Consider the following 288358-nt stretch of genomic DNA (forward strand, 5'->3'; position numbering starts at 1 on the left):
AAGAATGAACTTAAGCATGACTCCTGGGGCTGTCTGTGGAGCAGATTCCCTCTCCGTAAGACATAGGCCCAGATACAGAGCAACCAACTCAGCACAGAAACTCCTCAGTGTGGGGATGGAGAATAAACCTCCAGGAATTCCTGCATTCTGGGGAATATGTGCCCTGGCAGCTTTGAAACAAGGGAATGACATCATACTAGAAAACCTAAAGTAGTTCCCTCTTCAAAACCTCTGAAAGAGTTGAATAAAATATAGTCAGCATTCTTCTAAGTGCATGCCTGAATAACAGAAAAGTGAAGAAAATCACCAGGGGCCAAAAATAGAGAGAGAGGTAACTGGAGCAATCATTATGAGCTTAGGCTAAGGCTGTCTTGGGGCCTTGGCCTCAGCAACCCAGTGGCATGGCTTTTAACACATTACAATGCAAGGAGTAAAGAACTTGTGCCCTGATGAAGTGAGAATTCAGAACATAGTAAGAGTGGACTAGAAAGCAGTGCTCTTCCCACCCTCATCCTAGAAAAAAAACAAAGCAACTCATTTGTTTCAGCCTGTGTCTGGGTAAAGGAAAAAAAGTCTCCTGAGCATTTGCAACACAAGCTCAGTACTCCTGGGAATCAAGGTGCGGGTTCCCGCTTCCCAGGATGGGTAGTCCTTGAACCAATAACTTGAAAGTAAAAATTAGTCCCTGATCATTTGCTTGGCAACAATTTTAAAGTGTAATAATGAACATGGGAGAAGAGGTGTAGATCCTCAGGATGTTTCACACACTGCTGGTGAAAATATAGATTTGTGCAGTCACTTTGGAAAATGGTTTTTCATGACCATTACCTCCTAAAGTTGAACATTCACACACTCTATGTGACACAGAAGCTCCTTTTGAAGGTGAACGCCCAAGATAGTTGCCCAGGAACAACAGGAGATATAAGATGTATGTGAATGTTCATAGCAGCATTCCTCACAATAGCAGACATCTGAAGAATCCAAATATCCCTCAGTGGGATAAGGAACAATATAAACTTAGTGAAATTCATGCAATTAAATATTATACAGGAGTCAAAATGAATGAACTGTAGTGACATGCAGTAACATAAATGAATCTTAGCAATATAATATTAAATGAAAAGAGCAAATCCTGAAAGATTATAGATTAGACATAGCATAATACCCTGTGAGTTATTTAGGAATATATATACATATATATTTCTTTGCATATATATATATTTCTTTGCATATATACATATTTATGTATATATACATATATGGAAGAATTCCTGAGAATCAGAATTCCCTCCCCTTTGGTAATTTATTGTGTTGTCCTAAATGCTCCTTCTCAAGGGCTTTGTTTCTAAGAGTACACTTTGTTTTTAATATGAAGTATGGTGCCATCAATGTGAATATGCACCACCATGCTCTCTCCCCCACAGGACTGCGCCAGTGCCCACAAGCTCCCCATGAGACACTTACCTCTTCCATTCAGGTGTTGACATTGCCAGTTCCTCCTTGGAACCGTTATTACTTCTATTTATATCATTGTGGCTGTGTACGAACATGAATTCTAACCCAGTTATGGGCAGAGGGGAGGGGTTGGAATGAAGAGTCATCAAGCAGGGAGAAGGGTGAAAAGAGACTGATAATTCAAACATGTACAGGGTGATTTAGGGACAGGGTACTAAAGAATAGAGTACAGGAAACCTGACACCTTGCAGATGTAATGAGAGACAGGATTCAGGGTAAGATTTCTTCTTTGTAAATTGATTGAGGCTTCCCTGGCCACCTCTGCCTGCTTCAACATCTGCCTCCTTAAAGTCGTCTCTTACTGTGCTTATTGTTATAGCTACTCGTAATATCCTTGGGACACTTTTTTCACTGTGGTCCTGAGCTGTTATTGCGGTGATAAATTACTGAACTTTTCACCAATTTATATCTCTGATTTCCAGTTAAATCATAAGAAAATTGTCCTTAAGTAATATGCTCATTCATCCATTTGGCTTAGTCCATTCATTATTACAGCCTCAAGTGCTGTAGGGACTTCAGAAATTTTCTTGTCCAACCATCTCATTTGATAAATGAAAAGGTGAGGCTCAAATTGGAGGAGGGACTTATAGTAGGATCTACAGGGGTAGTTCTTGGCACGCACAAAATGTCAGCTACTGGTGACACTGAATAGATCTGACATCCTCAGTGACTAGATGAAACATTCAATGTTATCTTCTCTAATGACAAGAATCTACAGTACAGCAAAGTAACCTGAATGGACATACTGTAGTCACTTATGTGGAGTAGCAGATAAAAGGGGCTATTTACTAACACACGCCAAACCTAGAGGGCAGCCCAAGTCCTTGGGGGGGTCAGGATAATAAGTCCATGTTTCTAAGAGCCCAGGGAGAATCCTTCAGATCCTAACTTCATCACAAAAACATCACAAAACAAGAGGGAAGGAAAAGATACCAATGATCATCTCATTCACATCTCCATTTTCAGTCACCAAGAGGGAGATGCTGCCCACTCTGCATAGGACAAATCTGGGAGGCTTCAGGTTGAGGAAGATGTGAGGAATAATCTTTCTTCTTCCTCTTCTTCTTCTTCTTCTTCTTCTTCTTCTTCCATGTCTGCTTCCGCTTCCTCTTCCTCTTCTTCTTCTTCTTCCTCTTCTCCCTCTTCCTCTTCCTCTTCTCCCTCTTCCTCTTCCGCTTCCGCTTCCTCTTCCTCTTCCTCCTCCTCCTCCTCATCTTTCTCCTCCTCCTCCTCTTCTTCTTCTTCTTCTCCTTCTTCTTCTTCTTCTTCTTCCTCTTCTTCTTCTTCTTCTTCTTCTTCTTCTTCTTCTTCTTCTTCTTCTTCTTCTTCTTCTTCTTCTTCCTTCTTCTTCTTCTTCTTCTTCTTCTTCTTCTTCTTCTTCTTCTTCTTCTTTCTTCTTCTTTCTTCTTCTTTCTTCTTCTTTCTTCTTCTTTCTTCTTCTTTTCTCCTTCTCCTCCTTCTCCTTCTCCTTCCCCTTCTGCTTTTTTTTTTTCAGATGGAGTCTCGCTCTGTCGCCCAGGCTGGAGTGCAATGGCACAATCTCAGCTCACTGCAACCTCCGCCTCCCGGGTTCAAGCGATTGATTCTCTGCATCAGCCTCCCAAGTAGCTGGGACTACAGGCATGTGCCACCACACCCGGCTAATTTTTGTATTTTTAGTACAGATGGAGTTTCACCATGTTGGCCAGGCTGCTCTTGAACTCCTGACCTCAAGTGATCCACCTGCCTTGGCTTCCCAAAGTGCTGGGATTACAAGTGTGAGCCACAGCACCCAGCCTGGAATGAAACTTCTTAAATTGAAACTTGTACCAAGATGGCGAGAGGAATGGAGTCTAAGAGGCAATGAATAGAAGTTGTTCTTTCTCAGGAAGACGTGGCCAGCTTGGGGTCAGTTCAACAGTCACCTGATCAATTAAAACATGTCATAACACCAAAAATATAATAACCTTGATGTTATACATAAATATACAAGGTTGTCCATTGTAGCAATGTTTGTATAACAGCCTAAATGTCCATAATAGAGAATTAGCCAATGAATTCTAGTACCTTTAGAATGCAGTGCTATGTAGGCAGTAGTCAAGAGGCAGTAGGCAATAATGCAGTTCTATATTCATTGGCTTGAAAAATTTCTATAAAGTATTTTTTAGTGAAAAATATTATCATTTACATAAAACCTTTAGATACTATGTAATTTATATATGGTATGTGAATACATATAATTAACATTTTATGTGTGTGTGTAATGTTTAGGGTGTATGTTTGGGGAGAACTCTGCAAAGACTACCAACAAAATATTTGCAGTGGTTACTTCTGGGGGTTAGTATTTTGTTCTTTTAAATTTTTTCATAGTGTTCTGTATTGCTTGACTTTTCTATACAATGTTTTCTATTATAATCAGAAAAATCAATAAAGGTATTTTAAAGTCATTTTGCTTTGTCTTATCTCTCTTTGTGAGAGCACATTGCTTGAAGAGAGGGAAGTCCAGTAGGGGTGGGTCATACCTGTGGGTGCTGGAGCAAAGCCTGGGCTTATATGCCAGAAGTAGGTGTGATCACTGCCATTTACAGACCTTTATAAGGAGGCTGAGGCTGTCCAACCACATTCTTTCCCACTTTCCATTCAATGTCCTACCAGACTACTTCATGTCCCAAGTATGAATGTTCTGAATTTTATGACTTTTTACCTGCCTAGAGTGGCTTCTTCTCTGGCTCACTTTCATCCGTACTTCAAGTATCACCTCCACTTTAAAACCTTCCTGGGCTCCACCAGGTAGATACAAAATTATAAATTTTGTTTATACATCTGCTAAATGTGCTAGACTGTAACTTTCTCAGTGACACCCATGGTGATTGTGATTTTAACTGTGGAGAAGCCAGAAGAAGCATACTGTAGTATTAAAGAATAGTCAATACTGAGGCTGGGCGCGGTGGCTCATGCCTGTAATTCCAGCACTTTGGGAGGCCGAGGTGGGCAGATCATGAGGTCAGGAGTTCAAGACCTGCCTGACCAATATGGTGAAACCCTGTCTCTACTAAAAATACAAAAATTAGCTGGGCGTGGTGTCACGCACCTGTAGTCCCAGCTACTCTGGAGGCTGAGGCAAAAGCATCTCTTGAACCTGGGAGGTGGAGGTTGCAGTGAGCCATTGCACCACTGCACTCCAGCCTGGGCAACAGAGCAAGACTCTGTCTTAAAAAAAATATATAGTCAATACTGTGTTTAGCAGGAAGAAAAAACATCAAATACTACAGAGTAACAGACAGCTAGGGCCAGGTTAGTGGTTATGCTACCCAGACTTCCGTGCAGGGTGGAAGATGAAAAATGCCAAAATTTCAATTCTCAAGTTAGATAAAAAAACTTAAACATGTGGAAAGTCACTCAACCTTAAGTATAAGATACTATTTTTCATCAACTATATTGGTAATAATAAAAAAGTTTTATGAAGCAACATATTGGTAATGTTATGGAGAAACAGAAACATTTGGACAGGTGTGGTGGCTCATGCCTGTAATACCAGCACTTTGGGAGACTGAGGTGGGTGGATCTCTTGAGCTCAGGAGTATGAGACCAGCCTGGGCAACATGACGAAACCCCGTTTCCACAAAAAATACAAAGATTAGCAGAGTGTGGTGGCGCACGCCTGTATTCCCAGCTACTCAGGAGGCTGAGGTAGGAGGATTGCTTGAGTTTGTGAAGTCAAGGCTGCAGTGAGCCAAGATTGTGCCACTGCCCTTCAGCCTGGGTGACAGAGCAAGATCTTGCCTCAAACAAAAACAAAAACAAAACCAGAAATATTTGCTGGTGGGAGTGTAAACTGGTATAAAGTTTTTGAAAAGCAATTTGGCAATATTTGTCAAAATTTTAAATCTGTTTATTTTTAGCCAAGCAGTTCTACTGAGAATTTAATATCTTACTTATATGCATACACATCTATGAAATGACATGTATGCAAGGTTACTCACTGGAGCATTTTTCTTTGTAATAGCAAATTTTGTAAACAACTTGAAATTCATTAATAAAGAGAGGTCAACGCTGGGCGCGGTGGCTCACGCCGGTAATCCCAGAACTTTGGGAGGCCGAGGCAGGCAGAACACGAGGTCAGGAGATCGAGACCATCCTGGCTAACATGGTGAAACCCCGTCTCTACTGAAAATACAAAAAAAATTAGCCTGGCGTGGTGGCGGGTGCCTGTAGTCCCAGCTACTGAGGGTAGGAGGCTGAGGCAGGAGAATGGCATGAACCTGGGAGGTGGAGCTTGCAGTGAGCTGAGATCACGCCACTGCACTCCAGCCTGGGCAACAGTGCGAGACTTCATCTCTAAAATAAAATAAAATAAAATAACATAAATAAAGAGAGGTCAAATAAATTACCAAACATCCACACAATGGAATATGCTGTAGTCTTTTAAAAAAATAAAGGAGCTTTAGGTGTACTGACTTCGAATGATCTCTAAGATGCAGCCTAAAATGAAAAAAAGCAAAGTGCCTAATAGTATTTATAATATGTTAAAAGTTGCGAATATAAAGGGATACATATATTTCATCCAAAGATATACATAAGTGTATACATAAGTATACAGTATAAGATATACACATATATATCTTTGGGTGAAGATACACACTTTTGAAGCCCTAGTTAGCTGGGGTTGCTATAAGAAAATACTACAGACTGTGTGGCTTAAGAAGAGAAGTTTATTTCTCACAATTCCGGATGAAAGAAACTTGAGACTGAGTTGTCAGCAGGGTTGGTTTCTTCTGAGGCCTCTCTCCTTGGCATGTTGATGACTGTCTTCTCCCTGTATCTTCACATGGTCTTCCCTCTGTGTGTGTCTGTATCCTATAATCTCTTCTTCTTCTTCATTTTTTTTTTTTTGAGGCAGAGTCTTGCTCTTGTCACCCAGGCTGGAGTCCAATGGCTCAACCTTGGCTCACTGCAACCTCCTCCTCTCGGGTTCAAGCGATTCTTCTGCCTCAGCCTCCCAAGCAGCTGGGACCACAGGAGTGTGCTACCAAGCCCAGCTAAGTTTTGTATTTTCAGTAGAGATGGAGTTTCACCCTGTTGGCCAGGCTGGTCTTCAACTCCTGGCCTCAAGTGATCCACCCGCCTTGGTATCGCAAAGTGCTGGGATTACAGGCGTGAGCCCTGTCACCGGATCACAATTTATGCCTTTCTATTACACACTGAAGTCAGAAACTACCCTTTGGGAAGATCCTCTGTCCCTTCATCCTCGTCTGTCTCGGCCTCTAACTGCCTGCCTATCCACCTTTCTAAAAATAAAAACTGCTTTCTCCTTTTCAGAGGAATTTAATGACTGGGGTGGCTAACTAAGAGCTGTGCTCATCTCAGATAAAGTTCATGGCAGAATCAGATTTTTTTTTGAGATGGAGTTTCACTGATTGCCCAGGCTGGAGTGCAATGGCACGATCTCAACTCACTGCAACCTCCGCCTCCCAGGTTCAAGCGATTATCTTGCCTCAGCCTCCCAAGTAGCTGGAATTACAGGCACCCGCTGCTGTGCCCGGGTAATTTTTGTATTTTTAGTAGTGATGGTGTTTCACCGTGTTAGCCAGGCTGGTCTCAAACTCCTGACCTCAGGTGATCTGCCCATCTCAGCCTCCCAAAGTGCTGGGATTACAGTTGTGAGTTACCACACCCAACCTAGACACTTCTTCAAGAATCTGGTTCTAGGTCAGGTGTTGGGAGCAAGCCCCCCAAAATCTGGCCATAAATAAAATACAACATGTCCATAATGGCCATAATGCCCAAGCTGGAAGGTTGCGGGTTTACGGGAATGAGGGCAAGGAACATCTGGCCCACCCAGGGCGGAAAACTGCTTAAAGTCATTCTTAAGCCACAAACAAAAGCCTGAGCGATCTGTGTCTTAAGGGCATGTTCCTGTTGCAATTAATTCAGCCCATCCCTTCGTTTCCCTTAAGGGATACTTTTAGTTAATTTAATATCTATAGAAACAATGCTAATGACTGCTTTGCTGTTAATAAATATGTGGGTAAATCTCTGTTCGGGGCTCTCAGCTCTGAAGGCTGTGAGACCCGATTTCCCAATTCACACCTCTATATTTCTGTGTGTGTGTCTTTAATTCCTCTAGCGCTGCTGGGTTAGGGTCTCCCCGACCAAGCTGGTCTCAGCAGTCGGGTGCAGTAACTCACGCCTGTAATCCCAGCACTTTGGGAGGCTGAGGCGGGTGGATCACCTGAGGTTGGGAGTTCAAGACCAGCCTGACCAACATGGAGAAACCCCCTCTCTATTAAAAATACAAAATTAGCCGGGTGTGGTGGCACAGGCCTGTAATCCCAGCTACTCAGGAGGCTGAGGCAGGAGAATCACTTGAACTCAGGAGGCGGAGGTTGTGGTGAGCCAAGATCGCGCCACTATACTCCAGCCTGGGCGACAGAGCAAGGCTATGTCTCAAAAAAAAAAAGAAGAAGTTTATTTCAACAAATACCAATGATGCTCCTGCTAGGCACCTAGAAATGGGCTTTACTCTCCGGATTCTAAAGATGAGCCTAAGGGAGAATTATAGACTAATGGAAATTACTCCTCAAACCCCATTTCCAGTTTAATTCAAGTTTTCCTGGACAAGGACAGGCCTGGTCAGTGTTAGCCCCAAATCTGGGTGAGTAAGGGGTGTCCAAGGCTCAAGATGTCCCTATTTTCTTGATGATTAGCATTCTTGATTTTACGTTATTTGATGCAGAAAGGGAGTCAGATACAATCCGTAAGAGCAGAAAATCTCCAAGTATGTTTTCGCAGGGAAGGCATGACACAATTTCTTCAGAAGTAAACTTACCCTCCTAATTATGGATGCCTGGGGTTACAATTACAGATAAATAGCATTTCCAAAGACTAAGGTTCTTCCTGCTTCCCTCTCCAAAGCCCTTCTGGCAAAGCTCCCTGGGCCGTAGGTGCTACAGGGGTGGGTGAGGCAGGCTCGGGGAGCAGGCCTGACCAGAGGCCCAGAGGCGAGAGCAGGACAGAAGTAAGACGCCTTGTCTATATTCCCCTCGAAGAGAGGGCTTGCCGCCCAGCTGCAGGGACTCCGGGGCTCAGCTGCAGGGACTCCAGGGCTCAGCTGCAGGGACTCCAGGGCTCAGCTGCAGGGACTCTAGGGCTCAGCTGATTTGCGCTCTGCCTCAGCTGTAAAGTGGCCTCACACACAGTCATGCCCTTCCTGGGGCAGCCTGCATCTGGTGACCAAGTGAAGTGGGGACCTAATCTTAGATGCTGACAAGCAATCCTCACTCCCCATCTCCACTAGGGGCTCCTGAGCATTTTGTCGGGCCCGAATCATAGTTCAACTTATTCCTGGGCCTGATCCTGCTTCTTCCCTTTCCTTTCAGAGGTGCTGATCCTTAATAAACATATTGTATCCCCAAACTCCTTGTTAATGTCTGCTGGAAAACCCACCCTATGACAATGGGTTAGGGGATAGAGAGTATGCCCAGCTGCAGATATAGAAAGAAGAGGTGTCTCTGGCCAAGTCTAACCCACATCAGCTCTGGGGCCCCGTTTGAGGAAGAGATGTTCTAACTGGTGGGCAAAGCACAGCGCTGTACACAGAAGGGCCGGTGGTGCTCAGCTCCAGGGGGCCTGTCAAAGGCAATGTGCATCTTAACTGTGACTCTGTTCTGTTCCCCATCATATCCCGATGTAGGCCCTTACCGTATTTCTCCTGAATTATTTTGTAGTCTTCTAATTCTTCTTGTCTTTCACCAGACTGATCTTTCTGAAACCTATATCCGATTATGTCATTCTCTTCCATAAAACCTTTCAAAGACCCCTTAAACCTCAGGATGAGGCCCAAATGACTTAACCTGAATTATCATTGCCTTGAGATCTGTCCTTGGTTTGCTGTAAGCTTATTTCTTGGAGCTCTGGGCTCAGTCAGCCCCCTTCCCATTTCTCACCATTGCTGCTTAATGGTCTGAGGGGGGCTTTTCCTGTTACTCCACGCACCAGAGCCAACAGCTGAAAACAGTAGGCAACAGTACTCTCCCTCCAAAAGAGAGCTGCCAACTTAGGCACAACCACCTTCCTGGGGCTTTTTAAGAGTTAGCAGAACAGCCCTGATGGCCTACCAACCACCACAAACACCCCTCACCACATCCCAAGTCTGGGGAGAACGGAGGGTGGTACAGTGATGGAGATGGCAAAGGCAGACAGCAGAGTATCCTGTGAATTGCTGCATTTCACACTGGAGGGCTGTGCCCTGGGCCAGGCCACTCAGCAGAGGGGCAGACGATTGGGTTGAGAGCAGTGGAGGCGGGAAGATAGCAGAGGTGTGCAATGCCTAACCTTGTTTTTCACTCTAGCTTGCTATGTTAAAATTTCCCTTTTTTTGTCTCCTTAATTGCCAGCCATGTTTCCCATATGAATAGACTCTCCCTGGCTGGGAAAACCGGACAAACTCCATTTGACCTTTTGATTTACAAGACATTAAGGGCTCCTTACCCAACCCCCCTCCTCAAGGAGTTAACCTGTGTAAGCAGATCCTCAGCATTTCAAAGGAGCCCAGTTAACTGATAAGGTACTGGAACAAACCATGTATGAAGTTCCCAGGACTTTTCTCAGAGATGACAACATAAAGCCTTGAGTCTGTGTCCGGCATAGCATCTATATCTAACTCTAACGAAGGATTTAGAGCCCCGCACCTGGTTCCGTTGCTTTTTGTAACCATTTGTCTTTTAAATTGTTTAATCTCTCTGTAATCATTTGCTTCTTTCGATTCTTGCATGTTTTTACTTCTGTAGAATTATTGCATTTGAGTTCCCCTCCCCTTCCTAAACCAAGGTATGAAAGTTAATCAAGCCCCTTCCTCGGGGCCGAGAGAATTTTGAGCGTTAGCCGTCTCTTTGGCCGCCAGCTTAAATAAAGGACTCTTAATTCGTCTCAAAGTGTGGCGTTTTCTCTAACTCGTTTGGGTATAACAGGTGGACCTCCCATCTGGGAGCACCCAGAAGAGCTCTCACCTGAGCCAATGGGGGACCCGGCACCGAAATGCCTGCTCCCTCAAGGGCAAGGAGGCCAGCCTGTGTTAGCCAGAGGGTCACAGAGACCACAGACAGGATCACGACAATGGCTGGTTAGAGAGTGACATTCACCCCATGCCCTTCTCTCTTGTCCACCCCTCACTGGAAGTGCTGGTTGTCATCACAATTCCAGCTCCAATCTTGATAAGTGAGTTTGAAGGTTTTTTTTTTTGTTGTTGTTGTTGTTTTGAGACAGAGTCTCTCACTCTGTTGTCCAGGCTGGAGCGCAGTGTCGTTATCTCGGCTCACTGCAACCTCCGCCTCCTGGGTTCATGCAATTCTCTTGTCTCAGCCTCCCAAGTAGCTGGGACTACAGGCACGCACCATCATGCCCAGCTAATTTTTGTGTTTTTAGTAGAGACAGGGTTTCACCATGTTGGCCAGGATGGTCTTGACTTCTTGACCTCATGATCTGCCTGCCTCAGCCTCCCAAAGTGTTGGGATTACAGGCATGAGCCACCCCGCCTGGCTGAGTCTGAGGTTTTAAACTACCTTGTAATAAACTAGAAAGCGGGATCTGAAAGAGGGTGGTTGAAGACAGTAACTCAAAAACAAAACAATTTTGTGTTTGTGCCCCATCATTATACTTTAGAATGCTGCCATCTTCCTTAGACCCCAGCAGGACCACCTGCTTCTCATATCTACCCCAGAAAAGGGTGGCAGGCCAGGCAGGAGCCAGCTACACTGTGTCCCTCCAACTAGGAATTTGGATGGGCTATGGATGCCAGCATTTCTCCCTTCCCTTCGGTCTCAGCAGTAACACTAGTTGGCTGAACACTTTCCACTTGCCAGGCAGTGTTTAAATTATTGATGTGTGGCCGGGAGCAGTGGCTCACACCTGTAATCCCAGCACTTGGGGAGGCCAAGGCAGGCAGATCACCTGTGGTTGAGTTTGAGACCAGCCTGGCTAACATAGTGAAACCCTGTCTCTACTAAATATATATAATATATATTATATTTATATGTATTATTTTTATATATGTATATACATATGTGTATATATTATATATGTGTATATATACACACACACACACAAAATTTAGCTGGGTGTGGTGGCACACTCCTGTTACCCAGCTACCTGGGAGGCTGAGCCATGAGAGTTGCTTGAACCAGGGAGGCGAAGGTTGCAGTGAGCTGAGATTGCACCACTGCACTCCAGTTTGGGCATCAGCTGTCTCAAAATAAAAAAATTTTTTTAAAAAAGAATATCTGTCCAATTCAAGCTCGTTATTTAAAGAGCAGACCATACCTGCTCCCTCCATGACTTCTCTTACCCCCTCTAAAAGTGCTGCTAGCCAGGCAGTAATGATGCAGTTGGTATCCTTGCAATATTTGCTGATATTGACCCCTCGCTTCTTGAAAATTCTGCCTTATTTGGTTTGTGTGACATCACTCCTTGTGGGGTTTCTCTTCCCACTGAGTACTCTTTTTCAGACCCATAGATTGGTTTCTAGCCAGCTTTCTTGCTATGCCTTCATATTGATATAACCCTGGACTCCATTCTGAGCACTCTTCTCACTTGATTCTCTACCTTAGTAATTGTCTCCTTGACTGGGGCATTAGTTACTGCAGCTATGTGAATTTGATACGTTCAGACAGCCACATTCCAAACCCATAGATCTTTGGCTAATGGTTGGCTCTACCAGAGTGTCCTTCAGGCAACCTAAACTGATCTTTTCCAAGGTTGAACATATCACCTCCCATAAAGCCAGTTCTTTTTGGCATAACCCAATCAGGAGAATAATTCCTAAGACCGGAACAAGCCTTCTCTCTCTCCCAACCCCATCAATCACTTGCCAAATTCTTTTATTTCTACATTTTTTTTTTCAGAGGTAGGGTCTTGGTCTGTCACCCAGGCTGTAGTGCAGTGGTGTAGTCACAGTTCACTGCAGCCTTGAACTCCTAAACTCAAGTGACCCTCTTGCCTCAGCCTGCAGAGTAGCTAGGACTACAGGTGTGTGCCACCAGGCTTGACTAATTAAGAAAAAAAAAATCTGTGTGTGGTGTGGTGATCTGGTGATCTTGCTATGTTGCCCAGGCTATTTCAAACTCCTGGCCTCAAGTGATCCTCCCACCTCAGCCTCTCAAAATGTTGGCATTACAGGTGTGAGCCACCACACCCAGCCATTATTTCTACCTTTTAAACTAGTGAGTCTCAAACTTTGGTCTCTGAATCCTTTTACACTCTTAAAAATCATTGGCATCTCAAAGAGACTCTATGTAAATGAGCCACATTTGTAGATATTTACCATACTAGAAGCTAAAATAAAAAATTTAAAAATATTTATTTAAAATAATAAACCCATCACATATTGAGGTAACTAATAAGCCCACCACATATTTACAAGAATCACACATTGACACATTAACACTAACATTTCTATTAGAAAATTATTTTCCAAAACAAAAAAAATAAGAAGAGTTGCACTGCTTTACATTTTTGTAAATCTCTTAATGTCTGCTTAACAGAAGGAGCTGAATTACGATATCTGCTTCTCTTGCAATATATTCAGTTGCAACCAAAATGCAATGATTTTGTTTGAAGTATACAGAGAAAAATTCATCCTCAAACAGATAAGTAGATGGAAAAGGTAGGGGAGTTTTAGCATCATTTTTAGGTAATTGTAGATAATTCTTTTGTTGCTACACCAAAGCTCAACAAGTGGTAGTTTCTTAAAGGTTAGCTATAAAGTAGATTCTGAAACCATATCAGTGAATTTTTTGTACTCTGTTATATTAAAATCTACCGGGTTATTTTATACTTTGAATGAATCTTTTACCCCTTAATGCATGACTTTGTGACATTGTGTGCTGGGCTTTGGAAATTTTATTCACTGAGTCATGCATATCTTCCTGACATTGACCCATTTTCCTCTAAATGTCAAGTAATCACATTTGATGTTTGCACCACTGTATTGCTTTGTAGGGCTACCGTAACAGAGTACCACAAATTGCGTAGTTTATAATCACAGAAATCTATTCTATCACATTTCTGAAGGCTGGAAGTCTGAGATCAAGATGTTGGCAGGGTGGTTTCCTCCTTAAAGGGCTAAAAGAGAATCCCTTCATGCCCGTCTCTGAGTTTCTGGTGGTGGCGTGAAGTCTTTGGTATTTCTTAGCTTGTAGCCGCATTACATCAGTTTCTGCCTCTCCCTTCACAGGCCTGCTTCCTTGGGTGTGGCTACATTTCTCTATCCAAATTTATACTCATAACACCAGTTCATTGAATTTGGGGCCTCCCCTAATCCAGTATGACCTCATGGTAACTCAAGTGTATCTGAAAACCCTGTTTGCCAAGGTCACAATCATAGATATAAAAAATTAGGACTTCAACATGTCTTTTTTGGAGCCACAATTCAACCCACAACACGCATTAGTGTCATCAGAAAAATGTTCAAGAATTGGGAAGCTGTCAGATTCACAGGGGTGGATACAAGTCTTCCAAAATTCTAACTTTTACCTGAAAACTTAGATTTCATCATTGGCAAAAAATAAAACTAGTAACAAACACTAAAATAAAAACTAGAAAAATTTGTTATTCTTGAAGTGAGAGGTTCACTTTGTTGACTTTTAAGAAAACGTCTCCCAAATATGCAAGGCTGGTAACCTTAGTTTATACTAGTAATTTTCTTTCAGGTGAAATCATATTTACCATACTAGAAGTTAAAAGTATGGTAAAACTTTTAACATAAAAGTATTTTTCATGTTCCACAAAAAAAAAAAAAAAAAAAAAAAAAACAGTTAGTTCAGTTCATAACTTGACTACAAAAGCGCTTTTCCTTGGGACAACCATCATATTTTACTCTGCAACTAAAATGCTTTGTATGTCCTTCATATATTGCATCACACAGAGTATTAAAAGGTTGTGGGCGTAGTGGCTCACGCCTGTAATCCCAGCATTTTGAGAGGCTGAGGCAGGCAGATTACTTGAGCCCAGGAGTTTGAGGTCAATCTGGGCAACAGAGTGAGACCCTGTCTTTACAAAACAAAAATTAGCTGGGCCTGGTGGTGCATGCCTGTCGTCCCAACTACCAGGAAGGTTGAGGTGGGAGAATCGCTTGAGCCCAGGAAGTCAAAGCTGCAGTGAGCTGAGATCACACCACTGCACTCCAGCCTGAGCAATAGAGCAAAAACACTACCTAAAAAAAAAAAAGGCTGGTGATTCAGGAATGATAGAAAAAAAAGAAAAAAAAAGGATACGTACTCAAAGGTCAAGACTTAATAAAAATTAATAATATTTATTGCTTCAGAAAGGATATTTTAAAAACTTTTTTTTTTTTTTTGAGACGGAGTCTTGCTCTGTCACCCAGGCTGGAGTGCAGTGGCGCAATCTCGGCTCACTGCAAGCTCCGCCTCCCGGGTTCACGCCATTCTCCTGCCTCAGCCTCTCCGAGTAGCTGGGACTACAGGCGCCCCCCACCACGCCCGGCTAATTTTTTTTGTATTTTTAGTAGAGACGGGGTTTCACCGTGGTCTCGATCTCCTGACCTCGTGATCCGCCCGCCTCGGCCTCCCAAAGTGCTGGGATTACAAGCGTGAGCCACCGCGCCCGGCTAAAAACTTTTTTTTCCCTGTGAGTTGATGGTGGTGAAGCACGCAAGACTACTAGTGGACTTTAGTGCCTCATTGTACTAAGACACTAACAGTTTTTTTTTTTTTTGAGGCGGAGTCTCGCTCTGTCGCTCAGGCTGGAGTACAGTGGGGTGATCTCGGCTCACTGCAAACTCCACCTTCTGAGTTCACGCCATTCTAGTGCCTCAGCCTCCCGAGTAGCTGGGACTACAGGCGCCCACCACCACGCCTGGCTTATTTTTTGTATTTTTAGTAGAGGCGGGGTTTCACCACGTTAGCCAAGATGGTCTCGATCTCCTGACCTCGTGATCCCCCAGCCTCAGCCTCCCAAAGTGCTGGGATTACAGGCATGAGCCACTGCACCCGACTTGACACTAACAGTTTTACCCATTATTTCTTTTGCACTATTAGTGCAAATGTCAATACAGTGAGAAACCCAAATATGATCTTACTGTAATTGTGAAAATAGTTGTGACCTCACGGACCCCCTGAAAGCATCTGTAGACCACATTTTGATAACCACGGTCCTAAAGAACTCTCCACCAACTCTACCTCTGCCTTAGGACTCATGAGTTCTTAGGAAGATTATTACAGTAATCATCACCATAACCAGTTCTCTCTCTCTCTCCAGAGTTGTCCCCTTCTATCAGTCTTCCACACAGCCAGAGTGAGTGTTCAGAAAAGTATCAGTGGGACGTTCTTCTGCTTAATACCCTTCAGTGAGTTCCCACTGACTTTAAGGTCCAAACTCCTTAGCATAGGGCATATGATGTAAACTCTTCATCTAGCAGTGACTTATGTTTTCCACCTATTCTCCAGCCACATTCTCCATGTCTTCCAATTCAGCCAGACCAGTTCTCTTAATTTATCATGCTGTTCTCCCTGCCAGGAATACCCTCATCTCCTCACTTTTTACCTGGCTAAATCTTTACTTACTCTTTAAAGTCAGCTTCTGTTATCTCCTCCAGGAAGACACCCTGGATCATCTTCCTGGTTCACCAAAAGGATTAGCAGATTTTCCTTCTCTATATTTCCATGCCATTGTGTGCTTAGTTCTATTATAGCATTTTTTTTTTTTTTTTTTTTTTTTCGAGACAGAATCTTGCTCTGTTGCCTAGGCTGGAGTGCAGTGGCATGATCTTGGCTCACTGCAAACTCCGCCTCCCAGGTTCAAGCAAATCTCCAGCCTCATGCTCCCAAGTAGCTAGGACTACAGGTGCACACCACCGTGTCCAGCTACTTTATTTTTTTAAATTATTATACTTTACGTTCTGGAGTACATGTGCAGAATGTGCAGGTTTGTTACATAGGTATACACGTGCCATGGTGGTTTGCTACACCCATCAACCCATAATCTACGTTAAGTATTTCTGTTAATGCTATTCCTCCTTTACCCCCCACAACCCGTGGCAGGTCTCAGTTTGTGATGTTCCCCTCCCTGTGTCCATGTATTCTCATTGTTCAACTACCATTTATGAGTGAGAACATGTGGTGTTTGGTTTTCTGTTCTTGTGTTAGGTTGCTGAGAATGATGGTTTCCAGCTTCATCCATGTCCCTGCAAAGGACAAGAACTCATCATTTTTTTATGGCTGCATAGTATTCCATGGTGTATATGTGCCATATTTTCTTTATCCAGTCTATCATTGATGGGCATTTGGCTTTGTTCCAAGTCTTTGCTATTGTGAACAGTGCCACAATAAACATACATGTGAGTATGTCTTCATAGTAGAATGATTTATAATCCTTTGGGTATACACCCAGTAATGGGATTGCTGGGTCAATTTGTATTTCTAATTCTAAATCCTTGAGGAACCACTGCACTGTCTTCCATGATGGTTGAATCAATTTACACTCCCATCAACAATGTAAAAGCATTCCTGTTTCTCCACATCCTCCCCAGCATCTGTTGTTTCCTGACTTTTTAATGATTGCCATTCTAACTGGCATGAGATGGTATCTTATTGTGGTTTTGATTTGCATTTCTCAAATGACCAGTGATGATGAGCTTTTCTTCATATGTTTGTTGGCTGCATAAATGTCTTCTTTTGAGGAGTGTCTGCTCATATCCTTTGCCCACTTTTTGATGGGATTGTTTGTTTTTTTCTTGTAAATTTGTTAAAGTTCGTTGTAGATTCTGGATATTAGCCCTTTGTCAGATGGATAGATTGCAAAAATTTTCTCCCATTCTGTAGATTGCCTGTTCACTCTGATGATAGTTTCTTTTGCTGTGCAGAAGCTCTTTAGTTTAATTAGATCCCATTTTTCAATTTTGGCTTTTGTTGCCATTGCTTTTGGTGTTTTAGTCATGAAGTCTTTGCCCATGCCTATGTCCTGAATGGTATTGCCTAGGTTTTCTTCCAGGGTTTTTATGGTTTTAGGTCTTATGTTTAAGTCTTTAATTCATCTTCACTTAATTTTTGTATAAGGTGTAAGGAAGGGATCTAGTTTCAGCTTTCTGCATATGGCTAGCCAGTTTTCCCAGCACCATTTATGAAATAGGGAATCCTTTCTCCATTGCTTGTTTTTGTCAGGTTTGTCAAAGATCAGATGGTTGTAGATGTGTGGTATTATTTCTGAGGCCTCTGTTCTGTTCCATTAGTCTATATATCTGTTTTGGTACCAGTACCATGCTGTTTTGGTTACTGTAGCCTTGTAGTATAGTTTGAAGTCAGGAAATGTGATGCCTCCAGCTTTGTTCTTTTTGCTTAGGATTGTCTTGGCAATGTGGGCTCTTTTTTAGTTTCATACGAAATTCATACTAGTTTTTTTCCAATTCTGTGAAGAAAGTTAATGGTAGCTTGATGGGGATAGCATTGAATCTATAATTACTTTGGGCAGTATGGCCATTTTCACGATATTGATTCTTCTTATCCATGAGCATGGAATGTTCTTCCATTTGTTTGTGTCTTCTCTTATTTCATTGAGCAGTGATTTGTAGTTCTCCTAGAAGAGGCCCTTCACATCCCTTGTAAGTTGGATTCCTAGGTATTTTATTCTCTTTGTAGCAACTGTGAATGGCTCTCTGTTTGTCTGTTATTGGTGTATAGGAATGTTTGTGATTTTTGTACATTGATTTTGTATCCTGAGACTTTGCTGAAGTTGCTTATCAGCTTAAGGAGATATTGGGCTGAGATGATGTGGTGTTCTAAATATACAATCATGTCATCTGCAAACAGAGACAACTTGACTTCTTCATTTCCTAATTGAATACCCTTTATTTCTTTCTCTTGCCCAATTGCCCTGGCCATAACTTCCAATATTATGTTGAATAGGAGTGGTAAGAGAGAGCATGCTTGTCTTGTGCTGGTTTTCAAAGGGAATGCTTCCAGTTTTTGCCCATTCAGTATGATATTGGCTGTGGGTTTGTCATAAATAGCTCTTATTATTTTGAAATACATTCCATCAATACCAAGTTTATTGACAGTTTTTAGCATGAAAGGCTGTTGAATTTTATTGAAGGCCTTTTCTGCATCTATTGAGATAATCATGTGGTTTTTGTCATTGGTTCTGCTTGTGTGATGGGGTACGTTTATTGATTTGCGTATGTTGAACCAGCCTCGCATCCCAGGGATGAAGCTGACTTGATCGTGGTGGATAAGCTTTTTGATGTGCTGTTGGATTTGGTTTGCCAGTATTTTATTGAGGATTTTCGCATGGATGTTCATCAGGGATATTGGCCTGTAATGTTCTTTTTTTGTTGTGTCTCTGCCAGGTTTTGGTATCAGGATGATGCTGGCCTCATAAAATGAGTTAGGGAGGATTCCCTCTTTTTCTATTGTTTGGAATCATTTCAGAAGGAATGGTACCAGCTCCTCTTTGTACCTCTGGTAGAATTCGGCTGTGAATCCATCTGATCCTGGGCTTTTTTTGGTTGGTAGACTATTAATTGCTGCCTCAATTTCAGAGCCTGTTATTTGTCTATTCAGGGACTTGACTTCTTCCTGGTTTAGTCTTGGAAGGGTGTATGTGTCCAGGAATTTATCCATTTCTTCTAGATTTTCTAGTTTATTTGCATAGAGGTGTTTATAGTATTCTCTGATGGTAGTTTGTATTTCTGTGTGATCAGTGGTGATGTCCCCTTTATCATTTTTTATTGCTTCTATTTGATTCTTCTCTCTTTTCTTCTTTATTAGTCTGGCTAGCAGTCTATTTTGTTGATCTTTTCAAAAAGGCAGCTTCTGGATTCATTTATTTTTTTGAAGGTGTTTTTGTGTCTTTATCTCCTTCAGTTCTGCTCTGATCTTAGCTATTTCTTGTCTTCTGCTAGCTGTTGAATTTGTTTGCCCTTGCTTCTCTAGTTCTTTCAATTGCGATGTTAGGGTGTCAAGTTTAGATCTTTCTTGCTTTCTCTTGTGGGCATTTAGTGCTATAAAGTATAATAATAATAAAAAAAATAAAAAAAAAATTATAAAATCTTCATAGATTTTTGAAAAAAAAAAAAAAAAAAAAAAGAATTCCACATGAGATTTGGGTAGAGACAGATACAAACCACATCAGAGGCAGACCCCCAAAAAACCTTCTACTGTATGATTACATTTATAGAAAATTGTAAAAAGTTGAAAACTACGATGACAGAAAGCAAGACAGTGGTTGCCTGGGGGTGAGACGTGGGGAAGAATGTGAGGAGAGAAAGATTATAACTATCGTCAATAATAATTTAATTCTATATTTTACAATAACTTAAAAAGTGTAATTGGATTATTTGTAATGCAATGGATAAATGCTTGAGGGGACAGATAACCCAGTCTCCATGATCTGCTTATCTCACATTGCATGCCTGTATCAAAACATCTCATCTGCCCCATGAATATGTACACCTATGTACTCATAGAAATTCAAAATTTAAAAAAAGAAATTCAAAATAAAAAAATTTAAAGGATGAAGAAAAAAAAAAAAATTTCCCTCTAAACACTGCTTTAAATGTGTCCCAGAAATTCTGGTATGTTGTGTGTTCTCATTGGTTTCAAAGTACATCTTTATTTCTGCCTTAATTTCATTATTTACCCAGTAGTCATTCAGGAGCATGTTGTTCAGTTTCCATGTAGTTGTGTGGTTTTTAGTGAGTTTCTTAATCTTGAGTTCTAATTTGATTGCACTGTGGTCCGAGAGACTGTTATGACTTCCATTCTTTTGCATTTGCTGAGGAGTGTTTTACTTTCAATTATGTGGTCAATTTTAGAATAAGTGTGATGTGGTGCTGAGAAGAATGTATATTCTGTTTATTTTGGGTGGAGAGCTCTGTAGATATCTATTAGGTCTATTGTTCCAGAGCTGAGTTCAAGTCCTGAATATCCTTGTTAATTTTCTGGCTCATTGATCTGTCTAATATTGAGAGTGGAGTGTTAAAGTCTCCCATTATTATTGTGTGGGAGTCTAAGTCTCTTTGTAGGTCTCTAAGAACTTGTTTTATGAATCTGGTGCTCCCATATTGGGTGTATGTATATTTAGCATAGTTAGCTCTTCTTGTTGCATTGATTTCTTTATGATTATGTAATGCCCTTCATTGTCTCTTTTGATCTTTGTTGGTTTAAAGTCTGTTTTATCAGAGACTCGGATTACAACCCCTGCTTTTTTTTGCTTTCCATTTGCTTGGTAAATATTCTCCCATCCCTTTCTTTTGAGCCTATGCGTGTCTTTGCACATGAGATGGGTCTCCTGAATACAGCACCATTGATGGGTCTTGACTCTTTATCCAATTTGCCAGTCCGTGTCTTTTAATTGGGGCATTTAGCCCATTTATACTTAAGGTTAATATTGTTATATGTGAATTTGGTCCTGTCATTATGATGTTAGTTGGTTATTTTGCCTGTTAGTTGATGCAGTTTCTTCATAGTGTCGATGGTCTTTACAGTTTGGTATGCTTTTGCAGTGGCTGGTACCAGTTGTTCCTTTCCACGTTTAGTGCTTCCTTCAGGAGCTCTTGTAAGGCAGGCCTGGTGGTGACAAAATCTCTCAGCATTTGCTTGTCTGTAAAGGATTTTACTTCTTCATTTATGAAGCTCAGTTTGGCTGGATATGAAATTCTGGGTTGAAAATTCTTTAAGAATGTTAAATATTGGCCCCCATTCTCTTCTGGCTTGTGGGGTTTCTGCTGAGAGATCCACTGTTAGTCTGATGGTTTTTGTTGGATAAATCAAAGATGCCATCTTAGGCATCGGTTCCGGGTTCTTTCCCCTCCACTTGGCGCCCCCTAAGCCCGCCAAGCACAGCCCGCCAAATAAGCACCCAATCAAAAGGAAACACATCCTGCTAGCCCCGAGGTCCCACCCTCCAACCAATCACCAATCACCACATCACCCTAAAGGACATAAATACTCAGCCCCAGCAGCTCTCTCTCTCTCTCCCCTTCTCTTCGTCTTCTCACACTGCATGCTGAGCCTCAAATAAAGATCTCTTGGCTGCCACCGGTGTCGTCTCTGACTAGCCTGTTGCCCTTCAGTTTTCTCTTTGTGGGTAAGCCGACCTTTCTCTCTGGCTGCCCTTAACATTTTTTCCTTCATTTCAACCTTGGTGAATTTGACGATTGTGTGTCTTGGGGTTGCTCTTCTGGAGGAGTATCTTCGTGGTGTTCTCTGTATTACCTGAATTTGAATGTTGGCCTGCCTTGCGAGGTTGGGGAAGTTCTCCTGGATAATATCCTGAAGAGTGTGTTCCAACTTGGTTCCATTCTCCCCGTCACTTTCAGGTACACCAATGAAACGTAGATTTGGTCTTTTCACATAGTCCCATATTTCTTGGAGGCTTTGTTTGTTTCTTTTCATTCTTTGAAAATACCATAGTATTAAATAATGATAATTACCATTATTATAACAAGCAAATCTTGTCTTCTCACTTTATTTCATGAAGTTCATCTTCAATCTGTGATATCTTTTCTTCTGCTTGATTGATTAGGCTATTGATACTTGTGTATGCTTCACGAAGTTCTGGTGCTGTGTTTTTCAGCTCCATCAGGTCATTTATGTTCTTCTATAAACTAGTTATTCTAGTTAGCCATTCGTCTAACCTTTTTTCAAGGTTCTTAGCTTCCTTGCATTGGATTAGAACATGCTCCTTTAACTCGGAGGAGTTTCTTATTACCCACCTTCTGAAGTCTACTTCTGTCAGTTCCTCAAACCCATTCTCCGTCCAGATTTGTTCCCTTGCTGGCAAAGAGTTGTGATCCTTTGGAGGAGAATAGGCATTCTGGTTTTTGGAATTTTCAGCCTTTTTGTGCTGATTTCTCCCCATCTTCATGGGTTTATCTACCTTTGGTCTTGGATGTTGGTGACCTTCGGATGGGGTTTTTATGTGGACATCCTTTTTGTCGATGTTGATGCTATTCTTTTCTGTTTGTTAGTTTTCCTCCTAACAGTCAGGCCCCTCTGCTGCAGGTCTGCTGGAGTTTGCTGGAGGTCCACACCAGACCCTGTTTGCCTGGATATCACCAGCAGAGGTTGCAGAACAGCAGATTGCTGCCTGTTCCTTCCTCTGGAAGCTTCGTCCCAGAGAGGCACCCACCAGATGCCAGCCAGAGCTCTCCTGCATGAGGTGTCTGTCGGCCCCTACTGGGAGGTGTCTTCCAGTCAGGATACACAGGGGTCAGGGACCCACTTCAGGAGGTAGTATGACCCTTATCAGAGCTCAAACACTGTGCTGGGAGGTCCACTGCTCTCTTCAGAGCCATCAGGCAGGGATGTTTGAGTCTGCAGAAGCTGCACCCACAGCTGGCCTTTCCCTCAGGTGCTCTGTCCCAGGGAGATGGGGGTTTTATCTGTAAGTCCCTGACTGGGGCTGCTGCCTTTTTTTCAGAGATGCTCTGCCCTGAGAGGAGGAATCTAGAGAGGCAGTCTGGCTACAGCGGCCTTGCTGAGCTGCGGTGGGCTCCACCCAGTTTGAACTTCCTGGCGGCTTTGTTTACACTGTGAGGGTAAAACCACCTACTCAAGCCCCAGCAATGGCAGATGCCTCTCCCCCCACGAAGCTTGAATGTCCCAGGTCAACTTCAGACTGCTGTGCTGGCAGCGAGAATTTCAATCCAGTGGATCTTAGCTTGCTGGGCTCCGTGGGGGTGGGACCCGCTGAGCCAGACCACTTGGCTCCCTGGCTTCAGCCCCCTTTCCAGGGGAGTGAACAGTTCTGTCTTGCTGGCATTCCAGGTGCCACTGGGGTATGAAAAAACAACTCCTGTAGCTAGTTCGGTGTCTGCCCAAATGGTCACCCGGTTTTGTGCTTGAAACCCAGGGCCCTGGTGGTGTGGGCAACTGGAGGGAATCTCCTGGTCTGCAGGTTGCAGTGACCATGGGAAAAGCACAGTATCTGGGCCAGAGTGCTCTGTTGGTCACAGCACAGTCCCTCACGGCTTCCCTTGGCTAGGGGAGGGAAATCCCCTGACCCCTTGTGCTTCCTAGGTGAGGCAACACCCCACCCTGCTTTGGCTCACCCTTTGTGGACTGCACCCACTATCCAACTAGTCCCAGTGAGATGAACCGGGTACCTCAGTTGGAAATGAAGAAATCACCTGCCTTCTGCATGATCTCACTGGGAGCTGCAGACCAGAGCTATTCCTATTCGGCCATCTTGCCAGCACCAATTTTTTTTGCATTTTTAATAGAGACAAGGTTTCCCCATGTTGGCCAGGCTGGTCTTGAACTCCTGACCTCAGGTGATCCACCTGCCTCAGCCTCCCAAAGTGCTGGGATTACAGGCATGAGCCACTATGCCCAGCCTATCATAGCATTTTTAATATCATACTATAGTATTAAATAAAGATAATTTACCATTATTATAACAGCAAACATCTATGTACTATTTGCTGGACATTGTGTCAGGCACTTTAAATGCATTATAATTTCTGGCATATTAATTTATTAATCATATTAAGTCTTCAAATTCCTTAACCTCAGGGTATGGGAGGTAAGAGAGCAGTAAGGTTCATAGTTTTTCTTTTTCTATTTATTTATTTATTTATTTTTGAGACGGAGTTTCACTCTTGTTGCCCAGGCTGGAGTGCGATGGTGCGATCTCAGCTCACTGCAAACTCTGCCTCCCAGGTTCAAGCAATTCTCCTGCCTCAGCCTCCTGAGTAGCTGGGATTACAGTGCTACCATGCTCAGCTAATTTTGTATTTTTAGTAAAGATGGGGTTTCTTCATGTTGGTCAGGCTGGTCTCAAATTCCTGACCTCAGGTGATCTGCCCGTCCTGGCCTCCCAAAGTGCTGGGATTACCAGTGTGAGCCACCACACCCAGCCTATTTTTTTTTTTTTTTTTTTTTTTTGAGAGTGAGTCTCACTCTGTAACCAGGCTAGAGTGCAGTGGTGCAATCTCGACTCACTGCAACCTCCACCTCCTGGGCTCAAGCGATTCTCCTGACTCAGCCTCCCAAGTAGCTGGGATTACAGCATGTGCCACCATGCCCTGCTAATTTTTGTATTTTTAGTACAGACAGGGTTTCACCATGTTGGCCTGCCTGGTCTTGAACTCCTGACCTCAAGCCATCCACCTGTCTCGGCCTCCCAAAGTGTTGGGATTACAGGCATGAGCCACCATACACGGCCAGGTTCATAGTTTTTAAAGTTTGGGAGATACGAGTTCCCATCCCAGCTTCAATCTATGTGAATTTAAACAAGTTTCCCATTTCTCTTGCTCAAAAAAACAGTTGTTGGGCTTTTTTTTTTTTTAACCAAAGTGATAACGTGATATCCAGAAAAGTAGAAAGAAGAAAACAATAAATGACCTCCATGTCCCACCATTTAGAAATAAAATTAAAATTTGTGATCATGCTTATAGATATTTCCAAGTGGATTTGTATGTTAGAATGATACATAAATAAATTCAAAACGAATAACCTAGGATTATATTCTATATTCTGTTGTTTAAAAGTGAAAAAAGAGGGCCTGGCACAGTGGCATATGCCTGTAATCCCAGCACTTTGGGAGGCCAAGGCAGGTGGATCAGGAGGAGTTCGAAACCAGCCTGGCCAACATGGTGAAACTCCATCTCTACTAAATTACAAAAATTAGCCAGGCGCGGTGGCATGCTCCTGTGATTCCAGCTACTCGGGAGGTTGAGGCAGGAGAAATACATGAGCCCAGGAGGTGGAGTTTGCAGTGAGCTGAGAATGCACCACTACACTCCAGCCTGGGCAACAGAGCAACACTCCGTCTCAAAAAAAGAAAAATAAAAGCGAAAAAAGGATTGCTGAGATTCAGGTAATGTTTCTTTACCATGAGGGATATTGGGATATTGACTGTTCTTTTAAACCCTTTAAGCAGGGCCCCAGCCTGGGTCCAGCAGGCTACATACTAACCCGCAGAGGCAGTTGGATTGGCTTCACACAGTTAATTTAAAGAAACAGAAATTAGGCCGGGTGCCGTGGCTCACGCCTGTCATCCCAGCACTTTGGGAGGCCGAGGTGGGCGTATCACGAGGTCAGGAGATCGAGACCATCCTGGCTAACACAGTGAAACCCCGTCTCTACTAAAAATACAAAAAATTAGCCGTGCATGGTGGCATGTGCCTGTAGTCCCAGCTACTCGGGAGGCTGAGGCAGGAGAATCACTTGAATCCGGGAGGCGGAGGTTGCAGTGAGCCGAGATAGTGCCACTTCACTCCAGCCTGGGCGACAGAAGGAGACTCTGTCTCAAACTAAAACAACAACAGCAAAAAAACTGAACGCCTTGGTGAGGGTCAGGGGTATTGACACTCCAACTTACTGAGTTTGTGCCCATCCCCTATTGACTCAACCTGGCCATTTCACATACTCACTGAGGGATAGGAAAGGCTGGAGGAGATGTACCTCGGCTGTGGCTCCAGACTGGGTTTGAATTCTGATTCCATGACTTGCTAGCTTTGGAGATTTGGGTGGGTTAGTTAATGTCTCTGTGTTTCATTCCCTCTAATGTAAGATGGGGCTAGTAATAGACTCTGCTTTATGGGTTTATTGACAGGATTAGTTAAATCAATATGTGTAAAGAGCTTAGAAAAACCTTAGTTTTATATGTAAATGTATTTGATGCTCACCACCAGGAATTTTTCCGCAGAATTTTTATTTCTGAGTTTTAAATTCTGATTCAAATTTTGATCACCTGGAGTTTATGTTTTCAAGAAAGGATTATGCTTGCATGTCATCTTCTTGAGTTCCCGCATATTTGAGAATGCCTGCCTTTTGCATTTATACTTGAATGACATTTTGATGTGATGTAATATTTTGGGGTCACTTTTTCTTTCCTTCACAACTCTGTAGCCATTACACTCCACTGTTCTTTTTTTTTTTTGAGACAGTCTCGCTCTGTCGCCCAGGCTGGAGTGCAGTGGTGCAATCTCGGCTCAGTGCAAGCTCTGCCTCCCGGGTTCATGCCATTCTCCTGCCTCAGCCTCCCGAGTAGCTGGGACTACAGGCGCCCGCCACCACACCTGGCTAATTTTTTGTATTTTTAGTAGAGACGGGATTTCACCGTGTTAGCCAGGATGGTCTCGATCTCCTGACCTCGTGATCCACCCGCATCGGCCTCCCAAAGTGCTGGGATTACAGGCGTGAGCCACCAAACCTGGCCACATTGCACTGTTCTTTAGAGAAAAATCTGATTTTTTAAAAAACCCTGAGAGGTGACTGGATTTTTCTTTCTGAATATTTAAAGAATTTTTTTTTGCCTTCAATTTTAACAGGCATATGCCTAATATCTTTTTTCAACCAATATTGTTGGAAAACAATACATCTTCTTGAATGAAAAACAGAATCACTTTGGAGAGATTTTCCTGTATTACATTTCTAGATAATTTCCCTAGTTAATTGTTGTAATTCTATTTCCAGGACAGTAGTAGTCGTTATGTTATGTGGTTTTTATCGTCTATTCTTTACATGTCTTAAATTCCTTATCCTTTCTTTCCATTTTCATTATGATTATACCAAGCCTTCCTTCCACAAAAATAATTTGATGCTCAGTTTGTTCTATTTTGTTACTTTGTTATTTTTCTAAGTTATTTGTTAGACGTAAATTGGGATTTTGCTACACAACTTGTTTCTTTAGTACTTTAATCTCCCTTTTAATCTTATGCTGTTATTTTATCTTTTTGTCTTTGTGTTCTTATTTTATTAAAATCGTATACTTTATTAGAATATGATATATGTCTGAAGAGTGATGAATTCACAATGAGTATTGCACTGTTCCTTGGCTTGGGCTACGTTTTCTTCCAGATTGGATTACTTTTCTCTATATCGAATGCTTTCATAGCTTCTGCCCTGTTTCTTTTTGTCATCTAGCCCATGACTGACACAGATGGTTTGGTAATCTCATTCCATTATTTGGTTACATATGGGTAACTTCTCCTTGAGGCCCTTCTATCACGTGTGAAACCCAGTAGTCTTTCTATCAGGACTACAGGAGCTGCTTGCTGTCTACATTTCTGTAATTTGAGGGCATGAGGAAGGCATGGAAATGCACACAGCCCTTGCTAGAGAACCTGGGCATGGCACTTTTCTGAGATCTCATTAAGATGTCCAATTTTGTACCTCGCTCCTGTGTGCCTGCCCTAACCCAGCGCACATTCTGGAAGTTGTCAGGCCCTGGATGTTCTGCAATTTCTATGGTGGTGTGTGGTGGCTTCTGCTTCTAAGCATTTTGTCTTGACTTTTCTTCAAGCTTCCTTTTCATCCTCTCGGTCAGATTCTCTGCAAATTGACACAGGGAGCGTGATTCCTATAAATTATTAGAAATATTGCCATTGTATCTACTTCCCTTCACACTACTTCTAGAAAAGGTAAGTATGAAATTATGATCCCTGTGTCACCACACCAGAACTTTATATTTCTTCCTTTGACAACTTCTTTTTGACAGCTAAGGCATAAGCTTGAATCTCTTTCCTTGCTGCTGGTAGATTTTTTGCAATGTCATTTTGGAAGGATATTTTCAACGGATATAGAATTCTAGATTGCCAAGTGTTCTTTTCTTCCCTCCCTGCAAGCACTTTAAAGATGGTCCACTATCCTCTGGTCTCCATATTTTCTCTTCTCTTCTCTTCTCTTCTCTTTCTTTCTTTCTTTTTTCTTTCTTTTTTCTTTCTTTCTTTTTTCTTTCTTTCTTTCTTTCTTTCTTTCTTTCTTCTTTTTCTTTCTTTCTTTCTTTCCTTCTTTCCTTCTTTCCTTCCTTCCTTCCTTCCTTCCTTCCTTTCTTCCTTCTTTCCTTCTTTCTTTCTTTCTTCTTTCTGTTTCTTTCTTTTCTCTCTCTCTCTTTCTCTCTCTCCCTTCTCTCTTTCTCTTTCTTTCTTTCTTTCTTTCTTTCTTTCTTTCTTTCTTTCTTTCTTTTTTTCTTTTTTTTCAGAGTCTTTCTCTGTTGCCCAAGCTAGAGCGCAGTGGTGCAATCTCGGCTCACTGCAACCTCCGCCTCCTGGGTTAAAGCAATTCTCCTGCCTCAGCCTATCGAGTAGCTGGGACTACAGCTGCATGCCACTACGCCTGGCTAATTTTTGTATTTTTAGTAGAGATGAGGTTTCACCATGTTGGCCAGGCTGGTCTCGAACTCCTGTCCTCAGGTAATCCACCTGCCTCTGCTTCCCAAAGTGCTGGGATTACAGGCGTGAGTCACTGTGCCCATCCCTCCATATTTTCTCATGAGAATTCAGAAGTGATTCAAATGGTTCCTCCACTACGTGAGGTATCGTTTTTTTCTCTGGTTGCTTTCAAAATTCTCTCTTTAGTTTTCAGGAGTTTGACTAAGATAGGCCTATATGTGTCTTTATTTACATGTATGCTGCCTGGGGTTCACTGAACTTGAATTTATAAATGTATGTCTTTCAACACATTGGGGAACATTTAAGCCATTTGTTCTTCAAAATTTTTTTTTCTGGTCTTATTCTCTCTTCTACTTCTGGAATTCAATGACCTGTATGCAGGTATTTTTATATTGTACTACAGGTCCCTGAGACCCTGTTCAATTTTTTCAATTTTTTTTGTCATTAGATTGGACAATTTCTATGGCTATAGAAATTTTCTATCTCTTTTTTTTAAATCAAGTACATCCAGTGAATTTTTAATTTAAAATATTGCATTTGTCAGTTCTACGTTTCCACTGGTTCTTTTTTATATAGTTTCTATTTCTTGTTTGAGATTTCCTGCCTTTCATTCATTAAAGTATACTTTCCTTTACTTTGCTGAGATGAGTTGTAATACCTGCTTGAGAGTTCTTATTCTGCTGCTTGGGGTTGGTCCAAGTTGATTGTTTTTTCTCTTAACCCTGGATCATATTCTCTGGCTCTGTGCTGTTTTTTCTCTTAACTTTGGATCATATTTTCTGGCTCTGTGCATGGTATGTGATTTTCGAGTATATTTAGGCATTATAAATTTGATCTTCTGGAGATTCTACATCCTATTATGTTCTTCCGAGAATGTTGATGTTTTGTTTTAGCAAGCACTTAACTTAGCTGAGCTCAAACTGCAAAACTCGATACTTTGGACAGCAACTCACCTCTCGGGTCATTTTCACTACCATTAGGTAGGCGGATTTGAGCATGCCTGATGTGAGTGTGGTTCAGGAATCTGCCCAAATCTTTATCAGAGTTTATACACAGGATCCAGGTCTTTCTCAAGCTGGCTCATTTCTTTCTAGTATCCTCCCACCCCCTGCTTTCTAGCATGCTGTATTAGAGTTTTAGCTATGCCACGTAGTACCAACCTCAGCCTGTGCTCAGGATACAAAACTATAAAAATAGGAAACTCATCCCTTGCCATTTCACTTATCCAAGATTTGACTCCCCTCGGATCCTGTCTGCTTCTATTTACTCTTTAGTGCCTTCAGGCTTTTTGTTTTTGTTTGTTTCTTTGTTTATTTCATCCAGAGTTTATATCTATTATCTGTAGGAAACCAGGATCTGGTAGATGCTTATTTGTCCATACCAAAAGTGGAAATTGCTGGTACTTTTTTCTGTTGCTTTTACGTTTGCTGTTCATTGTGTTAAATATTGGGAGGAGAGAGATTATGTCATCTAGAGTCATTTTGCCATCTTTATCCAGAAGTTTTCTTGTGCAAATGCTTTATTCTTCTAGAGCCTCAGCTTTATAATCTATAACATAAGCAAAAGAGTTTTTTGTGGAGTCATTATAAGGTTTAGATAAGATAGTGCGGGTAAAACTTTTTAGCCCAGAGCCTGGCAGTTAATAAGATTGTTACCATTATCTTCAGTGTCAATATCTCATCCCTAACATGGTGCCGAGTATATAGCAAGAGATAAATAATGATTGTTGGATGAATGAATTAGATACATGAAAATAGAGAAGGAAGAGAATGGATACAAGAATCGGTGAAACTAACTACAGGAAACTGAGAAGCTGCTTCAAGGCTGGCATTTCCCCATTGGAGCTGGGCATGTAACAGACACACGGGCCTGTGGCCAGGTAGCTCTTCCCTCTGGCCAGGCTCTATTACACAACGTGTTCTCTTTAATTTGTGTGGTGATTCATGACACAAGCTGCAGCACGAGGCCGATCCTGCAGAACTGGGGGAAGAGTCTCCGCATCCCCGCTTTGTACATTTTCCAGAAGGCACAGAGGAATTTTGGGGGGATTCTGGAGCCTGCGTGGAACTCCCTTGATTCGTGAGCATTGGAGGAAGTGTCTGAAAGCTGCATTTGGATGGGGCAGTGGCAGAGACAGAATGGATAGGTTTGGGGATGGAGGAGGCGTTCGTTCTCCAAGCGTGACAAGCTTGTAACACCCTGACTTCAGGAAGGAACTATTACCCACACCAGAGGGCTGAAATGCCAACCCTCAGCAGGTGGTTGCACGCTCCAGAACCATAATGGTATTTACCAGGGTGAAGGGGTCCAGCATTTAGGCACTATCAGTGGTTGTTCTTCTATTCACAGCACCTGCCAGGGCTACTCCAAGAGGACAGTAACTTGAGCAAGCTCCTTGTGCCAGGGAGTCTTCTTTGCTGGATAAAGATACAAAAACACTTTCAAAAATATTATTAAGTAACATGTTTAAAATGGTAAATTTTATGTTATGTATGTCTTACCACAATGACAAACAAACAAAATTGGTAAAATAATACATGCTCATTATAGACAATTTGAAAAATTAAGAAAGATTTAAAGAAGAAACGAAGTTACTTATATTCTTTCCTTCTAGTATTTTGGCATATGTATTTCTTTTCTTCTTTACTGTATCCGAATGGACTTTTTTTTTTACTTAATTGAAATTATACTGCCTATAATGTGGGATTTTTTGGGGTAATTTAGTATTATAATCTCAGCATATTTGTCACTAAGTATTGTTTGAATATTTTTTAATGGATTCAAAGAAATTCATTTATGGATTCATCAAATTGTACTTAATGGTCTCAGTGGCTATTTAGGCAGTTCTTAATATTTTACTAATAAAATAACACTTTAATAAACATCTTTAAACATGAGTCTATGTGTAAAAGACCTTCTGAAAGTAAAACATTTTTTCTTCGCTTCTTCTTTCATCCTGCTTAGATCCTACATCTCCTTAAATGCCAGGCTCAGATCTGGCCTCTGCTAAAAAACCTACCCTGAGAATTTCAGCCTGCAGAATCCCTTCCTTCTCTGACTCCAATTCATTCATTTTTTCCTCAAATATTATTTTATGACATATCAAATATGTATATGTTTATCAAATATTAATTTCTTTTCTAATGTGATTGGTTAGTACAATGATTATGGCTAAGCCTATTGAGTACTTACTATATGTTGGCCCTTTTTAAAGCACTTTACATGGATTATATCATTTCATTTTTACAATACTATCCATGCTTTACCTATAGGAAAACTGAAGCATAGAGATGGTAAGTAATTTATCAAAGATTGCTCAGCTGTTCTTTGGATGAGCTGGGATTTAACACCACCCACTGTGGCTCTGAGTCCATTAATTGTATTAACACTTATGAATACTGCCTCAGCTGGCCTATTCTGGGGAATAAAGTAGACAGAGCAAATACACTTCTGTCCTCCGGAATGAATTCACAGCCTGAGCTGCCCTACTGAGTCTGGATCATAAAGGGTCTTGAGCCATTTCCTGATGACGGTCTGTGAGTACCTCTTACTCTTCCATTCTGTGTACTCCTGCAGGGCTGGGATATTGTCCCCTTCTGCCTTCCACCCCCATAAAGCACACACTCAGTGCACAAGGGCTACTCAGTAAGGCCCTCAAACTGATGGCTGGGAGGTAGCAGAAAGAGATCTGAGCGCCTGGAGACCAGGGTTTGCTTCTGTCAGTCTCGTGTCTGTTTCTTCATCAGGGAAATGAGACTGTCTTTGACATTCTGAGAGTGTAGTAAGGTCTTCCAGTAATACCTTAGGTTTTTCTCACATGATAAAGAGGAAATACTAACATAAGACCCTCCTGTGGTCCTGAGCTTTTTGATCTGGCCCACGGCCTGGAATTTCTGGGTTAAACATGAGAAAGCTGTCTCCACACTGCTTCTTTTTCAGATGTGAGCGGAAATCTTTTAGAGGCTAAAAAGCAGTGCTAACTTTCTCACTGCTACATATTTGTTTCATAAAGTAGGTAATCACAGTTACAAAGATTTTTTTTTTTTGAGACAGAGTCTCGCTCTGTTGCCCAGGCTGGAGTGCAGCGGTGCGATCTCAGCTCACTGTAACCTCCATCTCCCCGGTTCAAGCAATTCTCCTGCCTCAGTCTCTGGAGTAACTGAGACTATCGATGCCTGCCACCACGCCTGGCTAATTTTTGTATATTTAGTAGAGACGGGGTTTCACCATGTTGGCCAGGCTGGTCTTGAACTCCTGACTTCAAGTGATCTGCCTGCCTCAGCCTCCCAAAGTTCTGGGATTATAGGCGTGAGCCACTGCGCCCAGGCAAGTGTTTTGTTTTGAATGAGATTAAAGGAAGAAAGAGGAACAAAAAAGAAAGAGGAAGAAGAGGAGGAGGAGGCTTCCTATGCCAGGCCATAGGCATCTGGGTTTTCTGCATTGGTCCGAGGGTTAAAAAAAGTTAGTTGTTCACCTCCTTCGGATTGGTTTCACATCTAATAATTATAATACCTTTCTCCTTTTGTGTATGTAGTTGATATACAGCCTGCCACTGCACACACCAGCATTATTGCTGATCCTTGCTGTGATCCTTCGAGGAATGCAGTACTTCCATTTCACAGTTTCAGAGAAGCTAAGGGCCTTTTTAAAAGCTATCTGGCTGGTAAAAAGCAAGACAGGAAGCAAACTCCATTCTGCTTGGCCGCAAAGAACTCCTGAAGCACCACCACAGCACTGAGTTAGCTGCCGTCTCATTGGTTACCTAAGGAATGAACTGTCAGCAGCCGATGGAGAGGCACATTGCAGAGACATGGCCTTTTTGGAGTTTTTTTTTTTTTTTTTGCGATGGAGTCTCACTCTGTTTCCCAGGCTGGAGTGCAACGGTGCGATCTTGGCTCACTGCAACCTCCGTCTCCCAGGTTCAAGTGATTCTCCTGCCTCAGCCTCCTGAGTAGCTGGCATTACAGGTGCCTGCTACCATGCTCGGCTAATTTTTTTTTGTATTTTTAGTAGAGACGGGGTTTCACCATGTTGGCCAGGCTGGTCTCGAACTCCTGACCTCATGATCCGCCGGCCTTGATCTCCCAAAGTGCTGGGATAACAGACGTGAGTCACCGTGCCTGGCCCGTTTTGGAGTTTAATTTATTAAAGACCTTGGAGGGGATTAGAGATGGAAATGTCAACTAAGAGGAGCAAGCCTATTTCCTGGCCATGAATGGAGTTAGGTGAGACACTTCCTTCCCTCCCTACCTCTGTGGTCCTGGGCCAAAATTTGGGGAGTGGCTAAGTGAGGAGGGAAGGTTCCGATCTGATTTAATTTACAACTCTAAATCTGATAAAGAAAATTTTGTCCTGATTTGTGGACTTATTTATGTAAAACAAAGTGTGTTTCTATGAAACACCTAATGCGTATTTATTCGAAAGGGTATTAAAAACCAAATTCCAGGCCAGGCGTGGTGGCTCACGCTTGTAACCCCAGCACTTTGGGAGGCCAAGGCGGGTGGATCACCTGAGGTTGGGAGTTCGAGACCAGCCTGACCAACATACTGAAACTCCGTCTCTACTGAAAATACAAAATTAGATGTGCATGGTGTCGCATGCCTGTAATCCCAGCTGCTCAGGAGGCTGAGGCAGGAGAATTGCTTGAACCCGGGAGGCGGAGTTTGTGGTGAGCCAAGATCACACCAAAGCACTCTAGCCTGGGCAACAAGAGGGAAACTCTGTCTCTAAATAAATAAATAAATAAATAAAAATAAAAAATAAAAAACAAAAACCAAATTCCACTTAGCTATACATCCAATACATGAGAAAGCAAAAGGTACAGTCCTAGGAATTTCTGCATGTGTCCACAAGACTTGAGAGAAGGAAGAGATCAATGTGGACGCCAGGCTTCTAGGAGGTGCTTAGGATTGAACCAGACCTTAGAGGATGGCTTGAAGGCGGAGACAGATGAAGGAGGCTTTTCAGAGCAATGAAGAAGCGAGTCCTAGTGGTAGAGACAGTGAGGAGACAGTCAGGTCATCCTCTCATCACTTTGCCTCCAAAGAAAAACAGATGAGCCTGTTGGTTAAAGAGTAGCTTTGAAGTCATACACATCCTAGTTCAATTTCCAGCTTTGCAATTACAAGCCTTGGCCAGTTAATCAAACTTCCTAAGCCTTAGTAATCTCGTTTCCAAATGTGGTTAATGATGCACACCTCCCAGGATCTTTATGAGGATTAAATATCATAACCATTTTAGCTCCTGCTTCAGTAATTTGAGGAAGTCATTATTATCTCTTAGATCATTCTGGAATATCCAGATACAAATCTCAACCACGCTCTATTTCACCTCAGTAACCAATGGAAATTACAATTTCTTCTAGCTTGTGAGATATTTGAAGCAGTAAAACTACCTCAACTCTCTATGTCAAAACCACTGGGGTGAAGGAAATGTGTTATCATAAGTCTAGATTCACACAAAGTCATCTCAAATGAGTGTGTTCCTTCTTCTCCCCAGCAACAACAGCAATATCCCACCAGACTTCTCGCCATTCTCTATAATCTCCACTTATCACTTTACACATTTTTCTTGGCACTTCGAAAAGACAGGCTGAAAACCCAAGCTAATGATCCCGGAGCAGTATGAAAAGTCAGAAAATAATGAGCAGGTCCTGATTCCTCTCAGGGGCCTTATTATGAAGGACAAGCCACTGAAATTTCTGCTTTTTCTCAAGTCTTTTGTTCTTTATACATTTTTCTGGGCTACCCTCTGGCCCCTTATTAGCATTTACAACAGAGTCAGAAGATTTGGGCTCTAGTCCAACTGCCGCCGCTTATTAGCGAGGTGATCTTCGGCAAGTTATTGTACTTTCCAGACCTCAGTTGATTTATCAGTAAAATAAGGATTAATCGAAAAATGTATAGGAATGCACCTTGCAAGTCCTCTGAATGTGTAATGCATATTAAAGTGAGTAGATGAATCAAGCAGGTGCACTGTATCCCTTTCAGCTTAACCCAACCACCAGAGAAGTCCCAGATTCTGCAATAAAATACCTCTTCAATAGTCCACTCTGAATGTGGACTTCAGACCTCTGCATGTATTCTGGGGAAGAAAATGAGTTTCCTAATAACCATCCTTCCTGTAAGTTTGCAAAAAGCCTCCCAGAGGAACCTGGTCTGTAGAATTACAGCCCAGCTGATGGGTTGGGACCCCAAGCAGATTGGATCCAACCCTTTGAATATAATCATATATATGGTTGATACAAGTGCCTTGCTTACATTCCCCCACACTGTCACAAACACACACAAATCTTCCACCTCAATGGGTCTGAGCTGGAGTCCCTGACTCCTGGATGAAGTTCTGGGGCCTTCACATCATGGCCTTGTCTGAGCCTGTCTGGTTAGAGAAGTGCAGGCTCTTATTATAGACTGCCTGCTTAGTAATTGAACTGGACAGTTGAGTGCTTTATGATATCATCAAGTAAGACTGTCATGGATAAGGCTGCACTGTTCAGGGGCTATTTCCTGCACTGAACCATTTCGGTGCTTCCCAGATGCACATGTTATTGTCCAAACACTTAGACCTTAGCAGAGCTGGTTATAGGTTAATCCAAATCACCACCTCCTCCATCAGCTCCTGCCAGGAGGATACTGAGGCTGTACACTCAGGGATTTTTTTTTTTCCTCTTTTTTCTTTTCCTTCAAGAAACAGAATCAATAACCATGTGCATTCAGGTTTCTAGCAGGGAGCTGTCAAATGTTTTACCTTGAGCCCTGTACAAAGAGGGACTAGAAAATTAATGTAGTTTCATAGGGAGGTGTTTAAACTTTAGGAAATAACTTTTTTTTCCTGCCTCAGGTTTATTTGTGCAAATAGCACAGGAGGACCCCAGCCCCATGCAGATGGCAGCCGGCGGGGGTGGGGGGAGGGGGGCGGTTGCACCAGTCCTTCTGTCCTCATGTTGGCAGACAGAGATATCGACTCTGAAGCCTTTGTAGGGGCCTGAGCACCTTTGGGAGCCTGAGCTGGAACTGAAGCTGGAGCTGCAGCCTGGACCTTGGTTTCGTCCTTGGCTTTGGCCTTTGGCTGGCACAGCCTGAGCCCCTTGGCAATGCGGGCATGAGCACGCTTCCCAAGCTTGGGGTGGGCAATGCAGGCAAGTCGAATGAACTTGCGGCTGACACCCTTTGAGATCTTGGGCTTAACCTCCTTGGGCTTTACAAGGGCCTTGATAGCCTCGGCACATGCACTCATGGCCTTGGCACTGTTGGCCTGCATCTTCTTTAAGCTCTTCTTGTTGTGCTCCTTGGCAAAGCGCATGTTTCTCAGGAACTTGGGGTCAACCCCCTTAAGAGATTCGTATCTTTGTTATCAGGCTTTCTTGATACCATTGCTGTGCCATTTTTGGGACTGGTTGTGTGTGGTGTGGTTCTTGGACTTGGCCGTGTCTGCACTTTAAGCCACGGTTCCTGAAGCACCTACAATTGGAAGAGCAGGAAATATCTTAATGATAAGAACTGTGGCTTTTTCCAAAGGTTATTGCCCAGCTATTTGTGCTCAATTAACTACCGGTGATGATAATCAATGAGAATGTGGCTGAGACTGCAGCCACGCCTCTGCTGTCTAAAGCCCACAGTCCCTTGGCAAAGGGTTCCTCACTCAGGGCAGCACCAGCAGAGGAGGCTCCCTTGGTGATGGAGCACGAACATGTTCGGGCATGGTTGGTGGCTTTTTCCCTTTGGAGGAATTTCTTCGTGAGAAGCTAGAAAGAGCCTTAGAGGTAACCAGTTGACTTGTCTGTAAACCCTGCAGCTCATCAGCATTACCTGGGAGATTTGTTAACAATTATAGATACCCAGCGTCTGACCCCAGAACCATTAAATCTGGGGGAGGAGAATGAGGATTTATACTATAAACAATTTCAGCAGGTGACTCCAAAGTTCAGCCAGGCTTGAAAACAACTTATTTTGTCCAACTGCCCTTATTTCATAAAGTAGTAAACAGAGAACAAGAAAAGGCAAGTGCCTTGGCTGAGGTCTGCAGGCTGGTTGTGAGAGTTTAATGTGGAATGCAGGCCTGCTGTCTCCTAAACTGGTGCACTGTGTGTTATGTGGCCTCTCTCATAAAATATTGGCTCTCCTTGGGGAGAGATATAGAAAACACGTGTGAGTAAAACACAGTCAGTGATGGGGTAATCCTTGGCCATCACTTGCCGTAATTAGTCAAATATTTTGGTTAAGAATTCAGCATCACTGGCCAGGTGCCGTGGCTCATGCCTGTAATCCAGCACTTTGGGAGGCTGAGGCGGGCGGATCACCTGAGGTCAGGAGTTCAAGACCAGCCTGGCCCACATGGTGAAACCCTGTCTCTACTAAAATACAAAAATTAGCTGGGTGTGGTGGTGGGTGCCTGTAATCCCAGCTACTCAGGAGGCTGAGGCAAGAGAATCACTTGAATCTAGGAGGCGGAGGTTGCAGTGAGCCAGGATCGCACCACTGCACTCCAACCTGAGCGACAGAGCGAGACTCCGTTTAAAAAAAAAAAAAAAAAAGAATTCAGCTTCACTGGCTGGGTGCCATGGCCCATGCCTGTAATCCCAGTACTTTGGGAGGGTGAAGCGGGCAGATGACTTGAGATCAGAAATTCGAGACCAGCTTGGGCAGCATGTTGAAACCCCTTCTCTACAAAAAACACCAAAAATTAGCTTGTTGTGATACAGGCGCCCACCATCATGCCTGGCTAATTTTTTTGTATTTTTAGTAGAGACAAGGTTTCACTATGTTGGCCAGGTTGGTCTCGAACTCTTGACCTCAGGATCCACCCACCTCTCCTCCCCAAGTGCTGAGATTACAGGCATGACCAAAAACAATTTTCAGCTGCAGGGGAATGGTTGAATAATTTACGACGCATTCACATATTGTTAATAGCTACTGCTTATTCTGTGCTTACTGTGCCAGGTATTGCTTTAAGCACTTTTGTTGTTATTAATTAATTTATTTTTTTGAGACAGAGTCTCTCTCTGTTGCCCAGGCTAGAGTGCAATGGCGTGATCTCAGCTCACTGCAACCTCCACCTCCCAGGTTCAAGCAATTGTCCCTGCCTCAGCCTCCTGAGTAGCTGGGATTACAGGTGCCCACCACCATGCCTGGCTAATTTTTGTATTTTTTAGTAGAGACAGGGTTTCACCATGCTGGCCAGGCTGGTCTTGAACTCCTGACCTCAGATGATCCGTCTGTCTCAGCCTCCCAAAGTGGTGGGATTACAGGTATGAACCACCATGCCTGGCCCATTTATTAATTAAAATAACTTTATGGGGCAGATACTATTATCCTTACTTTATAGTTAAGGAAACAGAGTCAGAGAAGTTAAGTAATTTGTCCAAAGTCACCAAGCTAGGAGGTAGATGAGTCAGGATTCAAACCTGACTTGAGACTTCTCTCAACCACTAAACTGTCTCTCGTATAGCCAACCATTAGTACAATAAACCACTAATAATTTGCTGAAGAATGCTTGCTTTGCATGAAATAAGGGCTACACTGAATGACTACATTTATTGTTAAACACACATAGGAAATGCTTATGACATATTTAAATGGGGGAGAAAAGCCAGATATCACTGTATGTTCATTATAATTTTAACTATAGAAAGTTGCAGAAAAATGCCCAGGAAGAAAATAGGCCAAATGGTTAATTCTGTTTGTGGTTGATGGGCTGACAATTTTTCCCCCTTGCTTCTTTAACTTTGTCTGACTTTTCTGAATTTTCTAAAGCAAATGTTAACTGTAACATCAGAAAAAACACTATTAAAAACACGAGACCTTACAGATGCAGGCTCATGACAGATCACCAACAGGCAGCAAATACTGATCCTCCTCCACTCAAAGAAATTAACTGCAAAGAAGTTTCATTGACCCATGTAACCTCTTGCACAAAACATTGACTATTCCTATGAATAGTCCTAACTGTCATCCTTAGATCATTAATACACAGAAGGCAATTTCTACTTTGGTTCTGATAGCAGTCTCCCAAGAGAAGCCAATTTCCTGAATCTTTTTGAGAGAATTTATTACAAGCATCTTTGCTTTCTCAGAGTCCCCGAGCTCTTGTATTCCCTGCCATTATCAGTGTATCTGGTCTCCTGGGCATAGCTTATGAGTTCAATACATGAAAATTATTATTACGAACTGAGATATTTTGCTAAAACATACACGATTTGGGAACAGAGTCTTGGTTTCTCCTCGTATCTTCCCAGGGACTTAGGATGGGGTTGGACACAGAAGATAATTGGGTGAAGGGCAGCCTAACTACTCATGTGGCCACATGATACGTGTATGTCTATTTCTCTGACCTATCCTGATCTCGCCATGCCCGTGTTCTACTCTGAGGTTTCTGGAGCCAGCAAGTCACTTCTTGCTGTACTTGGGGCTGTGGGGCCAGCCATCCTTCCAGTCTTATGGCTGTGATCCTTTCATGAGACCTGTTTCTAGTTTCCAGCCCCTGCATTCTAGCACTCTTCTTCTCTGCCCCCACTCTGCTTTATCAGCCCATCTGTGCAGGTCTGCCTCACAGCAATCAGCAGGAGCCATCCCTGTGTGCTTAAATTAGAGATGCTGTTATTCTCTCTCTCTCTCTTTTAATAAAGAAAAGGAAGTCATTTCTTATAGTTATGGAGGCTGAGAAGTCCAAGGTCAATGGACTGTATCTGGTGAGAGCTTTCATGCAAGTGGGGAGTCTGCAGAGTTCCATAGTGGCACAGGGCATCACACGGCAAGGGGGCTGAACATGCTGCTATTTTCTTTCTACTTTTAAACTTGAGTTCTACAGACTTAGTAGACTAGCTGTGAACATATATATATATATATATATATATATATATAATCATCCATAAGGCTGGCAGCACTGAAAGCCAACATGGTGGGCACAGGCAAACCACAGTTCTTTTAGGCCCCTGAACCTATCCTCATATTAGACAACATGTACTGAAGAGGAGACGTGACATGAAGAGGAGAGCTGTGAGGTTTATTTAAGGAACTTGGTGAACATCCGTAGTGGGTGGGGAAGAAAGATTTGGGAGGAAATTTTCAACTGCTTATTGTCTTTTTTCTTTTTCCTCATGAAACATCACCTCCAATTCAAGAGTGTTATGAACATATTATTTGCAGGTGGATTGTTGTAAATGAAAATTATGTGTATTAATCCGTAAGATGTCTGAAATGATGACTGAGCAATGCATTACCTAAAAATATTATATGTTGGCTAAGGTTGCAGTCAAGGGTTGGGGGAGGGAAGAGGGATGTGTTAGTCTGTTTGGGCTGCTATAACAAAAACACCATAAATCAGGTGGCTTGTAAACAATAGGAGTTTATCGCTTATGGTTTTAGAGGCTGGTAAGTCCAACATTAAAATGATGGCAGACTTGGTGTTTAGAGAAGGCTCAGTCTCCTGGTCATAAGTGGTACCTTCTAGCTGCAGCTTCATATGTTGGAAGGGGCTAGCTAGCTCTCTGGAGTCTCTTTTATTTTACTTTTTAATATTTGTTTATTTATTTACTTATTTTTGAGAGAGAGTCTTGCTCTGTTTGCCCAGGCTGGAGTGCAGTGGCGTGATCTTGGCTCACTGCAACCTCTGCCTTCCGGGTTCAAACAATTCTCCTGCCTCAGCCTCCCGAGTACCTGGGACTACAGGCGAGTGCTACCACGTCCAGCTAGTTTTTTGTATTTTTAGTAGAGATGAAGTTTCACCATGTTGACCAGGCTAGTCTTGAACTCCTGACCTCAGGTGATCTGCCCATCTCAATCTCCCAAAATGCTGGGATCACAGGTGTGAGCCACCATGCCTGGCCCGGTTCTCTTTTATAAGGGCGCTAGTTCAATTTGTGAGGGCTCTGCCCTCATAACGTAATCACCTCCCCCAAACGCCCCACCTCCTAATACCATCATCTTGGGGGTTTGGAATTCATTGTATGAATTTTGGGGGGATACAACATTCAGACCATAGCAGGAAGGTGTGGGTGGAGGGCCCACAACTGAGATACTGTCCAGAGGGAAAGTGGGTATCCGTACTCCTCAAAAAAACCAAAACCAACCTGTCAAGGCAGGGACCCCAGAGAAAATGGGAGGAGAAGCGTCACACGCATAGACTAGGGAGGACAGGATCATCTCCAAAGTAATGCCCCAGCCTCTGCCTCTTACTTACAGGTCAGAGGGTCCCAACTGATGAGAGAGAACCTCAGTGGAGGCTGCTCCACAATGGCTCCCCTCCTGGAATTTTACCAGGAGCACCCTTGCTTGCCCACTCATCTGTCTCAGATGCTCAGGAAATGTTCACACGTGTCATATCATCTGTGCTTATCTCAGTGTTGAGATAACCTTTTCCCTTGTTTTCTCCTTAATTTGGTTTTCCAGTTCTCTGGAAAAGAGAACTGTGGAGTGGGGACTGGACAACCTCTGAAAGAGCCTCTCCTGCTTTTGTGGAGTGCAGTGGTGTGATCTCGGCTCACTGTAAGCTCCGCCTCCTGGGTTCACACCATTCTCCCGCCTCAGCCTCTTGAGTGGCTGGGACTACAGGCGCCCACCATTGTGTGCCCGCCTAATTTTGTTTTTGTATTTTTAGTAGAGATGGAGTTTCACCATGTTAGCCAGGATGGTCTTGATCTCCTGACCTCGTGATCTGCCCACCTCGGCCTCCCAAGGGGCTGGGATTACAGGCGTGAGCCACCACGCCCAGCCCCGGCTAATTTGTTTTGTGTTTTTAGTAGAGACAGGGTTTCATTGTGCTAGCCAGGATGGTCTTGGTCTCCTGACCTCGTGATCCGCCTGCCTAGGCCTCCCAAAGTGCTGGGATTACAGGCGTGAACCACCGCGCCTGGCTGTTCTTAAGTAGTGTTGACACACGGGTGATGATGAAGGAGATGATTAAGGCTTTCAAAGAAAGTGGAAGAATGTATCAAATTCTCTCTTCACTTCCTAGATGACTTCAGTTTCCTAATCCATAAAATAGGACTAAGACCATTACTTATCCGATGAAAAGGAGACAATGTAATAAACAAGGTGCTTTGAATCCTTATTAGTCCATTGTCACACTACTGAGAAAATTACAAATTACCTGAGACTGGGTAATTTATAAACAAAAGAGGTTCAATTGACTCAAAATTCCGCATGGCTGGGGAGGCCTCAGGAAACTTATAATCATGGTGGAAGGTGAAGGGGAAGCAGGGCACATCTTACATGGTGGCAGGTGAGAGAGAGAATACAGGGGAAATGCCAGACACTCATCAAACAACCAGATCCCGTGAGAACTCCCTATCACAAGAACATCATGGGGGAAACCGCCCCCACGATCCAATCGCCTCCCATGAGGCCCCCTCCCCTGACACATGTGGATTAAAATTCAAGATGAGATTTTTGGGTGGGGACACAGAGCCAAACCATGTCAGATCTCCAAATGGTAGCTATTATTTAGATGTCCTTTTCTTCTGTCTTGTTACAGTCACTGACACAGTTCAGGCTCTTATTATATCTCCACTGATGTCAGCTTCCAATCTAGTCTCTTGCATTCTCTGCTTCTGCCATCTACTTTCCACTGTGGTGCCAGAGGAATCCTTGTAAAATACAAAGATGCATGTCATGCTACTGCACAAAATCTTTTAATAGCCGCCTTTTTTTTTTTTCCCTTTTTAGAATAGGGCCTAAAATCTTCAATGTAGCATCCTTCCAGAAATAGTCTTCTGAACTTGTCTGCTTCTATTCATTCACTCATACATACATTTTACTGTCAGGAGCACCTCTGTATGCCAAACACTAAGCTAAGTGTTTCACATAGGTCATTTCACATAATCCTGAAAACAACGCTTTCCTTAATATCTCCATTTTGCAGAAGAGGAAAGGGAGGCTCACAGGATGTGGAACTCACCCAAGAAGGCACAGCGAGTTGGTCATAAAGATTTGAATTCACTCTGGCTGGCACTCCCTTCAATTGGAGCTCTTTGTACTGAGCAAAAATGCCTCAGGGGCAGCAGGGAAGGGAATGACAGTATCAGCAGAAGGGAGCCAGGATCAGGACAGGGAGGAAGCAGTGTTTGGAAGAAGGGTGCTGGGGACAGGGTGCGGATGTAACTTCCCTTTCCAAGGTTGGTGATGGGGAGTAGGCACCTCATTTGAAGACAGAACTCTGGGCCTGGGCTTCAGGCACTTTAAGTGTGCGCGGGACTTTGTGTTCCTAGAGGACCCCCAAACCTTCCAGTATCTCCCTCCTTTCCCCCTTCCCACCCAGCACACAGCCTGGTGCCTAGTGTGCACTCAGTAGACAACTGGGATATGACTATCGCCTCTGGTAGTCACATCCTCTCTTCGGGCTATGGGAGGCTGGAGTGGAGGCCTTAAAGGCCCCTCCCGCCCTCCTGTTGGGCAGTGTTTCTGTCTTAGGGACATCGCCTTGGGGCTATCGGGGATGGTCAGTACGCAGCTTGGTTAATCCTCTTTCCTTCCCCAGCAGCCCCACCGTCATCCGGGTGAAAAGAAAGAAACTCGCTCCCTTCACCATCCAGGCTGAGGCTTCGATCTTTCAGCTTGCAGCTTGGGGTGGAAGCCTCTGGGTGCAGGGGGTTCGAGGACGCTCCTCTCCTTCTGTATTTGCCATTTGAGAGCGCCCAGTAGGAGCCATGCCTCAATGTTAGGAGGTTAATGCCAAACGCAGTGAAAGATTTTGTTCTTTCCTATTCTAGGTAAGAGCAACACGAGTCTTCGGAGAGGTTAAGCGACTTCCTCAGGGTCTCGCAGTCAGCCGGTAGCAGAGACCGGGTGTACAGTGCCCGCATGTTAGGACCAATAGCCGGACACTGCTGGATTGACCCCTCGCGGCCAAGCGGGGAAGAGGCATTTAGGGGTCCTTGCGCAGCCGCGTGGCCCCTCCCACTCGGCCCTCGATCCACCCTCCTTGAGGGCAGGCAGGATTCTAGCATCACCCAGTGCCCTCATCGGGAATCTTTAACCCCAAGCCCGCTCGCTAGCGACCTCCAGGCCGGTTTGGGGCGCGGTGTGGCCGGTGGCGAGAGGTGGAGTGGGGGCGGAGACCGACCCAGTCTTCGCAACTCTATTTGCATACGGAGGCGACTCGCTTCCTTCCCGCCCCTCCGCCGCGCTCTTCTTCCTTCCTTCTCCAGTCCCTTCCACTCTGCGTCTTCTGTCTCCCGTTCCTCCCCAGCAGACCCCTCCTCCGAGACTCCCTAGTGGGGTTCCCAGCTCCCGGGCGCTCCTGCCCTTGCCGAGCGCGTTTTCTGGAGTCACCTGGGGGAGGGGAGTCCTGGGCAGGGCCGGCCTGGGGAAGACGCCTGGGGCACTGCCTGGCGCTAACAAAGGGAGACTGTACCGACCGGCGTGGGCGCGGAGCGGGCGGCCGCCAACGAGCGGGCTGAGCAACCGCAGCCTCCGCGGCCGAGAGTGCAGCGAGTGAGTACGGGGTGCGGTGGGCGGCGGCGCGGCCCGGGCTTTCCCGGGAGCAGTGTGATGCAAAGGGACGCGGGAGGATAGCGGAGCCGCGGGGTCCGTGGCGCGCCTAGGGCGCAGGGAATCTCTCTCCAGCTCCGCCTCAGCTGCCTTGGCTCCCGGGCTGGCCGCCTTTTGGCTGGGGGTGTGTGTATTTTTGTCGGGGCCAAAGGGCTCCGCGAGCCTGCGGATCCACAACAAACCCACGTGCGCGCAGCCCCGGGGAACACGGATTTATCCACGGCACCGTCAGTATTGGGCGGGCTGGCGGGGGGGCGGTGCGCCTTGCGGAGTCCGGGTTCCTTCAAATCCTGTCTTCTGGGTTTACGGATCGACAAATTGAGGCCCGCGGCAGCGGAGGGGGCACAGGCACCATAACAAACGCACGTGCGCTCTGCCCGGAGATCTGGACGCACCGCTAACCCTTAGGGGCCGCCCTGCGGTGCCGGGCCATTGTCTCAGCCTCCGGGGAGGGAGTGGCTCTAGAGGCGCCACTTGCTGGAAGAGGGCGAGAGAGACATTTAAAAGGTACTGCTTGGGCATCAGACTAAACTGCCAGACTTAAAAAGGGAAACCAAAACAAGAAAGCAGCTACAAAAAGGTTACTCCAGGCTGAAAGTCGGTCCCCGGCCGTGGCGCATTCGTTTGGGTGAAGTGGACCACCCCTCCTCACCTTCACCTCCTGGAGGTCTCTTAGAGAAGTGGGTTGGGTTAAGGGTCTAAGGGTGCCCCTCAAAAAAAGAGAGTGCTGGGCGCACTATTGTCCCCGCACTCCGGCGATTGCCTCTGTGGGGATCTTTTGGGCGCCTCCTCAGCCTGCGGGAAGAATGTACGCGTCGCCCAGTGCGGTCTTGCGCTTTGCCTCTGAGGCCCGTGTCCGTGTGCCCAGACACTCCAGATGTCACTAGCCCCTTTTGGCTTGTTAATGCATTTTCTCAAGCAAGGCCAGCCGAGACCTCGTGTTCTAGCTGGGGACGTGCAATTTTCAGTTCGGAGTTTATTTGAAAGAAATTCCGAGGTCCGGAAAGAGAGGACTCTTGTTTGTTTGCTTTTTCTTTGCTTATATATGCTCAGCTCAGCTTTGCAGATGTTAATCAGACACGGTCTGCAGCAGGGAGACGGTTTCGCGGTGAATTGGTCTCTGAGGCCATGGTGTTGGTGCAGGTTGTGGGCGTGCAGTGTGAGCAGGAATGGAGACGCCGCCGCCCCAGTGTGTGCCTGCTGAGCGGGCGGGCTGCTGCCTCACCTTGGCTAGTGTGGCTGAAGATTAACCTGTCCCTGGGGGGAACTGGAGAGCCTCCAATCCTATTCCACTGTTATTGAAAAGGTCTAGAGAGCATCTAGGGAGCCTTCTCATTTTACAGGCAGGAAGCTGAGGCCGGAGAGTTCAGCCACTTGTCCAAGTTTAAACCGGGTGAAACGGGCCACAGAGAGAACACTTGAGTGTGGGTCTCCCAACTCCCACTGCCTCGCTCTGCGGGCAACTAAAGGCAAAACCGGGATTCTGTGATTGGCTTAAAAGGCCGTGGCCTTAGGCAGAATAGCGTTAAACAAAGAGAGTAATTCAAATCGAAAGCTGCACCCTTCCATTATCCCTTTCAAGGGTTCTTTATTCTTTTGAGAAAAAATAGATTTAGTAATTCCTTACTCTCCTTCTAGCCTTTCAACACCTTAGTTATTTTTCTCTCCTGGCTGCCCCTTCCCCTCGAATTGGAATAAGGCCAGCTACGGAGACTCAGATGTTTTGCCTCTCATCCTTGTGCCAGGAGGCCTTTGTTTGGGCAAAAGCATGGGCTGCTGACATCAGCCCCACGGGGAAGAAAGTGTCTCTTAGCAAGGTACTCCTGAGCCACTTGTGGGAGAACAAAGCATTGTTTTCATGGATCTTATTAAAGTTACTTTTTTAAAATGAGAGTCCCATGGAAGTAGCTGCTTATTTTTGTATTTGGCAGAGAAGTAGGAAAACCAAAAAAATACTGAGAAGCCGGATTTCCCCAAAGTTAACATGTTGTTTTGCACTGTCCCTGTTATCTCCTAGTTACACTTGTTTCTTTTCCTTAGAGTTTCCAGCGTGTTTCACTTTCAACGTGATTCTGGTAGCAACAGGAGGCAGCCGGATGCCAAGGCAGATAGGGGCGGGTACCTGGTGAAACCCCCACCTCCAGGCCAAAGACAGTTTAAAGCCTGAAAGCCAAGCTACGAGTTAAATCCTCAGACCAGAGTGAGAACTTGTCTGTTTGGCGTGCTTTCCCCTAATTGATCCCTACCTTTCAGCTATTTTACATATACCCACCTTTTCCTAATTGGTTTTCTACGCTGCCGCCATGCCCACCTTTGAGTGGTGTCTTTGCTTTAATCTTTTTTGCATACTCACAAACCGGTCAGCGTGCACTCCCTATTCTGAGTCCATAAAAGGCCCCTGACTCAGCCACACTGGGGAACTTTTCCGTCTTCAGGTAGGGGACCAACCCCGTGTCCCCTCTCTGCTGATAGCTGTTTTCAACACTCAATAAAATTCTTATCTGCCTTCCTCTCCCTTCAATGTCCAGTGTATCCTCATTATTCTTTGGTATGGTGCAAGAGCTCGGAACCACCGAATGCAGGTACAAGCTATAATACAGTGAGCTGGGACACACCTGCATGGCTGAGCGAGGCACAGGTGGGGCGTTGCTGGCCGGAGGACCAAGAAGAAAAATCCTACATCAATTCCACTTGGCACTGCAGTATAGTTTTCTCACCAGGACGCTGACCCTGTAAGAAACTTCAGAAATCATGTGACTGGACCCTTTTTCTTTCCAGTTGGGAAAACTGAGGCGTAGAGAAGAGAAATTACTTGCCCAATGATACACAACAATGCATGGTCTACTTTTAGTGCCCCTTTTTGCGTAAAAGGGAAATGGTTGCATCAAACTGTTGGTACTCCAGAGAAAAGCCAAAGTTATGGTTGTTATAACAACACCCTTTAAGTCAGAGAACCAATTCCTTATGGATTTTAATAGGTTTGGTTATTAAGCAAAGCCAGGGATCCCAGTGGTAGGTATGCTGAATAGTGCAGTTATCTCTGGGGATCAGCTTTCTTTAGTGTTTGCTAAATGGTTCACTTTACTCTTGTGCTGGGTTCCTCCATGTCTCTCTGTCTTGTGCTTCCCCATTTAGGGGCTGCTTTGTATGAAATCATAAGGCAAGAGGCAGTGAGAAGACAGAAGAGAGAGGCGCCACTTAGCTGTTGATGCTACTTAACCTCTTGGGCTCCAGTTTCCTTCTTCGTACAGTGAGAGTCCTCCTTGCCGGTTCTCTGCACAGGCTGTTCCAGCGGAGCGGAAGATGCTCAGGCCATAGGAGGGGTTTGGGGTCATCTTCCTGCCTCCAGTATTACTTTAAAACCAGCAGGCTGGGCCAGGCGCGGTGGCTCACTGCAGTAATCCCTGCACTTCAGGAGGCCGAGGAGGGAAGGGTTTGAATTCCTTGAGCGCAGCAGTTTGAGACCAGCCTGAGCAACATAGTGAGACTACCTCCCCCACCGCCATCTCTACAAAACATAAAAGAACAAAATTAGCTGGGTGTGGTGGCACACTCCTGTGGTCCCAGCTACTTGGGAGGCTGAGACAGGAGAATCGCTGGAGCCTGTGAGGTGGAGGTTGCAGTGAGCCGAGATCTCGCCACTGTACTCCAGCCTGGGGACATAGCGAGACCCTGTCTCAAAAACAGAAAACAAAACAAAACAACAACGACAGAAAACCAGCAGGCTGCCTCTGCATTATGTAAAGTGAGGGGAGTAAGGTGTATGAATCTCCTGGGCTTGTTGAGGGCAGTAAGTCACATGACGCGTTCTTATGACTGGTCAGACCTTTTGGCAGGCTTGAGTGCTTACCAGCTTTTAAAAAATTTTATTTATTTATTTATTTATTTGTTTATTTATTTATTGTTTTTTCAGACGGAGTCTCGCTCTGTTGCCCGGGCTGGAGTGCAGTGGTGCAATCTCGCCGCACTGCAAGCTCCACCTCCCAGGTTCACGCCATTCTCCTGCCTCAGCCTCCTGAGTAGCTGGGACTACAGGCACCTGCCACCATGCCTGGCTAATTTTTGTATATTTAGTAGAGACGGGGTTTCACCTTGTTAGCCAGGATGGTCTCGATCAAAAATTTTATTCTTTTTAAACTTTTATTTTGGGTTCAGAGGTACGTGTGCAGGTTTGTTACACAGGTAAACTTGTGTCATGGGGGTTTGGTGGACAGAGTATTTAGTCACTCAGGTACTAAACCTAGTACCCAGTAATTATTTTCCCTGCTCCCTTTCCTCCTGCCACCCTCCACCCTTCAAGAAGGCCCTGGTGTCTGTTGTTTCCCCTCTTTGGGTCCATGTGTTCTCATTATTTAGCTCCCACTTACAAGTAAGAACATGTGGTATTGGTTTTCTGCTCCTGCATTAGTTTGCTAAAGATAATGACCTCCAGCTCCATCCGTGTTCCTGCAGAGGATATGATCTCATTCTTTTTTATGGCTGCATAGTATTCCATGGTATATATAATATGTACCTCATTTTCTTTATCTAGGCTACTGTTGATGGGTATTTAGGTCTTTGCTGTTGTGAATAGTGCTGCAGTGAACATATGCGGGCGTGTGTCTTTATGGTAGAACAATTTATATTCCTTCAGGTATTTACTGAGTAATGGGATTGCTGGGTCAATGGCAGTTCTATTTTTAGTTTTTCCAGCAATCCCCACACTGCTTTCTACAATGGTTGAACTAATTTACACTCCCACCAACAGTGTATCAGCATTGCCTTTTCTCTGCAACCTTGCCAGCATCTGTTACTTTCTGACTTTCTGATAATATCCATTCTGACTGGTGTGAGACCAGCTTTTAAAGTGTTAGGGAATGTTAGTGGGAGAATGACCCCATAGGGTAAGCTCATGTGCTCAGATTAGAAGACCTCACCTGTCACAAAGAGCTGTAAAGCAAGGCCTGCCAAACTATCAAGGGAGGCTTTGAGTAGTTGTGAAGTTTGTGTGACTCTAAGGTGACTAGAACTAGTGGAAAAAAAAAAAAATTAAAACCAGAACCTTCACACATAAGTGAGTAAAATCTCAAGTCATTCTATTTATGTATTCTGTATTTACTGACAAACAGGTGGTGGGGGTGGAGGGGGTCTTGTGCTTAGCCTGGGATTACAAAGAGCATGGAGACCCACCCATTCTTTGCCCGAGGGAAGCCCAGCCTAGCTCCACTACCCTTGCTTAAAACACTTCTGGCTCTCCTTTAGAAATTGCCCTCAGGAGCCCAGAGAAAATTGATCTAATTTATCTCAATATTGACCTCTGGGGTCCCCTTCTCTTCATGAATAAAGGCAAGAGCAGGTGGTAAATGACAGAGTACAAGAGGGAAGGCTTCAGAGAAAATCTGGCCCTCCATAAATATGAGGACATGGTTGCATTAAAAATATACAGGAATAATTCGTTAATGAAATTCACAGTAATTGTTCTGGACCATTAGATTCCTAAGAATTTAGACAGGGAATTAGTTGCTCCGATGTAGTATCAGTGATTTGTTCTATAAGAACTGAATTAGAGGCAAATGAATTTTTTCTTGCTTGTCTGCAGAAAACTATATGATTGCATTCTGACTCCTATAGATGTATTTTTGATAGGCTTATATGTAACAGTAGCATTGAGCAGTGCAGTTTCACCATATTAAAATACTGAGATGATTTTCTAAGTAATTATTATACTAGAAAGGTCAGGTTAGCCTTCAGAGTCAATGTAGTGATTTAAATTTTATTTATTCTGATTATAAAAATAAAGCTAGGGGCCGGGCACTGTGGCTCATGCCTGTAATTTCAGCACTTTGGGAGGCCGAAGCAGCTGGATCACCTGAGGTCAGGAGTTCAAGACCAGCCTGGCCAACATGGTGAAACCCCATTTCTACTAAAAACACAAAAATCAGCCGGGCATGGTGGGCGGGTGCCTGTAATCTCAGCTACTTTGGAGGCTAAGGCAGGAGAATCGTTTGAACCCTGGAGGCGGAGGTTGCAGTGAGCCAAGATTGCATTACTGTACTCCAGCCGGGGTGACAGAGCAAGACTCTGTCTCAAAAAAAAAAAAAAAAAAGCTTGACCGTTGAGGATAATTTGGAAAGTACTGTACAAAAAAGCATAGAGAAACAGAAAAAAATTCCGCTATCCAAAGACAACCCCTCTTAACAGTTGGCAATTTTCCTTCTTTTTTTTTTTAAATGGATTTATTTTTTGTAAATGGTTGAGAACATACTGTATGTGCAGTTATGTCTCTTGCCTTCTTGCTTAACCTTCCCATATATACATTTCATGGTTAACATTGCATTAAAGCTGTATCCTTTCATTCATCACCCATATCAGCTGTTTTGCATCTCCAAAGTTGTGTGGGCCCCTGGGATCTGATCATTTCAGTGAGGGCCTGTAAAATTTCAGGAGCCTCCAACTGCCTCTGCCTTTCCCATCATTGCCTCAAATGTTCAGCCATCACCCATCGGTTCTTTAGAAGTCTACAGGTACTGACAGTACAGTGGGGAGAGAAGAGCCCTGCACGTGACCTTGAGTTCCAGTCTGCCCTTGTGACCTTCAAAAACTTAACTTTAATACCCCAGTCTTCAATGTCTGCATGTGTTAAACGAGCAACTCCAGGGTCACATGTTAATTTATTCACCACATATTTGAGTGCCCACTCTAAACCAAAGACAAATAAGAAGAGCTTAGTTTTTCAGAAGCTCATAGTTCAAAGGAGGAGGCAGGGGTAACAAGAGATTAGTGCAGGATGCCGTGCGAACGTGAGGAGGGAGTCACCAGTGACTGGAGCAGTGGGAACAGCCTCCTGCATGAGGCCACACTGGGCAGCCAACCACATCTAACTTTCTCTTATTGTAATTGACACTGTGATTAAAATATCTGAAGAGCCAGGTGTGGTGGCTCACTCCTGTAATCCCAGCACTTTGGGAGGCTGAGGCAGGCAGATCACCTGAGGTCAGGAGTTTGAGACCTGCCTGGCCAACATGGTGAAACCCTGTCTCTACCAAAAATACAAAAAACAGCCAGGCGTGGTGGCAGGTGCCTATAATCCCAGTTACTCAGGAGGCTGAGGTGGGAGAATTGCTGGAACCCGGTAGGCGGAGTTGCAGTGAGGTGAGATCGCACCACTGCACTCCAGACTGGGTGACAGAGCGAGACTCTGTCTCAAAAGGAAATGAAATGAAATAAAATAAAATAAAATATTTATTTTATTTATTATGAAGGAATCTCTGTTCATTTTCCAGATGATTCCCATAGGATAGTCCTAAAGTTGAAATTACTGGGTTATACTTTAAAGGGTATGACCATTTTTACAACTTCATGGATTTAGTTCAATTACCTATAAAGTCTTAAAGTAGCTAAATATCTATTGTGGGAATGGGAAAAACTGACAGCACAAGCAATTCGGGATTTGCATTCTTGCCCACTATGTATCACCGATGTAGACTTGGACAAGCTACTTAAGCTTACTAAGCTTCAATCTCCTTCTCTGTAAAATGGGGATAACAGACCTTATCTCATAGGGCGATTATGAGCATTAGATGAAATCGTGGGTAAAAGGCTCAGTACAGTGCCAGGTGTACAAGAAGCATTCAGTTAAGTAATAGCTGTTATTGTTATAACTGAGGTTTTCACAAGCCGCACACTTTTGCTCCTGATATTTTTCTTACCGTGACAGCAGGCCATTGTTTGGTTTTCTGTGCTGAGGGAAGCAGAAAGTTAATTAAAATGGAAACCCCCACCAAGTGACAAGTTGAGAGAGAAATGATCACTCACATGATGCATCAAAAAAAAAAAGTTTTTTATTATGGAAAATTTCAGACATACAAAAGCACAAAGAAGAGTGTAAGGAACCCTATATCATATCACCTGGCTTCAACTATGACTGAAACGCGTGGCTGATCCGTAACCCCATCATCAACCCCAGATTACATGGAAGTACATCCCAGACATCTTATCAGCCGAGCCATAGCTATTTCAGTCACATGATGCATATTTGAGGCACTGAGTTGTGCTGGCTAGGAGCCTGTCTCTGCTGTCGCAGTCATGGGACTGTGTGTGTGTATGTGTGTGTAGGGAGGATTGGGAGTTAGGAGAGAGACAGAAAGTCAACCTAGGACCTTTTTTTTTTTTTCTTTTTTGAGACAGGGTCTCGCACTGTCACCCAGGCTGGAGTGCAGTGGGATGATCATGACTCGCTGCAGTCTCTGACCTCCCAGGCACAAGTGATCCTCCTGCCTCAGCCTCCGAGTAGCTGGGTCTACAGGCACGCACCACCACACCCAGTTAATTTTATTTATTTTTTTTGTAGAGATGGGTGTCTCACCGTGTTGCCCAGGCTTGAACTCCTGGACTCAACTGATCCTCCTGCCTTGGACTCCCAAAGTGCTGGGATTACAGGCATGAGCCACCGTGCCCAGCTTCCAACCTGGGCACTTCTTAAGCTTTACTGCCCAAGTAAGGAGGCCTTGCTGTGTCGAAAACAGACAGGGTGGAAGGAGCACTGAATTCGGAGTCAGGAAACCTGATTTCAAATAAGGGCCCCACCCCTTAATGGATTTATGCTTTTAGAAAGTGACTTTTGAATTTCTTGGAGCATATTTGTAAACATTTTGTGAGTATTAAATGAGATAACCTATGTGACAGCTCAAGTGGCTCAATGTGAGTTGGACCTAAATCAGACTCGAGCCCAGCCTTCCCTTCCTGAGAGGCAGCCTCCATATTGCAGTTTAGGTCCCTGACTGCCACCTGCAGCCTCACCAGAATGCATTCAGGGAGGGTTGCTGCCGGTCTCTCATGCCGAAGATGTGGTGGTAGCTCAGATGAGCACCTGACACACACAACGCCCCACGCTTGCAAATCTCCCATCCCCTCTGTTAGTTAGCCCCTTCCCTCTGCTTTATGGATGAGGGCGAGGACCTAGAGAAGATCCCAGTCCTTGGTGTAGCAGGCCCTCTCTCACACCCCTTCTGTGGGAAGACAGGGTCCCTTTTCCACCTCTGACTTTGATGATTCTTGGTCTCCTCTAACTTGCTGTTACACCCAAGTAGGAATTTTTGACTCAAATAAAATAGGAGTTGATCTGATTTAGTAATCAAGTAAAAGTCCTCTCCTTAATCCACTGGGACACCCATTATTTCAAGACCTGGACTGTGACTTGTGGTCTCTGGCTGTTGCTGGCTAGCTCTGTGACCTTGGACAAATGCATGCCACCCTGGGTATGCCACCTCAGAGAATCAACTCTCAGCCCTGTGCAGCCCCTTCCAGCTCTGAGATTATCAAATGAAACATACATGTAAGACTGGGAGGCTTCTTCACATAAATAATAAATGAAATGGTTTTTTTTTAAGAATATTCACATGGGGTAAAAAATTAACCCCTCAGCTTATGCCATTCCTCCCTCATTCCACTTCTCTTTGCAGTGACTACTGTTTGCAGTTTGATGTCTGTCCTTCTAGCCCATCTGTACACATTTATATATGTATTTGTGGTTATATGCAAATACATTTTTAAAACTCAGTAGATGGATTACAATCAAACTTGTTCAACCCGTGGCGTGGGGGCCGCATGTAGCCCAGGATGGCTTTAAATGCGGCCCAACACAAATTCGTAAACTTTCTTTAAAAATTATGAGTTTTTTTGTGTGTGTTTTTCTTTTTTCTTGATCTCATCAGCTATCATTAGTGTTAGTGTGTTTTATGTGTGGCCCAAGATAATTCTTCCAGTGTGGTCCAGGGAAGCCAAAAGATCGGACATTCCTGGCATCATACTAGTCCATTTACAAACTTGCCTCGTTCATTTTACTGTGTGTATTGGAGGTCTTCCCATGTCAGTGTTTATTTTTTTTTCATAGCTGCATTGCATTCTGTATTTTGAATGTGTTTACCTTACCAATCTTCTGTTGGTGGACATCTATGTATTCCCATAAAAATATATTTCTAAGTGTTTTTAGACCTCAAACATATGGAAAGATGGTCGTAAATGTCAGTGGGTTAAATGAACCTAGTCCATCAAGTTCTGGAAAGGATGGTGAGAGAGTGGGCACAGAAACACTGGGGTCTGCACTCTGGAAAGCTGAATTGAAGGGCTCTCAGGAAGCTACCAAGAGGCTGTTTGCATGGAAGGTTATTTTTGGAGGTAGCCTGCCTGGTTTGGTGTCCTCAGCTGCAAGTGCAAAAACTGAGCTGCGTCATCACATTCCCCTCCCCCTCCCACCATCCTTGGGCCTTCCAAGTTTGTTTCTGGTCTCGGGGTCAGGAACAGGACCTTGTGGGAGAACTGGCACTTAAGTGGTAGGGAGGGAGGAGAGAGAACTGAAGAAAAGGAGTGTTTGATCTTGGGCTCTGGAGGAGGGATTGTTACAGTTATATTGTACTTTGTCTGGTTGTTCAAACCTACCTGGAGTGTTATGCTTCCCTGGGTCCCCTCCAGAGAGTGATAAAATGAGGCACACCCAGAAATTGGCTACTCGGATGACAGTGGCTTAGGACAGCATATCGGAGATGGAATAAATGTGGAAACTAGGACTTTCTAGTCTGCAAGAGATAAAAATAAGAGGCATCCTTTTCATGTGGAAGAAATCACACTTCATTAGAGTCACACTGAGTGGCTGCTGCAGAGGGGAGAAGCAAGATGGGGGTGGGTGAGGAGGGGAAAGAGTTGCAGGAAAACAAAAAAGGAAGAACTGACTTAACGGAGCTACCCAACAATGGAACAAGCTATGTTACAAGGAAGCCACTGCCGTGGTGTAAAGTGATCCAAGCAAAAGTTGCAAGTAGGCTGGGCACGGTGGCTCACACCTGTAATCCCAGCACTTTGGGAGGCCGAGGCAGGCGGATCATGAGGTCAGGAGATCGAGACCATCCTGGCTAACACAGTGAAACCCCATCTCTACTAAAAATACAAAAAATTAGCCGGGCGTGGTGGCGGGCGCCTGTAGTCCCAGCTACTCGGGAGGTGGAGGCAGGAGAATGGCGTGAACCCAGGAGGCGGAGCTTGCAGTGAGCCAAGATCGTGCCACTGCACTCCAGCCTGGGTGACAGAGCAAGACTCTGTCTCAAAAAAAAAAAAAAAAAAGTTGCAAGTAAACTTGTTTGCCATCAGAGGACCTCTGCATTGCAGAGGGGTTGACCTCAATGCTCACTTAGGCCTCCTCCAGCTTTGAGACTCTGTGACTATGGGGCAAGAAGCAGAAAGGTGCAAACTAGAACTAAAGGGGTGGGACAAGTTATAGACAATGTAATGAAGTAGTTTTCGCCTGCTCTGAAAAGGTGGAATAAGATGGAAGCCATCAAAGGAGGCTTAAGCCTTGTTTCCCTTGGATCTTGGCAATTCTCTCCCTGTTCTGTCCTTGGCTTCAGCTCCCTTTGACCTTGTATTCATAAATTATTTCCCCAGGAATAAATATATTACATACACTTTAGATGACCAGGAAATCTGGCAACTGGAAAAGAACTACATGTCCCAGGAGGATGGCTGTAAATTTTTTTCATTGCAGTCTTTGTAAATCTGCATCCATCTCTTGGTTGATGGAGTTTTCCTTAGCACAGTGCTGAGCTTCCAGCTTTAATTTTAGGAACGCTGTACCCTTTACAACCTCTCGATGGTCCTCTGTGCTGGAATTGAGGGCACCCACCGTGTTTAAGGCTGATCCCTTTCTTTCCTGCAAGTGAAGAAGAATGTTTTGATTTAAGTCTTAACCGAGTCTGGTGAAGGAAACGTGGCAAAATTTACCATCTTCTGGGCTTTTGCTGTGTGCCTGGCCCTCATTAGGCATGTTGTGTGTTCTCTCATCCAATCATCATAGGAAGATCCTCTGTGTCGGTATCATTAGCTCCATTTTGCAAATAAGAAAACTAAGCTTCAGAAAGGGCTAGAAACTCATCCAAAGTTTCAGGCGCCCACCCCTACACCCAGCTAATTTTTGTATTTTTAATAGAGATGGGGTTTCGCCGTGTTGGCCACGCTGGTCTCAAACTGCTCACCTCAGGTGATCCACCCACCTTGGCCTCCCAAAGTGCTGGGATCACAGGCGTGAGCCACTGTGCTGGGCCTGCAATGCTCATTTTTAGAACACAGATCCAAATAATCCCCATAGTCTGTTGCTTCCAGAGGTTAGTTGAAGGCAGATATGCACATATTAATTACAATATAGTGTGATAAATATTATGATTTGGGTGTGCACAGATGATGGGAAAAAGAACCAGTGAGTTTGGGAAAGATTTCTGGAAGAGGCAACACACAAGCTGTGTCTTAGAAGGTAGTAGCTGTTAGACTCTGGGAAATGAGCATTTTTGGGGCAGGGGAAGTCTGCAGGAGCAAAGATTTGAGGGTGAGAAATGGCTCATTGTGTATGTCAGGGAAACACTAGCAGGTTGATATTCCTGGAGAGAAATGCATGAAGCATGAAGTGGCGGGACTTGATGCTGGAACCATTACATGCGTTATTTAATAGAATTTTCATAACACTGCATACACTATTATTATCTAAATTTTTTTTTTTTTTTTTTGTTTTTAGACGGAGTCTCGCTCTGTTGCTCAGGCTGGAGTGCAGTGGTGCGATCTTGGCTCACTGCAAGCTCCGCCTCCAGGGTTCAAGCCATTCTCCTGTCTCAGCCTCCTGAGTAGCTGGGATTACAGGTGCACACTACCATGCCCGGCTAATTTTTGTATTTTTAGTAGAGACGGGGTTTCACCATGTTGGTCAGGCTGGTCTCAAACTCCTGACCTCGAGATCCGCCTGCCTTAGCCTCCCAAAGTGCTGGGATTACAGGCGTGAGCCACCATGCCCAGCCTATTATCTCAGATTAATAGGTGAGGAAACAAAGGTTGAAGGAGATTCAGTGACTTGCTCAAAGTCAGACCGTGAGTGTGTTGAGTTGTGTGGACTTGAACGTAGGCCTGCTTGCCTCCAGAGCCCATGTCTCGCCTCCACTTCAGTGCCTGCAGAGGCAGGCTGTGAGGGTCTGGCTTGCTGGCTAAGACAATTGTTCCCTCTCTTTTTTTTTTTTTTGAGACGGAGTCTCGCTGTCGCCCAGGCTGGAGTGCAGTGGCGCAATCTCGGCTCACTGCAAGCTCCGCCTCCCGGGTTCACGCCATTCTCCTGCCTCAGCCTCTCCGAGTAGCTGGGACTACAGGCGCCCGCCACCACGCCCGGCTAATTTTTTGTGTTTTTAGTAGAGACGGGGTTTCACCGTGGTCTCGATCTCCTGACCTCGTGATCCGCCCGCCTCGGCCTCCCAAAGTGCTGGGATTACAAGCGTGAGCCACCGCGCCCGGCTGTTCCCTCTCTTTTAATGTTTCAAGGACAACATCCCTTGCCGAATCCTCCTCTTTCCACCTGCCTCATGGTGTTATCCAACTTTTTGTTAAATTGGGACTAGTGGGTCTGATGTTGACAGCTTTTCTGAGTCTTGGTTCTAGGGTTTACCTTCCTTTTTATCCAGCCAATCAGTAATCCAGAAATCTTCAAATAAAATCTTTGTGTGCCCAACCATGTGTGAAGAGGGAGAAGATTCATCCCATTTCTCAAAAGCTCCAGGTTCATTTGTGAGCCCAGGCAGTGCCTGCGAATCCTTTAGTTTGGAGAAACCCTTTGGGGACTGGAACAGGAACAATCACCGTTGGCTGGAGGAACGTGGGGCAAATGGGCCTTGAGCTGTCCCTTTAAGGATGAGTAGGAGTTGGGAAGTTGGAGGGCATAACATATGAGCAAAATTATTCTCTCACTTAATGGTGAATAGGACATCTTTTGCCTATTCTCCCCATCCTCCAAGATAATTCCTGGGTTAGAGTTGGCTCTCGGGTAGGAGAGGCAGTATGGGGAATTCATTCATGCAAAATCAAGATTATTGAAAACTAATTAATCGGATCCTAAAGACAAGATGATGAAACTCCTCAATGAAATAAAAAAGGTAATTACAGAGCCAAGGAAGACATTGAGGATATAAACAATGTCATTACAGAAAAAGTTAACAGGAAACATAACAGAATCTGTTGAAAATTAAATTGCTAACAGAGAAGGAAGGCTTGAAGAAAATCACAGCCTATGCTGAGAAAAAAGATAAAGCACTTAAAGATCTAAAGAGCATACAAAGGTGACCCTTCCAAAGGGTAATTGGAGAGTCTGCGGAGGCAGGCATCGCTTTTGCTCACATGCCATTGGCCAAGACTTAGTCACATGGGTAGACACACCTGGCTGTAAGTAACTCTGGGAAAAAGTCTCCAGCTGAGAGGCCATATGCCTACTTAAAACTCAGATTTGGGGAAAGCTTTCTACTACTGAAAGGAAAACCTGGATATTGGGATCAACTAGTATCTGCTTTAAGGGAAGTCATGTTGGTCTCAGACATGACTAAACAGGTTTACAGAGGCCAGGTGAGGTGGCTCATGCCTAAAATCCCAGCACTTTGGGAGGCTGAAGCCTGAGGATCACTTGAGGCCAGAAGTTTGAGACCAGCTTGGGCAACTTAGCGAGACCCTAATGAAAATCATGAGCTGGGTGTGGTAGTGAATGCCTGTAGTCCTAGCCACTTGGAAGACTGATGTGGGAGGATCCCTTGCGCAGGAGCGCGGGGCTGCAGTGAGCTATGATTGTGCCACTGTGCTCTGGGCTGAGTGACAGAGCAAGACCTTGTCTCTATTAAAATAAAAAAAAATTGTTTACAGAGTTCCGGGGCAAAGGCAATGGGACTGAAGAATTTTACACTCAAATTACTTTGCAAGTATGTCAGGCAGACATCCTCGCACATGCAAGAATTTAGGGAATCTAGCACTGAAGAGGCCTTCTCAGGAAACCCACTTGAGGATGAAAAAGATTACTCGACAAACATACTTAGGAAGGCATAGTGAAAGGTCAATTGGTGAACTCTTAATCCGTTCAAATAGAGAAGCAAAGCTAAGCAGGGGCAGGGATGGGCAGTGAGGACTAAGGAACAGAATGTGAGGAAGTAGAAAGAATATACCAGAAATAGGGGGTTAGGGGAGACGTGAGGAGATGTTAAGTGCTAACTTTAATTAGAAGTGTACCTTTTCCGGCTGGGCGCAGTGGCTCACTTCTGTAATCCCAGCACTTTGGGAGGCCAGGGCTGGTGGATCTCGAGATCAGGAGATCGAGACCATCCTGGCTAACACGGCGAAACCCCGTCTCTACTAAAAAAAATTAGCTGGGTGTGGTGGCGGGCGCCTGTAGTCCCAGCTACTCAGGAGGCTGAGGCAGGAGAATGGCGTGAACCCAGGAGGCAGAGCTTGCACTGAGCTGAGATCATGCCACTGCACTCCAGCCTGGGAGACACAGCAAGACTCTGTCAAAAAAAAAAAAAAAAAAAAGAAGGGTACCTTTTCCGGCCGGGTGCCTGTAATCCCAGCACTTTGGGAGGCCAAGGCGGGTGGATCACCTGAGGTCAGGAGTTCGAGCCCAGGCTGACCAACATGGTGAACACTGTCTCTACTAAAAATACAAAAATTATTTTGTACTGGGCATGGTGGCGGGCGCCTGTAATCCCAGCTGCTCGGTGGGGCTGAGGCAGAAGAATGGCTTGAACCTGGGAAGCAGAGGTTGCAGTGAGCTGAGGTCGTGCCACTCTAGCTTGGGCGACAGAGTGAGATTCCATTTCGAAAAAAAAAAAAGTGTTCCTTTTCCTTATAAAATAAAATAATAAAATTAGCTATTTTATTTTACTTTTTAAAAACTTACTATTATTATTTTTTGAGACAATGTCTCATTCTGTCACCCAGGCTGGAGTGCAGTGGCGTGATCACGGCTCACTGCAGACTCGATCTCCCGGGTTCAAGCGATCCTCCCGCCTCGGCCTCCAAAAGTGTTGGGATTACAGGTCTGAGCCACTGCTCCCGACCCAAAACAGCTATTGTATAAAGCAACCCCCATCTATCCTTTCACGCATGCTTTCTTCCATCCTCCACACTTCTATCCATATACAAATGTAGAGACTTGAGGAATGATACTAATTCATTTATTTTTTCCTGGCTAGAAGGCTCTTGGATGATTTTTAGCTCTATATAGTTTCGCATATTGATTGACATTTTATAAAATAATGAACTAGTCTTAAATAAGACCACTGAAGCTATTCTGAAGGCACCATTAAAAACTGGTTCGCGGGGAGTGAAGAGTGGGAGGGGAGATACAGATAGATGAACACTGTGGGGGATTTGAGAGTCAGTTATGCAAAACCTCACTCTAGGCAGAACAAAATACATTATCAATCAGATGGACAGCTGGGGATTGGGGCCCACACAACAATGGGAAAGGTTTCACCCAGGAGACCGATGGAGTTTTGATAGGTGGAGAATGGGAGAAAGGACCTTTCTGGCCTGGGGGCAGCAGGAGCAGGCCTGGGGGTGAAGGGGTGTGGCATGTCTGGGGTTACTGGGAGCAGTTTGTTGGTGGTTCGTGGTTGGAGAAGCAAGGATGAAGGAAAATATGGCTGCTGTTCATACAGTGTCCACAGCACACCCGACACTACACACAGATATCTCTAGGTTGCCCAACAACCCTATAGCACAGGTACAATTATCCCTACTGTACACATGAGGGAACTGAAGTTAAGGGTGAGAGATCTGTGCTTGCTTCAGCAGCACATACACGAAAAGTACAATGATACAGAGAAGGTGAGCATTAAAAAATAGTGATGTTTATCTGCCCCGAGTCGCATGGTGGTGAAACTGATTTGGGCTCCCTGCGCTGCCTGCACAGCCATGCCCATGGTTTTTCTATTGTGCTATGATTTGTGGTGCACAGAGACCGGAATCAGCCACCTTTGTGAAACACGAAATGTAAAAATAATTGTATAGGTAAATATTTTATAAGTAAGTCTATTTTATACATTTACATTTATGTTTAGATTTGTGTTTATTATTATTTACATTTACCTATAAAATAAAACATGTTTTAGATGTAAATTTTGTAGGGAAATTTTTAGGTAAATATAAGAGCCTACATTATGGTCCAGACTCCACCATCCAGCAGCTGTGTGGCCCCAGGCTACTTAATCAGAACCCTAATTCCCTTGCCTATAAAAGGGGATAATAATTGTGCCATTGCCTAGCCTGAGATTAGTTTTTATGTTCAAATTAGATCATAGACGTTAAGGATGAGACAGTTTGAAAGAGGCACACAGAAGGGTTTGTTATTGCGGACACACCCCTTGCTCTGCTGAGTGCGTACATCTGTTAAAGCACCCACAGGTGTCTGGGAAAACGTTCACAGACATAGACACAGCCCCTACAGGGTTGAAACAAACAACCTGGTTAACAGGCAAGAAACTGCTTCCCTGACTCAGATAACCAGCTGGAGGCTGTGGTGAAAGGCAGCAGAGAGTGAGGGAGGGAGGAGGCAGGGAGTGTGTCTGGCTCTCTCCCTGCCTGGGTGAGAGACCGCTCCTGCCTGCCTTCCTGGTTGCTGGGGAATGTCTGGGCCAGAGTTGCGTCGGGATGGCTGTCAACAGCTTGGTGAGGGTGGAGGAGGCTGTTCCAGACGTTCCAAGCTACAGGAATGAAGGTTGGAGCTGCCACGCCGGCAGGCCCTGCCACGTCTGGTAGAGGCCAGTGGTCTGAAAGAGGGACAGGAAGGATAGGGTTGTCAGGGGACTTCGGTGGCCAGCTTTGTTCTCCAGAAGTGCTGATGAGGACAAAGCAAGGCCCTGGCCTCAAAGAAATTGGGCTTCTGACAACACTCATCAAACTGGGTGGGCAGCCAGACCTCTGCACTGAGCTAGTATGGCTGGAGGCACCTGACGTTTGCTCCGGGAAGGAGCAGGATGGTTGTAGGGTGTGGGTTGGGGCCTGGTATGCTCTTGGGGGTTCAGAAACTCTAGTATGTGTGTGTGTGTGTGTGTGTGTGTGTGTGTGTGTGTGGTCGCTGGAGAGAGACCCAGGCTATTCCATATTGCTGAAGAGATCCGTTTCTTCCTTATCTCACTGGTCTCTCTGCTATACCAACACCTTTGGCTCAGCCTCAGCTCCAGCCAGCCTCGGTTCCGGAGGAGTCCCCTCAAATTCATGGCCCACAAAGGAGAGAGAAGACCTCTGATCTCTTGTGCCATGCTCACTATGCTATATGAAATTTGCTATGTTAGACCGTGACATCCTGGATGGTGGGGATGATGATGGGTTTCTCTGCACAGCCCCGGGCCCAGTATCCTGCCCAGCCCTCAGGAGGCCTCATGGAATGAGCTCAGCCTCCCTGATGCTCCTGTTTGTCCACCGAGGTAAGAACACATCCAGCCACCAGTGAGTTGAGTTGAGTGGGTGCTCTTCGGTAAGATCAAGGTGTGAGAGCAGGCAGTGGATTTGCAGTAGCTCGTGGTGGAAAGCCTGTGAGGCTGTAGTGGGCCCTCCTGCTCCACCAGAGAGTCATTTTTCCTACCTGCCAATTCTAGCCTTGGAAATGAAAGCCAATCAGCCAGGTGAAAGAGGGAAAATTCTCTGGGATGGTTCATGGATCTGAGCCCTGGAGGAGAGTCCAGCTTGGGACCTTGTTCTTCTTGTCTTATCCTTTCGGGAACCAGGTTCATAGGAATTTGTTCCAGGTGAGAGAGGGAAGAAGGCAGCTAGGGAGCCGTGACGTGGCAGCCAGGCTGAGTTATCGGTTACCTAAGAGCCTGCCTCAGGGATCGCCTTCATGGATTGCACAGTGCTGGTGCTGGGAGGAGGCTGGCCTTGGGCCTGAGCTGGAGGTGGTGGCTGACATGTGAGGAATGAATCCCCAGAAGATGCTTTCTGCCAGAGGGCTTGTGACGGCTCCTTTTTTGCTTTTCACAATGAACATCTTATTCTGGGCTGCAAATTTGGATGAGGGGAAAAAGCTGGCCAGGAGGAGATGAACCAAAGGCGTCGCACAGGGAATCCTTCTGTACTTGAAGAGTCCTGCCCTTGTCTCCCCAGCCAGATCCAGTGACTCACAGTAGGAGGGCTTGGAGGGAACTCACTGCCTTCTCTGTTGACTACCATTTGCAATGTCACCTTCCTCAGAAAGACCTTATCATTTAGAAAAAAAACCACATGCTTTGTAGCCAGACAGACGGGTTTAAATTCCAGATGTGCCACTTCTCAGGTGTGCAAGCTTGGCAGCGTGGCCTCTCAGTTTCCCATCTGAGTCTATATTCATCCTTTCTGCCTTGTAGCATTGGTGTGAGTCCTAGATGTAGTGCCTAACCTAGGTTTGGGCACATGATTGGAGACCAATAAATCGTGGTTATTTTTAATATCACAGCACATGTTAATGGTTATTCTCAGTTATTGGCCACCTGATGGGCCACTTTGCTAGGGGCTGTGAATATAAAGAGAAATGAGATACAGCCTGTCCCTGGAGGAGCTCTCCATCTAGGAGGAGAGCCAGGCCTGTGGAAGGGGGCACAAAGGAAAGCAAGTTGCACAAGTTGTGGAGGGAGCAGGAGGCAGGGGCAGAGAAGGCCAGAAAAAGAGATGATATCCTCAAAGGCTTTAAAAGAATGAAGAAGAATCTGCCAGGCAGTTGGGGCAGGGGCGGCATTGGATCCACTCATAAGGGAGGGCAGAGCTAACAGTGGAGGCTCCCTGGGCAGGTGAGCCCTCGGGCTTCCCCTCTCTGCTGGCATTTGAGCCTACTCAGTTTGGGTCGGGATAGAGTCTGCAGTCGTTTTCCAGCAGGTGATTTTACATGGGCAGGAATCCAGCCAGGCCTGACTGGGGGAGAGGGTGTTGAGGTGGCACTTGTCATCCCAGTGATCTCTCTGTAGGTATCTGGGCTCCAGGCTTAGGACTAGGAGCAGGAGTGGGCCTCCTCAGAGGGAGTGGGACAGATTACCAGACAGGAATTGCAAAGGCAGAGCTCACTAAAGTGCAGGCTCCAGGTAGTGTGGATGGAGGGGCTTCACAAAATGGTACAAAACTGTTGTTATCAAATTCAGACAGCAGGTAGGTGGGAGGAGGGGTGACCTGTGACTTCTGTGATTGCTGGGAAGTCCAGTGACCCTTTGTGCAGTGCTCAGTGTCAAATAAAAAGAACCGGAGAAGACCACCTTGATAGTTAAGGATATACATCTGTGGTTTTAGTTATTCACAAATGACTCTAAAGTTCTGTGATATGATATGATTGGGTGAATCATTTGGATGAGATAAAAACAGGATTTTATTTGCTGCATGCATGTTATGTGTCACTTAGGTGGTGATGAAAACAAACGTAGAAGCTTTCATTTACTGAACTCTTACCATGTCTAGGCATGCTATATGCTTTACAAGTATCTCATTTAACCCTGGCTAAATCCAGCTCTTTGAACACCGTACCTACTCCACAAATCTGAGTGTGACTGTAGAAAAGCATAGTGTCATCCTGAATGGTCCCACTCTAACTCTTTTTTTTTTTGAGACTGAATTTTGTTCTAGTTGCCCAGGCTGCAGTGCCGTGGCATGATCTTGGCTTACTGCATGCAGCCTCTGCCTCCTGGGTTCAAGCGATTCTCCTGCCTCAGCTTCCCGTGTAGCTGGGATTACAGGCGCCTGCCGACATGCCCCGCTCATTTTTTGTATTTTTAGTAGAGACATGGTTTCACCATGTTGGTCAGGCTGGTCTTGAAATCCTGACCTCAGGCGATCCGCCCACATCGGCCTCCCAAAGTGCTGGGATTACAGGCATGAGCCACTGTGCCTGGCCGTAATTCTTGGCCATGACTCTTAAGGGGACATTGGTGTTGTAGGCCATGTCGCTTCATTTTGTTGGTCCATCGGTTCTCAACCCTGGCTGTCATTAGTGTTACTGGTGGGAATTATAACACGTATTGCTGCCTGAATTCCTCTCAAACTAATGAAATCAAAGTCTTTGTGAGGTTGACCTGGGCATCAGTATCTCTTTTTTAACCTGTGCTGTTAATTCTAATGAATAATAGTTGAGAACCACGACCATTCTTCTGTCATCTAGATGACTGTTTCACACCTTTTTTTCTCTCTTCAAGCCTCTTAACACCTTCCCTATCCATACTCTCAGTTGATAACCTTCTTTTAAACTTACCTGAAAAAATAATGGAAGTCGGAGGAAAACTTGTATACCTTTTGTCTTAGTCCATTCGGGCTGTGATAACAAAATACCGTAAACAGGGTGGTTTATAAACAACAGAAATGTATTGCTCATAGTTCTGGAGGCTGGGAAGTACAAGATGAAGGCACCAGCAGATTCGGCGTCCCGCGAGAGCTTGCTTCCTAATTTACGGATGGTGCTTTTTCACTGTGTCCTCATATGCTAACAGGGCTCACTAGTTCTCCAGAGCCTCTTTTATAAGGGTACTGTATGAGTCCATGTTGCATCGCTATAAAGGAAAACCCAAGACTGAGTAATTTATAAAGAAAAGAGGTTTATTTGGCTCGTGATTCTGCAGGCTGTACAGGCCTGGCACCCGCATCATCTTCTGATGAGGCTTCAGGAAGCTTTTACTCACGCAGGAGATGAAGAGGGAGGGGGTGTGCCTAGTTTTTCTGCTCCTGGAGAGAGTTGTCTGCGTTTGCACCCTGCACTCCCTCTTCTCTCATTCTCATTTAAACTCAATATGACCAGTCTTTTGTACCCATCACACCACCAAAACCAGACTGGTCAGGCTCACCAGTATCCTCTCTTGCCAAATGCAGTGGTCAGATCTCAGTTCCTATCTTGACTGACCAGCAGCTTTTGATACAGTTGACCATTCCATCCTCCTTGAAATAGTTTCTTCTCTTGGCCTCTGGAACATCACTGTCTTTGCTTTTCCTCTTCTCTCACTGGGTTCTCCTTCTCAGTTCCTTTTGTTCGTTCATTTTATTTTCTTTTCCTTTTTTTTTTTTTTTTTTTGTTGAGATGGAGTCTCACTCTGTCACCCAGGCTGGGGTGCAGTGGCGCGATCTCAGCTCACTGCAACCTCCGCCTCCTGGGTTCAAGCGCTTCTCTGTTGGCTCATATTCACTTGGTCACTGGAGTGCCTCAGGAGTGGCCCTTGGACTTGGCCTCTTCTCTGTCTCCTCATGCCCTGGCCATCTCACGTCATCCATTTACTGACAACCCTCAATTTATATTTCCACCTCCAGACCACACCTTTCCCCTGAGTTCCGCACTCAGATATTCGATGATCTACTTGACAAGTTTCCTTAGACATCTAATATACATCTCAAATATGACAAGCCCAAAATCGAACTGCTGCTTTTCTCCCTAAAAGAGCCATCCTCATTTCAGTGGACAACAGTTTCATCTTTCCATCTTCTAGGGCTTAAACTCTGGAGTCATTCTAAATTCTCTTTCTCTCATGCTGCACCCACTCTGTTAGCAAACCATGTCAGCTGTGCTTTCACAATAAATTAAGAAACCAACCACTTACTTAATTCATCAAATTCATGTTGGTCCAGGGCAGAAGATCTGTTCTTTCTCTTAGAATCGTTTCATAACTGAGCCTCCTGCTTATAGTCTTGCTGCTGTGGTATGTTCTCAAAACAGTAACCAGTGTGATCATTTTAAAAGCTGTAGTAATGTGTCGTTCTTCTGCCCCAAAACCAGCAAAGGCTTCCTCTTTTACTCAGAGCTGAGAAAGGCCTACAGGGTTCTGTGTGACCCAACCTTCAGACCCTGCAGACTTCATCTCCTGCTCTTTTCCACCCCTTCATTCTGCTTCACCTCATTGAGCCTACTCCTCAGACATAAAGCACCCTTTGGTCTCAGAGCCTTTCTACTGCTTCCTCCAGGCAGGACACCTTCCTTCATGTATCCCATTGTTTTTATCTCTTTTTCAGGTTTCTATTTAGATGTCACCTTGTCAAACAGGCCATTTGACAGCCTTATATAAGATTATAATCTCCTGCCTGTCTCCTCCCACCGTCATATTTGGCTCTCTCCCTTTTATCCTTCCTCGTTGCTCTTCAATAGCGTAGGTGGCCATCTGAGTTATTACCCTGTGTCTGTTCTCACTAGGAACTTGCTTCCATGAGGGCAAGGATGTTATCTCTTTTGCTCACAGCTATTTCTTTAGGACCCAGAGCAATGCCTCAGGAATCATAGGCATAATCCACATTTGTTGGCTGAATTTAACAAAATCCTCACAATGACACTTCAAAATTAGTTGGAATAACCCAAAATTTATACATGAGGAAACTGAAACACAGAGAGGTTTTTTTTTTTTTAATTTTATTTTATTTTAAGTTCCAGGATACATATGCAGGATGTGCAGGTTTGTTACATAGGTAAACATGTGCCATGGTGTTTTGCTGCCCCTATCAACCCATCACCTAGGTATTAAGCCCCACATGCATTAGCTATTTATCCTGATGCTCTCCCTCCCCCAGGCCCCCTGACAGGCCCCAGTGTGTGTTGTTCCCCTCCCTGTGTCCATGTGTTCTTATTGTTTAGCTCCCACTTATAAGTGAGAACATACGGTGTTTGATTTTCTCTTTCTGTGTTAGTTTGCTGAGGATAATGGCTTCCAGCTCCATCCATGTCCCTGCAAAGGACATGATCTCTTTCCTTTTTATGGCTGCATAGTATTTCATGGTGTATATGTACCACATTTTCTTTATCCAGTGTATCATTGATGGACATTTGGGTTGATTCCATATCCTTGCTATTGCGAGTAGTGCTGCGATGAACATATGCGTGCATGTATCTTTATAATAGAAGGGTTTATATTCCTTTGAGTATATACTCAGTAATGGGATTGCTGGGTTACATGGTATTTCTGGTTCTAAATGTTTGAGGAACCACCACACTGTCTTCCACAATGGTTGAACAAATTTACATTCCCACCAACAGTGTAAAAGCAATCTTATTTCTTCATAGCCTCACCAACATCTATTGTTTCGTGGCTTTACTAATTGCCATCCTGACTGGCATGAGATAGTATCTTATTGTGGTTTTGATTTGCATTTTCCTAATGATCCATGGTGTTGAGCATTTTTTCATGTGTTTGTTGGCCACATAAATGTCTTCTTTTGAGAAATGTCTGTTTATGTCCTTTGCCCACTTTTTAATGGGGTTGTTTTTTTCTTGCAAATTTGTTTAAATGCCTTGTAGATTCTGGATATTAGACCTTTGTCAAATGGATAGATTGCAAAAATTTTCTCCCATTCTGTAGGCTGTCTGTTCACTCTGGTGATAGTTTCTTTTGTTGTGCAGAAGCTCTTTAGTTTAATCAGATCCCGTTTGTCAACTTCTGCTTTTGTTGTAATTGCTTTTGATGATTTTGTCCTGAAATCTTTGCCTGTGCTGATGTCCTGAATGGTATTGCCTAGATTTTCTTCTAGGGTTTTTATAGTTTTGGGTTTTACATTTAAGTCTTTAATCTATCTTGAATTAATTTTTGTATAAGGTATAAGGAAGGGGTCCAGTTTCAATTTGCTGTGTATGGATAGCCAATTTTCCCAGCACCATTTATTAAATAGGGAATCCTTTCCCCATTGCTAGTTTTTGTCAGGTTTGGCAAAGATCAGATGGTTGTAGATGTGTGGTCTTATTTCTGAGATCTCTATGCTGTCCCGTTGGTCTATGTGTCTGTTTCTGTACTAGTACTATGCTGTTTTGGTTACTGTAGCATTGCAGTATAGTTTGAACTCACGTGGCTGGATGCCTCCAGCTTTGTTCTTTTTGCTTAGGATGTCTTGGCTATATGGGCTCTTTTTTGGTTCCATATGAATTTTAAAGTAGTTTTTTTTCTAATTCTGTGAAGAATGTCAATGGTAGTTTAATGGGAATAGCATTTAATCTATTAATTATTTTGGGTGGTGTGGCCATTTTCATGATATTGATTATTCATATCCACAAGCACGGAATGTTTTTCCATTTGTTTGTGTCCTCTCTTTTTTTTTTTTTTCTTTTGAGATGGAGTCTCACTCTTGTCACCCAGGCTGGAGTGCAGTGGTGTCATCTTGGCTCATTGCAACCTCCACCTCCCAGGTTCAAGCGATTCTCTTGCCTCAGCCTCCTGAGTAGCTGGGACTACAGGTGCACGCCACCATGCCCAGCTAATTTTTGTATTTTTAGTAGAGATGGGATTTCACCAGGTTGGCCAGGATGGTCTTGATCTCTTGAACTTGTGATCTGCCCACCTCAGCCTCCCAAAGTGCTGGGATTACAGGCGTGAGCTACCATGCCCGGACTGTGTCCTCTCTTATTTCCTTGAGCAGTGGTTTGTAGTTCTCCTTGAAGAGGTCCTTCACTTCCCTTGTTAGGGGTATTCTAACGTATTTTATTCTCTTTGCAGCAATTGTGGATGGTAGTTCATTCATGATTTGGCTCTCTGCTTGTGTTTTGCTGGTGCGTAGGAATGCTTGTGATTTTTGAGGTTCAGAGAGTTAAACAACTTTTTCAGAGTAACACAGCTTGCTAGCGTAGAACTAGGACTCAAACCTGCCAAGTGACTGTGTCTTTAGATCGTCTCTCTGTGGAGCCTGGCCTTCACCCTGCACCCACATCTCAACTGCCTCATTTTTTTCATGTCTTGTTGCAAGCAGCCGGTCCCACAGAGTGAGAAAAATCCCTGTGAAAAATGTCGCAAGTGTGACTGGAGGTGTAGGAAGTGCATACACAAACAAGCCCTTATCTGCAACTTTCAAGTCCAAAAATTTGTGAAAGTCAAGCTTTATCCTTAACCCATTCGGTGGCAAAACCTGATTTGGACTGATGTGAGGCTATTTATAAATCTCTGCCTGTAAAATGTGTGTGTGTGTGTGTGTGTGTTTTCTTCCTGGTAATTAATATTTCCTTTAAGGCTCTTTCCAGGAACATGGTCAGTTTTAAGACCCGATTAAGATCAGGCACAGCAGGCCAGGCTAACAGGGGCATGTGTGAAATGCCGTTCTATACCAGAGGGAATGAGAGAAAGTCTCCATGCTCACCAGCGAGGCCTCTCCCTGCTCCCAGCACTTTTTCTGCTTCTGTCACACAGTGCTGGATACTAGGGTCAGATTCTGCTCTCCCTAGTCATGAGGCTAGAGGAGTCCTTCTGCATAAACTTAACAGCCCAAGAGAAAAAGCCTATAGATATTGATATTTAGGGTGTTCCAAACAAAATGTACAGCTGACTCACGATCACCCTCCCGTAAGATCTACCAGTTCAGAAGCACTGATCATGCACACAGAACATCCGGTCAGTTTTTAGTGTCTCACTTTTCCATTTAAAAAGACAGCTAATGATCACCAGATATTTGAGAAAAGTTTGAAACATGAAAGGCAGAAATTAAAAGAGGCAAACAACAACACTAGAAACTCACAAGAAATAGAGAAAATATAGGGAGCAGAAGAAAACTTCACAAAACCTGTAATTACTAGTCTAAGAGAGATACGAGAATATGTTGCATTAATAAAATAAAAGCAATGGGTAACAAAGAGGAGTATTCAGAGACTAAGAAAGAACTTTTGGAAATTAAAAGTGTGATAGAAGAATAAATCAGTAGAGGGTTTGGAATATAGAATTGAAGAAAACTTATAGAACCTTGCAGAAAATCAAAGAAAGGAAGAAAATGTGCTGGGCGCGGTGACTCATGCCTGTAATCCCAGAACTTTGGGAGGCCAAGATGAGTGGATCATTTGAACCCAGGAGTTTGAGACCAGGCTGGCCACATGGCGAAACCCCACCTGTGCTCAAAAATACAAAAATTAGCCAGACATGGTGGTGCACGCCTATAGTTCCAGCAACTTGGGAGGCTGAGATGGGAGGATCACTTGAGCCAAGGAGGTTGAGGTTGCAGTGAGCTGAGGTTGTACCACTGCACTCTAGCCTGGGCAACAGAGTGGGACCCTGTCCCTCCTGCCTAAAAGAAAAGAAAAGAAAAATAAGAAAGGATTATTCTAAGAAGCCCAACATCAAAATAGTAAGACTTGCAGAAAAAGAGAATAGAGACAATGAAAGGGAAAATTTATTAAAGAAATAATATAAGAAAAACTTTGAGAACTGAAGGACATTGAAAAGCCCATTTGAGTACCCAGGGCTATGACTTGAAAAAAAGACATACACTGGAAGAAAAGCTTCTCGACAGGAGAAAATTCCCCGAAAACAAATGGATTATATGTAAGAATAGAAATATGATTGACATCATCTATCTCTACAGAAGCTAGGAGACAATGAAGCCATTCCTTAAATTCTGAGAGGATAGTATTTCCAACTGAGAAATTATATCCTGATAAATTAGTAATCAAATATGAGGGTGGAATAATGGCATTTTCAGGTATGAGAAGTCTCAATGATTTTATTTCCCACACAACCTTTTTTGAGGAATCTACGATGCATCTGTTTCTCCAAAACTAGAGAGTAAACTAAGAATAAATGTGATCTTCCTTTAAGCACAGAGAGCAACCACTTCAGGTTGAAGGAGGAGAATGGAAGCTTCCAAAAGGGAGATTTTTAAGAATTAAAAAAAAAAAAAGATGAGTACATAACGGTATATTTAGTGTGCTGTGATGAGTTTTATAGTTTTGTTGAAATGTTGAGGGCTGAATTCGTGACAAGTACATAGAAAGTTAAGCAAACAAATGAGGCAATAATGGACTCTACAAAAGGCAACTAAGAAATGTACATGAAAGGAATTAATTATAACACCACGCATGGCTCAGCTATGAACAATAATTTATCTGGTTATAATAATGTCACTTAATAATTACTTGACAAAATAATGTAACTTAATAACGTAGCTATTAGTGTTGACTTAATAAAAAATGGTATAACTATTGGGAGAATGTGGGACAGGAGAGGTGGTATATGGAATGGTGGTAAGGAGCTAAATCCTTATTTTCTATAATAGGAAGTCAATGAATAATATCTAATATTGAAAAAAATCCAGAGCCATATAAGCCTGCTATTTAGATACACTGAGATGACTCTGGAAATAGATACAGGAGTTGAAAGACAGAATTAGGGATATGGAGGGGTGGGGCAGGGCCTGCTGTTTCTCCTTACAGCCTTGCAGTACCACTGGACCTTAAAAATCATGGATGTGTGTTGCTTTGATTTAAAAAAGGGCTCACTGTGCTGGGTGCCGTGGCTCATGCCTGTAATCCCAGTAATTTGGGAGGCCGAGGCTGGTGGACGACTTGAGGTCAGGAGTTCGAGACCAGCCTGGCCAACATGGTGAAACCCTGTCTCTACCAAAAATATCAAAAATTAGCCAGGTGTGGTGGCATGCACCTGTAATCCCAGCTGCTCGGGAGGCTGAGGCAGGAGAATCGCTTGAACGTGGGAGGCGGAGGTTGTGGTGAGCGGAGATTGTGCCACTGCACTCTAGCCGGGGCGACAGAGCGAGACTCCATCTCAAAAAAAAAAAAAATTAAATAAATAGATAAGTAAATAAAATAAAATAAGTTAAAAAGGGCTCAGTGTCTCCCCCTGTATCCAGATTGGCACCTAAAATAGGCACCCAATCAAAGCTGAATGATTGTTTGCTGTAGAGAACATATTAACAACACAATCGAATAAATGTGCAGAGGCACCCTCCTTTGGAGATTTTGCATATGGCAGTGGCAGAAGAGCTTCCCTTTTCTGGTTCTCCAAATGCAGACACCATTTCTCTTTTTGTCAGAGCTCACCCATGCACTCAGTGTGCAACTCATACTTCGTTTCAGCTCTTTGCTGGAATCTCTTGGCTTAGCACTAGAGGGAAGATAAAGAAAAGCCCCTGGGAGGCAGCTGTGGGAGGCAGCTTTGTGTGTGGAACTCTGGCTTAGTCATTTACCTGCTTTGTGCCTTTGCTGGTCACCAAAGCTCTTGTCACCTCATCTGAAAATGGAGAAGACACTCCTCGCTTCATAGGATTGTGTGAGGAACAAATGAATAACTTAGTACATAAAGCACCTGGCACACAGTAGTTGTTAAAAAAAAATTGAAATTAAAAGTAAAGGAACATTTATGGTGGATATTATTAGGTCTAGGACAGGAGCCCCGTAATGTTGGATCTGGGCTCCCCATATGAACCATCAAGAAGGGATGTGAGCCCTGGGAGAAGAAGAGGGGGACAGAAATAATCCGGGAAGTCTCCTTATCTTAGCAGACATTCTTACTGTGTTTTGGGTGCAGTGTCTTCTGATTTGACTGCTGTGTTCAGCAGATTTGTAGAAACCCAGATCCTGGAATGTTTTATGCACAAGGATCAATAAAAGCTCTTAGCTTATTTAGCTTCCATATTCAAACATAATCAAAACCATTGCTCACATCTCAGACAGTGTGGAAGAATGGCTCCAGGGTTAAAATGGTTATCTCACCCTAAGGCTCCTGTGTGCTGAGTGGGGATGGCTCCTTGAAGCCAGGGGCTTGGGGCCACAGCCTTACTCCTGTGACAGGTGAACCCATTCTCTGAGTCAACACAGAGCCCTTGAGCAATGGTTCTGCTTTGAGGGGCGGGGCCATGAAATTGTTGGCTCAATTTATGAACTTCTGTGGGTTCCTTGGTTCCTGGTGGGCTCTCCAAATCCTGGTTCTGGGTCTGTGGTTGGAGCCTCACACATTGTACACTTACTTGAAGGAGACACTTGCTGGAGGCAAGAAGGAGTCACTGCGCCCAAGGCAGCCTCTCATTTAGCCACCCTCTTCCTTAGAATCATCTTCTGTGTCATCTAGATGCTTCTGGGTCTAAGGGCAGAGGAGAAGGGGGATTGGCTGAGCTGCTGCCAGGGGCTCTAGAGTTGGGGGACAGTGCAGTAAGGGCTGCCCAGAGAACAGGCCCTGAGCAGAAGGAAGGAGTTGAGCACAATCTTGGCTGGCTGGGCCTCGAGAGGAAAGTAGAGAAACCAAATCTGGATGTCAGGCCCAGTGACCCTTGTGGGATAGGAGGGAGGTCAGAGAGCAGAACTTGTGGTGACAGATTACAGAGGGTTGTGAATTAAGTGGAAACTATATTAAAATGGCCAGGAAGCACTTGAGTAGATAGGAGGCTTGGGGACCCTAAGATCAGCTGAATCTGCAGTGCTGAGTATGGTGATAGGAGGAAGTTATATAATCTACTTAATAGAAAAAAACAGTTTAGAATTTAAAATAGAAGAGTCATCCAACTACACTTTAGCAATCTAGCATGGTCCTATCAGTAGATTTTTGTTTTGTTTTCTTTTTTTTTTTATTTTGAGATAGTACCTGCCTACCCTAGTGGCCCACAGCCACTAGACTCACTACATACCTGCTGTCCTGGGCCTGCATGGTGTCCTGTCTACCTCTCCCAGGGCCTCTGCCCTGCTCTCTTTGTAGGCCAGCTTCCTCTCCTTCCATAGAGCCTCTGTAGCTCCATCACTCTCTGTCTCGCTCTGTCGCCCAGGCTGGAGTGCAATGGCACCATCTCGCCTCACTGCAACCTCTGCCTCCTGGGCTCAAGCGATTCTCCTGCCTCAGCCTTCCGAGTAGCTGGGATTACAGGCACCCACCACCACGCCTGGCTAATTTTTGTATTTTTAGTAGAGGCGGGGTTTCACCATGTTGGCCAGGCTGGTCTTGAACTCCTGATCTCAGGTGATCCACCCACCTTGGCCTCGGCCTCCCTAAGCCACTGGGATTACAGGCGTGAGCCACTGCTCCTGGTCCCATCCAGTAGATTTTGATTATCTATCAAAAATCCAGCTACAAACTTGAGAAAAAAGTTTTTTTAAAAAAATAGGCTTTTGAGTGCTTACAATGGATGGCCCAAGCCCTGCCCAAGACGTGCACTAGGTCACAGGGGAGCCCCCAGTCTCAGTGCCCCCTTAGGCTTCAGGAGCCAGAGCCAGCTGGGACCCCAGAGCCCATTTAAACAAAGCTCTTGCACAAGATGAAGAAATCCAGGCCCATTTTAACTTTTTTCCTGCCCGGGCCTCACAGGCTGGGTTACTTGCAGCACCTGCCCTCAGTACCAGGCCTCTAGTTTGCATAGATTTGCTGTGTTGAGTAGAGCTGGAAATAAGTTCTGCTCTTTCCGTTCTGATTTCCCAGCCCAAGATTGCTGCAGCCTCAGGGCCTTGGAGAGATTGTTTTACGTGGAACAATTTGGTTGCAAGAAACAGAGACACCCTCCCAAATTGAAGGGGGTCAGGGAGTGCGTGCAGGAGTAAGAAGTATGCACAGACGAGCCTCACGGCCACTTGTCTCACTACATACCTGCTGTCCTGGGCCTGCATGGTGTCCTGTCTACCTCTCCCTGGGCCTCTGCCTTGCTCTCTTTGTAGGCCAGCTTCCTCTCCTTCCATAGAGCCCCTGTAGCTCCATCACTTGATCTTTTTTTTTTTTTTTTTTTGGAGATAGAGTCTCACTCTGTCGCCCAGGCTGGAGTGCAGTGACTTGATCTCGGCTCACTGCAACTTCCACCTCCCGGGTTCAAGCAGTTCTCCTGCCTCGGCCTCCTAGAAACTGGGATTACAGGTGCACGCCATCATGCCTGGCTAATTTTTGTGTTTTTAGTATAGACAGGGTTTCACCATGTTGACCAAGCTGGTCTTGAACTCCTGACCTCAGATGATCCTCCCGCCTTGGCCTCCCAAAGTGCTGGGATTACAGGCATGAGCCACTGCGCCCAGCCCCATCACTTGATCTTGTGCATGGCATTTGCTTGTCATGGTTCCACCACTACCTTTCCCTTAACTCTAGGGTCTACCACCAGCTGACTAGAGTCTTTTTTCACAGTTGCAATTTTGAAAGAGTGTCAGATTGGCCCAGCTTCCTTATGTATGGATGAATTGTCTTTAAGTCAAAGTTCTACCCTTTGTCCATCAGGGGAAGTCCAGGTGAATGAGTAAGTGGAGTAGGGGCAGGGTGGGCAGGTAGAATGACTTGCCTAAATATTGGAGATCTGCAAACCATTTTCCAAAGGACTTAACCACAAAAGGAATCCCCCATTCCCTCATGAATCTGCAAATTGCTGTGGCTGGAGTGTAGGGTGCATGACAGTGGCAGGGCATGGGGCTGGTCAGGTGGAAAGGGGCATGAGACAGGTCCCCAAGGCTTTTGCCTGGGTCACAGGGCTGAGAAACCTAGTTATCCGTGTAGGTGAATTATCCATCTCTCACTGAAAGTTTGGCCTGGAGTGAAAGGAAAGATACAAGAGGCTGGCTAGGGAGAGATGGAGAGTGGGGTCTTCCTTCCTGTTAAGGAGGCAGAGCAGCCAGCCCAGTAGTGCCCACCCTACCTCCACCCCAGGAGCACTTTGCTCTTGTTCCCCCAGGAAGTCTCCTTGTGGGCTGCTCCTAGCTGACCACTAGCTCAGCTGTTTGCCTGTAAAGACCTCTTCCCTGACTGCTCTCATTTCCCCACAGTGACTCTGGCTCCTGGTGTTTTGTTGGCATTAATTATAAACAGCAGCAAAGTGCCCAAAGCCTCAAGCAACTTGTTCTTTTTCCATCTCACCAGATGCCTTTGTTGTTTGCCCCGTTCTGTCCTGAATCTTTGTGAGGTCTTGACGTTACCATCCATCACATGGCTCACTTCAGCTTCAGTTCTGTCTATCAGCATCTACCGTCTCATGGGATGACTCTTGTTTCTCTTTGTATCTAAGGGTTTCTTTCCCCTGGACACCGTCCTTGTGTATCTATCACTCCCCTGTCCCTCCACGGGTTTCTCTTTCTCTCCTTACGAATTATCATTCATGTACCCCTCTTTCCCAAGCTTGATTAGCAGAGTTTATTTAGCATAATGGGTCTTATCTTAGGCTGGGGCTGAGGTGAGTGTGAGCATGAAAAATGAAAAGTCAGACTTTGAGAACTCCACCTTCATTTCCACTAGAAATGGTTACACCAGGTGAACGAGGGTATGTGGGTGAGGGAGGGGCTTGGGGCAGAGAGGAGTGTTAGGGGAATGGGCACATTTCTCCATTGCTGGGAGCAGTTTCTACGGTACCAGTAGTCCTGAAGGTAGCATGCCAGGACTGTTCAGAAGCCTGAAAAATTTGGAAACCCTTTAACCCAGCACAATTTTATTCCTAAGACTGTGTCTGAAGAAAATAATCATGGGGCTCCCTGGAAGATTTTGTTTCAAACACCATTTGCCATTAGCCAAAAACAAAACAAAAGGCTGGAGATAACTTAAATGTCCAGCCTTTGAGGGTTGGGTACAATTTATGGTACAGCTATGCGGGGTACTATACGTGGCTCACTGGAGATCCTTGGGTACATGTATATTATGTAGCCATTAAAATGATGCTGCTGAAGATTAGTTAATGACACAGCACTTACTAAACCATGCCTAGCTTTATTACATCTTTGTAAAAAATCTGAAAAATAAAAAGAAACAAGCAGAGTATGTTATCTGTAGTTATCTTGGATGAAGAAAGAATGGGTATATTTTGTCCTTTTCATTTAATTATATTTTCTAAAATTTATAGATTGAACATACTTTTTTTGACACAAGGAAAAACAATTACTTTAAAAACAAATGCTCCCTATTCAGACAACTATAATAATATATGGGTTGAAAATTTAGGATCAGTTAAACATGCTTCCAAAATGAATTAGAAATTAAATTCACTTTAAAAAAAAATTTTTTTTTGAGACGGAGTTTTGCTCTTGTTGTCCAGGCTGGAGTGCAATGGCGCGATCTTGGCTCACTGCAACCTCCGCCTCCCGGGTTCAAGCGATGCTCCTGCCTCAGCCTCCCAAGTAGCTGGGGTTACAGGCATGAATTCACATTTGTAACAGCATAAACAACATACTACAGGTCAAAGGAGGCTGTGAACAAGCTTGATGTAGTTGTTGATTGAAATCCATTGTCTGCAGGCCTTCTCTAAACACAAGACTTGGGCCCAGTCTGTAGCTTTCTAACCCTTGCTTTTTCTTACCACAAGTAGTGAGTAGCACAAGGATTCCGTGACTGTAGTAGAGTGTGCTTTGCCTAATCTGCAACTCACTCTCAAATTGTACAGCCCCAGAGGGATGAGTCCGGGTGAACAGGTAACTCGTTTTGGTCCTGGAAGGGAGGCTGGCTGCCCCAGAGCTGGCAGCGGGAGGAGCAAAGACTCTTTACTCCTGAATGTATTAATGTTTGTGCTTCTGGTGAAACTTTGCTTTGTTGTTGTTTTTTAACCCCCTGCAGGCAAGGGGAGAGCCAGTTGCGCAGAGCCCTGCAGCCAGCAGTCCTGGGAGAAGTGGTGAATGTCATGGAGCCCAGCTGAAATGGACTGGCCCCCTTGAGCCTGTCCCAAGCCCTGGTGCCAGGTGTCCATCCCAGCGCTGAGGTAAGACCCCTTGAATCCCACCCAGCCTGAGGAAGAGAGGACACAGTGCCTTTTTTGCAGGGGCAGGAGGCAGAGGGCCTTCTCAGGAAAAAAGGAGCAGTTAGATGTTTCTGGTTCAGTCAAACCGTCTGCTTCAGCCTCAGCCCATTGGGAGGCAAGGTCATTTGGTGGCCAAAGAGGCTTCTGGTTTGTCAGAGCAGGTCTTTGGACTCTTGATGGGAGTTGTATTTTCTCAGTTGCTGGTGAAATTTGAATTCCCAAGGGAATACATTTATCCTCCAGGTAAGACTGCACCGGGTTCAGGTGAATGCTTAACTTGAGTTTACCTCCGCTGCTCTGCAAGGGAGCTCTTGGGAAACACACACACGCGTGTGCGTGCTGTGCTGTCTCTCTTTCAACCCAAGGGTGACATAGTGACACATTATGCAGAGAGGTTATTCCAAAACATTCTGGGAAGCTCACTAAAAATTGATTTTAATTACCTAGATACATTCTGATTATAAAGGTAGTGTGTGCTCATAGGATGTTTGGAAAAATTCTGTCGTGGAAGAAAATACAATATATCTGAAATCCTGCCCCTGTTAACCATCCTCCAGGTGGTTTTCTATTAAGGTTACTCTTTAAGCTTCCATAGGATGTTGATTTTCCTGCGTGGAGGTGGAAAGGTGATGAGGCAGAAGGAGAACTTGCCCCTAATCTGGAAACTCTGTTTCTCAATTTTTATATGTTCAAGAATTTTGCAAACTGCTTGTTAAAAACGATTAAAAACGATAGGCGGCTTGAGACTGACCACGATGGGGAAACTTATGCCATGGAAATGAGCAAGTGCTACAACCCAGGGCTTTTTTTGTTTTGGAAATTCCGATTAGATAAGCCAGCTGCTGGTTTCAGGGCCTACCCTACCCCAGGCTGTGGGGCATCCAGCAAATCACTTCCCCTATGCACTCCTTCATTTCCTCACCTGTGAACGGTAGGTGCCCAGTAACATGAGTTGCATGAGTAAATGAAAGTGAGATTTCCGTCATTATTTCATACAACAATCGTGAGAGTCCCATAAAATAATGAAAACAGAAATGTTTTGCATACAGTGAGCCTCCCTGCCCCTGTAGAGAGGGGCTTAGTTGACTGGGCAACCTTTGGTTTAGTGGTAGAAGTTGGCTGCATTTCCCCCTTTGGCTCTTGCTCCTTGGGGAGCCTTTGGATTACTGACACCCTTTCATAAAGGCAGCTGAAAACCCACCATTTACTGGCCCACACCTGCGGCACATTTCCTTCCTGGAAAAGTCAAGAAGTTGGTCAGAGAAGTGTGAAAAGGGAGCCTCGGCAATGCAGGACGTAAGAGCCAGAACTGAAATCAGAGCTTTTGGCTCATAATCTCTAATGCGGGTGTGGGGGACTTCCTGCCAAATGTGAAATTGCAACAAAAGCCTCTTTCTTCAAAGCCCTGCTGTTGCAGCAGATTAGAGCTAATAAATTAGCATAATGAAGTCCTAGCCTCTGTCCCCCTCCCTCTGCTTCCTGAATCTCTTCATGTGTCCCAAAGGAGGGATAGGGAGCGGGTGGGATATCCGTTAAGCACCAGTTTGTCTTTGTAGAATGGTAGGTTCAGAAAATTATAAAGGTGGTAAGGTCTACAGAGTCCATCTGGTCCCACAGCCTCATTTTAAGAACCCCAGGCCACTGAGCTGGTGATTACCAGTGCCTGAGGCGAACGTATGTACTCCTGGGAGGAAGGGAGCTCAGGTTGAGGGGTGGAGGGTGCAGCGCTGCTCAGGAGGCCGCCTCTTCATGGAGCTTACATATAACTGGCGGCGAACGTGGTGGGTGGTCTCCAGGTGCCAGCCCTGCCTCTTCCCTTCCTAGTCCTTCCCCTGTATCTGAAGTCCCAGTGTACTTCCTGAGTGTGCCTCTCTAGTGTGTTTGGACTTAAGGCCATCAGAGGCCTGGTTTTCTGGTCAGCAAAATCAACTAAGATCTTATTTTTTATTTTTTATTTTTTTTTGGGACGGAGTGTCGCTCTGTTGCGCAGGCTGGAGTACAGTGGTGTGATCTCAGCTCACTGCAACCTCCGCCTCCCGGGTTTAAGTGACTCTCCTGCCTTAGCCTGCCGAGTAGCTGGGATTATAGGCACGTGCCACCACGCTGGCTAATTATTTTGTATTTTTAGTAGAGACCGGGTTTTACCATGTTGGTCAGGCTGGTCTCTTATCTCCTGACCTCAGGTGATCTGCTCACCTAGGCTTCCCAACGTGCTGGGATTACAGGTGTGAGCCATCATGCCTGACCTAACTAAGATCTTATCCTGAGAACCTTTAGGTCTGTTTATGACAAGGGGAAGGAAGGGAAGAGGCTGTTGATTGAGCTCATGATGGTTCCCGGCACAGTGTTTTGTGATCTGTCTACATTGTCTTATTTAATTCTGCAATGAGCTAACAAGGTATCTATCCCATGTCACAGATGTGGAAATTGGGTCTCACAGAGGTAAAGAGACTTCTGCAAGATTTCACAGCTCATAAGCAAAAGAGATTCACCAAGGCTGTCTGTGACCTCCACAGCTTCTCAAAGCCAGTGAGTGCTCTTTATGGCAAGCACTTGCCCACGTGGTAGTTCCAAAATCCAGTTCCGACACACAGAGTCTCTCCCGTCGGGGAATATCATTCCATCTCGGAAGCTCTGTGAACAGCTGCAGCTCAAAGTGCTTGGAGCTTTGCAAAATGCTGCACTGTTCCTTTCAAACCCCAAGGGCTCTTCCTTGTAGAGTAAGATAGCACCAGAGCTGGGAGCATTTATAGAGTGCTATAGTGTAGTCCTCTCATTCAGCTGATGCCCCAGGGGGTGAGGCCCAGTGGTGCTGGGCCCCCAGATCTCCCCGCCAGTTAGAAGCAACGGGCGTGTCAGTCTCTGGACTCAGAACTGTTTCCCGGGGAGCGCCCAAAGACAGATATGCTTGCTTTTCCTCTGCAACTCAGGAAGAGATTATTCCTCTGGCTAGAGGGATTTAATTTAGTTCCACAGATACTTACTGAAAGCCTACTATGTGCCCTGCCAAATATCTCAGCTTGTTTGGGCAAGAAACTCTGGCCCGCACTTGGACATACAGATCTGACGGGGACAAGAGGAGGACCTTCCATACTTCAAGGCTGTTTAGGACCTTCTCTTTTCCATCCGTTCTGTCACCACTCATGTCCAGCCTTTCCTTCAAGAAATCGAAAGGAGAAATTATGTCTCAAGTAGCTGTGTGTCCAGGGTTTCCAGACTCCTGAAGAGGTGTTTTTTTTGTTTGTGTGTTTGTTTTATAGACGGTGTCTCGCTCTCTCACCCAGGCTGGAGTGCAGTGGCACAATCTCAGCTTACTGCAACCTCCGCCTCCCGGGTTCAAGCGAGTCTCCTACTTCAGCCTCCCAAGTAGCTGAGATTATAGGCGCCTACAACCACACCCAGCTAATTTTTGTATTTTTAGTAGAGACGGGGTTTTGCCATGTTGGCCAGGCTGGTCTTGAACTCCTGACCTCAGGTGATCCACATGGCTCAGCCTCCCAAAGTGCCGGGATTACAAGTGTGAGCCACTGCACCTAGCCCGAACACAGAGTTTTAAGCACCTAACTTGCTAACTGGGGAACAAACCAGCAGATGGGGGAGGGAGGCAGGGTCTTTGGAAGATACTTGCTGAGGGACAGGGCTGAGGGGAGGAGGCAGAGTGGCAGAGGGAGTGATCTGGGGAGACACTGCGAAGTGGAGGTGGTGCCCTGCCTTCAGCTTTGGCTCAGCAGGGCACTCAACATGAATTAGAGCCGAAAGAGCTCCTTGGAAGGCTTGATCATTAGCCATCATGTCTTTCACTTAAGGAAATGGAGGCCCAGAAAGGGGAAGGATGTTATTTGCAGCATGAGAGGAACTGGAGTCTGTTCTGCTGACTGTCTGGTCAGGTCCTTGACACAAAACCACCGTGGCAGTAGAGGCCAGGGTGTCCTGGGGAGCAGGCACAGCCCACTTCCTGCCTTAGCCCATCTGGCCCAGGATGGGCTGGCTTTGGCTGTTGGAGGTATTTGTGGCAGTGGCAATCCAAGAGAGAGAGGGTGTCATTTTAGTGATGCCAGAGATCTCCTGCAGCCCCAGCCCCTCATTCTCATTTGGAGCCTTCTTAGAGGTCCTGCTTAGGCTGGGGAGTTACGGCCTGTGGCTTCAGGTTGGGAATTTGCCACTTGTAGAAAGGCATCACAGTACGGAGAAAAGTGGCCCAGCTTTGAAGCCATTTGACTTGAGTCTGAGCCTGACTTGACCACAGCTGCATGACCTCCCGACTTTCTGATCCAGTTTCATCATCTGTAAAATGGGCCGAATAACACCTACCTTGAGTGAAGATGAATAATTATTTATATAAAGTTTTTTTCCCCACAAGGTAGATGCCTATTAGATGGTACCCATTAATCTTTTTTTATATACCCTTATTGAGGTGTAACTGACAGACAAAACCCTGCACATACTTAAACTGTACAACTTGGTGAGTTTTGACATGTGCATACAGTCATGAAACTATTCCCACAATTAAGCTAATGAACATAACGATTACCCCTAAAAGTGTCCTTCTGAGCTTTATCCCTCCCTCCTGCCCCCTTCCATCTCCTGCCCTCCATCCCCAGGCAACCACTAGACTAAGCTGCTTTCTCACACTATAGATTCGTCTGCATTTTCTGGAACTTTATGTAAATGGAATTATACAGCATGCATTTTTTTTTCATTCAGCATAATTATTTTGCTGTTCATCAATGTTGTGTGTATCAGTAGTCCAAGTTGTGGATATACCACAATTTATTTATCCATTTACTTGTTGACACACATTTAGGTTGTTTCAAATTTTGGACTATTAAAATAAAGCCATTAGAATCATTTGTGGAAAAAGATGTTGTGGGGACATAAGTATTTATTTCTCATGAGTAATCTCCTAAGAGTAGAATGGCTGGGTCATGTGGTGGGCATTTGTTTAACTTTTAAAGAAGCTGCCAAACTGTCACCTAGAGCATGGGTACCATTTTATATCACCACCAGCTCTGTACTAGAATTCCAGGCACTTCACTTCCTTGCCAACACTTGGTATGGTCTATCTTTTTCTTTTTCTTTTTTCTTTCTTTTTTTTTGAGACAGAGTCTCACTTTGTGGCCCAGGCTGGAATGTAGTGGCGCAATCTCAGCTCACTGCAACCTCCGCCTCCGGGGTTCAAGCGATTCTCCTGCCTCAGCCTCCCGAGTAGCTGGGATTACAGGCGTGCGCCACCATGCCTGGCTTATTTTTGTATTTTTAGTAGAGACAGGGTTTCACCATGTTAGCCAGGCTGGTGTTGAACTCCTGACCTCAAGTGATCTGCCCGCCTCAGCCCCACAAAGTGCTGGGATTACAGGCATGAGCCACAGCTTGCAGCCCATCTTTTTCATTTTAATAGGTGTATGGTGATATCTCATTGTGTTTTTTTGTGCATTCCCATAAACACTAAGGATATTGAGCTTCATTTTTATGTGCTTGTTTGCCACCTGCATGGCTCCTCTAGTGAAATGTTTAGATTTTTTTATCCATTTAAAGAAAATTGGGTTGTCTTCTTATGATTGAGTTGTAAGGTTTCCTTATATATTCTACAGATAAGTCCTTTATTGGATATGCTTTGCAAAATTGTTCTCCAGTTCTGTGGCTTGTACATGACAGGAGATGGAAGCAAGTAAACTAATTATTGCAATTCAGTTGAATAAGTGCTGTGCACAGGAAGTGCAGAGGAAGGGCGGTGATCTCAGGATGGGGAGTCAAGGAAGCTTCCTTAAGGAGAAGCTATATGAAGTGGATCTTAAAGGACATGAAAAGTTATCTAGGTGAGGGAAGGGTAGCCTCAGTAGAAGTTTGTATGTGCAAAGGCATGGAAATATGAAATGTCGGGATACACACAGTACTATGAATAATTTGACCTGGTTGGAACACCAGGATTTTGGAGCGAAGAGTCTGAAGTGGAATCCCAGTTTTCTTACTGGCTGTGTGCCTTTTGTTTTTATTTAACTTTTCATTTGGAAACAATTGTAGATGCACAGGAAGTGGAAAAGATAGTACAGAGACTCCTGGTGCATCCTTCATTTAGTTTCTTGTTTCTTCTTACATAATTATAGTATGATATCAAAACCAGGCATCTGAGATTGGTACAACATGTGTGTATAGTTTGTCATTTTCTCTTGTGTGTAGGTTAGTATAGGCATCACTAGAATCAAGATGGAGAGCTATTTCTTTTTCTTTTTCTTTTCCTTTTTTTTTTTTGAGACGGAGTCTCACTCCGTCACCCAGGCTGGAGTGCAGTGGCGTGACCTCGACTCACTGCAACCACCGCCTCCCAGGTTCAAGCAGTTCTCCTGCCTCAGCCTCCCGAGTAGCTGGATTTACAGGCATCTGCCACCACGCCCGGCAATTTTTTTTTATTTTTTATTTTTAGTAGAGACAAGGTTTCACTGTGTTAGCCAGGATGGTCTCTATCTCCTGATCTTGTGATCTGCCCGCCTCAGCCTCCCAAAGTGCTGGGATTACAGATGTGAGCCACCGCGCCCGGTGGATACAGAACTATTTTATCATCACAAAGGTCTTCCTTGTGCTGACCCTTTATTGTCACCCTGCCCCCACCTCTGTTTTTCACTTTTATAATTTTGCCTTTTGAGAATATTCTCTAAATAGGATCATACAATATACAACCCTTTGAGGTTGGCTTTTTTGCACTCATCATAATGCCCTTCAGGTCTACTAAAATAGTTGAATTTATCAATAGTTTGCTCTTTTTTTGTAATTACCGAATAGTATTCCATGGTATGCACGTATCACAGTTTAACTGTTTGCCTATGGAAGGGCATTTTGATTAATTTCAGTTTTTGGCTATTACAAGTTAAGCTGCTATGAACAATTGTGTTCTGATTTTTGTGTGGACATAAATTTTTGCTTCTCTGATATAAATGCCGAGGATTTCTATTGCTAAGTTGCATGGTGAGCATATTATTTCGTTTTTGAAGAAACGGCCAAACCATTTCCTAGAGTGGCTGTATCACTTTACATTCCCACCAGCAACATAATCCACTTCCTCTACATGCTTGCCAGCATTTGGTGTTGTCACTTTTTCTCAACTTTAGCTGTTCCCTGTTTTTTGGACATGGAGTTTCACTCTTTTCACCCAGCCTGGAGTGCAGTGGTGCTATCTTGGCTCACCGCAACCTTCGCCACCCGGGTTCAAGCGATTCTTCTGCCTCAGCCTCCCGAGTAGCTGGGATTACAGGTGTGCGCCACCACGCCTGGCTAATTTTTTTGTATTTTTAGTAGAGACGGGGTTTCGCCATGTTGGCCAGTCTGGTCTCGAACTCCTGACCTCAGGTGATCCACGCATCTCGGCCTCCCGAAGTGCTGGGATTATAGGCGTGAGCCATTGTGCCCGGCCAACTTTAGCTGTTTTAATAGATGTGTAGTGATATCTTATTGTGGTCTTAATTTGTGTTTCCCTAACAGCTGGTTGTGTGCTCCTCTTTCTGCTCCCCCAGTCTGGCTGTCTGAATCTAGACCACAGCCTGTACTCCTTAAGTGTTGGAAGCAAGAGGATTTGATGCTGACAAACCCCCTGCCATCATTTTCAGAGCTGCCCCAGGAATTTGACTTCCTTGTTCTTCAGCCCAGTTCACCAGTTATAGGAAATCTTTCGTCATTGTCCTGGGTGGCCCATGAAAAGTGATATTTTATAGAGCTATGTATTTTTCCAGGGAGGATTGTTTTTGTTCACAGATGAGCAAACATCCTGTAAGTGCTGATTTTTTACTGTGTTTCCACCCTGTTCCTCCCTGGTGCCAGCGTGCCAACATCTCTACTTACTTGTAGCCGAGATGAAGAAACCTCTAGAGTTGGCCCAGGAGGACTGTTTTCTCAGTGTTTAGAGATCATACAGTGCCAAGGGCAGCTGCCATGGCCTCAAGCCTTCCCTAGCTTAGCATCTTCTACTGTTTCCTCTTACAGATGGAGAGACAACTTCAATGCACTGGGGAAAGAAATGAATGATGACAGTGAATGATGATACTGCACTTCTTGTGGACCAGGCTCTAAGTGTTTTATGTACATTAATTCACTTAATCCCCATGACAACCCTAAGAATTGGGTACAATTTATAACTCCATTTTATAAATGAGGAAACAGGTGTAGAGAGGTCTCATAGGTAGTAAGCTGGAATTTGAACCTGGGGAGTATGACACCCAGGTTTATCCTCTTAGTCATTACGCTATGCTACCTGCTACTTCCTTGCTTTGCTTTGCTTTGCTTTGCTTTGCTTTGCTTTTCTTTTCTTTTCTTTTCTTTTCTTTTCTTTTCTTTTCTTTTCTTTTCTTTTCTTTCTTTCTTTCTTTCTTTCTTTCTCTTTCTTTCTTTTTCTTTTCTTTTCTTTTCTTTTCTTTCTTTCTCTCTTTCTTCCCTCCCTCCCTTCCTTCCTTCCTTTTTTTTTTTTTCTTTTTTGAGATAGGGTCTCACTCTGACACCCAGGCTGGAGTGCGCCTGGGAGGGCTGTTGTCTCACTACAACCTCCACCTCCCAGGTTCAAGTGATTCACGTGTCTCAGCCTCCCAAGTAGCTGGGACTACAGGCACGAGCCACCACTCCCATCTAATTTTTTGTGTTTTTAGTAGAGACAGGGTTTTGCCATGTTGACCAGGCTGGTCTCGAACTCCTGACCTCCTGTGATCTGCCCGTCCTGGCCTCCCAAAGTATTGGGATTACAGGCATGAGCCACCATGCCCAGCCACTGCTTGTTACTATGTGTACACTACCTGCACTAGGGTGGATAGAACCTCGTGTGGCACACACATATGACGCCACGTAACATGGCTCATGTGTTCACAGTGCCCAGCACAGAAACATGCACATAGTAGGTGTTTATTTAAAAAGTTGATTGAATGCTGAATGAGTGAGTGGGCACTCTTCACTGACGAGCTGGGGTAAGGCACATACTCCCTGTTTGATTTCAGTGTAGTACTGCCCTATAGCTGGGCAGACACCTTGGTGTCTCCCCTTAGGAGCATGTGGGAAGAAGAGGAGGATTTGCCATGAGCTTTCTCTGGGACGGGAGCAGTTTGGGATGTTGAGATGGGAAATGGAGTATTGAGAAGTGAGTGTATTTCCAGGGGGAATGGGGAGGTCTTTGGAGACCTGCATTGGCCATGGGCTGCTCAGGTGTGAGTGGGCTCAGGCTCTGGATCACTGCTAGGAAGATACTCTTCTATTTATTTATTTATTATTTTTATTTCTGAGATGGAGTTTTGCTCTTGTTGTCCAGGCTGGAGTGCAATGGTGCAATCTCAGCTCACGGCAACCTCCGCCTCCCGGGTTCAAGTGATTCTCCCACCTCAGCCTCCTGAGTAGCTGGGATTGCAGGCGCCTGCCATCACGCCCAGCTAATTTTTATATTTTTAGTAGAGACAGGGTTTCACCATGTTAGTCAGGCTGGTCTTGAACTCCCGACCTCACGTGATCTGCCCGTCTTGGCCTCCCAAAGTGCTGGGATTACAGGCGTGAGCCACCGCGCCCGGCCCTCTTCTGTTTTCTGAGTCTCCTGTGCACTCAGGGCTGGCTCACATACACTGCAGGAAGAGGTTGGAGGAGGATGACACAGGGGACTGGACTTTGGAAGACAGCACATGATTGCACTGGCCCTCAGATTTTCAACCCCCTGCCTGTGCAGCAGTAACCTTGACTGCATTGTGGGGACTCCCATCCACTTCATCTCACCCTTGCCCATCAGGGGCGTCTGGGAAAGAGGTTTCTAGCCTGACAGATCTGAGTTCCAGTTGCAACGCCTCAGTTGCCTCACCTGTAGACAGAGCGGTAATAATAGCTGGTTTGTAGATGGTTGTGATGGCAAAGTGAAGAAGTGTCTTAGGGAGTGTTGGCTCCCTCCCCTAACTCTTTGCCTCTCCTCCTCTCCTGGAGGCCCTCTTCATGAACACCCAGCTGTAGGGCAGTGCTGCACTGAAAGAAAACAGGGGACATGTGCCTTACCCAAGTTCAGTCAGTGAAGAGTGTCCATTCACTCGTTCAGCATTCAGTCGACTTTTTAAATGAACACCTACTATGTGCTTGCTTCTGTGCTGGGCACTGAACACATGAGCCGTGGCACTTGACCTCCTGTAGCATGTGGTCTAAAGAGGGAGAGACAAATGCTACTGAAATAGTAGCACAATCAAATGTGAAACCATGAATTGTGGGGGTTGCTGTGGAGGAAGCTCTGTGGTGCTGTGTGAATGAACCACAGCCTGGGAAGCCACTGGATACTTCCTCAGGAAAGTGATTTCAACCTAGGGTTTGACTCTCTAGCTTTGGGCCACTGGAGAGGCCAATGTGGAAGATTCAGTAGGATCAGTCCACTTATGCTATATCCTGACTATAGGCTGACCAGGTGCCTGGCCACCCCAGGGCCCTCACCCCACCTCCAACAGCCTAGACCGTTCCGTGAGATTACCCATATCCAACCATTCACAGGTGCTGCAGATACTGCAGGAACCGAGACTGAGCTTGGATCCCACACCTTACAGACCTGGAGCATCTTTTCTGTTGTTTATTTTTGGGTTAGCTCGTAACTTAGTTTATCACTCAGCCGAACAGAGTGAGCCACCATGGTGGTTTTGATCATCATACAGATATTTAAAGACAACTTTACTGAGGTACAGTTTATATTCCATGAAATCAACCCATGTTAAGTATACAATTCAGTGATTTTTTTTTAGTAAACTGTAAACTTACTGAGCTGTGCAGTTGTCACCACAATCCAGTTATAGAACATTTCCGTCGTTGGTGGGGTCAGCTTTAGATGCAAAAGGCAGGAGAATTATTTTTGTTTTTATGGAATTAGTTCTGTGTTCCCAGCAGGAAGATCTCATTAATTAATTAATTAATTCAATTAGTATTTACTGAGAGCCTGGTGGTGGGGGGCCAGCAGGGCTGGGTGCAAAAGGGAATAAAGAAATAAACAAGTGGTGGGGGCTGCTTCACCGTGGCTGATGAGCTTCCCACTGAAGATACGCTGTTAAGTGTAGCCTAACTTGCCTGCTCAGATGGGGTTCGTGGCAGCTGCAGGGCAGGTTTCTGCTTTCTACCCTGCAGCTCTTATTTGAAGGCAAGGCAAAGGCCTTCTTTTGCAATTACCTGGTATTGCAGTGAATTATTGACTGAGCAGACAGAGAGACGTGTACTCGCCAACATCTACAAATAGCTCTGGGCTTTGGCAGGCCTGGATGCAGGATCTTGGAAAAGAGGAGAGTGGGTGTGCTGTTTACAGTGCAAAGATTTGACAGGTGAAATTGGGGCAAGGGTGCGCTGAGGGAGGAAAGGAGTGCAGGCAAAGTCAGGGCCGGTGGCCAGGGTGAATCCAGGGAAGTGGGTGCCTGTGTGCACGGTGGGCGTTGCTTGGAGGCTGGGGAGTAAGTGGGAGTATGGCCTCATATACTAGACCGAGGCATTTGCACTTAATGGAGTAAACATGGAAGATGCAATTTCAGTGTCTGAGGAGGAGCTTAATGATTCAGAGCTGGACCTCAGTAGATTAATCTTTTGTGAGGAGATAAAAAGTGGGGGACGGGTTGGGAGACTGTTGTGAGGGTCCTAGTATTAGATGATGTGGACTTGATGTGGACAGGGGCAGTGAGGCAAGGAAAGAAGAAGTGAATGGAAGAGAAAGTTCTGCCGGGTGATAGGGAGTGATTCTTCTCTGTCCCTGAGGTCCGTACCTGCCTGGCCATCTGCCTCTTGCCGTTCAACCAGTCTCCCTCTGCCTGTTCACAACTGAAGCTTCCCCACAGCATGTTCTCCCATGGCCTCTTTGTCCTCTCCCATCCACCTCTTCCCTCTTGTTCTACTTCTCTTGCCCAGGAGGAAGGAGAGGATCCAGCGAAAGGGATAGAGAGAAACAGAACACTGTACCCATGAAAGGCAGTGCCAGGGCAGGCAGTGGAGAGAGACTTCCAGAGAGGGTGGCTGGCTGTGCCAAACGCCACAGAAGTGAGTGAGGCTGGCACTGAAGGAGGTCTGGGGGACTCAGGATTGGGACTAGGGTGAGACCTCCCTTACCTCATCCCAGTCCTGGCCCTGGGGGGACCTGGGGACCTCGGAGAAAGCATTAGTTTACAACAAACTGGACCAAGTGTGGGACTGTTTCTTCCGAGGACAGCCTCCCAGCTTCCCATAGGAAACTGCCTGAAACTGCTTGGGACCCACTGGTCTCCTTCTTCCCCACCCCAGGACAGCCCCTCAGGGTCTCCATGGGCTTGCTAGAGTTCCTGCACACAGTTTCAAGACCACAGATCAAACTCACCTCCCCGCATCCTACCACGGAGAATTCTGAGACCCAGCAAAGTACCTGACTTGTCCAAGGTCCTCCGGTGAGGTGTAACCTTGTGGGTCTTCCTTTGCTTTCCTTTGATTTATCATCTTCAGTTGGTTAACGCTCCCCTTTTATTCACCTCCCCCTAACCTTCCCCTCCTCCATAAGAATTGGAAATAGAGAGTTGATAGTTGAGGTCTGATTTATAGCTGAAGATTGAGGTCAAATTTGTAGCTGAAGATTGAAGTCCATTTATTGAGTGCCTACTTCTACCAAGCATTGTTTTAGAGGTGTTTACATACATCATTTCATTTAATTCTTTTTTTTTAATTTGAGATAGCATCTTGCTCTGTTGCCTAGGCTGGAGTGCAGTGGCACTATCTCGGCTCACTGCAACCTCCATCTCCCGGGTTCAAGCGATTCTCCTGCTTCAGCCTCCCAAGTAGCTGGAATTACAGGCATGCACCCCCACACCTGGCTATTTTTTTACATTTTTGGTAGAGACAGGGTTTCACCATGTTGGCCAGGCTGGCCTCAAACTCCTGACCTCAAGTGATCCACCTAGTTTGGCTTCTGAAAGTGCTGGGATTACAGGCGTGAGCCACTGTGCCCGGCCTTAATTCTTATAAGACCCCTTCAAAGTAGGTGTCATTACCCTATTTTCCTGATGAAGAAATAGAGGCTCCTGGAGACCGAATGGCTTGCTTACCTTTGGATAGTTACTCACTGGTGCTGCTGGTTTATATTCTCTCCCCACGCATGTATTTCTTCAGTCATTCATATTTACTGAGTGCTTTAATGCCAGGCACTGTTTTAGGTGCTGATACAATATGAATAAAGGACACAAAAATCCTGCCAAGACCTTCTCCATTTGTCGCTTGCTTGCCAGAGGAGATGGGCTTGTTCTTTATAAAGTCTCCTGTGCTAGATGTCTCAGGGCTGGATATAGCAGCTGCTGTGTTTATTGGCTATTGCTGAGATGAAATTCATGGCCTGATTTGCTCCTCAGCCAGCAAGGCATATGGACTTCTTTCTCTCTGCTCCTGGGGGTCTCTGAAGCCTTCTGCTGAAACTGCCCCTAAGCAAGATAGTTTATTCTGTAAGGAGTGTGACTGTGGCTCCCTCCCCTATGGCTTCTCCCCCATTTCTTTGCTTTTATCACCAGCGTTTTCCCTTAGCCACCACCACTAGCAGAATCCTGATTTAGTTCCACGATTTAGCCCTGATAAAGGCGAGCTATTTTGGCTTCGTCTGCCCTAGGTCCCAGTGAGAATTTGGACTCAGTGTTTTCACTTGTCATTTTAGACTGTTTGCCAGAGTTTGCGGAAAAAGGCCTGTATTATTAATGCCCTTGCCGGGAACAGCTGCACCCTGCCAGGTTGTCATGTGAGACCTCTGAAAAGCTCCGAGCTACAAGGCCCACAGCTCTCCTGGGCCCACTGGGTCAGGTGGGAAATGTGATCCTACAGAAACTGCAGGCAGCCAAGGAGGGCAGCAAGCAACTTGGAAGGAACTGATCAGAGTCTCACGCGGGAGACACGGCCGTCCTGGGAGCGTCTCAGGAGGGCTAATTCCATCCCGTGCCTCCGGGGGCCTGCTATATTTGAAGATCTTTTAGCCTGAGGGATTTTATCACATCATATACAAGACACATAAGATAAAAATGAAGATATTAATAATCAGTTTAATAATATTTAGAGAGCCATTATTCCTTATAGTGCTCACTATTCTCATCACTTGAAATAGTTTTAATTTTCAGAACAAGCCTTTGAAGTGAATGGGACTTGTTATTGCCATTTAATAGATAAGAAAACAGTCTCGGCCAGGCATGGTGGCTCACGCCTGTAATCCCAGCACTTTGGGAGGCCAAGGTGGGAGGATCACCTGAGGTCAGGAGTTCGAGAACAGCCTGGCCATGGTGAAACCCCATCTTTACCAAAAATACAAAAATTAGCCAGGCGTGGTGGCGCACACCTGTAATCCCAGCTACTTGGGAGGCTGAGGCTAGAGAATCGCTTGAACCTGGGGGGCGGAGGTTGCAGTGAGCTGAGATCATGCCACTGCACTCCAGCCTGGGTGACAGAGCGAGACTCCATTTCAAAAAAAAATAAATAAATAAAAATAAAAGAAAAAAGAAAAAACAGTCTCAGAGAGGTTAAGGGAATTACCCAAGGTTATGCCAGGTAGTAAATGGTAGAGGTGGAATTAGAACATAGTCTATCTAGCTGGAAGCTCATGCTCCTTTCAGGATGTTGTGAGCCACTAGACACATCATATTTCTCTGACTCCTCCTCAGTTTTTCTGTGCAGTTGGTTCCCACTCCTCTCTCTCCACGTTGCTCTGTCAACAGCTTCTGGAGCCTGGTGTTCCAGGAGGGACTTGACCAGAGTTCACTATCTGCTGAGTCAGGGGTTAGCTGGGTAGATGGTGGGGCTGCAGGCCAGACCAGGAGCCAGAAAAGATGGTCTCTGGCACCCTGTCCTTTATTCACGGAAATGGCCCCTCTTCACCTCTTCATGCTGCATCAAAGCTCCTTTTTAGTGCTGGGAGCACACCACGGAGTTTAGAGAAAACAATCTAATAATGTTATTTGCTTGCTTAGAAAACCTCCACCAGTCCCAGTTGCTTGCAGGATAAATCCGGACTACAAATACCTCTGTCTGGAGCAGATGTCCTGTTGAAGACCATTTCTCATCACTACAGCCCTTACACCCTGTCCCACCTCACAGCTTCTCCCCATCCCTGAGCACAATGGGCCGCTTTCATGACTGAGCCTTTGCACTGCTATTCTCTGTTGGGTATGCCTTGCTCTGCTTGGTGAACTCCTATTCAAACTTCAAAACCCGGGATGAACTTTACCTTTTCTGAACTTCTGACTTCCTCTAGTAGAGTTGGCATCACCTCCTCGGCCCTTAGTTTTTAATGCTTTACATGATTTTCCACCCACTAGTTTATGGTCTTTCTCTAAGACCTCAGCAGCAGGAGCTGGGCCCTATTTATTTCTGTATCATCTGTATTTGGGGCATATTTGTGTGAACAAATGAACGAGGGCTCATTGTAAAACAAACTATATAAAGTATGAGTCACAGGTGGCTCCACTTTAACTGAAATGTTAGGTTAGGTTGGAGGAATTCAGAGAAAGGAGAGGTGATACCCTGAGGCCTAGCGCTATTGATTAGTTGACCAGTGAGCTATGCACTCTGCCTGAAGCATTACTGCAAATGAGCCTAGGACCTATTGAGAGAAGGTCCCAGGGGGTGAAGTAACAGTGGGAGGCCTTACATACAATTGGGAAGTGAAGCTTAGGTCTTCCCTGTTTTCCAGGCCAGACTCAAACTCTGTGCCTGATCTGCCTCCCAGGAGAAGAACTCCTTGGGCAGACCTGGAGAAAAAGTGGGGATTTTGGATGGTCCCCAAAGGAGGGTGGGGGTGTGTATTGTGCAGAAGAGGAGTCGAAACAGAGACAGGAGGAAGTCCAAGACAAACTTTCCTTCCTTAATACACAGTGCCTGGGGGCATCCTTCTGGCTATAGCATCTGCCTAATAGCTGCTCCTAAGAATGCAACATGAGCTGAATTCAAACATGAATTTGGAGCCAGTACCTGAATATGTGGGTTGTTCTATGCCACTGGGCCCCCTGCCCGTTTAAGTTCTCCTTCCCCTGCTGCCAAAGCTTCTGAGAAGTTGCTGTGTAGGCGCTTAATGCTTCGGAGATGGTCAGGTGTGAGTTTAAATCCTGGTCTCTGGCACTTTAATTGCTAATTGTGTAGAACTGAGCAAAAATAATAGTGATGCAGCTTTTATAGCGCCATTCAGGTCGGTGATGTTGGTGATACTGTTGAGAGCTTACTATGTGCCAGGTATTATGTTAAGTGGTTGATGATCATTATCTCATTTATTCCTCTGTAAACCCTACAGGCAGATGCTGTCATCATTCTGAAATTCCAGATACATAACTGAGGTTCAGAGAGCTTAAGTAAGTTGCCTGAAGCCATGAAACAAATGATGATGGAATCAGATCATGGACCCTGATATGTCACACCTTAACCATTGTGCCATTGGTCTACAATTTGCCTGATCCTAAGAATCACCTGAGACTCTTGTTAAAAGAGCAGTTCCCAGGCCCTGTCTCAGATTCTGATTCAGCCCAGCTGGGGTGGAGCCTGGGGAGCAGTGGATGCAACCGGCACCCTGGATGATACTAGGATCTGGCAAGTTTAAGAAACACTATATTGTGCCTCCCTGCCTGTAAGGTGTGGCTCATGGTTGGCCCTCAAGAAATGTTAGCTGTTAGTATTATAATATAAATGGATTGAAAGGACAGCTTATTGTGAAAGAATGTACATCTTTAAAAAGCTTATTAGTCCTGACACTAGATTTTAAAGATAGAAGTTGGACGGGCGCGGTGGCTCATGCCTGTAATCCCAGGACTTTTGGAGGCCAGGGCAGGTGGATCACGAGATCCAGAGATCGAGACCATCCTGGCCAACATGGTGAAACCCATTCTCTACTAAAATTACAAAAAAAAAAAAAAAAAAAAAAAATTAGCCAGGCAAGCTGGCAAGTGCCTGTAGTCCCAGCCATTAGGGAGGCTAAGGCAGGAAAATCGCTTGAACCTGGGAGGCGGAGGTTGCAGTGAGGATCACGCCACCGCACACCAGCCTGGGTGACAGAGAGAGACTCTATCTCAAAAAAAAGATAGAAGTCAAGGGGAAGTAGATTCTGGATCAATGAATCTATACTCTAATACTCTAAACTCAAAACTATCTGCAAATGGGATGAGTGCCTTTATAGGTCCCTGTCACTAGTGGTCAAGCAATCAGTGCCCTCACGTGTTGGGTGTGATGGCTGAGCTGTTCTTCAAGGACCCAGTCCTCAGTCAGTGTCTGCTGTATACATGCAGCTGCAGAGGACATTTGTGCACTGAGGAGGGCTTTGGGTGTGTTAATATTCTAGAAGAGGTGGAGTAGAGCAGCTATGCAAAGTAAGGAAGAAGGCAGGAGGTGTTAAAAGAAAAACTTTAGAGAAAATAAATGTAACAGAGTTCATCTGACAAAGAACCGTGCGTGAATTGGGCAGCACTCAGAACCAGAAGAGGTTCAGAGAGCTCTGCTGCCGCAGCAAGGACAGTGCACTTTTGTAGGCTGAACGTGGAAAGAAGACTAAGAAAATATATTTTATTAGAGTGGGAAGACCCCAGTTAGAGGTTAGTTGGCGGTTTCTGATTGGTGAAGCCTCTAGTTTCATTTTACTGTTTACATTGATTTGGATTTTGGTTTGCTTATGTAGAAGCTCTGGTTATGGAGACAACCTCAGCCTAATGGCCTCCTTATTTGCTTTAACAGAGGGATGGCAGAGGTAGAAGAGAGCAGATATTTGAGGGCCGTCACTAGTGCCTTGTACCCTGGGTAACCTGCATGAAGTCTTCTCTGTAGCTTCAGAGCATCTAGATCCGCTGTCATGCCACCAATACACTAAAGCACTTCATTTTCCTCAGGGACTGATGATGTCTTGTTATCTCTTATTAGCATTCCAAGTCTTGTCTTATTTTTGAATTCTCAAGGTTCATTTTTGGCATACAAATTACTGAAGGCAGTCAGGAAATATTGTCCCATCAGAACTGGGAGAAAGACTCAACCCTTATCCTGGTCCATTGACCTATTTCCAACCTCAGCTTTGATGACAAAACTCAGCAGAAGCTTTCTTATAGACTAAGAGCACTTTATAAGACACTGCTTAAAGCTGAAGGAAACCCACTGAACGATCACCCTTGAGTATCTCCTTTACTAAGACCCATGATTATCTGGGAGTTAGAATCCATAATAATAGCTGCCACTGTGCACAGTGATTGTGTGCTGGGTGCTTTACATATATTTTCTCATTTAATTCTCCTAACAACTCTATGATAGCAGTCACACTATGATACAGGTCACACTGGTATTGTTTCACAAATGAATAAACAGGCCTAGAAAATTCAACTAGATTTCCCTAGGTTAGCAGTGGAGTTGGACTTCAAACCTAGGTCTGTGTAGCTCACATATGAACATTTATTATGCTTATACCATTTTGCCTCATTAGAATAATCGGAAGTCTTTCCTTTTTTGGTGAGGAAGAAATTTAGAGATTGGTTACCCTAACTGGTGATACAGAGCAAAGCTATGTACAAATTGCATCAAAGGGTGGCAGATCCCTACATTCACATCTAATATCACATCGTTCCTAACCTTTTTCAATGTGGATAAGCATGACCTTAATCAAGTCATTTCTTAGTAAGATAGATTGTTGGTTGCTCATGACTCTCAGTGAAGACCCAGTAATGCCAAGCATCATGGCAGACAGTTAGGGGGAATATGTATCTGCAACTATGGGGCAGTATGGCAAAGACATTGAGGGCCAGGAATTTGACTACTTTTGAGGAGTGATGACAACTGAGTACAGGAAGTGAGAGGAAGGGAGCATGTACTGTGTATCATTTAATCAACCTTGAGCTTGAGACCAAAGGGAACATACCCTAAGTTTTAACTAGGATGGGTTCATCTAGATATAATGGCATCACATCATAAATTGAAAAGTGTCTGTGTATAATTCTCTCTCTCTTATTTTTTTGAGATGGAGTTTTGCTCTTGTTGCCCAGGCTGCAGTGCAATGGCGTGATCTCGGCTCACTGCAATCTCCGCTACCCGGGTTCAAGTGATTCTCCTGCTTCAGCCTCCCAGGTAGCTGGGATTACAGTCACCCGCCACCATTCCCAGCTAATTTTTGTATTTTAATAGAGATGGGGTTTCACCATGTTGGCCAGGCTGGTCTTGAACTCCTGACCTCAGGTGATCCACCCGCCTCGTCCTCCCGAAGTGCTGGGATTACAGGCGTGAGCCACCACACCCAGCCCCAATTCTCTCTTTTTAATAGTAATCTAATTACATTTATTTGGCTGCTTTGTTTTCTGTCTCAGGTATGCTAAGCTTGTCTCTCAAAACTCTTTGTGGGCAGGAATTGTAGTTTATGTGGTAGTAATGGTTGTATTTTAATTTCACGGAGTGTCTAGCAGGTAATAATTAGCCAATAAAATGTTTCCATTCATTCACCAAATATTTATTGGATAGTTACCACGGTTTGGGCACTGGACATAAAGATGCTAGGGATACAGTGATAATTATTACTTGGCAGTTGACATGCTTACAGTTTTAAGGAAAGACAGACATGTAGGCAAATTAAAATGACATTTTAATTTGATTAGAATATAATTGAGATTTAAGTAAAATTTATTGAGAACTCAGATGAGAAATAATGAGAAAACAAAGAGAGGGAGGCAGATTTAAGAACTATTCTGAGAGTAGAAATAGAAGCTTGTGACCTATTCACTTGGAATCCACACTGTTTATAGGATTGCTGTAGGGGCAGTGAGGTACTGGCTGCACAGTGATCCAGGAGCACTCAGGGTGAGGGATGAGTTGAATATGAGGTGAGAAAAATGGAAAGTTGAAGATACCCAGCTTAGCAAGATGGTAAGAGGTGGAGAGAGGGAGGGAGGGGATTATAAGGGTTATTATATAGGGAGTGCTTATTACTATGTGCAAGGTAATTAACATGAATTGCCTCATTTTTTCCTCATAATAAAAGAAGTAGGCACTTTTGAGGATACAGGCACTGCGAGCAGTTGAGTAGCCTGTCCAAGATCAGACCTCTGAGGAGTGGAGGAGTTAGGTTTATGCCCAGGAATTATTGCTCCAGAGTAAACAGTCATGCAGCTGGGTGGAGAAAAATTCCACTAGCTGATCAAGAACATCTGAAAAGCTCTCATGCTGATAACTCCCAATAGGTCTCTCCAGCTTACACCTTCTCCCTGACCCCTAGACTTTCCTATCAGGCTTCCTACTTTACGCTCTGTTTGACCGCCTCATCTCAAACTCAGAATATCCAAAACTGAACTCCAGATTTCCTCTGCCCCTAGGTCTGCTCTTCCTTTGTCTCCTCTTTTTCCGTTAAAGTAGCACCATGCGTCTAGTTGTTAGGGCTCCAACCCTTGGAATCATCATTGACTCCTCTCTCTCACACTCACATCTAAAATATCAGGCATGATTTTCAAAGCACATCTAAAATATACCCCCTTCTCACCGCCTCCACTGCAACCACCTGGTCTAAGCCATGAGCATTGCTCATTGGGACTACTACTGTCTCCTTACTGCTATCTCTGTCTCCTATTCCTGTTCCCACATGGCAGCCTGAGCAATTCTGGCATATTAAGTCAGATCCGGTTGTTCTTCTGCTCAGCCACCTGCAGCAGCTCCTATTTTATTTGCTAAAAGCCAGAGTTCTTGCCAAGACCTCAAAGGCCCTGCCCAGTCTCCTCCACCTCCCCAACTTCGTTGTTTGTTCCTCCCGGACCCCGTCTCCATGTACCCTCTTCCTTGCTCCTTTCCTTCCAACCAGTGCACACCAGTGCACTCCTGCCTTGAGCCTTGCCGCAAACACGCTTCCCCAGATATTGCGGAACTCATTCCTTCACCATCTGCAACTCTTTGTTCAAATGTCCCCTTCTCAGTCAGGTCTCCTCTGACTGCCCTTTTGAAAATGGAAACCTACCTCAACCCAGTACTTCTGATCTCCCCTTTCTTTCCCTTCCTTCCTTCCCCCTCCTTCCTTCCCTCCTATCTTCCTTCCTTCCATCCCCCCTCTCTTTTCTTTCTTTCTTTCTTTCTTTCTTTCTTTCTTTCTTTCTTTCTTTCTTTCTTTCTTTTCTTTTCTTTCTTTGTTTCTTTCTTTGTTTCTTTCTTTCTTTCTTTCTTTCTTTCTTTCTTTCTTTCTTTCTTTCTTTTCCTTCCTTCCTTCCTTCCTTCCTTCCTTCCTTCCTTCCTTCCTTCCTTCCTTCCTCTCTCTCTCCTCTCTCTCTCTCTCTCCTTTCTTTCTGAGATAGGGTCTCACTCAGTCACCCAGGCTGAAGTGCAGTGGTATGTTCCCGGTTCACTGCAACATCCACCTCCTGGGTTCAAGTGATTCTCCTGCCTCAGCCTTCTGAGCAGCTAGGACTACAGGTGCCCGCCACCATGCCTGGCTAATTTTTGTATTTTTGGTAGAGATGGAGTTTCACCATGTTGGACAGGCTGGTCTCGAACTCCTGACCTCAAGTGATCCGCCCACCTCAGCCTCCCAAAGTGTTGGGATTACAGACGTGAGCCACCGCGGCTGGCCTGATGCCCCCTTTCTTGTACTCTGCTCTACTTTATTCTCTGAGCACTTAGCATCTTTTAAGATACTAAATACTTTTTTAATTTGTTATATTTATGATTCTTAGTGTCTCCCTTTGCTAGTATGTAAAACTCTAATGGTGTTGATCTTCATCTGGGTTATTCACTGTTGTATCCTATGCACTAAGAATTATACTTAGCAAATGTTTAATACTTTTTTTTTTTTTTACAGTGAGTAAGTGTAGAATGTAAAGCTTTTGTGCAGGTCTCTACTTTAAAAGTTTTTGAAAGGATATGGTCTGAGGCTAGGCACAGTGGCTCACGTCTATAATCCCAGCACTTTGGGAAGTCAAGGTGGGTGCGTCTTGAGCTCAGGAGTTCGAGATCAGCCTGTGAAACATGGCGAAACGCCGTCTCTACAAAAAGTAAAAAAAAAAAAATTAGCTGGTCATGGTGGAGCATGCCTATAGTCCCAGCGACTCAGGAGGCTGAGGAGGGAGGATTGCTTGAGCCTGGGAGGTGGAGGTTGCAGTGAGCCGAGATTGCGCCACTGCACTCCAGCCTGGGTGGCAGAGTGAGACCCTGTCTCAAAAAAAAAAAAAAAAAAAAAAAAAAAGGAAAAGAAAAAGAAAAAAAGATGAGGTCTGGAGTCTGAGGGTCTGGAGTCTGAGGGAGATGTCATTGGGGGCTGGCCATGTGGAAGCAGGAATCTTCCCTGTATATGTGGGCATTTCAGGACTGGCAGGAAGCTGGTCCCAGAGGAGGCTAAGCTGGGGAGGATGGCTGAAAGGCATTAGTGGGAAGGAGTTTGAAAAAGACCCAGAGAGGCCTGTTTGAAATAAGTATTGGAAAGGACTCTTTAGATTTTGCAATTAGAAAGGCAGTTTCAGTGGAATGATGTGAACCGACTTCAGTTATTTGAGGAACCAGTAGAAGGTGGGGAAGTGTAAGCAAGTGTAAGCAAGTCAAGAGACCCTGCCATAAGGAAGCAGAGATTAGGTTGCCGTTTGAGGAAGTGATTTGTTTGAGGGATTTTTTTTAGCTCCACAAAATACCATGTTTTGGGTGTGAGTAGGGATGGGGGAAATGACACAGTAAGCTAATAACATCCAAACCAGCTTGTGAAACATTGTGCAAGTTATATCTGGTTCATACCAAAGAGTCACTACTCAGTCCAGGCCTCTGTCATGCCTGGCACGTAGTGTTGAACGTTGTATCCAATAACTATTCAACAATAGATATTTGTTGAATACAATATTAAATACTGTAGAATTTAGACAGGTCCCTGTATCAACAACAGCAACAATGACCACCACCACCACCACCACCACAAAATAACAAGAATGTCCGACGTAGGGGGTTGCTTTTTGATCCACTTGCCTTTGGCTAGTGGTGTCTTTCTCTCCTTAGCGACATGTTCTTTAGCGCTTTCGGCAGCTGTATGTGGCTCTATTTTGGTCTCCTCTTTACTGCATGGCGATTATGTTTTCAAGAGGCGGATCTTCAGGGTGACTAGAGTGACATGTTATCTGAGTTCTGGATGGAGGTAAAGGAATATCACGGTGAGTCTGGGGAAGCAAGGGGACAAGAGAGTTGGCCAATGAGGCAGAAAGACCCCGGACTTGCGATCAGAAGAACCTGATGTCAAATCAGATCCATCTTACAGCAAGTTGAGCCACCTCTCTGAAAGTTGGATTTAAATGATCTAAGGTCATTTCCTTTGGATTTTATAGAAAGAATAGTGTCAGGAGAAAAAGAAAAACAAGGAACCATGACTTGCTAAACATACTCAGAACCAAAGTTTTTCTTTCCTTTTAAAAAAAAGTGTTATACAGTGAACCGAGGCTTAGTTCCCTAATGGTGGCAAATGATGTAATGTTCGCAGATGTCCTGGGGGAAAACAGAACAATCAACTTCTATTTTACCGTTTCTGAGAAAAGTCAGGCAGACTGCATAGGAAAGGAAGGAAGGAAAGAAGGGAGGGAGGGAGGAAGGAAGGAAGAAAGAGAAAGAGAGACAGGGAGGGAGGGACGGAAGGAAAGGAAAGAAAAGGAAAGGAAAGAAAGCAAGGAAGGAAGGAAGAAAGGAAAGAAAGGAAGAAAGAAAGAAGAAAGAAAAAGCCCCTAAGGTTAGTAAGTATCTTATGTCCCTGGAACTACGCTAGGCACATACATACCTTACCACCTTCCTTATCCGGTGAAGGGCATTACATCCGTGTTTTAGGTAACCTACCCAAGGTCCACAGCTAACAATGGGGAGAGAGGATACAACAAGCCTTTGGGGGAGAAAATTAAAGCCCATGGCCCACAAGAAATAAAGCCAAGAAATGTAGTTGCTTAAAGTCAGCCAGATTCCCCAGCACCCAGCATAGTGTCTTATTCTTAGGAGAATTTGAGAAATATTTATTTATCTAAGGGATGGTTGGTTGGTTGAATGAATTACCTGAGGAAACCTGAAAATATTTTTTGCTGAAGTGCTGTCGAAGGTCCTCAAGGTCTTGTGGAGATGGGAGAAACCTAGGGGGAGAGAAATAAAATTTAAATTTTCAAAAGGAATAATTATAAACCAACTGTATCAGGCAGTAACTGAGATGACCTATGTAAAATGAGTAGCACACAGTAGTACTCAACAAGTGATAACTATGATATTTAAGGGAATTATTATTTTCATTAAATAAATATGTTTCTGCTGCTGCTGCTTATGCTGGAACTTGAGACACAGAGTTATTGGGGCTCATATTTAAAAGCACTTTAGTTTTTCTCTATGCATCATGTCCATGGTGTAAGGTAACCTCTTTCCCAGTTGGCAGTCATGCCTAGCTTCTCATACCTCTGCTTTAGTTCCTCTTTGTGGTGTTGGCACAGTACAATTTATATACGGCCATATAGCCTCTATGTTAAAGACCATCCCAAGTAGCTCCTCAGTGGTCAGGCATTTTTGTATGATACAGAAGCATAAACTTTAATTGACATTGATTGTGGTGGTAATTAACTTAAAACTCTTCTGTTAGGCAGTGAACATCTTTGTATCCTCGGTAACAGGGTTTCTATTCTCATAGACGAGATGGTAAATGTGGACTGGATGATGGTTCAATTGGTTTACATGTAGAGTGCTTCTGGAACTGTCTCTAACGGGTGCTAATTTGTGTTGGTCATGGGGATAATGCCTCTCCTCAGCTCTAACCTGTGATTTAGATGAACACATAATGGGCTTGTTGATCACATTGATGGAAAATTTGAAGCTGAGAGGGGTAGTAAATATTGTATATGCCAGAATCAAGATTCCCTATAAACTTAACAGCCTACAGGAAGGACTGAGTGAAGAAGGACAGGCTGCACCAATATAAATGTAAAGACCCAGCTGTAGGCTCCAAATACCAATGGTTTTAAGCCAGGCTGTGTGTGTGGCGGTGGGGGTGGGGGTGGGGTTGGGCAGTGGTGGGGTTAAGGATTAGGACTTGTAAGAAAAGATAGTGAGGTTATCAGTTGCTCACACTCTGTAATCCCAGCCCTTTAGGAGGCTGAGGTGGGGGGAATCACTTGAGGTCAGAAGTTCGAGACCAGCCTGGGCAACATGGTGAAATCCCATCTCTACAAAAAATACAAAAATTAGCTGGAGGTGGTGGTGTGTGCCTGTATTCCCAGCTACTAGGGAGGCTGAGGTGGAAGGATGACTTGAGTCCGAGAGTTGGAGGTTGCAGTGAGCTGAGATCACACCACCGCACTTCAGCCTGGGTGACAGAGCCAGAGCCAGACCCTGTGTCAAAAACAAACAAAACAAAACGAAACAAAAAAGGCTAGTGCACCTGATTTCAACTAAGTGAGAATAATTAACATGAAGCTACTAAAAGCTAACCGGAAACTTTCGGTATTTGCATCTTAGAGGTGTAGTCATTCCTCTTGTTTTGTTGGGTCACACCTGGAACTGAGCTTACTGTCATTCTTTTAAGAGTGAGGGGGGCAAATGGAAATAGGCCCAGAGGACAATAAACAGAAAAGTTAGGAGATTCAGAAACCATGTTATCTAAAGAATGATTCAAAGACTGAGACTATTTAGCTTGAAAAAGAGAAGGTTTAGAAGAGTGCCATAGTCTTAAAAGATTGTTTTATGGAAAAAAGAACAGACATTTGTTAGAACCAGGAAATGGATGCTTAGGGGAATGGGGAAGAGTTCAGTCCAACGTATAAAACAATTTCTTAATTAATATTTCGCTGTCTGCAGACAGGCTGTCTTGAAAGAAGGGTTATCATTATTACAGATGTGGAAGTAGATGCTGGCTGGCCACTTTTTGTTGCTATTAAGTGGGGAATTTTTATTCATCAGATAGAGGATTGGGCTGATGTCCACTAAGATCTTTTCTAGCTGTGATGGTGTGATGCTAGGCCTCACAGAACATAAAGCCCTATGCACCATGTTCAAGGGAACCTGGATAGCATTGTTGGCAGGCTGATGGGAGCTGGCAGAAAGCTTGAGCTTCGGATGCAAAGCCAATGATTAAAAGCTTTCTGTATTTGACTTGCTGTCAGCATAGAGAACATATCAGTTTGAGTTTATGTAAGAGAATTAGTATTCCAAGGTGCCCACCAGGTAGCAGAATAACTGAGGGCATTTGATTTTGCATGTCTTCTCCCAAGGGATCTCAGGGACCCTGTGGACCTCCTGGGTGTCCTTCCAGCGCTGCTCCAGCAAGGTCCCGGTCAACACTCTTCCTTCACAGGGACCCTTCCTTATCCACCCTCATCTGTAGGGGCAGTCTTTCCTCTGGGTTCTGTAGCCACAGGCTTTGGAGTTAGATGAGTTGGTTTGAATCCTACTCTGTACCAGCTCCATGACCTTGGGCAAGTGGCTTAGTTCTTCATGTAAAGCTTTTTTTTTTTTTTTTTTTCCTTTGAGACTGCGCCTTGCTCTGTCGCCCTGGCTGGAGTGCAGTGGTGCGATCTTAGCTCGCTGCAACCTCTGCCTCCCAGGTTCAAGCGATTCTCCTGCCTCGGCCTCCCCAGTGGCCGGGGTTACAGGCATGTGCCACCATGCCTGGCTAATTTTTGTATTTTTAGTAGAGACAGGGTTTCACCATATTGGCCAGGCTGGTCTCAAACTCCTGACCTCAAGTGATCTGCCCGCCTTGGCCTCCCAAATTGTTGGGATTACAGGTGTGAGCCACCAAGCTCAGCCTAAAGCTTCTCATCTCTGTCTGTTGAATGCAGGTGACTCATTTCCACCTGCCAGGTTCTTAATGATCATTAGAGCGAGAGAAACTGCCCAGCAGCACAGCACTAGCATGTGTTCATATTCAGTCAATGGTGTTAATATTTGTGATGATAGGCATAGACTATTGATAGACTTGATGACTATATTCAGTCATCTGTGGGTAGCTACTTGGTGTGAAGAATTCCTTGACTGGGGCTGAGGAGAGTTCTCTACCTCACCTCAACCCCAGCCGCCTTCTCCCGTCCCTCCCTCTTAGACCAATCCCTTCCTACAGGATGCTCTTCTTTTTTTTGATTTCCTCTAAAAAATTTCAATAAAGAAAATAAACCAGGAGGTAGAAGGCAGGAGAATCGCTTGAACCCGGGAGGCAGAGGTTGCAGTGAGCTGAGATCGTACCATTGCGCTCCAGCCAGGTCAACAAGAGCAAAACTTCGTCTCAAAAAAGGATATAAACCAGCTTCTGGCATTACCCAGGAACAGCTGACCTAGATGCTTGTTCCAGTAAGTTCTCCTCACTCCCTTTCATGCTTGTCCGCCTCCCCACCTCCTCCACCCCTGCTTCCAGGTCGCCTGCAGACCGCTGGGCCGGGTTTCACAGTATTGGCGTGAATCACCTCGCCAGGCTTCTGCCCTTTGTGCTTGGTGGTAGCTAACTGACTTTTTTCTTTTTCTCATGTGGTCAGGATTTTTCCACTGAAGCCTTTCGTTTATGATGTGGGAGAGACAGATAGCACCTAGCTAGTTGCCTTCTCTTGGACTTGCTGTGATTTGGCTTTTCAGCCAGGCCAGGTATTTATTTTCCCTTGGGTGGAGTGTGGTTCTCCCATAGATACCTCATTCATGATTCATTTGTTCAGGGCATACAAAAGGCATTTCTTAGGACCCAGCCTGGGTCTAGTGGTGTGGTAGGTGCCTGGGCTTCAGAGAAGGCTAGGACGGTTCCTAATTCTCTGAAAGGTCATGCTCTAATAGAGGAAATGGACATAGAAACTGTGAGGGGCGCTGTCTTGGGGTCTGTACAGGGTGCTGTGGGAGCACAGGGAAGGGTTCCTAACTCACACTGGGGATCAGGGGGCTTTGGCTCCTGATACTAAATTACCTCTTATTTGATACACTTTTTATGTCAGACTTGCTGGTTCTTTCCACACATTGAGTCAAAGGGTGTCTCTGGTTCCTCCCTGGATGGACTGATACAGGCCATTTCACTCACTCTCCCAAGGGTTTATCTCCCCTGGCCTCTCCGAGTCTCACCAGTGGAGGTGTGTGTTCCTGTGGCCTGGGTTCCTTGGGAGCATGGGTGATTCACCGGCTGGCCTCATCCCATACTGATCCTCTGGGGTGATCCCTACTCACCTTGTCTCCTTTGCTCTCATAACTCCACTGCTGGGGGCAGAGGTGGAGATGTTGAGCTTGTGGGCAGAAATAAGTTCCACCACAGAGCTTGACTCTGCTCACCTTCCCACAATAGAACTCAGAGTTGGAATCCTTTCCCCAGCCACCTCCCCTCCCATCTGAGGACACAGGGTAACCTGCCCATCATCTCTGGGGTTATCTCCAATTTACAGTCTCCCTCATCTCCAGCTGACCTCCCATATGGCCAAATTGATCCTGAGGTTGGGAATCCAGTTCTTCAAACTGAGCCCTTCAGACTCTGCTGTGGTACGTGAAAACAGTTTCAGTATCCCACCATAAATACCTTCCAGAATTCTAAATGTAGTACATGACCATTGATATGGTTGGGCTGTGTCCCACCCAAAATCTCATCTTGAATTGTAATCCCCATATGTCAAAGGAGAGACCAGGTGGAGGGAATTGAATCGTGGGGGCTGTTTCCCCCATGCTGTTCTCATGATAGTGAGTGAGTTCTCACAAGATCTGATGGTATTTTAAGCGTTTGGTACTTCCTCCTGCTGCCTTGTGAGGAAGGTGCCTTGCGTCCCCTTTGCCTTGCACCGTGATTGTAAGTTTCCTGAGGCCTCCCAAGCCATGTGGAACTGCAAGTCAATTAAAACTCTTTCTTTTATAAATTACCCAATCTCCGGCAGTTCTCACACAGAAGTGTGAGAAGGGACTAATGCAATCATGACCTTAAAAAATAAATAAACAAAACAACACGGCCGGGCGCGGTGGCTCCCGCCTGTAATCCCAGCACTTCGGGAGGCTGAGGCGGGTGGATCATCTGAGGTCAGGAGTTCAAGACCAGCCTGGCCAACATGGTGAACTCCCGTCTCTACTAAAAATACAAAAAAAATTAGCTGCATGTGGTGGCGGGCACCTATAATCTCAGCTACTCGGGAGGCTGAGGCAGGAGAATCGCTTGAACCTGGGAGGCAGAGTTTGCAGTGAGCTGAGATCTCGCCACTGTACGCTAGCCTGAGCAACCGAGTGAGGCTCTGTCTCAAAAACAACAACAACAACAAATATTTGAGGCTTACTTTTTGAGAACAGAAAAGCAAATTAGACGTGGTCCTTGCCCCTAAGGTGCTCACAGTCCACCATCTATCTAGGTCAGATGTTTTCCACTGCTGGTCAGTGTTTATGAGGCAAACTGTTTACTAACTTGCCTAACACTGCCTGTCCCGTGCAGTTCTTCCTGGGATGACAGCAGCTAGATCCTGTGACAGAGGACAGCTGTTCCCCGCTCCCTCCCATCACTCCCCTCCTCTGTCTCCTGGCCATAGCTGTGGGCTGCAGCTCTGACTTGAGTGTTTGTGTCCCCAGTGCGTCTAGCTTCGGGTGGGGGCTGCCTTTGCAGGTACTCGATAAAGACCTGCATGAGGAGTTGAAATAACAAGTTCATAAAGGAATCTAATTCGAGGGCACACTGCTGGTGGGCCCTGTTTGGTGGCCCTTGGGCAGAGCACATCCTTTGATAGTTCACTCTCATAAACATCCAGTCTGGTTCTTAAGTGGCCATAATAACCCGGTGGAGTTAAGATTCCCCGTTTTTGGCATAGGGTCACCTGTACGTCTTTCATTCTAAACAAAAAAGTCAAGCATGTCTTGTCCTGTTCTCTCAAGCATGTTAGTGAGATGGAAGACATAATGGTGGCCAGAGAAGCTGGAAGCGAAACTCAACAGAGGCGCAGACTTGCAGAAGCTACCGCTTGGGATCACGGGGTGCAGTTTTTCCTCTGCTTCTCAGTTAGATAACTTGACAGGGTTTTATTTATTTATTATTTTTATGTTTTAGGAAAATAAGAGGGCTAGGCAAATAACTGTGCCTTAAAGGCCTTCTTTCCACCCAGGGGTAGCAGCATGCCAGAAAAGAAAAGGGTGGGCCCGGGAAACTAGATTTGAATTTTGGTTTTGTCACTTTCTAGCTGTGTGACCTTTTGAAAATCATTTGATTCCTCTGAGCTTCAGCTTCTTCAGCTGTGAAATAATCAACCCACAGGGTTATTCAGAAGATTTACAATAAAAGAGAGAACCTAGCACATTACTTTGTGTAAGCGATATTTATAACAATGATGATAATGATAATAATAATCATCATAATAACAACTGAATGGTGGGCTCTCTGCTGCTGCCTGTAGGTAGACATGGCTCTACTTCCTCATCAAAGAGGGTCTCTGTGGCCTGAAGCACTCGCAGGCTCCTTGCCTTCCACATATTTCTATGTGTTGGGATGAGATTGCCTTCAATCCTTAAATATCAACTAGTAGAAGCGTAGTACAGCTTCACCTTGGAGGAGAAAAATATGTCGATTCAGCTCTACTCAGCAACTTTTTTAAAACGGAGAGATTGAGAGAGAAAGAGAGAGTAATTGAAATAATGCCCACAGTTCTGACAGCCACTTGGTCAGCTGAAAGCCCGCGAGTGCAGGTGGGGAGATGTGAATTAGAGTTTCTCAGTCTCTGTAGGGTGAGCAGCTTGTTGGGCCAGGTGTGATCCCAGTATTTAAATGTTTGTCTTTTTAGTGTAACATGGTAGTAAACTGAAGACAATTACTTCTTCTGGTGCACATCCTGATCCCTTTCAGGGCTGGAGTCTAACGCAGCTGTGTTAGATTCACTGAGTGAATTTTATATGAGTGTTCAGGGCTGTATAAACAGACCATAAATTCTGTATTTCATAGGTGATTCAAAGTGAGGGGACATTTTGTTTAACTTTCATTTACTGCACATGAATAGTCATACAAAATAAGATGTTATTTTAACTGACTTCAAATTCAGCTGTTTATTTTTTCATTTTTACTGTAGGTATTTCGGTATGTGTATTTAAAAGATAAGACCCTTTAAAAATAGGCTGGGCACAGTGGCTCACACCTGTAATCCCAGCACTTTGGGTGGCCAAGGCGGCCAAGGAGTTTGAGACCAGCCTGGCCAACATGACGAAACTCCGTTTCTACTAAAAACACAAAATTTAGCCAGGCATGGTGGGCGCCTGTAATCCCAGCTACTTAGGAGGCTGAGGCAGGGGAATCGCTTGAACCCAGGAGGCGGAGGTTGCGGTGAGCCAAGATCACGCCACTGCACTCCAGCCTGAGCAACAGAGCGAGACTCCCTCTCAAAAAAAAAAAGAGAGACCCTTTAAAAATAAAAACCACAAGATACTATTATCACATTCAAATAAGTAAGTATTCCTTAATACTAGATATGGAGTCAATATTCAGTTTTCCTCAATTATTATATATATATGTGTGTATGTATATATATTAGTGTTTGTGTGTATGTGTATAGATATGGGTGTGTATAGTTTTAAAATAGTTTGTGTATTCAAATTAGGATCCAGATAAATCCAAGTGCAATAGATTGATAAGACCTTTAAGATTGTTAAAATGGGCCAGGCATGGTGGCTCACGCCTGTAATCCCAACACTTTGGGAGGCCGAGGCAGACGGATCATGAGGTCAGGAGATCGAGACCATCCTAGCCAACATGGTGAAGCCCCGTCTCTACTAAAAATCAGAAATTAGCTGGGTGTGGTGGCCTGTACCTGTGGTGGCAGCTACTCGGGAGGCTGAGGCAGGAGAATTGCTTGAACCTGGAAGGTGGAGTTTGCAGTGAGCCGAGATTGTGCCACTGCACTCCAGCCTGGGTGACAGAGCGAGACTCTATCTCAAAAAAAAAAAAAAAAAAAAAATTGTTAAAATGCAGGCTGTGCATGGTGGCTCACTCCTATAATCCCAGCACTTTGGGAGGCTGAGGTGGGTGGATCACCTGAGGTCAGGAGTTCGAGACCAACCTGGCCAACATGGCGAGACCCCATCTCTACTAAACATACAAAAGTTAGCCAGGCATGGTGGCTTATGCCTGTCATCCCAGCTACTGGGGAGGCTGACGCAGGAGAATAGCTTGAGCCCGGGAGGCAGAGGCTGCAGTGAGCCGAGATTGTGCCAGTGTGCTCCAGCTTGGGTGACAGATACTCTGTCTTGAAAAAAAAAAAAAGATTGTTTAATAAATGCTTTTAATCAATAACTTCCCACAGGAGGGGACACTGATTTGAGAAATAATCTTTGGGTGAGGTGTGTGGCTGCACTATCTCTGTATAGGTAGACACAGGCCCACAGGTGCAGCGGCCATATTATCGGTGCGTGTTTACTCCCATCGCATGTACCATTCCTCTCACAAACACCTGCTTCCTGATCATTTGTCTTTTTAAATAAGAATATGATATTTGAGATTCTTTTATTCTCTTTAAATATTTGCATACAGAGTCTATTTGAAGGACTGGTATATTGAATAGCAGTAATATTTGAAGGACTAGTCAGCTGTAGAAGCCTTGACTTCAGATCTTCACCCAAGAAGCTTTGTGTATTTGCTTTTCCTGGGCCATTCAGATAGACAATTGCGTTTTTGATACAGTAGGAGTTTGCAGCTTAGCTTAATTAGAAATAATCTGGATCTTATTTTGGAATTAGGCAGAAACATGTTATGATGTAGAAAAGCCTGCTCTGTTACCTACATGATGGCATAGATTTGTGCTTTTCATGCTTTGTGGCCTTGGAAAGAGGTAGATAGAGTGTAGGTGGTTAGGAGTTGTTTCCTGGCTAAAAATAGGAACAGCATATTGTGAGACAGGAGCTTCTTCTCTCACAATCTCTGTGCCAACAGCGGAGGGTTACGCATTTGCTGCAGGTGGTACTTAAGCTCCAAGAACTTACGGCACACCTGCTTGAGTGGATCACGGGTGAGCTGGAGAACCTGAACTAGCAAAGGCAAGAAGGCAATGGCGTTCCATCTGTGGAAGGACCTACCAACCAGGTATCTCTGGTGACAGGGCTCATCTCACAGGTGGCCCACTGTGCATCATACCCTGATGTTTTCTTTGCATTACGTGCTCTAGAATTTCAGGCTCATTCTTATCTTTCTGCTCTCCTGTTTTGCAAATGTCTGCGCTGTAGAGTCCTTCCTGTTGGCCACTACATACGTGTCCCCCGCTTCTTGCCCCTCTCTGCTTGGGTCCCTGCTACACTGGTGCCCTGCTTGGGCCCCTGGAATGTGGACCCACTTTCCACCATGTATTGCCAGTTTGTTTCCAAGGCCGTCTCCACTTTGAGCTTCTTGATGACCACCTCACACAGCACACTTGGTCTGTGTGGTGGTTTGAGGGGTTCTGTCTGTACACTGTGCTTTGGCTGTGTTGGAGGCGGGCAGGTGGGAAGGAAGTGTGTTCTTGGGGAAATTTGTTTTTAGAGACATGAGACATGGAAAATAGTTAAGTAATAATATAAAATGGGAGGCATGGACTATCAGAGGAGGCAGGCAGGACTGCCCAACCTCCTCACTGGGCACTTTACGCTACTTCCTCCTGACCTCTATAGTCCTTTGCATTTATCAAGCACTGTCATACGTGTTATCTCATGCAATGACCAGGGTGTCACCCCCTGTTTTGTAAGTGACAAAACTGTCACTCAGAGGGATGAAATGACATGCTAAAGGTCATCTAGTTAGTAATGGTAGAATCAGGGCTGCAGCCCAGTCTTCTAAGTCTAGTTCCTATTCTACTCTTCATCATCTGTCTCAGGATGGTAAACTGAGGCCTGGAAAGGAGAAGGAACTCACCCAGCCTAAAGATTAATGGTTTTAGGCTGGCCACGGTGGCTCATGCCTCCCAACATTTTGAGAGGCCGAGGTGGGAGGATTGCTTGAGTCCAGGAGTTTGAGCCCAGCCTGGGCAACATAGTAAGACACTGTCTTTACAAAAAATAAAAAAAATAGCCAGGTGTGGTAGCACACACCAGTAGTCACAGCTACTCAGGAGGCTGAGCGGAGAGGATCACTTGAGCCTGCGAGATCGAGGCTGCAGTGAGCCGCAACGGAATCATTGCACTCCAGCCTAGGACAGAGTGAGTCGCTGTCTCAAAAAGAAAAAAAAAAAAAAGATTTTAGACAGTGCTGACAATACTGAGACAATGCTGACTGATGAGTGGGGACGGAGAAATGAAGAACTAACATTGTGCAGAACTGTGTTCTCAGCCAGTGCTATCTAATGGAAATAGAAAGCAAGCCACAAGTGTGGGCTGCATACATAGTTTTCAAATTTGTAATAGACACATTAAAAAAGCAAAAAGAGGCCGGGCATGGTGGCTCATGCCTGTAATTCCAGCACTTTGGGAGGCTGAGGCAGGAGGATCACTTGAGCCCAGGAGTTAGAGACCAGCCTGGGCAACAACCTGTCTCTATTATTATTTTTATAAAATTTAATTTAAAAAAATATGGAAAGTAAAAAGAAACAGATGAAATTAATTTAAACAATATAAACTACACAGGGGTTAAGGGCACTAGCTCCCTGTGCAGTTGAAAATCCACGTATATTTTCTGAAAGTAGACTCTGAAAAATAAGAAAAAGAAAGAAAATCCACGTATAACTTTTGACTCCCCCTAAACTTAATACGAATAGCCTACTATTAACCAGAAGCCTACTGATAACATAAAAAATTGATGAACCCATATTTTACATGTTATGTGTTTTATATACTGTATTCTTATAGTAAAGTAAGCTAGGGTAAAGAATGTTAGTAGGAAAATCATAAGAAAGAGAAAATGTATTTATTATTCAATAAGTGGAAGTGGATCCTCATAAAGATCTTCATCCTCATCATCTTCACATTGGGCAGGCTGAGGAGGGGGAAGAGGGGGTTGGGTTTGTTTCAGGAATGGCAGAGGTAGAAGGAGGGCGAGGGAGAGGCAGGAGAGACAGGTACACTCATTGTAACTTTTATGAAAAACATCTGCATATAAATGGAACTGTGCTGTTTAAGGATCGACTGTATTTTATTTAACTCAATATATTCAAAATACTCTTACTTTCTCATGTAATCATAAAATTACGAATCATACTTTCTACATTCCTTTTTCCATAAGAAATCTTCAATGTGTATATTTACGCTTAGAGCACATCTCATTTGGCCTAGCCACATCTGGCTAGTGGCTGTTGCATTGTGGAGCCCAGTTCTAAGCATTTTACGTATATTATTTCACATAGTTCAACAATCACGTGAAAAGTTTATTACAGTGCTACCTAATGGTTGAGGAAATGAAGCCCAGAGAGGTTAGGTAACTTGCCTGGGGGGCACGAAGCTGGAAAGCAACAGAGCTGGATCCTGGCCTTTCCTTCCTCTTCCCACTGTGGCCAACTGCCAGCCGACCAGGAAGGGGGCTCGGGGGCAATGCAGAGGTAGCTAATTTCCAAACTATTGTTAAACTTGCTCTTGTGGAGGCAGGTGGTCCTGGGGAAGTAAAGGGAATCCTCCTTTTTAGATGCATATGCAAAAGTTAAGGGAATCCTTTCATAGGCAGTAAGCCTCTGTCTAGGGACATGGGACCATTAACACCGCTCTCCTCTTAGAAGGTGTGTGTCATTCAAGGTGATAATGCATAGGAACAGCTCAGCTGTGCCAGGGCCAGGCCATTATGGGTGCTGAATAAATGTGTTTCTGTCCCCTATGCTAAGGCAAGACATCCGGGGAAGAAGTAGGACCAGATTTGTCACCTTCAAGGAAGACTACTATAAATTTTTTTTTTTTTTTTTGAGACGGAGTCTCACTCTGTCGCCCAGACTGGAGTGCAGTGGCGCGATCTCGGCTCACTGCAAGCTCCGCCTCCCTGGTTCACGCCATTCTCCTGCCTCAGCCTCCCGAGTAGCTGGGACTACAGGAGTGCACCACTGCGCCTGGCCAATTTTGTATTTTTAGTAGAGATGGGGTTTCACCGTGTTAGCCAGGATGGTCTCGATCTCCTGACCTCATAATCCTCCCGCCTTGGCCTCCTAAAGCGCTGGGATTACAGGCATGAGCCACCGTGTCCAGCCAAGACTACTATATTCTAATGGAGGGTAAGTGGAGTAGGAGGGCCATGTGCGTGCTCTGGGGGCAACAAACTTGGTGTTAAACTTGTTTTTCTTGTTTTACTCACAAACATTATGACAGCAGTAAAGATACACTTTTATTTATTTATATATTTTTTTAGAGACAGAGTCCCTTTCTGTTGCCCAGGCTGGAGTGGCTATCGTAGTTCACTGCAGCCTTGAACTTGTGGGCTTGGGACCCTTCTGTCTCAGCCTCCTGAGTAGCTGGGAATATAGGTGTGCACTATCACACTGAGCTATTTTAAGAACATTTTTGTAGAGTATGTTGGCCAGACAGATCTTGAACTTCTGGCCTCCAGCATTCCTCCTGCCTTGGCCTCTCAAGGTGATGGGATTCATAAGCATGAGTCATGGTGCCCAGCCAAGATACATTTTAAAAATCCTGCCTCCTGACACATTACTGTTCACTTGTAACAATGGTCCCTTGTAATCATAGTCTGTTTGAAAGCAAGCTTTTAATATAATTACAATGTTAGTGTTGATCAAGAGTTTATTTTGGGCCGGATGTGGTGGCTCACGCCTGTAATCTCAGCACTTTGGGAGGCCGAGGTGGGCGGATCACCTGAGGTCAGGAGTTCGAGACCAGCCTGGCCAACATGGTGAAACCCCATCTCTACTAAAAATACAAAAAAAAAAAAAAAAAAAAAAAAAAATTAGCGGAGCGTGGTGGAGGTGCCTGTAATCCCAGCTACTCGGGAGGCTGAGGCAGGAGAATCGCTTGAACCTGGGAGGCCGAGGTGGCAGTGAGCCAAGATTTTGCCATTGCACTCCAGCCTGGGTGACAAGATTGAGACTGTGGCTCAAAAAAAAAAAAAAAAAAAAAGTTTATTTTGTTTCTCTCGTTATCATAAACATTGTTTTTCATCTTTATAGTGCATGTCATGTGTTAACGGCTTCATAGGCAATCACGGACTTCTGGATCACAATTTTGCTTGTTCCTATGGCTAGATATTTAGGTTGTTCCAAATTTTCTCAGCATTACATTTGATGCTACAGTAGGCATCCAAAAATTTATGTTTCTTTTCTGTTTTTCAACTATTGTTGGTTGTTCTGAGGTATTTTCATAAGGTTTCACTTCTGTTTTCCCAGCCATGAGTGATACATGAGCACAACCGTTTTGCTATTAATCACCAGCATTGGGTGTGAAAATTTACTCAAAGTTTTGCTAAATTTAACTGGAGTAGAAATGGGCCAAACATTTGTATGTACTTCCCCAGATGCTTTTTAGAACACTGCCTGTGTAACTGACCAGTGTCAGGTGAGGCCATCGTTGGCAGAAAGGTGCCTTCCTTGGGAGAAGGTGGGTTAAACAGTTTTTCTTTGCAGATTAATGGTGAGAGCCAAACCCGAAGACCCACAGATTTCAAGCTGGCCATGTGGCTTCACTAAGTTTGGCCTCAACTTCCCACAGTGGCACAGAAGCAGGGTAGAACTCAGTGTTCCTACCCGAACCCTGGACATTCTGAAATGTCCACAGCCCAGGGAAAGGGATGACCTGCATGTCACTTTCCATACCCTCCACTGCACATAGATCTGTCTCAGGCATTGAATCAGAGGGATGTGTGACTTTAGACAAATTATTTTACCTCTCTCTGCCTCATTTCTTCATCTAAAATCAGGTGACAGCAATGTCTCCCTATAGTATTGCCGTGGGGATTAAATCTGTTAATACTTGAAAAGTGCTGAGATCAGTGCCTGGCACATAATTAGTACTCAATAACTGTTGTAAACATGGGTTTGGATCTCACTTCCAGTGCTTTCTAGAGGCCCACTTTGGTCAAATGGCTGACCTTTCTGGACTTCAGCTTCATCTGTAAAATGGGATTATGGCATCTACTTCAGCAGCATGTTAGGGGTTTAAGTGAGAAAATGCATTTCACACAGTGTCCTGCACATAAAGGGCCCACCATAAATGTAATGAAAAACAAACAAATGGCCAGGTGCGGTGGCTCACTCCTGTAATCCTAGCTCTTTGGGAGTTCGAGGCGGGCAGATCACGAGGTCAGGAGTTTGAGACCAGCCTGGTCAACATGGTAAAACCCCGTTTCTACTAAAAATACAAAAATTAGCTGGGTGTGGTGGCAAGCACCTGTTATCCCAACTACTCAGGAGGCTGAGGCAGGAGAATTGCTTGAACCCGGGAGGCGGAGGTTGCAGTGAGCCGAGATCACGCCACTGCGCTCCAGCCTGGGCAACAGAGTGAGACTTTGTCACAAAAAGAAAACCCCAAAAACAAAACAAACAAACAAACAAACAATGTTTTTAGCTTTATTTTCTACTCTACCAAAGAGAGAGCTTTGTTGCCTTACATTGGTGTTGTAATTAGCTCTTAGATCTGACCATATTATCTGTTATGGTGTATTTTTAAGTCCACATTCTAGGTTTAAGGCCATCATGAAACAAATGGGAGGCAAATCAACATTTTCATCTGTCTGAAGCTTTTAATATAATTTTGTTTTGGAGATGAATGAGCTCATAATTCCACAAAGAAGGGATGATATTTCATATACTTATTAGTTTAGTGATTTCCCTCCCACACTTAGTGTCAAAAGAAACTGTCAGGTTTATGGAAGCTATCAAATGTTTCTTTATGCTCAGCAGCACAGATCAAAGTTGTCTACATGATAAGGTAAAAAACATATTTTTTAGGAAATGCAAAGAAATGACCCAAAAGGCCCTTGAGCACAACTCATTCCTCTCCCCGGTCTGTCCAACTTTCCCTCATCTTCTTTTCTGAGCTGAGACACATCTCCCCGGCAGCCTCCCTGAACCATCCAGCCTGGGAGCTGGGTCCTCTGAATGGTGAACCACTCTGCAGCTGTCATGTCCTCCTCCCTGCCCCTTTCTGGAGATAGAGGCATTTATGGAGTGCTGAGATGTTCAGGCCCGGTGTTAGGTAATGGGTGTTTGTTGGCTGAATGAATAAACTTGTAAAAATCTTCCTGTGATGATAGAAGCGTGTATAATAAAGACAGGTGGATTTGCAAAGCCAAACAAGAAGAGAGGTGCCATTATCTGCTCAGGCTAAGGAAAACTCAGTGTAGTCATTACGTCTGGAAAATGCCAAGGACTTCTTTCCCTCATTTTTCCCGTGGCCTTGCACTCTGTGAGGCATTGGCTGGGAGGTTCATTGTGGCTTTCTTGCTGCTAAAGCATCTCCTCTCTGCCAACATCTCCTCAATTCCTGTCTGTGCCAGTTACCTTTGCCTAGTATTTGGGGTGAGGAAAGTTCTGTGATTTGTCTGTTTCTATTTCCAGGTGAAATCTCAACTCTGGGCATATCAGCAGAAAGGGTTCTGAAATGTCCCTTGATTCAGATGATTCTGAATCAATAGCATGTATGTATGTGTGCATAATTACCTTTATCCAAAAAATTCTACATTATAATTCTTTAAAAGCACAGATTCACAAATTATTAAAAAGTATATTTTGTATACTATTTACGGTAGCAAAATATCAAATGCAAGAAGCAAGTTTAATTAAAGATAGGCAAGACATTTTACTGAAGACTATAAAACATTAGTAAGAGAAATGAAACAATGGCTTATGCAATTATGCGAACTGACAATTACCAAGATCTGCGGCTGGCAAGGTGGAGGCCCAGGAGCACCAATGGTGCAGTTCCAGTCTGAGTCCAAAAGCCTGAGAACCAGGGAAAGCCAATGGTGTAGTTTTAGTGCAAATACCAGTTGACTTAGGGCCTTTCAGTTTGAGTCCAAAGGCAGGAGGTAAAAAACCCCAAAACCAAACCAAACCAAAACAACAACAAGAAAATCAGTGCCCCAGCTCAAGGCAGTCAGACAGGAGGAGCTCCCTCTTACCTGTGGGAGGGTCAGCCTGTTTTACTGTATTCAGGCCTTTAACTGATTGGATAAGGCATGAGAGAGGGGGCAATCTGCTGTACTCAGCCTGCTGATTCCAATGCTAATTTTATCCAAAACAACCTCATTGAAACACCCAGAATATTTGACTAAATATCTGGGTACTCTGTGGCGCAGCCAAGTTGACACATAAAATCAGCCATCACCATCAATTTGGGGGAAAATTGACATTTTAACAAAATTGAATCTTTCAGTTGATAAACATGGTATATATCCCCCATTTATTTAGATCTTTTATTTCTCTCACTAGTGTTTTGTAGTTTTCCGTAAAAAGTCTTGCCTATCTTTAATTAAATTTGTTTCTTGGCATTGGATACTTTGCTACTGTAAATAGTATATAGGATATATTTTCCAATAATTTGTGAAATTGTGCTTTTCAGGAATTATAATGGAGAATTTTTATGAGGAGGATAATTGAAAATCCGTCAGAGAGCAGTGAAGTTTAGGAACTACCATTCTGGACATAACCATACATCATTAATAAAATATTCCTTACATCCCTATGCTACTTTATTATTGCCAAAACATTTTTTTTTCCTCTGGTCCTCATAAGGGTTCTTAGAAAGAGACAGAAGAGCTATTATTTCTACTTTCATACAAGGAAATGTGGCCTCAGGGATTGATGTGGTTTGAATATATGTCCCCACCAAATCTCATGTTGAAATGTAACCCCCAGTGTTGGAGGTGGGGCCTGCTGGGAGGTGTTTGGGTCATGGGGGTGGATCTTTCATGGCTTGGAGCTGTCCTCACAACAGTGAGTTCTCGTGAGATCTGGTTGTTTAAAAGTGTGTGGCACCTCCCCCACCACTGCCTCTTGCTTTTTCTTTTGCCATGTGATGTGCCTGCTTCTGCTTCACCTTCCGCCGTAACTAAAAGCTCCCTGAGGCCTCCCCAGAAAGTGAGCAGATGCTGGCACCATGCTTGTACAGCCTGCAGAGCTGTGAGCCAATTAAACCTCCTTTCCCTATAAATTACCCAGTCTCAGGTATTTATAGCAATGGAAGAACAGACTAACACAGGGAGACTCTCGAAAAGTCCTATGACTAGCAAGTGGCAGAGCCAGCCTCAGAGCCCAGGACTTTTCCCGAGAGAGGTCCTGCTTCTGATACCAAAGTTTTTCTATAGAAAGATGGCCTTTTGTAAGCATTACCAAGAACATACCTCCAGGTGCCCAGGAAGAATCTCCTGCCTGTAGCCTCCATAGGCAGTGTAGGAGGAAGGGAAGAAGACAGCAGAGTGGACCAAGGTAACAATATGTAATACGCTAGAATCGGGAGCGAGAATGGTGTCCTGTTAGCCTGTATAGCACTTTCATGCCATTAAGAAAGGGTGCCCTTTCAGCCAGGACCAGATGCCATTATGCAGTGAACAACTTGTCAGTCATATGTGACATCCCAGAGAGAAAACAACAAATACAGAAACCTTACTTATTCAGGAATTAATTATTGATGAGGAAGCTAAGTTGGTGTTTCTTTCCTTTAGAGAAATTGATTGAAAATACTTTCAAGATGATTCAAAGCTAAAAGAGAAGAAATCGTCTTTCTTTCTTCTCCCTTTTACACCCTTTCTATCTTCTATCCTTTCTCTTTCTCCTCTTCTTCCTTTCATTACTCAGCACTTATTGAGTGCCAGCGCATGAAAATGCAGAGATGAATGAGGTGGCATCTCTCCCTAGGAGCTTCTAAGTCTTACAAACTTTTTTGACTGCCGCCATCAATAAGAAGTACATTTTATGGTACTGCAGTTATTTTTTTAGGTCTTTCTTTTTTAAGGGTTATATATTGAAACATTTATGAATGAAATGATGAGTTCAGGATTTGTTTCAAAATCTAGGGATATAGGCGTGAGTGGAGTATACACAAAACAGGATTGACCATGAGTTGATAATACTGAAACTGGTCATGGGTCTGTGGGGGTTCAATATCTGTCATCCATGTTTCTTTTTCTTTTTCTTTCTTTTTTTTTTTTTTTTTTTTGAGACGGAGTCTTCGCTCTTTCGCCCAGTCTGGAGTGCAGTGGCGCGATCTCAGCTCAGTGCAAGCTCCGCCTCCCAGGTTCACGCCATTCTCTTGCCTCGGCCTCCCCAGCTGGGACTACAGGCGCCCGCCGCCACGCCCGGCTAATTTTTGTATTTTTTAGTAGAGACGCGGTTTCACCATGTTAGCCAAGATGGTCTCGATCTCCTGACCTTGTGATCTGCCCGCTTTGGCCTCCCAAAGTGCTGGGATTACAGGCGTGAGCCACCACGCCCGGCATCTGTCATCCATCTTTCTAATGATCTATTTGAGACAAAAGTTTCATGAAGCTCTACTTTCTCTTATTACATGCAGTGGATTCTGATATTTTAAAATCTTGTTTATTCTCTTTTTAAAAACCTGGTCCTTGTGCCCTAAATTGTTTTTGAGATCCACTGATGGAAAATAATACATATTTTGAAAAACACTGGTGTACTGAGGGAGAGAGGGACCTATAAAATAATTGATTACTGTCAACGAGAAAGTGCTACTAGAATATGGTCAGAGAGCTGTGGGAGCACACAGAAGGGAAGGACCGACCAACAGGGTCCTGGGGAGTCTGGGAAAGCCCTTCAGTAATTTGCCTGGAAGAGGAGACATATGCATCTTTGACAAGATGGTGGGGGGATATCTGACCTCGAGGATGAGGGAAGTGGTGCAAGTGGGGTGAGCCAACCTGAGTTCAGTATGGCTGGAATGTGAGGGCTGTTGGGGAGTGGCAGGAAATGAGGTTACAGATAGCAGCAGCAGCAAAAGTCACTAGTTTTCTGGGACAGCCTAAGGAATTTAGATTTTATCTGTGTTTCAGGGAACCATTGGAGGGTAAACTGAGAAATGACCCAGTTCCATTTGCCTCTTACAGAGATCATTCTGTCAGCTTCGTGTAGATAGACCAGTCTACCTCTGTGGTCATGATTTAGAACATAAAACCCAGACCCAAAGGAGAGCCAGTCTGGCAGCCAGATCTAACCTACCTCATGTAATTATGTCCCCACTCTGCCACATGACTTCTCAGATCCACACAGAACACAAATTGGGCTTTTTCAAGTATTTATCAAAACAAAAATTATGGTCACTTTCAAGACATAGTGAGAGGTGGAAATAGAGCCAATTCCCTGTGTGCTGCTTTCCCCTTTTCCCTGCATAGGGTTCTCTAATCTGTAGAGTTATGGCAACCTGTGAGAGATTCACAACAATCACCTACAGTGTGGCATTTTTCTAGGTGCTTTACAACTATTAACTCACTTAATCTTCATAATAATTCTGTGTGGTAAGTATTATTATTATTAGTTTCATTTCATAGATGAGGAAACTGAGGTAACAAGAAGTAAGTGACTTGTCTAAGGTCACACACCTAGCAATTAGCAGAGCTGGAATTTTGGCAGTCTGGCCCCAAAGTCCACTTTTAACCACCATTGTGCTTCTTGATTAAGTTTGATTTCATTCCAGTCATCTCTTTGGACTCAGATGTTTGAACAAAGACAATTGTGAAAAAAATGTGGCTTTAAGTTTTATTCTCAAGATTGCCAAATCCCTTTCTTCCCTAATGAGGGGAAGAGGAAAGTTTTCTAGCTGGGAGAAAAAGGATGGCTTCTTAGAAGGAAGTGGTATTTTAGTGGAGTTTTGAAACATGGGTGAGAAGTAAATTGCTGAGAAGGATGAGTTGCTAGTACAGCCAAGATGAAATAATCCAACTACAATCTCTACCAGTGTTTACAACAAAAAGCTGAATAGGATGCAAAAAACCACATGAGAACTCTGAAAAGCAATAGCAGGCAGGCAGAGTACTGGGTTCAAAACTTGAACAATGACTCACAATGAACATGGATTTGCAGAACAGTGTGGAAAGCTAAGAGTCCGAGATAACTCCATCTTTCTAGCTAGAGGAAGCAGTGGGGGGGGAAGCCACTGGAAGCCAGAGTGTGAAGAAATCCCTGAGAGGAGAGAGCTGGAAAAAGGGATCCACAAATTGGACTGACGAAAGTCCTGGGCACACTACAAGGTGTGCATGCATGGAACAGACCCAGGAGGCACAGAAGAGGTTTTGAGAATCTATGATATTAACAACCACCCAAGTCCCAGACAAACTCTTGAATGGAGCATGTGACAGATTGACTCAAATGGCATACCAAAAGCTTTGAAAACTGATCTGACACTGGAGCTAACACTCATAAAAAGCGAGACAGTACTTTCAGTCTGAACCTAAGTGGATTAATTTCCTGGTAAAACAAACAAACAAACAAATAAACATTTTTCAGATGATTTTTAACAGCATCCAGAGTCTCACAACATGATATTAAAAAATCTAGGATACAATTCAAATTTACTCAATATCAAAACAACCCGGAAAATCTAAACAGTACTCAAAGGAAAAGACAATTCAATAGGCAGTAACACTGAAATGACTTAGATCATGAAATTATTAGACAAATAACTTAAAGTAGGTATGACCATTCTCCACTCTTGAAATTAATGGAAAGATAGAAGTTCTCAGCAGAGAAATAGAAACTGCAGAATAATCAGATAGAAATTTTAGACCTGAAAAGATGATATGGGCTCAGTAGCGGAATAAAGATAACAGAGAAAAGAGTCAGTGAACTTGAAGGTAGATCAATAGAAAGTATACACAATGAAATATACATTATGAAACAAAAAAATTGGAGGAAAATGAAAAGCCTTTCATGGTACTGTGGGACAATGTCAAAAGTCTGAAACTTCTTGGTATTGGCATTCCATCTCAGAAGGTAAAAAGAAAAATACTGGTGCAGAAAAAAATATTTGGAGAAAGAGTGGCTGAAATAGTTTCAAATTTAAAGAAAAACATATCTTTACAAATTGAAGAATCTCAGTAATTTCAAACAGGATAAATTTAATGACAACTCCTCAGCCACCTCCTAAGAAAACTTCTAAAAACCAAGGATTAAAAAACATTAAAAGCATTAAAATATGACACATTATACATAAGAAAAGGGAAGGCAGAAAAGAGAAAGGAAGGAATCAAGAAAGAGAGCAAGGAAGAGAGAAAAAAGAGAAAAGGAAAGGAAGGAAGGAAGGAACCTATTCCAATGACTGTCGATTTCTCATCCAAAACCATGGTGGCCAAAGACAAAGATAGTGAAACCCCATCTTTAGAGTGCTGGAAGAAAAAAAAAAACTATCCACCCAGAATTTTATATCCAGAAAAAATATTCTTTGGGAGTGAAAGCAAAATAAAGATATTTTCAGGTGATGGAAAACCAAGAGGCTTCATTTCCAGGAGATCTCCTCTTAAAGAAATACTAATGGAAGTTTTTCAACCTGAAGGGGAGCTGTACTAGAGGAAAAGTTAAAACTTGAGGAACAAAAGAAGAGCAGGAGAAATAATAAATATCTAATACATTCCCCTTGACAAAAATACACACACACAAACATAAATCTCATGACATGGGTAACTACAAACTACTGGCAATATTTTAGATTTATTTCCTTCAAGTCTTTTTTTTCTGTGAATATGTGTTTCTCTTTTTCTTTTTTGGTTTTTCTCTCTCTGTCTCTTCCTTTCATGTGGACATTTCATAACATATTTAAATATCCCTTTTTGTTGGGATTTGAGGTTGTTTCAGGTTATGCATGGACTGAAGTGAAACTGCAGTCTTTGGCAGCATTTCTGATAATTCTTTTTTGGAGATAGAATTACTGAATTAAAAGAGGATGGACATTTTTAATGCTTTGATTCTATTTGTGAAATTGCTCACCCTCCCTCCCTTCTTTTCTTCTTTCCTTCCTTACATCCCCTCTTTCTTCCTCCCTTTTTCTTTCAACTAAAATTATATACTATATAGTTTTATAATATTCTTTATTTATTCACACTACATTGTGAGCATTTTCCTGTTTTGTTAAAAAGTCAATAATTAAAAAAACTTTTAAGTTGATAATGGTACTATGGTCATATGTTTTTAAAGGTACGTAATTACATATTTATGGATGGAATGATATGTCTGGGATTTACTTAAAATACTTAGGGATAGGTGGCTATTAATAAAACATTATTGACCATGAATTGATAATTGTTGATGCTAGGTAATCGATACATGGTGGTTCATTATTACTACTTTCTATAGTTTTCTATATGAGTGCAATTTTTTATTTTAAAACTTTATCTGAGTGTGGTGGTATGTGCCTGTAGTCCTAGCTACTTGGGAGGCTGAGGAGGGAGGATGGCCTGAGCCCAGGAGCTCAAGGCTGCAGTGAGCTATCACTGTGCCACTGTCCTCCAGCCTGGGTGACAGAGCGAGACCCAGTCTCTAAAAATAAGTAAGTGAATAAATGTTTTAAAAGTAAAAACTGTAAGAAATTTTTATTAATGTTATTTTTAATTGTTCAATCATAACCCATTGTGGCTGGGTGTGGTGACTCATGGCTGTAATCCCAGCACTTTGGGAGGCTGAGGCGGGTGGATCATGAGGTCAGGAGTTCAAGACCAGCCTGGCCAAGATGCCGAAACCCCGTCTCTACTAAAAAATACAACAATTAGCCAGGTGTGGTGGTGGGCACCTGTAATCCCAGCTACTCAGGAGGCTGAGGCAGGAGAACCACTTGCACCCAGGAGTCGGAGGTTGCAGTGAGCCGAGATCACGCCACTGCACTCCAGCCTGGGCAACAGAATGAGACTCCGTCTAAAAAAAGAAAAAATTATAACCCATTGTGTGGACATTTTATAACGTATTTAACTTGTCCTCTTTAGTTGGGAATTAAGGTTATTTTAGGTTATGCATGGGCTGACATAAAACTGCAGTCTTTGCTTCTCTGAATAGTTCCTTTTTTGAGATGGAATTACTGGGTTAAAAGAGAATGGTCATTTTTAATGCTTTTGAATATATTTAATCAAATTGTCCTTCAGAGAAGACGTTCCATGTTATTTTTCCACGAGTTACTTAAAAGTGACCTTGTCAGCTCTATTGTAATTTTTTAGTCTATTAATTTGGTGGGGGAAAGTGTATGTTATTATTTTAATTGAATTTCTTTTATTTCCAGTGACATTGAATCCCCAGCCTGTCACTGAATTGGTTCCCACCCGTTTAGGGAGGAGGCAGAGAAGAGTAGAAGAAAAAGGATTGATTTATTTTTTGAGATAGAGTTGTCCAGGCTGGAGTGCAGTGGTGTTGCAATGCCCAACCTTGTTTTCACTAACCCTGTTTTTAGACTCTCCCTTTTCCTCTAATGACCTAGCCTTGTTTCCACCTGAATGGACTCTCCCTTAGCTAAGAGAGCCAGACAGACTCCATCTTGGCTCTTTCACTGGCAGCCCCTTCCTCAAGGACTTAACTTGTGCAAGCTGACTCCCAGCACATCCAAGAATGCAATTAACTGATAAGATACTGTGGCGAGCTATATCCGCAATTCCCAGGAATTCGTCTGATTGATAACGCCCAAAGCCCCGCGTCTATCACCTTGTAATAGTCTTAAAGCCCCTGCACCTAGAACTGTTTACTTTCCTGTAACCATTTATCCTTTTAACTTTTTTACCTACTTTATTTCTGTAAAATGATTTTAACTAGACCCCCCTCCCCTTTCTAAACCAAAGTATAAAAGAAAATCTAGCCCCTTCTTCGGGGCTGAGAGAACTTTGAGTGTTAGCCGTCTCTTGGCCGCCGGCTAAATAAACAGACACTTAGTTCGTCTCAAAGTGTGGCGTTTTCTCTAACTCGCTGAAGTACAACAGTGTGACCTCTGCCTCCCAGGTTCAAGTGATTCGCTTGCCTCAGCCTTCTGAGTAGCTGGGATTACAGGCATATGCCACCATGCCCGGCAAATTTTTGTATTTTTAGTAGGGATAGGGTTTCACCATGTTGGCCAGGCTGGTCTCGAACTCCCGACCTCAAGTGATCCGCCCACCTTGGCCTTCCAAAGTGCTGGAATTACAGGCGTGAGCCACCGTGCCCGGAGAAAAAGGATTTATTTTCTCTTCCTCATTCTTCACTTTGAAGATGAGAGGCAAACACAGACAGATCCCGGATTCAAATCCTGGCTCTACAAGTTACTAGTTACTGATTTTGTACCTTTATTCTTCTGACCCTCAGATTTTTTACTGAAGAAATCAGTGCAATCATGAACTGTGAAGTAATAGACATTTATAGAGAAGATGCCTGGGGTGCAATGGTCATTCTGAAAATGGTAGCTTTTGTTGTCCTTGGGAAGCTGAGGCTCAGGATGTGAAACAACCTCCTGCTCTTTTTCAGAGGCGGCAAGGAGCTCAGAGCTGGGTTTCTTCACACAGGGAAGGCCCCTTGCAGGAATGGCTGCTGGTGTCTGTGTCATCACCTCTTTACCTTTTATTCTTCCAGCCTCCCGGCCCTGCAGTCTTTCATTCCCTGCTGGGCATGAAGGCAGCTATCACAGGCCAGGAAATTCATGTTAGGGAATTGGGTCATCTTAGGGAACTAATTCAAATTGCTAATGGTATTATTTGATTCAGTGGAAATGCACCTTGCAGTACTTGATTCAGAGGAGTGAGTTGAATTTCGGGAGGGTTTGTTTGACATTGTCTCATTTTACTCTCTGGAGCAGGATCCAGACCTGGAACGCTGTCTTTCCAGGGCAGCCTAGCCAAGCTATGGTCTCTGCCTCAATTTATCGCCCTTTCCCCAGGCCTCACATCTTCCTCCCCACTCACTCTTTGCCCAGGCTCCGGTCATCTATGTTAGTCGTGCTCTTGCTACACATCTGCCACCTCTTTCAGAAGGTCGAGAGCAGCCAAAACAGAAATGGGAACTGTGGCTCTCAATAAAGCGTCTGCTCGCAGACCAAGAGAGAAGCGGGAGTGCTTGGTCTGTATTTACTGCATTTTTTTTCTTTCTTTCTTTTTTTTTTTTTTTTGAGACAGGGTCCCGCTCTGTCTCCCAGGCTGGAGTGCAGTGGCACGATCTCGGCTCACTGCAAGCTCCGCCCCCCGGGTTCAAGTGATTCTTCTGCCTCAGCCTCCTGAGTAGCTGGGTTAACAGGTGTGCGTCACCATACCCGGCTAATTTTTATATTTTTAGTACAGACGGGCTTTCAATGTTGGTCAGGCTGGTCTTGAACTCCTGACCTCGTGATCCGTCCGCCTCAGCCTCCCAAAGTGCTGGGATTACAGGCATGAGCCACTTCGCCCAGCCGCACTTTTTAAGGTTATTTGAACACCAAGCAAGTAGTGCTTCTGGGCCCAGGCTCGCAGATGAGGCCAGAAAACCCCACCACGCTCTCTCAGCCCTGAGCAAGGGTGCTGCTGATTGGGCGCAGAGGCATATCTCCTGAAATCAAGACTGGGTGCCAGGCCGTAAGGCTGCCAGCCTGCCCGTGATTTCTCTCTGGGACCATCTCAGTGATTTCCTGTTTTCTTCCCCTGAGCATATTCAGTGCAACGGGTCTAAGCATGAGGGTGGGAGGTGCGGTGAGTTTGGCCTATTTTCCAAATGGGGGGGAAATCCAGGGAAGTCAGCAGGCTTCACTGTGAGGCGTCGGGTCTACCAGTGTTTCCTGTGTCAGGCCGTGAGCACCGGCTCTGTGGAAATGAAAGCAAATCTTCTCCACCAGGCAGGGGCTGCAGAGGGCTGACAGGGGTGAGGTGGAAGGGCTCAGGGAGAGTTTAACAATGTTCTGTTTTCGTCTTGATGATCACACAGAAATGATTCTGTCCCAGTCACGATGACTTCAATTCATAATGGAGGAGACCTTTAGTGTCTTCAGTGTTTCTTGAACAGTGTTTCTTTTTCCTCTTTAAAATGGGAGCGTACTTAATCTGTAAGCCTTATTTCCTATGGCTCTATAGAAGTGATGAAATAATAGCACTGTCTGGAGAGACTTAAAATAACAAACATTTCCTCTGCGCAGTTTAAAGGCTTCTGCCGTCTATTACTTCTCCTGTGCTTTCCCATAACTCTGTGAAATAGGGACTATTAAGCCTTTTTTTTTCACTTGAGGAAACAGAGACTCAGAGAAGATAAGTGACTTTTCTGAGGACACACAGTGATTTGGTTGGAGAGTTGGAGGACCTCATATCTGTGCCCTGGTTTCAGGCTTTTTCTATTAGTTCAGTCTTCACAGTGACACCCCCTTGACCCTGCCTCCCACGAGGGTCCCACGTTCCTATTCTCTTTGCTGTGGAGCCGTGTTTGAAATAGCTAACACTAAAAGTGGCAACTATTGTTTTGTTTTGTTTTTGTTTTTGAGACAGGGTCACCCTCTGTCACCCAGGCTGGAGTGCAGTGATGCAATCTCGGCTCACTGCGACCTCCACCTCCTGGATTCAAGCGATTCTCGTGCCTCTCCTCCTAAGTAGCTGGGATTACAGATGTGCGCCACCACGCCTGACTAATTTTTGTATTTTTAGTAGAGACGGGGTTTGACCATGTTGGCCAGGCTGGTCGCTAACTCCCGACCTCAGGTGATCCTCTCACCTTGGCCTCCCAACGTGCTGGGATTATAGGCATGAGCCACCGCACCCGGCCACAAACACTGGTTTTGTTGAGATGAACATCAAGGTCTCGTGTTTAGCCAAAGATAAATACTGATTCATGACACTCCCGAAAATTTCATCTCATCCTTGAAAATGAAGACTTTTCACACCCAACAGCGGTCAAGCCGGGCCTCAGCCTTCTGACCCTCCTCCCCTGCTTCCTGGCAGGTACAGGTTTGCCAGCTCCCATTTATTAAACACCTGGCATGTGCCAGGCACTGCACAATCCTTACTTCTAACCCTCACTGCAGTCCTGTGAAGTAGGTGCTTTTGCACACATTTTACAGATGAGGAAACTGAGACCCCGACTGTTATGTAATTTGCCTAAAATTGCATGCTGATTAGTAATAAAGCCGATATCCAAATCTAGATTTGTCTGACTCCAAGTCTTGGTGCAAATGAAATTTAGCACCATTCCTCCAAACTGAGCCTTGTCTGAGGGTCTTTTGCCTTCTCAGTCTTGGTCTTTGGTCCCCTTTAGTTTTTTCTGGGTCCACCGTTTTGAGCTCCCAGTTATCAGCCTCTTGATTGAATTGATTGACCTGGATGGATGTGGTCAAAACAGGTAAGTTCACAGCTCTGCCTTTCCCAGGCCTGCACTGGGGTGAGGTGTGGGGAGGGCAGGCAGCCCAGGGGCAGCTGTCTTCCTTCTTTGGGCCTGCTTCTTACATCTCCATCCTCCCAAGTCCACATTCTGTGCTTGGTCAGCATGCAGGAATTGGGACTGTTTTGAGGACTTGCTTACGGGTTGTGGGGAGGGAAGGGCACTGGCATGATAGCAATACATTCCTGGGCAAGTCATCTGGCCTCTCCCAGCTGCGGTTCCTTCATCTATAAAATGTTGACACAGTGTGTCAGAATGTTGATGTTCTTGAGTGATTTTTCCTGAGATCTTTGCCAATTCTCAAATCAACATCCTTATGGTCATTGTTGCCAGGATCTCATTTACTGTGTACAGTAGCCTAAGAGGAGGCATTTTGTTCTTGCTTGACAGATGACAAAATCACACACATGCCACCAGGGCACATGATTCCCTCTTACACCGTAAACACAATCAAGCACACTTGAAGTGATTGCTTCTTATTGATTCCACAAATAAAAGGCAGTGGGGATTTCTAAATTTGTTAAAGGAAATTCATCACTGAGTGTAAACTCTTCCTAACACGGACTAGCAATTTTGTTTCTCTGGGAGCCATAATTCACAAGCCAACAGGTATTTCTGTCACTTCCTAATACATGGAGGGGACAGCATCCCCTGCACACTGGGTTCCAGGCTGAGTGTGAACTCTCTTGCATACGAAGGGACTGGCCCCTGTGAGCTTCTTACTGCACACACTTCATAATTACTCCTTAGCTGACTTACGCTGTTTCATGTCTAGGACTTTTGGAGTTATTCTCAAAAGTAAAAATCCCAAATGTTGATTCTGTGAATGCCAAGGGTCAACTATAATATTAGCAATGATCCAGGGCTGCTGGAGGATTCAATGAGATAAAATGCTAAGTGTCCAGCATCCTAAGTGTGCTCTGGGCTTGGGACCTTCCTTATTCACTGAAAATCACTGAAATTCAGGGTTAGGTGGGCATGGCTTTGGCTGAAAGAGTCACAGGTCAAACAAGGTGATTATCTTAGTACAGGCATTAAGAGTGCAGTCTTTCCTGGGTGCAGCAACTCACGCCTGTAATCCCAGCACTTTGGGAGGCCGAGGTGGGTGGACTGGTTGAGCCCAGGGGTTCAAGACCAGCCTCGGCAATGTGATGAAACCTGTTTCTACAAAAATTAGCTGGGTGTCGCGGTGTGTGCCTGGAGTCCCAGCTACTTGGGAGGCTGAGGTGGGAGGATCGGTGGAGGCTGGGAGGTCGAGGCTGCAGTGAGCTGTGATTGAGCCACTGCATTCCAGCCTGGGTGACACAGTGACAACTTGTCTCAGGAAAAAAAATAAAAATAAATAAAAGAGTACAGTCTTTGATTCAGACAGTTCTGGGTTCAAACCTTGGCCCTGCCATTTACTAGCAGAAGTCCTTTAACTTCTTTGAGATTCAGGTTTCTTATCTGTGAGATGGAAAGGGTAACATGGTGCTGGCCTTGGAGGACTGTGGTGAGATTGAATGAGCTGTCGGATGTCCAGGGCTGGCACAGTGCCTGGCACGTGGGAACCCCCCAGGAGGCAATCACAGTCGCTTTTCTCCCTTCCTTTCTTTGTGTACAGAGCCATAGACCCAGCAGGTGCTTCATGCTTGTTGATGATTTCAGTTCCTGTCTAAAACCATTTTCTCGTTTACAAACTAACCATCTTCCACCCAACACACACCACAAGCCCCCGCGGTGGATGCCAGCCAGCCAGACATTCTATTCATCAAGTGCCACGTGCCCATCCTGTGCTTGGCAGTGCTAAAAAGGAGACAGAGAAGGGATATAATCTTATTTTTCTGACTGGAAAAATAAGATTCCCACATGCAGCACCTGCAGAAGCGTGCGGGAGTGCAGGAGAGTGTGTGTGCATGTCCTGAGTGTGAGTAGAAGTCAACACTGGTGGAGGACTCCTCACTGGAGAGTCTGAGAAGCTTCCTCCAGCTAGGGCTGCCTTTGGGGACCTAAAGTGAAGCGAAAGAGTAACGTGGGGAGGCAGTTTGGGGTTGAGATGAACCACTGAGTGATGACTTCTGTGGATTTGTCCCCCAAAGAAAAATGTCCAAACGTTGGTCAACATGCTCCATTAAGCACCCAGAAAGTGCAGATATAAAATGTTCTTTAGGTGTGGTAAGGAGGAAGCAAATGTGAAAACCCCCAGAGAACCAGCCCCTGCCTCCCAGGAGGCAATGATGTGGGCCAAGAGCAGAAGTTGAGTTCTGGCCTTCGCCTGGGATTGCTCTGAGGGTAGCAGCCCCGTTGCCCAAGAGATTGAGCTGCAGCCATGTTGCTGCCTCTTCATTTGGTGACCAAAGACAAGACAAGATCACCATGTGGGGAGAAGAGAGAAGTGAAAGGCCCACCTCAATGCAAGGGCGATTAGCTCTTTCTCCAGCAGCACTGACTCACTTTGGCCTACTAATCAATGTGAATTCTTCAGAGGAGACGATCCCCTTTGAGTCCAGGAGGACAGAGTTGATGACAGTGTAGCCTGAAATTCCTGGGGCCCTGGATTGAAGCTGTGGCCCTGCCATTTCCTCAGTAACTCTGAGCTGTTATTGGGCAGCAGACTTCTAGGTTGTGGAGGAGTCTGGGTTAACTGGGGACTTTAAATGCTTGAGCCGTGTGTTGACTCATTAACTATGTCTACCCTAGGCTGAACTGGTATTGCCCCTCCCTTCCCAGGAAAGGCCTGGCCTCTCTCCCATTCTGCCCAAGGCCACCCTCTGTGAACTTTTACATTCTTCCAAACTATTTTGATGTTTATTGGTCCGGATCCATTAAATCAGAAGCTACTGAGGATAATATCAGGCATCTATATTTAAAAAATGCTTCCTAGGTGATATTAATGCCCAGGTGAGATAGAGCAACAATGTTCTAAGTGGTTCCCTTCACGTATGCCACTCACCTTCATGGCTGTGAGATTAGGGGTGGGAGGGCAGGGGAGGGTTACACTGAGGGCCTTGATGCTCTCAGGACAGACTTGAACAACCTTTTTCTCCTCCACGTTCCCTTCCCCTTTTTCTTTGTAGGGGGTCCATTTGGCCTTGGACGGGTTCTAGCAATGACGTCAGTTTGTTAAGATGAGAGAGGTAAACAGTTGTTGCCTTGGTGATTTTAAGGAGAGGTAGTTGCACTTCAGTGATTCTGGCAATTAGAAAATGTCAGGGAACACTGGCTCAGACTTCCTCCTGCCCAGATTGATAACACGAAAACCATGACGGACGTGGATGGAAAGAACGGCCGCCTGGCGCGATCCCCAGCCCTGGAATTCCTGGAGGACGTGATGTTTAAGAAGACATTAGTAGACATTGTCCTCACTAAAGACACAGTTAAAGTGGAGTTTGAATCATCAGACCCACGTTAGCAGGATTACAGAGAAAATCCTTATCTTTGGTATTTCAGTAGAAATCTGTCCTGTTCTGTTGCCATTTGGTTCTTTGCAACTTAGCATGTGAGAATTCTGGGCAGCCTGATTCCTTGCCCATCTTTGACAGCTCTGCTGCTGTGTCCCGGGGGAGGCAGGCTTCCGGCGTAACTGCTGCTCTGCCTTCGCCTGGTGAGGGCTGAGATGGAGAGGCAGGCTGGTATCTGTTTGATCTGGTAGTCCAGGAAAATCATAATTTTACATTGTTTTTCTCCTGATTTCTAAACACTTGAAACCAGATTCGTCTGGAGAAACACAGAATGCCTTAATTTTGCCTAGTTAGGGGCTGTTGGGGGTAGTTTTTCTAAGCACCCTTCTGTGTCTAGCCAACCAGTAGAACCTGATTTTTGGGAGGTGAATCAGCCAGACTTCTCTAGAGGGACAAAACTAATAGGATAGATGTATTTATAAAGGGGGGTTTATTAAGGAGTATTGACTCACGCGATCACTAGGTGAGGTCCCGCATAGTCCATCTGCAGGCTGAGGAGCAGGGAAGCCAGTCCGAGTCCCACAGCTGAAGAACTTGGAGTCCGATGTTTGAGGGCAGGAAGCATCCAGCACAGGAGAAAGATGTGGGCTGGGAGGCTAAGCAAGTCTAGTCTGTTCACATTCTTCTGCCTGCTTTTTATTCTGGCTGCACTGGCAGCAGATTAGATGGTGCCTACCCAGATTAAGGGTGGGTCTGTCTTCCCCAGCCCACTGACTCAAATGTTAATCTCCTTTGGCAGCACCCTCACAGACACACCCAGGATCAATACTTTGCATCCTTCAATCCAATCAAGTTGACACTCAGTATTAGCCATCACAGGGGTATGCTAAGCAAGAATTGTGTCTATGGCTGTAATCACAAAGTTACGATTATTGGAGTAAGCTCCACAAACCAGAGTCCCTTGTCCAGGGCCTCCAGAGATCCACCAGACACTTGAGTATCTCGAAAAGCCAGATGGGAGAAGCATGTTCACCATGGCAAACCTGCGTAGCCAAGAAAATCAAGTTTCTTTATTTTATGCTAAACTTTTATCAACTGACTGTGGTAGTCGTGGCAATCTCATGCCATTCAGAACCTCTGATTGGCAACAGTAGCTTTGTTCATTTGATAACAAATAAGAACTCAAATTTTAAATTAAAGTTAGTTGACAACATCTTTCAAAATCTTGGAATCATGTCGGGGGAAACAAAATACAAGAGATATGATTTGATGTGGAAGAATTTAGGACCTCTTGGCTTTGATTAAATTAGGATGTGCTTCTGTTATTTCACTGGGATTGTGAAATGTTGGGATGAGGAGATATGAAAAATCTATAGCTGAATATTCTATTGATGGTTTTAGACCAGAGAAATAAATATTCAGGAAGTCTCTACTGAGTAGCTCTATAGGGTAATGCTAGCTGCTAGAGCAAATAAACTCACCTCTTAACCATCTTGGCCCAGAAGTGATATATGTTATTTTTGCTCACATTTCTTTACCAATAACTAGTAAAATGATCCCATCTATATGCTGTGTGTGTTTGTGTGTGTGTAAAATGCAGTCCCTCTCTGGGCAGTAATTTACAGCAATAACTATATGGCAGAAGGAGCAAACTTTTGGTGGGACAGCCAGTTATCCCTGATATGAGGAAAGAGAAAGAGGGGTCAGAGCATTAAGTGGCAGCTCAGGTGGCACACATTAAGAATCCAAGATCTTAGAGAAATGGGAGTCCTTCATGGGAGAGGGTTTCTGGCGGCCAGGACACATGGAGCCCCTCTCGGAGGCACTATGGCTGGTGGAGGTACCCTCTGGGGGCAACAGGGTGTCAAGCTCTCTAAGTCTAAGAACAGAAAGTTTGGGTTCTAAGGTCCAGATGAGGGTGAGGTTTGTGCACTAAAGATTAAGGAGATGAAGATCAGGGCAGATTAAATAGGTGTCACCAGAAGGTCAATACAGTGATTAGCAACTGTAGTTGATGTGATAAAGCAGAGGGGCTCGCAGTAGCCCTTGGAAGGGCCTGAGTAGAGGGACACAGGATGAAGAGCACTACCAGTTTGTCGGTTAGAATAATCTGGTCAGCCGGGCACGGTGGCTCATGCCTGTAATCCCAGCACTCTGAGAGGCTGAGGCGGGTGGATCAGGAGGTCAGGAATTCAAGACCAGCCTGGCCAAGATGGTGAAACCCCGTCTCTACTAAAAATACAAAAATTAGCCGGGCGTGGTGGCGGGTGCCTGTAATCCCAGCTACTCGGGGGCTGAGGCAGAGAATTGCTTGAACACGGGAGGTGGAGGTTGCAGTGAGCCAAGATCGCACTACTTCACTCCAGCCTGGCGACAGAGCGAGACTCTGTCTCAAAACAAACAAACAAAAAATGAATAATCTGGCCACACCCTGGTTTGACCATTTACAGTGACATCTTGAGCAAATGACTTAAACTCTCTAAGTTTCAATTTCTTTATTTAAAAAAGAGGATTGTTAATACCCCACCCCACAGGGTGGTGGTAAGGATTGAATTTGGTAACATCTGTAAGACCCGCTGTTTATCACAGTTGATTCTTAGGGCAGCATCCGGTGGTGCCTTTGAAACGTACATCAACAAAGTCTTAATCAGATAAAAGCCAAAACCCCTACACCTGTGTAAGGCACCACATGCTCTGGCTGCCCCTTGTAGGTATTTTGCGGTTCCCTCTACGTGCAACCCTCTTTTTTCAGAAATCTGCATGGTCGCCTCCCTCATCTCTGTTAACAGAAAAAACAAATTCTGTAAAATATTTTCAAGAAGTTTATCCTGAGGCAATATGAGTTATTGTAGCTTAGAGAAAACACAAACCCAAGAAGCCTTGAGTGAGTGGCCCTGAGGCAGTCGGGCCACAGTGTGGTTTTATACATTTTAGGGAGACATGGAGACAGGCATTACAGGCAAGGATATCCGGAAATCAATACATGGAAGGTAACTGGTAGTTCTGCCCAAAAAATGTGAGACATCTCAAAGTGGAGGAGGGGGTGTGGTGTTAGGATATATGTGTTGGTTTTTTTTTTTTTTTTTTTTTTTTTTTTTTGAGATGGAGTCTCGCTCTGTCACCCAGCCTGGAGTGCAATGGCCTGATCTCTGCTCACTGAGCCTCCGCCTCCTGGGTTCAAGTGATTCTCCTGCCTCAGCCTCCTGAGTAGCTGGGATTACAGGCGCCTGCCACCACGCCTGGCTAATTTTTTGTGTTTTCAGTAGAGATGGGGTTTCACCATGTTGGCCAGGATGGTCTCGATCTCCTGACCTCGTAATCCACCTGCCTCGGCCTCCCAAAGTGCTGGGAATACAGGTGTGAGCCACCATGCCCAGCCTATGTATTGGTTTCCATACATGTTTCCTGGTGCATAACCCCATAGCCCTTGCTACAGTCTTGCCAGAATGTTGGGCTAAATTTTTAGACTTCAGGGGCAGGCCCTAAGAAACAATCTCTCTCCTGCCGTCCTTTCACCTGCCCCAAGGCAAGATTCTAATGTTTTCTGGCCTGACTGTGGGCCTTACAACTCTCCCATGAGGCCAGGCACAGTGGCTCATGCCTGTAATCTCAGCACTTTGGGAAGCCGTGGTGGGTGGATCACCTGAAGTCAGGAGTTTGAGACCAGCCTGACCAACATGGTGAAACCCCGTCTCTACTAAAAATAGAAAAATTAGCCAGGTGTGATGGCGGGCGCCTGTAATCCCAGCTAGTCGGGAGGCTGAGGCAGGAAGAATTGCTTGAACCCAGGAGGCAGAGGCTGCGGTGAGCTGAGATCGCGCTACTGCACTCCAGCCTGGGTGACAGAGCAAGACTGTCTCAAAAAAAAAAAAAAAAAAAAAAAAAAAGGCCTTCCCATGAGAGGTTCCTACCCTATGCCCTGGGGGAAGAAATGCTGACGTCAAGAAGCTTCTATAAAAACCCAGGAAGACAGGGTTGGGTGAGCTTTCTGATAGCTTAATAGGAGGAGGTTCCTGTAGGGCTGCACAACCAGGGAGGGCGTGGAAGCTCTGCATCCCTTCTGCCACACCTTGCTGTACGCATCTCTTCATCTGTATCCTCTGCAGCATCCTTGATGATAAACCAGCAAATGTAAGTAGGGTGTTTCCCTGAGTTCTGTGAGCTGCTCCAGCAAATTAATTGAACCCATAGAGAGGGGAACCCCAATGGAAGCTGGCTGGTCAGAAAGAAGTTCTGGAGGCCTGGACTTGTGACTGGTGGAGGGGGGATGTCTTGGACACTAAGCCCTCAATCTGTAGGATCTGACACTATTTCCAGGGAGATAGTGTCGGAACTGAATTAGAGGACAGCAAGCTGGTGTCACTGCTTGGTGTTGGGGTGGGACCCCCACACATATGGTCACATAAGTCATCTTCTGTGTTGATTGTTGTGGTGTGAGAGCAGAGGAGAAATGGCTAGAGAGAGTTTTCCCTACACAGGGACTTGCGGGGTTGAGGGTTAGGGGAGAGCTGAGGGGCTTTACAAGTCTTAAGTGCGTTTTAGGGATTCTTTAGCTAACAGTGGCTGAGAGAGTCAAGTTATTGTCTAGTGACTTGAAGTCAGCAGGAAGGAATGCCTGAGTAAGATAAGGAGGTTGTGGGGGCCAAGGTCCTTGGTTGGGTGGTTGGAGCCTCATAGATAGCAGCCCTGTGGGTGAATAGATAGTGATTGTCTCTTCTCACACCTTTGGGTGTCTGACTCTCAGTTAATGTCTCCTAGATCTGGGAAAGGCCTAGAGAGGGAAGAGGCATTAATAGCGATTCTCTGGAGATGCACGATTCCCCCACCAAAGATGGCTTTGCAGTCCGAAAGCCCTCTGGCAGCCTTTTCCAAATATGTCAAAGAAATGTATTTTGGGGGTAAAATATTTTAATTTCCTTCAGAGTCTGCTATCTGTCATGTGATACTATACCAGAGTCAGGTTGGAAAGTAAGCTACATTTTACTGGGTTAATTAAAAAACCCATTTAATGAGACTGTATTGTTTGTAGGGTGTGACTTAATCTTTGCCTTTCATGGCCTTAGGTATTGTGTATAGTTTGGTATCTTACTGTCATAAAGGGTCCGTTTTGTCAGTCTTATAATCTCTATTTTACCTTCATGCTGGTCACTTGTGCCTAAACCCCAAAAAGGGAGGGCTATGATGAGGTTGTAACCTCCTTTCTGTCATGGCTGGGAATTCAGTTTTTCAGGTTTCTTTGGAGTGCCCGTGGCCAAAAAGGAGTCCATTCAGTTGGTTAGTGGGGGGCTTAGGATTTTATTTTTGGTTTACACCTCCTTCCAACCCTTGCTCAAATGTCTTCTTCTCAGTGAGGCTTTCTCTGATCATCTGATTTAAATCTCCACCTCACCCACCCCAAGCTGTCCCTATCTCTCTTCCCTACTCTAATTGTCTGCATATCAGTTATCTCCTTGCAAAGCACCACGGATTTATGTTGTTTGACTCTTTATCCTCACTGTAGGGTGAGTGCTGGAGGGGTTAGGGATTTCTGGCTGGTTTCTCTACTGCTGTGTCTGCAGTCTGGTTCACAGTAGGCAATCAGCATTTGCTGAAAGAATGAACCTATCGTATGAATATTGGTGTAAGTTTTCTCACAGGCCCTGGGGCCACCGCAGAGTAGAAGAACTCAACCTTCCCTATTAATTTCCTCACCTCCAACTCCCTTAGACTACCAGGACTTAGATCCTTTTGGGTATGTGTATCTATGTAAATATATATATGTAATGTTTTATATATATACATATGTACATGTTGTGCTTGTTTGTTTGTTTTTTGAGACAGAGTCTCGCTCTGTCGCCCAGGATGGAGTACAGTGGCATGATCTCTGTTCACTGCAACCTCTGCCTCCCGGGTTCAAGTGATTCTTCTGCCTCAGCCTCCTGAGTAGCTGGGACTACAGGCACATGCTGCCATGCCCGGCTAATTTTTTGTATTTTCAGTAGAGACGGGGTTTCACCGTGTTAGCCAGGATGGTCTTGATCTCCTCACCTCGTGATCTGCCCGCCTTGGCCTCACAAAGTGCTGGGATTACAGGCTTGAGCCACCGCGCCCAGCCTAAATGTTTTATTTATATATATATATATATATATATATATACACACACACACATATACTCTCTCTATATATACACACACACATATACATGTGTATATGTGTGTGTGTATATATATACATATATATATATAGAGAGAGAGAGAGATAGTGAGAGAGAGAGAGAGAGAGAGAGTGTATGTGTATATATTTTAACAAAAAAAACCTGGGAGAACCATTGAATTTGAAACCACCAAATCTCAACAAGCCTTGAAATCTAACATTCGGTTTAAGGAAACACAGAGCAGAGAGGAGAACATTAAACAACACCCTGAGGAAGCCGTGAGCCAGGCTCAGAACATAAGCCACTCCACAGGAGAAATGACTTTGTTTTCTCAACAAATATATGCCATGGAAAAGAAGAAGTAAGGGAGCGAGGAACTATTCTAGATAAGAGAGAATTGAAAATGGCACATCATCCAAACAAAATGTCCCGTCCTTGTTTGGATCCTCTTTTGAGCAGGTTAGTGTAAAAGACATTATCGAGATAATTGGTAAAAATTTAAAAGTGGATTGGATATTAGGTGATAATGGCATTGTGGTCATATTGAATTATTATTTATATTCATATATTCTCTAGCAGAACCTGGTGCGTGTGTGTGTGTGTCTCTGTGTGTGTCTGTGTCTGTGTGTGTGCATGTGTGTGTGTGTGTGTGTGTGTGTCTCACAGTGTAGAGAATCTGAGGGTCTACGTTCTCAATTCTCCCAGGGGTGGTACAATTCTCCCAGGGGTGGTACGTAGGTAATTCTAGATGCCATGGGAGTTAGTTGATGCATTGCATACAATAGAGGTCTTAGGACATTAAGGCTTAATTTTTTTGTTGGATCCGCAGTTGGGAAGAGCTGGTAGCAGGAAACTGATACAAAGTCTGGCATTTGCTTTAAATTACTCCAGGAAAAATCGAAGCAGTGTAGTAAAGATTAGGAGGTGAGACAGTTCCTCTTTCTGAGGAGGTGATGGGCCCATTTTCTTCTTTCTCTGCCTCTCTGTAGCATAGGGGTGTGGTGTAGTGTAGGGATGTGGAGGAAAGAGTGGGTGGCTGTGTTGCTGGGGAGGGGTGAAGTGTTTTTTCAACTCTGTATAGGCCCTTCCTGCGCTCTCCTCTGCTTAATGCTGATTTACCAAGCGGCGTGCAGATTGTGTGGTGAGCATGTGGCAGGTGCCTGCTGGGGCTGGGGTGTGTAGTGGGGAGTGGGCATTATACAGAAAGGGAATTCATGGGGCACGAAAGGCCTACTTTTTGCCAGGCACCTGTCAAATAGGAAGGCAGATATTTCTCCGAATACATGTCTGTCTGTCTGTGTGTGGGGTGCAAGGTTGAAGACAGTAGCAAATGGCTCATGATTTCCCTTCGCCATGGCTGCGTCAGTCTGGAGTTCAGAGCTCTCCTAATCAGTTCCGAGTGGCTGGCTCTGGTCAGGCACCGTAGCCTGACCTCATGGTTGGGACCCCCCAACAAAGTTCTGTTCTCCAGACTCTTAGAAAACCTCTGGGGAAATGTACTCAGGGAAGTGTTCTGAGGACTTCATTATCAGTGCTGCCTGGCTGGGAAAAGATGTAATCTCTGGTAAGAGGCCCTTGGCAGGAATGAAAGCCCTTTATCTTCACAGCTTTGCTCTGGGCAGGATCTCCCCCTCCCTCTCCCCACCATGAGCCGTGCAGGTGGGCCTGTCCTCAGGTAAACACTTGCCAACAGTCACAGCCTCTCAGGCACTGCGCGCCCCTCATGGCTTCCTTTCTTTCACTGTCTTCTCAGATTCACCAGCTACAAGTCGGTTTCTTGTTGCATATCATGCTTCTGACCTTTGCTGCACTTTTGAGCAAAATAGTGACTTGTCAGAAATGTTTTGACAAATGATTAATGTTTTGACCCATGTTGGTTCCCACTTGATAGAGCTCAGTGGGTAGGAGCTGGGGTGTTGGAGCCAGACAGCCTGGGCAGGCTCCTCTGGGGACTCTGTGAAGCACATGGTGATAACAGTCCTCGCCTTGGGCACTGTTGTTGCTGCAGGAATTAAATGAGCTTCACCAAATTACAGGACCTTTACTGCCTGTAAATTACTTAGCACATAGTAAAAGCACATAGTAAAAGCTCATTAATTATTAGCTAAAATAAAGTGATAAAAATCTATCATTAAATTGTCAGCACAGCCCTGCAGAGGATATTGTTATCCTTCGCAGATGAAGACACAAGGTTCACAGAAATTGACTAATTGGCCTAAGATAACTTACAGTACAAAAGCCAGGATTTCAATCTAGCTTTTTGAGACTAGAGCCTGAATGAACTATTTCTCCAAAGCCAAGGCTTCTCAAACTATTGGTGGTGAAGAACCAAATTTTTTTCCCAATTCCTCTCACATCAGTAGTTTTGTAAAATACAATAAAAATGGGGCCGGGCGCGGTGGCTCACGCCTGTAATCCCAGCACTTTGGGAGGCCGAGGAGGGTGGATCATGAGGTCAGGAGATCGAGACCATCCTGGCTAACACGGTGAAACCCCGTCTCTACTAAAAACACAAAAACAAAATTAGCTGGGCATGGTGGCGGGCACCTGTAGTCCTAGCTAATGGGGAGGCTGAGGCGGGAGAATGGAGTGAACCCTGGAGGCGGAGCTTTCAATGTGCAGAGATCTTACCACTGCACTCCAGCCTGGGTGACAAAGGGAGACTCCGTCTCAAAAAATAAATAAATAAATAAAAAATAAATAAATAAAAGCATGGATTCCAGAATCATGAAATGAGAAAAAGGACATTTGAAATACAAGCCTCATTTAAAAAAGTATTGATTTAACAGGCATAACATTACTCTTTAAAATTACTGTAAAAGTCACTTACACTCCATTTCTGTACTTTTCTCATCTTGCATCTTGAAAAGCTTTCTCAGCCTAGCACTTCTCTGCAGATCTCACTTTCAGTAGCACTGTTCTCCGCGACCTGTTTCTCACCACTTGCCTGAGAATTAATTACCTGGGGTGCTTATAAAATGCAGATTTCCAACTTCCCCTCAATATTCCCCCAACCTCCCAGACTACTTGAATCAGAATGACTGAGACAGAATTCAGGAACCTGCATTTTAACAAGTGATTTTAATAATTTGGATGTGCTCTCAGTCTGAGAATCATTGTGCTCCTCAGTGTTGCCTCCTCTCTACAGATAATAGATTAAGAGGGTAAAGAGTGAAGTGAGTGCAGTGTTTTATTCCAGCCCCCCTTCTTGCGCCGTCTTCTTTTCTCAAAAAAATTTTCAAAGGCTTCCTTTCTGTAGAAGCTCACTGACAGAACCTACTTTCCGGACTCAGCGCACTTCAACAAACAGGTATTGAGTGCAAACTGCAGGAGGCTGGGTAGGTGCAGAGCTGACCACAAGGTGCTCACCAGCAGTAGAGAGTGAGTATAGGTAGAAAAAGGGCAGATCTAGGGCATTTCTGTGCATAAAGTAGGGCAGAAGAGAAGGAGCCAGCAACGAGACCAGTAAGGCATTACCGGTAAGGTGGAGAAAAACCAGGAAAAGTATAGGTTTTGGAAGCTAGGTGAAGAATATGCATCAAGGAAGAGGAAGTTATGGACTGCTGATGAGCTGAATAAGATGAAGACTGAACACTGACCATTTGGTTAGCAATGTGGAGATCGTGGAGGTCGTCGTGACTCTGACAAGATCAGGTTCATGGAGATGGGGAGGCCTGGTTGGAGTGGGTTCAAGTGAGAGTGGGAAGATAGCTATTGCAAACAAGACTATGGACAGTCTTTCAAGGAGTTTTACTGTAAAGGAAGGAGAAATAAGGCATTTTAAAGAAGGGAAATGAGGTCAAGAGGTTTAGGGTCAGGGCAGGGAAGTGGAGTTTATTTAGAACTCATGCAATGAATGGCTCAATATGTGACTTCTCTAAAGTCATATATCTTTTAGTTAATTCCTTGAGTAAAACAGAAACAATTGTCTATCATGACTTTTTTCTTCAAGCTCTTTAAAACTCTCCCCACTCCCAAACTATATCATTGTCTAAGAAGAAAGGAGTTTGAAAATCAGTCTTGTTACATAGCTTAATTTGAATACATCCAAAAAATGACATTGCATTATTTTCATATTTGCTGAATCTATTTTTTGGCTGGAGTATTTTAAAGCATATTTTTAAAGTAGATTTCATCTCTTACTACTTCACATGCATAGGACTTTTTCTTTATATAACCACAATACTTTTATACACCTAACAAAATTAACAATAATTTCTTAATATCATATAATAACCAATCTATTTCAAATATCCCCATTTGTCCCCAAGGTGAATCAAACCAAGATTCAGACAAGGTGTACATATTACATATTCTTATATCTGTGAAGCCATTTGTTTTTTATTCCCATTTACTTGTTGATGAAACCAGTTCAGTTGTCCCATAGGAAGTCCTACCTTCTGGATTTGTCTGATAATTTTCCTGTGGTGCTATTTAACTTGTTCTTGTTTCTTCTGTATTTCCTAAAAACTGGAATTGTGTATGACGGCTTGATAATATACAGATTAAACATTTTGGGCAGGAATTTTTCATAGGTGGTTAGCAGAGCGTGGTGGTGCATGCCTGTGATCCCAGCTACTCGGGAGGCTGAGGCAGGAGAATTGCTTGAACCTGGGAGGCGGAGGTTGCGGTGAATGGAGATTGTGCCACTGTACTCCAGCCTGGGTGACAAAGCAAGACCTTGTCTCTAAAAAAAAAAAAGAATTTTTCATAGGTGCTTCATATCACATCATATCAGAAGGCACACACTATCTAGACGTCTCAGTATTAATGATGCTAAAAGACTGATCAGGGTCAGGTGGTGGCTGCTTGACTCATGAGAGGTGTTTTGATTTTGCTTTTTAAGAGCAGCAGCATGTCTATATGTTGATGGGAGTAATCTTTGAGAGAGGGATACTTATCGATTAAAAAAAGGGGTGAGGTTTTCTAGAACAACTTTAAGTAAACAATAATGTGTAGGATCTAGTGGACAAGTGTTGGTTATTGCAAGTGTTGGACATAGCCAGTTCATCTATAGTAACAAGGCATAGGGACATAAATGCAGATAAAGGGGGCTCTGTTAGGGGGTTTGAGGAAGTTCTAATCTGGCAGCTTTTGTTTTCTCCATGAACAAGCAGCCAATTCATCACAGGAGAGTGAGATTGAAAAGAGGAAGTCAAGTAGTGGGTGAGTGCCAGATGAATAGACTGGAAAAGTAGCATATGATTTCTGAAAAGCATTAAGGACCTCCTGGCAGTTAGTGATCATGAACTTGAAGTGAAATCAGTCAGCATTGTTGTACAATTTTCTCTAGCCATGCTCAGTTGCATGTTTGCTGGTATGGAGCAGAACAGAGGGTTGGATTTAACCAGGATTGAGTTTTAGCCAATCATGTGTGATCAAAGAGGGCAAGGGACTCATTTTAATGATTTTGACCATGGAATTTAAGCTGTGTGGGAAGGGAAGTAAAAATATGAGGAAAGTGAGGAACAGTGACAGGTGGAAGGATTAACCACAGAAGCTTGTTGGAGTTGGGGTACTAGTTGGAATAAGCTGCATAGACAGGAGTGGTAATTGGAGATGGGATGCCAGAACTCAAGATTATGGAAGGTATTTTTGGGAAATAACAAGATCAGAGATATGACTCTGGGAGTGAGTGGCTGTGGTCACAATCACTGGGGTAGAGGAGATCAAAGGACTGTGAGGCCAGAGGACTAGAATATCCTATAAGTGGATATTAATATCACAAGGAGTTATGATAGAAACAGTGTTGGAGCTAAAATATTCAGGCAATGAAGCATGGTATTTTGGGTGGGGGAGAAGATGGCTACAGCCAGGTAAGTGGGGTCATAGGTAGCGTTGTCTGCACAGGGTCTCTGTGAGGATGACATGCGTTGATGCATGTGACTCTCTTCACTTTGAGCCTGACAAATAGCATGTACTCAACAAGTGTTAGAGGTTCTCCATCTGAGTCTGTGTGGCTCCAGTGAGTAGAGCTTAAAACACTGGGTTTATAGTTATTCATTTTTTATTTTATTTTTTAGACAGAGTCTTGCTCTGTTGCCCAGGCTGCAGTGCAGTGGTACAATCTCAGCTCACTGCAACCTCGGCCTCCTGGATTCAAGCGATCCTCCTGCCTCAGCCTCCCAAGTAGCTGGGATTACAGGCACCCGCTGTCACACCCAGCTAATTTTTGTATTTTTAGGAAAGATGAGGTTTCACCATGTTGGCCAGGCTGGTCTCGAACTCCTAACCTCAAGTGATCTGCCTGCCTTGGCCTCCCAAAGTGCTGGGATTACAGGTGTGAGCCACCGTGCCCGGCTGCTTGCAACACTGGATTTATTTTTACAGGGAAGTTGATTTTCACTAACTTTAATGTATTTCTAAGAGGCAGAGCTACTTGCACAGTTGTGTGTGGTCTGGGGCGGTAGTAAATTCCCTGTCATTCAGTGTATCCAACAGGCAAAATGAACATTGGCAATGATGGTGCCGTCAAGGAGATTCTGGCAACTGAAGCTGATGGGTTGGTCGGTGGGTGGGTGGGAGGGAGTGGCTCTAGCAATTGAAGGCAGTGGGCAGTGGGGAAGGATGATGTCAGGAGCTAGCTTCATTCTTGCATTCAAACATGACTGAGCATTTCCTAGTTGTGGCCCAGGAGCTCTCAATCTGGTTGGGACAGATCTGCAAACACATAAATGTCACATAGTTTGATGAGGGGAAGAATAGGCACCATGGAGTTATGCTGATCATCTCTGTGAGGCCAAGGAGGCTTGAGAGTCAAGGAGCACTTGAGCTGTTGTTGGAAGCTGAGTGGGCATGGCCCCATGGGAACAGCATAGGAAACCACGCTATGCTGAAGAACTTCTTGTGCAGAGTTGCAAAGGCATGGAAGAATCTCCGACATTTAGAGTGCCATTCCACTTAATCCGGCCAAATTACTTATCTTCCCTGTCTCAGCTTCCCTGTTTGTAAAAATGGGGGTAGTAATGGTATCCACAGAGGACGGGATGGTGACTGTTGTAATCCCTTTGAGTGGATTATCTTTTTTTTTTTTTTTTGAGATGGAGTCTCACTCTGTTGCCCAGGCTGCAGTGCAGTGGTGTGATCTCGGCTCACTGCAACCTCCACCTCCCGGGTTCAAGTGATTCTCCTACATCAGCCTCCTGAGTAACTAAGATTACAGGCACACGCCACCACGCCCGGCTAATTTTGTATTTTTAGTAGAGACGGGGTTTTACCATGTTGGCCAGGTTGGTCACAAACTTCTGACCTCAAGTCATCCACCTGCCTCGGCCTCCCAAAGTGCTGGGATTACAGGCATGAGCCACAGTACCCGGCCGAGTGGATATCTTACTTGATTCTGTAAGTCACACTATGAGGTAGGACTTGTTATTATTACTATTTCTGTTTTACAGATAAAGATGTCTTAAATCTTGAGTCTTAAAGGGGTTGAGTAACTTGTTCAGAGTCAGGTACCTGGTGAAAGGCAGTTTGGGCTTTTGTCTTGATAAATCTGATTCCAAAGCTTGTATTGTTCATCCCTAAGCTATAGTCAGTGCTTGGCACATAGCTAGTGCTAAATAAATGGTAGCTGTTATTGCCAGGATTGCTAAAGTTTCTCACCCAGAGAGTTGAGGGTTCTGTTATCACTTCTACAGCTGGTTGAAGATCAGTAGTGCTGCTATCTCATCAGCAGCAGGGACTATTTTTGGAAAGCCCTCATCACCTATGATAAATCTGGATAGTTGCACCACTTTTGTTTCAATTGGTTGATTTTTGAAAATCAAAAATGGAGAGTGATTTTTATCTTCTTAGAGGGCAAGGTTTTTTGAGCAGATGCAGTTGATGTGAGGGAGGAAGAGCTGGGATTGATGCACTTTTCTGATGTCTGTGGGCTGTATCAAACAAAAAGTTTCATGTCCTGGCTGCCAGCTGGAGGATGGCAGCAAACCAGCATTCACAGGCAAGAGGTATCATCCAAAAGTCTGGTGACTGCCCACAGTGTTTTCTACAGGGGGCTAAGAAAGAGCCTCTTCCATGAATGATGCCAGGAGTAAGAGCTGTGAACCCATCACCCATTTATTCATTCAACAAATGCATACTGAGAGCTTATTAAGTGCCAGACATTCATCTAGTGTCTAGAGATACTCAGTGGAAATAATAGAGAAGAATGTTGACCAGATTCCTATTTATGAAGCTTATATTTTTAGTGGAAGGAGGCAGACTAATCAAATGCTGAATGAATGCCTGCATAATTACAAACACTCATGCCACAAGGGAAATTCATGCCATGAAAATGTCAGAGGGATAACTATCAGAGAAATTTGCTGACTCTTCCACGGATGCTGCCCAGAAAACCATTCTTCTTTGAGTTGATGAGGAGAGCCCCAAATGTTTTGACACAGGGCAGAGTGGCACCTCTCAGTTTTTCCCTGGTAGTCATACCTAGGGCTTGCCTGCCTGCCTGCCTCCTGGTCATGAAGAGCTGGGGTTCTCCCAACCTGAACTCTTAGCCTTCGACAGAGGATTTTCTCTTGGTTCATGGGGTGAAGTCAAGTATGTCCATATGGCTTCCTCTTAGTTCTGTTAATGCTAGATCTCCTAGGACAGGCCTTGCAGCCAGGTTAATATTGTGCACCAAGTTGATACACAAGGTTGAAATGTATTTTTAGTATTGCCCCCAAGAGTTTTGCCTTAATTTTTCAAGTAACATAATAAAAATAATAAAGGAAGTTGGCCAGGTGTGGGGGCTCATGCCTGTAATCCTAGCACTTTGGGAGGCCAAGGTGGGTGGATCACCTGAGGTCAGGAGTTCAAGACCAGCCTGGCCAACATGGTGAAACCCCATCGCTACTAAAAACAAATATTAGCCAGGCGTGATGGCGGGTGCCTATATTACCCAGCTACTGGGGAGGCTGAGGCAGGAGAATCGCATGAACCTGGGTGGTGGAGCTTGCAGTGAGCCAAGATTGCACCACTTCTGCCTGGGCAACAGAGAGAGACACCATCTCAAAAACAAAGAATAAAGTAATAAAGGAAGTCAAACTGATAAGAATTAATCTTTCATCAGTTTATCCGTCAATGGTATTCAAGTCTCAACCATTTACATTTTTTCTATACAGTTGGATATACATATCTTTTAAGTCACCATCTGAGTACGCAGATAACATTTTCTGTTTTGCTTTTTTCATTATAAGATTTTAAGTATTTTCTTCCCTATTACTATATCAATTCATACACAATTATATAAATTATTTCAGGTGGCTGTACCATGGTTTTATTTCCTTATTGCTGGATGCTTATTTGTTAACAGATTTTCACCTTGATAAATAAGTTTGACATTAAAAATTTTTATTTTTGGCAGTGTTATTAGGAAAGTTTGTAGTGCTGAACATCTACTTCAAAAAGTTAGAAGGATCTCAAATTAACAATCTAATATTGCACTCAGGAACTAGAAAAAAAATTTACCCCAAAGCTGGCAGAAAAAGAAAAAAATAACTAAAATCAGAGCAAAATTGAACAAAATTGAGACTCAAAAATCCATACAAAGAATCAACAAAACCAAAAGTTGGTTCTTTGAAAGGATAAACAAGTTTGGTAAACCACTAGCTAGATTAACAAAGAAGAAAAGAGAGAAGATACAAATAATCACAATCAGAAATGACAAATATGACATTACAACTAATCCCACAGAGATATGAAAGATCTTTGGAGACTATTATTAATGCCTCTGTTCACACAAAGTAGAAAATCTAGAAGAAATGGACAAATTCCTGGAAACTCACAATCTTTCAAGATTGAATCAGGAAGAAATTGAAACCTGAACGGACCAATATCAAGTTCTGAAACTGAGTCAGTAATAAAAAGCTTACCACCAAAAAAAGCCCTGGACCAGATAAATTCACAGCCAAATTCTATCAGACATACAAAAAAGAGCTGGTACCAGTCCTACTGAAATTATTCCAAAAAAGTGAGGCAGACAGATCCCTCTCTAACTCATTCTATGAAGCCAGCATTACCCTGATGCCAAAACCCGGCAAAGACACAGTAAAAAAAGAAAACCACAGGCCAATATCCCTGATGAAAATAGATGCAAAAATCCTCAACAAAATATTAGCAAACCGAATCCAGCAGCACATCAAAAAGTTATTTCACTGTGATCAAGTAGGCTTCATTCCTGGGATGGAAGGTTGGTTCTACGTAGACACATTAATAAATGTGATTCACCTCATAAACAGAATTAAAAACAAAAGCCATATGATCATCTCAATAGATGCAGAAAAAGATTTTGATAAAATCCAAAATCCTTTCATTATAAAAGCCTTCAAGAAACTAGGCATCAAAGGCCCATACCTCAAAATAATAAGAATCATCTATAAAAAACCCACAGCCAATATCATACTGAATGGGTAAAAACTGGAAGCATTCTCCTTGAGAACTGAAACAAGACAAAGATGCCCACTCTCGCCACTTCTATTCAACATAGTATTGGAAGTGCTATCCAGAGCAATCAAACAAGAGAAGGACATAAAAGGCATCCAAATAGGAAAAGAAGTCAAACTATCTCTCTTTGCTGACAATATGATTCTATACCTAGAAAACTATAAAGACACTGCCAAAAGGCTTCTGGAACTAATAAACAACTTCAGCAAAGTTTCAGGATACAAAATCAGTGTATAAAAATTCATGGCATTTCCATAACCAGTAATTTTCAAGCTGAGAGTCAAATCAACAACACAATCTCATTTATGATAGTTGCAACAAAATTTTAAATACCTAGGAATACATCTAATCAAATAAGTGAAATATCTCTCCAAGGACTACAAAACCTTGCTGAAAGAAATCATGGATGACACAAACTAATGGGAAAACATTTTGTGTTCATGGATTGAAAGAATCAATATCATTAAAACAGCCACACTGCCCAAAGCAATCTGTATATTCAACACTGTTCCTATCAAATTACCGATGTCATTTGTCACAGAACTAGAAAAAAACTATCCTAAAATTCATGTGCAACCAAAAAAGAGTACAAATAACTAAAGCAATCCTAGGCAAAAAGAACAAACTCAGAGGTATTCCAGTACCTGACTTAGAACCGCACTGTAAGACTACAGTAACCAAAACAGCATGGTACTGGTACAAAAACAGACACATAGACTAATGGAGCAGAATAGTGAACCCAGAAATAAAGCCACATACCTATAATCATCTGATCTTTAACACAGTCAACAAAAATAAGCAACGGGGGAAAGAACTCCCTATTCAGTAAATGATGCTGGAATAACTGGCTAGCCATATGCAGAAGAATGAAACTAGATCCCTTCCTTATACCATATACGAAAATTAGCTCAAGATCAATTAAAGATTTAAATGTGAGACCTCAAACTATAAGAATCCTGGAAGAAAACCTAGGAAACACCATTCTGGACATCAACCTTGGGAAAGGATTTATGACAAAGTACTTAAAAGCAACTGCAACAGAAACAAAAATTGACAAGTGGGATCTAATTAAACTAAAGAGCTTTTGTGCAGCAAAAGAAACTATCAACAGAATAAACAGACAACCTACAGAATGGAAGAAAATATTTGCAAGCTATGCATCCAACAAAGGTCTAATATCTAGAATCTATAAGAAACTTAAGCAAAAAACAAATAACAACATTAAAAAATGAGCAAAAGATATGAACAGACAATTCTCAAAAGATGCATATAAGCTGCCAACAAACATGAAAAATGCTCAGTATCACTAATTATTAGAGAAAAGCAAAGCAAAAGCACAGTGAGATACCACCTCACCTCAGTCAGAATGGCTATTATTAAGTCAGAAAACACCAGATGCTAGGGAGGCTGCAGGGAAAAGGGAACACCTACACACTGTTGTTGAGAATGTTAATTAGTTCAGCCACCATGAAAAGCAGTTTGGAGATTTCTCAGAAAACTTAAAAACAGAACTACCATTCAACTCAGCAATCACATTACTGGGTATATATCCAAAAGGAAATAAATGTTTCTACCAAAAAGAGACATGCACTTGTGTGTTTATTGCAGCACTATTCACAATAGCAAAGAATGGAATCAACCTAGGTGCCCATCAGTGGTGGACTGGATAAAGGAAAAGTGGTACATATACACCATGGAATACTACACAGCCATGAAAAATAACAAAGAACAAAGCCATGCCCTTTGCAGCAACATGGACGCAGCTGGCAGCCATTATCCTAAGCAAATTAATAATGCAGGAACAGAAAACCAAATACCATATGTTCTCACTTATAAGTGGGAGCTAAACAATGAATACTGATAGACACAAAGATGGCAATAATAAACACTGGGGACTACAAGACGGGGGAGGCTGGGGAAAGAGTTAAAAAACTAATTATTCAGTACCTGCATGGCAGGATCAATCATACCCCAAGCCTCAGCATTGTGCAATATACCAGGTAACAAGCCTGCATACATACCCCCTGAATCTAACATAAAAGTTAAAATTATTTTTTTAAAAAAACCCTTTTCTTCTTTGTGTGCATATTGCTTTATAGAACTCATATTCTTTATCTGATTAATCCTCTTTCAATTGTCATCAGAACTATGTAATGTAGAGAATCATTTTATATGTGGGGAAACTGGAGTATGTAATCTTTTTTTCTTTTGAATTATTTATTTATTCACTCTTATTTCCTAGAAGTACAGTAGCATGGTCCATAGTCAGGAGCTCTTAATTCTGTGGCCTGAATACATTCTAGAAAGGTTAAATAAATTTATATGATCCTTTGAAGGTATATCAACTAAATTATAATCTGTCCAGCAATGAGTATTATCATGTAGAAAACTGCTGACTAATGTAAATTCTATAAACTAGTTTCTTAGTATTCTAGTTGCCCCTCTTGGGTTTCTCTCAAGATTAACCATAACTTTATATGCTTGTTAATTGTGCTTTTTATTTTGTGATTTGTCTGTTCATGTTGATTACCTCTTTATTTTGGGAGACTTTTATTATATTAACCCTTTTTATGTTTTGACTTTTTATTGTAGTTACAGTATTTTTCATTGTATAGATGTTGAAATTTTCTTGCAACTGAATGTATTAAACTTTTCCTTTGCTATTTTCCTACATCGCATCAAAAGAAAGAACTGACAAGTATATATTTATATTTTTAGCTGTTTTTTGTTGGTTTGTTTAGAGACAGGGTCTCACTCTGTCACCCAGGCTGGAGTGCAGTGGCGCTCATAGCTCACTGCAGCCTCTAACTCCTGGGCTCAAATGATCCTCCCTCCTCAACCTCCTGATTAACTGGGACTACAGGCATGCACACCTGGCTTATTTTTGGCTTTTTAAAATTACATTTTTATACTTTTGTACATTTTTCAAAGTCAAAGAATAATGGATGTACATTTTAGAAATTTTGGAATATATGTAAAATTAAAAAAATGAAAACGTCTATTCTTACCATTCTGGGTGTACTTTTTTCTAGTACTTTTCCACATTTTTTAAATGTATTTTTTTTCTGAATTTGGATAGTATTTACAGTTTTATAACCTATTTTTTCAGTTACAATTATGCTGATTGAACTTTCACATATTATTCTTTGAAAATGAATAATTTTTTGAAAATCTGTCTGAAGTTTATTTCAGGATGGACCTAATTGCTCCCTATTTATCTCCAAGCCAGCGATTAAACAATCTGTTCTTCCCAGGTTGGTCCATGGTGGCTGCTTCAGCTTTCTAGCCCATTTTTATCTGGTGTCAAGTCTATTTCTTTCTTTTTTTTTTTTTCTTTTGAGACAGAGTCTCTCTCTGTTGCCCAGGCTGGAGTGCAGTGGCGTGATCTCGGCTCACTGCAACCTCTGCCTCCTGGGTTCAAGCAATTCTCCTGCCTCAGCCTCCCTTTGTAGCTGGGACTACTGGTATGCACCATCATGCCCGGCTAATTTTTTTTGTATTTTTTTTTTTTTTTTTTTGAGACAGAGTCTTGCTCTGTTGCCCAGGTTGGAGTGCAGTGGCACGATCTCCGCTCACTGCAAGCTCCGCCTCCCGGGTTCATGCCATTCTCCTGCCTCAGCCTCCCGAGTAGCTGGGACTACAGGCGCCCGCCACTTTGCCTGGCTAATGTTTTTGTATTTTTAGTAGAGACGGGGTTTCACCATGTTAGCCAGGATGGTCTCCATCTCCTGATGTCATGATCTGCCTGCCTCGGCCTCCCAAAGTGCTGGGATTACAGGCGTGAGCCACTGCGCCCGGCCTTTTTTTTTTTTTTTTTGTATTTTAATAGAGACGGAGTTTCACCGTGTTAGCCAAGATGGTCTCGATCTCCTGTCCTCATAATCCTGATCTGCCCGCCTCAGCCTCCCAAAGTGCTGGGATTACAGGTGTGAGCCACCACACCCGGCCAGTGTCAAGTCTATTTCTAGGCTATCTGTGCTGTTCACAGATCCATAGCATTGTACCTTTAATAGGCTCTTCTCTCTCTCTTTTTTCTGAGCCCTGGAGGCTTCCTGGATTGAGACCTAGCCTAGGTCTGCGTAAGCACCTTTCCATCTTGTTAATGTTTAACACTGCCTCTGCTGGAAACCAGCTCTTACCTCCTCTCTTTCTCTCTCTTATTTTTTGCCTTTGCAGATGAGTTTTGATCATCCTGAGAAAAATGGGCCTTGGCCTCCAGACCCAATAAATCCTCCCTCCCATGGAGAATAGTGCTAATTCCTGAGGACCTGAAGGGCCTGCAGCCCCTGGGGGATTAGCCAGAAGCAGGTAAGGAACACACAGAGGCATGGGCTAGCAAAGGGGTACATTCCTGAGTAAAAGCTGGTGTGGCAGATGTGCTGGCAGGGAATCTCAGGATCTCAGTATCTGGCTCCAGCTTTGCTGTTTTCTTTTTGTATGTATTTTTTTAGTCCTGTTTAACTGCTGATTCAATGTGGGTTAGGTTGAGGGGTGTAGAGAAATGGCTTGTCCATTTCTATTAACTATATAAGATTTAAGTTATTTTGTATTTCAGTCAACTATTCTGAGTACCTACTACTTGCCACGAATGCAACTGGTACTGAGTATGTCGTGTTGGGTGGGTCTGGACAGGATTTCCTTGCTTTGAGCATTGATTTCTGCCGGTTCAGTGTTGGCCAGTTCTTTGAAGGTGATAAATGCAAGTTGCCGTGTTCTTCCTCTAGAAGCCTCATGATGATTGTAAAGATTCTCTGATACAATTGCATCGGTTCAATAATCTTTCACTGAGTATCCGCTCTGGTCCAGGCACTGTGCTGGGTACTAGGGTTTCAGAAAGGATGCCAGGAGGAGTTTTCCTTTAGCAGCAAAGTCAGGCATGAAAAGCAAGCATTACAAAGCACTGGCTGGCAGCAAAGGGGAGCAGGGCTAGTGCCGAAGGTGAGGTGGCCTCCATTGACCTTCAGAAGCAGAAAGGTGATGCTGTCAGAGCTGGCAAGCACATGGACAAGGAGAAAGAATGCAGCAGTGCAGACACTTGGAGGCTTAACACAGTCTGGTGTGACTGGAAAATTCAAAGCTTAGTATGTTTTTCCAAAACATTTGTAGAGAAAAGTTTGCTACCCTTTTCCCTTGGTTGCGCCATTTAGAGAAAGCTTCTTCAGCCTCTGCCTTCTTCAAACAATTTGAGAGATGAGAAAGGGTCTTGCAGTTACAAGTGCCTGTGACCAGAAACTCCAGCCACCTGGTGGACTTGGAGCCTCAACCAAGGGTGGTGTCAAGGGACCACATGAGCCCTTATGTGAGATTTCAGATGAGTGCCCTGAGGCCATGACAGGGCACAGGCTGTGAAGGCTGAGACCGTCTGATGGTTGCAAGACTGTCACTGGACCCAGCTGTTTGGAGGAACTCTTCTTTCCTGGGAAACCACACCTTGGAGAATAGGTACTGGGCAGCCACTACCTGAGCCTCCACTCCTGTGACAGTGAATCAGGCCCTTCCTGCCATCTTGTTTCATTCAGACATGTCAAAGTCAAGTTCCAAGTCCACTATTTCCAAATCACTCATGCAACTTTCAAAATTATTTGTATTTCCAAACCTCACTATACTCAGCTATAAATGGAGCTCATAAAATCTGCTGTGCTTATCTCACAGGAGTACAGTAGGTTCGTAAAACCTTACTAATATGGAAAGTACCCTGAGTGGTAAGACAGTGCACAGCAGGGATGGCAGGTGCAGCACTGATGGTGAAGGTGGCTTGTCTGCGACTGTCTGACAGATCAAATTGCCTCTCTAGTGACCTTGAGTCTGACTTGATCACACTGACTTCTCACTGTCCCTTATCACAGATGCATGTCCTTGGGTGGAAAGATGATGAACTTTTAGAGTCAGACAGACCTGGGCTGGAATTCTTGTTCTAGAACTGACTTGCTGTTGACATTGGAGAAACCCTATAACCTTGCTAAGCCTCGGTTTTTTTCATTTCCTAAAATAGGGTTGTCAATATCTCTATCACAGTGTTGTAGTAAAGGTTCAATGAGATATTGCAAGGAAATTGACTACCATGTAGTAGGCCCTCCTTAAATGCTACTTTCCTTCTTTTCTCTAGTTCTTCTTCAGTTGTCATGTGGTCATGTGATTACCTGTGTTGGGTGTCTGCAGAAATTGAATTCCTTAGTTTCTGGTAATACAACAAGCTTCCACCCTCCACTTCATGATCTTATATCTGAATTCTTCTTCCACTATGTACATTTAATCATTTCCACAACATCAGCAGTCCAAGATAGGAGCCCATCGTTCCCAGAGCCACTGGTTCCTGAGGTCTGGGATGGTGGAAGCACTGCTTTGGTTGGTACTGCCGATGGATTCCAGGAATGAGCTGGATGTCAGTTCATGGAGAATTCCCAGGGAAGAGCCTGGAGCTCAGGGCTGCTGAGTCATGGCTGTGGCTTCATACCGCTGTCTTCACTACCCGTATCACCTCCACATGGCCCCCAGGCTGAGCTGCTGCTCTCCTGTCTCTGTTCAGAATACCTCCTATGCCTTTTTGCTTACCTAGTTCAAATCCAGTGAATACCATCCTCTTGTTTTGTCCTCCCAGCACTCTGCAAATCACACAGGGCAGAGATAATTATTCTGAAAAACTCAGGGGCAGAAATATTAAGTGACCTGCCCAAGGTCACCAAGAATGGGGATAAGAACCCAGGTTTTGGGAACACCCAGTCCAGTACTCCTACTACCTTTTCCTGATATCCTTAGGAGCGGGATCCATGGGAAGGGACCTCAGACCGCTAGTGGGTTAGCAAAACCTCAGAGGTGATTGCTTTGATTTATTATTGTAAATAAACCCAGTGATTAGGGAAAGAATGTAATGTTTTCCAAAAGATACAGACATTATTTGAGTTCAAAGTGCTTCCAGTTTCCATTCAGTTACACAATAAATTCTGAGAAAACAAAGTAGGTGTTTACTCAGAAATAAAGAGGACTATTCAGTCTCTATTTGCTCAGTGAAATCTATTTTCCAGAGCTTTTTGCAGTTCTGTGCATGTTGTAGTGGAAAGGACATGGGTTATGGAATCAAGTCCACTTGGATTTGAACCTCAGTGCAACCATTTCCTCAGCTCTGTGAGCTTGGGCACTTCCCTTGATTCTCAGAGCCTCAGGTTGCTAATCCGTAAAATGGAGATTATAACACCTTTGAAGTGAACCCTGTACAGGTTAGGAGATGCCCTTCATATTAGACTATGCTATGCGTGGTGCCCCCAGAGCTGTGTCTCATGGTGGCCCTGGTTATGGTGAAGTTAAGTGAAATAACATCTAGCATGCTTAATGAATTTTTGTTTCCGTTTCCTTAGTTGGCTACATGTCTGCTATCTTACCCAGAATTCCTAGCCTCTATCATGAGGTGAGTCAGCTTCCTGTCTCAGTAGTGCTCTTCTTGCAGGGCACTGCACGAAACTATGTGGTGGAGATAACCCTCGATCTTCTCATGCAGGAGTTCAACATCGCAGCCCTTAGAGAGATGCATCAGAAATCTATGGCATCATCTATAACGAGAAGTCTTTTTCTGGCTATTTTGAAGGGGTGTTGGGCCACTTACTATTTTAGAAAGTTAGGTTTGGTGATGTAAAACAGTCAGCCTGCTCTTTTTTATTCTATTTTTTTTTTTTCAAGCATGCATGGCTTCATTTAACAAATGTTGCAAGGCCCTAGGAACTGAATGATTTGCAAGATGTGGTTTCTGACTTCAAGAAACTCAGAGTGCAGTCAGGGAGGTAGACCAAGGCAACCAGAAACTAACGTTCAGCATAGAGAAAGTAATGATGGGAGGACATATAACGTGTTCGTGGCTCAAGAGGAAGAAGGGAGTGGAAGAGTGGAAGAGGAAGAGGGACTGCTGTCCACGTTCAAAGCCCAAATTGAGGCTGACTTTTGTCGAGAATTGCTTAACAGGCTGCAGAGGTGGCTAGGAGGTAGACCAGGGCTGGAATTCAAGTCGCCTCACTTCAGATCTATTGCTCAGCCCGTCGCTCCACCTCATGCCACGTTGGGTTTTTCTTTACATCGTTTGTTTTTCCCTTGTCTCACTTGTTTTAGGCTTGTTTTCCTGCTCAGAACAAAGTGGCTTCCCTGAACACATCTTCATTATGATTCACACCAACTTGAAGAAAAAGTTCAGCTGCTGCGTCCTGGTCTTTCTTCTGTTTGCAGTCATCTGTGTGTGGAAGGAAAAGAAGAAAGGGAGTTACTATGATTCCTTTAAATTGCAAACCAAGGAATTCCAGGTGTTGAAGAGTCTGGGGAAATTGGCCATGGGGTCTGATTCCCAGTCTGTATCCTCAAGCAGCACCCAGGACCCCCACAGGGGCCGCCAGACCCTCGGCAGTCTCAGAGGCCTAGCCAAGGCCAAACCAGAGGCCTCCTTCCAGGTGTGGAACAAGGACAGCTCTTCCAAAAACCTTATCCCTAGGCTGCAAAAGATCTGGAAGAATTACCTAAGCATGAACAAGTACAAAGTGTCCTACAAGGGGCCAGGACCAGGCATCAAGTTCAGTGCAGAGGCCCTGCGCTGCCACCTCTGGGACCATGTGAATGTGTCCATGGTAGAGGCCACAGATTTTCCCTTCAATACCTCTGAATGGGAGGGTTATCTGCCCAAGGAGAGCATTAGGACCAAGGCTGGGCCTTGGGGCAGGTGCGCTGTTGTGTCGTCAGCGGGATCTCTGAAGTCCTCCCAACTGGGCGGAGAAATCGGTATGTTCTGGGGTTGTTCTGTGAATGGCAGTGCTTATTGGGACTGGCTGGGCATATTGATGGTATGGGAGACAAGTGGCCCAAGTGTGGCTCAGTGGACCAATGGAGTGGGCCCAGGGCAGTGTTTTTTTCAGAGTCACAAGTGACACAGAGGGAGTTGAACAGATGGCGCTCTAGGCCCCTGGCATCTTTATCAATTAGAAGAGCTTCATTATTGTTTCCTAATATTTTTAGTTGATATATAATAATTAGATATATTTATGGGGATATTTTGATACATGTATTCAATGTGTAATGATCCAATCAGGGTAATCAGAATATCTATCACCTTGAACATTTATTGTTTCTTTGTGTTAGGAACAGAATAGTTTTATTTTGATCTGTTTTAAATATTGGAATTGTGTAGAAGATTTCATTTGAAAAAGAGAGTTCCGCTGCTACCAATAATCAAAAGCCTACAATTGACCTTTGAAAAGACTTGAAGCATAGATCTCTACATCATTTCCAGGTTCTGAAATTCTGTTGTTTTACCTGATTAGTGGGGGACTCTTATTGGCCTCAACAACCTGGGTAATTTTCAGCTTTTCTCTTTGAAAAGATTTAATTGGGTCAGTAATTCTTAACTGGGGGCTATGGGCCAACTTCAGAGGGTCATGAATCCCTGCAATTGCATGCAAAGCTGCCTGTGGATTAGGTGTGTATAATGTGTGTGTATGTGTATAAGTGTGTCTGTGTATTTTTCCAGGAAGGGAGTTTGTAGATTGCAGTTTATTCTCTAAGGGATCTGTGACCCAAAAAGGTTTCAGAGTCACTGGTCACAACATATTAATTTGCTTTTCTTGAAACCCTTTGTAGTGAATCAAGATAGAAAGTCTCTCTATATTTGTAAACCTGTGTAACAGAGAGCCTTATTTCTCTTATGCCGAATGTGTTTTCCATTATTTGAAATGAATCAGCTAAAGAAAGCAAAGCACAGGAAGCTTTGCCCCTCTGTCAGCCCGGAGGTACTGGAGCAGGTGAGGTCATACGTCTCCTTTTTTATTTCCTTCATTTGACTGCCAGGAAAAATGGTCTGAAACCTAGCACAGGCTCTCAAAGAAGAAAAGTAGGCCCAAACTGGATTCTCTAGAGCAGAAAGAAATGGTGAGATCACAGTTTCTACCTCCCCAAATAGGCAGCTGCCCTGCTGGCCGGCCCCACCTCAACTTTTGCTTCTGTATTTTTGGTTTTTCTTGGACTTTGTTTTCAAGAAACTAAATGTGATTGGTTTTTGTTCATCCATAATGGAGCTAAGTTTCTTTCTTTCTTCTCCATTTTTGCTGCTTATATAGCACATGTTTGGGATATCCTAGGTGTTAGCTGATCCTTCTTCTTCATGTCAAGTTAACATTGCGTGCCTGGCTGAAAGTGTACTGAAGTTTGAGACAGGGCCTGATACCTCTGTGAATTAGAACTACAGCTTTAATTTTATGCACTCCTTAAAGGTTTGGAGTGATTTAAATAAACATTAATAAAAATAATATTTTTCTATAGACTGCAGTTTCAACTTCAAAATAAGGATTTCCACAGAAGGACTTTGATTCTGAGATGTAATGAAAATTGCATGTTGGACTTCGAATGTTCTGCTGTTATGGGGTATATATCCTCTTGGCATTTTGTCTAACAAATATTTTAAGACATTCATGTATTCTCTTATTTATTCATGGATTTATCAACAATACAAAGGGGAAGGGGAAGGGAAAGGCTCTTTGTTGAAGCCTGAGTTGCAGGCAGCATGCCAGGCCCATACACTTCCTCCTGCATCTGGAATTTGTTGAGTCTATTCCCAACTATTGAATGGGTCAGATTATTTCAAATGGTTTCTTTTATAAATAACATTGCTGACAAGGTTTTTGTGCAGATAACTTAGGTGACCACTGTTGACATTCAACAGGGAAATATCCTCAGAAGTGAAGCTAGAAGACACGAGTTAAGAGACATTTTATGACTTTTTTTTTTTTGTCCATAGCAAGATTTTCTATCAGAGACAGTGTAATAACATACTGTGCCTCCAGCAGTCTCACAAACCATCCAATGGTGGGCTCAGTCATTTTCAATTATTTTTGATAGTTTACTCATACATGTTAAGTATCTTAGATTTGCTGGAATTTTCATGTCAAACAGTAGCATAATTTTAAAACACTATCATCAATACAAGTGATGCTTATTAAGCATCTGCTGTGTTCCTAACATGCCTTGCTCTTTTCATCCTCCCAGAAGTCCTGTGAGGCTGATAAGATTATTGGTCTCATTTTGCTGGAGAGCTAAATGCGGAGGCTCAAGTGGTTACACAACTGGCTAATAGCAGACTGGGGTTTGAAAGCAGAGTGCTTGCTTCAAAGACCCCACTCTTAGCCCCTCTGCTGTTGTGCCTCATAATAATTGTAGCTTCGCATAAAATTTGGTGTGATTATTCTTTTGTTATGTTAAAAAATTTCTTATATTCTTGTCTATTAGCTGTCCTAGAGAAAAAGAGAAGGGTATTCTGAGTTAAGGCAAAGGCAAGAAGCAAAGGCTGCATGGGGAAAAGTGTGTTTGGGCATCACAAATAATCCTGTTTGGATGGCATGTGGGTCCTTGTGGGTGAAGATGGGTGAGGAACGAGGCCAGAAAGGTAGCTGGCATTAGCTGTTAGAGAATGTTGATAGTCACAATGAGGACTTTAGGTTTTATTCTTTAAGCCATGGAGAGCCCTAGAAGGTTTCTGAACAAGGGAGACGTCTCACTTCTCTATGAGTCCCTGTTTTGTACTGTATAATGTCTCCATTATTAGGGACTGTTGCCACATCCAGGTCAGAAGTGCCAGGCCTGCCCAGGCTGTGGTAGCAGTGATGGAGAGAAAGGACCTTACCTGAGAGGCCTCATGAAGTAAGACGCAGAACTTACTATCTAGCTGGAAATGATCTTGAGTGAGGCAGGAGCCAGGATGTCTAGCCTGGGAGCAGGCTGTATCTTACCAAGGGGAGCATGCTTCCAGAGGAACGCAGATTCCACTTTGGATGTTCTGAGACTGAAGTGTGTGTGGATTTCCCTGGGTGAGTATTTAATTCTAGAGAAGGGTCAGATGCTGTTGAGTATTTAATTCTAGAGAAGGGTCAGATGTCAAGATAGGTTTACAAGTCATTTGTATCGAGGTGAGTTAATGGTTATAATCCAGGGAAGAGGACCAATTAGAAAACCCAGAAAAAGATTTACATTTAAAGGACAAAGAAAATAACACGGATAAGCAGGAAAAGTCAGAAGCGTCAGAGACTGGCTAGAGGAGAACTAGGTGTGCACCATACAATGGAAGGCAAAGGGGGATGGAGTTTGAGGGATGTTGGCTGTTGGTATCAAAGTCTGCAGAGGTGGGACATATTCTTGGGCAGAATAAGGACTGAGAAGACACCTGTGAACTGGGTAGCTTGGAGAACATGATCAGTTACATCAGGGGTCAGCAAACATTTCTTAAAAGGCCAGATAGTAAATAGTTTTGGCTTTGAGGGCCATGATGTCTGTCACAACTACTCAACTCTGCTGCTGTACTGCAGAAGTAACAATAGATAGTAGTAAATGAACAGGCCTGGCTATGTTCCAACAAAACTTTATTTACAAAATGAGGGATGCACCAGATTTGTCCTGCAAGTCATAGTTTTTTGTTTTGTTTTGTTTTTGATGGAGCCTTGCTCTGTTGCCCAAGCTGGAGTGCAGTGGTGCAATCTCGGCTCACTGCAAGCTCCGCCTCTCAGGTTCATGCCATTCTCCTGCCTCAGCCTCCCGAGTAGCTGGGACTACAGGTGCCTGCCACCACACCTGGCTAAATTTTGTATTTTTAGTAGAGACAGGGTTTCACCATGTTAGCCAGGATGGTCTCGATCTCCTGATCTCGTGATCTGCTCGCCTCGGCCTCCCAAAGTGCTGGGATTACAGGTGTGAGCCACCGTGCCCGGCCAAGTCATAGTTTTTTTTTTTTTAACTCTGATCTATAGTATGTCTGTTTTCTTCAACCGGAATCAGAATGTAATTTTCTATAAATGGTTGTAGGATGTATTGAAATACATATAAAATATAAAAGCGTTTGGTGATAAATTGTGATAAAATTTCTTTCATAATAATTTCTAGCTATTTAGAGTTAATTACACCTAGAGGCAGTGGATTTTGATGTTATTTATGAATTTACTAACTTGAGCTGATTCTGTTGAATTTTCTAGGCATGTGATTGTATAATCGGAATACAGTGATGCATTTATTTTTTCTTCTCCTAATTTGCCTCTTTTTCTGAGCTCTAATTCTAAGTTACAGACAGGTGGTAGCTTCTTTTTTCTGTAGCTTCCCCCTCGCCAGGCTTGTTTGCTGGGATCTCAGTAGTTGTGAATTTCTCTTGGTGATTTCCTAGAGGCCTATTTGAGTTTGAAAGTTCAACTTTCAATTAGAAGGGAGGTTTGACAAACAGGATCCTTTCTCTTTAAGTACTCAAGTCAGTTTAAAGTTTTCTTTTTAAAATTTTGATATATAATAATTATACATATTTATGAGGTACATGTGATATTTTGGTACATGCATACAATGCACAATGATCAGATTGGGTACTTAGAATATCCATCACCTCAAAAAAGTTTTCTCCTTTGATTGGCTTTTTTCTTTTCTTTCTTTTTTTTTTTTTTGAGACAGAGTCTTGCTCTGTCGCCCAGGCTGGAGTGCAGCGGCGTGATCTTGGCTCACTGCAAGCTCCACCTCCCGGATTCACACCATCCTCCTGCCTCAGCCTCCTGAGTAGCTGGGATTACAGGCGCCTGCCACCACGTTTGGCTAATTTTTTTTGTATTTTTAGTAGAGACAGGGTTTCGCCATGTTAGCCAGGATGGTCTCGATCTCCTGACCTCGTGATCCGCCCACTGCGGCCTCCCAAAGTGCTGGGATTACAGGTGTGAGCCACCGTGCCCGGCCTGATTGGCTTTTTTCTTAGAATTACATCCAAACTTCATACCTGGGCCTCCATGTCCCTGTACGATCTGGTTCCTGCCAACCTCTATAACTGCATCTTTGATTTTTCTTCCCCTCACTCCTTGTCTACAGTCAAGTCCCCGCCCTCATTGTGGTCCTGACACTTGTTGCATCCTCTGGCTGGTGGACTTCTCTGAACCCTTCCCAAGCCTGGCCATCCTTTGGGTCTCAGCTCCAAGGCATTCCCTGAATCATCACTCTATGAAGGAAATTCCCTTAGTGTCTCTGGCACACAGCTCAGCTTGTTAGTGTCACAATATTTGTCACAATCCGAAATTATTTTACATGTAGGTTGCCGTGCGTCTTTATTGTCTATCTCCGCACAGTAGAACGTAATATCTCTGAGGGCATGGACCTTGTCTTTGTTGCTCACAGCCGTCGTCTCCCGTGTCTAAAACTGTGCCTGGCGTAGAGTAGGTGCTCAATCAGTGTTTGTCGAATGAACAAAACAATGCTCCTTTCTTATGGTCAACATCAAGCATCTGTTCTAACCTAAGCCTTCTGTGCTGGATGTTCTCCAGTTGCACCTCCAAATCCCACTCTCACCCTTTTCTATCTGGCTCTGTCCCTGAGAAATTGAATTTCTTTTTTTGAGAATGAGTCTCCTTATGTCGCCCAGGCTGGAGTGCAGTGGCACAATCTTGGCTCAGTGTAACCTCCGCCTCCTGGGTTCAAGCGATTCTCCTGCCTCAGCCTCCAGAGTAGCTGGGATTACAGGTGTGTGCCACCATGCCCAGCTAATTTTTGTGTTTTTAGTAGAGATGGGGTTTCACCATGTTGGTCAGGCTGGTCTCGAACTCCTGACTTCAGGTGATCCACCCGCCTCGGCCTCCCAAAGTACTGGGATTACAGGTGTGAGCTACTGTGCCCAGCTGGGAAATTAAAATTTTGAACTGCATTAATTGGCATTTCTCACCCTGGATTTTCTTTGGGACTGGCCAGGAGAAGCACTGTCATTAAAGCTGAGAAGAAGACTAAGGTCAGGGCACCTATTTGGCCATGTTTCGCCTTGCAGAGTAAACTCAAGCTGTATCTTTCTCTTGACTGTAGGTCTAGATCCTGCCAGGAGACCCTCCCAGTCTTGGTCCTGCTCTGTCCCTTTTCCCTTCAGGTCTGTGAGATCCAAGGGAAGGGGCAGAACCAGGTTGGGATATTGACTCCCTCAGGCTCCTTCTTGCTGGCTGGAGGTTGGCAATAGCTGTTTCCTCTCCTAAAGGCAACAGCTCCCGACAGGTGTCCCTCCTCAGCTCAGGGTCTCCGCTCATCAGGCCACAGTAGACCTGGAGTAGTAATGACTCCTTGCAGTCCTCAACCCTGGGGCTTTAGCCTATTCCATGTTGATTTCTTTAAACTCTACCCCAACTTGGTAAGTAGTCCTTTTATGAATCTCTCAATTACTCCATTGGAGCTTGTCATCTCTTTTCTACTGGGATTCTCACCAATAATGTATTCATCTGTGAAATGGAAAAGTTGACTAACTGAAGTTTCTGATGGATCTGTGTTTCTCATGCAATTACTACTAATCCCTTTTGAACCAGTGACTGATTCTGACAAAATGTGTTGTAATTCTGAGTTGTGTAAAGGTATACCTCCTGCCCTATGTGCACTTCAGTGTACCTGTCCTGTAAGATGATAACAGTTTGGACTGTGCCCTTCTCAGGTAATTTTCAAACCATTTTGATGAAATTTTGCCCTAGGATTGAGGATAGGGTTGTGTTGTTTTCATAAATGAGGTTTCTGTGTTCCTGAGGTTTAGTACATACATTGGAACTGAAATAAAGAGAGAGGCTTTCATCCTTCATTCTGTGGATATCCTCTTTCTAAATCATCTTGTATTCAGTCAGATGCCCTCACTTCCCCAAATCCTGTGTGGACAAAGAATGACCCAAAACAAACCTGAATAGAACAATAGAGGATTCAGCTGACCCCCAGATCCGGTGTAGATTTCAGTGGTGAGCCCCAAACGTGCTTGACCAAGTAAGATTGAAAGAAGCTCTCATAGGACCACAGGGTTTGGATGGCTCCTTAAAGTCTTCAGTTCCCTCCTTCATCAGATAGGTCAATGTGGGATAGAGAAACTTTTCCAAGTCTTCCAAACACTGCTGAAACAGTTGTAAAGACAAGGAGCTAGCCCAGGAAGCTTGTAGGTTTTTCAAGATGGCCTGTTTGATTTTGACTGGATTTAGTACATTGTTTCTGACAATGGCTTACAAAGAAAGAAAGAAAGAGAGAGAGAGAGAGAGAGAGAAAGAAAGAGAAGGAAGAAAGGAAGAGAAGGAAGGAAGGAAGGAAAGAAGGAAGGAAGGAAAGGAAGGAGGGAGGGAAGGAAGGAAGGAAAAGAAGGAAGGAAGGAAGGAAGGAAAAGAAAGAGAGGAAGGAAGGAAGTTAGTTTAGCCCCCAGCCTCCTCTTCCATTTCTGCCACACCAGGTCTGTGACTCTTCCCTGGACCTCAGGTTCCTAAATGGAACACCTGGGGGTTGTCTTGGATGCCATAGTTAAATCCCAGCCATTTGCTGAGCACTGCATGCTTTTCAGAGTGCAATGGGGTCCTTTGCACTTGTGGGATACACTGAACATATGGTAGTGTTTTCATTTTTCTGACAGAGATAGAAATATAATCTACTGGTGATACCAAGAGAATATTTGGTTTGCTGCTTTGATAACTGGAGTAGCTATTCCATTCTAAGTAGCACACTGGCTTTGTTCACTTTTCTGCTGTGCCCAGGCACAAGTGAATGTCTTTGAATGGGTTTCAAGAATGCCACAGTATGGCCCCCTTCAGCCCTTACAGTGGCTGGTAGACAGGTGGTCATCTTTGCCTAGGAGCTTTACTGAGCACCACACAAATACTGCCATTTCGCCCCGTGGATCATGATGGGGTAAAGATGGGGAAGCATTATTCCCTTGCCCCCTCCCCCGCCTCCTGCCTTTCTCTTTTTCTGCATATTGCCAGCGCTCATCACTGCTTTTCTGTTTCTTTGTGGTTTATAGATGATCATGATGCAGTCCTGAGGTTTAATGGGGCACCCACAGCCAACTTCCAACAAGATGTGGGCACAAAAACTACCATTCGCCTGATGAACTCTCAGGTAAAATTTCTTCTGTGCAGCTATGGAGTAAGAGAAGGACCACAGTGTGGGCTGTAATGTGGAATGTATCTACTGGGAGCACATCTAGGCTGCCAGTTAAGTCTCTTGATCTTCCTGAGTTCCTGATTCCTCACTGGAGAAGAAGACAATGATTCCATGACCCAACCTGATGATGTGTTTATTTAAAGAAAAACCCTTTGGTATTAGTGTCTGCTAATGGAGGTGTCTGGTGCCCAGAAAAAGTAGAGTTGAGCTGTCCTTGCTGCTGCAAGGTCATATCTGGAGGTTTGCATGAGGGACAGCAGAGCCCAGAACATCCAGGGGAGAGTGGGGAGTGTTGTGAAAAGTGAATGAAACAATACACAGGAGAGCACTTTTTGAACTGTAAAATGCTAACAACTACTATAAGACAGTGTCACCATATAATTACATGTAATAAGGCACTAAAATTCATGTACTATTTCATAAATTCCCCTGGATAATTAGGTTCCTGGAGTATTTTCAGGTAGCACATGCCGATTTCTCAATACTAAGGGAAACCTGAGAAATATTCTTGCCACAGGGTTCTGTTAATATATTTTATTAGTGGGAAAAACTGTATTACACATATATCAAAATATCAAAAATTGCACAATAGGGCTGCAACCTGCCCATCTCACAACCACCAACATTTGCCTTTTTCTGAATAAACATATGTGCTCTGGGTGTTTTTATGTCAGTGTTTAGTCTGCATACTTCCCTAGGAGTCCTGGGCATGGGGTGGATCCTGGAACAGATCAGAAATGCCTTTTCAGCAGTGTCTAGTGGAATGTGTGTTTCTTTCCTTCTCTACTAGGGCTCCACTTCCCTATATCTGTCTCTTCACTTCCTTACTTTCAGGAACTCACCAGCTAGGCAGAAGCTGCTTCCTGCATAGTCCGCTTTCCATCTGAAGCCCACAACCTTAAGAAACTTTTTTTTCTAATTATACTTTAAGTTCTAGGGTACATGTGCACAACGTGCAGATTTGTTACATAGGTATACATGTGCCATGTTGGTTTGCTGCACTCATTAACTCGTCATTTACATTAGGTATTTCTCCTAATGCTATCCCTCCCCCTGCTCCCAACCCCACAACAGGCCCTGGTATGTGATGTTCCCCTTCCTGTGTCCAAGTGTTCTCATTGTTCAATTCCCGCCTGTGAGTGAGAACATGCGGTGTTTTGTTTTCTGTCCTTGTGATAGTTTGCTCAGAATGATGGTTTCCAGCTTCATCCATGTCCCTACAAAGGACATGAACTCATCATTTTTTATGGCTGCATAGTATTCCATGGTGTATATGTGCCACATTTTCTTAATGCAGTCTATCATTGATGGACATTCGGGTTGGTTCCAAGTCTTTGCTATTGTGAATAGTGCCGCAATAAGCATACATGTGCATGTGTCCTTATAGAAGCATGATTTATAATCCTTTGAGTATATACCCAGTAATGAGATCGCTGGGTCAATTAGTATTTCTAATTCTAAATCCTTGAGGAACCACCACACTGTCTTCCACGATGGTTGAATCAATTTACACTCCCATCAACAATGTAAAAGCACTCCTATTTCTCCACATCCTCCCCAGCATCTATTGTTTCCTGACTTTTTAATGATTGCCATTCTAACTGGCGTGAGGTGGTATCTCGTTGTGGTTTTGATTTGCATTTCTCAAATGACCAGTGATGATGAGCTTTTCTTCATATGTTTGTTGGCTGCATAAATGTCTTCTTTTGAGAAGTGTCTCTTCATATCTTTTGCCCACTTTTTGATGGGGTTGTTTTTTTCTTGTAAATTTCTTTACATTCTTTGTGGATTCTGGATATTAGCCCTTTGTCAGATAGATTACAAAAATTTTCTCCCATTCTGTAGGTTGCCTGTTCACTCTATGGTAGTTTCTTTTGCTGTGCAGAAGCTCTTTAGTTTAATTAGATCCCATTTGTCTATTTTGGCTTTTGTTGCCATTGCTTTTGGTGTCTTAGACATGAAGTCCTTGTCCATGCCTATGTCCTGAATGGTATTGCCTAGGTTTTCTTCTAGGGTTTTTATGGTTTTAGGTTTAACATTTAAGTCTTTAATCCATCTTGAATTAATTTTTGTATAAGGTGTAAGGAAGGGATCCAGTTTCAGCTTTCTACATATGGCCAGCCAGTTTTCCCAGCACCATTTATTAAATAGGGAATCCTTTCCCCATTTCTTGTTTTTGTCAGGTTTGTCAAAGATTAGATGGTTGTAGATGTGTGGTGTTATTTCTGAGGCCTCTGTTCTGTTCCATTGGTCTATATCTCTGTTTTGGTATCAGTACCATGCTGTTTTGGTTACTGTAACCTTGTAGTATAGTTTGAAGTCAAGTAGCATGATGCCTCCAGCTTTGTTCTTTTGGCTTAGGATTGTCTTGGTAATGCAGGCTGTTTTTTGGTTCCATATGAACTTTAAAGTAGTTTTTTCCAATTCTGTGAAGAAAGTCATTGGTAGCTTGATGGGGATGGCATTGAATCTATAAATTACCTTGGGCAGTATGGCCATTTTCACAACATTGATTCCTCCTAACCATGAGCATGGAATGTTCTTCCATTTGTTTGTGTCCTCTTTTATTTTGTTGAGCAGTGGTTTGTAGTTCTCGTTGAAGAGGACCTTCGCTTCCCTTGTAAGTTGGATTCCTAGGTGTTTTATTCTCTTTGTAGCAATTGTGAATGAGAGTTCACTCATGATTTGGCTGTTTGTCTGTTATTGGTGTATAAGAATGCTTGTGATGTTTGCACATTGATTTTGTATCCTGAGACTTTGCTGAAGTTGCTTATCAGCTTAAGGAGATTTTGGGCTGAGATGATGGGGTTTTCTAAATATACAATCATGTCATCTGCAAACAGAGACAGTTTGACTTCCTCTTTTCCTAATTGAATACTCTTTATTTCTTTCTCTTGCCTGATTGCCCTGGCCAGAACTTCCAATACTATGTTGAATAGGAGTGGCAAGAGAGGGCATACCTGTCTTGTGCCAGTTTTCAAAGGGAATGCTTCAGTTTTTGCCCTTTCAGTGTGATATTGGCTGTGGGTTTGTCATAAATAGCTCTTATTATTTTGAGATACATTCCATCAATACCTACTTCATTGATAGTTTTTAGCATGAAGGGCTGTTGTATTTTGTTGAAGGCCTTTTCTGCATCTATTGAGATAATCATGTGGTTTTTGTCATTGTTTCTGTTTATATGATGGATTATGTTTATTGATTTGTGTATGTTGAACCAGCCTTGCATTCCAGGGATGAGGCTGACTTAATCATGCCGGATAAGCTTTTTGATGCACTGCTGGATTCGGTTTGCCAGTATTTTATTGAGGATTTTCGTATTGATGTTCATCAGGGATATTGGTCTAAAATTCTCTTTTTTTGTTGTGTCTCTGCCAGGCTTTGGTATCAGGATGATACTGGCCTCATAAAATGGATTAGGGAGGATTCCCTCTTTTTGTATTGATTGGAATAGTTTCAGAAGGATTGGTACCAGCTCCTCTTTGTACCTCTGCTAGAATTTGGCTGTGAATCTGTCTGGTCCTGGACTTTTTTTGGTTGGTAGGCTATTAATTATTGCCTCAATTTCAGAGCCTGTTATTGGTCTATTCAGAGATTCAACTTCTTCCTGGTTTAGTCTTGGGCAGGTGTATGTGTCCAGGAATTTATCCGTTTCTTCTAGATTTTCTAGTTTATTTGCATAGAGGTGTTTATAGTATTCTCTGATGGTAGTTTATATTTCTGTGAGATTGGTGGTGACATCGCCATTTGCCATTTTTTATTGCGTCTATTTGATTCTTCTCTCTTTTCTTCTTTATTAGTCTTGCTAGCGGTTTATCAATTTTATTGATCTTAAAAAAAAACCAGCTCCTGGATTCATTGATTTTTTTGAAGAGTTTTTTGTGTCTCTATCTCCTTCAGTTCTGCTCTGATCTTAGTTATTTCTTGCCTTCTGCTAGCTTTTGAATTTGTTTGCTCTTGCTTCTCTAGTTCTTTTAATTATGATGTTAGAGTGTTGATTTTAGATCTTTCCTGCTTTCTCTTGTGGGCATTTAGTGCTATAAATTTCCCTCTACACACTGCTTTGTATGTGTCCCAGAGATTCTGGTATGTTGTGTCTTTGTTCTCATTGGTTTCAAAGAACATCTTTATTTCTGCCTTCATCTTGTTATTTACCCAGTAGTCATTCAGGAGCAGGTTGTTCAGTTTCCATGTAGTTGTGCAGTTTTGCATGAGTTTCTTAATCCTGAGTCCTAATTTGATTGCACTGTGGTCTGAGAGAAAGTTTGTTATGATTTCTTTTCTTTTACATTTGCTGAGGAGTGCTTTACTTCCAACTATGTGGTCAATTTTATAATAAGTGTGATGTGGTGCTGAGAAGAATGTATATTCTGTTGATTTGGGGTGGAGGGTTCTGTAGATGTCTATTAGGTCTGCTTGGTGCAGAGGTGAGTTCAAGTCCTGGATATCCTTGTTAACTTTGTGTCTTGTTGATCTGTCTAATATTGACAGTGGGGTGTTGAAGTCTCCCATTATTATCGTGTGGGAGTCTAAGTCTCTTTGTAGGTCTCTAAGGACTTGCTTTATGAATCTGGGTGCTCCTGTATTGGGTGTATATGTATTTAGGATAGTTGGCTCTTCTTGTTGAATTGATCCTTTACCATTATGTAATGGCCTTCTTTGTCTCTTTTGATCTTTGTTGGTTTAAAGTCTGTTTTATCAGAGACTAGGATTGCAACCCCTGCTTTTTTTTGCTTTCCATTTGCTTGGTAGATCTTCCTCCATCCCTTTATTTTGAGCCTATGTGTGTCTCTGCACATGAGATGGGTCTTCTGGATACAGGACACTGACGGGTCTTGACTCTATCCAATTTGCCAGTCTGTGTCTTTTAATTGGGGTATTTAGCCCATTTACATTTAAGGTTAATATTGTCATGTGTGCATTTGGTCCTGTCATTATGATGTTAGCTGGTTATTTTGCCTGTTAGTTGATGTAGTTTATTCCTAGCATCGATGGTTTTTACAATGTAGCATGTTTTTGCAGTGGCTGGTACCGGTTGTTCCTTTCTATGTTTAGTGCTTCCTTCAGGAGCTCTTGTAAGGCAGGCCTGGTGATGACAAAATCTCTCAGCATTTGCTTGTCTGTAAAGGATTTTATTTCTCCCTTATATATGAAGGTTAGTTTGGCTGGATATGAAATTCTGGGTTGAAAATTCTTTTCTTTAAGAATGTTGAATCTTGGCCCCCACTCTCTTTTGGCTTGTAGAGTTTCTGCTGAGAAATCCGCTGTTATTCCGATGGGCTTCCCTTTGTGGGTAACCCGACCTTTCTCTCTGGCTGCCCTTAATATTTTTTCCTTCATTTCAACCTTGGTGAATCTGACAATTATGTATCTTGGGGGTGCTCTTCTCAAGGAGTATCTTTGTGGTGTTCTCTGTATTTCCTGAATTTGAATGTTGGCCTGCCTTGCTAGGTTGGGGAAGTTCTCTTGGATAATATCCTGAAGAGTGTTTTCCAACTTGGATCCATTCTCACCATCACTTTCAGGTACACCAGTGAAATGTAGATTTGGTTTTTTCATATAGTCCCATATTTCTTGGAGGCTTTGTTCGCTTCTTTTTACTCTTTTTTCTCTAAACTTCTCTTTTCGTTTTATTTCATTGATTTGATCTTCAGTCACTGATACCCTTTCTTCCACTTGATTGCATTGGCTACTGAAGCTTGTGCATGTATCGCGTAGTTCTTATGCCATGGTTTTCAGCTCCATCATGTCATTTAAGGTCTTCTCTACACTGTTTATTCTAGCTGGCCATTCATCTAATCTTTTTTCAAGGTATTTAGCTTCCTTGCAATGGGTTTGAACATCCTCCTTTAGCTCGGAGAAGTTTGTTGTTACCGACCTTCTGAAACCTACTTCTGTTAGCTCATGAAAGTCATTCTCCATGCAGCTTTGTTCTGTTGCTGGCAAGGAGCTGCGATCCTTTGGAGGAGAAGAGGCACTCTGGTTTTTAGAATTTTCAGCTTTTCTGCTCTGGTTTCTCCCCATCTTTGTGGTTTTATCTACCTTTGGTCTTTGATGATGGTTTTGGTGTGGATGTCCTTTCTGTTGATGTTGATGTTATTGCTTTCTGTTTGTTAGTTTTCCTTCTAACAGTCAGGTCCCTCAGCTGCAGGTCTGTTGGAGTTTGCTGGAGGTCCACTCCAGACCCTGTTTGCCTGGGTATCACCAGCAGAGGCTGCAGAACAGCAAATATTGCTGCCTGATTCTTCCTCTGGAAGCTTCGTCCCAGAGGGGCAACTGCCTGTATGAGGTGTCAGTCAGCCCCTACTGGGAGGTGCCTCCCAGTTAGGCTACACAGGGGTCAGGGACCCACGTGAAGAGGCAATCTGTCTGTTCTCTGAGCTCAAACACCATGCTGGGAGAACCACTGCTCTCTTCAGAACTGTCAGACAGGGATGTTTAAGTCTGCAGAAGTTTCTTCTGCCTTTTGTTCAGCTATGCCCTGCCCCCAGAGGTGGAGTCTACAGAGGCAGCAGGCCTGGCTGAGCTGCGGTAGGTTCTGCCCAGTTCCAGCTTCCCTGGCTGCTTTGTTTACCTACTCAAGCCTCAGCAATGGTGGATGCCCCTCCCCCGCCAGACTGCTGCCTAGCAGGTCGGATCTCAGACTGCTGCACTAGCAGTGAGCAAGGCTCCGTGGTTGTGGGACCTGTCGAGCCAGGCACAGGATATAATCTCCTGGTGTGCCATTTTTTAAGACAGTTGGAAAAGCGCAGTATTTGGGCAGGAGTGTCCCATTTTTTCAGGTACCGTCTGTCACGGCTTCCCTTGGCTAGGAAAGGGAAATCCTCTGACCCCTTGCACTTCCTGGGTGAGGCGATGCCCCGCCCTGCTTTGGCTCGCCCTCCACGGGTTGCATCCATTGTCCAACCAGTCCCAATGATATGAACCAGATACCTCAGTTGGAAAAGCAGAAATCACCCGTCTTCTTTGTCAATCACGCTGGGAGCTGCAGACCGGAGCTGTTCCTATTTGGCCATGATAAGAATATTTTTATAATGGGATAGAAATTGAGGAACTTAACTTCTTTGTAAGTGGTCACCATCTTGTTTTTTTGTTCTTCCTCTAATACCTTTTAATTTTTTTTAAAGAAAATCACTTTCCATCACCGTCACATCTTCCAGTTGCCTCTAGGTGCTTCCAGTGCCTGTTTGTTGTTCAAATTTATATTTTGGCTTTTGGTATTACTTTTATTATTATTATTATTATTTTTATTTTTTGAGATGGAGTTTCGCTCTGTCACCCAGGCTGGAGTGCAGTGGTGTGATCTTGGCTTACTGCAACCTCCTTTTCCTGGATTCAAGCGATCCTCTTGCCTCAGCCTCCTGAGTAGCTGGGATTACAGACATGCACCACCATGCCCAGCTAATTTTTGTATCTTTAGTAGAGATGGGGTTTCACCATGTTGGCCCAACAGGTCTTGAACTCCTGACCTCAAGTAACCACTCACCTTGGCCTCCTGAAGTGTTAGTATTACAGGCATGAGCCATCGTGCCTGGCCTACTTTTATTATTACTAGAAGAGATAGGATTGAAAGGAATGGACTGGCTAGCAAGAAACTCTCTGGGGCAAATGACAGTTGAGCTAGACTTTGAAAGATGGGCAGGACTTGGGGAAATAGCAATAGACGAGCACTCCAGAAAGTGGAATTGGCAAGACAGAGGAGAACAGGAAATGAGGGAGGCATTACACCACTCCAAGAGTAGTGTAATGATCACTCCCCTATTAGTGATCAGGCTGGAGTGCAGTGGTGTGATCATAGGAAATGAGGGAGACATTCAGATACCCCTGGCTAAGTTGGAGGTGGAGGTGTGGAAGAATTGGCTGGTGTTGCCCCGTAGAGAGAGATGAGGCTGGACCTTCATGGCTGCTTGTGCTCTGGCAAGTGTGGAAATTCAGACAGAGGGTTAGGACCAGCTTTGCCCCTTTCCCTTCTCATGCCTAGTCACAAACCCTGGAGCTGGAGAGCACTTTAGGGAGCACTAAAACCTCATCTCTACTTCTATATAAGATGCTACCTAAATATCCAGGAGAGGTGTTCATTTACTCTTCATTCATTCATTCATTCATTCAACAAATATGTTCAGTATTGAGTAGGGTGTGGCAGTCAGTACATAAACTCTATAGTTAGCCTGCTTGGGGTTGAAATCCAGCTCTGTCTCTTACTAGCTGAAGGATCATCAAGTTACTTCTCTCTAAAAAAGGGAGAATAATTCCCTTACAGGGTTGTTGTGAGGTATAAATAAGAAAAATCTGTGCAAAGCACTTAGAACAATACCTGGCACATGTATCAATAAACATTAACTGCACTTACTATTGATATTTGCAGACATTGGTAGTAGAGGGTACAATTGTGAGCAAAACAGACTCAGCCTCTGTTCTTATGATGCAATCAAATGGTTTTACAAATAAATAAAGTTGCAAAAGAGAACTAGAGAAGAGAGTGGTCAAGGTACTAGGAGGGCCCTGAAAGGGAGATTTGAGCTATTCAAGGAGGTCAGAATCCGTAAGTAGATGGTACTTGGCTGTGTAGAAGGAATGTGTGGATGTTGAAAAGGGTGGGATAAGAGCTTTTTAGGAAGAGGCAACAGCATGGGTACAGTTTTGTGTGGAAGGAAATGGGGGACTGGAAGGACTCAGGAAGAGGTGAGTATATGTGGGGCTATGTGATGAGAGACAAGGCTGAAAGCAAGAAGGAGTCAAGCCATGGTGCTGCACTGAGGCATCTTCTTTTTTCAGTGGGGGTAGGGGGTTGTCCTGTCGCCCAGGCTGGAGTGCAGTGGCGCGATCTCGGCTCACTGCAAACGCCACCTCCTGGGTTCAAGCGATTCTCCTGCCTCAGCCTCCCGAGTAGCTGGGATTACAGGCGCCCACAACTACGCCTGACTAATTTTTGTATTTTTAGTAGAGACGAGGTTTCACTATGTTGGCCAGGTTAGTCTCAAACTCCTGACCTCAGGTGATCCACCCGCCTCAGCCTCCCACAAGTGCTGGGATTACAGGCGTGAGTCACCGCACCCGGCAGGGTGAGGCATCTTCTTTATGGCATGATCAGATTTGCATTTTGTAACCATCACTGGCTTCCATCTGAGCAGAGGGGCGGCAGTAGATGAAGATACATAGTTAGGAAGGTCTTGCAGTAGTCTGGGTTAGATATGCTGATAGCGTGCACAAGAGTAGGGGTGAAGGTGAATGTGAGAAAAGAATGTATTTAAGGGCTACTTGGGATTTGCAGTCAGCAGGTTTTAATGTCGCATTGGATGTGAGAAGTAAAGGGAGAGGGGCCAAAGGTGCAGCTCGGTTTCTTTCTTGTGTAACTTGGCAGCTAGAAGTTGAAATTAGAAGTCAGCCCCTTATCCATGGTTTCACTCTCTGCAGTTTTATTTATCTGTGGTCAGCTGCAGTCTGGAAATATTAAATGAAAAATTCCAGAAATAAGCAATTCAGAAGTTTTAAATGACACGTTGTTCTGAGTAGTGGGATGAAATCTTACACATCTTACTTTGTCCCTTCTTCATCACAGGAAGAAGGATGGTTACAGTACAGTAAAATATTGAATAAATAAGCAAATTCAATAAAGTAGCAGGATCTCAAGTCAACACATAAAAAATATTCATTTTTTCTATTATATGCAATAATGATGAATGATCTAAAAAGGAAATTTGAAAAACAATTCCATTTACAATAGAATAGCATACAAAAGCATAAAATACTTAGGAATGAATTTAACCAAGGAGGTGAAAGACTTGTACAATGAAAACTACAAAATATTTCTGAAAGAAAGAAGACACAAAAACCTGGAAAACATCGCATGTTCACAGATTGAAAAAAGTGTTGTTAAGATGTCAATAATACTGCATATGATCCGCAGATTTAATGCAATCATTGTGAAAATCCAAAAGATATTTCTTTTTTTGCAGAAATAGAAAAAGCTATCCTAAAATTTATACGAAACCTCAAGGGACCCCGATTAAACAAACAATCCTGAAAAATAAGAATAAAGCTGGAGTTCTCTCACCTCTTGATTTCAAAAAATACATATGTTACAATAATTGAAAGAGTGAGGTACAAAGACAAACATATAAACCATTGGAATAGAATAGAAAGTCCAGAAATAAACTCTTGTATATATGCGTCAATGATTTTTGACGAGTGTGTCAGGATCATTCAGTGAGGAAAAGACAGTCTCTTTAAGAAATGATACTGGGAAAACTGGCTATCCACATGCAAAAGAATAAAGTTGGACCCTTACCTAACACCAAAAATAAAAATTAACTCAAAATGGATCTATGACCTAAATGTAGACCAAAAACTGTAAAACTCCTAGAAGACAACATAGGGCAAAAACTTTATGACACCAGATTTGGCAATGATTTCATCACTATGACACCAAAGGCATACATACGTAACAAAGGAAAAAATATACAAGTTGGACTTTATGAAAATTAAAAATATGGCTGGGCGCGGTAGCTCACGCCTGTAATCTCAGCACTTTGGGAGGCTGAGGTGGGCGGATCACGAGGTCAGGAGATCGAAACCATCCTGGCTAACACGGTGAAACCCCGTCTCTACTAAAAATACAAAAAATTAGCCGGGCGAGGTGGTACACGCCTGTAGTCCCAGCTACTCGGGAGGCTGAAGTAGGAGAATGGTGTGAACCCAGGAGGCGGAGCTTGCAGTGAGCTGAGATAGCGCCCATTGCACTCTGGCCTGGGCGACACAGCGAGACTCCATCTCAAAAAAAAAAAAAAAAAATTAAAAATAATTATATATCAAAAGATATTCTCAACAGAGTAAAATGACAACACACATAATAGGAGAAAATATTTGCAAGTCATCTGATAAGGGATTAATGTACAGAATATATAGAACACTCATCAAACAACAATAAAAAAATCAAACTACCCAATTTAAAAATAGGCAAAGGACTTGAATGGACATTTCTCCAAGATACACAAATGAAAAGAGACTCAACCCTTTTTTTCTAGGGAAATGCAACCCAAGAATACAACACAGTACAACCTCACACCCATTAGGATGGCTTCTATGATCAGAAATTGGAATCCATGGGCACTGTTACTGGGAATGGAAAATGGTCAGCCACTGTGGAAAACGGTATGGCAGTGCCTCAAAAAGTTAAAAATGGAATTATCATGTAATCTAATAGCTATTTATTGGCGTATACGTACAGAAATTGAAAGAAGGGTCTTGAAGAGATATTCATACCCCCATATTCAGACTACTGTTATTCACAATAGCTGGAATGCAGAAGCAACCCAAGTGTCTATTGGTGCTGAATGGATACGCAAAAGCTGGTTTATACATATAATAAAATATTATTCTTAAAAAGGAAGGAAATACCGATATTGGCTACAACATGGATGAACCTTGAAGACATTATGCCAAGTGAAATAAGCCAGTCACACACACACACACACACACACACACACACATATACAAAATACTATATGAATGGTGGTTGCCAGGGAATGTGAGGTGGGAGGGGGAATGGGGAGTTACTGTTTAATGAGTATAGAGTTTCAATTTTGCAAGATTGAAAAAGTTTTGGAGATGGTTTGTGGTGATAGTTGCACGACAATACAAATGTACTTAATATATCACTGAACTATACACTTAAAAATGGTTAAGATAGTCAGTGTTATGTTATATGTATTTTAATACAATTTTTTAAATTGGAAAAAATGTCAGTAGGGGAGACAGTCACAGAAGTACAAACACTGTATGATTCCACTTTATATGAAACACCTGGAGTAGAAACAGAAAGTAGAATGATGTTTGCCAAGGGTTAGGAGGAGAAAGGAATGTGGAATTGTTTAATGAATACTGTGATTCATTCTGGGAAGCTGAAAAAAGTTCTGGAGATGGTGGTGATAGTTACACAACAATATGAATGTACTAAGCTGAATACTTAAAATTGCTAAAATGGTCAATTTTATGTTATGTATATTTTAAAAGCTTTTTTTTTTAAATCAACAGGGAGAAACCAGTTGATAGAGGGAGCAAGTGAATATACTAAAAAGAGGAGAAAATGATTAGTTACCCAGAACATGATGGTGGTGGAGCCAAAGCATAGTGGAGGATGAACCCCAGCAGCGGGGAGTCAGAGGGAAGAAGGTGGGAGTGGTGTAGCTGGAGGCAGTCGGTATTAGAAGGATGAGAGGGCTTCTATTTTCTCTGCAAAGTGGGATGCAAGGCCAAGTCAGAAGGAGGCTGAGGGGGCAAGAGGTTTTAGTAGAGAAGGTTTGAACAAAGAGATTTATAATTGTCATTGAGGTGAGTGGGACAGTTAGTAAACCTGATGAATGGAGTAGGATTTCCAGGCCATGCTGGGCTACTTTGAGGTTGAAGAGAATGAATTTAGAGAGAAACCAGTCTCTGATGCATGGGTGGTAGGATCTGGAGGTGAGCAGGCAGCAGCAGATAGGAGAGGGGAGAGGGGAGGAGCCCTCCCTGAGCACTGTCTTGGACTGAGGAGGCTGCCTGCTCTCTGAGCACCTCTCTGTGGTGTTTCAGTCCTCCTCACTGTAAAGAACAAAACCCCAATCCCGCAAAGATTCTTTAACTGTATTTAAGGCCAAAGTAAGGTTGCTTGGGAATTAAGAGTACTGGAGTCAGACAGGCTTTGATCAGATCCCTCCCCCAGCACTTCCTATGTGAGTGACTTGAGCAAGTTGCTTTACTTTACCTTTCTGAGCCTCAGTTCCCTTACTTGTAAGATAGAAATATAAATAGTTACTATCCAGGGTTTTTTTTAGGATCAAAGGAGTTACCATGTGTGGAGCATGTCACCCAGAGGCTGGTATGCAGCACGTGCTTTGTAAATAGTAGCGATGGGCACTACTGAAACCTGAAGGCTGCCTCTGCCTGTTTGCGAATGACTCCACCTTCCCAAATCCCAACAGGGAAGGTGAGTCAGCTTGAGACCACTTGAGAGGCATCTAGCAGAAGGGAGGCAAAACTTCTGTTAAAGGATAATATTTAGGGAAAAAAAGGTAAGATGATGACTCTCATATATATATAAAAATGAATTCATCATGAAGATTTTATTTTACTCGTATGATGGAACCAGGCAGATATTACAACTGGCTCAAAGGAAAAGTCAAAGCAACGCAAATTTGGAGGAGGAATTGAACTAGTTTTTCTGTGAGATAAGGCAGGGGGAGGGGAGAAGTCAATTGAAACTCTCCTGGGCAGCACCCTGCCCAGTAGGCACATGTATTAGTTGCCTACAATTCACAAAGAGTTGTGAAATAGCGCCCGTGGAATCAGAATCTGATAGGGAGGAAGAGTGTGCTCAGAAAATGCATGGCTTTCTACTGAAGCAGATTTTTTTCCCATTACACTTCTAGATCTCTGTACACCATTGTGCCAGGGCTGAGAGGAAGGTGGTGGCCCACTTCCCGGGATACACCACCCACCCTCAAGAGAGCCTTTCCTGCTTCTTCTTAGGCAAATCAGCTCTTTTTTCACCTCCTGTAAGCAACACTAAGTATCTGGCTGTTCCTTTTGTACTCGAGTCCTGGCCACTCAATGACAGCACTTGTGGTACTGAACTGTGACAGACACTTTCTATCACTGCCCTTTCTTACCTTGATATCCTAAAAAGCTGGTGGTCTGTCTTCTCTATCTTTTGTCCTGGTCAGTTATCCTAACTATTTTGTGTCTGTTTCTGTGGATTAGCAAACGGGGTCCCCACCCCCACTCCACAAGGAGAACATCTGGCACCCAGAAGTCACTGAGAGAATAGCTGTTGCTTTGGTAGAATTCTGCCTCTGAGTGGCTTGTTCTCTTCCCAGACAGAGAGGTCTCCTGATAGCAGCTCTCTTCTTTTTCTTTTCTTTTTTTTTTTTTGAGACAGAGTTTTGCTGTTGTGCTCAGGCTGGAGTGCAGTGGCGCAATCTCGGCTCCCTGCTCTGCCTCCTGGGTTCAAGTGATTCCCCTGCCTTGGTCTCCCAAGTAGCTGAGATTACAGGCACACACCATCACACCCAGCTAATATTTTGTATTTTTAGTAGAGACAGGGTTTAGCCATGTTGGCCAGGCTGGTGGTCTCGAACTCCTGACCTCAGGTGATCCACCTGTCTCGGCCTCCCAAGGTGATGGGATTACAGGCGTGAGCCACTGAGCCCGGCTTCAGCAGCTCTCTTCTAAAGCCATCTGGACCCACATTTGTTCAGCTCCCCTCCCTTGGCCATGATGAAGGCATGCAAAACAAAAAAGGCACTTTTCTTGTTGAGAAGGTGGCTTTTTATAGAGAATGGTGTCATACTGTTAGGTTTCAGGCCAGCAGACCTAGTGAGGCATGTGACGCTTCTGTGCCAGGTGTGGCTATAAGAGTCAACAGGAAAAATGATATATGTAAATGGACGGGTCTTTAAATAAATGCAGTTTTGACTATAAGTGTAAGAAGGTTTCTGTGAGACTCAACTCAGTACCTCCTGTACCCAGTGGGCCCGAGAGAGGAAACAACAGGACAAGAAGACCCAATGGCTTCCTTGGAAGCTTTTGTGCTAGCTGGAGAGAGAAGACCTACTTCCTGTATGTCTAGTGACAGTCCATGCTGACTGGACTGCAGCCAGGACATTTCCAGATTACTCAGTGGGGCTTATCTTAAAATAATAGTTGATGGCCATTTGTTAAATATATTATATATACCATCTAAGGGTCTTACCTGCCTTATCACATTTGATCTTCATGGTAAACCCTGTGAGATAAGACCACCAACCACCATTTTACCTCAGAACTCAGGCTTCCAGAGTTTGAGTGAGTTGCTCAGAGGAGCCCAGAAAGTCAGCGACAGAGGTGGGATTTGGATCTAGGTGTTTGCCACCAGCACTTTAAATCACCAAAGCTTTCTAGAAGCTCCAACTTTTCTTCTCAAGATACTGAAAGACAGACAGGTATCTGGATGGGTTGGTGGGGCAGGTGGGAGGCGGCTGAGATTTCCATCAACAACAGGTCTAAAACCAGCGATGGTGAGCTGGGTGATTTGGATGGAACCCCTGCCATACAGTCGATTAATATCATAATTGGAGCTAAAATTTAATCATGATGGCAATCATGAGTTCTGGGGCTTCTTGATTTGGGCCAGCAGACACACTCTCAATCACTATTTCTCCGAATCAGAGAAAGGATGCCTTCAGGCTGTGTCTTCACAGGGCTTTTCCTCTGTGCGTGGTGGAAAGAGAGAGCTCTGCGGGTCTCTTCTTGTTGTAAGGACACTGGCCCCACGGGATTAGGGCCCCACCCCATGACACATTTAATCCTAATTACCTTCCCCACAGCCCTATTTCCAAACAGGGTATTAGTCACATTAGGGATTAGGGCTTCAACATAGGAATTCTGGGGGCACACAATTCAGTCTATAACAGAGGGAAAATAGATTTGAGAAGAAAAAAGTCCAAAATATGCACAGTGGTAATATCTGAAGATGTGTGTGTGTGTGTGTTTGTATGTGTGTTTCTATTCTTGCATTTTCTAACTGTCCCCAGTGAGCATTTGTTACTTTCTAACTGAGAAGGTTACTTTAAACAGTGTCTTTAGCAGCAGCACTCCATGCCCTGGTGTAGCCTTTTCCTGGCAGATGTTCTCCAGGGCTCTGCCGCTCCGCCAGTGACTTATTCTCAGCATGAACTCCTCCCCTGCCCCCTAAGAGGATCTCCAAACCCAGGTCACACTCCCCCTGCAGCTAAGTATAGGCGTTTGAGAACTGCTTTATTCTTCCAGGAACGGCTGGTCCCCTCAGCAGGGCCTTACAAGGTGGTTATGTCTAAATAAGGCACCTGAGGCCAGGAGATGTGAAATGGTCCATCTAATACCATGGAGTGAGTTAAACACAGAGCAGGACTGGAACCCGTGCTTCCAATTCCCCATCCAGTTTTAAGGCAATCTTTTCTTTTCTTTCTTTCTTTCTTTCTTTCTTTTTTTTTTTTTTGTTTTTTTTGAGACAAAGTCTCACTCTGTCACCCAGGCTGGAGTGCAGTGGTGTGATCTTGGCTTCACTGCAACCTCTGCCTCCCGGGTTCAAGCGATTCTCCTGCCTCAGCCTCCCAAGTAGCTGGGATTTCAGGTGCCCGCCACCATGCCTGGCTACTTTTTGTATTTTTAGTAGAGACAAGGTTTCACTATGTTGGCCAGGCTGATCTCAAACTCCTGACCTCAAGTGATCTGCCCGCCTCAGCTTCGCAAAGTGCTGGGATTACAGGTGTGAGCCACTGCACCTGGCAAGGCAACGTTTTTTTTTTTTTTTTGGTAGAAAATCTTTGAACTTCATATAGACGGTATTAATGTGGGTGAGTTCAGAGCCATGTGTAAAGTTCCAGGAGGGGAGTGCTTGCTGGCTTCTCCCTTATTCCCTTATCCCTCTGCCAGATCCATGCCCCAGCCACTTTCTGTTTCTCTTCTCTGGATAAAACTATCATTCATCTTCACCTATTTCTATTTTCATGGATTACTGTCTCATTCATCTCAAGTAGCTCAAGTGAATGGCTATTTCTCCACTGGATACAGGAGGACTGAGGGTGACCTGACCCTCATGGTGTGCTTGCTTATTTGAATGTCTGATGGTTTTATTGGTGTAGTCCTGCTGGAGCAGAAAGAATATCTGTTAGGAGCTTGCCTCTGGGCTCTGGTTCTAACTGTGCCCCAAACTCATCGTAGCCTTAGGCAATTCTCTTGTCCCTCTGGGCCTCAGTTAACCCATCTGGAAAATAATGGGTCTGAATTTAATACCTTGAGTATCATCTAGCTGTGACATACTACAACTCAGGCAAGAAGCAAATTCTCCTAACACTCCATACTCCCATCCAGTGTTCTCTGACGTCCTTCCCCAAGAGCTGTGGTACCCTACCCCGCCCACATTATGTGAGGCATTGTAGCACATAGGTTAGAAGTGTGGTCTCTGGGCCGGGTGTGGTGGCTCATGCCTGTAATCCCAACACTTTGGGAGGCCGAGGTGGGTGGATCACGAGGTCAAGAGATCAAGACCATCCTGGCTAACACAGTGAAACCCCGTCTCTACTAAAAGTACAAAAAATTAGCTGGGTGTGGTGGCACACGTCTGTCGTACCAGCTACTTGGGAGGCTGAGGCAGGAGAATCACTTGAACCTGGGAGGCGGAGGTTGCAGTGAGCTGAGATCGTGCCACTGCACTCCAGCCTGGGCAACAGACGAGACTCCATCTCAAAAAAAAAAAAAGTGTGGTCTCTGGAGCCAGACCTAAGAATCCAATTCAGACTCTCTTACTTACTGACTGTGTAACTTGGACAAATTACTTAGCATTTAGCATCTCTATTTAATTATAAAATGAGCATATTAACACTTACTTCCTAGGGCTGTTGTGAAGATAAACCGAGTTGAGGTATGACAGTACCTAGCATGTAGTAAGCATCATTAAATGGCATCTGTTGTTTTTATGTATTGTAGAGAAGAAAGTTTCGTGCATCTCTTGAAATTTCTGAGGACAGTGAAGCCACAGCTGGGAAAGTCTCAGGGAGCCAGGAGTTGCTAGTCCCCTGCTTTGCATACTCAAAATTGCTGCAAAGGGGCTATAGCAGGGGGAGACATTTTTTAAAAATCCCAGTTATTGCTATTCCTCATGAGTATGTATATATCACCTGGCATCAGTACTCTGCATAGAAAGAAGCATAGCTAAAGAAAAGACACTTTGCTTTTAATATACCAGCTGTTTTCAGGGGAATAGGGTGGATGGGGATAGGGAGTACTGGCCCTCTGTCCTCAGGCCTCCCTGTCACCAGCTCAATCACGTCTATCTTACAAATCCCCATCTAGCAGGAAGCCTGCTCTGCCCTTGGACTATAGACCTGAAGGGCTGTTGTAAGTTACAGTGTTCCCAGTGGAAGGAGGACAGTACTTAAAGTTACAAGATGTGGGTTCTGTTCTTAGTTCTTATGGCCTGTCAGCTGGGGAACTCCCAGCTAGTAGTCTCATCTTTGAACTTCTTTTTTCTTTTTTTTTTTCCTCAAGACGGAGTCTCGCTCTGTCACCAGGCTAGAGTGCAGTGACACGATCTTGGCTCACTGCAACCTCTGCCTCCCGAGTTCAAGCTATTCTCCTGCCTCAGCCTCCCAAGTAGCTGGGATTACAGGTGCCCACCACCACGCCCGGCTAATTTTTGTATTTTTAGTAGAGACAGGGTTTCGCCATGTTGGCCAGGCTGGTCTTGAACTCCTGACCTCAAGTCAGCCACTGCGCCTAGCCCTCATCCTTGAACTTCAAATTTCCACCCCACCTCACTCCCACAGGCTTATACCAGTTGTTCCTTTTTCTCTATTCTTATGCAGGAAATGGCCTGAGGTCCAGGAGTCCCCTTGGTCCCCTTTTTCCCTCACTCTCAACATTCAATTAGTCTTCACATCTACAGCCGACAATTGTAACTTCTTTTCTTTACTCCATTATTTCTTAGGTGAAAACAGGAGCTTCTATGTGGTCTTCTTTTTTCTAAAAACTAATTCAGAACTCTAGCGTGTTTAGATCTTCCTTACTTAAAACCCTTTCCTGGTCCCCATAACCTGCTGAAGAAATCCTAAGCTCCCTGGCTTGACCTCTGTCTACATTTCTCTGATCTCTTCCAGCTCTTTCTCTGTATCCTAGCAATACCCAACTACTTGCAATTCCCAAACAGGGTACACACTGTACTAGTTGTTCCTGCAAGAGACAGGAACACACATCCCCCCACACTAGCTTAACAAAACAAAAAATGTATTTCTCTCTCATGCAAAAGAAGTCCAAAGGTAGACATTCCAAAGTTAATATGGTGTTCCACTGTCAGAATCCAAGGTCTTTCTACTTTGTGGGTTTACAGTTCTCAGCATATGACTTCCACTTCATGGTCCAAAATGACGGCTCAAGCTCCAGCCATCACATCCACATTTCAGCCAGCAGGAAGAAGGAACAAGGAAAGGCGTAACCTTGCCTCTAAGGATAGTTCCTGGAAGTTACACTTGCTTACATACCATTGGCCAGAATTAGTCACCCAGCCATATTTATCTATAAGAGAGGCTATGAAATTTTTTTATTTCAGGGAGTCTATTTTAGGTTGCCATGTGCAAAAGTAAAAACCAGAGGTGTTGGTGGTCAAAGAAGAAATGGAGAATGGATACTGGGTAACATCTAGCAGTCTCTGCCACACACTCACACATTTAGGGGTTTGCACTTGGTTCCCTTTGTCTCAGACATCCCCTCTCTCATGCTTATAGTCTCTGCTTGGCATCTTCTTTTCTGCCCCCTAACACTTGCTCATTTTTTTTTTTTTTTTTTTTTGAGATGGAGTCTCACTCTGTTGCCAGGCTGGAGTGCAGTGGTGCAATCTTGGCTCACTACAACCTCCGCCTCCTGGGTTCAAGTGATTCTCCTGCCTCAGCCTCCAGAGTAGCTGGGACTACAGGCACCCGCCACCATGCCCGGCTAATGTTTGTATTTTCAGTAGAGACGGGGTTTCACCATGTTGGCCAGGATGGTCTCAATCTCTTGACCTCGTGATCCACCCGCCTCAGCCTCCCAAAGTGCTGGGATTACAGGCGTGAGCCACCGCACCTGGCCCAACACTCGCTCACCTTATGGCCATCCTCATACTACCTCTGTTGTTGCACCATCACAGCGTGTTAACCACCACCCTGTGACCTCCCGGAGGGCAGGGACTGTATCTTTCCTTTGGCTCCTTAGCACCCAGTATAGCTGCACAATCTCCAGCCAAGGTAGACCAACCACCAATATTTCTTGTCTCAAAGATATATTGAGGAAATGAGAGTATATTCTTCAGGCTTCCAGGAACTTCCTTACATCTGTAGGAAGGTATGGGCATGGGGATAGCTCAGCGATTGTAGAGGCTCGTGGCAGACTGCTATTCTTTCGGTTGCACACAGGCCGTCTCTCTTGCCATAGTTTTTTCCAGATACTGCAGTGACATTGATTAGGTCTCAGCCTTGGCAATGTAGGCCGAAGTGGAGAGGGATCATTGTCATGATTCTTGCTTTCATTTCAGTCAGTTCTTGATTTGATTTCTGCCATTTATTCCTCTCAATTTTTACCTGGGCAACATCATCTCTCGCCTGCTTTTTAAGGTGAATGTTGACAGCTGATTTCATATATGAGTTCTGGCTTTCTTAAGAGGGACATGGCTCCCTTCATTCTTAAGCCTTTGGGGCTACTTTTCTTTCTCATTCACTCATGATCTCCATTTGATCCGCAAGACAGCTCATGTTTGAGAGAGCAGAGCAAATGTGTTATTCCCATTTCACAGGTAAGAAAATGAGGGCCGGCCGGGCGCGGTGGCTTACGCCTGTAATCCTAGCACTTTGGGAGGCTGAGGCGGGCAGATCACGAGGTCAGGAGATTGAGACCATCCTGGCCAACAAGGTGAAACCCCATCTCTACTAAAAATACAAAAAAAAAAAAAAATTAGCAGGGCATGGTGGCGGGCATCTGTAGTCCCAGCTGCTCGGAGGCTGAGGCAGGAGAATGGCGTGAACCCGGGATGTGGAGCTTGCAGTGAGCCGAGATCGCGCCACTGCACTCCAGCCTGGGCAACACAGCGAGACTCCGCCTCAAAAAAAAAAAAAAAAAAACAAGAAAATGAGGGCCTAGTAAGAGTACTCTATTTGCTCAAGATCATAGGAAAGTTAGTGGGAAAGCCAAGAGTTGATCCTGGATCCTTTTGTTTCCAAGACCAGTATCTTTTGCAAATACTTTTCTTTATTTTGATAAATAATTAACATTTACATGCATTATTTTCCCCCAGAGTTTGAATTCTTTCTTAGGATAGATTCCTAAACGTGGAAGTATTGAGTCAAAGAGTATAAATATGCTTAAAAAAAATGCTCTTAATACATTTTGCAGAATTCTTCAAGCAAGGTTGTCACACTCATGTTTAAGGCAGGTATAACTACCCATGTGCAGGCCAGCCCAGGAGCCAGTGTGGTGGGGAGAGGCCATAGCCAGCCATAGCTGGTTCCCTCAGCCAGCAGAGACACACATGAGCTTCTCACCAGCTCAGTGAGGGTCTTCTGTTGGGAGGTGTGCATTTTTGCATGCACTCTGGCCTCTCCACACAAACTGAATATTTCACGTGGTGCTCAAGCACAAGCACAGCCATCTGTTCCGTGCTGCAGAAACTATTGGCTGTGTTGGACTTCATGAGAGATCCTATGTCAGTCTCCATCATGATGTATATGTAGTGTACTGGACTCTCTAGGTGACTGAAAGGATTCCAGAGATAATTTTGATTATATGAGTCTCTGACTTCAGCTTCCATTCTTGTGACCACCACACAAGGTGTGACTCCAGGAGGCTGGGATGTCACGCTATTTTCACTGTACCCTTGCCCCCGTAATCTCAAAGCCTGACTGGATGGAACCCTTTCTGTTCTATGGCTAGTGGCTTGTGATAAATGTCCTTTCAGGTCAACACAGTGCAGGCTGGCATCTTTACCTTTCTGTCACCGAAGTTAAGTGCTGCACCAGAACTTAGAAGCCTCATGGGGCTCTGAGGCCTCAGGCTGTACCTTGTGCTATGTCAGCTATTACTTCATGTCAAACATTTGCGTATGAATGTTCAGGGGACAGCTTATCTCTTTCTTCCTGCAGTTGGTTACCACAGAGAAGCGCTTCCTCAAAGACAGTTTGTACAATGAAGGAATCCTAATTGTATGGGACCCATCTGTATACCATTCAGATATCCCAAAGGTAAGTGGGTGTCCATGGGAAATAGGGGTTGGGTTTCCTGTCTGTCTACAGATTTTCCTGATTTCCTAGGTTTTTAAAGTCATGGCTGACATTGGCTATCCCTAAAGGCTGGGTATTTGAGTTTTAGGGTATCCCATTTCATCTGGACTAGCAGATTCAGAAGTATTCCTGTCCTATGCCAGCTACTCTCCTTGCCGTGCCAGGCACTGCCAGGCATTGTCTCCCAGTTATATTATTTACTGGGATAGTGGCTGGAGTTCCCAACATCTGGGGTAGATTGTTCATTAATGCAATTATTCCTAATGAGCATCAGCAGAACTCGAGAGTAGTTGCCGTTACTCCTGTAAATAATATTAGCACACTTTTATCTCACACTTCCAATATCCAGAATTCTTCCCATTTACACTCTCATAACAATTTAAGGAGATAGATGGAAGCGTGGTTGTTCCCATTTTACAGATGGGGAAATTGGAATGTGGAGAATGAAAGTTCCCCATTCCAATAGGGCTTGATTTACTAAGCAGAAGGCGCAGATCTGCAACAGCATCTCTTTCCGGGGAAGGAGACATGAGTGGCAGACCTGCTGGATTCTAACCTCTCTGGAATAGTCCTCTCACTGTTAATGCATGTCAGTTGACCTCTCCTTGATACAGGCTGCTGTGGCCTCAGGAGCATGACTCCTGAGAAGGGCAGAGAGCACTGATCTTGGGACACTTAACTCTTAAGTTGGATCTACCAATGCCTGACAGGCTCTGGTGACCCCTGGCACCCTCACTCTCTTGACTTTCAACAGTTTTGCACTGATCTCACTTAGAACTCAAATTTGCCTAGGTCAGGACAAGGACTCTGAACCCATAGATGTCCTATGCTCTAGTTTTCTCCCCTTTAAAAATGAGAGATGGGGCCAGATGGTACCTGGGGCTCTTTTCAGCTCTGATAGTGTTCCCGGACTCTGATCCTGAAGCCTGAAGCTGATCTTGGGTCGCCAAGCTCAACTCTCCCCCAAAGCACAGGCTATAGGCTAGGCCCTACCCTGCTATCCAGCAAAACCTGTGGCTGGAAGAGAAGCCTGTAGTCTGCTGCAAGAAAAGGGCTGTGCCTCAGGAGCAACCTTGTTGGTCCTTTCCCCTCCTCACGTCCACTGATGAGGATGACTCCTGGGGGGAGCAGCTCACTGGCCCATTTCTCCCTTGAGAGGACCAATTCTTTCTTTTTCAGTGGTACCAGAATCCAGATTATAATTTCTTTAATAACTACAAGAGTTATCGTAAGCTGCACCCCAATCAGCCATTTTACATCCTCAAGCCCCAGATGCCTTGGGAGCTATGGGATATTCTTCAAGAAATCTCCCCAGAAGAGATTCAGCCAAACCCCCCATCCTCTGGGATGCTTGGTGAGTTCATGTCGGGGAAAAGACCTTGCATGTTTGTTTCTAGAAGAGATGAGGTTTTTTTCTGGGGTCTCATTCATTCATTCGTTCGTTCGTTTGTTCACTAAACAATTGCTAGGATTTTGCTCTGCTTGTAGACGTGCCAAGTTCTATCTAAAATACAGAGGGAAATAAGATAGAATCCTTTTTCCTGAGGGCATCTATTGGGGAGGTCAATCAGATGTCTGAGGCAATATTCAATTTGTGCCAGAAGGGAGAGACAACCTGGTGTCACAGGAGGGAGGACACCTTCTAGCTGGACAGTCGCATATAGCCTCATGGAGGGAGTAGCGTTCGGTAGGCTTTGGAGAGGGGAGAATTTGGCAGAGGAAGATGGAGGGAAGGGAAGCCGTGAACAGGGAGGGAGGCGGGAAAATGAGGAGCGGGGCTGCACCTCAGATGAGGGGAGCAAGGCACTTTTCTCAGGTGTACAATTTAAGGGGGTACCCCTTAAAAACTCAGTCATCAAGATTAATAATATTTCCCTACAGTATCTTCAGAAAACACAATTAATGTAAAAATTATGATGAGTGAAATATCAAATATTTAAATAAAGATAGGATCAGTAACGGTGCTGTGCAGAGTTTATTGGAACAATGCTGGCCAGGGGCCCTCTTCTTGGATTTTCTCCACACCTCATCAAACAGACTGCGGAGTGCTCCTGTTCCAGCTGTCCCTTTGCCCAGCTAAGGGAAGAAAAGTCTTCCCTCCCCCAACACTGTTTCATGCAAGTGCTGTAGGAAAAATCTGCTCCCAAATAGCACCATCCAAGAGGTTCTGCAGGATGTCACAGTGCTAGAAAGTGCTAACTGCACATGATACCACTGTCTCCTCAGTCAGCTCAGTAATCTTGTCCTCTTTCTCCAAATAAATTATTCCATGGATACATTCATTGGCTAATTGATGGAGTCATTTAATCTACTAGCATTTAGGGAGGATCTGTTATTCACCAGGCCCTGGCCTAGGTACTGGGGATTCAAGGGTGTATAACCCTCACACAGCCCTGCATCCTAAGGAACACTGCTGGGCTTGGCTTGCTGAAACTTAGATTGGGAATCAGTCATAAATAGAAACTCCAGAGGGAAAGCTCTCCAAATTTGGGGTAATGAGCTGCCGGACCCACTGGGCAGGGCTCTGGGGTGGGATGTCAGGCATGACTCACCTCTGCTGCCCTCTCCAGGTATCATCATCATGATGACGCTGTGTGACCAGGTGGATATTTATGAGTTCCTCCCATCCAAGCGCAAGACTGACGTGTGCTACTACTATCAGAAGTTCTTCGATAGTGCCTGCACGATGGGTGCCTACCACCCGCTGCTCTATGAGAAGAATTTGGTGAAGCATCTCAACCAGGGCACAGATGAGGACATCTACCTGCTTGGAAAAGCCACACTGCCTGGATTCCGGACCATTCACTGCTAAGCACAGGCTCCTCACTCTTCTCCATCAGGCATTAAATGAATGGTCTCTTGTTCCCCCCGGCCTGGGAAGAACATTTTCCTGAACAATTCCAGCCTGCTCCTTTTACTCTAGGGGCCTCTGTCAGCAAGAGCACGGGGGCTTCAAGAGCCTGTGGTCAGGAAATCAGGTCCAGCCTTCCCTGTAGCCAGACAGTTTATGAGCCCAGAGCCTCCCGCCACACACATGCAGATATATCTAGCATTCTTTCCAGACAGCATCCTCCCCACCTTCCACCGTGGTAGATGCAAGATCTACCTCTCCCATCAGGGCTGCCAAAGCTGGGCTTTGTTTTTCCCAACAGAATGATGCCATTCTCACAAACCAATGCTCTATATTGCGTGAAGTCTCCATCTAAATATTGATTTCACGTTTTAAAGAAATTCTCCCAAATTACAATTGTGCCCAATGCAGGGTGGCTCTGGGGGGCAAGTAGGTGGTACAGGGGATTGGAAACATGCGCCGTGCCTCCAGAAAAAAGTTGCTCCCGAGGTCCATGCCCCTGGAACGTGTTCCTATCACTCTGGCTGGTTGGGCTGGTCCTTAGACTGCGTGCTTATGATTAAAGGGTCTTAGTTAGCCCACTTTCCCTCTCCATGTGGAGATGGAAGGTAGAGAAGGATACAGTGTCTGTCCTCAAGTTGCTACGATTCAGTGAGAGAGGCAGACATCTGAACAGGCAGGTAGGATTCAGTGTGCTCAGTGCACTGGGGATTTGGAGAGAGATGGGCTTGCTCTCTCTGTGCACCCAGGAGGGCCACGCACTCAAACTGTGTTTGTGGATCAGAGAAGGCTTTATAGCACGGGGCATTCAGATGAGTCTTAGAGGAAGAGAAGAAACATGGCAAGCAGATTACATTTGAGCCATTTGAATTGCGTTTTTCTTTCTTCCCACGTTTATTTTCTAAGATCTACCTGAACTTAGAGACTCAAGATATGTTTTTAGGAAACCTCCTACCCATGTCTGAGGTAGCAAGTGCAGCCTCATGACAGATACCAGGCAATCCAGAGCCACAAAACCTGATTTCTCCAGGCTGTGCCTGGCCTGACCCGACCCTATCCTGTCAGCTGGGTTTGCATACCACAGTCCCATTCTTCCTTTTCAATACCTACCCCCAAATCTTCTCCTAACCACCATCTGTTTTTTTGTTTGTTTGTTTGTTTTTTTTAAGGATTTTTTGCTTTAAAAGCATCTTGACCCCAATTTCTTTGAGCTCACGGGCCTTTTTCCGAAGGTCTCTCAGGGTGTAGTGGTGTGGCTCTCTGGACTTACGTCACTCTCAGAGGTCAGAACCTTGGAGATCAGAACTGATTCTCATCAGGTGTGAGAGGTGTGATAGCACATTGCAATGCTCTGCACCTCTTCCTTGCAAGTGAGCAACTTCAGGCTCTCTGGGCAAGGGCTGGCCCACTGTAGTTTGCAAACATGCTCTCCAGATGGTTTTACTAAGTCTGCTCTCCCTGATAGGGAATCCTGCTGGACCAGCGCAGCCCTGGTGTGGAGAGGTTAAGAGACTTGCACAAGATCACCAAGTCATGCTGTAGAGCCAGGGTTCCTAGACCCAGGGCTCTGCACTCTCAAGGCTGGCCCCATGTGCTCAAGGGGATCTAATGTTTGGGCTCCAAGCCAACCATCTCGGAGCTGGGATCCTTATTTACTGCCAAACCCTCAGCTTATGTAGCTAGAAAGGGCCCTGGAGTGAGAAGGCCTGGATTTTCAAATTGATGCTCCCCTACTGACTAGCTGTGCCACTCTGGGCAAATGCTCTTCCTTGAGCCTCTGTTTCCACACCTGTAAAGTGGGGATGATGATCCTATCTCACAGAGGTGTTGTGAGGATTACAGGAAAGCACCTGTCCTGGCTCTGTACCTGGCACGTAGTAGGTGCTCAGTTCATGCTGGTTTCCTTCCTGCCTTTAGTAGGGACCTGCTCTGTGCTCACACCTCGGCTGCATTCACCCTGCTGTGATGGAGGCTAGTGCGGAAGAGGTCCTGTCCTCAGGGAATTAACTGTCTTATTGGGAGACAACAACTATCCTCCTTGGAACACCTAAGAAACCATGCAAAGCAGTGGACAAAACAGAACGCACCCTCCTCCTCACTGCCTGCAGCTCCAGTCTGATTCTGCTTGGGAATGGGCGGAGCACGTGGGCTGCTTAACTGCTGTATAGGACAAGCCCCTTACCCCTCTCTGGGCCCATGAATTCCTGGCTTGGTTTATGTTCTGATTTGACACACTCATTTTAATCTTCGAATCATGACCACTGAGTGCAGAGGAGGTGGCATTCTGACAGCAGGACATACATGTTGGTGTGGAGACTGGGACGACACTGGGTAGAATCTAGTTTTTAATTATTATTAATATAAAGGATCAAATTAATTTAAATATGATTCTGAAGTCTACAGAACTTTTAGTTCTGTGCTGTCTATATGTGGACACTTTGGTAAAATGCAAATTATGATATGGACGTTATCATTGGTCTGGTGAGATGTTTCGTATTTGTGACAGTTAATTTAAAAATTATGACTTAATGCTGCCTCTGTCTATGGGGTTCTGTCTTCTTTGATAGCCATCTATTCATCTGGATCATGGGACCCTCTCTAATCCTTCCACCAATCAAATAAGCGATTGCTATTGGTTTGGAGTTGAGACATCAGTCTCAGAAACTTCTGAAAAATGCCTAAGCTAATAATTACCCAAGGATTATGTCAAATTTTAAAATAAATGTGTGTGTTTCTTTAAGCTGCTTCTCTCTTCTTATTTGCTAAACGAACAACTGCTGATTGCCAACTTTTATCTTCAAAGAGGACACAACTGAGATCCTGAATCCCCCAGTCCTTACCCACTAGCTCCTCTAGCCTTAGACTTAACTCTTCAGTACTCCAGGAAAAGAAATGTGAACTTCATTGGAAGGATCACCTCTTTGAAATATTCACTGGTTTACTGATTTTTTTATTTTTACTTTTTGCTCTTGCCTAGATTCACATAACTAACCTGTTGCATCAAAGAAGAGATGGAGTCGGGCAGAAAGCAGAACATAAGGAAGATCCTTCCCTCAGTTTCCAAAACTCTAAAATCCTTAAATGAATGATGTCTTAAAAGGACTTAAAATGTTTGGACACAAATCTTGAGAAGGAGCCTGAGTTAGGGGAGAGAGGATAATTCCTTTCTCCTGTGAACTGCCCACCCCCTTGTTACAGGTTGAATTGTGTCCCCCCGAGATTCGGATGTCTGAAGTCCTAACCCCCAGTACCTCAGAATATGACCTTATTTGGAAATAGGGTCATTGTAGATGTAATTAGTTAAGATGAGGTCATATTGGAATAGGTTAGGCCCCTACTCCAGTATGACTGGTGTCCTTTTGAAATGTGGAAATTTGGAGATAGGCATGCACACAGGGAGAACACCACGAAGGCTGAGCTCACAGAGATACCAAGCACCTGCAACCTCCACTCCCATCCCACTAGTAGGGTTCTCCTCACTGACAAAGCCCGACTTTCAGTGTCTTAGATACTGTTCTTAGAGAGTGCTTCATAGCCTGGCAGTGTGCTGAACCCATACCAGTGCCTGGCCTCTACAGCCATGAGGAAGATGGGGAGAAGGGACACACAGGACTCAGAAACTGCCACCTCCTTCCTAGTCCCAGGTCCTTGTCCTCTGGATGTCCTTGGTTTCCACTTCCTTCATGGCCCGCAGCACAGCCCTCCGGGATGTGTTGTGACAGAAAGTGGCCCTAACACCGCTTTCCACTCCCACTTAGGCCAGGAACACTCGCTCAGGAATCCCATGCTATGGGATGGGATCATGGCATCAGCTCAGGAGAGAGGAAAAGGCCTTCTCAGTACCCTGAAATCCCACCACCCAAAGCAGTGATGTCCCCATCCAGGTGTTCTCAGGATTAATCAGAAAACAAGTTTATAATGGGAAGAGGAGTTTTCTTTGATCCAGTGAATATACATTAAACAGCCATCATGTGCCTGACACTGGGAACAGGATGAAAACCCACAGCACCCGCCTCCCAAGGAAATGGAGGGCCACAGGAATGGGCCTGCTCTGCCTGTGGATAGGTATTATCATACTAATGTGAGATTAGTGATGTTATTTTCTGGAAAGCTAAACCTGGATAACACTGCTATTGTTAGGCACACATCCATAACTGCTTAGAAGAAAAATAGTTTGCAAATGCCAAATATGAAGACATATGATAATACAAGGTAAAGTAAAATAATGGCGTTATAGAGGAGACATTCATTTTAACAGGGAGATTTGGGGAGTCTTGAGGATGGGCAAGATTCTTTTTTCTTTAAGTAAAATGCAACTTCTGATTATGAAAGTAATACATATTCAGTGTCAAAAGAACAGAAAATTTTAAGAAGAGAAAAAGAATCATCTTCCACATCCTATGATCCAAAGGTAACCTCTACCAGCAGTTTCCAATCCTACTTTAAAATACAATATTTTTATACAAATAAAAACACATCTTTTTATTTAAAAAATACATTATAAAAATGCCTCTGGATCATTAAGGACCTTTTCGAAAACAGGCTTTGTAATGGTTGAATGATATTCTATCATAAGGATGGGTTACAATTTACACACAACTTGTTCCTAGAGTTGAGCATGCAGTTTATTTACATTTGTTTTCTCCAAAATACCAAATATATAAGCACATGTTCTCATCTCTGATTGTACCCTGAGGTGAGAAGTGGGTTCAGGGGGTGGGCTGGGTACTATTTTCCCCTCAGGAATTGTGGCTGGGAGACTCAGAATCATATTAGGGGAACTTCTGGAACAGTCTTAGAGAATTAGAAAAAGACAGAGCAGGGAAAAAACTGAAGGCAGCATTATAGGATTGCTGGGAACTCTGTTACTTTCTCTGGTTAATTATTTTGTTATTTTTTGGTGTTTGTTGCCCCATACAAATTAGTCATAAGAACCTCCAAAACGAAGAGTCTGTATTTGTTATATATGGCTAACAAATGACTTCAAAATTTAGTAGCTTAAAACAAAAGTATATTAGTTTGCTAAAGCTGCCATAACAAAATGCCACCGACTGTGTGGCTTAAGCAACAGAAATTTATTTTCTCGCAGATCTGGAGGCTGGAAATCCAAAGTCAAATTGTCACCAGGATTGGTTTCTCCCGAGGCCTCTCCTGTTGGTTTGCAGATGGCCACCTGCTTCCTGTGTCCTCACATGGCTTCTCCTTTGTATACATGATCCCTGGTTGTCTCTGTGTCCAAAACTCCTCTTATAAGGAGACCAGTCAAATTGGGTTAGGACCCACCCTAACGACCTCATTTTAAATTAATCACCTCTTTAAAGGCCATCCCTCCAAATACAGTCACATGCTGAGGAGTGCAGATTAGGACTTCAGCATATGAATTCTGACGGGACACAATTGAGCTCATAACAAGCAATAAACATTATTTTCTCACAGTTACTATGAGTCAGAAATTTACAAGTCATTTAGCTAGCTACTTCTGGCTTGGGGTCTCAAAGATTGCAGCCAAGGGTTCAACATACGCAAATCAATAAATGTAATCCAGCATATAAACAGAACCAAAGACAAAAACCACATGATTATCTCAATAGATGCAGAAAAGGCCTTTGACAAAATTCAACAACCCTTCATGCTAAAAACTCTCAATAAATTAGGTATTGATGGGACGTATCTCAAAATAATAAGAGCTATCTACGACAAACCCACAGCCAATATCATACTGAATGGGCAAAAACTGGAAGCATTCCCTTTGAAAACTGGCACAAGACAGGGATGCCTTCTCTCACCGCTCCTATTCAACATAGTGCTGGAAGTTCTGGCCAGAGCAATCAGGCAGGAGAAGGAAATAAAGGGTATTCAATTAGGAAAAGAGGAAGTCAAATTGTCCCTGTTTGCAGATGACATGATTGTATATCTAGAAAACCCCATTGTCTCAGCCCAAAACCTCCTTAAGCTGATTAGCAACTTCAGCAAAGTCTCAGGATACAAAATTAATGTACAAAAATCACAAGCATTCTTGTACACCAATCACAGACAAACAGAGAGCCAAATCATGAGTGAACTCCCATTCACAATTGCTTCAAAGAGAATAAAATACCTAGGAATCCAACTTACAAGGGATGTGAAGGACCTCTTCAAGGAGAACTACAAACCACTGCTCAATGAAATAAAAGAGGATACAAACAAATGGAAGAACATTCCATGCTCATGGGTTGGAAGAATCAATATCGTGAAAATGGCCATACTGCCCAAGGTAATTTATAGATTCAATGCCATCCCCATCAAGCTACCAATGGCTTTCTTCACAGAATTGGAAAAACTACTTTAAAGTTCATATGGAACCAAAAAAGAGCCCGCATCACCAAGTCAATCCTAAGCCAAAAGAACAAAGCTGGAGGCATCACGCTACCTGACTTCAAACTATACTACAAGGCTACAGTAACCAAAACAGCATGGTACTGGTACCACAACAGAGACATAGATCAATGGAACAGAACAGAGCCCTCAGAAATGATGCCACATATCTACAACTATCTGATCTTTGACAAACCTGACAAAAACAAGCAATGGGGAAAGGATTCCCTATTTAATAAATGGTGCTGGGAAAACTGGCTAGCCATATGTAGAAAGCTGAAACTGGATCCCTTCCTTACACCTTATACAAAAATTAATTCAAGATGGATTAAAGACTTATATGTTAGACCTAAAACCATTAAAATCCTACAAGAAAACCTAGGCAATACCATTCAGGACATAGGCGTGGGCAAGGACTTCATGTCTAAAACACCAAAAGCAATGGCAACAAAAGGCAAAATTGACAAATGGGATCTCATTAAACTAAAGAGCTTCTGCACAGCAGAAGAAACTACCATCAGAGTGAACAGGCAACCTACAGAATGGGAGAAAATTTTTGCAACCTACTCATCTGACAAAGGGCTAATATCCAGAATCTATAATGAACTCAAACAAATTTACAAGAAAAAAACAAACAACCCCATCAAAAAGTGGGCAAAGGACATGAACAGACACTTCTCAAAAGAAGACATTTATGCAGCCAAAAAACACATGAAGAAATGCTCATCATCACTGGCCATCAGAGAAATGCAAATCAAAACCACAGTGAGATACCATCTCACACCAGTTAGAATGGCCATCATTAAAAAATCAGGAAACAACAGGTGCTGGAGAGGATGTGGAGAAATAGGAACACTTTTACACTGTTGGTGGGACTGTAAACTAGTTCAACCATTGTGGAAGTCAGTGTGGCGATTCCTCAGGGATCTAGAACTAGAAATACCATTTGACCCAGCCATCCAATTACTGGGTATATACCCAAAGGACTATAAATCATGCTGCTATAAAGACACATGCACACGTATGTTTATTGCGGCACTATTCACAATAGCAAAGAGTTGGAACCAACCCAAATGTCCAACAATGATAGACTGGATTAAGAAAATGTGGCACATATACGCCATGGAATACTATGCAGCCATAAAAAATGATGAGTTCGTGTCCTTTGTAGGGACATGGATGAAACTGGAAAACATCATTCTCAGTAAACTATCGCAAGGACAAAAAACCAAACACCGCATGTTCTCACTCATAGGTGGGAATTGAACAATGAGAACTCATGGACACAGGAAGGGGAACATCACACTCCGGGGACTGTTGTGGGGTGGGGGGAGGGGGGAGGGACAGCATTAGGAGATACACCTAATGCTAAATGATGAGTTAATGGGTGCAGGAAATCAACATGGCACATGGATACATATGTAACAAACCTGCACATTGTGCACATGTACCCTAAAACCCTAAAGTATAATGAAAAAAAAAAAAAAAAAAAGATTGCAGCCAAGATGGCAGCTAGGGCTTCATTATCATCAGAGCTTAGTATAGTATATACCCTATATTTCATTCTTTTCTTTTTTCTTTTCTTTTTTTTTTTTTTTGAGACAGAGTCTCACTCTGTCACCAGGCTGGAGTGCTGTGTCGCGATCTGCGTTCACTGCAACCTCTGACTCCCTGGTTCAAGCGATTCTCCTGCCTTAGCCTCCTGAGTAGCTGGGATTACAGGCATGCAGCACCATGCCCAGCTAAGTTTTGTATTTTTAGTAGAGACAGAGTTTCACCATGTTGGCCAGGATAGTCTCGATCTCCTGACATTGTGATCTGCCTGCCTTGGCCTCCCAAAGTGCTGGGATTACATGTGTGAGCCACCGCACCCAGCCTATACCCTATATTTCATTCTGCCTTTCAAATTAACAAGTTTTCTGTTGCCTTATGTTTTACAATATACTTTAACTTACATTTCCTGTCTTATCAGAGTCAGGAATGAAACAGTATCTTGTATTTTTATAAGATAAGAAGTTTGACACACTTATTTTTTAATCACCCATTCTTAGTTTTTATTAACATTAGAATTTTGGATTCAGAATATCATTGTTCTTTGGAAAATAATTTTTGGTAATATCACTCGGCCTTATAATCAAAATTACAATGTATTTTTAAGGCACATTTCTATTTTAAATCAGTTAATTGCTCAGCATCTACCCTTTTATACATGACAGCTCCATTCTTTTTGAGATGGGATCTTGCTCTGTGGCCCAAGCTGGAATGCAGTGGTGTGATCTTTGCTCACTGCAACCTCCACCTCCCAGGTTTAAGTGATTCTTCTGTCTCAGCCTCCCAAGTAGCTGGGGTTCCAAGCTCCATTCTTTTTCTTTCTTTCTTTTTGAGACAGAGTCTCACTCTGTCACCCAGGCTGGAGTGCAGTAGTGTGATATCATCTCACTGCAGCTTCCACCTCCCAGGGTCAAGCGATTCTCCTGCCTCAGCCTCCTGAGTAGCTGGGACTACAGGTGCATGCCACCACACCTGGCTAATTTTTTGTATTTTTAGTAGAGATGGGGTTTCACCATGTAGGCCAAGCTGGTGTCGAACTCCTGACCTCACAATCCACCTGCCTCGGCCTCCCAAGTGCTGGGATTATAGGCATGAGCCACCATGCCTGGCTGACAGCTCCATTCTGAATGCTCTTTATTTGCTCCATTTATTGCTCCATTGTAGTACATCTTCAAATAATTTTTTCAAGGATACATGAATCCTTGCATATCTAGGAATGTCTCTTTTTAATACATGAAAGTTGAATTGCCTGGGTGTAAAATTCTAGAGCTAACATTTTTTTCTTTTAAAACACTGTACAGTGGAATCATTCTGATTCAGTTGCAAGGTTAAAAAATTAGCATAGAAGGCAAAAATCATGCATAGAAGTTAAAATCACTCCTGAATTTAATTCCTTAAAATGTCCATCATGTCAGGGCTGGGCCCTTGGAAACTCAAAAGCCTAGGCTGATCTTCTATTTTTGCCTTTGACTGAAGTTCCCCTTTCTCTGAGGCAGAGAAGGCCAAACATCTGCTAGCAAAGCAAAAGTTTGAAATTGGATTCTTGTTAGGCAAAACATAAATTATTCTATGTAGTTACGTAGATTGTTCCCAAAGGCCCAGGCCTCGGAAGAAGTCTGTCTGCTTGGAAGGACCACCAAGCAAAGTCAACTAAGATTGAGCACCATCTGTTCTGAGAAGCTTTCCCTGATTCTGCAGCCCCTCCCCGCTAAGAAAGCTTAGGTAGGTGCCCCTGTGCTTCCCTTTTCCATTCTGTGGTTGTCTCCGCATACATTGCATTACAGTAAAGTAATGTGTTGAGCCTCCTTGGGACAAGGCTTGGGTCTGATTTGTCTTTAGTGTCTATGGAAGATGAAGATGGGCCAGGTGCGGTGACTCACGCCTGTAATGCCAGCACTTTGGCAGGCCAAGGAGGGAGGATGGCTTGAGGCTGGGAGTTGAAGACTAGCCTGGGCAACATTGGGAAACCCTGTCTCTACAAAAAATAAAAAATGTGTTGGGTGTGGTGATGCCCCGCTGTGGTCCCAGCTACTCAGGAGGCTGAGGTGGGAGGATTACTTGAGCCTGAGAGGTCGAGGCTGCAGTGAGCTGTGATGGCACCACTCACTGCAGCCTGGGTGATATAGCAAGATTCTGTCTAAAAAAAAAAAAAAAAAAAAAAGATGTTGATGATTGGTTGAAAGTTTATTAAACGGAACAGGAAGATACAGTATTCTAGAAACACAATATTAACCAATTTCCTTGGGTTCTGTTATTATCAGATAAACTTTTTAATTGTGCTAATGTTGTGACTTCAAAAACTGTACATTTCACATTGAAAAGAAAAAATCAACAGAGAACATTTCATCCCTAGGTGTTTCATGTCCTATGCTAAGTGGGCCGGTGAAAAGCCCAAGGTAATATGCATCAATAAAACCACTTTGTTTCTAAAGCAAATGCTCTTGCTTTCTCAGAACAGTGTTTTATCACCTCAGCCTTCCAGAGGAATAAAATAATGGTAAGTTTAATAAAATAATTAAATAACCAAATCCTTATTGATGGGGTCTCAGTGGTCAGAGAGCATTCCACATTTGTGTTATAATATCATAGCTTCACAGACCCTTTGCAGATTCTTCTGTCACAGACAATAGTCATTTACTCTAGCAACCTTATCCTGTGAAATTTTATTTTCTCTTATTTCTTTTCTTTTCTTTCCTTTTTTTTCTTTTTTTGAGATAGGGTTTCACTCTGTCACCCAGGCTGCAATGCAGTGGCACAGTCTCGGTTCACTGCAACCTCCACCTCCTGGGCTCAAGCCATCCTCCCACCTCAGCCTCTCAAGTAGCTGATATTACAGACATGCACCACCATGCCCGGCTAACTTTTTGTATTTTTGATAGAGAAAATACATTTTTGCTGTGTTTCCCAGGCTGGTCTTGAATTCCTGAGCTCAGACGATCGACCCGCCTCAGCTTCCTAAAGTGCTGGGATTACAGGCTTCAGCCACCACACCCAGCATATTTCTTTAAACACATAAAAAGGGACTTTCAGTGAAAAAGAAAAATACATCTGGAGGATGTGCCATATTTTCCTTTTATTTTAATTACAAAATTATTTCATGTTCATTATGGGAAAACATAGTAGTAAAGATAAAAGGAAAATAAAAACACACTTTGTTACATTTCTTTCTAGACCAAAATTTGCTATGTCTCTCTTAAGAGTGAATTAAAAGAGCTTCCTGTTATTTATTTATTTTTTACAACTTCCTCTGCACAGTAGAGGTGGCACAACAAAGCCCGAAAGATTCCTAGAATTTCATTTCCAGGCAGCTTAAACTAGGAAATATTAGTGTCGGGGGTGTGCCAATTCTTTTCTGCACTAAAAAAAAAAAAAAAAAAAAAAAAATTAACAGTGAATATGATTGGCATAAAATAAACTGCACAATTTGATAAATTTTGGCTGATGTATACAACTGTGAAACCATCACCACAACCAAAATGTAAACATATCACCCACTAAGGTTGTTCCTTCATTCCCTTGATAACCCCTTCCTTCCATCCCTCCCTGCTCCTCCCTATTCCCAGGAACTTTCTGTTTCAGATTAGTTTGCATTTTTCAGAATTGTATATAAATGCAACCATACAGTATGGACCCTGTATCTAAGTCAGTCGGGGTTCAACAAAAAAGAGTGGGGTGGGGGTAAAATATATGTATGAATCTGTTACAGGAAATTGGCTTTATGCAGTTGTGGCAGCTGGTCAAGGAGTCTCTTTAAGGCTGTTTCCATGTCTGATGCTAGAGCTGGAAGTCTACTGGGCAAAAAGTCAAGACGATCACAAGCAGGCTGGCATGGGGAAGCATGAGCAGGAGCCTCACAAGGACAGGCTGAAACTCTTGTCCATTCTTGTTGCCTCTGATGTTGGTGATGAGGGTATCCTGCAGAAGCCAGGGCCCTTTGTCACAGAACTAAACACATACATGGTCCCAAAGTCAGAAAAACTGGTGAATCCAAGGGTAGTAGTAGAGCAACTGTAGGCCCAGATGCTGCTTCAAAATAGCTGCTGCCTTTTTCCCGCCCTCTAAAGTCCCTTGTTGGTAACTCTGATAGGAAACATACAGGAAGTAGAATTCTTGGATAGTTTAGACTGGCCAAATACAACATTACAAATCCATCACTTAAACCACATACTTTTTTTTTTTTTTTTTTCCAGACAGGGTCTGGCTCTGTTGCTCAGGCTGGAGTGCAGTGGTGCAATCTCAGTTCGCTGCAACCTCCACCTCCTGGGCTCAAGCAGTCCTCCCACTTCAGTGTCCTGAGTAGCTGGGATGACAGGTGCACACCACTATGCCCAGATACTTTTTGTATGTTTTGTAGAGACAAGGGTCTCGTTAGGTTGCCCAAGCTGGTCCTGAACTCCTGAGCTGAAGCAATCCACCTGCCTCGGCCTCTCAAAGTGCTAGGATTTCAGGCATGAGCCATTGTGCCGGCCCACGTACTTTTTTTTTTGTCTGGCTTCTTTTACTCAGCATAATGTTTTGAGATTCATCCATACTGTAGTGTATATTAATAGCTTATTCTTCTTATTGCTGAGTAGTATTCCACTTTGTGGATATACCATATTTGTATAACAGTTGTCTTTGTTGTTGAACACTTGGACTGTTTTCTAGTTTGGGGATATTATAAATAAAGTTGCTATGACAATTTGTATACAAGTCTTTTATTTCTCCTGGGTGACTCGTAGGAGTGAAATGGTTGAGTCATATTATAGGCATTTAGTTAATTTTTAAAGAAACTGCCATATTGTTTCCTAAAGTGGTTGTACTATTTTAAATTTCCACCGGCAGTGCATAAAAATTTTAATTCTGTCACATTATTGCTAAACTTAGTATAATAAGTCTTTTTAATTTTAGACATTGTAATAGGTGTGTTACCTTCTTTTGGTTTTAATTTGCATTTCCCTAATGGCATATAATGTTCATCATATTTTCATGTGCTTATTTCCTATCCGTTTTCTTTGATGAAGAATCTTTTCAAATAATTTGTCCATCTCTTAATGGACAATGGCTATTTATTGTTATATTATTGAGTTTTTACGAATTTATATATTTATGTATAAATTTGTATAAATTACTTATATATTATATTTATATATTCTAGATACAAGTCTTTTATCAGGACTTGTGATTTGTAAACATTTTCTCTCAATCTGTGGTCTGTTTTTTTCATTCTCTTAAAAATGCCTCTAAAAAACAAATTTTAAATTTTGATGAAGTCGAATTTATCTTTTATTGATCATGTTTTTGGTGTCATAACTAAGATGTTTTGGCCTAACCCCAAGGTTGTAAAGATTTCTTTTAAAAGTGTTACAGTTTTAGTTACATTTAGGTCTATGATCTTAATTTTTTTGTATTGGTGCAATGTATGGAACAAAGGGGGTTTTTACATATGGATATTCAATTGTTCCAGTACAACACGTTGAAAAGAATATGCTGTCTCCACTGAATAGCTTTTGCACTTTTGTAAAAAAAAAAAAAAAATAAATAAATAAATTGACATTATATGTGTGGATTTACTTCTGGACTTTGCTCCGTTCCATTGGTCCATTTGCCTATTTGGATGCTAGTTACACACTGTTATGATTATTGTAGCTTTACATTTCTTTAAAAAATTTTTTTTGGGTATAGCCAGGCATGGTAGTACATGGAGTTCAGGTACTTTGGAGGCTGAGGCAGGAGGATCTCTTGAGCCCAGGAAGTTCAAGGACATCTTGAGCAACATAGCAAAACCCTGTCTCAAAGAACAAAAACAACAACAAAAAAATTGGGAGGGAGAGGGTATCTTTGGTCCTTTTACATTTCCACATAAGTTTTAGAAATAGCTTGCCAGTATCTACAAAAAAAAGCCTGCTAGATTTTGACTGAGATTGCACTGAATCTATAGATCAATTCAGGAAAAACTGACATCTTAACAATAGTAAGTCTTCTAGTTCATGAGTGCAGTATATTTCTGCACTTATTTAGGTTTTCTTTAATTTCTCTCAGAATGCTTTGTAGTTTCTAGTTTACGAGTCTTGCACATCTTTTGTCAGATTTATCCCCCTAAGTATTTCATATTTTTGATGCTGTTGTAAATGTTTGTTTTTAATTTCAATGTCTGAATCTTTGTAGCTAGTATATAGACATACAGTTGACTTTTGTATCTTGATTTTGTGTTCAGTGATCTTGCTAAATTTAGTTCTAGGGCCTTTTTTTGTAAATTCTTTGGTTTTTTCTTTTTTTTTTTTAATAGGTAGTCATTTCATTTGCAAAAAAAGACAGTTTCTTCTTGCATTGGTTCTGGTGAAAAATCTGCTGCCATCCTTTTCTTTGTTCCTCTGTATGTAACATTTCTTTTTTTGTTTTTGGTTTTTGTTTTTTTTTGAGACGGAATCTCGCTCTTTCACCAGGCTGGAGTGCAGTGGCACGATCTCGCCTCACTGCAACCTCCGCCTCCCGGGTTCAGGTGATTCTCCTGCCTCAGCCTCCCGAGTAGCTGGGACTACAGGTGCCCACCACCACACGCGGCTACCGTAATGTGTCTTTTTAAAAATTTACTTTTACTTATATTATTTTTAATTGACAAATCATAATTGAATTACATGTATGGAGTACAATGTGATGTATACACATACACATACTTGTGGAGTGATTAAGTCAAGCTAATTAACATATTCACCACCTCAATTATTTGACATTTTTGTGGCAATACATTTGAAATTTACTTTCTTAGTTATTTTGAAATATACAACATATTATTGAATATAGCCAGCCTGGTATCCAGTAGATCTCAAATCTTATTCCTGCCGTCTAGCTGAAACTTTGTATTCTTTGACCAGTAGTAACTCCCCATTCTCTCACTCCTCTGACTCTGGTATCTGGTAACCATCCTTCTATTTTCTACTTTTATGAATTCAGCATTCTTAAGATTTCACATATAAGTGAGATCATGTGGTATTTATCTTTCTGTGCTTGGCTTATTTCACTTAGCATAATGTTCTTTAGATGCATCCACATTGTCCCAAATGACAAAATTCCATTCTTTTAAAAGGCTGAATAGCATCATTCTATTGTGTATATATGCATTTTCTTTATCCATTCATCTATTGATGGACACTTAGATTGATTTCCTATCTTGGGTATTGTAAATAATTCTGTAATAAACATGGGAATGCATATATCCCTTTGACATACTGATTTCAATTCCTTTGGACATATTCCCAGAAGTGAGATTGCTGGATTATATGGCAGTTTTATTTTTAGTTTTTTGAGGAAGTTCCATACTTTTTTCCATAATGGCTGTACCAACTTACATTTACATCAGCAGTGTACAAATGTCCTCTTTTCTCCACATTTTCACCAATGCTTTTTTCATCTTTTTGATAAAAGCCATTCTAGAGCCAAGATGGCTGAATAGGAACAGCTCCGGTCTACAGCTCCCAGCCTGAGCGACACAGAAGACGGGTGATTTCTACATCTCCGTCTAAGGTACTGGGTTCATCTCACTAGGGAGTGCCAAACAGTGGGTGCAGGACAGCCAGTGTAGCACACTGTGCGCGAGCCGAAGCAGGGAGAGGCATTGCCTCACTCGGGAAGCACAAGGGGTCAGGGAGTTCCCTTTCCTAGTCAAAGAAAGGGGTAACAGACAGCACCTGGAAAATCGGGTCAGTCCCACCCTAATAAACTGCACTTCTCCAATGGGCTTGGAAAACGGCACACCAGGAGATTGTGTCCTGCACCTGGCTTGGAGGGTCCTATGCCCACGGAGTTTCGCTGATTGCTAGCACAGCAGTCTGAGATCAAACTGCAAGGTGGCAGTGAGGCTGGGGGAGGGGCGCCCGCCATTGCCCAGGCTTGCTTAGGTAAACAAAGCAGCCAGGAAGCTCCAACTGGGTGGAGCCCACCACAGCTCAAGGAGGCCTGCCTGCCTCTGTAGGCTCCACCTCCGGGGGCAGGGCACAGACAAACAAAAACTCAGCAGGAACCTCTGCAGACTTAAATGTCTCTGTCTGACTGACAGCTTTGAAGAGAGTCGTGGTTCTCCCAGCACACAGCTGGAGATCTGAGAACTGACAGACTGCCTCCTAAAGTGGGTCCCTGACCCCTGAGCAGCTTAACTGGGAGGCACCCCCCAGTAGGGACAGACTGACACCTCATTCGGCCGGGTACTCCTCTGAGACAAAACTTCCAGAGGAACCATCAGACAGCTGAATTTGTGGTCTCACGAAAATCCACTGTTCTGCAGCCACTGCTGCTGACACCCAGCCAAACAGGGTCTGGAGTGGACCTCTAGCAAACTCCAACAGACCTGCAGCTGAGGGTCCTGTCTGGTAGAAGGAAAACTAACAAACAGAAAGGACATCCACACCAAAAACCCATCTGTACATCACCATCATCAAAGACAAAAAGTAGATAAAACCACAAAGACGGGGAAAAAACAGAGCAGAAAAACTGGAAACTCTAAAAAGCAGAGCACCTCTCCTCCTCCAAAGGAACGCAGTTCCTCACCAGCAACGGAACAAAGATGGATGGAGGATGACTTTGACGAGTTGAGAGAAGAAGGCTTCAGATGATCAAACTACTCCGAGCTACGGAAGGAAATTCAAAACAATAGCAAAGAAGTTAAAAACTTTGAAAAAAAATTAGACGAATGGATAACTAGAATTACCAATGGAGAGAAGGGCTTAAAGGAGCTGATGGAGCTGAAAGCCAAGTATCGAGAACTACGCGAAGATTGCAGAAGCCTCGGTAGCCGATGCGATCAACTGGAAGAAAGGGTATCGCTGATGGAAGATGAAATGAATGAAATGAAGCGAGAAGGGAAGTTTAGAGAAAAAAGAATACAAAGAAATGAACAAAGCCTCCAAGAAATTTGGGACTATGTGAAAAGACCAAACCTACGTCTGATTGGTGTACCTGAAAATGACAGGGAGAATGGAACCAAGTTGGAAAACACTCTGCAAGATATTATCCAGGAGAACTTCCCCAATCTAGCAAGGCAGGCCAACATTCAGATTCAGGAAATACAGAGAACGCCACAAAGATACTCCTCAAAAAAAGCAACTCCAAGACACATAATTGTCAGATTCACCAAAGTTGAAATGAAGGAAAAAATGTTAAGGGCAGCCAGGGAGAAAGGTCGGGTGACCCACAAAGGGAAGCCCATCAGACTAACAGCTGATCTCTCAGCAGAAACTCTACAAGCCAGAAGAGAGTGGGGGCTGATATTCAACATTCTTAAAGAAAAGAATTTTCAACCCAGAATTTCATATCCAGCCAAACTAAGCTTCATAAGTGAAGGAGAAATAAAATACTTTACAGACAAGCAAATGCTGAGTGATTTTGTCACCACCAGGCCTGCCCTAAAAGAGCTCCTGAAGGAAGCACTAAACATGGAAAGGAACAACTGGTACCAGCCCCTGCAAAAACATGCCAAATTGTAAAGACCATCGAGGCTAGGAAGAAACTGCATCAACTAACGAGCAAAATAACCAACTAACATCATAATGACAGCATCAGATTCACACATAACAATATTAACTTTAAATGTAAATGGGAAAAATGCTCCAATTAAAAGATACAGACTGGCAAGCTGGATAAGGAGTCAAGACCCATCAGTGTGCTGTATTCAGGAAACCCATCTCCACGTGCAGAGACACACATAGACTCAAAATAAATGGATGGAGGAAGATCTATCAAGCAAATGGAAATCAAAAAAAGGCAGGGGTTGCAATCCTAGTCTCTGATAAAATAGACTTTAAACCAACAAAGATCAAAAGAGACAAAGAAGGCCATTACATAATGGTAAAGGGATCAATTCAACAAGAAGAGCTAACTATCCTAAATATATATGCACCCAATACAGGAGCACCCATATTCATAAAGCAAGTCCTGAGTGACCTACAAAGGGACTTAAACTCCCACACAATAATAATGGGAGATTTTAACACCCCACTGTCAACATTAGACAGATCAACAAGACAGAAAGTTAACAAGGATATCCAGGAATTGAACTCAGCTCTGCACAAAGTGGACCTAATAGACATCTACAGAACTCTCCACCCCAAATCAACAGAATATACATTTTTTTCAGCACCACACCACACCTATTCCAAAATTGACCACATAGTTGGAAGTAAAGCTCTCCTCAGCAAATGTAAAAGAACAGAAATTATAACAAACTGTCTCTCAGACCACAGTGCCATCAAACTAGAACTCAGGATTAAGAAACTCCCTCAAAACCGCTCAACTACATGGAAACTGAACAACCTGCTCCTGAATGACTATTGGGTACATAATGAAATGAAGGCAGAAATAAAGATGTTCTTTGAAACCAACGAGAACAAAGCCCACAAGAGAAAGCAGGAAAGATCCAAAATTGACACCCTAACATCACAATTAAGAGAACTAGAAAAGCAAGAGCAAACACATTCAAAAGCTAGCAGAAGGCTAGAAATAACTAAAATCAGAGCAGAACTGAAGGAAATAGAGACACAAAAAACCCTTCAAAAAATTAATGAATCCAGGAGCTGGGTTTTTGAAAAGATCAACAAAATTGATAGACCACTAGCAAGACTAATAAAGAGGAAAAGAGAGAAGAATCAAATAGATGCAATAAAAAATGAAAAAGGGGATATCACCACCGATCCCACAGAAATACAATCTACCATCAGAGAATACTACAAACACCTCTATGCAAATAAACTAGAAAATCTAGAAGAAATGGATAAATTCCTCGTCAAATACACCCTCCCAAGACTAAACCACGAAGAAGTTGAATCTCTGAATAGACCAATCACAGGCTCTGAAATTGTGGCAATAGTCAATAGCTTACCAACCAAAAAGAGTCCAGGACCTGATGGATTCACAGCCAAATTCTACCAGAGGTACAAGGAGGAACTGGTACCATTCCTTCTGAACCTATTCCAATCAATAGAAAAAGAGGGAATCCTCCCTAACACATTTTATGAGGCCAGCATCGTCCTGATACCAAAGCCTGGCAGAGACATAACCAAAAAAGAGAATTTCAGACCAATATCCTTGATGAACATTGATGCCAAAATCCTCAATAAAATACTGGCAAACCGAATCCAGCAGCACATCGAAAAGCTTATACACCATGATCAAGTGGGCTTCATCCCTGGGATGCAAGGCTGTTTCAACATACACAAATCAATAAATGTAATCCAGCATATAAACAGAACCAAAGACAAAAACCACATGATTATCTCAATAGATGCAGAAAAGGCCTTTGACAAAATTCAACAATGCTTCATGCTAAAAACTCTCAATAAATTAGGTATTGATGGGACGTATCTCAAAATAATAAGAGCTATCTATGACAAGCCCACAGCCAATATCATACTGAATGGGCAAAAACTGGAAGCATTCCCTTTGAAAACTGGCACAAGGCAGGGATGCCCTCTCTCACCACTCCTATTCAACATAGTGCTGGAAGTTCTGGCCAGGGCAATCAGGCAGGAGAAGGAAATAAAGGGTATTCAATTAGGAAAAAAGGAAGTCAAATTGTCCCTGTTTGCAGATGACATGATTGTATTATCTAGGAAACCCCATCATCTCAGCCCAAAATCTCCTTAAGCTGATTAGCAACTTCAGCAAAGTCTCAGGATACAAAATCAATGTACAAAAATCACAAGCATTCTTGTACACCAATAACAGACAAACAGAGAGCCAAATCATGAGTGAACTCCCATTCACAATTGCTTCAAAGAGAATAAAATACCTAGGAATCCAACTTACAAGGGATGTGAAGGACCTCTTCAAGGAGAACTACAAACCACTGCTCAATGAAATAAAAGAGGATACAAACAAATGGAAGAACATTCCATGCTCATGGGTTGGAAGAATCAATATCGTGAAAATGGCCATACTGCCCAAGGTAATTTATAGATTCAATGCCATCCCCATCAAGCTACCAATGACTTTCTTCACAGAACTGGAAAAAACTACTTTAAAGTTCATATGGAACCAAAAAAGAGCCCGCATCGCCAAGTCAATCCTAAGCCAAAAGAACAAAGCTGGAGGCATCATGCTACCTGACTTCAAACTATACTACAAGGCTACAGTAACCAAAACAGCATGGTACTGGTACCACAACAGAGACATAGATCAATGGAACAGAACAGAGCCCTCAGAAATGATGCCGCATATCTACAACTATCTGATCTCTGACAAACCTGACAAAAACAAGCAATGGGGAAAGGATTCCCTATTTAATAAATGGTGCTGGGAAAACTGGCTAGCCATATGTAGAAAGCTGAAACTGGATCCCTTCCTTACACCTTATACAAAAATTAATTCAAGATTGATTAAAGACTTAAATGTTAGACCTAAAACCATTAAAATCCTACAAGAAAACCTAGGCAATACCATTCAGGACATAGGCATGGGCAAGGACTTCATGTCTAAAACACCAAAAGCAATGGCAACAAAAGCCAAAATTGACAAATGGGATCTCATTAAACTAAAGAGCTTCTGCACAGCAAAAGAAACTACCATCAGAGTGAACAGGCAACCTACAGAATGGGAGAAAATTTTCGCAACCTACTCATCTGACAAAGGGCTAATATCCAGAATCTACAATGAACTCAAACAAATTTACAAGAAAAAAACAAACAACCCCATCAAAAAGTGGGCGAAGGACATGAACAGGCACTTTTCAAAAGAAGACATTTCTGCAGCCAAAAAACATATGAAAAAATGCTCATCATCACTGGCCATCAGAGAAATGCAAATCAAAACCACAGTGAGATACCATCTCACACCAGTTAGAATGGCCATCATTAAAAAAGCAGGAAACAACAGGAGCTGGAGAGGATGTGGAGAAATAGGAACACTTTTACACTGTTGGTGGGACTGTAAACTAGTTCAACCATTGTGGAAGTCAGTGTGGCGATTCCTCAGGGATCTCGAACTAGAAATACCATTTGACCCAGCCATCCCAGTACTGGGTATATACCCAAAGGACTATAAATCATGCTGCTATAAAGACACATGCACACGTATGTTTATTGCGGCACTATTCACAATAGCAAAGAGTTGGAACCAACCCAAATGTCCAACAACGATAGACTGGATTAAGAAAATGTGGCACATATACACCATGGAATACTATGCAGCCATAAAAAATGATGAGTTCATGTCCGTTGTAGGGACATGGATGAAGCTGGAAACCATCATTCTCAGTAAACTATCGCAAGGACAAAAAACCAAACACCGCATGTTCTCACTCATAGGTGGGAACTGAACAATGAGAACTCATGGACACAGGAAGGGGAACATCACACTCTGGGGACTGTTGTGGGGTGGGGGGAGGGGGGAGGGACAGCATTAGGAGATATACCTAATGCTAAATGACAAGTTAATGGGTGCAGCAAAACAACATGGCACATGGATACATATGTAACAAACCTGCACATTGTGCACATGTACCCTAAAACCTAAATAATAAAAAAAAAATAAATAAATAAATAAATAAATAAATAAATAAATAAAAGCCATTCTAACAGGTGTGTGGTGATATCTCCTTGTGGTTTTAATTTGCATTTTCCTGATGAGTGGTAATGCTGAGTATTTTCTTGTAAACCTGTTGGCCATCTGTATGTCTTTTTTTGAGAAGCATCTGCTCAAGTCTTTTGCCCATGGATTATTTGTTTTCCTGCTATTGAGTTGTTTGAGTTCATTATATATTTTGAGTATTAACCCCCTATCAAATGTACACTTTCCAAATACTTTTTCTCACTCTGTGTGGGCTGTCTCTTCTAAACTTTGCAGATTGTTTCTTTGGCTGTGCAGAAGCTTTTTAGTTTGATGCAATCTCATTTGTCTATTTTTGGTTTTGTTGCCTGAGCTTTCAGGGTCATATAAAAAAAAATCTTTGCCCAGACCAATGTTAAGGAGTTTTTCCCTGTGTTTTGTTCTAATAGTTTTATAGTTTCAGGTCTTACATTTGAGCCTTCAGTGCATTTTGAGTTGATTTTTGTGCTTGGTGTAAAGTAAAGGTCTAATTTCATTCTTCTGCATGTGGATAACCAGATTTCCCAATGGCATTTATTGAACAGACTTTCCTTTCCTCATCGTGTGCCTGGCACCTTTTCCAAAAATCAATTGACCAAAAATAGATGGGTTTATTTCTGGGCTTTCTACCTGTTCCATTGGTTGATGAGTCTGTTTTCATGCCAGAACCATGCTGTTTTGACCACAATTGCCTTGTAATATATTTTGAAGTGTGGTACTATGATGCCTCCAGCTTCATTCTTTTTACTCAGGATTGTTTCAGCTTCTCATGGTCTTTTGTAGTTCCATACACATTTAAGAATTATTTTTTCTATTTTTGTGACAAATGACATTAGAATTTTAATAGGGATTTTATTGAAGCTATAGATTTCTTTGAATGGTGTGGACATTTTAACAATATTAATTCTTCTAATCTATGAACATGAGATATCTTTCCACTTATTGGTGTTTTCCTCAATTTCTTGCATCAGTGTTTTATAGTTTTTAGTATACAAGTCTTTTACCTCGTTAGTTAAATTTATACCTGGGTATTGCTGTGGCTCCTCTCATTAATTCCTTTCCAAGTAATGCATTATTGGTGTATAAAAAATTACTGATTTTTGTATGTTGGATTTGTATACTGCAACTTTGCTGAATTTGTTGATTGGTTCTAACAGATTTTTTGTAGATTTTTGGGGGGATTTTCTATGTATAAGATTATGTCATCAATGAGGAGAGACAATTTCACTTCTTCCTTTCCTATTAGGATGCCTTTTTATTTTTATTTATTTTCTGAGACAGAGTCGCGCTCTGTTGCCCAGACTGGAGTGCAGTGGTGTGATCTCGGCTCACTGCAACCTCTGCCTCCCGGGTTCACACCATTCTCCTGCCTCAGCCTCCTGAGTAGCTGGGACTACAGGTGCCTGCCACCACGCCTGGCTAATTTTTTGTACTTTTAGTAGAGACGGGATTTCACCATGTTAGCCAGGATGGTCTCGATCTCCTGACCTCATGATCTGCCCACCTCGGCCTCCCAAAGTGCTGGGATTACAGGCGTGAGCCACCGCACCCGGCCTTCTTTCTTTCTCTTGCCTAATTGCTTTAGTTAAGACTTCCAATACTATGTTGAATAGAAGTTGTGAGAAATGAGAATACTTGTTTTCCAGTTCTTGGAGGAAACGCTTTCAGCTTTTTACTGCTGAGTATGTTAGCTACGGATCTGTCATACATTGCTTTTATTATGTTGAGGTACATTCTCTCTATAACTATTCTGTTGAGAGTTTTTATTACAAAAGGGTGTTGAATTTTGTGAAATTCTTTTTCTGCACTGTTAAGATGACCATATGGTTTTTATTCTTTATTTTGTTAGTGTAATGAGTCACATTGATTGATTTTCATATTTTAACCACCTTGCATCTCAGGGATAAATCCCATTTAATCATGGCAAATGATTCTTTCAATGCATTGTTGAATTTGTTTTGCTAGTAGTTTGCTAAAGATTCTTGTATATATGTTCATCAGGAATATTGGCCTGTAAAATTTTTTTTTTGTAGTGTTCTTGTCTGATTTGGGTATCAAGGAAATGCTTGTCTCATAAAATCAGTTTGGAAGTATTCCCTCTTCCTTGATTTTTTGGAATAGTTTGAGAAAATTTGGTATTAGTTATTCTTTAGTTATTGGTAGGATTCAGCTGTGAAGCTATTAGGTTCTGAGCCTTTCTTTGATTTCTCGCTTATTTGATCTCCTTATTTTTTATTGGTCTCTTCAGATTTTCTATTGCTTCATGATTCAGTTTTAGTAGGTAGAATGTGTCTAGGAATTTATCTGTTTATCTAGATTGTCCAATTTTTTTGGCATAGAATTATTCATAGTAGTTTGTCGTGATCTTTTGTATTTCTGTGTTATCAATTGTCTCCACTTTCATTTCTAATTTTATTTGAGTCACTATTTTTTAACTTAATCTAAGTAAGGGTTTATCATTTTTATTTATGTTTTCAAAAAACAAATACTTAGTTTTATCTATTTTTTCTATTATTTTGCTAGTCTTTATGTCATTTATTTTTTCTCTTTCTGCTCTTGTTATTTCTCTCTTTCTGCTAACATTGTTCTTTTTCTAGTTCCTTGAGATGTAATATTAGGTCGTTTATTTAAGAACTTTCTTTTTCTGATATAGGTATTTATTGCTATAAAATTTCGTCTTAGGACTGCTTCTGCTGCATGCCGTAAGTTTTGGTATGATATATTTTCATTTTTGTCTCAAGGTACCTTTTTCGTTCCTTTTTTATTTCTTTTGTGACTCTGGTCTTGCAATCAGGCAAGGGAGAGAAATAAAAGGCATCCGAATAGGAAAGGAAGAAGTGAAATTGTCTCTCTTCACTGATGACATAATCTTATAAACACATAAAAATCCTAAAAATTCCACAAATTTTCCACATATTAATTTCCACATTTGTGAATTTTCCAATATTTCCCAAGATTTCTCTTGTTATTGATTTCCAGTTTCATGGCATTGTGATTGGAAAAGATACTTGCTATGATTTGAATCTCCTTAAATTTGATGAGATTTATTTTGTGGCCTAACATGTGGTCCTGGAGAATGCTCCATTGAGACGAAAGTGTATTCTGTTTCTGTTGGATGGAATGTTCTGCATATATCTGTTAGGTACATTTGTTCTAAAGTATAATTCAAGTCCAGTATTTCCTCGTTGATTTTCTAACTAGATGAACTGTCCATTATTAAAAATGAATACCCCTACTATTATTGCATTGCAGTCTACCTCTTCTTTGAAATCACTTAGTAATTGCTTTATGTATTTAGGTGTTTTGATGTTGGATGAATATATTTACAATTGTTATGTCCTCTTGATGAATTGAGCCCTTTATCATTGTATAATGGCCTTTTTGATCTCTTTTTATAGGTTTTGAATTACAGTCTATTTTTCCTTATATAAGTATAGCTAACCCTGCTCTCTTTTGGTTTCCATAGGCATGAAATATCTTTTTCAGTCCCTTCATGTACAGTCTATGTGTGTCCTTACTAGTGAGGTGAGTCTCCTGTAGACAGCATATGATTGAATATTGGTATTTTGTTTGTTTGATTTGAGGTAGGGTTTTGCTCTGTTGCCCAGTAGTGCAATCTCAGCTCACTGGAGCCTTAACCTCCTGGGCTCAAGCAATCATCCCACCTCAGCCTCCCAAGTAGCTGGGACCACAGGCATTCACCACCATGTCTGGCTAATTTTGTTTATTTTTTGTAGAAATGAGATCTCACCAGGTTGCCCAGGCTGGTCTTGAACTCCTGGGCTCAAGTGATCCTCCTGCCTTGGCCTCCCAAAGTGTTGAGATTACAGACATGAGCCACCCTGCCTGGCCTGAATATTGCTTTTATGCATTCAGCCACTCAATGTCTTTTGATTGGAAAATTAAATTTATGTACATTCAAAGTAATTAGTGACAGGTAAAGGATTTGCTACTGCCATTTTGTAATTTGTTTTCTGGTTGTTTTATAGATTCTTTGTTTCTTTCTTCTTCTCTTGCTGTCTCCCTTTGTGGTTTGATGGTTTTCAGTGGTGGTCTGTTTTTAATTCTTTGTTTTTATATTTTATGAATCTATTATAGTTTTTTGCTTTGTGGTTACCATAAAACTATATAAAACATCCTAAGCTTAAAACAGTCCATTTTAAACTGATAACAATTATAATTGCAAGCAAAAACTCTACACTTTACTCCTTCTCCCTACCTTTTATGCTTTTTGAGGTCAAAATTTTCCTTTTCTTATAATTTGTATCCCTTAACAATCCATTGTAGCTACAAATTTTAGTAGTTTTATTTTAGCCCTCATAGTAGAGATAAAATTGCTTTACACACCACTTTTGTTTACATTTTTAGTGTATTCTGAATATGACTATGTATTTCTTCTACCATTAAGTTTTTTATTTTATATGTTGTGTACTATTCGTTAGTAGTCTTTTGTTTCCACTTAAAGAACTCTCTTCAGAGGCAGAGGTTGCAGTGAGCTGAGATTGCACCACTGCACTCCAGCCTGGGTGACGGAGCAAGACTCTGTCTCAGAAAAAAAAAAAAAAAAAATGAAGAACTCCCTTTAGCAATCCCTGTAGAGTGGTCCTAGTGGTGATGGTAAACTCCCTTAGCTTTCTTTTGGAAAATTTTATTTCTCCCTTATTCTGTAGGACAGCTTTGCTGGGTAAAGTATTCTTGATTGGCAGTTGTCTATTATCCTTCAGCACTTTGAATGTATCATCCCACTGTCTCCTAGACTACAAGGTTTCTGCTTAGAAATTCACTTATAGCTGTATTGAGACTCTGTTCAGTATGATATGCCTCTTATTTCTTGCTGCTTTCAGTATTCTTTGTCTTTAATTTTTGATAAGTTGAATGTGATGTGTCTTGGTGAACTTGTCTTTGAGTTAAATTTGATAAGCGATCTCTAAGCTTCCTGTACCTGGATATTGTCATCTTTTCCTAGATTTGGAAAATTTTCAGCCATTATTTATTATCTTAAATAAATTTTCTGGTTCTTTTTCTCTTTCTTCTCCCTAGGGAACTCCTATTATGCATAGATCTGTTTTCTTGATAATGTCCCATAATTCCCATAGGCCTTTTCCATTGTTTTTTTTTTTTTTTTCTTTTCATTCCTCTGACTAATTTAAATGTCCTGTATTCATGTTCACTGATTCTTCCTTCTGCTGGTCAAGACCTGCTATTGACACTTTCTATTAATTTCAGAAATGTAGTTATTGTATTCTTTAGCTTTATAATTTCTATTTGGGTTTTTTATTGTTTATATTTCTTTGTCAAACTTCGCATTTAGTACATGAATTGTTTCCAAAATTTCATTTAATTTTTCATCTACATTTTCCTGTGGTTCTCTGAAGTTCTGAATTCTTTATCAGTCATGTCATAAATCTCCACTTCTTCAGAGTCCATTATTAGAACTTTATTAGTTGCATTTCCTTCATGGTTTTTTATTTTTTATTTTTTTAGACAGAGTCTCACTCTGTCGCCCAGGCTGGAGTGCAGTGGCATGATCTCAGCTCACTGCAACCTCTGCCTCCTGGGTTCAAGCAATTCTCCTGCCTCAGCCTCCCAAGTAGCTGGGATTACAGGCATGCACAACCACGCCTGGCTAATTTTTGTATTTTTAGTAGAGATGGAGTTTCACCATGTTGGCCAGGCTGGTCTTGAACTCCTGACCTCAGGTAATCCAACTGCCTTGGCCTCCCAAAGTGCTGGCATTACAGGCGTGAGCCACTGTGCCCAGCCTTCCCTCATTTTTTATAATCCTTGTGTCTTTGCATTGGTACCTACACATTTGAAGAAACACTTCCCAGTCTTTGTTGGTATTCTTTGGCAGTGCAGATCTTCACTATTTAGTATAGCCTAGGATTCTAGTTGGGCCAGTAGGTGGTGACAGGTAGACCTTGCTTTCATGTTCTCCAGTTGGGCTGGGCTGTTAACTGTGTTCTGGTGTCAAGCAAAATTTCTGGCTGTAATAGCAATCACTATAGTCTGACTCTCAGGAGGTCTTCCTCTTAGAAAAAGGGGGAGAGTACCACATCACGGGAATACCGTGTGGGACAAAATAATCTGGGTGGCAGGCCTTGAGTCCCAGATCATTCCTGTGGGAAAGTTTCTTTCAGCATAGACACAATTGCAGTACTGGACTCAGCAGGGGATGTCTGTGTCTCTACCCAACAGTCAGACAGGCTTGGTGCTCATGAAGAGTCTCAGAAAAGGGGTCCTCTTTCCCCAGTTGTCCACCACTGCAGACACAGCTGGGGCTTCTCTCATGGGAACTCTGTGTGGATTCACCTACAGGCAGCCTTCCTGGAACACTTCAGGGCAACTGCATCCCCCACAGGAGGAGGATTCCCCAGGTTTGGGCTTGCACAAGAAGCAGACTCACAATTTCTCTCTACTTGAAACATCAATATTCCTACAGACAAAAAGAAGTGACTGTATAATCTGAACAGCTGGAACACTGGGACAGGCGTGAGGCTGGGAGGTGGATAGCTTTTCTGCTGGCCTGGCAGGGGAGCTGAGGTAGCTCCCAACCTTCACTCTGATAAGACCTCAGTGCATCTATTTGGGAGCTCCCCAAGCAACCTTAATCAAGGCTGGGATCTCTGCCCAGCATTGGGTATTGCATTTACCCACTTGCAAATAAATAAAAGTGCACAACACAGGGAAATGAGATAAGCTTCAAAAGACCCCTGCCATTCCAATCCCACAGGAGACAATGAACTTGCCTATACCAAGTACATACACACTACAAGTAGCATCTGAGACAGCCATCACACAAAGACTCTCTATAAGCAAGGAACTCCTACAGAATCTTCACTCATAAAAGCACCAAGAACCAAATTCAGCTGTATTAAACTATAAATATTAAAGTCACATCCTTAAGAGAAAAAAAAGAAATTAAAAAAAAAAAACAATGGAACCAAAAATAAATTCAAGAACAATTAGAAGAAATAGTCTACCCAAATGAGAAGGAGCCAGAAAAGTAATTCTGGTAATATGACAAAATGGGGTTCTATAATGCCCCGAAAAGATCATACTAGCTCCCCAACTCTGGATCCAAAGCAAGATGAAATATTTGAAATACCAGATAAAGAATTCAGAAGGTTTATTATTAAGCTGCTCAAGGAGATACTGCAGAAAGGTGAAAACCAACATAAAGAAATTTAAAAATCAATACAGGATGTGGATAAGAAATTTTCCAGAGAGATACATACAAGGAAAAACTAATCAGAATATCTGGAAATAAAAGACACACTTAGGGAAATAAAAATACAGTGGAAAGTTTCAACAGTGAACTAGAACAATAGAAGAAAGAATTTCAGAGCTTGAAGACAAGGCTTTTGAATTAGCCCAATCAGATAAAGATAAAGAATCAAAAGAACAAAGTCTCCAAGAAATATGGGACTATGTAAAATGGCCAAACCTAAGAACAGTTGTTGTTCCTGAGGGAACAGAGAAGGACAAAAGTCTGGAAAACGTATTTGAAGGAATAATTGAGAAAAAGTTTACTGGCCTCGCTAGAGATTTACATATCCAAGTACAGGAAGCTCATAGAACATCTGAGAAATTAATTGCAAAAAGATCATCACCAAGGCACAAAGTCATCAGGCTATCTAAAGTCAATATGAAGGAAAGAATTCTAAGAGCTGTGAGACAAAAGCATCAGGTAACCTATAAAGGAAAACATATCAGACTAACAACAGACTTCTCAGCAGAAACCTTACAAGCTAGAAGAGATTGGGTGTCCTATCTTTAGACTCCTTAAACACAATAATTGTCAGTCAAGAGTTTTGTATCCAGCAAAACTAAGCTTCATAAATTAGAGAGAAATAAAATCTTTTTCAGACAAACAAATGCTGAGGTTATTTGCCACTACCAAACCAGTACTACAAGAAATGCTAAAAGGTGTTTTAAATCTTGAAAGAAAAGCTCAATATGCACCAAAATAGAACCTCCTGAAAGCATAAAACTCATAAGACCTATAAAATGTAATGAATGTATGAATGTAAATGGCCTAAATGCTCCACTTAAAAGGTACAGAATGGCAGAATGGATTTAAAAAAAACCCCATAAACTAGGTATCTTCTGTCTTCAAGAGACTCACCTAACACATAAAAATTCATGTAAACGCAAGGTAAAGGAGGGGAAAAAGATATTCCACACAAATGGAAACCAAAAGTGAGCAGGTGTAGCTATTGTTGTATCAGACAAAACAGATTTTAAAGCAACAATAGCCAAACACAAGCAAACAAAAAACAAAGAAGAACATTATAAATGATAAAAGGATCAGTCCAACAAGAAGATATTACAACCATAAATTTATACGCACCTAACACCAGAGTTCCAAGATTTATGAAACAGTCACTACTAGATCAAAGAAATGAGACAGACAGCAACACAGTAACAGTGGGAAATTTCCATACTCCACTAACAACACTAGAAAGATCACTGAGACAGAAAGTTAACAAAGAGGCAGTGGACTTCAACTGTATGCTAGAACAAATAGACTTAACAGATATTTACAGAACATTCTACTCAACAACTGGAGAATACACATTCTTCTCATCAGAACATGGAACATTCTCCAATATAGACTGTATCATAAACCACAAAACAAGTCTCAACAAATATAAGAAAACTGAAATCATGTCAAGTATCTTCTCAGACCACAGTAGGATAAAACTAGAAATCAACTCCAAAAGGAACCCTCAAAACTATAAAAATACATGGAAATTAAATAATCCACTCTTGAATGATTTTGGTGTTAATAATGAAATCAAGATGAAAATTTAAAAATTATTTGAAATGAATGATAATAATCAACACAAGTTACCAAAACCTTTGGGATACAGCAAAAGCAGTGCTAAGAGGAAAGTTCATAGCATTAAATGCCTACATCAAAAAGTCTGAAAGAACACAAATTGACAGCCAAATTTTACACCTCAAGGAACAAGAGAAACAGGATCAAACTAAACCCAAAGCCAGGAGAAGAAAAGAAATAAAGATCAAAGTGGAACTAAACAAAATTGAAACAACAACAACAATAAAAAAATATAAAAGACAAATGAAACAAAAAGCTGGTTCTTTGAAAAGATAAAGTTGGTAGACTTTTAGTGAGATTAACCAATAAAAGAAGAGAGAAGATCCAAATAAGCTCAATTAGAAATGAAACTGGAGACATTACACAGAATACCACAGAAATACAAAAGATCATTCAAGACAACTATGAACAGCTTTATGTGCACAAACTAGAAAATCTAGAAGAAATGGATAAATTCCTGGAAACATATAACCTTCCTAGATTAAATCAGGAGGAAATAGAAATCCTGAACAGACCAATAACAAGCAGTGGACTGAATCAGTAATAAAAAAATTGCCAACACAAAAAAAGGTCCAGGACCACACAGTTTCACAGCTGAATTCCACCAGACATTCAAAGAATTGGTACCAATCCTACTGAAACTATTCCAAAAGATAGGGAAAGAGGGAATCCTCCCCAAATCATTCTATCAAGCCAGTATCACCCTAATACCCAAACTAGAAAAGGACATAACAAATAAAGAAAACTACAGACCAATATCCCTGATGAACAAAGATGCAAAAATCCTCAACAAAACACTAGTCAACTGAATCCAACAGCGCATCAAACAGATAATGCATCATGATCAAGTAGGTTTCATCCCAAGGATGCAGGGATGGTTTAACATACACAAGCCAATAAGTGCGATAAATCACGTAAACAGAATTAAAAGCAAAAGCTATATGATCATCTCAATAGATGCAGAAAAAGCATTTGATAAAATCCAGCATTATTTTATGATAAAAACCCTCTACACACTAGGCATAGAAGGGACTTACCTCAAAATAATAAAAACCATCTATGACGAAGCCACAGCCAACATCATACTGAATTGGGGAAAGCTGAAAGCATTCCCCCTGAGTACTGGAACAAGACAAGGATGCCCACTTTAATCACTTCTGTTCAACATAGTACTGGAAGTTCTAGCCAGAGCAATCAGGCAAGAGAAAGAAATAAAGGTATCCAATATGGAAAAGAGGAAGTTAAACTATCACTGTTTGCTGATGATATGATGGTATACATACAAAACCCTAATGACTCATCCAAAAGGCTCCCAGATCTGATCAACAAATGCAGTAAAGCCTCAGGTTACAAAATCAGTGTACACAAATCAGTACCACTGCTATACACAAACAATGACCAAACTGAGAATCAAATTAAGAACTCAATCCCTTTTACAACAACTGCAAAAAAAAGTAAAATACCTAGGAATATAGTTAACCAAGGAGGTGAAAGATCTCTGCAAGGAAAACTACAAAACCCTCCTGAAAGAAATCACAGATGGCACAAACAAATGAGAACACACCCCTAGTTTATGGATGGAAAGAATTAATAATGTGAAAATGACCACACTGCCCAAAGCAATCTATAGATTCAATGGAATTCCCATCAAAATGCCATAATCACTTTTCACAGAACTAGGAAAAAGCAATCCTAAAATTCACATGCAACCAAAAAAGAGCCCACAAAGCCAAAGCAATACGAAGCAAAAAACAAACAAAAAACAAAAAACAAAAATCTGGAGGCATTACATTCCAACTTGAAATTATACTACAAGGCTATACTTACCAAAACAGCATGGTACTAGTAAAAAAATAGGCAGGTCGACCAATAGAACAGGGCAGAGAACCCAGAAATAAACCACATATTTATAGCCAGCTAATCTTCAGCAAAGCATACAAAAACATAAATTGGGGAAAGGACATCCTATTCAATAAATGGTGCTAGGAAAACTGGCAAGAAACCATCTGCATCTCTCCCTTATACAAAAACCAACACAAGATGGATCAAAGGCCTAAATCTAAGACCTGAAACCATAACAATTCTAGAAAATAACATTAGACAAACTCTTCTGGACATTGGCCTACACAAATAATTCATGACTGAGACCCCAAAAGCAAATGCAACAAAAACAAAAATAAATAAATGGGACCTGATTAAACTAAAAAGCTTTTGCACAGCAAAATAAATAATCAGCAAACAGACAACCCACAGAGTGGGAGAAAATATTTCAAACTACACATTCAATGAAGAACTAGTAGCAAGAATCTACAAGGAATTCAAACAAATCCATAAGTAAAAAACCAAACAATCCCTTCAAAAAGTGGGAAAAGGGCAGGAATAGATAATTCTCAAAAGAAGTATACAAACATATGAAAAATGCTCAACGTCACTAATCACCAGGGAAATGCAAATTAAAACCACAATGAGATATAACTTCACTCCTGCAAGAACGGCCATAATTAAAAAATAAAAAAAAGGAGGGTGGAGCCAAGATGGCCAAATAGGAACAGCTCCGGTCTCCAGCTCCCAGCCCCAGCGACTCAGAAGACGGGTGATTTCTGCATTTCTGCTTGAGGTACCGGTTTCATCTCACTAGGGAGTGCCTAACAGTGGGTGCAGGACAGTCGGTGAAGCGCACTGTGCGTGAGCCGAAGCAGGGCGAGGCATTGCCTCACTCGGGAAGCGCAAGGGAGTTCCCTTTCCTAGTCAAAGAAAGGGGAAACAGACGGCACCTGGAATATCGGGTCAGTCCCATCCTAATACTACGCTTTTCCAACGGGCCTGGAAAACGGCACACTAGGAGATTGTGTCCCGCACCTGACTCGGAGGGTCCTATGCCCACGGAGTCTCCCTGATTGCTAGCACAGCAGTCTGAGATCAAGCTGCAAGGCGGCAGCGAGGCTGGGGGAGGGGCGCCCGCCATTGCCCAGGCTTGCTTAGGTAAACAAAGCAGCCAGGAAGCTCCAACTGGGTGGAGCCCACCACAGCTCAAGGAGGCCTGCCTGCCTCTGTAGGCTTCACCTCCGGGGGCAAGGCACAGACAAACAAAAAGTCAGCAAGAACCTCCACAGACTTAAATGTCCCTGTCTGACTGACAGCTTTGACGATAGTAGTGGTTCTCCCAGCACGCAGCTGGAGATCTGAGAACGGACAGACTGCCTCCTAAAGTGGGTCCCTCACCCCTGAGCAGCCTAACTGGGAGGCACCCCCCCAGTAGGGACAGACTGACACCTCATTCAACCGGGTACTCCTGAGACAAAACTTTCAGAGGAACTATCAGACAGCTGAATTTGTGGTCTCACGAAAATCCGCTGTTCTGCAGCCACCGCTGCTGACACCCAGCCAAACAGGGTCTGGAGTGGACCTCTAGTAAACTCCAACAGACCTGCAGCTGAGGGGCCTGTCTGGTAGAAGGAAAACCAACAAACAGAAAGGACATCCACACCAAAAACCCATCTGTACATCACCATCATCAAAGACAAAAAGTAGATAAAACCACAAAGATGGGGAAAAAACAGAGCACAAAAACTGGAAACTCTAAAAAACAGAGCACCTCTCCTCCTCCAAAGGAACGCAGTTCCTCACCAGCAACGGAACAAAGCTGGATGGAGGATGACTTTGATGAGTTGAGAGAAGAAGGCTTCAGACGATCAAACTACTCTGAGCTACGAGAGGAAATTCAAAACAATAGCAAAGAAGTTAAAAACTTTGAAAAAAAAATTAGAAGAATGGATAACTAGAATAACCAATGGAGAGAAGGGCTTAAAGGAGCTGATGGAGCTGAAAGCCAAGTTTCGAGAACTATGCGAAGATTGCAGAAGCCTCAGTAGCAGATGCGATCAACTGGAAGAAAGGGTATCGCTGATGGAAGATGAAATGAATGAAATGAAGAGAGAAGGGAAGTTTAGAGAAAAAAGAATAAAAAGAAATGAACAAAGCCTCCAAGAAATTTGGGACTATGTGAAAAGACCAAACCTACGTCTGATTGCTGTACCTGAAAATGATGGGGAGAATGGAACCAAGTTGGAAAACACTCTGCAAGATATTATCCAGGAGAACTTCCCCAATCTAGCAAGGCAGGCCAGCATTCAGATTCAGGAAATACAGAGAACGCCACAAAGATACTCCTCGAGAAGGGCAACTCCAGGACACATAATTGTCAGATTCACCAAAGTTGAAATGAAGGAAAAAATGTTAAGGGCAGCCAGAGAGAAAGGTCGGGTTATCCACAAAGGGAAGCCCATCAGACTAACAGCTGATCTCTCAGCAGAAACTCTACAAGCCAGAAGAGAGTGGGGGCCGATATTCACCATTCTTAAAGAAAAGAATTTTCAACCCAGAATTTCCTATCCCGCCAAACTAAGCTTCATAAGTGAAGGAGAAACAAAATACTTTACAGATAAGCAAAGGCTGAGTGATTTTGTCACCACCAGGCCTGCCCTAAAAGAGCTCCTGAAGGAAGCACTAAACATGGAAAGGAACAACCGGTACCAGCCACTGCAAAAACATGCCAAACTGTAAAGACCATCGAGGCTAGGAAGAAACTATAGCAACTAACGAGCAAAATAACCAACTAACATGATAATGACAGGATCAGATTCACACATAACAATATTAACATTAAATGTAAATGGACTAAATGCTCCAACCAAAAGACACAGACTGGCAAACTGGATAAGGAGTCAGGACCCATCAGTGTGCTGTATTCAGGAAACCCATCTCACGTGCAGAGACACACATAGACTCAAAATAAAGGGATGGAGGAAGATCTATCAAGCAACTGGAAATCAAAAAAAGGCAGGGGTTGCAATCCTAGTCTCTGATAAAATAGACTTTAAACCAACAAAGATCAAAAGAGACAAAGAAGGCCATTACATAATGGTAAAGGGATCAATTCAACAAGAAGAGCTAAATATCCTAAATATATATGCACCCAACACAGGAGCACCCAGATTCATAAAGCAAGTCCTCAGTGACCTACAAAGGGACTTAAACTCCCACACAATAATAATGGGAGATTTTAACACCCCACTGTCAGCATTAGACAGATCAACAAGACAGAAAGTTAACAAGGATATCCAGGAATTGAACTCAGCTCTACATAAAGTGGACCTAATAGACATCTACAGAACTCTCCACCCCAAATCAACAGAATATACATTTTTTTCAGCACCACACCACACCTATTCCAAAATTGACCACATAGTTGGAAGTAAAGCTCTCCTCAGCAAATGTAAAAGAACAGAAATTATAACAAACTGTCTCTCAGACCACAGTGCAATCAAACTAGAACTCAGGATTAAGAAACTCCCTCAAAACCGCTCAACTACATGGAAACTGAACAACCTGCTCCTGAATGACTATTGGGTACATAATGAAATGAAGGCAGAAATAAAGATGTTCTTTGAAACCAACGAGAACAAAGACACAACATACCAGAATCTCTGGGACACGTTCAAAGCAGTGTGTAGAGGGAAATTTATAGCACTAAATGCCCACAAGAGAAAGCAGGAAAGATCCAAAATTGACACCCTAACATCACAATTAAAAGAACTAGAAAAGCAAGAGCAAACACATTCAAAAGCTAGCAGAAGGCTAGAAATAACTAAAATCAGAGCAGAACTGAAGGAAATAGAGACACAAAAAACCCTTCAAAAAATTAATGAATCCAGGAGCTGGTTTTTTGAAAAGATCAACAAAATTGATGGACCGCTAGCAAGACTAATAAAGAAGAAAAGAGAGAAGAATCAAATAGATGCAATAAAAAATGAAAAAGGGGATATCACCACTGATCCCACAGAAATATAATCTACCATCAGAGAATACTACAAACACCTCTATGCAAATAAACTAGAAAATCTAGAAGAAATGGATAAATTCCTCGACAAATACACCCTCCCAAGACTAAACCAGGAAGAAGTTGAATCTCTGAATAGACCAATCACAGGCTCTGAAATTGTGGCAATAATCAATAGCTTACCAACCAAAAAGAGTCCAGGACCTGATGGATTCACAGCTGAATTCTACCAGAGGTACAAGGAGGAACTGGTACCATTCCTTCTGAAACTATTCCAATCGATAGAAAAAGAGGGAATCCTCCCTAACACATTTTATGAGGCCAGCATCATCCTGATACCAAAACCTGGCAGAGACGTAACCAAAAAAGAGAATTTCAGACCAATATCCTTGATGAACATTGATGCAAAAATCCTCAATAAAATACTGGCAAACCGAATCCAGCAGCACATCAAAAAGCTTATCCACCATGATCAAGTGGGCTTCATCCCTGGGATGCAAGGCTGGTTCAACATACGCAAATCAATAAATGTAATCCAGCATATAAACAGAACCAAAGACAAAAACCACATGATTATCTCAATAGATGCAGAAAAGGCCTTTGACAAAATTCAACAACCCTTCATGCTAAAAACTCTCAATAAATTAGGTATTGATGGGACGTATCTCAAAATAATAAGAGCTATCTACGACAAACCCACAGCCAATATCATACTGAATGGGCAAAAACTGGAAGCATTCCCTCTGAAAACTGGCACAAGACAGGGATGCCCTCTCTCACCGCTCCTATTCAACATAGTGCTGGAAGTTCTGGCCAGAGCAATCAGGCAGGAGAAGGAAATAAAGGGTATTCAATTAGGAAAAGAGGAAGTCAAATTGTCCCTGTTTGCAGATGACATGATTGTATATCTAGAAAACCCCATTGTCTCAGCCCAAAATCTCCTTAGGTTGATTAGCAACTTCAGCAAAGTCTCAGGATACAAAATTAATGTACAAAAATCACAAGCATTCTTGTACACCAATCACAGACAGAGAGCCAAATCATGAGTGAACTCCCATTCACAATTGCTTCAAAGAGAATAAAATACCTAGGAATCCAACTTACAAGGGATGTGAAGGACCTCTTCAAGGTGAACTACAAACCACTGCTCAATGAAATAAAAGAGGATACAAACAAATGGAAGAACATTCCATGCTCATGGGTTGGAAGAATCAATATCGTGAAAATGGCCATACTGCCCAAGGTAATTTATAGATTCAATGCCATCCCCATCAAGCTACCAATGACTTTCTTCACAGAATTGGAAAAAACTACTTTAAAGTTCATATGGAACCAAAAAAGAGCCCGCATCGCCAAGTCAATCCTAAGCCAAAAGAACAAAGCTGGAGGCATCACGCTACTTGACTTTAAACTATACTACAAGGCTACAGTAACCAAAACAGCATGGTACTGGTACCACAACAGAGACATAGATCAATGGAACAGAACAGAGCCCTCAGAAATGATGCCGCATAGCTACAACTATCTGATCTTTGACAAACCTGACAAAAACAAGCAATGGGGAAAGGATTCCCTATTTAATAAATGGTGCTGGGAAAACTGGCTAGCCATATGTAGAAAGCTGAAACTGGATCCCTTCCTTACACCTTATACAAAAATTAATTCAAGATGGATTAAAGACTTATATGTTAGACCTAAAACCATTAAAATCCTACAAGAAAACCTAGGCAATACCATTCAGGACATAGGCATGGGCAAGGACTTCATGTCTAAAACACCAAAAGCAATGGCAACAAAAGCCAAAATCGACAAATGGGATCTCATTAAACTAAAGAGCTTCTGCACAGCAAAAGAAACTATCATCAGAGTGAACAGGCAACCTACAGAATGGGAGAAAATTTTTGCAACCTACTCATCTGACAAAGGGCTAATATCCAGAATCTACAATGAACTCAAACACATTTACAAGAAAAAAACAAACAACCCCATCAAAAAGTGGGCAGAGGACACGAACAGACACTTCTCAAAAGAAGACATTTATGCAGCCAAAAAACACATGAAGAAATGCTCATCATCACTGGCCATCAGAGAAATGCAAATCAAAACCACAGTGAGATACCATCTCACACCAGTTAGAATGGCCATCATTAAAAAAGCAGGAAACAACAGGAGCTGGAGAGGATGTGGAGAAATAGGAACACTTTTACACTGTTGGTGGGACTGTAAACTAGTTCAACCATTGTGGAAGTCAGTGTGGCGATTCCTCAGGGATCTCGAACTAGAAATACCATTTGACCCAGCCATCCAATTACTGGGTATATACCCAAAGGACTATAAATCATGCTGCTATAAAGACACATGCACACGTATGTTTATTGCGGCACTATTCACAATAGCAAAGAGTTGGAACCAACCCAAATGTCCAACAACGATAGACTGGATTAAGAAAATGTGGCACATATACACCATGGAATACTATGCAGCCATAAAAAATGATGAGTTCGTGTCCTTTGTAGGGACATGGATGAAACTGGAAAACATCATTCTCAGTAAACTATCGCAAGGACAAAAAACCAAACACCGCATGTTCTCACTCATAGGTGGGAATTGAACAATGAGAACTCTTGGACACAGGAAGGGGATCATCACACTCCGGGGACTGTTGTGGGGTGGGGGCAGGGGGGAGGGACAGCATTAGGAGATACACCTAATGCTAAATGACGAGTTAATGGGTGCAGGAAATCAACATGGCACATGGATACATATGTAACAAACCTGCACATTGTGCACATGTACCCTAAAACCCTAAAGTATAATAAAAAATAAAAAATAAAAAAAATAAAAAAATAAATAAAAAAAATTTAAAAAAACCAGATGTTCACAAGGATGTGATGAAAAGGGAACACTTTTACACTGCTGGTGGGAATGTAAATTAGCACAACGTCTATGGTGATCCCTTTAAAAAACTGAAAGCAGATTCACCATTCAATCCAGCAATCCCACTACTGGGTGTCTACGCAAAGGAAAAGAAGCCATTATATGAAACGGACACATACACACACATATTTATAGCAGCACGATTCACAATTGTGAAGATATGGAACCAGCCTAAGTGCCCATCAACCAATGAGTGGATAAAGAAAATGTGGTATATGGAATACTACCCAGCCATAAAAAGGAATGAAATAATGTCTTTTGAAGCAACTTGGATGGGGCCAGCGGCCATTATTCTAAGTGAAATTACTCAGGAACGGAAAATCAAATACCATATGTTCTCACAAGTGGTAGCTAAGCTATGAGGATACAAAGATATACAGAGTGATATAATGGACTTTGGAGACATGGGGCAGGGAAGGTTGGGGGCAGTGAGGGATAAAAGACTACATATTTGACACAGTGTACACAACTCGGGTGACAGATGCACTAAAATCTCAGACGCTATGAATTCCGCTATGGAATTCATCCATGTAACCCAAAACCACTTGTACCCTCAAAAGCTACTGAAATAAAATAATAATTTTAAGAAATTAGAAATTAAATTTACCATATATATAAAAGAAATGACTATAATATTAAGGGCATCAAGTACAGAGAAAGATAATATTATATGAATTCAAAGAATTTATTGAAAATAGCTAGTATTAATAAAATGTTCTCCTTTAAAAAAAAAAAAAAACCCGAACTGCTGGCTGTGCTCCGCAGTCTGATGAGACCAGTGGCTGGACTCTGCAGTAAGGCGGAGCTGTTTGATTGCTCCTGGACAGGCGGTATTGTAGGCTGTCTTCTCTGGTTGGCCAGTACTGCAGTTTTGAATCTGTAGTTGGGCAGGACTGCATGCTGGGCTCTGAGGCTGAGCAAGGCTTCTCGGATCACTACTTAACTACTCCGGGGGGACGGGGCCAGAGGTGATGCTTCACAGATATGTGTGAACTTGAGCTTGCTTCTCATCCCAGGGTAACCTTAAGCAGAGCACTGAGGCTTGGTGTTTTAGCTCTTTGGCTGATGGAGCTGGGTGGGGCCAGATACTCCCTTTACAGATAATCACTGCCCTGCCCCTATCTCCCAGCCTGGTTAAATTTCAAGGAGAGTAACAGGACTGGCTGTGGAAGCTGGCCAGGTACCTGAACTTAAGAGACCAGTTGACTGTGCTTCGTGCAGAGCAGCGCTGATGGCTAACCTCTCTGGTGGTGCAGCTCCACTGGCCTGAACGCAGGACAGCTGCCAAAATTCCTGCACTAGCTGATGTGAGCCCCACATCTGTTCTTTATCTCCAAGTGATCTCAGATGTCTAGCTCAGCTGATACTCCCAGTGCTTCCTGTGTGATGAGACAAGAGAACGCTTCCTGTGAAGGGTCCCAGAATGGTGGCAAAGCTGAATGTTCACCTCCAACTCTCTCCTCCCTGTGTAACAACCATGGGTCCCAGAGAATCCTCTGTGTGTGGCATGTTGCCAGATTGGGGGAGGAGCAATGTGGCCAAAGTGAAACTACTCCTCTTATTCTTGGCATGTGGCTGTTCTCAGTTCTGCAGTGCAAGGGGGTGTCTTAGCTTCACTCTCAAGCTCTGGAATATTCACAAGGGTGTTTTTGTCTGTGAATAGTTGCCAGTGGATTTGTGTATGTATGTGTGGTGGGGGAGGAGAGATGGAGCTGGAAAATTCCTATTCTGTCATTTTGCTGATGTCATTCTCAATGTCTTTTTTACTGCTTTTAAGATTTTTTAATCTTTATCAGTAGTTTAATGTGACTATGATATGCCTTCATGTAGTTTTCTTTGTGGGTTTTTTTTTTTTCTGCTTAGGGTTATTTGAGCTATTTGGATCCGTGTTTATAGTTTTAATCAGATTTGGAAAATTTTTTTTTTTTTTTTTTCTGAGACAGAGTCTTCTCCTGTTGCCCAGGCTGGAGTGCAGTGGTGTGATCATAGCTCACTGCAGCCTCAGTCCCCTGGGCTCAAGCGATCCTCCGATCTCAGCCTCCTGAGTAGCTGGGACCACAGGTGCATGCTACCATACCTGGCTCCCTCAACATAGAAAGACCCTGTCTTGTCAAAGAAAATTTTTATTTTATTGCTCAGGCTGGTCTCAAACCTCTGGGCTCAAGTGATGCCCCTGCCTCAGCCTCCCAATGTGCTGGGATTATAGGTATGGGCCCCCATGCCCGCCCTCCTTTGGAGAACCAAATAACATGAATGTTAGGTTGCTTAAGGCTGTTCCATAGCTCATTGATCCTTTCTAAATTGTTTAAATTATTCTTTCTTCTATTTTATTTTGGGTAGTGTCTAGTGCCATGTCTTCAAGTTCACTTATATTTTCTTCCGCAATATCAAGTCTGCCATTAATCCCATCCAGAGTGTTTTTATCTGAGATATTATAGTTTTGATCTTTCCTTTGGCTTCTTGAATATGTAAAATACAGTTTTAACAACTATTTTTATGTCTTTATATCAAGTGTATCATCTATGGGTCAGTTCTAGTTGATTTTGCTCCTAACTATGGATAATGTTTTCCTGCTTCTTTGCATGACTGGTAATCTTTTATTGGATGCCAGACATTGCAAATATTTTCTTTTGGGGTGCTAGATATTTTTGTATTTTGATCAATATCTTGAGCTTTGTTCTGGGATGCAATTAAGTTTCCTGGCAACAATTTGTTCCCTTTGGATACCACTTCTAAGCTTGTTTGTTTCCTGTTCCTCAGGAATCCACTGTTCATTATTACCTGATTTCCAGTGTCTTAAATATTGTTATTTTTTTCATGTTCTTTATTTGTTTCATGTAAGAGGGTAAATCCAGTCTCTTTTACTCAGTCTTGGCCAGAAATTTAAATATCTCTTCATTAAAACTTGAAATAAATATGTTACAGGAGTTTTACTTCAGCAGAATCTGGGTTTGTTCAAACATGTGGCTCTCTCTCAGAGACCGGAAATAGGGACCCTACGGGCCTGCCCGTGCCCCACCCAGCACCTGAGCAGTGTACACTGTACCAAATATGTAGTCTTGTATCCCTCACTGCCTCCAGCCTTCCGTCCCCCAGGCCCCACTGGTAAGGAGCTCCCTGATCATCCATAGGGGAGGGGACAGAGCTTAGGTGAACCTGAGGCCTAAGTTCAAGAGGCCACAATAGAAGGGAATAGGAACACTGATTGTTCTATGGCCCTGTCTTGTGGGCTAGGAAGAGAGGACTACAGTGAAAATATGAGAAGACCCCATGAGTTCAGATTATCTGCAATACCTATGAAATATTGGAATCTCAGTGTGGCATGAGAAGTCTGCAGCTTCAGTGGCAGCATCGTGGTAGTAGGAAGAGGCCACAAGAATGGTTGGTGTCTGGCATTAGGGCTCATAGAAGAAAGATAGAAAAGGAGGAAAGTGATGGCTGTTATAATGACAGGTTCAGTGCCTTTCTGTCCTTTTCTTTTTCTTTTTTGAGACGGAGTCTCACTCTGTTGCCCAGGCTGGAGTGCAGTGGTGCAATCTGGGCTCACTCAAGCTCCGCCTCCCAGGTTCACGCCATTCTCCTGCCTCAGCCTCCTGAGTAGCTGGGACTACAGGCGCCTGCCACCATGCCCGGCTAATTTTTTGTATTTTTAGTAGAGACGGGGTTTCACCGTGTTAGCCAGGCTGGTCTCAATTTCCTGACCTCATGATCCGCCCTCCTCGGCCTCCCAAAGTGCTGGGATTACAGGCGTGAGCCACCACGCCCAGCCCTCTCTGTCCTTTTCGGGTAGGCATTTCAGGGGGCTAGATCCCCAACTAAAGGATCTAGGTCAAAGCAACGCCTCGGGAAGCAAAAATGTCCTGTGACCGGGAAGTCCTTGTGCACGCACATACACAGGCCGGTCAGGATGATAGTGGGAGCTGCAGTGTAGTGTGCTTGCTCGAATAAGTGAATTTTTAAAGTCATTAGTGACAAAAGTGACTTTTTTTTTTTTCCCCCCGGACATGAGATCTGGCCTGTCTTTCTGTGGTGATGAGGTCTTATGTTTGTCACTGCTGGCCACATCTCTGCTCTGCAGAAGCCTACGGGTGAGCCTGCCCAGCTGAATAAACAGGGGCCAGGACTGAAGGCTCAGGGCCGGGCATGATCCAAGCACTCACTGGTGCTTCCTCAGATGTTTATTTTACCATTTTGCCAAAGAGAGATTGAAGGAGCCTTAAAACAGGTGGGGAGAAGTTCCATAAATTTCTTCATCAGGAAGCTCGGAAAACCGCTTGGCCAAGGCATATCTAGAGACCCGGTTACATGAATGGAAAAGGATTGGTCTGTAGGCACAGGCAGACTCCTCTGAAAATGCTGAAAATCTGTTCAACTCTGCAGCTCAGGTTGAGAAAAATGCTGTGACTGCTTCATAAATCATGGTAGAAGGAAATCAAAAGAGAAATGTCTGTGAGGACTTTTCTCATATAGAGTATTTCTTTTCCAAATGTGGAACATCCCATTCTTGGAACACATTGCACAGGGAAAGTGTGTGGCCCTGGGAAGCACTGAGTTATAAAGTAGTATTCCACTGAGAATTCTAGGAGCAAGCCAAAATATAGAGAAACCCTGAGTAGCTGCTTTTTCAATCAAATAATACAACTGTGGTAGATTATAATGTCCCAGGCAGTATTCACGAAGAGAAAAGGGTTAGTGGTTTGGCCTGTGGTAACGAAGCTGACTTCACTGTCTGCTGCGCTTGGCCAGCAGTTAGTAATCTCCACCTCTTTTTCCATCAGTTTCACTTGTGTGAGTTATTTCTCACCAGACCACGGTAAATTCCACTAGGAGCCTCATAGCAGTGCTTGACGTTGGGAAGGACACCAACACCAGCCCACTACTCAGGAGTGGACAGAATTGAACCTGCGTTTTGAGGAAACAGGTCCCAAATGCACTTTTTGTAGAATCTAGGCAGTGACATTTCCGAGTCTGTTGAGACCTTGTATTAACATATGAATATCCAGCTCTAAAAACTAGAAACAAGCTATCAGTGAAAATGCTTTGTTACGTGCTATTTTATATAACACAGTGGAACCTGTGTTTTGATTCAGCAAGTTTGAAACACACCTCTTTGTGGAATTTATGAAGTGTAACACTTTCCAAATTTGTCCTTACGTTGAAGTTTTCTTTACTATTGCCTAATTCAGCAACTTTCAGTTATAATAGATTCTCTAGTCTAGACATAAAGTACATTTTCAAGTATTTTAATATAGTGCCCCTAATCTTGCAGCTATCTCTTTGCACCCTCCTCTTTTAGAACTTTTAAAAATTACTACATTCGTTCTGTCATCCATCCATCCACCCATTCACTTGTTCATTCGACTGAGAGATATTAGCATAAATACATTGTGCCTAGTCTTGGTGCCATGTGAGGGAGTTACAAAAATAACAATGACAACATTAGTGATAGACTCTCATATATCACTTGCCACTTGCCAGGAACACTTCTATGCTCTTAACATATTAACTGTTAATCCTTGTAACAACTATTGAGAAGTTGTTAGCTGTTGAACTATGAGGCAATACCATTATTACCATGTGCAGATCAGGAAACTAAGATTAATGAGACATAGTCTGCTTTCAAAGGAGTTTACAGAGTAGTAAGAAGTCAAATTATATGTGCATAAAAGAGTGAAGTTAACATCGTTGGTTCTAAGTATCAACACAAGCTTGCAAAATTAATGGCATAGGATAGTTTCATACAGTACAAGCGAGTGTGTCTTACATCAGGTTCTCCCAAAAGCAGACACTGAGTTAAGGATTTGGATGGTCATGATTGATTAGGAAATTGCTCTCTAGAGGAATCAGTAAGGAATGGAAAAAAGATAGGAAAGAGAAAGAAGCCAGCACAAGGGTACTTTCAGGGGAAGGTCTAGCTTCAGCCCCATTCCATGGAGAATACTGGAGTATAAATTATACCTTGCATGTTGTGATGGTTAATACTGAGTGTCAACTTGATTGAAGGATGAAAAATATTGTTCCTGGGTGTGTCTGTGAGGGTGTTGCCAAAGGAGATTAACATTTGATTCAGTGGACTGGGAAAGGCAGATCCACCCTCAATCTGGATGGGCACTATCTAATCAGCTGCCAGCTTGGCCAGAATAAAACCAGGCAGGCCGGGCGCGGTGGCTCACGCCTGTAATCCCAGCACTTTGGGAGGCCAAGGTGGGCAGATCACCTGAGGTCAGGAGTTCGAAACCAGCCTCAACATGGAGAAACCCCGTCTCTACTAAAAATACAAAATTAGCCAGGCGTGGTGGTGCATGCCTGTAATCCCAGCTACTTGGGAGGCTGAGGTAGGAGAATTGCTTGAACCTGGGAGGCGGAGGTTGCGGTGAGCCGAGATCGTGCCATTGCACTCCAGCCTGGGCAACAAGAGCGAAACTCCGTCTCCAAAAATAAAAAAAAAACAGGCAGAAGAACATGGAGAGATTAGACTTGCTTAGCCTCCCAGCCTACATCTTTCTCCCATGCTAGATGCTTCCTGCCTTCGAACATTGGACTTCAAGTTCTTCAGCTTTGGGACTCGGACAGGCTTCCTTGCTCTTTAGCTTGCAGACGGCCTATTGTGGGACCTTGTGATTGTGAGAGTTAATACTCCTTAATAAACTCCCCTTATATATACATCTATCCTATTAGTTCTGTCCCTCTAGAGAACCCTGACTAATACAGATTACCTGCCTAGAAGCAAGGGAACTGAGCACTTGAATGCTCCTCCAGTCAATAATTGGCTCATGAGTCTCCCCTGTGGTTGGGAAAAATGTAAAAATCCCATGCATATTAGGTATGTCAGTCAAGTGGTGGAAATGGTGGACCAGGGTAGGCAGCTCCAATGCCCAAGATCAGTCCTTTTATTATCTTGGGTTTAAGCCATTTGCAACAAAGCATGTAGAAGCTGGGGTACATGGAATTGATGGAAGAGGTCTGAGAGGATCTGGAGGGTGAGTATCAACGTATCTGCTATAGTTCGCCTCTTGTATTTCACAGATGAGCTTGCTTCTCTCACTCCATCCTTAAGTTCACTCCATCTCATCACAGCATCTTCAAAATTCTGGTTGGTTAAAGATCCTGGGGGAAACTTCTAAGAAATAGGTTAATGGAATAAGCTAGAGTGCTCACTACTGCAGTTTGTCTTGAGGTTGTACCATCTATTTGTCCTTTTCTTCTTCTACCACCCTTTTTAGATTTCCCTTGACCTTGGCTACCACTTCTGCTAGTTTAGGTGGCTTTCTTGGTGACCCGACCCTGACCTTCAACCCTTAAAGGCCTGAGCCCCTGGCTACCATGCTTTTATCAGGTCATGGTTGCTGTAACTACCCATTCTCACTTAATGCTGGCCATGAGAATATCAAGAAATGTCCCAGAGAACTACCTGAATTCTGAACATATTCCTCCACACCCTCATTAGGTATCAAAATTCTACCTCCTCATGATGTCAGGGCCAACTCTCCTGCTAGTGTGGTGACTTTTATTTCTGGTACAGTGGCAGCAACCAGTTAGCAGTCATAGCTTTTAAAATAAAATTCTTAATGTGTCCCCTGGTGGAAGTACACCTCCTCTGTGAAACATGACTTGAGACCCACAGTGGCTGAGTTTGGGGAGACAAGAAGTACAAATTCCCCAAGTGGGAATGATGGTAGGTAGGTCCACTTTCTACTCTCACCACTTGAATTCTGGAATCAATTATTCTATCTATTGACAACATAGGACCCCACTTTCAGAGGATTATCATCTCCAAGCTGGCACCTCAACTCTGCCTAACACTGTTAGGCCAGCAGCCTCTGGATGATATAGTATGTGGTAGGATGAGTGGATTCCACAGTCTTGTGCCCATGGCCAGACATCCAAGGCATTGTCACATAGTATGCCCTGCTGGTTAATCAGATGCTCTTTAACCCTTCATCAGATCGTGATGTTGTTTGAGGTCTGTGGGCAGGAAAGGCAAGCCCATTCCTGGAATACATGACAATCCCAATGGGAAGAAAATGTTTGGCTTTCCAGAGTGAATGGAGTCCAATGTAATCAACTTCCTGCCAAGTGACTGGTTGTTTTACTTGAGGGTTAGTACCGTATTTGGGCTCCAGTGTTGGCTTCTGTTTCTGACAGCTCAGACATTCAGCAATGCCAGTAGTTAGATCTGCCTTGGTAAGAGGGAGCCCATGGGTCTGTACATAGTGTCTTTGTTTCTGGTATCCTGGCTTCTCTGTTCATGGGCCTATTGCACAAACATTGGGATGGCCAAGAACCAAGGTGAGCTCACATCCATTGGAAGAGCTACTCTGTTCAGCTAGTTAATGTCTCTTCTGGGTAGACGCTTACTTGTGGGCCTTAAATATGTGCTATAAAGATGCTCACACTTTGAGACCACTTCCATAGGTTAATCCACATGTTCATCCCTAGACTATTCCTGATTTTCCAATTTTTCTTCCTCTAGGCCCCTGGTTAATCAGCCAAGCCATTCACTACTATCGATGAGGCTACATACAGTCATTCCTTGGTATCCACTGGGGATTGTTGCCAGGATCCCCCTTGGATACCAAAATCTATGGATGTTCAAGTCCCTTATATAAAATGACATGGTATTTACATATAACCGCACACAATCCCGTATACAGTAAATCATCTCTAGATTGCTGATAATACTCAACACAATGTAAATGCTATGTAAATAGTTCTTATACTATATATTTTTTAAAATTTGTTTTATTTATTGTTGCATTTTTTCCAAATATTTCTGATATCTGCAGTTGGTTGAATCTTCAGAGTAGAACCAGTGGATATAGAGGGCCTCCTGTACACATATCATTACCATATAGCACTTCCCACTGTACACAATGTAGGTGACCAGATGCAACATCCAAACTTCGTCCACTTAGAGAACTTCTCTCACCATTGTCTTTTAGGGCCACCCAGGAGTGGTGATACAGTTCAGTAATAGTCAATTTTTGGTTCATACCAAGATATTCAATATCGTATTCACGAATCAGACCTGGTAATTTTCCTCCCGATAGCTGGTCAAAGGAAACTCCCACACGAGGCCAAAGAGTTAGCAAAGGAGAAGTATCATTGTATTGGTGATGAGTGATGGGGATTCCAGCCACCTGTTCATGCAGATTACTGTGCCCTCTGGATCTGCTGCAGCTGCATCTAGAACCTACCACTTCTATCACATGATAGATTGCTGCTGAGCCTGCCCAACGTTATGACTTGGTAGTTCTGAAAGTTCTCAGCTCAAGATAAGCAGCTTGGATCCTAGAGTCACTTGATGAGATGCTCTGTCTCTATGAGAGCTTAATACCTACCTCACCAGGAGCTGCTTTTCATATGGTATATAATTTTATGCTTGAACGGCATGGCCTTTCTCTCTTCAGTGTATTGAGGACACTCAGCAATAGTCGTCAAATTGTTCTGCAGTAGCTATAAATGATTTCCTTTGTATCTCTCGATCGCTGAAGATATTGAACGAGTCAGAGCATTCCTTTCTGTTTCCTGTCTTAGTTAACCACAGGTGAAAGTTCTAGGAATGGCACTGCTACGGCCTGCCAGGGCCTATTAACACAAGACATGAAGTCATTTTCATCTGGTCAGAATCTCATCCATAAAGTGTGCATCCTAAGACCACTTTTGGGGCCAACTGTCTTAAAATAGGCTCTCCTGGAATCAGATCCCGAGTCAAGGATTCAGGTGCTAGTGATTTATTAAGGGAAAAAACAGTAAGGAAGTGGGAGAAGCAGCAGAGGAGAGGAAAAGAGACTAAACAAGGCAACAACTTTTGGTGAAGTCTCAGTTTCAACCCAAATTTGTAGAGAGTAATAATTGACTCCTCATTTAGTTTCACAGCAAAGGAGCTGGGGAGAGGGGGTAGAATTAGATACAGAGCACCCAGGCATCTCCTACTGTCAGCTGGGGGAGGCAGCCCTAGTGCCTGGGAGGTCTCTGAAGGTCACAGGTGTTGGCTGCTGCTGCAGATCATGTAGAAGCTAGAGGATGGAGGCACAGAACTGGGAAGAAGGATTTCAGGGGATCTGGCCAGGGCACTCATGTCTACTCCAAAGTGATAGAGGAAGAAATGTGCTGAGTTCAGGGAATCAAGCAATCCTGTATCAGATGGAGTGGTCAAAGAAGGCTTCCCGGAGGAGGTCAGACTTGAGGTAGATTAATCTAGAGTCAGTGGACACTTGACTCCAATTATTACCAACGGCATCACAGTTAGTGTTTAGTGGGGCTGTCAATAGTAGCTAGAACATAAAAGGGTGTGAGGAACAGGATTTGATCACCACAGTACTTCCTATTGAGATTCTTTGACACTTTCCTTAGCACCCTTCCTAGGCTGGAGAAAAAACATAGAACAAAAACACAAATCCAAACTATCTACCCTTTCTCACTAATCTCTCCCGCATATTTGTTTCAAGTCCTCCTCTAAGAAATGTCTTCTGGAGGGGTGAGTGCTGACCATCTTTACCTAATTTCCCTGCTCCCCATCCCATTCCCCACTCTTTCCTTCCCATCTCTTCCTCTCTTCTACATATTGGGTGCTGGTCACCAGCAAGGGCTCTGAAGACACTGCATCCTCTCTCAGGATGTGTTTGTCTTAATTGAACAAGCATTTATGATTCCCCTGCCTCCTCTGAGGGCTTAGCATTTGCTGCAAGTTACCTAATACTATGAAAGAGAATATGATAAGTTGCCCAAAGAAGTGTAATAGATTATGAATATGAGTGCTCAGAGACCAGTTTTGTTCAAGGGAAGACTTTCAGGAGAATATGGGACCTGATTTGAGTCTTACAATATAAGATGTAGAGACGGTGGAGGGGAATTGGCCTACAAAGGAGCTGTAGTGTGCGTGAGTGAAGACGCAGATGGTCCCCAGTTTACTATGGTTCAACTTCAGAGGTTTTGATGTTAGGATGGTGCAAAAGTGATACGCATTCAGTATGCTTCTCAATTTACAATGGGGTTACATCAGGATAAACCAATTATAAGTTGAAAATATCAGTTTGTTCAGACTTAATCCCACCTTGAGGAGCGCCTGTATTTGATATGGAAGAGTCAGGAGAATGCTACATTAATACTTCTTCTGCATGATCCTCAGACCATCACCTCAGTATCATAAGGAAAGCACCCATTCTCCATTTCTTCTCTCCCATTCACCTATACATTCCTGTTCCCAGAGGCAACCACTTTCAAATCTTCAGCCATTTATTATAGTATTTACTTTCATATTCCTAAAGGATATGAATATACTGCCATGTTTTTGTTTTTTGACTTTAAATATTATTTACTACAATGGAAGATAAAGATTTAGCCATCTTACAATTCACCCCTCATCCACACACAATTCTTCTATATCCCACTCCTAATGTAGTTATAACAGCATCATATTTGGTTAAGTCAATATTCAAAGATTATATGTTTTGACTATGTAAATGTTATTTATAGCTGAGCTATGTATGGGTTTCATGGTTACATTTTCTTTCCCCGCCCCCCTGACTTTTTTTTTTTTTTTTTTTTTTTGAGGCAGCGTTTCCCTCTTGTTGCCCAGGCTGGAGTGCAGTGACGTGATCTCAGCTCACCGCAACCTCCGCCTCCATGGTTCAAGCGATTCTCTTGCCTCAGCCTCCCGAGGAGCTGGGATTACAGGCATGTGCCACCATGCCCGGCTAATTTTGTGTTTTTAGTAGAGGTAGGGTTTCTCCATGTTGGTCAGGCTGGTCTCAAACTCCTGACCTCAGATGATCCGCCCACCTAGGCCCCCCAAAGTGCTAGGATTACAGGTGTGAGCCATTGCGCCTGGCCTCTTTCCTTTTCTTTAACCACCCCCTCTACCCTGGAGTTAATGACTGCATTTTTTGTTTGCTTAGTATTCTTTTGTAATATCACCAGTTTATCCCCAAATTCTGACACAGCTGTCAAACTTACGTTGGTGCAATCATTTATAAATATTAAATATTCTATAAGCTTCTTTTTAATTCTTCCTTCCTCTTTCTCTTTTATTTTTTCTTTCTTTTTTCCTTCCTTCCTTCCTTCCTTCCTTCCTTCCTTCCTTCCTTCCCTCCCTCCCTCCCTCTCCCTTTCTCTCTCTTTCTTTCGAGACAGAGTTGCACTCTATCGCACAGGCTGGAGTGCAGTGGAACGGTCTCGGCTCACTGTAACCTCCGCCTCCCGACCTCAAGCGATTCTCCCACCTCCACCTCCTAAGTCGCTGGGACTATGGGCGTGTGCCACCACACCCAGATAATTTTTGTATTTTCAGTAGAGACGGGGTTCTGTCATATTGGCCGGGCTGGTCTTGAACTCCTGACCTCCAGCGATCCACCCGCTTCGGCCTCCCAAAGTGCTGGGATTTCAGGCGTGAGCCACCCCACGCCTGGCCTATAAGCTTCATTTTTGAGGGGAGTCTGTGGGGGCGCTGTCCCTCCTGAACTGGTGATCTCTAACTCTACATTAAACAAGTGTTCTCCTAGAAATTCATCATCATCTCAGGAATTTCCTTTGCTCCTCTGTGAATCTTGTTCCTTTTCCCCTCACATTGCTTCTTTCTTGGTTTACACCTCCTTGCTTTTGTGGGGCATACCAAAACAGTGGTTTTTAGAGAGAGAGGGCACATGGGAGGAGGCAGCAGGGTGAAGGTGGGAATGGATAGCTCAGAGGAAACATCCCATATAAGGAAATGTGGAGTTATCACCTGACGGTAATGCAAGGACACCGTGTTGTGTGCTCTTGGAGGTTCTTCCTTCAGAGACAGTAAGTTTCAACTATACTGAATTGGAAAGGTAAAGCCTTTAAGATAGAGCTTTATATTTTTTAGTGTGCATAACGGGCTTGGATATCTCCTGGAAGACACACTATTCCTCCCCCAAGTACCAAATCACAATCATTAAAGAAGCTGTACTTCACCACATTGACAGAGGAGGGCACCATTAAACGAAGAATCTTGTAAATTAGCCCACATCCACAAAAAGAATTACAAAAAATGGAATAAATCTATGCAAAGCTACTTAAAGAAAGACTCAACACACCTCAAGTGATAAAAATTTTCCACCACTCCAAGGGAGGTAAATACAAAAATGACCATGAAGCAGAGGAAAACTGCAATGCTACACTCCAGACTCAAATAACCTCAAACAAGTATACAGACATGTGAAAAGCCATATATATATACATACACACACACACTTATATATATAAAATTGAATATATATTTTGAATATATATATATTCAATTTCATTTTCAATTTCATTGAATATATATATTTGATTGGTTCACTATATATATATATTTGAACCTCCCAGGTTCAACCAATAAATTTAAAAACTGTATTTATTTATTTATTTATTTATTGAAACTCCCAGGTTCAAGGGATTCTCCTGCCTCAGTCTCCCAAGTAGCTGGAATTACAGGTGGGCTCCATCACACCCAGGGAATTTTTGTATTTTTAGTAGAGACGGGGTTTCACCATGTTGATCAGACTGGTCTCAAACTCCTAACCTCAAGTGATCCACCCATCTCGGCCTCCCAGAGTGCTGGGATTACAGGCGTGAGCCACTGTGCCTGGCCTGAAAAACTATCTTTAATTAGAAATTAAAATATAAATGGATTTAGAAAAAAATGGGAAGTAATGAACAGCGTGTTGCTTGAACTCAGAAAGAAAATTAAAGAAAATTGATCTTAGGATTGAAACATAAATTTTAAGAGTGTACTTATATTGGTTTCCTAGGGCTGTCTTAACACATTACTATAAACTGAGAGCTTGAAACAACAGGAATTTATTCTCTCACAGTTCTGGAGGCCAGAGGTCTGAAATCAAGGGGCTGGCAGGGCTTGTTTCTTCCCAAGGCTCTGAGGGAAGGGTCTGCTCTATCTCTCCTTCATAGCTTCTGGGGGCTGCCAGCAATCCTTGTTGTTCTTTGGTTTGTGGATGCGTCACTCTAATCTCCATCTTCCTTCCCACATTACCATCTTTTCTATGTGTCTTCTCTCCTGCTCTTCTAAGGATACTTGCAATTGGAATTAGGGCTCACCCAGAAAACCTAGGATGATTTTATCTTGAGATGCTTAATTACACCTGCAAAGACCCTTTTTCCAAATAAGGTCATATTCTCAGGTTCTGAGTAGACATTTTTGGGGTGTGGGGGTGGGCATGGTCATCATCACCTCGCTATAGCACCCAAAGGAGAATGTACTCAGATGGAAATTTAATATGGGCACTGAAGAAAGACAGGCAAACAAGCAAGAAAATATGAAATAAATAAGTGAAATGGGTCAGGAAGAAAGTGATTGACAGAGAAGACAGTCCAAAGCAACACTGGTATAACTGGAGTACATGAAGAAGAAATAGAAAACAATGTAACTATCATTTAAAACTATAATTGAACTGTTGAACTGGGTGACAGGGTGAGACCCTGTCCCTAAAAAACAAAAACAGAACTGTAATAGAAGAAGAAAACCTTCCAGGAGTAAATACAGGTTTAACTTTAAAAATGCCCAAACTTTTCCCTGTTTTATATTCCCACTAGCAATGTATGAGAATTTCAGTTGCTTTGCATCCTTGGCAGCACTTGGTATTGTCAACTGTATTCTTTTGCTTTTTTTTTTTTTAATGTTTATCCATTCTTATAGGTCAATAGTAGTATTTTACTGTAGCTTTATTTTGTATATCCTAATAATGATGTTAATTGCGTATCACTATGAACGTCTTTTAATGTGCTTATTTGCCAACTACTTATCATCTATGATGAAGCGTCTGTTCAAATTCTTTGCCTGTTTTATAAATTGTGTTGTTTCCTTATTATTGAGCTTTGACAGTTCTTTTTATAATCTGGATATAAGGCTCTTATTTGATATATGTAGTATATAGAGATATCTAGAGAGAGCAAATATTCTGCTTCTGATGTTACTTTTCATTCTCTTCATGTCTTAAAGGGAAATGATTTTAAATTTAATAAAGTCTAACTTATCAAGTTTTTAATTTTATGAATTGTTTTTGTTGTCATATTTAAGACACCTCTGCCTCACCCAAACTTAAGAAGATTTCTCTTATGCTGTCTTCTAGAAGCTTTATACCATTAGATTTTACATTTAGGTCTATGATCCCATTAGAGTTTATTTTTGTATATGGTACAAGATATGGATCAAGGTGGGTTTTTTTTTTAACATGTAGATGTGCATCATTTGTTGTAAAGACTATCCTTTGTCCACTGAATTGCCTTTGCACCTTTGTCAAAAGTTAATTGATCCTCTATGCATTGATCTATTTTTTAAATTTCCTGTCTTGTTTCTTCATTCTACTTGTCTATCTTACTTCACCAAGCCTACATTAGCTCGATTACTATAGCTTTACTATAAGTGTTAAAATCAGTTAGGGCCCAGTGTGGTGGCTCATGTCTGTAATTCTAGCATTTTGGGAGGCCAAGGCAGAAGGATCACTTGAGCTCAGGAGTTTGAGATCCACCTGGGCAACATAGGGAGACCTCATCTATACAAAAAATTTTAAAAATTAAAAAAGCTAAAATCAGTTAGTATGAACCCTCCAAATTTGTTGCTTTTTTCAAAATTATTTCGGGTATTCTACATTCTTTGCATTTCCACATAAATTTTAGAATCAACTTATTTCTACAGGAAAGCCTATTATGTTTGATTGGAATTATGTTAAATCTATAGGTCAATTTGAAGAAAAATGACATTTTACCACTGCTGAGTTCTCCAATCTATGAATACAGTATATCTCTCCATTTATTTAAGGCTTTGCTTTCTTTCAACAGTGTTTTGCAATTTTCAGCATACAATCTTTTGCATATTTTTGTTAGATTTATTCTTATTTTGTTTTTTGATGTATTGTAAATGGTACTATGGTAGTATTTTAAAATTTTTAATTTCCAATCATTTTTATAATACTGAAATTCAATTGTGTTTTCAATATTAGCCATATATATTGTGACTTGCTAACCTCACCTATTAGTTCTAGGATCTATTTTATAGAATATTTGGGATTTTTGTATCCAGACAATAATTTCATTAATGCATAGAAACAAATACTGGAAGAAAAGGTGAGGCAAATTCATTTAAAAAATGGGTATAGAGAAAGGATTTCTAATTATGACTCAGAATCTAGATATAGTAAAAACAATTTGATAAATTTTGTTGCATAAAAAACCTTTTGTGTGGGAAAATACCATAAACAAAGTAAAACTACAACTGAGAAATTTGAAGAAAAAATTTGCAACATACATCATAAAGGGCTAATATCCCTAATATATAAAGAACTCTTAAAAATGGAGAGGAAAAAGTCCAAAAATATGACATGAAAATGGGTTTAAAACATGAACAGACCACACACACACACACAGACACACAAACGATATAAAAATGGCCCTTACACATATGAAAAGGTGTTCAACCTCACTCAGACAAATGAATGCAAATTAAGACTATACTGAGATACCGTTTCTCACCTATCAGATGGGGAAAATTAGATAGTGATGCCATTCTGATGAAAGGCTGTGAGAAGACAGCTGTGAGGGGTTTTCAGCACTCGGCTCTCCAGTTCATCCTTCTACATAAGTTTCAGTGATGATCAAGGAAGATACGTGAGAAGAAGAGAGTGCCTGTGCTGTTTGGTGCAGACTTAGGATGTTGGGAACAAAGCACTGGGGTGTTCTAGAGATGTTATCTGAGTTCCAAAGAGTGGATTTAATAATTTTTTAAAATTTTTCTAATTCCATAGGTTATTGGGGAAACAGGTGGTGTTTGGTTACATAAGTTAAGTTCTTTAGTGGTAATTTGTGAGATTTTCGGTTCACCCATCACCCAAGCAGTATACACTGCACTCAGTTTGTAGTCTTTTAATTCCTCACCCCCTTCCCACCCTTTCCCCCTGAGTCCCAAACTCCATTGTGTCATTCTTATGCTTTTGCATCCTCATAGCTTAGCTCCCACTTATGAGTGAGAACATACAGTGTTTGATTTTCCATTCCTGAGTTACTTCACTTAGAATAAGTCTCCAATCTCATCCAGGTTTCTGCAAATGCCATTAATTAATTCCTTTTTATGGCTGAGTAGTATTCCATTATATATATATATACCACAGTTTCTTCATCCACTCATTGATTGATGGGCATTTGGGTTGGTTCCACATTTTTGCAACTGCAAAATGTGCTGCTATAAACATGTGTGTGCAAGTATCTTTTTCATATAATGACTTTTTTTCCTCTGGGTAGATACCCAGTAGTGGGATTGCTGTATCAAATGTAGACCTATACTGAACATACCCATTTACATCATCCTACAATTTCAAGTATATTTTCTCATATGATATGTGGCAAACAAAAGACATCTGTATCTTTTGATATGTACTCTCTGTTAAGGTTGGTGCTGGTGCTTGAGAGTGACCTAAATTTTATGGGTCCCATCAAATGGAGGAAAAATTCTCTATAATTGACCTCAGATTTCATTAGGTGACAGATGGCCTATGCTCAGAACATAATCTATTAGAATCAGAAAACCACCTATAGTCTTGGTTATTTATGGCAAATTAAAATGTTTTCAATCATCAATGCTAGCGTGTAGTCACAGTCCTTGGTGCAGCCTAAAGACAGATGAGCCGAGACCCCCACTCAGAAACAGACCATACCAAGGTAGAGAGGTTCAGCCAACCCAGCCAGCTCAACTCAGCTCAGAGTCAGACCTCTGACACTCTAAAGCAGCGTTTTATGAAAACCTTGTTTTATTGACTCAGTTTATGAAGCTGTTTTCAATCTCATTCAAGCCTTGTAACTCAGTGAGGAAGTCGGCTGTCTGATATATTCAGGTGAAATACAATAATTAAGGCCCAGAGAGGTTCTCTACCAGTTGTCCAACATCATAAAACTGTTGGGAAGAGCCATAACTTCAAGCTACCCGAATCCTACTCCTTTGCTTTCTGTTTCTATTGTGGCAGAATTCCCAGAAGCAGGATCACTCCCACAAGCCGAGATTCCATTATTTCAAAATTGAGTCAGAAATCTTAAGATTATGGAAGTAAAGCCTTGTTCAATTAACTAGACTCAAGATACAGAAACCAAGCTGGGTGTGGTGGCTCATGCCTGGAATTCCAGCACTTTGAGAGGCCCAGGTGGAAAGACTGCTTGAGGCTAGGAGTTGGAGACCAGCCTGGGCAACATAGTGAGGCCCTGTCTCTATAAAAAGTAAAAAATTAGCTGGGCATGGTGGTGCACACCTGTTATCCTAGCTACTCAGGAGGATGAGGTGGGAGGATCATTTGAGCCCAGAAGTTCAAGGCCGCAGTGAGCTAGGATCGCATCACTGCACTCCAACCTGGGCGACAGAGCAAGACTCTGTCTCAAAAAAAAAAAAAAAAAAAAAAAGAAAAGAATAGAAACCAGTACTTGATTTTATATATGGGCTCCTCCTTCCTCTTCCATCATAGCTTTCCCAGTATGATGCCCTTAATTTTCTTAACCCTAGTACAACCATCTTGTGATGCACAGACCAGATTTTTCCTCCACTGTTCCACCACTGGGACATGTTGTCTTAGGTATACACAACATTGATCTAATCCCTGAAGATGAAGGGCTCACTTAAAAAAATTATCTATGTACTAAAAATGTATCTATGTCTGAGGCCTTCTTTGTACAGTCATCACTTGTTATCTGCCAGGGATTGGTTCTAGGACTTCCACAGATACTAAAATCACAGATGCTCAAGTCCTTTATATGAAATGGCCATAGTTATTTGCATATAACCTATTCATTTCTTCTGTATATTTAAAATCATTTCTAGATTACTTATAAGACCTAATAAAATATAAATGGTATATAAATCATTGTTATACTGTATTTTTATGTGGATTATTTATTACTGTATTATAATTTTTGGACATTTTGAATCTGTGGTGAGTTGAATTTGCAGATGCGGGACAACAAATATGGAGAATTGAGTGTACTCCATTTTTTTATAAGCATAAAATTACACTCATTCCTAGACCTTCACCTCCTATACACTTCTGTGCTCAGGGCAACTACCTATTTATGAGGTAGAGCCTCCCATTCAATTTTGAAAATAGGGAATTCACTCCTGATATCACAGGGAGAGGTGAAGCTGACCTACATGACACCTTAGCACAAAGAAAAATGTATCCTTCTCTCTGGGCAGATGTAGCTTTGCACAATGGTGCGGCTTGGCAAGTGGAATTCTAGCAGAGTTGTAGTCCTGATTAACTCCCTTGGCCAGCCATCTTTGTCTAATAGCCAAACTGCACGATCATACAAGGTAGCTGTGGGACTGGGATCCATGAAGATTATTTCCTTAAGATTTTTTTTAGTAACTGACAAGGCAAGTAGACACAGTCACTTCACAGTTTGTAATTACTTATTTGCAAGACTTAATATCTGCTCCCAGTTTAATCTGCTCCCTACTTTCCATGCAAGTAGGGACTCCGTCTTCACTCACTCCATATGCCAGTGCCCACTATAGTGCCTGGCACATCATAAGCACTCATTACTTGTTCAATTCTCTTAATAGCTGTGGCTGCAATACTTTGGGAAGAGCAAAAAGATTATCTCATAACTCTTAGTTCATAACTCTCAGACATGACCGCTGTTCAGAAGTTTATGGCAAACACAAGAACCCACATATAGAGAAGAGTGAAGAAGACAGGCAGAGACTGCTAGCTAGAAATGTTACAAATTCTAGACCATGGCCTACTACTGCTTCTGCATAATGTCCTATTTAAATAGAGTAGCAATATAAATGACAAAAATCTGTGACTGGCCCTTTACTGGTCACTGATATTTGCACTTTATCAATGGCCTCCTGTTCCATCCAATACCATTCTTGTCTCTTTTTCAAATCCATTTTCCATAATACGGCCAGTGTGAAAACTGACCTGAGTGAAGTATGGTTTCAGTTCAAAACCTTTCAATGGTTGCTGATTGCTTAGGAGAAAAAGGCACAAAGTTCTTATGATTTATAAAGCCCTATGTGATTTGGCCTTTATTTAGCTCTGCAAACTCACCTAGAGTCATTCCCTCTGCTTTCTATGCTCTAGCCAGCTCCTTTCTATGCTCCTTTCACTTCCCTAAAGACATAATGCTCATTGCTGCTCAAGGCCTTCAAACACGCTGTTTCCTCTGCCTATACTTGTTCTCCCCATGACAATCTTCACTTACTTGACTCGTGCCTCCTATAGGTCTTAACTTCTATTGAGTTCTGAACACATACTGAAGGCATAAAGTGGGTCTCCCCACTTGCCAGGAACTCTACCTCCTCTGTATCTTATTTTCCTCTGTAGTCCTGATCTCATTTTGTCCCATTTATACATCTGCATGATCTGAGTAGCAGCTATCCCTCTCACCACAGGCTGAAGGTCTATTTGGCTCAGCATTTATCCTCAGCATTACCCAGGGATTTGGCACATAGCACAGATCCTGATGTTTACTGAATGAATGAAGGGACAGTTTTTAAAGATGACAGAGACATATTTGAAACAAAAGCTTTCACATATTTATTACTGAATCCACCCTACTAGCACAGAGCATATAGAAAAACAGAAAAAAATATTCCCAGTAAAACGTGCAACTGTCCAGATAGTGGTGACAGTTTCAGTGTGATATCGTAAGATGATCGTGACCTTGATACAACATAAATATGTGTGCCATCTCATGGGTAATTCCTTATAGACCCAGCTTGGTTCTTCTCCAATGCCTCCTTTTGGAGTTGTACCTGATTTTATTACCAGGTTTCATCTGAATCCACTGGGGGATGGGACGATTTTGCTTTTGTTTCTTGGCCAGGAATCGCTTAATGGTGAAAGTCTTGTGAGAAGACATGGCGAGAAACAGAGTCAACCATACACCACTATGGCAGAGAAAGAGAGAGAGAGACAGAGACGATATTACCATAGGCTAGGATAAGGTAACATGAAGAAATAACAAGACAAGAAAGAGGATCTTTGGTGCCACAGCGAGGGCTCACTGCCACTCAGGATCCCACAGGCAGCTCAGCAGCAGCTCAGGAGCCAGCTGCAGTCTGAGGAGTCTGATGGCTGTTCTGGTGGATCAGCAGCAAAGGCAGGAGTCCCTTTGTTCCTCCTGTTCCTGACTTGATGCTACTCATTTCTCAGCAACATACTTCTGCTTCTCTTGTTAAATGTCCACCAAGAGGAATTATTTTCAACTTTAAAAAAGTTACAAACAGGTGATGCCAGTTCATTACAAAAAAATTAAAGCAACAGAACACTAAAAAAAACTATTATCCCATCTAGCTAGAAAAAGCCCCAATATTAACAACTTGATATTATAAGAGCCTTCCAGTTAAGACAGATGTACATGCAGAATATTGTCTTTCTATAAATTGAGATATTGTAGATATTATTTTGTAACTACAACTTATCTAACTAATATGTGACCCTTTTTTGGCAACTTTCTCAATAACCCTTTACATTTGGAGGTCTTAAATCTTTTCCAGTGTTCTGCTATGGCAAATAGTACAGAACAGGAAAATATGGTTGAAAATAGAAACCTATAAAACAAGTAATTCATCCCCACAACACTTAAAATATGAATGTATACATTTAAAAAATGCGATTCGCTGTAACACTACCTCATGGTACTTTCATGTTACTACTATTTTAAAAGCCACTGGCTGTGCATACTAATATTTTTATCTAATTATCAAAATTGACCACATTGCCATCTACTGAATTGCATGCTACCACTCCGTTTAAAGATCTTGGGCCCTCCATAATTAACGAACATCAACCTGGGGCCAGAGACACAGTAGTTATTTTTAATGATTCAGGTGCAAAATAATGTCTACATCTCAGATTGTGAGAGTAATTACATGACGGCAGTAAAGTCTTACTGCAAACAGTGTTGGAGATATACAAACAGTATGGATCTGTCATGACAGAGGCATTTTTTTCTAACCCTAAGATAATGGGGATAGTGGTATGGTGCAAAAAGTATGACTGTTTCTGACTGTCTGAGTTCACACATAGTGTCTAACCCAGTCTTTTCAGATGTGACCCAAGCTATTATCTTGGCTTCTGTCTTATGGCTCACTGTTGTGAGATGTTTATTCTATGTCTGGCATCTCCCCTAACATGCAGGCAGGAACAAGAGAAAAAAAGAAAGAAAGGCAAAAGAGTACATGCTGTGAGGCTACCGGCTTTTAAGGAGCTTTACTAGGTATCTCTCTCAGTACCTTTGATTACACCTTATTGGCAAGAACTGTGTTCCACTGCCATCCTTAGCAGTAATGAAGGATGGCACTATAGTTTTTTAGCTGAGCACATGATGCCCCCAACCCCACACAAATCAGGTTCTGCTAAAGAAAAAGGAAGAAGAATGAATAGCAGAGTAGATAACTAGCAGTCTTTCCTATAACAATTTTGGAAAAGATAATTTAGGATACTTCTGTGAATTTCAGCTCTCAAAATAACCAAAAGAAGATAGAGGAAAATTTAAAAAAGAGAAAAAGGAAGTTCTCAATAGAAATACCTATTAGTCTAGGTATTGAAAAATAGGGTGGAAAAAAAGCCCAAATTGACGGGCAACCCATAAATGTCATGGTAAGGAAATACCAGAAGAAATGAGTGCTAATTACACTGTCTGCCCTTCAACCCTAACATCCAAACTTCAGACACTTCTGAGACAACTGCCCTCATGGGGAGGCCAACGTCCCCAGATTTGTACACCTTCCCACTGGGAACTTTCAGGAGCAGGCGACTTTATGTGCAAGTAACAGACGAGTAGGCAACTAAGTTGGGGTACAGGGTGGGGTGTGGTTGAGATACAAATGTTTCATGAAATATAAAACATTGAAAACTAAGCCACAAGTATCCTTGTAGGAGTCTACAGGTTAAGAGAATAACAAATAGGCCTGAAAATGCCGAATGGGTGATAAAGATAGGGAAAGTACACTACTATTTCCGTCCAATCCTTTTATTTTCTTCCCATACATTAGCAGCAAAGAACCTTTAGCTACTGATCACAGTTCATCTTAAATTGACCACATGCTGACTTTAGCTAGCTATCTAGCAGACCCTGTTCTACCCTTTGTATATTAATTCCCTCTATACAGTCTCTATCAGTGACTATTTGGCTCCAACCACTTCAGAAAAAAAGTCTTCAAGAATACAGGGAAAGAACTAGACTGGGTTGCCAACAAACCCAGAGTCTTAACACCCTCTCCCTTGGGAACCCTGGTTGTACTGGTTACGGTTCTTGAAGCCAATCTTGTTTGAAAGTCTTCTCTAAGAAAAATTTACTGTAGTAAGATAAAGAACTACAGTAGGACAAAGAGTTTACTGTACTAATCCAAGTATTCGTTTCCAATGAAGAGGATGATAGGGTGCTCACCTCTGGAGACACTTTGGGCTAGGAGCTCTGACCAGGTATTTCCTGAAAGCTCAATGCCAGTGACATACAGCTCTTAGCTAGAACTAACTCTCATGGCAACTTTTAAAAAGAAACTCAAACAGATATCTGCTATCTGCATTGGAAAGTGAAAGAACAGAAAGCACTGGCTATAATGCCAACTGAAATAAGCTTATAGCCAGTAAGTCAGTAGTCCTCATTCTAGTACAATAGTAATGGTTATGAGGGCAGTTTTACCTTAAAAGGAATGATTACACTTATTGCCCTACACATCTCAGGTGATTCAGAGGACCTCTAGGAGTTAAATTTTCTCAAGAAAATATTGAATTACATACCTCTGGCTATATGCCAAGTTATCTAATTAGTCTAGAGGCTGCAAATACAGTATAATATAGATCCCAAGTACTGGAGATACACACTTCATTCCAGAAAATTGAGAGATGGGAAATCATGGTACCAAGTAAAAAAAACTGGGCAAATTCTAGAACCTGGATAGCCTATGCAAAGGCGAAGTTTATTAAGTGATCATAAATGGAAGGCCTGCTGCAGTTGAAAGAAAGCACATGTGGAGATGGAGGCTCATGAGATTTATTAAATCTCTATCAGATGCAATCATACTTGGCCATTTAACTGGCGCTTCAAGAAAGACGATATATCCCTAAACCCCGAGACATACATTTCCTGCCCCTTGCTGTCCTAAGCATAGTCTTCAACCATATCTAGATGATTCTGAGAGTTCAAGGCACTAGTGCTTGTAAAATCAAGGTGCTCATAAGGGTCCCATTCTTTAACATCTATATTGAATATCAAAAATTGGACTCTGTATTTTGGCAAAAAGTATAGGCCCACTCCTCATTCTTCTACTTACTGGATATGGGGGTCATGTGCACACCAATGGCTGCCTGAGGAATACAGCAGTGGCAGCTATTTGGGCATAACTAGACCACTGGGGCCATTAAATGGTTCCTCAAAATTCTTATTAGGCTCAGAAACAGAATTTGTTATATAATTTCCAAAGTTCAGTTGACTGGGCAACCTCAGCAATCAGTGATACAGCTATTATATATGACCAGCTATGTAAAAGTAATGCCAAAGAAATGGTAGCCATAATAAATGTGGTCTAAAACCACGTCTTTAGATCATATTCTAGCTGGGAAGGGAGGAGGAGCATATGCTACTAAATAAGGCAAATACCTATATCCCAGACAACAAAACACATGGGATGCAATAAGATATGTCTATAAGGAAGTGGTTAAACTGAGTGGGCTTCATGGTGGTCCTGGCTCTCCACAACTTTTCATAAAGCAGGATTTTATAATAAGAAATGGAAATTTATACTAAGAAATTTTATACTTGTGAGAGCAATATTTTGATTTTTAAGTGATAAGTTGTGTGAAAATAATGGTAGCATCATATTGGTTTAAAGGTCAATATGTTGTTTTAAATAAAAGTTATCAACTAAGGGTTGGATGGAGGTTGGCCCTAACTTGCCTTGTAACTTAAGAAGTGTCATGGCTGGAAAGCCTCTATGTGATGTGAAAAGCACCCTCTGTTATTTGTAGCTCGGAACTGGAGAGTTCCTGCATCTTGTGGCTTTCTGAATCGCTGCACTCAGACAATAAGAAGCACCTGCTGCCTGTTGACCACTACCTCTTCCTTACCCATCCCTAATCACTGTCTTTCTGCATGTGGTTACAGTGAGATACTAGATCCCCCATTCGACCACCTGCTGCCTGTTGATCAACTCCTCTTCCTTGCCTCTCCTGTTTTCCTTCCCCACTATATAAACCCCTAACTTTAGTTGGAGCGAGGAGATGGATTTGAGGTTTGGCTCTGGTCTCTCTGGTTGACATCAACTGTAAAATAATAAGTCTTCCCTGGCAATACTTGCTTCTTTTTGTGCGGTAAGCAATGGGACCTAGACTGAGCCCTGAGTGTTTGATATCACTATCACAAATCGTGAAGTGGATCTTGTATTAGGCACACCTCTGCACTTTGTGAGGCTTTCTGAAGTTGTGGGAAGCATTTCTTGGAACCCACTGAGTAAATATCAGAGCACTCCGGAGTGGTTAAAGGTTATATTACTATTTAAGGTCATAAGGTTAAAGGTCATAAAATATTTTTAAATATGGAACTCCGGGAATCTTTTAACGAAAAAGTTTTTGTATGCAAACCATCCTGTGTGTCCCATGTCTGATTAAACTTGTAGACTAAAAATAAGAACTTTCTGTTTCCAAAAATATAAACATCTATTGGTTTCTTTTTTTTGAGATGGAGTTCACTCTTGTTGCCCAGGCTGGAGTGCAATGGCGCCATCTCGGCTCACTGCAACCTCTGCCTCCTGGGTTCAAGCAATTCTCCTGCCTCAGCCTCCCGAGTATCTGGGATTACAGGCGTCTGCCACTACACCCGGCTAATTTTTTTATATTTTTAGTAGAGATGGGGTTTCACCATGTTGGCCAGGCTGGTCTCAAACTCCTGACCTCAGGCAATCTGCCCGCCTCGGCCTCCCAAAGTGCTGGGATTACAGGCTTGAGCCACCACGCCCGGCCCATCTATTGCTTTTTAATGTTTTGAAAAACCACAGTATTTTGAAAAATACTGTGCTTTATTAATTTATTTTCCATTTCTAGTAATGGTGGCCCAGGTTATTTAGGTCAGTTTGCCAGCTCAAAAACCAACTAAAAAACTGGGTAAAATATATTTCAAATAATATTTTAAAAACCCTCAAAGAGATTACAAAATAGTAAGGAATTATCAGGCCAAAAGTTAAGAGAAGCAAAGAATCAAGAGAAGTAAACAAGCCTGAATCCACTTTTTCACTGAAAGCACTGCTAATCCCAGAACACTAGGACCTCCATTTTGACAGCCTTTCAGAGTACAGAGGAGATTGAAAAAACCCTGGGTTCATCTAAGTTGGGGAGTCTGTTAGGAGACCTTCTCCTACAACAATCTGGGATCCAAAATCTCAGAGTGAAGGTGAACAAGAATTGTAATAATCTGAATGCAATGAGACTCCTCTGAGTTGTCCAGGAAATATCAAACTTTGAACAGGTGGGCCCAAACTTGTGGTACCTGCAGGTACCCAACAAAAGCAAATACGTGTGATCTTTGGGGCAAAGTTTCTTAATTATAGGCCAGACAATTATTTCCACAAAATGGCATTTCAAGTGCAACGACTAGCAGAGGGTCAAACGTATCCAGCATATAAGAAAATTGTAATCAATGATTAAAACAGCCAATAGAAAGAGATCATTAGAAACTCTAGGTAGGACCCAGCATCTGTGTTTAAAAGCCCATCCAGGTCATTCTGATGCATGTTAAAGTTGGAGAATCATTGCTTTACATCTTTATCATATAAATATATATCCCATAAAAAATACATAAATGTAATAGATCAGAGAATGGACCCAAGAATTTGCATTTCTAACAAATTCCCATATGATGCTGATGCCAGACCACACTTTGAGAACCACTGGTATGAAAAAAGGAATTTTAGTATACAGGCAAAGAGAGTGGTCACCCGTGTGGAGGAGAAGGGCTATTACTTAGAAGCAATATGCGTATATTTCCTAGAATGCTGGTAATTTTCTATTTCTTAGCCTGGGTAGTTATTACACAGGTGTCATTATTAAACTACACATTTACACTTTAGTGCCTATTTTAATGCATGAGATAACTGGTTTCCCTTTCCCATTCAATCATATAGTCCAAATGCCATGGCGTAAATCCTGTCTACCATCATCCCACCACCTTTATTTATAATCAGTGCCTAAAGTATAAAATGTAAAAGTTTGTTAAGTTCCAAGACATAACTCCTTTCACTTTAGTTTGCAATGTAATTTTTCAAAAAATTAAATGGCTTTGAAAATTAAGATGAAAAAAGTTTAGTCTAAGTTTCTGAAAACCATATTTAAAACATTGTTTAAAATTCAGATATATCTACAGCCTTCATCCCAAATTTAAAAATATCTACAAAACTAAAAAGAAACTATCTTAAATTTTTAACAAAGTGTCCAATTTTAAAAATTACACTTTAATTATTTTCACAAGTTGAAAGAAAGAGGAAGAAAATCCTACCTTTTTCAAGTCTGAATGTCCTACTCCAAAGAGGCAAAGATGCTTGCTTCTCCAAATAAAATCTGAAAAGAAAAAATCCAGTGTGTAATGGTAACAGATCCTACTATTTTCAGTTAAACCTTACCTATGGGTGAAAGTAATGTTCATCAATTGGCCTGAAATTTATGAAAACCTTAAGAGAAAATATAGGAAGTCTTTTTGCAGAAAGGCAGGCAATGACAACAAAATTGAGACATGTAATATTAAACAGATCAGTGCAGCCTGTGCTTGCTTTTGAATTCCCACTCACAAATCCTCAAACAACATTAATAAAATCTGGGATGTGTACACCTGTTTCTTGTGTTTATGAAAAATAAGCTCTTTGGGAAGATTAGATTCTTCCAAAAACTTCAAAAAACAGTAATATTTGCCATTTTTTTGATTCATGGTATCAACATAGTTATTATACAAGCCCTCCTCACCTTTCCTCTGTGAGGAAACCATTATAACAGTTTTTTAATATACACTTCTTTCTCTCTTTTTTGAGACAGGGTCTCATTCTGTTGTCCATGCTGGAGCAGAGTAGCATGATCCTAGTTCACTGCAGCCTCAAATGCCTGGCCTCGAGCGATCCTCCTGCCTCAGTCTCCTGAGTAGCTGGGACTACAGGCATGTGCCAGCACGCCTGGCCTATAACAATTATAGTTACTGATTCTGGCAGCTAGGCAGTAGCTGTCTATGCCTTGTGATGTACCAGACAGGTATCTGAACAACCAAATAGTTCCCACAGCAAGGTCTGTGTGTAATGCCTCCCTGTGGCAAGCTATTGACTGAGGCTATGGCAAAAACATATGCAGTTGGGTTTCGTTATGCCTATAAACATCATGACACATCCAACATCCGTTTATGTGGTAACACCTAGCCAGACCCTATTATACTTCTTGCTTTGCTCAGCACTATTATACCTCTTGCTTGCAGAGAGCTGTATGCACACATCCCTTACAACGTCCTCTCCTTCCACTGTTGCAAAATGACTGTATGTTATGATGCCTAATCATTATCATATCAACTGCAGGCAATGTGGCAAGACAGTGATGATAGCTTAGCAAGGATTGTTCCTGAATACTGAATGTTAGATCCAGATGGTCAGACAAGTGAAAGGCAGTTTTTGCAACCATGTGAGTTAATACACTGCAATGTCAAGATAATACAGTTGAGGATAAAAGAGGTTTGATAAGCTCGCTTCCTGAGCAGGTAGAACAATGGGTTTTAATAGTCTAAATACATCTCCTAGGCAGATTTGGGGAGATGTGAAAAGCCACACACACTGAACACTGCCAATCCAATGTCCTCTGTGTCCTTTACTCATAATGTAACCTTCACCAAGCCTCAAACCCAGTCTTCTCTGGGATCACTTCAATTTAGAAAGTAATAATCATTTTTTTAAACAAAAGCATAACCATGGCCTCGGAATAGAGCTGATCTTAGGAGAGCAGTGCTTCTCCTCCTCCTCCTCCTCCTCATTGACAACAATACCTTAAACACATAATTCATTCTACAAAAGGCCATCTTCACTCGGTTCTTTTGAGTAGAAAATTCTAAATTATCCAAGACTTAGCTGAGCTTGTTATATTAAATGGTTGTTTACCTGGTCCTAAGGATAAAATGTGCTACAGTAAAGCACAAAATATGTAGTATCTTTTCATTAATGTCTACAAATTGTACTGGATTATCAACCCTCTATACTTTTTGGACTATAAAGATAACCTTAAGAAACCAACCTATAAAATTGCTGCATTATATTTTTCAACACAATCTGAGTTTTCCTCCCTACTCCCAGGTCACCACTATACCCTCCCCTCCACCTTATTTATTTTTTTTTTTGCCTCTGTGAGAATATCAGGCTCACATATAGGTAAGTGCCACTTAATAAGAGCTGTATTGTATCATCTAGGTCACCCAGTAGGTATAGAGAGGATATTAGTGATTTCCCTTGGGCTAGGCTAAAATACTTAATCTTATATATAGTTTTAATATACTTTGTTATAATAATCAGTTGGCTTATAAAACCAATCATAGAACACTCAAAGCATCCTACTCCTTCAAGACAGCCCTTGCCAAATGCTTTGAATATTCTTGTTGACTGTCCTGTCTTTCCTATGTATCCTCTTACAAGAATCAGTCTCGGGGTTTGTGAGATATTCTAGTCATTTGTGAATCTACTTTGCTTCACATGAGTTGATAACATCCATGATGTCACCTTCAAAGCAAAGTCCTTTGTACTTTCTATTCATTGGTTTTATTCTCTGATGTATTAAACCGCAATTGCTTTTGCACCAATCTAATAGTGTGGATATCTGTCCCCGCCCAAATCTCATGTTGAATTGTAATCCCCAATGCTGCAGGTGGGGCCTAGTGGGAGGTGTTTGAGTCATGGGAATGGATCCTCTGTGGCTTGGTGCTGCCGTCGTGACAGTGAGCTCTTGTGAGTCTGGTCATTTAAAAGTGTGTGGTACTTCCCTTTCTTCAACTCTCTCTCTCACTCTTGCTTTTGCCATGTGACGTGCCTGCTCCCACTTCACCTTCTGCCATGAGTAAAAGCTCCCTGAGGCCTCCTCAGAAGCAGAGCAGATGTTAGTGCTATGCTTCCTATACAGTCTGTAGAAACATAAGCCAATTAAACCTCTTCTTTATAAATTACCCAGTCTCAGGTATTTCCTTATAGCAATGTAAGAATGGCCTAACACATTCTGAATCACTTGACAAAAATTTTCATCCTAAATTTCTTCTGTATGGCAGGTGGTTTCTGAGCAATCTTTCATTTTGAAACTGAAAGTACTCAAGTATTTTATATGCAGAGGTAGGGCTGTTCTTACAAGTTTTTTTCTTTTTGTAGCACTTCCACTGTTACTGAGTCATCTGCATCACATGACATTTGTATCAAATGGGCACAACTGTTTGTGTATTTCATGCTATTTGTTGACTTATGAGCCCAAGGCATCACTATACCACTTGCTAACTTATTTTCCTTAGCATGTCCTCTTTCAGCTTTCTGTACATCCTTGGTTGGCACGCGACCTAAAATCAAAGTGGTATTTAAAAGGCTTTTTTCACATATACAACTCTCACTTTTTCTACATCATCCTGCAAGTTGAAATATTTTATCTCTTCTATATTTGCGACCACTGTCACAGTGGTTAAAAGAACTCTGGAGGGCCAGGCACAGTGGCTCATGCCTGTAATCCCAGCATTTTGGGAGGCCGAGGCAGGCAGACCATCTGAGGTCAGGAGTTCAAGACCAGCCTGACCAACATGGTAAAACTCCGTCTCTACTAAAAATACAAGAATTAGCCAGGCGTGGTGGCAGCTGCCTGTAATCCCAGCTACTTGGGAGGCTGAGGCAGGAGAATTGCTTGAACTCAGGAGGTGGAGGTTGCAGTGAGCCAAGATCATGCCACTGTACTCCAGCCTGGGAGACAGAGCGAGACTCCTTCTCATTAAAAAAAAAAAAAGAACTGTGGAAACAAATTGCACAGGCTCAAGTCTCACTGCCACCACTTGCTATTAGTGTCACCTTGAACACATTTCTTAGCCATGTTGTTCCTTGTTTTTCTAATCTGTAATATGTGGTTAATAACATCTAACACCATAGGGTTGTTATGAAGCTTATGTAGGTGAAGATTTAGTGTAGTAATGAGTGTAAAATATTTAGGACAATGCTTGGCACACAATAAACACAATATAGGTCTTAGCTGTTATTTTTATATCTACAGCTGTATAAAGCCTACAGTTGTTGAAATTATAAATGTTCCCAGTTTTAAGATTTCTGTGTTGATTCTACTGTACTAATTTCACTATCTTGACTATTTAATAGGAAGACATCACATACACAGACTATAAGCTCCTCAAGAGGTTATATTTTTCTTGGATACTCAAGGATGCTCAAAAGAGTAATTGAGCACATGATAAAGCTTTCGTCATCACACCAGATACAGAGCATTTCCTTGAGGCTGCCTCAACCACATAACCATTAGTGATGGTTGTAGGGGTCACAAACACTCTTGGTTCCCACAATATCTGAAATAAAAAAACACAATACCAGAGGTACTGCCCACGGCAACATAAACCAAATATGCCCCCAGGCAGCTGATGGCAAGATTATACATGCATGTGTACACATACGGGCTTATTCACCCAGAGATGGTCAATGTTAATGTTCAAAGATTACTGCTACACTCAGCCATCTTCCTTTGACAAGAGAGAACACAGATTTTTTTTTTGAAAAAAGTTTTGCTCAAAAATCTATGAAAGATGCTCAGTTGCTGGGCGTAAAGTACAAGTCTGGTGCTGGTTGAATGCTGACTACAGGTGTAGAAGGAATAGCTGTGGACCCACTTCTTCAATGAGAGTTCATTTAGGTAATCAGATAAATCTGATGCTGACAGATAAAAGAATGGCAGATGCTGAAATGATTTTCCTTGTTCTCTATTTTTGGGAAGATTTCACAAGAACTTCCCTGCTTTAGTAAGAAACAGATGTTTCCCCCGTATGTTTTCTCACTATCTCAAGAGCCACTTTTGTCCATATTCAACATGCATAAATATTTCAGTAATTTGTCTTCTGCCTAGGATGTAGAAACCTAGAAAGAGCATCGCTCCTATGCCAACAACCAGAAAAACTACAAAATAATTTTTCCTGAAACTCAGAGGACTGAGGTTAGGAAGACCAACTGGACTTTCCCAATATGAGAACTAAAACTCCCATATCCTGGGAAATTCCTCAGATCCAGGCAAACTGGAACAACTGGTCACCCCACCTAAGGTCACAGACCAATAAAGTAGCTTGAAATACAAGGAAAGACTGGCCTGGCAAAGGAGCAAAGGGACATGAGCACTGAAGAGACATCAAGTACCTCATATGCTGATAAGAATTCAGCTAAAATTGTTAATGAATTGCTAAAAGTCAAGTGTGGACTAGCATAAGAGTATAAAACCCCTGGGAGCCTCAGACATAAAGACAGTTTGCTTCCACTTTCAGTCTCTCTTCCATGATCTCTACTGAGTACTGATGAAAAAGACTTGGGAAAAGGCAGGAGACTAGAGCCTCCCTTGGTGGTGAAGATCTATTAGGGGAAGACATGGTTTGGCTTTGTGTCCCCACCCAAATCTCATCTCAGATTGTAATCTCCACTTGTCAAGGGACGGACCTGGTGGGAGGTGATTGGATCATGTGGGTGGTTTCCCCAGTGCTGCTCTTGTGACAGTGAGGGAGTTCTCATGAGATCTGATGGTTTAAAAGTGGCACTTCCTCCTTCACTCTCTCTCTTTCCTGCCACCATCTAAGATGTGCTTTGCTTCCCCTTTGCCTTCTGCCACATTGTAAGTTTCCTGAGGCCTCCCCAGCCATGTGGAACTGGTAATTTATAAATTACCCAGTCTTGGGTAGTTCTTTATAGCAGTGTGAAAACAGACTGATACAGGGAAGTAAGCTCTTACTGTGGAAAAGACAAAAAATCTGCCCAGACCATTCCTTACCCAAGACTGAGGTTGGACCAGGATGGCCAATAGTCTTCAGGCCTCCTCTACCAAGATAGCAAGCACCAAGTAACAAGCAGGGTGAAAGGCAAAAGCATGGAGAGAGACTCCTGTGTTGTATAGGCTCATTGGGAAGGCTGGAAGCTGAGACTGAAATAGGATATTGAGAAAATCCCTCTAGCACGCTACCCTAAGCATAATATTAGAGGTTATCGAACCTGGTAGTATACTGAAGATGGACCAATAAAACCCAAACCCAGCTTAACTACTGAGTAGGCTGATTCAAGACTCCACATTACTGACCTAGCAGAAAAAGCATGCTTATTTTGGGGCATAGATTATCTCAACCCCTACTGTCCTACACAAGATGCTTGGCATTTGATAAAATATAATGAGCATGAAAAAGAAAAAAACAACTCATTGTGAAGACGGAAAGTAATCAACGGAACCACATTCTCAGATAACCTGTGTTAGAACTAAGAAGGAACTTAAAATATATTTGATTAATATATTAATCATATATATTGAAGGTTCTAGTGGAAAAAAAATAGACAGCAATGACGAGAGGGGAATTTCAGCAGAGAAAAAAAAATGTATACATTAAATGAAAATGCTTGAAACAGAAAACATGGTAACAGAGATAAAGTACTCTAAAGCAGTGGTATACAACCAGGGGCAATTCTGCCTTTCTGGAGATATTTGGCAATATCTGGAGATATTTTTGGTTGTCACCACTGGAAGAGTGCTGCTAGCTCTAGTGGGTGGAAGCCAGGGATGCTGCTGAACATCCTACAATGCACAAGTGAGCCCCATACGACAAAGAATTATCCAGCCCAAAATGTCAGTAGTGCCCAAACTACTTTAGCCTGACAGATTAAAAAAAAAAAAGAGAGAGAGAGAGAAGACACAAATTGCCAACATCTGCAATGAAAAAGGGGAGAATGCGACAGGTCTCAGGACATTAAACAGATAGAATAATATCACAAATTATTGTATGCCCATAAAGCCAACTTAGTCATCACAGTCTTGTAAGGAAACGGACAAATTCCTTACGAGATGGGTACCACCAAAGCTCATGTAAGTGCATAACCTAAGTAGTTCTATGTCTATTAAAGATGTTGAATTCTGTAGTTAAAAATCTTGTAACAAAACTACAGGCCCAAATGGTTTCACTACCAAAAGCCAGAGATCAGGACAAGACCAAGCCTTTCTCAGTGCCAGGAGGAATGCTTGAGCTTCAACTTCCAGTTCCCACCTCTGTTATGCTTCCAGAGATTCCCAAATATTTTGCATTCTGTCGTGTACACACCTCAATTCTATCTCAGAGTGCTGACCTGATCATGGTTGAAAGGTGCTGTTGCACATAAGATTGACCTTTGCATGTTGGGTGAAAAGTAAGCCTCAGAAAGGCAGTAACTTGAGCCAGTGGTAGACATTCTTTCCCAACTCAACTTGCCAAGGCTTTTTCGCTTAAAGCTTTCTTAATTTCTTAAGAAATTACAAGACTGTATGATCGCACATCATACCACCCTGATGGGGCAATCTCATTTCAGTCACCTGCAGGTGTCTACTGGGGTGGAGATCCAGCTTCTAAGGCTTTGTTAAATACTGTGGCTCCTGAGGCAAAGCAGTTCAGAAGCATAGCTGAGACTGAGCTTCATGATGGGACGGTAATATGGTTTGGCTGTGTCCCCACCTAAATCTCATCTTGAATTGTAACTCCCACAATTCCCATGTGTCATGGGAGGAACCCGGTGGGAGGTAATTGAATCATGGGGGCAGGTCTTTCCCATGCTGTTGTTGTGATAGTGAATAAGTCTCACGAGCTCTGATGGCTTTAAAAATGGAAGTCTCCCTGCACAAGCTCTCTGTTTGCCTGCTGTCATCCACGTAAGATGTGACTTGCTCCTCCTTGCCTTCTGCCATGATTGTGAGGCCTCCCCAGCCATGTGGTACTGTAAGCACAATAAACCTCTTTCTTTTGTAAATTGCCCAGTCTCGGGTATGTCTTTATCAGCAGTGTGAAAGACTAATACAGATGGGTAAGCAGTGAATAGGCAAAACACACTCGTGGGTGAGGTAGCTCACAAACAGAGCCATATCTTTCCAGAGGAATACATAAACCAAGTGTGTTGACCCATTTTGCATTGCTATAAAGGAATACCTGAGGCTGGACAAGTTACGAGTTTTATTTGGCTTCTTGTTTTGCAGGCGGTACAAGCATGGCACCAGCATCTGCTAGGCTTCTGACGCTTTAACTCTTCGTAGAAGGTGAAGGAGGAGCAGGCATGCCGCATGGCGAGAGACAGAGCAAGAGAGAGATGCCACGTTCTTTTGAACAACTGGCATTCATGTGAACTAACAGAACTCTTTCCATGGAACTAGAGGCTCTAGGAGGACTGGATTAGGACTGCATCCAGTACACACTGATGTAGAGCTAACATCTTCCCTCATCACACTGCTTTTGAGAGCCATTCAAAACACTGAAGATCGAGATATTGGAGTCCACCCATTTTACATTCCATAACTAATGCAGACTGCTCAAATAAAAGCTTAAATTTACAGATAATTTTCTGTCCCTATCTATACTTCAGACTAGAGCATCGGCAATTTCTTCACCAAAGCTAATTACTTTTTAAAGTGGTGTGACTGACAAAAAGAAGTCAGGCCAAGGATGCTGCAATGCCAGAGTTTGTAACAATATAATTAGGAGTGAAAGTTGGTGAGGTGACCACCCTCCTTGATGACATCTTTCTTCCTTTCTCTATAGCTTCTTTACAGTTCATTTATGCAAAACTGGACAATCAAACAGCCAAAGCAGTAGAGATAGGTCTGCCAGCAACTGAATTGGTTCTAATGCAACAGCTGAGGGAAGTTTGAGCCTTTCTCTTAAAAGTGACTATAATTCTGCAGTCCTAGACCATCTGTAGTTAGGCTGTGGCTCTTTAACTGCCAAGGCCTTTAAGTTAAGCTAGGTTCGTAAGGTTGTTTGATATGGATCACATAGGATAAGAGTAGGTAGTGGTATTTTCTGGGAGATAATAGGGTCAATATGAGTTTTTTTGGGGGAGGGGGCGGGGAAGGCAGTTTTTCTGAACATTATAAGAAGTTTCCAATATCTCAAAACTTTAAAATAGTGTTTTCCCAAAGAAATATAAGGTGAGCCCCATATATAGTTACAATTTAAAATTTTCTAGGAATCATGTTAAATAGGAACAGGTAAAATTAATTTGAATATATTTTATTTAATCTGATTTATTTAAAACATCATTTAAGCATGTAATTAATATAAAGGTGGATACAATATTTTAAATTAAAAAGGAGACTTTAGGCTGAGTGCAGTGGCTCACACCTGTAATCCTAACATTTTGGGAGGCGGGAGGATTGCTTCAGCTCAGGAGTTTGAGATCAGCCCGAGTATGTTTCTCATAGTGAGACCTCATCTCTACAAAACATTTAAAAATTAGCTGGGCATGGCGGTGCATGCCTGTGATAGGGAGGCTGAGGCGGCAAGAGGATGGCTTGAGCCGAGGAGGTTGAGGTTGTAGTGAGTCATGACTGAGTCAATGCACTCCAGCTTGGGCAACAGAACAACACTCTTTCTCAAAAAAAAAAAAAAAAAAAAAGGTCAGGCGCAGTGCCTCACACCTGTAATCCCAGCATTTTGGGAGGCCAAGGCAGGTGGATCACCTGAGGTCAGGAGTTCGAGACCAGCCTGGCCAACATGGTGAAACCCCATCTCTACTAAAAATACAAAATAATTAGCCAGCGTGGTGGCACATGCCTGTAGTCCCAGCTACTTGGGAAGGTGAGGCAGGAGGATCACTTGAACCTGGGAGGCAGAGGTTGCAGTGAGCCGAGGTTGCACCACTGCACTCCAGCCTGGGCAACAGAGTAAGACTCTGTCTCCAAAAAAGAAAAAGAAAAATTGGCCGGGGGTGGTGGCTCACGCCTGCAATCCCAGCACTTTGGGAGGCTGATGCGGGCGGATCACCTGAGGTCAGGAATTCGAGACCAGCCTGGCCAACCATGGCCAACATGGTGAAACCCTATCTTTACTAAAAATACAAAAATTAGCCGGGTGTGGTGGCGGGCACAGCTACCATAATCCCAGCTATCTGGGAGGCTGAGACGGGAGAATCACTTGAACCCAGGCGGCAGAAGTTGCAGTGAGCCGGGATTGTGCCACTGCACTCCAGCGACAGAGGGATACTCTGTCTCAAAAAAAAGGAAAAAAACAGACTTTAAAAGCTGGTGTGCGTTTTAACAGTTGTAGCACATCTTTTTTCAGACCAGCCACATTTCAAGTGCTGAACAGCTACACGTGGTTCAATGAGCTTCGGTACTGAACAGCTCAGCTTTACAACCTCTCAGGTTCTCTAAGCAAACTCTCTTAGGTTCTGAAATTGAGAAGGGGTGGAGGATTACAAAGCCTTTATGATTCCAACAACTCTTAGCTAGTTAATAGACGCATCCGTCCTGTCTCTTGATGCCCTAGTGACCAATGACATGTCTAGAGAAGAATCTCTTTTAACTATATTTTTATATAGTTACATGGCAGCCTTTGAGAAAACTGAGAATTAAGGCTAGATCCAGCGCAAAATGAAAATGTTGTGGGGGGGGCGGTGGGGAGCGGAGGCGACTGCTGGTTTAAAAATTAAGAATTTCAACACTGCCATAGCAGAGCACGAAAATAAGTACAGGGCCCTTCTGAGCCCTATGCGACTGCACGGGTCGGACCCCTTTGAAGCTAGTCCTGGTCAAGGTTTATGTCTCTGGATGAATCCAGATGTGTAAAACGCAAGGAAATGGCGAGATTCCTTGGGCTATCTTTGGGAAACTGGGACCTTAAAGGAGACTCCAAAATCTTACCTACTGGAATTAAGGGAGGAAGAGAAAGTGTTTGCGCCTGTGAGAACGCCTTGGAAAGAGGCAGTGCGAAGATGAGGCAGCAAGACACTTGGTTTTGCTGATTAAACCACTGATGAATCAGTGCCACTCACACCCTGGGTAATTCTAGGGACACTAGTTGGACAACACTGACATCTGAAGAGGTGGCAGGGCGGAACATGGATCCATTTAAGGCTACCTTATTGTCGATTTCCTCCTTCTCTAAGCTAGAAACAGGCGGTGCCTGAGTGGCCTCCAGAAGCCACTACTGTAGGCCAAGAGCAATGCCTCACGTCTGTAATCCCAGCACTTTGGGAGGCCGAGGCGGGCGGATCACCTGAGGTCGGGAGTTCGAGACCGGTCTGACCAATATGGTGAAACCCGTCTTTACTAAAAATACAAAAATTAGCCGGGTGTGGTGGCGCGCGCCTGTAAACCCAGCTACTCAGGAGGCTAAGGCGGGAGAATCGCTTGAATCCGGAGGCGGAGGTTGCAGTGAGCCGAGATCACACCACTGCACTCCCGCCTGGGCGACGGAGGGAGACCCTGTCTCAAAAAACAAACAAACAAAAACGCTACTACTGTTGGAGTCGGCTTGAGCTGTGGCATTGCTTCCAGCCCGTGACCCTCACGCTGCCCTGCTCGCTGGGCGGACCCGGCCCAGGCGGCGGGTGAGGAGGGACCTTTACTTACCGGCGCCCTGGCCTCTGCTGTTTTCCCACTCTAGGACGCAAATCTCGATCTGCAAGGGTCTGGGGCGCGGGCGGAAAAGGCGGGCCCAGCTCCCTCAGGTCTGTGTGTCACCGACCCGAACCCGCTCCGTCGTCCTGACGCCCCCGGCCTAGCTGCAGCCACCTTGTCGCACGGGCCTTCGTGTCTCTCAGTCTCCGAGAGGCCTCGCCCACAACCGGCGCTCGGAAGTGGTTGCCTCGCTGGGCGCAGCAGTTTAACCGCCGCGCGCCGGATGCTAGGGCGGCGAGTTCCCCGTTGACAGACCCCGCCCTGGCCCCGCCCAGGCACGGGCGGTCCCGCCCCCTTGAGCTGTGGCCCGGGGGCCGTGGGTCCGACTCCTGCGTGTGATGTCACCAAGTTGGCTTTGGGGTCCCCCATTCTTCCTTAGTTCTCTATTTTACCTCAGCGCGTTGTCTAGCTGCTGCCTGGCCACGGTACTTAGCACACAGCGTGACTTAAAACTGGATAAAAGAGGAAAGGATTCGCACGCCCTGGCCGGGCCAGAGGCTCACAGCTTGTGTTCCCGCGATCACACGAGCCAGGAACCGCCAACGCCTCCAGGAGGCGCTCTCCCTCCCATCGAGCCACCGCCGGGCCATTGGAGACCAGGAGGACCTCGCAGCTCCATCCCTTCCTCTCTAATTATCTCATCTCCCTGCCTGGAGTCAGTATTACCACTCCCATAACACAGATTTTTAAAATGCAATTAAATTTTAAATGAGTCACTGTATTTAAAAACAGCATGAACAAAATGGGATTTCTGCTAATGCAAATATCTATACAAATTTAACGATTTTGGTTCTAACTCTAGATGAAAAGTCAAATCTCCTGTTACATACTAGAAGTTTACCTCTTGTTACCTTTACTGTAACTGCAATGGCAGTTTCAACTGTTTCAACCAAATATGTAGTTGGAAATGCTGTTATTAGAAGTGTATCTTCCCAGCATTTTGGGAGGCCAAGGTGGGTGGTTTCCTTCAGGTCAGGAGTTTGAGACCAGCCTGGCCAACATGATGAAACCCTGTCTTCTCAAAAACACCAAAATTAGCCGGGCGTGGTGGCAGGTGCCTGTAATCCCAGCTGCTGGAGAGGCTGAGGCAGGAGAATCGCTTGAACCCTGGAGGCAGAGGTTGCAGTGAGCTGTACTCCAGCCTGGGCAACAGAGTGAGACTGCATCTCAAAAAAAAAAAAGAAAAAAAGTGGATATGACAGTTCGAATTAGATCTAAAACCTTTCCTAATTACACCAGTTAAATCATGAAATCATGCAATAGTAGAACAGGTGTCTTACCTACCTACATTATCCTGTAAATATTGACATGTTATTCTACATAATCATAAACTGATTGATCACACATATCTTTAAATCTAATCATCATAACTTTAAAAACTGTATTTGAATAAAATCAGTGTATTTCTAAATCTGTCTTTAACAGATGCAAAGATGTAAGTTTGAAATGTCTTGGTAAATGAGGTTAACAAAATATAAATGTTTTTGATGAATTCATCATAATTTGTTCATTTTAAGGAGACTGATTTTATTTTCTTGAAGCTTAAGGAGGACTTTGACATTTTAAATGTATCTAAAAGATAAGCCAATTTCACATTTCTTTTTTTTTATTGATTGAAACAAGCATTCCATAGTCATTTCAAATAGTGTACAAAGTATTTTAAAATGTTTTTCTGGCTGGATGCAGTGGCTCACACCTGTAATCCCAGCACTTTGGGAGGCCGAGGTGGGTGGATCACCAGGTCAGGAGATCGAGACTATCCTGGCCAACATGATGAAACCCTGTTTCTACTAAAAGTACAAAAATTAGTCAAACGTGGTGGCACGCGCCTGTAGTCTCAGTTACTCGGAAAGCTGAGGCAGGAGAAGCGCTTGAACCTGGGAGGCGGAGGTTGCAGTTTTTCTTCAAAGACCTATCTGATTTCCATATGCAGGGTAACACATTCAAACTCTTATTTGTTGTTAATGTAAGATTTAATTCATATAGTTTTTTTTTTCTTTGAGAAGGAGTCTCTCTCTATCGCCCATGCTGGAGTGCAATGGCGCGATCTCACTGCAACCTCCGCCCCCCAGGTTCAAGTAATTCTCATGCTTTAGCTTCCCAAGTAGCTGGGATTACAGGTGCATGCCAACATGCTTGGCTAATTTTTGTATTTTTAGTAGATACAGGGTTTCACCATGTTGGCCAGGCTCGTCTTGAACTCCTGACCTTTGGTCATCTGCCTGCCTCAGCCTCCCAAAATGTTGGGATTACGGGGTGAGCCGCTACACCAGGCCTGCTTTTAATTGTGTGAATGGACTTGATAACATTTCATTGTTCATTGATTAAATTCATTGTTGTGTTTTAAGCTTGGTGACTTAATGTTGATGAACAATGCAACTAGTTGCCAAAAGCCTGATGTTACACTTTACTATCCAACTATAGCTGATGCTCAAATAATGACATTGGGATATGAGTTTAAAATTTATTTTCCTGAAATAATGTGTGTGTCAAATCTTAACACCCCATCATATTCCTTGTCAGTAATTTTGAAGACAACAAGAACAAAAAACCTCCTTCTCTTTATATCACTGTTTTGGCCTATTTGCATTGCTATAAAGGAACACTTGAGGCTGGATAATTTATGAAGAAAGATGTATCTGGCTCATGTTCCACAGGCTGTATAAGAAGCATGATGCCCACATCTGCATCTAGTGAGAGCCTCAAACTGCTTTCACTCATGGTGCAAGGGAAAGGGGAGCAGCTTATGCAGAGATCACATGGCAAAAGAGGCAAGAGAGAGTGGAGAGGGAGGATCTTCTTAAATACCAGCACTCAAGGTGTATTAGTCCATTTTTACACTGCTAATAAAGACATACTGGAGACTGGGTAATTTGTAAAGGAAAGCAGTTTAGTTGACTCACAGTTCTCCATGGCTAGGGAGGCCACACGAAATTTACAATCGTGGTGGAAGAGGGAGCAAATATGCCCTTCTTCACATGGCGGCAGCAAGAAGCGCTGAGCAAAAGGGGGAAAAACCCCATATAAATCTATCAGACCTCGTGAGAACTCAATCGCTATAACAAGAACTGCATGAGGGTTAACTGCCCCATGATTAAATTATCTCCCGCTGGGTCCCTCCCACAACATGGGGATTATGGGAACTACAATTCAAGATGAGATTTGAGTTGGGCACAGCCAAACCATATCACGAAAGAACTAAGAGTGTGAAGTCACCATCCCCCAGAGAGGGCATTAATGTATTCACGAGGGATCCACCTTAAACCTCAGGACCCAAATATTTCCCATCAGGCCCCACCTCTAACATTAGGGATCAAATTTCAATATGTGGTTTGGAGGACAAACATCCAAAACATAGCAATCAGCCTTTTAAAACTTACCCTTTTCATTTTGAGATAATTGCAGATTTACCTGCAGTTGTAAAAAGTAGTATAGGGGCTGAGTGTGGTGGCTTACACTTATAATCCCAGTGTTTTGGGAGGCCAAGGTGGGAGGATCTCTTGAGCCCAGGAGTTTAAGACAGTCTGGGTAATACAGCAAGACCCTGTCTCTACAAAAAATTGAAAGTTAACCAGGCATGGTGATGTGCATCTGTAATCCAGCTACTTGGGAGGCTGAGGCGGTAGGGTGGTTTGAGTCCAGGAATTCGAGGCAGCAGTGAGCTACAATCACATCACTGCACTCCAGCTTGGTTGGCAGAGTGAGACCCTGTCTCTAAAAAAAGAAAGAAAGAGAAATAGTTCAGAGATTCTCTGTGCCCTTTGCCCAGTTTCTCCAAAAGGTAAAATCTTGCAAAACTCTACAATAATATTACTATCAGGATATTGGCATTGTTACAGTCAAGATACAGAACACTTCCATCACCATAAGAATCCCTCATGGTGTTCTTTAATAGGCACGGCAACTTTCCACCTGCTTCCACCCCTCCTATATGCCATTAGTTCTCCATTTTTATAACCTTGTCCTTTCAAGATCGCAATATAAAGGAGAACTATAGCATGTAACCTTTTGGGATTGGCATTTTTTTTGCTCAGCATAATTCTCTGGGGATTCATCCAGTTTATTGCCTGTATCAGTAGTTTGTGTCTTTTTATTGCTCAATAATATTCCATAATATCCACAGTATATTTAACCCTTATCAGTTGAAGAACATCTGGGCTAATTATGAATAAGGTTGCTATAAAATTTGTATCTAGGTTTTTGTGCGAACATGAGTCTTTATTTCTTTGAGACAAATGCCCAGAAGTGCAATTCCTAAGCCATATGGCAGTTGCATGCTTAATTTTTCAGAATCTGACAAACTGATTTCCAGAATGGCCATATCATTTTTTTCCCACTAGTAAACTATGAGTGATTCTTTGCATCCTCACCAGAATTTGATGTTGTCACTTCTTTTAGTAATTTTGCTAGGTATATATCAATATCTCATTGTAGTTTTAATTTGTATTTCCCTAATGGCTAATGATATAGAACATCTTTTTTCATTTGCCAATTTGCAATCTTGTGTATTCTCTTCAGTAAAATCTCTTTTCATTACCATGTTTGTTTCCTTTTACTATTGAATTTTGAGAGCCCTTTATATATTCAAAATGCTAGGCCTTTGTCAGATATGTGTTTTACAAATATTTTCTCCCATTCTGTAGCTTGTCTTTTCATTCTCTTAACAGGGTCTGTCACAGAGCAAAAGTTTTTAACGGGTGAAGTTACATTTATCAACTTTTCTCTTACGAGTGATGTTTTTAGTGTTAAGACTCTTTGTTTAGCCCTAGCTCTTAAAGATTTTCTCTTTTTTTTTCTAAAAGTATTATAGTTTGACATTTTACATTTAAGTCTGTGATCCATTTTTAATTAATTGTTATATAAGGTATGAGTACTTTTTTGCCTGCTGTATTAGTCTATTCTCACACTGCTATGAAGATACTACCTGAGACTGGGTAATTTATAAAGAAAGGAGGTTTAACTGACTCACAGTTCCACATGGCTGAGGAGGCCTCAGGAAACTTACAATCATAGCAGAGGGCAAAGGGGAGGCAAGTACCTTCTTCACAAGGTGAAGACAGGCGAGAGAGAGAGAAAGGGAGAGAGCTCAGGGAAATTGCCAGACTTATCAAACAACCAGATCTCAGGTGAAAACACTTACTATCATGAGAACAGCATTGGAGAAACCACTCCCATGAGAAATCACTCACTATCATGAGAAGAGCATAGAGGAAACTGTCCCCATGATCCAATCACCTCCCACCAGGTCCCTCCCTCAACATGTGGGGATTACAATTCAAGATGAGATTTGGGTGGGGACACAGATCCAGACTGTATCGTTTCACCCTGGCCCCTCCCAAATCTCATGTTCTTTTTATATTTCAAAACCAGTCATGCCTTCCCAACAGTTCCCTAAATTCTTAACTCATTCAATCATTAACTCAAAAGTCCAAGTCCAAACTCTCATCTGAGACAAGGCAACTCCCTTCCACCAATGAGCCTGTAAAATCAAAAGCAAGTTAGTACTTCCAAGATACATGGGGGTACAGGTATTTAATAAATGTTCCCATTCCAAATGGGAGAAATTGTCCAAAACAAAGGGGCTACAGGCCCCATGCAAGTCCAAAATCCAAACAGGGTAGTCATTAAATTTTAAAGCTTCAAAATGATCTCCTTTAACTCCATATTTCACATCCAGGTCATGCTGATGCAAAATATAGGCTCCCGAGGCCTTCGGCAGCTCCACCTCTGTGACACTGTAGGATACAGCCCCCAAGGCTGCTTTCACGGGCTGGTGTTAAGTGTCTGCAGCTATTCCAGGCACAAGGTGCAAGCTGTGGATGGCTCTATCATTCTGGGGTCTGAGGATGGTGGCCCTCTTCTCACAGCTGCACTAGGCAGTGCACCAGTGGGGACTCTGTGTGGGGGCTCCAACCCCACATTTCCCCTCTGCATTGCCCTAGTAGAGGTTCTCCATGAGGGCTCCACCCCTGAAGCAGGCTTCTGCCTGGACATGCAGGTGTTTCCATATATCCTCTGAAATCTAAGCAGAGGCTGCCAAGCCTCTACTCTTGTCTTCTGTACACCCGCAGGCTCAACACCACATGGAAGCTGGCAAGGCTTGGGGCCTGCACCCTCTGAAACATGGTCCAAACTGTACCTTGCTCCCTTTTAGTCACAGCTGGAGCTGGAGTGGTTGGGACACAGGACACTAAGTTGTGAGGCTGCACAGAGTAGCAGGGTCCTGAGCTTGGCCCACAAAACAATTTTTCCCTCCTAGGCCTCTGGGCTTGTGATGGGAGGGGCTGCCTTGAAGATCTGTGACACGGAAATGGAGACATTTGCTCCACTGTCTTGGCTATGAACATTCAGATCCTGGTTACTTATGCAAATTTCTGTAGCTGGCTTGAATTTCTCCCCAGAAAATGGGTTTTTCTTTTCTACCTCATGGTGAGGCTGCAAGTTTTCCAAACTTTTATGCTCTGCTTCCCTTTTAAACATAAGTTCCAATTTCAAATCATCTCTTTGTGAATACATATAACTGTATGCTTTCAGGAAAAGACAGATCAACTATTGAATGCTTTGCTGCTTAGAAATTTCCTCTGTCAGATACCCTAAATCATCTCTTTCAAGTTCAAAGTTCCACAGATCTCTATGACAGGAGCAAAATGTCACCAGTCTTTTTGCTAAAGCATAGCAACAGTAACATTTGCTCCAGTTCCCAACAAGCTCCTCATCTCCGTCTGAGACCACCTCAGCCTGGACTTCATTGTCCATTTCACTATCAGCATTTTGGTCAAAACCATTCAACAAGTCTCTAGGAAGTTCCAAACTTTCCCTCATTTCCCTGTCTTCTTCTGAGACCTCCAAACTATTCTAACCTCTGCCTGTTACCCAGTTACAAAGCTGCTTCCACATTTTCGGCTTATTTTTATAGCAGTGTCCCACTCCCAGTACCAATTCTCTGTATTAGTTCTTTCTCACACTGCTGTAAATGTAAATTACCTGAGACTAGGTAATTTATAAAGAAAGGAGATTTAATTGACTCACAATTCTGCATGGCTGCGGGGACCTCAGGAAACTTACAATCATGGTGGAAGGTGAAGGGGAAGCAAGGCTTGTCTTACATGGCAGCAGGTAAGAGACAGCGAGAGAGAGAGAAGGAGAGAGAGAGAGAGCGAGTGCAGAGGACATTGCCACACACTTATCAAACAACCAGATCTCGAGAGAACTGTCTCACTGCCACGAGAACAGCATGGGGGAAACTGCCCATGATCCAATCACCTCCCACCAGGTCCCTCCCTTGACACATGGGGATTACAATTCAAGATGAGATTTGGGTGGGGACACAGAGCCAAATCATATCACCTGCAGATATGCAATTGCTCCAGTACCAATTAGACTTCTAACATCTTTTAATCCCTTAAAACCTTAAACAGGTGAACAGCAAAGCTTCATGATCATGTATTATCATACAGGATGCTTTCATGCATAGTAATGAAAGTTAATTTGATTGCAGTTTATTTTTGGACACATTTTACTCTGTCATTGTTTCTTTTAAAAACATAATTACACATAGAATAAGATGTTTAACTTATATTTTTTCCATTGTTACCCTGATATGCTTTTGTGCAGCTTGTAAGATGAAATGTTATCTGGTACTATGAAATACACGTTTGTGTCTTATTCTTGACTTTAATGAGGATGCTTCTAATCTACTCTTATTTAATATAAATGCTAGTTTGAGGATTGAGAAAAAACTATTTTATCATATTAAGCATATATCACTTTACAGTTAAAAATATATTATATATATTTTATAGTTCAAGGTTTTTATCCAGAACAAGTATTGAATTTTATCTAATGGCTTTTTAGTATCTAAGGAAATGATAATTAAGATGATACTTATCTATCAGTATCTAATATAGCAATTTATATGAACAGATTTCCTGATATTGAACCAGTCTTTTATTCCTAGAATAAACCATGTTTGGTCATGTGGTATTGATTTTGAATATAATTCTTTGCTAATATTTTCTTTAGAATTTTATATCTATTTCCTGTATATGTTTTTCTCTATAGAATCTTTTCTTGGGAAAATAGTTCCAAAATGGAAACTCTGTTTTTTATGCTCTAAAGCAGCAGCCCCTAACCTTTTTGGCACCATGAACTGGTTTCATGAAAGACAAATTTTCTACAGACTGGGGACAGGCTGGGGCATGGGGGGGTGGTTTCAGGATGAAACTGTTCCACCTAAGATCACCAGGCATTAGATTACCATAAGGAGCGGGCAACGTAGATCCCTCGCATGCACAGTTCACATTAGGGTCTGTGCTCCTATGAGAATCTAATGCTGCCACTGATCTGACAGGAGGCAGATCTCTGGCCTTAATGCTTGCTCACCCACCACTCACCTCCTGCTGTGCAGCCCAGTTCCTAACAGGCCCTGATGGGTACTGGTTGGTGGCCTGGGGATTTGTGATACCTGCTCTTCAACAGTCCAAATAGCATTGGGACTACCTGTCTTTTTTGTTTGTTTGCTTTTTGTTTTTGAGACAGAGTGCCACTCTGTCACCCAGGCTGAGGTACAGTGGCACCATGTCGGCTCACTGCAACCTCCACCTCCAGGTTTAAGCAATTCTCCTCCCTCAGTCTCCAGAGTAGCTGGCACCACAGGCATGCCCACCATGCCTGGCTAATTTTTTTATTTTTAGTAGAGACAGAGTTTTGCCATGTTGGCCAGGCTGGTCTCGAACTCAAGTGATCTGCCTGCCTGGGTCTCCCAAAGTGCTGGGATTACACTGAGCTACAGTGCTCCGCTGGGATTATCTGTTTTTTATAGGCTTAGAAATAGTCCCAGCTGGGCATAGTGGCTCATGACTGTAATCCCAGCACATTGGGGGGCCCAGGCAGGTGGATCGCTTGAGCCCAGGAGTTTGAGAACAGTCTAGGCAACATGGGAAAACTTCGTCTCTATAAAAAATACAAAAATTAGCCACGTGTGGTGGCACACACCTGTAGTCCCAGCTACTCGGGAGGCTGAGGTGGGAGGATCACCTGAGCCTGGGAGGTCGGAGGCTGCAGTGAGCAGGGATGCCATGCCCCTGCACTCCAGCCTGGGTAACATACTGAGACCCTGTCTCAAAAAAGGAAAAAGAGTCCCATGTGAAACTGTCTTGACATAGTCTTTTGGGGAAGACAAGTCTTTAAAAAGTTTTAAATAAGTTTATAGTAACTGAGCTATTTAGACCAATTTTGGGAAGTTGTATTTTAATAAAATTGTTTTATTAGAACATTATATATTATATCCAGGTTTTCAAATTTAGTAGCACAGGGTTTAGTAAAGTATTATTTTATTGTTTTGTTAAGTTAATCTCTACCTGTAATTATTTCCTTTATTATATCTCATTTATATAATTAAATTTTTTCTTTAAAAATTAGAAAAACGGGCCGGGTGTGGTGGCTCACACCTGTACTCCCAGCACTTTGGGAGGCCGAGGCAGGCAGATCACGAGGTCAGGAGATCGAGACCATCCTGGCTAACAGGGTAAAACCCCATCTCTACTAAAAAATACAAAGAAAAAAATTAGCCGGGCATGGTGGTGGGTGCCTGTAGTCCCAGCTACTCAGGAGGCCTGAGGCAGGAGAATGGTGTGAATCCAGGAGGCAGAGCTTGCAGTGAGCCAAGATCACACCACTGCACTCCAGCCTGGGCAACAGAGCAAGACTCTGTCAAAAAAAGAAAAAAATTAGAAAAACAGCAAGTTTATTGCTTCGAACACTGCCCAGCAAAGAACCAACTTTTGGACCCTTTAAAAATATTCTGACTTTTGGCCGGGTGTGGTGGCTCACACCTGTAATCCCAGCACTTTGGGAGGCCAAGGTGGGTGGATTGCCTGAGGTCAGGAGTTTGAGACCAGCCTGACCAACAAGGTGAAACCCCATCTCTACTAAAAATACAAAAATTAGCTGGGTGTAGTGGCAAGTGCCTGTAAGCCCACCTACTTGGAGGCTGAAGCAGGAGAATCACTTGAAACTGGGAGGTGGAGGTTTCAGTGAGCCAAGATTGCACCTGTCAGGCCTCTGAGCCCAAGTCAAGCCATTGCATCCCCTGTGACTTGCACGTATACATCCAGATGGCATGAAGTAACTGAAGATCCATAAAATAAGTAAAAATAGCCTTAACTGATGACATTCCACCATTGTGATTTGTTTCTGCCCCACCCTAACTGATCAATGTACTTTGTAATCTTCCCCACCCTGAAGAAGCTACTTTGTAATCTCCCCCACCCTTAAGAAGGTTCTTTGTAATCTCCCCCACCCTTAAGAAGGTTCTTTGTAATTCTCCCCACCCTTGAGAATGTACTTTGTGAGATCCACCCCTGCCGGCAAAACAATGCTCTTAACTTCACCACCTATCCCAAAACCTATAAGAACTAATGATAATCCACCACCCTTTGCTGACTCTCTTTTTGGACCCAGCCCGCCTGCACCCAGGTGATTAAAAGCTTTAATTGGGCACACAAAGCCTGTTTGGTGGTCTCTTCACACGGACGCACATGAAAGCACCATTGCACTCCAGCCTAGGCAACAGAGCAAGACTCTGTCACAAACAAACAAAAAACTGACTTTTTAAAAAATTTTGGATTTATTCAATATCTGCCTTTTTCTTTATTAATACCATCCCTCTACTTCCCTTCTATTTATTTTTTGCTCTGTTTCTAAATTCTAACATTGGATACTTACTTCAATTATTTTAGTTTTGTTTATTAATGTAAGAATTTAGGCCATAAAATTTCCTCTGAACACTTCTACAGTTATATCCCACAGATTCTGATAAATTTCCATTTTATCCAAGAATTATTTAAAAATTGTGAAATCAAAATTTCCAGATGGGAGGTAAGTGGATCATGGCAGATGGGAGGCAAGACTAGATTGAAGTTCTGGACAGAGCAGCATGCAGAGGCTTGCATTGTGAATTTTAGCCCCAGGTCGACCTGCAAGAAAGAAACAGCAATCCGGAGAGGACCTACAGACCCTCGGAAGAAAGCCAACTGCTCCTGTGGGACCTGGGAGACACCCCAAATACTATACTGTGGAAGAGGGAAAGAGAGACCCTCTTCTCCCGAACACACACCCCCACTGGAGAAGCTGAAGATCTGTTTGCAGAAATTTCCAACTTTACCTGGAGCTGAGTCAAGTTAGACAGCCAAGTGAAATACAGGGGTAGAGGAATCAGCAGAAAGGTCCCAGGAGCTTGCTGGGTCCCCAAGCAGCCCATTCCTGCCTGGCACCACAGGGAACCATAGGGAGGGTGGCCAGAGGACCAGTGAGTAAAACTCAACAGGAAGAAGGAATTCTCTAGATGAATTTTGTAACAACTTGAACAGGGTGAGAAGCCTCCTCACCAGAACTCAGGGGAGGGCGGGAATCTGGAGTGCAGACTTCACAGTTGGGGGAAGAACTGAAGCTCTTTTCTTTTGCAGCTGGGAGACGGATAGCCTTGGGCAAGTTTTCAAGCACATCTCGTCCTCCACCTGGAAACAGACTCAGGGCTGTTGAGGGGAGCACAGCAGGAGAGAGACTGGCCCTTTGGTTTGCATGGGAGCCTGGTGAGGCCTGTGACTACCAGCTTTCCTCCACTTCCCAGACAACCTACGTGACTCAGCAGAGGCAGCCATAATCCTCCTAGGTACACAACTCCAATGACCTGGGAATCTCACCTCAATTCCCCACAGCAGCTTCAGCAAGACCCGCCCAAGGAGAGTCTGAGCTCAGACATGCCTAGCCCCGCCCCCACCTGATGGTCCTTCCCTACCCACCTGGGTAGCAGAAGACAAAGGGCATATAACCTTGAGAGTTCTAGGGCCGCTCCCACTGCCAGTCTCTCTCCACATTGCTACAAATAATGCTTTCTGGAAAGCGCCACCTCCTGGCAGGAGGCCAACCAGTGCAAAAATAGAGCATTAAACCACCAAAGCTAAAGACCCTCATGGAGTCCATTGCACCAGCGGCCACCTCCACTGGAACAGGAGCTGGTATCTATGGCTGAGAGAACCATAGACAGTTCAAATCACAGGACTCTATGCAGACAACCCCCTGCATAAGCCTGGAGCTGGGTAGACACGCTGGGTGGCTAGACCTAGACAAATATCACTGCAGTTTGGCTCACAGAAAGCCACATCTGTAGGAAAAAGGGGAGAATCAAGGGAACACCCTGTGGGACAAAAGAAACTGAACAAAAGGCTTCAGCCCTAGGCCTTCCCTCTGACAGAGCCTATCCAAATGAGAAGGAACCAGAAAACCAACTCAGGTAATATGACAAAACAAGGCTCTTCAACACCCCCCTAAAGTCACACTACTTCATCAGCAATGAATCGAAACCAAGAAGAAATCCCTGATTTACCTGAAAAAGAATTCAGAAGGTTAGTTATTAAGCTAATCAGGGAAGGACCAGAGAAAGGCAAAGCCCAATTCAAGGAAATCCAAAAAATGATACAAGAAATGAAGGAAATAGATAGCTTAAAGAAAAAAACAATAAAAAAATTCAGGAAACTTTGGTCACACTTTTAGAAACGCAAAATGCTCTGGAAAGTCTCAGCAATAGAACTGAACAAATAGAAGAAAGAAATTCAGAGCTTGAGGACAAAGTCTTCAAATTAACCCAATCCAACAAAGAAAAAAAATAAGAAAATATGAACAAAGCCTCCAAGAAGTCTGGGATTATGTTAAATGACCAAACCTAAGAATAATCAGTGCTCCTGAGGAAGAAGAGAATTCTAAAAGCCTGGAAAACATATTGGGGGGAATAATCAAGGAAAACTTCCCTAGCCTTGCAAGAGACCTAGACATCTAAATACAAGAAGCACAAAGAACACCTGGTAAATTCTTCACAAAAAAGATCTTTGCCTAGGCACATTGTTATCAGGTTATCCAAAGTTAAGATGAAGGAACTGTGAGACAGAAGAAGCAGGTAACCTGTAAAGGAAAACCTATCAGATTAACAGCAGATTTCTCCACAGAAACCCTACAAGCTAGAAGGGATGGGGGACCTATCTTCAGCCTCCTCAAACATAACAATTATCAGTCAAGAATTTTGTATTCGGTGAAACTAAGCATCACACATAAAGGAAAGATACAGTAGTTTTCAGATAAACAAATGCTGAGAGAATTTGCCATTACCAAGCCACCATTATAAGAACTGCTTAAGAGGAGCTCTAAATCTTGAAACAAATCCTGGAAACACATCAAAACAGAACCTCTTTAAAGCATAAATCACACAGGACCTGTAAGACAAAAATACAAGTGAAAAAGCAAAAACAAAAACCAAAAAGCCCCAAAGTACACAAGCAACAAAGAGCACGTTGAAAGCAATGGTACCTCACATTTCAATACTAACATTTAATGTAAATGGCCTAAATGCTCCACTTAAAAGATACAGAAACACAGAGTGGATAAGAACTCACCAACCAACTATCTGCTGCCTTCAGGAGACTCACCTAACACATAAGGACTCACATAAACTTAAAGTAAAGGGGTGGAAGAAGGCATTTCATGCACGTGGACACCAAAAGTGAGCAGGGATAGCTATTCTTTTTTTTTTTTTTTTTTCGAGACGGAGTCTTTCTCTGTCCCCCAGGCTGGAGTGCGGTGGCGCGGTCTCGGCTCACTGCAACCTCCACCTCCTGGGTTCATGCCATTCTCCTGCCTCAGCCTCCCAAGTAGCTGGGACCACAGGCGCCCACCAACACGCCCGGCTAATTTTTTTTGTATTTTTTAGTAGAGACGGGGTTTCACCGTGTTAGCCAGGATGGTCTCGACCTCCTGACCTCGTGATCCACCCGCCTCGGCCTCCCAAAGTGCTGGGATTACAGGCTTGAGCCACCGCGCCCGGCCGGGATAGCTATTCTTATATCAGATAAAATAAATTTTAAAGCAACAGTGATTAAAAGAGACAAAGAGGGATATTATATAATGATAAAAGGCCTTGTCCAACAGGAAAATATCACAATCCTAAATGTATATGCACCTAACAAACGTTGGAGCTCCCAAATTTATAAAACGATTACTAACAGACCTAAGAAATGAGATAGACAGCAACACGATAATAGTGGGGGACTTCAATACTCCACTGACAGCACTAGACAGGTCATCAAGAAAGTCAACAAAGAAACAATGGATTTAAACTATACCTTGGAACAAATGGACTTAACAGATATATATGGAACAACCACAGGATACACATTCTATTCAACAGCACATGGAACTTTCTCCAAGATAGACCATATGATAGGCCATAAAATGAGCCTCAATAAATGTAAGAAAATTGAAATTATATCAAGCACTCTCTCACACCACAGTGGAATAAAACTTGAAATCAACTCCAAAAGGAACCTTCAAAAACATGCAAATACATGGAAAGTAAATAACCTGCTCCTGAATGAGCACTGGGTCAAAAATGAAATCAAGATGGAAATTAAAAAATTATTTGACCTGAATGACAATAATGACACAACCTATCAAAACCTCTAAGCTACAGCAAAGGAGGTGTTAAGAGGAAAGTTCATAGCCCTAAATGCCTACATCAAAAAGTCTGAAAGAGCACAAACAGGCAATCTAAGGTCACACCTCAAGGAACTAGAGAAACAAGAACAAACCAAACCCAAACCCAGCAGAAGAAAGAAAATAACCAAGATCAGAGCAGAACTAAATGAAATTGGAACAAAAGAAAACACAAAAGATAAATGAAACAAAAAGCTCGTTCTTTGAACACATAAATAAAATAGATAGACTGTTAGCAAAGCTAACCAAGAAAAGAAGAGAGAAAATCCAAATAACCTTATTAAGAAATGAAACAGAAGATATTACAACTGACACCACTGAAATACAAAAGATCATTCAAGGCTACTATGAACACCTTTATGCACATAAACTAGAAAACCTAGAATAGATGGATAAATTCTAGAAAAATATAACCTTCCTAGCTTAAATCAGGAAGAATTAGATACCTAGAACAGACCAATAATAAGCAGCGAGAATTGAAATGGTAACTTAAATATTACCAACAAAAAAAGTTAGAACCAGATGGATTCACAGTAGAATTCTACTAGACATTCAAAGAATTGATACCAATCCTTTTAAACTATTCCAGGAGAGAGAGAAAGAAGGAACCCTCCTTAGTTCATTCTCTGAATCCAGCATCACCCCTAATAACAAAACCAGGAAAGAATATAACCAAAAAAGAAAACTACAGACCAATATCCTTGATGAACATAGATGCTAAAATCCTTAACAAAATACTAGCTAAGCAAAGCAAACAACATATCAAAAAGATAATCCACCATGATCAAGTGGATTTCACACCAGGGATGCAGGGATGGTTTAATGTATGCAGGTCAATAAATGTGATACACAACATAAACAGAATTAAAAACAAACATCATGTGATTATCTCAATAGATGTAGAAAAAGTATTTGACAAAATCCAGCATCCTTTATGATTAAAACTCTCACCAAAATCGACATACAAAGGACATACCTTAACGTAATAAAAGCCATCTATGACAGAACCACGGAAAACATAATACTGAATGGGGAAAAGTTGAAAGCACTCCCTCTGAGAACTGGAACAAGACAAGGATGTCCACTCTCACCACTCCTCTTCAGCATAGTACTGGAAGTTCAAGCCAGAGCAATCAGACGAGAAAGAAATAAAAGGCATCCAAATTGGTAAAGAGGCAGTCAAACTGTTATTATTTTCTGATGATATGATGTTTTACCTTGAGAACCCTAAGGACTCCTCCAGAAAGCTCCTAGAACTGATAAATGAATTGAGCAAAGTTTCTGGATACAAGATTAATGTACACAAATCAGTAGCTCTTCTATACACCAACAGCAACCAAGCAGAGAATCAAATCAAGAACTCAACCACTTTTACAATAGCTATTAAAAAAAAATACTTAGGAATATACCTAACAAAGGATTTTAAAGACCTCTACAAGGAAACTATGAAACACTGCTGAAAGAAATCATAGAGGACACAAACAAATGGAAACATATCCCATGCTCATGGATGGGTAGAATCAATACTGTGAAAATGACCATACTGCCAAAAGCAATGTACAAATTCAATGCACTCACCATCAAAATACCATCATTCTTCACAGAATTAGAAAAAACTGTTCTAAAATTCATATGGAACCAAAAAAGAGCCCGCATAGCCAAAGCAAGACTAAGCAAAAAGAGCAAATCTGGAGGCATCACATTACCTGATTTCAAACTATACTATAAGGCCATAGTCACCACAATAGCATGGTACTGGTATAAAAATAGGCACATAGACCAATGAAGCAGAATAAAGAACCCAGAAATAAACCCAAATACTTACAGCCAACCAACTGATCTTTGACAAAGCAAACAAAAATATAAAGTGGGGAAAGGACACCCTTTTCAACAAATGATGCTGGGATAATTGGTTAGCCGCATGTAGGAGAATGAAACTGGATCCTCATCTCTCACCTTATACAAAAATCAACTCAAGATGGATTAAGGACTTAAACCTAAGACCTGAAAGTGTAAAAATTCTAGACGATAACATTGGAAAAGCCCTTCTAGACATTGGCTTGGGCAAGGATTTCCTGACCAAGAACCCAAAAGCAAATGCAATAAAAACAAAGATAAATAGCTGGGACCCGATTAAACTAAAGAGCTTTTGCAGGGCAAAAGGAACAGTCAGCAGAGTAAACAGACAACCTACAGAGTGGGAGAAAATCTTCACAATCTATACATCTGACAAAAGACTAATAACAAGAATCTACACCGAACTCAAACAAATCAGTAAGAAAAAAACAAACAATCCCACCAAAAAGTGGGCTAAGGACATGAATAGTCAATTCTCAAAAGAAGATGTACAAATGTCCAACAAACATATGAAAAAATGCTCAACATCACTAATGATCAGGGAAATGCAAATCAAAACCACAATATGATACCACCTTACTCCTGCAAGAATGGCCATAATCAAAAAATCAAAAAAACAGTAGATGTTGGCATGGATGCAGTGAATAGGGAACACTTCTACACTGCTGGTAGGAATGTAAACTAGTAGAGCCACTATGGAAAACAGTGGGGAGATTCCTTAAAGAACTAAAAGTAGAACTACAGTTTGATCCAGTAATCCCACTACTGGGTATCTATCCAGAGGAAAAGAAGTCATTATTTGAAAAAGATACTTGCACACTCCTGTTTATAGCAGCACAATTCACAATTGCAAAATCATGGAACCAACTCAAATGCCCATCAGTCAAAGAGTGGATAAAGAAACTGTGGTATATATATATATGATGGAATACTATGCAGCCATAAAAGGAATGAATTAGCAGCATTTGTAGTGACCTAGATGAGATTGGGGACTATTATTCTAAGTGAAGTAACTCAGGAATGGAAAACCAAACATTGTATGTTCTCACTGATACATGGGAGCTAAGCTATGAGGATGCAAAGGTATAAGAATGATACAATGAACTTTGGGGACTTGAGGGGAAGAGTGGAAGAGGGACGAAGGATAAAAGACTACAAATATGCTGCAGTATATACAGCTTGGGTGATGGGTGCACCAAAATCTCACCACTAAAGAACTTATGCAACCAAATACCACCTGTACCCCCATAACTTATGGGAAAAAAAATTCCAGGTGGTAGAATTTTGTTTTAAAAACTTATATATTGCTAGTTTTCATATTTATTATTAGAGAAAGTTGTCTATTAATAGTATTTCTCTGTTTAAAAAAATTATTGACGGTTTCTTGGGGCCTAATAGGTGATCAGCTTTTTGTGTGTGTGTGTAAGGGAGTCTCACTCTGCTGTCCAGGCTGGAGTGCAGTGGTACGATCTCGACTCACTACAACCTCTGCCTTCTGGGTTCAAGTTATTCTCCTGCCTCAGTCTCCCAAGTAGCTGGGACTACATGCATGCACCACCACTCCTGGCTAATTTTTGTATTTGTAGTAGGGACGGGGTTTCACCATGTTGGCCAGGCTGGTCTTGAACTCCTGGCCTTAAGTGATCCATCTGTGCTGGCCTCCCAAAGTGCTGGGATTATAGGCTTGGGCAACTGTGTCTGGCAGTGATCAAGTTTCATGACTGTTCCCTTCCGTGGTTTCTTAGAAGAAAGGTGAGTTTTCCCCCTCAAGGTGTGTAATTTGGTATAAAATGCATCAATAATTTATTATGCTCTTCAGGTCCTCTGTATCCTTATTTATTCATTTTTGTTTACTTGGAATTTCTTGGACTAAGAGTGATGAAGCCTCTTTCTACTAAAATATTTTTAATCTGTTTTTTCTTATAACTCTTGCAATTTTTGTTTATGGATATTGATACTGATGCATAAATATTTGTAATTACCATTTTTGTTATTTGTATACTTTAATACTCTAAAGCACTTTTTTTTTTTCACTCTGCCACCCAGGCTGGAGTGTAGTAGCGTGATCTCGGCTCACTGCAACCTCTGCCTCCCGGGTTCAAGCAATTCTCCTGCCTCGGCCTCCCAAGTAGCTGGGATTGCAGGCATGTGCCACCATGCACATCTAATTTTATATTTTTAGTAGAGATGGGGTTTCACTATGTTGGTCAGGCTGGTCTCAAACTCCTGACCTCAGGTGATCCGCCCTCCTCGGCCTCCCAATGTGCTGGGATTACAGGTGTGAGTCACTGTGCCCGGCCTATAAAAGCACTTCTTGAGACATCCCATTTGATACTGTTTTCCTTAAATTTATCTTATCTGATGTAAGAGAGTGATCCCTTTCTTCACTTTTTTTCCTCCACTTATCTAGTACATATATGTTTGCCCACCATTTTACTTTCAAAGTTTTTGACCCATTTGTTTTAAGAGTCTCTTATATACAGTATAAATG

The 288358-nt window shown here is 43.0% G+C and overlaps 2 protein-coding genes and 1 pseudogene across 6 annotated transcripts; 1 reads left to right on the forward strand and 2 right to left on the reverse strand.

Annotated features, from left to right (window-relative positions):
• Window positions 1–36430: 36430 nt before the first annotated feature.
• LOC100598509 lies at window positions 36431–37311 on the reverse strand (annotated as a pseudogene).
• A 7387-nt stretch (window positions 37312–44698) lies between these two features.
• ST6GAL1 (ST6 beta-galactoside alpha-2,6-sialyltransferase 1) lies at window positions 44699–194493 on the forward strand. 4 transcript variants are annotated; one of them, XM_004089708.3, is made up of 8 exons: window positions 44699–45048; window positions 79089–79230; window positions 154374–154505; window positions 158292–158948; window positions 166963–167060; window positions 188765–188863; window positions 190082–190256; window positions 191473–194493. In XM_004089708.3, the coding sequence occupies exons 4-8, from the start codon at window positions 158342–158344 to the stop codon at window positions 191712–191714; spliced, it is 1221 nt and encodes a 406-aa protein (XP_004089756.1). In that variant the 5' UTR covers window positions 44699–45048; window positions 79089–79230; window positions 154374–154505; window positions 158292–158341; the 3' UTR covers window positions 191715–194493. The 4 variants fall into 4 exon arrangements, with proteins under 4 accessions (XP_004089756.1, XP_004089757.1, XP_003256672.1 ...); XM_004089709.3 differs by lacking the exon at window positions 158292–158948; XM_003256624.2 differs by lacking the exons at window positions 44699–45048; window positions 79089–79230 and adding an exon at window positions 137624–137773.
• A 56853-nt stretch (window positions 194494–251346) lies between these two features.
• Window positions 251347–269709, reverse strand: RPL39L (ribosomal protein L39 like). Of its 2 annotated transcripts, XM_030822959.1 has the most exons (4): window positions 269422–269709; window positions 258326–258387; window positions 251870–252041; window positions 251347–251723 (listed from the first exon to the last, which is right to left on the reverse strand). In XM_030822959.1, the coding sequence occupies exon 4, from the start codon at window positions 251693–251695 to the stop codon at window positions 251540–251542; it is 156 nt and encodes a 51-aa protein (XP_030678819.1). In that variant the 5' UTR covers window positions 251696–251723; window positions 251870–252041; window positions 258326–258387; window positions 269422–269709; the 3' UTR covers window positions 251347–251539. The 2 variants fall into 2 exon arrangements, with proteins under 2 accessions (XP_030678819.1, XP_003256674.1); XM_003256626.3 differs by lacking the exon at window positions 251870–252041.
• Between the last annotated feature and the right edge of the window lie 18649 nt (window positions 269710–288358).

This window comes from Nomascus leucogenys, chromosome 11 (genome assembly GCF_006542625.1).
Source record: "Nomascus leucogenys isolate Asia chromosome 11, Asia_NLE_v1, whole genome shotgun sequence".
NCBI lineage: Eukaryota > Metazoa > Chordata > Mammalia > Primates > Hylobatidae > Nomascus > Nomascus leucogenys.

What these genes read in the sequence shown, in the direction of transcription:
- ST6GAL1 (XM_030822958.1), top strand. Translation starts at nt 158,234, where the DNA reads ATGCCACGTTGGGTTTTTCTTTACATCGTTTGTTTTTCCCTTGTCTCA. An exon ending in TTCGCCTGATGAACTCTCAG is followed by an intron (nt 167,061 to 188,764) that starts GTAAAATTTCTT and finishes TTCTTCCTGCAG; the next exon opens with TTGGTTACCACAGAGAAGCG. An exon ending in ACCATTCAGATATCCCAAAG is followed by an intron (nt 188,864 to 190,081) that starts GTAAGTGGGTGT and finishes TTTCTTTTTCAG; the next exon opens with TGGTACCAGAATCCAGATTA.
- RPL39L (XM_003256626.3), bottom strand. Translation starts at nt 251,695, where the DNA reads ATGTCTTCTCACAAGACTTTCACCATTAAGCGATTCCTGGCCAAGAAA.